Genomic DNA, 243,768 nt, shown 5'->3' with positions numbered 1-243,768 from the left:
CTCTGCTTTCAGATCAGGTCATGATCCCAAGGTCCTCGGTTCGAGTCCGGCATTGGGCTCTCTGCTCAGTGGGGAGCCTGATTCCTTCTCTCTCTCTCTGCCTGCCTCTCTGCCTACTTGTGATCTCTGTTTGTCAATAAATAAATAAATAATCTTTAAAAAAAAAAAAAAAAAGAGTGGGCAGAAACATGGATAGCCAAACCCTGCTGTGGACAGGTCAAGGGGTAAGCATTTTCTATATGCAAGAGTTAAGCAATGCATATGAAAAATGTGACTTGTTATATCCTCTGACCCAGCCAGGCTGCCTTAAGATATATATCCTAAAAAGAAATAAATTTAGCCAAGTTAGCAAAGATCTGGTTTTTTTGTTTGTTTGCCTATTTAAAGTAGGTTCCATGCCCAGCATGGAGCCTGACGCAGGGCTTGAACTCATGACCCTAAGATCAAGACCTGCGCTGAGATCAAAAATCGGACACTTAGCCAACACAGCCACGCAGGTGCCCCACAAAGATCTGGTGTTTAAATGTGTAGAGATACTCTGCTGCTCTTCGGTGGTTATGCAGGTCTATGTTCAGACGTGTAAAATAACCTGGAACACTCTAAGTGAAGAACTTTTTCCAACACGCCCAGGACAAGAAGACAATGAGAGCCGTTTCTGCAAAGCAGCAGCTGGAGAAGAGCCCACACCCGGCTTCTCACCTGGTTTCCGCATGGGCGGGGGCTCAGCAGACTGTACTCAGGACTCCTCTGGCCACCGTCCTCGACCTTCCTGCTCCGTTGATACCCTTCCCTCTCCCGATGGTCTCAAGGTTTCGAGGAAATAAATATTGACACATTGTCAGGACTCCTGACCTCAAGCATCAGACCTCGGGAAAAACTAAGTTCCAAGAGACGCAGGAAGCAGCAGACGACCACACTCCATGGACGGACTGGGGCTTGGACACATGTACTATCTCTTCCCCCAGCCATCCGGACAGAGCTCATGCCTTTCTCCTCCACATCCCGTTACTTTGTGCTACTACTTGATAACATTCCCCTGCACCATGGATAGCGCGAGAGCGTGAGAGCGACCCTCGTAAAGAAAAGAGTATGGGCTTTGCAGAGGACTTGGGGTCAAATCCCCTTCCATCTTGGGCTCGCTGTGGGGCCTCTGGTCACAAGCTCTTTGGTGACGACACAGATGGCCAACTGTGGTGGAGCATCCGGACGGGCCAACCCCAACCTCGTGTTACACGGCCAAGTGCGCCCCACCCTCAGCGGGCCCTAGCCAGGCCCCCTCAAGACACAAAGTGCTGAAAGGCTGATTCGGACTCTCATACTGTCAATACCATTGCATCCCAAGGAACTGAAAGAATTTTTACTTTCTGAAATGGCACAAAACATAAATGTGCTTCAATTAAAATAGACACTTGCTAGATATTTTTTATGGCAAATTTCTAAATGTTTCTCTTTGTCGTATGGTTGTTCTCCTGCTTTGCTGCTGGCCTGAGGAAAGTTTTGTCTGTACTTGGGTAATGAAGTTAACATTTACAGCACGGTCACTGTCCCCATAGTCTGTCACCATAGCAAGGTGCTGGGTAAGGGAAGGTCTCCTGCCTCAGCTGAACAATGCACTGCACTTCCCGGAACTTGAACAAGAAATAAATGTAGTCTAACGTGAATAGGGTTGCATGTCTCAGGTTCCCTGGGATGGCCCCAACACACACCTGGTTGAACTGTGTATTTATCAATAGCACCCCCTCCCATTTCACTCTGGAGTGTGTTGGTTTGGATGATTAACTGCATGTTCACTCTAAAAGTCACCCTAGTTAGCTGTGGGTTTAAAGTCCCATGTCCCAGGACACCCTTTAGTCCTGGACAGATGAGGACAAGTTGGCCACCATGGATACAGCAGTGACCAAGACCCCCCGGGTGTGAGAGCTCCGTAGGTCCTGGGGCTAGGTCAAGCCCACCTTCACTCGCGGTCAGCTCACTCAGCAACTTGTGCTGTCTTTTCTACCCATCTCCCAACCAGGATTACCTTTATCCGTCAGAAAGCCACGCACAGCGCTGATTCTCAAAGACGCAGGGCTGGAGTCTCCATCCTCCTCTTGCTGGCGCATGTGACCTGTCCCAAAAGCTACTTGTGGAAGGGCAGGCTAGGTAAGCCAGATCAACATCCCTTCTCTTCTCTTACCTCAGGGTACTGTACCCACTCTGAAGAGGTAAGTAGTGATCCTTCTGGAAGCAAAAGTATGTCCTGGGGTGGTCCTCTATTTCATCTACTAGGTAAAGAAGGAGCCATCTCCTTCTTCAAAATGAATAGATGAACCAATATGTAAATAAAAACTTCATATTCCTTCTAAATTAATGCCACACTATATTAAAACTGTGACTTTTTTTGTTTTGTGTCTATCTCTGGACCTCCCATCTTGAGTGTGAGCTGCTTGACTGCAAAGACTGCCTTGTTCACTAGTGTGTCAAAGCAGTTTCCCAGGACACAAGACTTTTGGTAGTAAAATCAGAACAGCCTCAGGCAAACCTGGACAGCTGGTCACCCTCGCTGTGTCCCCAGTCCAACAGCAGCGCCTCCCCTGTAGCAGGCGTCAATAAACAACAGCCCTGTAACTATCATCAGATCACCTCTTCGCAAGTGTGCTTTCAGAATTAAAAGAGGGAGAAAAGGTGCTAAAAGGCGCATCAGGACCTTGATGAACATGAGTGTCTGCTCACAGGGAGGGTCGACACCCTTCTCCTGCTGGGCGTTCTGTCCTGGGAGGAGACAGGGTGCTGTGGTTGACCACACTGCCAGCTCATCTCCTGGCCAAGCAGCACCATTTTCTTCCTCCATGGTAGCAGCCCCCACCGCCACCTTTCCGGGGCTGGATCACGAGGCACTGCATCTACCAGACCCCTGCCAACAGGATTCCAAGTTAAATTTTGCCAGTGAGGGCACCTGGGTGGCTCAGTGGGTGAAAGCCTCTGCCATCAGCTCAGGTCATGATCTCAGGGTCCTGGGATCAAGCCCCGCATCAGGCTGTCTGTTCGGCAGGGAGCCTGCTTCCCCCTCTCTCTGTCTGCCTCTCTGCCTACTTGTGATCTCTCTCTCTCTGTCAAATAAATAAATAAAATCTTAAAAAAAAAATTTGCCAGTGAAAGGTATTTGCATGAGATCTGGAAATCAAAAGAGAAGTAGAATTTCATTTCTACCGATTGACGTCACACCGTCTATAAATTTGTTTACTGTCATCTTTCAGCAGTAGTGGGCAACTGTGCGGGCTTTGCAGGTGGGACGCATGAAGCAGCCTGTCCACCAGGATCGTCTGGAAGCCTCCTGCATTTGTGCTGGAGGCAGCCATGCATGGGCCAGCAGGGCCCTCGCTCCATCTCCAAAGTCAGCAATGTTGCATCTCCGACCATTCTTCCCTAGTCTCACCATCTCTGACTCACCTCTCTGCTTCTCTCTCACATTTTTAAGGAGCCCATGATTGTAGTGCGCCTACCTGGACAATTCAAGATAATCTCCATAACTCAAAGTCTTTGACTTGAATCATATCTAGGTCTGTTTCACCATGAAAGGTAACATACTCACAGGTCCCAGGGAGTGGGATGGAGATATCTTTGAGGGGCCATTAGTCTGATGGCAATGACAGCCAAAACAGATTAACTGACTTCTTTTTTTTCTTCTCAAAAGCATTGACTCTGGTTTATTCAAAGTCTCTGTACTTGGCACAGAAATAAACGGTATTATCTGGAAAAATTCACTCATAGTGTTCAGCGCCCTGATAGCCTGAGGGCTAATGGAAAAGATGATTTTGAGGAAAAGAAAATAAAAAGCAGATATAGAAAGAAGAAAGATTTTAAACATAAGTTAAGCAATACACAAATGCATTTACATATATTTAATTTATTAACTGAAATACTAAGGCTTTAAAATACTTCCTGTTCAAATGTTTTTAGACTTTCTGGTAATGGTATTCTAGGCTCTAGTGGGTTCCCAAAGGCTAGGATCCAAATGCACTATGCCAAAAAATGAGAAATAAGATGAGAACAAAATTGGGCTATATTCTACGTCAAGTCCATAATTATGTAGCGTGTTAAATCTTGGGGCACCCGGGTGGCTCAGTTGGTTAAGCGTCCACCTCTTGGTTTCGGCTCAGGCCATGGCCTGAAGGTCATGGAACCTCAACAGGCTCTTCGCTCAGTGTGGAGTCCGCTGGTGATTCTCTCTCCCTTTGCCCATGCCCCAACCCCTGCTCCCATGCACTTGGGTCTCTAAAAAAAGAAAGAAACATTTTTTTTGAAAATCTTATACCTTTGGCTTAAGTCATTTTACCAAACTGCCCTCTTGCTTAAATCTTCTCTGTTATTGCAACCACATTTTCCCTTCTCCCATTCTTTAAGTTATGCTCGTTGATTTCTCAAAGGACCTTTTCCATTCTTCCCTCTTGCACTGTTTCTCTCTGTTTTGCGCACCAGCATGCCTTTCTCTCCCTTAATTTCCTCTGAGGAGCCATTCTACTACTTCAGAGCCCCAAATAAGAAGCTGAGAGGTTCTCCAAGTTCAAAGTTGCGTGGTGGGCATAATTCTTTTTGTAGTGCAACTGCATAATCAGATCGCTCCTTTACCAATACTGATCACATTTCCGTTTTTTGCATAAATAGACTGCAATATTTTATTTTCCTGTACTTGTTAAAACCAAAAATTAAAATATCTATTATTTTTTAACTACAATGCCAAATTCAACTAGCTTACCCATTAACATCCAGGACATTCATTCCTGGGGACTACAAAATCCATTTCCCTAATGCCAAGGCTCAACATTGTTGTTACCTGTAAGTTTGTTTTTTTGTTTTGGTTTGGTTTTTTGTTTGTTGTTTTGTTTTTAGACCCCTCGTATTCAATGACCAAAGACTGAAGCACCCAAGAAAATATTTTTAAAAGCAATCTCTCCACTGGCACTCTTACCATGCTGGTCCTCAAAGCATTCAATGTGGGACCACAGATTCACCTGCCCATAAGTCATCCTACAACTGCCCTTGGGTCTACTTTCCTAATAATGACCTTCTGAGTATTGGTACTTTTCTGATCATCTCACTTCATCCTTCAACTACAAACACCATAGGTAATGATTACTGGATGGTTACTATGTGCCTCATATGTCTAACACTTTACATGTTTCATTCATTAAAGCTTTCTAAAATCCTAGAGAATAAGAATTGTCACTATTCTCACATTACATTTGAGCAAACAGTGGCTACATTTGAGGCACACAGTGGTTAAGCAGCTTCTCCAATGTTCCCTACACCTTCTGCATGAGCAAAACCAGGGTTTGAATCAAGATATTTGATTATAGGGGTGCCCAGGTGGCTCAGTGGGTTAAGCCTCTGCCTTCGGCTCAGGTCATGATCTCAGGGTCCTGGGATCGAGCCCCACATCGGGCTCTCTGCTCAGCAGGGAGTCTGCTTCTTCCTCTCTCTCTGCCTGGCTCTCTGCCTACTTGTGATCTCTCTCTGTGTGTCAAATAAATAAATAAAAATATATTTTTTTAAAAGATATTTGACTAAAGAGCCCACACTCTTCCCCTCCACACCTCACTTCCACCACAGGAAGCAGATTTATTCCCTATTCAACAGATAATGAAATGATGCTTCAGCTTCTAGGAAACCTGCTTAAAGTTCCACGTGTCAGAGATACCATAGCATACAGACTTCCTCCTATAATACTCTCCACCTCAGAACTTTTCATTGGGAATATTATTTCCTATGGCAATGTTCCCCAAAGTGCATCTTCTCATTACCAAAGACATTATGGAAAATATGGATTTTGTAGATAACCTGGATTGGGAAACTTTATATACTTTACTCCCCTTTTGGAAATATAGAGATCACTCAGTGTGCCATATTAAAAGCTCTGACAAGTCCTACAGCAAAGAAGCCTATCAAACTTAGTTTAACCCAGTTTCTCACACTAGGTCTCTCAAACACCCTAGCTTTCATTTATAAGACTTGGTTAAGTCTTACAGAGTCTACTCCCTTCTTTACCTGTCCAAAGTCACTTCTCATGTGAAAAGTAGATCAATATAGTTCAATAGATCAACAAGTTAAACAAGAAAAATCATGTGATCATATGGATTGACACGGAAAAAGCATCTAACAAAATTTAGCACTCACCCACACTAAAAACGCTTAGCAAATTAGGAAAAAGGGGGAATCACCTCAACTTAATAAAGATGATCAGCAAAAAACCTGAAGCTAGAAGGACTGAATGTTTTCCCCTAAAACCAAGGAAAATGAAAGGAAGTCTGCTGCTCACATTTCTATGCAACACAATATTAGATGTTCTAGTCACTGCAATATGGCAAGAGAAAGCAATAAAAGGCATACGGATTAGGAAGAAATAAAACCTTGCTAACTGCAGATGACGTGCTTATCCACGTAGCAAACTCAAGAAATCAACAAAATTTTCTAGAATAAGTGAGTTCAGCAAGTTTTTAGTAAACAAGATCAACACCTAAAAACCAACAGCACTTCCACAGGTTAACAATAAAATATTGGGAAACCAACATTTAAAACATAATACCATTTACCAATCAATACCAAATGAAATAAAAGACCTCAGTATGCGGTACATCCATACCATGGAACACTACTCAGCAAGAAAAAGGATCAAACTCTTGATACAAAAACTTGGATGAATCTCCAGGGAATCATGCTGAGTAAAAAAAATCCAGTCCCAAAAGTTACATAATGAACGTATTCCATTTATATAACATTCCTGAAATGACAAAATTTAGGAAATTCAGAAACTTTAGAACAGGTTAGAGGTTGCCAGGATTAAAAATAGAAAGTGATGAGGGAGAGAAGTGTCTCTGTAGGTTGTCACAGGCAACAAGAAGGATCTTCATCATGTTCGAACTGTGTAGTATCTTGACTGTCAGGTTAGATACGAAAACCTACATAGATGATAAAATTGTATAGAACTTAAATCAATATTCTTATGAATATGATATGCTTATGCATCTTATGCAGCTTAATACAATAGAACAATACATACACGCACCCCAAATAAATGAGTACAAGTAAAAGCTGGGAAAAACTGAATAATGTCGTAGGTTATACCAATGCCAATATCCTGGTTATGATATTGTACTATATTGTATAAGATGTTAACATTAGGGAAAAGTGGGTGAAGAATATATGAAATCTCTCTGTATTATTTCTTAGAACTGCACATGACAATTATCTCAATAAAAATTTCAACTAAGAAAAGAGAGAGGGGTGGCTCAGTTGATGAAGCACCCAACTCTTGGTTTCAGCTCAGGTCATGATCTCACAGTCCATGGGATTGAGCCCCACATCAGGCTCCACACTCAGCAGGGAGTCTGAGATTTTCTGTCTCCCACTCTCTTGGCCCCTCACCCCTGCATGCCCACTCACTCTCTCTCTCTCTCTCTCAAATAAATAAATCTTAAAAGAAGAGAGAGAGAGAGAGAAGGCAATGACATAGCCTAACTTTCACAGTTCTTTGGTGCTCTGCTGCTGGGAATCTCTTGCCTGCCAAGAGTCAGAAGGGGGGACTCACTCACCTTTTAGGTGCCATCAAGAAGGGTATTCATGGTTACAATTGTTAGTTACAATTGTTGTTACAATTGTTACACTGTTACAATTGTTACAGGAGTTACAATTCCTGAAGCGACTGTTACTCTGCCATGCAAAAGAGATTGTGATAAAAGTAGCAGAGCATTTACGAAACATTTCCATTCCCTCTTCTCCACAACGTTAAGGAAAGCTGGGGAATTGTCCAGGCTGCATCCAGGCTGCATCCAGGATCCCAGCTGTAGAACAGTGGTGAGGGTCTGCTTTTCTCTTCCTACTGCCCAGGGTTCAAAGTTTGACTTTAGTCTTACTCAGTCTCATTTACAGATATGCTATTCTCGGCAAAGTTACACTAGCTACAAGCTTGGGTAGTCCTGCTCCTTGAACCAAATTTTAAAAGCATGTAACTAAATACCATTGCAAAATTCTGCTTTTTAGGGAAAAGGACAACACATGTAAGTATTTATGTTTGCTCTTTCCTTCATGTGACAAGTTTTGGAGAAATGCAAATATAAAACTACTCTGACTCATTGTTGACTCCATTATAGAAAGGATTCCAAAAATAATCTTCTCCACGAATTCCCTCCTATATTTGTATTCTAAGAATTCTTTCCTCTCCTACCATGTTAGCATTCCAACTGATTCTACTCAGGAAGTTCTCCTACTCCACTCTGACCGCTCTTACGACACCTTCCTTATGCTGGGGGTATTCTGTTAACAAAATGTGCTGTGCACAACCAAAGAGATGGGGTATTACTTTGTAATACGTTATCTGTCCAGAATTTAAAGTTTTAGATTTTAAGACTGCTACTTATCAACTTATTCCACAAGTACTTATTTATTGCACATGCACTTGATGAAATATTACACAGTCACTAAAACAACATTAACGGTGGATTATAGCAGAAAAGCCTCAATATGTACACAGAAAAACCAGGAGGAAATTCATGCAAGTGTCTTCAGGTGGTAGAACATAAGTGGTATTTTCTTTTTTCTCTATAACAAGTATGCTTTCACTTGACAAAGGAAAAAGTCTTTTTTAAATGAATATAACATTTTTCCTGCCACTAGAGAATTACTTTGTTGAGGGGTTAAATAAATGAAAACAATATCAAGATAGTGGTTATACTGGGTTGGCCCTTAAAGGCAAACTTTGTATTTCTATTCATGAATCTATTTTACAAATTTCATGTAAAAATGTATTATTTTAACAATCAAAAAAGAAAGTTTTAAATGAAAAAGAAAATGAATAGTTATTTATTGTATGTATTGGTAAATGCAGCAGTCAAATCTTGTAGAGCCCTACTATGTAGTATAATCCATGAAAATACAAACTCTCAATAAGTACTGACTGACCTGATCAGGTTCTGAATGAAGGTATGTGAGCATTAAAGTATGTAAATGTGCTTGACTCTTAGTAAGATAGAGTCATTGCTAAAGTCAGTTTCAGAGAGACAACAATGTGTGTAATTCAAAGCAGTTCATTTAGACCATGCGACTCTGAACACAGGTCCCACACGAAGCAGACACTCTTCCTTGAGTTTGTATTTTACGATGGCACAGATGCCCTTCACAACTTGTCCATAATGGATCTTTATGAATCCCCAAAGTACACACTCCAGTCATATTCATAGCAGAGAATTTCAAGTTGTTCTCTAAACCATTCTCTTTAACCTCTGTGATTTTACATTAAAATTCCTCTGGTACTACTGAACTCCTGTTTATTTATTTCCCTCATGATGAGAGAGACAGAGAAATGAGAGGAGGCAGTTGTCAGCCACTGCAGGAGAACTCAGGGAGGCTGCAGGAAGGTAGGCCACAGCCTAGCAGCCTCTCCTACAACACCTGTAGGAGGACAGGCCTCCCCTATATGCCTGGATGGATAGGGTGGGGGGAGGGTAAGGCAATGCTCCAGTGCAGGAGCTAACTGCATATGCATTTACTCTTTGACCCCCAATTATACTTCTAGAAATCTGCTCTGAATATATACCTCTGCAAGTACAAATCAACATAGGAATAGGTTTTTAACAATGGGGGCATTATTTGTAATAGCAAAACATCACAAACAACTTAGTACTCCTCCATGAGAAATTGACCGAATAAACTACGATACATCCATATAATGGAGTACTGAAAAGAATGAGGAAGATACCTCTGAACTCATATAGGGATTCCCAGGATGTGTATTTTTTAAAGATTTTATTTAGTTATCAAAGAGAGAGTGAAAGCGTGCACAAACAGGGGAGGCGCAGAGGAACAAGCAGACTCCCTGCCCAGTGGGGAGCCCCATGTGGGCGTCCATCCCAGGACCCCGAGATCATGACCTGAGCTGAAGTCAGATGTGTAACTGACAGAGCCACCCAGGCACCCCCAGGATATTTTTTAAATGAAAAAAGTACAAAAGGGTATATACAACATGCTGCCGTTTCTTCTTAAGAAAGAAGGGATAGTGTGTGTGTGTGTGTGTGTGTGTATGTGTGTGTGCGCGTGCATGTGTGTATGTGTGTGTGTGTGTGTGTGTATATATATATATATATATATATATATATATATATATATATATGGTGTTTATGGATATATTTCCTTGCAGAGAAAAACACAGATCACCTGTAAACCACTGGCAATATTATACGTAGGGTTGGTAAGAAGCAGCTGGAGGTATACGGATACGAAAGAGACTTCTCTGAGTCGACCCGCTTATGAAGGAGACTTCTCTGAGTCTACCTGCTTACAAGACTTTGACTTTTGAATTATGTGTATTTTTACACATTCAAGAGAAAAAATTAAATGAAAGGATGAAAAGAATCAAACTAAAACTACTACAAGCAAATGTACAGTAAATGTATAATGACATACAGTAAATGTGTAATGTATAATGACCTTATAATAACATTACACATACATTATATAAAATATATATAATATTATAATAACATGTATAATAACATTATACAGTAAATGTATAATGTACAATGACTGTAAGCTTTGTACCAGGGCTGTTATTATAAACACAAAAATAATTGCAAGAAAAAAAATCAAACTTAGTCGTAAAGTTGAACCAACTTGCTGCTGGAAGTGGCACTCGAGTGATTCTGAAACTTTGTTCACGTTGTAGGACAAGGAAATGGGATATACTTACTCTGATGTGGTAGGGAACCAGGGTTCTCACTATGAGGAGGAGACGTACAAAATAAGGAAAGGGGAAAGGAGAAGAACTCTGTGTTCCTAAGCTAATCATATAGTCGTCCACATACACTCCTGTTCCCTGGCTCTGTCCGCTGAGGGCCTGGAAGCAGTGACAGCAGCTGTGCACAGCGACCCACCCTCACCACTTGCTTTCTAGATCTCATTCTCTCTAAAGGAACCAGGGATCCTTGAGAAACGGCTGATAGCAGCCCCAGGACAGGGAGATATGAGGCCACACTCTAACCCTCTGCAGGCACAGACAAAAAAACAAGTCCCCGCACAAACCACAATAATCCCCAAACCCTCTCCCAGGTAACCCAAGCGACTGCTGCTTCTTCACTAAGTACAGCTTTAGCTTCTCTCCACTGTCCCTCCTCCTGTCATGGGGTCCCCAGCCCCCAATCCGGAGTGAACCCCAACTTCCTTGACATCCCCCTATCTCCTAATACAAGTTGAATTCCTACAGTCGGGCCATGCTACGATGCCCTGCCAGTTAGCATGGCGTGTGCTCTCCCTTACTGACTCGGTGGCACTGCAGGCCATGCTTCCAGTCCTGTGTGTGGGCTGCCAACACCTCCCATCCGCCCGCATGAGATAAGCACTTTGTAACTATGTGTATTGAAGCCTTTTGTCAATGACTGAGCTGGACCACACAAGTTCTGGAATCTCAGAAACTTGCTCTGCCCTGAGCCTCCCCACTTGGCTCTACTGGTCCCTAGGAACAATCATTCTCAAAACTTCTGCCTGTTTTTCTTAAGCCATAACCCTAAATAATAAGTCTGTTCTGTTACTTCTTAATTTACCTGTTTTAAACATCTTTTCCATTCCTTCCACGTATTATCTCTCTTGTACATGTGAAGGAAAACTTATTCAAACTCAGAGGAAAACAAAATGATAATTGCTTGATTTTTTTGAAATGCTAAGGCATTTTCCAATAAACCTATTTGACCCTCATCTGACACTCTTGGGAAATGCAACTTTACTTTGTTCACCAAATATTCAGCTCATAGTCCAGTTGATGAAGGAGGTTTCCTTTACATACATCCATAGTCACTTCTTTCTATCTTCCCAACGTATGATAATAGTTTGAAAAATTGACCACCAGGATTGACATCATTATGATCGTACAAATGCTCATCATTCCTTTCTTTTTTTTTTTTTTTAAAGATTTTATTTATTTATTTGACAGACGAGATCACACTAGGCGGAGAGGCAGGCATAGAGAGAGAGAGGAGGAAGCAGGCTCCCCGCTGAGCAGAGAGCCCGATGCGGGGCTCGATCCCAGGACCCTGGGATCATGACCTGAGCCGAAGGCAGAGGCTTTAACCCACTGAGCCGCCCAGGCGCCCCTCATCATTCCTTTCTTGAACAATCTCTTTTACGAGGTGCCACCTCACCCCTTCTCAAATGTAGGAAATCCCCTTTTCAGGGCCATAATGTCCTCTCTATGAGGCACCATGCTCTGGCCTCTCCCTGAACCTACCCCAAGGTGGTTTTGCAGTCAAGTTCCACACCAGCGATGGGAGGAGCCTCTGCTTCTGACCAGGAGCATCGTGGTACCCACACAACCTACCACAGCATCTCTGTAAAGGACCTGAGTCAGCCTGAGCCTCAGTCTGGTAGAAATACTCATCTCACCCACTCATCTGTGTTCAGTGCTGAGGAGAAGCCGGGTTTAGTCAATCCAGCTTCACTGTTTAAGTAAATCCGGCATTAGATAGGACATGAATTCCTTCCCTCTTGTATCATCACTGGATGTAAGAAAAGGGCTTACACCATTTTTATGTGAGTTATGTAGATACAGTTTTATCCTTACTTTGGAGAGCTCAAAATATGTTAGCATCACTATTTATTTGATTATATAACCAGATACCAAGGCACTGTTCAGTGAGTCACAGAATGAGGTCGGGTTGGTTTTCTGAATCTGATGCTGGGAAGGCCTTGAAGCAGAAGCGGGGGTAGACAGTGAAGAAGGCCCATTGCTGAGCGTTCTGGGAACTGCCACTACAAAACACACTCAGCGATGCCGTAATTTTGACAAGGTCAGTGTATATGAGAGTGCAAAACTATTCCCCCGAAAATGTGGGAACATTTCAGAAGAGGAGACAAACATGAAGCTCTAGTAGCATATTTTATTCTTTTTCCAACTCAATCCTTTTCCTGTTCATTATTTCTCAATTTCTGTAACTCTCCATAGAAATTTATGGACAAGATGACCCCCAAAACTCTCTAAGTTACATTTAGTGATCTCTGCCTTGTGTACATTGTGCTGTGACTATGCATATGCACATATATCTGTATCTAGATATCACAGTTTAGAGAAGAGACCTAGAGACAGAGAAGGATTGATACCAAGCAATGTACACCTTCAGATCGATGACTTAACACCCTTTCCAGGCCCCATCATTGCTTGGGCTCTGATGCCCTCAGCAGGGCTGGACCTTGCTCTGTGCGGAAGCTTCCACGCACGGCTTTCACCTGCAGACTCCCTAACTTGGATCCAATCACCTTGCCCTGGGCCATGACACCCACCCGGGATTGAATGTCTGTTGGCTCCCACAGTGACTGAGGTTGTGTGACTCCTTCCATGCCAACTTGACCAAACCACAGTTATGGGGATGGCATGGAACGTAGAGGAAATATTAATGCCTCTGGGAGAGACCACTACTTAGCTTTAAAAAGATGTGAGAAATCAGGCCTCCAGGGAGACTGATGGATCTCGAGGGAGGCTGATGGGTGGTGGAAAGGAACAGTAGGAATGAGACCCTGGTTTACAAGAAGACCCAGGTCTTCCCATTACAGATAATAAGTGAAGTCAGAAGAGGTGATGTGACATCTTGGGGAAAGTACACAGAGGAAAGAGGACTGAAGAATGTTTAACACCAAACCAAAATGTAAACCCCAAATTCTAAAGGGTCCTTGAAAGTTCAGAAGACAGATCTTATGGTGGGTTCAATTTCTCAGAAATGAGAACTAGTTCCTAACTGAGTGGAAGTAAAAGTGAAACCCTTATCACAAATGTTTTCATTTTAGCTACCATTTTAGAATGGTATCTAGATGAGAAATATTATTTATTCTTTATTCTCTTCCATAAAGTACCAATAAGGTATGCTAAAAAAAAGGTCTGTAGTCTAAATAATAAACATTTAGCTATCCTAAAATGCTAGAAGAATAGTATTAAGGCTCCATGAGACACACACACACACACACACAAACTCATACTGAATTCAAATATATGAAATATCTCACCCAATAAATCAGGCAAAAGGAAGGAAATTAGTGACTGCTGTCTGAGTATTTGAGATCTACAATTCTCTGAATATGGAATAGAAACAGATTGGCAGTCATTTTATTTTCAATTTAATAACCACATTAACTTGATCTGTGCTTTTATCAGCTCTAAGCAGAGGGGAGACAGACCTTTAACTTTCACTGGGTCATAGAATGATAACACACAATTCAGACTTCTCAGAGAGTGAGGTTGTGATTGAATGTTTGGCATCTAACTGTAAAACTAGTTTGAAGATCCCTGTATAATCAGAAAGAGCCTACTTGTGGGAGCCAACAGACATTCAATCCCGGGTGGGTGTCACGGCCCAGGGCAAGGTGATGGGATCCAAGTTAGGGAGTCTGCAGGTGAAAGCCGTGCGTGGGAGCTTCCGCACAGAGCAAGGTCCAGCCCTGCTCAGGGCATCAGAGCCCAAGTAATGATGGGGCCTGGAAAGGGTGTTAAGTCATCGATCTGAAGGTGTACATTGCTTGGTATCAATCCTTTTCTGTCTCTAGGTCTCTTCTCTAAACTGTGATATCTAGATATAGATATATGTGCATATGCATATATGTACATATATGATATGTGTGTGTGTGTGTGTGTGTGTGTACTTTGCATGAGGGAGGGGTTCACTTTCTCCTGCTGTAGAAGATACTGGGGTTCAAATCCACATAACGCCAAGGCCATCCAGACCAAACCTCTTTCATGTCTACTCTTCTCCTTTGAGATTCAGGTTCTTTGATACCTCCTGTGGCTTTGTCTGAATATAAGTTTAAACAGTACTATTTTTCTAATTTCAGAAATAATTTCTAATTTCAAAAGCAATGGTGAGCTGGCTTAGTTTTAAGAAGCACGCTGAAGTCAATACTAACTGCACAGCAAGTGACATTTCCAGCATTAGACGTCTAGAGCCAGGTAAGGTGAACCACCCCATCGGCTGGATTCCGAGAGCACACAGGTGTTATACTTGCCATGTCCACTGGCACTTAATGTGTGCGCGTGTTTGTCTCTGCCCTGACGGCTGTAAGCTGACTAACCAGGAGCTCAGTTCTCATTGCTTCATGCCCCAGGCCCACGATACAGGTTAAGTGTTCAGTAAGTGTGTGTTGCACGGCTACACGGCTAAGTCTGGGAAAATGCACAGCTTAGAACATGGCAATTTTTTTTTGAGATTTGAGAAAATGAAGCTCAGAATTTCAGGTATGTTTATATAACAATGATATCTGAGAGGTTCTTTCTAAATTATGACAGCAGGTCAAAGGCCTAAAAAAACTTTTTTTTTTTCAATTAAGAAAATGTTGGCAGTGGGAGCCTTTTTTATTTTTTTTAAAGAAACACACAATTTCTATCTTATTCTACCAAATTATTTGTTTCCAAGTCTTGCATTAAATAATGAATTTCTCCTGTGCTAGTCATATGAGACTAGAATGAGACTAGAGCAGTCTTAAATTGAACAGTCTATCAGACCTGCAAACCATATGAATGTATATCATCAAGTTTCATTCTGTGCATTTGTAACATGTGCGCCTCTTTAAAACTTATCACACATTATACAGCTTGAAGGTAAACTAAAGAATTGTTTGTACAGAATCAATGAAATAAAAAGCTCCAAGTAACTACGTTTGCAGTTTACAGTTCAAAAGGAAAAGAAAACTTCCACTCTCAGTGCAATCTGGTTAAAGATAGGCAGAGGTGGGTGCCTGGGTGACTCAGTGGGTTAAGCGTCTGCCTTTGGCTCAGGTCATGATCTCAGGGTCCTGGGATCAAGTCCCACATCAGGCTCCATGCTCAATGGGGACCTTGTTTTGCCCTCTCCCTCTGCCCCTCATGTGCTCTCATGCTCTCTCACTCAAATAAATAAATACAATCTTAAAAAAAAAAAAAAAAAAGCTGTTTGAGATCACATGTTTGCATCCTCCTAACTTAAAGCCAGATGAGGGATCAAGTTCAGAGTCAGGCTTCCTGCTTGGTAGGGATTCTGCTTCTCCCTCTACCCCTTGCCCCTATTTGTGTTCTCTCTCTCTCATGCTCTCTCTCTCAAATAAATAAATAAAATCTTTAAAAAAAAGGCAGAGAACATGAACAGATATTTTCCTAAAGAAGACACACAGATGGCCAACACTTGAAAAGGTGCTCAACATCACTGATCACCAGGAAAATACAAACCAAACCACAATGGGCTCACCTCACACCTCTGAGAGTGGCTATTAGCAAAAAGACAAGAGATAGCAAGTGCTGGTGAGGATGGACAGAAAAGAGAACCCTGGTGCACTCCTTGGTACAGCTGTGGTGGAAAATACTACAGAGGTTCTCCAAAAATTAAGAATAGAACAGCTGTAGAGAAAAGAAGGGGCACATGCACCCCAATGTTCATAGCAGCAATGTCCACAATAGGCAAACTGTGGAAGGAGTCAAGATACCTTTCAACAGATGAATGGATAAAAAAGATGTGGTCCATATATACAGTGGAATATTACTCAGCCATCAGAAGTGATGAACACCCACCATTTGCATCAACATGGATGGAACTGGAGGGGATTAGATTAAGTGAAATAAACCAAGCAGAGAACGACAATTACCACATGGTTTCACTCATATGTGGAACATACGAAATAGTACAGAGGACTATAGGGAAAGGGAGGGAATTCCAAAGGGGGAGAAATCAGAGAAGGAGATGAACCATGAGAGACTATGGACCCTGGGAAACAAATTGAGGGTTTCAGAGGGGAGGAACGTGGGGGGCAGGGGTAACAGGGTGATGGGTATTGAGGAGGGCACATGCTGTGATGAGCACTGGGTGTTATACTTAACTAATGAATCACTGGACACTACACCAAAAACTAATCATGTACTATACAGTGGCTAACTGAACATAATAAAAAATGTGTTTTTAGTTGCTTGTAATGTGAAGAAATACAACTGATTTTGAATCCAGCCACCTTGCTCAATGTTGCAAATAGTGAAACTTTTATTTCTCCTTTCTATTCTCTAAGATTTGGTATATTTTTCGTATCTTATTGCACTACATACAATCTCTAATAAAATTTGAATGGAAGCAGTAACAGCAAGCCTCCTTGTGGCATTCCTTAGTCCTAAGGGAATACACATGCTTACTGTTTTTCCATTTAGAATGATAGTGCTGTATGATTTTTATACATAATCCTCACAGGTTAAGGAATTCCCCTCTACTTCTAATTTGCCAAGAGATTTTATCATCAATTATAGTAGAATGCTTTAAGTACTTTTTCTACATCTACTAAGATAAGAATGTAGATTTTTGATTTGCTAATAATGCCATTTTGAATTTTTGCCTATATTCATGAGAGAAATGGGTCTATACTTTTCCATTTTCATACTGTCTTGGTTTGATTTTGGTACCATGGTTACACTTGTCTCATAGATTGAACTGGTATTCTTCCTTTTTTTGATATAATTACAGGAGTTTGAATAAAATTGGGATTGTCCTTGGAATGTTTGTTAGAGTGCTCGCTTCGGCAGCACATATACTAAAATTGGAATGTTTGTTAGAATTTGCCTATAAAACCAACAGTCTTGTGTTTTTTTCTTTGTGAGTAGATTATAATCACTACTTTATTTTTTTTTTATTAAAGATTTTTATTTATTTATTTGACAGAGAGATCACAAGTAGGCAGAGAGGCAGGCAGAGAGAGAGGAGGAAGCAGGCTCCCCGCCGAGCAGAGAGCCCGATGCGGGGCTCGATCCCAGGACTCTGAGATCATGACCTGAGCCGAAGGCAGCGGCTTAACCCACTGAGCCACCCAGGTGCCCCTATAATCACTACTTTAGCTTCTTTAACAGCTACCAGACTACTAAAGTTTATTACTTTGAGGTCAATTATAATAAGTTATATGATTCCAAGAACTTGTCCATTTTTTATGCTTTCAAATTTGCTAGTTTTGAACTGTTGATAATATTCTAGTAGTGTATCTCTTTAGTTGCTCCTTCATTTCTACTTAGTGCCCCTTTACATTCATTGTAGCATTTGTATCCTTTTGCTTTCTCAGTTGATCATGTTTGGCAGAAATTTGTCTATTTAAAATAATTTTTTTTTTGCTTTATTGATGTTCTATACCTTTGATTCTATTTCATTGACTTCTGCCCTTTTTAAAAATTTCTCTTCAGCTTAATTTAGATTTATTCTGTCATTTTTCTAACTTATAAAAGATAGACCCTTGACTCATTAATCTGGAAGTCCTCCTCTTTGGGACAGATTTAAAGCTAAAAATTTCTCTCTAGGATTAAAAAAAGTGAGAGAACTTTCACTTTTGGTGCATCCCATAGGTCTTTATATGTAGAGCTTTCACTATCATTCAGTAAATTTCCATTGTGGCTCCCACTTTAACCGGTGGGTTTTTTAGAAGTGTGTCTTTTAAGTTCCAAATATACAAAGATACTTACATTTGTTATTAAATTTTAACTTAATTGCACAGTGGTAAGAGTTCTAGGTCTATATGGACCTATCTTTGAAATTTACTGAGGCTTTCCTTGTTGCCTAATACTTGATCAATTATAAATGCTTCGTGTGGACTGAGGTGAAAAAATGCGTTTTCTCTAATTCTTGATTGGAGAATCCTGTATATATATCCATCAGATCAAGATTATCAATTGTTATTCAGATTTTCTGTATCTTTTTTGAGTTACTGAATACTCAACCTATCAAACATCAAGAGCATGGCTTAAAAGGTACTCCTGTAATGTCACTTTTATCAACTTATTCTTATAATTCTGCCACTTTGGGATTCATACATTTTAGAAGATATTTCACAAGATGTATGTTTAAAATTGCCACATCTTGGTAAGTTTAATCTTGTATCATGATGGTGACCTTTTTCAGCCTGTAGTTTTTTTCTTAAAGTCCATTTTATTCCACATTAATCTGTTTTATTTCGATATTTATTTTAATCTTTTCATTTAAATGTTTAAAATTACATATATTAGATTTTTAATCAATCAAAATTTGAATCAAAATTCAATCTTTCAAGTTTATCCTTCACTTCAAGTTTAGTCCATTTACTTTTAATTGATATATTTGGATGTGTTTTTGTCATCTTAACTTCTTTCAATTTGTCCCCCTTTCTTTGTTATCTTTTCTTGCCTAAAAGCAGGTATCTGCATTCCCCACTCCAATAACAACATATCGTTCTTTTATATTTTTTGTTCTTCCTCTCACTACTGCCTATCATATTATCTAAACTTAACATGTCTTATTGAAGTATAATATACATATAGTAACATGTACAATTTTTAAGACTTTTTACATACGCATACACCTGTTACCACAACCTAGATCAAGATACACAAGCCAGTCAACACACTCTAAAAGATTAACATTATGAACTTCTGTCCCCAAAGGTGAGTTTTTGCCTGGTATTGAACTGCCTACAGGTAGAAGCATCCAGTTTGTTTTCTCTTTGTGTCAGGCTTCTTTTCCCAATTTAATGCTTTTGACATTTATTCGTGCTGTGCTTATCAGCATTTTGCTATTTTTTTTATTGCGTAGGAACATTTCATTGTCTAAATAAACCACAGTTTTTTTGGAAAGATTTATTCATTTATTTTAGAGAAAGAGAGAGACAGAGAGAGTGCACAGGGGGAGAAGCAGAGGAAGAGGGAGAGAGAGTCTCCAGCTGACTCCATGATGATCACAGAGTCCGACGTGGGCTCAATCTCACTACCCTGAGATTATGACCTAAGCCAAAACCAAGAGTCAGACCCTTAACCCGCTGCACCAGCCAGTTGCCCCTAAACCACAATTTTTTAAACCTATTCTCTTATTGTTGGGCATTTTGGGTTGTTTCCATTTTGGGGTTATGTTACCATTTCTCTTGGGTAATTTTTTTGTCTTTGATGTTCCTAAATTTTGCAGTAAGGAGTAGTTGAGTCCAGGGTAACAAAGGACCATCGTCACTTCCCCACTGCGAAAGCAAGCCCTTGTCAGGAGAGGTAGAGTTGGGAAGAGACACTTTTAAGACTGTAGCGCCACGGCGTGGGGGTCTGATGTGGCAGAGAGCAGAAGGGCCTGTTTGGGGGTCAGTGCACTCCACCTGTTTTCTCAGCCCCTCATGAGTACAGGGATTCTGTGTGGCTGCCTGGAGTTTGCAAGTGAGCTCCCCAGGGCCAGAGATCTGAACAAGCAAGGTCAGGAACTGTTTGTCCCAAGTAACAGCTGGAAAAATGAAAGCAAATCCCCAAGACCTTCTGCTTTCCCTCACAAGCCTTGCTGAGCTGTCTCCTGCCGCTGACCAGAAGGACCCCCACCACAGCAGCTCCAGCAGCTCCCTGTGACGCTGGGGCTCTCTCCCCGCTCTCTCTTCCTTCCTAGGAGTGAATCTGGGAGGAGCCGTTCTGAAAGTTCAGCATGTTGCTTAGTTCCCGTCCCCATATTCTTAACAATTTCAAATCTTTAAATCATACAGAGCAAATGCCATACACGTCGCATCTACCCATTTGATTCAGACTCTGTACACTTAAACCTTCCCCATTTGGGTCAAAACTCAAAACCACTGCACAGGAGCTGTGTGTCCTTACCTGAGGATGGAGCTGTGCATTATGGGCTGCAGATAAGAAATATGCCTAAGAGAATAAGCATTTTCCCCGATTCTCATTAAGTCAAACTATTAAAAGTTTTCTTTCAGCCTTTCCCACGCCCCCCCCCCCCTCTTTCTGTGCAAAGCAGTATCGTGTTTATCTCAGTCTAAGTCCGTCCTCAGTGCATGCTGCTGCCAAAGGCAGGGACTAAGAGAGGACCTGGAAGGAAGCGGACAGGTTGCCTGTTGATTGGCGCTTCTCACACAGCATGGGTGATACAAACTGGCTTCTTCTGGTTCTTCCACACCACTGGTGCTGCAGCTTATAGAATTCTCAGAATTCATGGTTCTGTCTTTAGAAAGCTGAAACCTATACTCTACCGCCCAGAAAGAGTATCCCAAGTAAGATTCCTAGGAAGACACAGATCTTGAAAGTTTAAGACTAGCATCTTTGTTTCATGTTGGTGCTAGTTATGTTTTCAAAAGTATCTAAAATATTGGTTTTATTTCTCTTTCTCTACTGAACTAAAAAAAAAATATTCTAAGAGTTTGTAGTATTCATGAACAGGGCTTTTTCTTTCATTCTTTATTTTTAGAACTTAAAAATCTATTCTCATAAAGGAAATACTTAACGGTTGTGCATATTTTGACAGTCAACAGAATTCTTAGCCTAATTTACACTGTGAAATTCTGAAGCTTTTACTAATAAAGTATTTTCCATATTCATTCATTCAAATAAATATAAATTGTGCATCTCCATCATGCAAGGCATCGTGAGAGGCAGGAAATTAAAGCTCAATCTTGAAGTTGTATCTAAGCAGATGGTGGTAACGACTGTATGTAAATCAGCATAATACAAGGAGAAAAAACTAAGTGATATCAAAGCTTTAAAAAAAAAAAAAACACCTAACCAAATGGTGTGGAAACTCAAAGACTAACGAATTTCCTCCCAGCCTGGGAATCTGACGCCGCTTCACAGGAGATGTGACATTTGATCTTGACCTTTCAAAAAAGCAGAAATGGAAATGTAGGGTGGGTGGAGGCCCTGACAGAGGAAAATTAAAGAATTAAGTCATGGAGGTAGGAGAGAAAGGGCAGGTTACAGCAAGCTAGAGAAGGTGAGGGGGTAAAGGGTGAGTTGGGAATAACGTCGAGAAAGTACGCATACCCTCGACCTCTGGAGATCTTTGTCTACACACAGGGAGCCAGGCAAGAATTAAGCCAGTTAAGAAACAAGAGGGAGTTCTAAGTTTCGAGAAATCTTACAAGCCTACAGTGTAATAGAACCTGTCTTAATTGGCGCCCACAGAACAGATTTGCTGAGACTTAACAATTCTCTGCACCTTCCTGGTAAACACAGCGGCTGCCAGTGCGGCCCGGGCGCGCGGGCCGGCTGACCCCGCGCAGCAGTCCTCCCGCTTCCACTAGGCAACTTGCAGGCTGAGACCTGGCTACACTTGTTCCTAAATGGTTCGAACCACTTAGCCTCATCATTGAAATGACAGATTTGGTTAAAGAGTAATGACAGAAGTAAGGTAAGCACTATTTATTTCTGTAAGAACTAACTTGAATATTTTGCAGAGAACTGGTAGCAAGTGGTCTCTTACCAAAGGCTATTGAATCTGGTGCAGTGAGGTAACTGAAAAAAGAGAAGTCAATACCAATAATTGCAAAAATGGTAAAAACCCAGAAGAATTCCTGATAAAATGGTAGAAAGAAAAAAGCAAGAAGAGGCTGGAGTTTAGATTGCTTGATACGTGTCTCCGTTCTTGCTCATTTCTAGAAACTACCACTGGATGGCTGAGGCTTCCAGGTCATGGGGACAAACTCCACACGGGACATCTGGCTGCCCACTAGAACGTCATCTTACTTTGTTCTGACATTAACATTTCTGGCTCTAAATGCAACTAGAATTAATCACAGAGTCTAACTGCAGATTAAGTAAGTTCAATCAGCATCTAATCTCCAATTTTTTATTTAGGAGGCAAATATGTTTACCCCTAATTATATCACATTCTTCTCTAAAGTTAACTAGAACACTGGCCTGTGGGACAGAGACTGGTGGTTGCCTACCCAAGCCCCTCATCCCTTCCTGACCAGCAGAGGCCTGAGTCACTGGTTATGGCGGTGAGCACACCTGAAGGACTGCACTCCTTCAGCACCCTCACAGCCAGGAGTGACCACGAAGGTGACTATGTTCTGTCCAAGATGATGTGACGGCAGGTTGTTGGAGTGGTTTTTATAGAAAGGCTCCTTAAAAGGACAACAGACAGCTGTGGACATCTTCTTCCACCCTTTTCCCTTCTAACATTCATGAGGTAACTTGCTGAAGGAAGTGTGCTATCAAAGACAGAACAGAAGGACGACTTGAGTCCCTGAGGATACTGTCAACATAGGAATGGCCCCCTGGGGGCTTCCTACATGTGGAAAAAAAACCAACATAATAGAATAAAAGAAAAAGAAAATCCTCTTTTGCTAAAGCCATTATTATTATTATTATTTAATTTTAAAGAGAGAGTGCATGGGGGGAGTTGGGGAGAGAGAGAGAATCAAGCAGACTCTGTGCTGAGCTCAGAGCCAACGTGGGGGCTCAATTTTGTGACCCTGAGATCACAACCTGAGGTGACCAAGAATCTGACACTTAAGTGACTGCGCCACCCGGGTGCTCCCTGAAGCCATTATTACTTTATATTTTCTACTCTGTGCAATCATGGCTTTCCCTAACAGATAAAAAGTATAATCAGGTATCATATCCATAAACTGATTCTTTGCAATCCAATCTTTATGAGTTTCATCAGAAAATGATTATAAGTAGTAGTTCTCCATTTTTTAATCTGTCTTTTTATAAGCTCTTTGCATGACAAGGCAAGGGAAGAATGTTCTAATAGAGTATCTGAGGAAATCATGTTTTCAGAATTTGTCCAGAACTGCAAGCAATCTGCTTGCCACCAGAATGTGGAGAATTGCTGCCCTGATGAACCAAATGGGACACAGACGCTCCAAACGCACAGCCACGGGTAGAGGTAAAACCACAGGGAAAGACATTAGAGGAGGAGAAATGCATGAAAGATTTTGTTCCTTGGAGTCTACATTAAAACACAGATTTTTCTCTTGGCTTTCATGCCAAATTAGTTAAAAAGAAACTTATTGAATGTTACCTTATGGATCTTTTGTGAAACATTATTTTAAAAGAACATTTTTTTTTTCTGAAGCGGATTTCTCAAATGCAGAAGAGGCAAAAGAAACGCAAAGATGAACATTGTTGGGAAATTTTAAAACAGGATCACACTGAGCTCATCATGTCTTGCTGCCAAATCTCAGAATCCTGGGGTTTTGGCAGAGTCTTTCGTACATCCTGAGCCTTGAGGCCCAGCATACTCTCACTCAGTCCCAGCTGACTTACTATTTGAATTTTATAAGGAATTTCCCATGAAGAATACTTTAAACTTAGAAAGAATAAACTCTTAAGTTGCCCATTCACAGAAACAATAGCATTTAATCATCTAATCCCCTTGACTGTCTGGATCACCAGTCAACAACTGGCAGACAGAAGAAAATGGCTATCCCCTAAATGATGGATTCTGTAAGCTACGGGTTTCTTTTGGATGCTGTTTATATTTCTTGTATTTGTCAAGTCAAATTGGGGAAGAGCAATATTTCACCACCTCACAGTCAATCCAGAAAACCTGACAAGCAGAATAAAATGTACCACGTCCACCCAGGTATCCTTACCTCCACACAGTGCTTTGTAAGACTTAGACTTTCCATGATGACTTGGTGAGTGTCCATGAGCTCAGTGACCTAAGACTGGGAACACATCCCCACTAGAAACCAACAATCCTTCTGGAATGTGGAAACCTCAGTTTTGACAACATAACTCACTTCCCAGACTATTCCCCTCCCCAAAGAAACAGGAGGGTTGCAAGGACACAAAAGATTTAATGTTTTAATGAGGGAGAGATCAATTTTTGAGAACTATATAATAATTAATCACTGGTAACATCCAAGGGATAATCAACTATGTTCTAGGTACTATGCTGGGCACTCCAACCTCTCCGCAGGTTTACGAGGCAGGCAACCTTTTCCCTAGTACAGCAGAAGAAATGACCTCAAGGCTGCCCCAGGGTTGTGCAGGGATGAAGCCAGGGTTGACACCAGGCCCATATGGCTCCAGAGCCCAATACCCTTAACCACCCCGTCAAGCTCTCTCCTTCCCTGAGAGAACCCTTTGCACACCTGGCCATGGCAAGAGCAGGGATGCTAATCCATTATTCCTATCCATCAGTCTGCCCCATTTGTGGAACATCATGAATCAAAAAGCAGATCTCGGGAAATGGGGGTAGACAAGGTACAGCCACAAAGACTAATGATGTAAGAGTACTACAGATGATGAGTGTATTTAATACTACAAAGGAAAATTGATGGCCTGCAGTTAAACAGGCAAATTCTATTTTCCACTTCATCCTTTAAAGAAAACCAAAAATACATCCAGTGATTCATTTTTGAAAGTGATTTTAGGAAGAGAATGAAAAGTCTCCAGCTAGGTCTCCTAAGTATTCTACTTGTTTCCTCCATTTTTGAAACCAAAGGTTGCCTCCTCCTGCAAACTGCTCAACTGGTCTTAAATTCAGAAGCTTCCGTATCAATGCCTGCACACCCTGGTTAAAAAGGTACAGGCTTGGTGTGCATGCATAGAACACATGCAAAACTAACCCAAGCAACCAAAAAGGCCAGGGGAAACTGGGAGACCATGAGGCAGGAACTCGTCGTTACACCAGTTTTCTGAATCTCTGCTCACACTGGGGATGTGTGATAGAAAAAGCACTTGACTAGCATGCAAGACACCCAGATTCAAGTCAGATTTCATCAGTAAGTGGTTGAGTAATGTTGAATCATTTTCATGTTTAAGCAGTTTTCTGTAAAATCAGGGGGATTAATTATTGGTTCTCAAACTGTGGTGAGAGTAAAGGTTACCTGGGGAGCCCACTAACAAGTCTTCTGGACATGGGCCTACGACTCCGTCTCAGTGGATCCAGGAATGTGCATTGCAACAAACATCCTAGGGGATTCTGATGCTGGTGGGTCAAGTTAGTGCCACAGTAGCTGCTCAAATAGTGGGCTGGTGACCTTGGGAATTTTCTGCTTACTAGTTTCCCCCCTGGCTGGCTGGAAACAAGCTGAAGGGACACAGATGGAAAGGACTGCCGTCCAGGACCAGGAACACTACCTGCCTCTGAGGCTTGAGTCTCTGGACACCAACAGGTGACAGTGCGACTTTTCCCGAAGCCATTAGCTCTGCTCCTCTGAGCATCAGCAGGTGACATCCCTGAGTGGTTCAAGCTACTGTGCTACAAATCCCCCCACACAGGGTACTGTGTTCAGGACCCTGAACTGCTAGGGAAAAGAGGCAATTACAACTCTTCCTGATTTCAAAGATACAAGGCAAAGGATACTCTGATAGGTCAATTAATCAATCAATGAACCACAAAGGAAAGGATCACTTCCCTGGAGAGATCTGATTTTTGTAGAAAAACCGGTAGTTATAATATCCAAATACAAAGACAGAAATTCCAATCAGAAAAGAAAAGGAGGCAGCAAGCAGAGGCAGACAGGCTAAATACTGAACATTCTAAGAACAGTGCCCATGACATAGGAAGAGCTCTTTGCATGAAAGTTACAAAGAAGTCCATGCTATTATTCATCTGTGAGGACTTACAAGGTAATACCAAGAAAATGACACAGAATATAAGAAACCAGGAGAAAAGGTAGAAATAATTCCTGATTCCTGCTCTCAGAATTGGTGAAATTTTCAGAGTATCGGCATGTGCATTTCTTTGAATTAACTTAGGCTGTCTAGGAAATTCTTAACTTCCTAGGTCTACTGTTAAGATCTCTAATCAATAATTTTCAGACACCCCAAATTTATCTGCTTCTATTTCAATATTTAACATCTATTCTGCTGTCATGCTTCTATCTTAAATAAAATCACTGGCCTTGTTTTTGTGATGATAGCAATTTGCTAAAGCGTTTTAAAAATGTTATTTTTTTGTTAACCATAATTCAGTTAGAAAATGTTCCCCTAAATAATGAGTGTATACAGCTGTATATGTGTAAATAATGTGTATAGCGATGTGTTTTTCTTTTCTTAGACACAATTTTCTTTCTCTCAAAAGGGTTGAGAAAACTGCTGTAATTGATCAGTACTTAAATGACATTGGTATAATTTCTCAATTCAAAACTAATGTTCACTAAGAGTTATTACATGATGAATATTTGACAGAACTTATTCCTGCTAGATTTTTCTAAGTCTTATTCTTTGTGATGTTTTGGGCTGAGCTAGAATTTGAACCTAGGCCTACCTGATCGTAAATTCATTTCTTCCTTCTTTATTAAAACACAGCATTTCAGAAGTCGAAAGGTGAAAATAATAAAACATAGCAGGTTTATAAGTCATAGGGAAATCAGTTAATATCATTAAAAACTGCATAAAGAAGCTACTGACAAAATTATAGACATTTATATACAAATATCTCTTTACCAATGTGTATGCTCTGGGCAATACAAAGGTTTGAGAAACAAGGATTTGTACTGATAAGAGCCAAATTCCATGTAAAAATTTAAGGAAATAAAGGAAATCAGAACATCCTGTCTTGTTCCAGTTACTAAAATTTATATTCATGAGACTGATAAAAGTCTGCAAGCAGCAATTTTGTTTCTAAAAATATTTTATTAAATAACTGTTAAATAAGATTTTACAAAGCAAATTGCATAGAAAAAGGTAAAAATGTTTATGTTCCCAAAACTTTCCATGTCCTTTGTCTATCATCTTCTTGTCAGCTGCTCTTCTCACAGAGAGCTGGTACGAAGGGACAGAGCTGAGATGTCCCCGTCTGCTTCTCGTCAGGCAGGAAGGGCACGGCACCCTGCAGGGATTTAGCATGTCTCCAGGTAACAGTGGCTACACAGAGCTTGCTTCTAAGTTGGCTCACCTGTCTGGCGGCCATCAGTCTCAGGCAGGAGACTCTCACATCACTCAGGAAGAGTTAAGAAGCTGAACGAGGTTTTCAAGACATTTCAAGTAATAGGCATTTAGAGGGGTTTCTTCTGAGTTTGAGAAAGCTGAGAGAGAAAAATAAAGAGTAAGGAAAAATAAGTTTATTAAATTTAGTACTGCACTTAAGAACAGACAATTTCTATTTATTTTTATTTTTAGCTTTTTATAGCCAGAAAGTATAAACAAACATCAATATACCTCCATAATGGCTGCCATTACCTACAGCCCCACAAGAATGCCTTGCTTTATGTACTTATCATCCCTCAAATGCACAAATTCTAACATAACTACCTCTAGAAACTCACGGTCACAGTGAGAAACAAACTGAAAAATCCACAAACCACTTATAAAAAATCAGGCTATAAAAGCACAAATTAATAACAGACTTAGTACAGTACAAGAAAGACACAATACAGTGCTTTAGCATAAAAAGTGTTCAAAGAATAATGCTCACTGAAAACTGGTGTCACTTAAAATGAATAAGGAACCATGAAAAGAAAACCCTGCCTCCTATCATGATCACATCACCGGGCTGAGAGGATAGAGGGGCAACTCGATCTGTTCTCGGAAGACTGTAATTCAACTACCTGATGTTAGATCAAAGTTTTCTGTTCAAGGTCAATTCTAATTGGGCCCAGTTCTTATCACCTCAGAACACATTACAGCACAGAGGTAGCCACTGGCAAAGGAAGTTTAGTGCATGAAAAAGAAAACGAACTGGAGAAAGATCAAAGACCTATTTTAAGAAATTATATCTCAAACCTTCATCTATCAAAACAATTTATTATTTAAAAAGGTGACATAAATGAAAAGTAGGGACCAGATATCAGTACATTTTATAGTGCTTCAATAAAAAAGCTCCTCAAACATCAGTGTAGAAAACATCATCTTGCTGTGAAGTATCCAATGATTCATTAATCAGGGAATCCGCTTAATAGCTTCCAAGTTTAACCATAATCTCTCTCATAACAGAACTTACTTTTCTTTGCTAAGGAATATGCTTCATCCACTCTTCTCTTTATTGATGGATTTTTCAAAGTTGTTTTTGCCTGCAGGTAACACAGAGCAATCCATTAATTAGATTTATTCCCATATGCTGCAGATCAGGGCACCACAGTGCTAATGCTGCCAGTGCTGAACACAGCATTCAGCAGAGTACTACGAAGATAACAACGGAGCTAGGGAATAACGACTGAGCACATCTCACTGCGCTGTCACCCACATCCTTCCCTCCCTAACTCACTCCTTTCTCTGGAGCTCCATGTGCTTCTCTCCCTGCCCTTCTCCCCTAACCTCAAGTCTTAAAGGAAGACTCAGTCTTGGTTTCAATATTCCATATGCCCTCAAAACCCAGATTTCAGATGAAGCGTATCAAACAGTACCAGTTGTAACTGCAGAGTAACTGCAGAGCGTCAACTCCAGTGCTAAGCCCTGGGGACACACGGTGAAAGCGACAGCACAGACACGGGACAGACAGCCACGAGCACCATTCGGGGACGGTGTCGATCCCAGCATGGTCTGTCACTTGGCCACTACTTGACTGCTAGACATACGAAGGCATCTCTCTCAGGAACGAGATGTCTGCAGTCAAAGAGAAGCCGAAAGGCCAGGGAGAGCAAGGACAGGTCCGCACCTGCGGATCGCTCCCGTGAGGCTGGTCCTGGGCTGCAGCCTCACAAGAACCAAGTTTTCTCAAAACTCGGTAATAGCACAGGCTAGACCAAGAGGAATCACACAGCTGGGTAAAACTCCATTATCTGGTTTTATTTCAGGATGCATTTTTCCTTGATACATCTTTTAGCAGAAACGATCTATACTAGTATTAAATCAGTATGCCAACTCGATTTATACTGACAGGGAAAATTCACCCCAAAGAGACACCTTTTTGAAATGAGGCCTCCTGTTAATTAAATGAAAAAGATTTCAACTGATGGCTCACTAATTGTATAAATGCACAAGACAACAAGGTCTTTGAGTTCACTTTTTCTCCCTTGCTGATGCTCCGCCAGCATCCCTGGATGTACCCTCAGAGCCTCGGTGTTTGCCCCCAGCTAGAACAAGGACTTTAAAAACTGACCTTTTGATAATTGTGAATCAGAGCCCAGAGCGCAGCTGCTCCAATCCTCTGAGCATTTTGATTCTCACTTTCCAGACAGGCAGCTAGCACACTAATGACTTTTTCTAATAATAAACACATGAGAAAAAAAAAGTTCAGTCCCAGACATTACAATGTATTCTGATCTTGGACTAGTCAGATAATCCCTTTTCCCCCATCGGAACACACACAAAGTTGGTATCACTAGACTATGATGGGAGGACATCACTAGACTATGAGGGGAGGACATTGACTATGTGTGGGAGGACAACCTCAAAACAAATTATTTTCATGACAGGCATAGAACAGTCAGGGAAGCCGAGGCAGCCTAATTTTTTTGGCCCTAATTCAACAACAACACATTCATTTAAACAACAATAGTGGAGAAGTAAGTAATTACACAAAGAGTCGTATAAAGGAGCTGTTCAATTATAGCTCACATTTTGATGTGCAGGAGAACAGATTTGCTCTTATGATAAATTCTAAAGACTATTATAAGAACATCAACAGCATGGGTTACCATATAAAACAATAATCAAGAAATATGAAATTAGTTAAGCTTTTTTAAAAAGGACTAAGCATTTTAGAGAAATGTTTTCGTGTATGTATATGTCAGAGGAAAAAGTAATTTAAAGGCATATCAAACACACGAGATATGTCCCCTTTTTGCAAAGCTAGCCAGAGTATGAAATCAAGACTTACAAATTATCTGTAGCAGCCTAATTGTTTACGGGAAGATGCAAAGTTCAGTCCCAAGGAAACTGTCAGGGTGTTTCAGACCAATATATGAATCTATCTTATTACTTATTTTTATATATATCACTAAATTGTATAAAATTACTTTTCCTCTCAAATGTATGTTTAAAAACATGTAGCATTCTCAAGGGTTGCTATGGGAACTCTCAGCATGTAGAACCACTCCTCGTTCTACTACATGCGTCTCATTACACTGTAACCTGGTTGAGGGCAAAACGTGCATCTGCTCACTGATGAATATTTCAACCCTAGTGCCAGTTTATTTTAGGCCCTTAATAAATACTATCTGGGTGAAAGATTCCATAACTAAAGCAACAAAAATGCTGTTTTGGTAATTCTGTTTAGTTTTTAAAGAAATTTTAAATGTTCTACGGAGAAAAAAAAGCTGCTGCATAAAGTAACTTCTGTATAGTTGAGGGATAGTGTGGAAGGTACATACAGGTGCTGAACTTCCCTGCCAACTACCCCTACTCCTTACCACACCTCCACCTTCCCTAGTTTCCCTTGCTTTTCCTGTACCCTAACTTTCCCTAACTAGCCTATATAAATAGTTATCTGATGAAATTTGTTATGTGAGGTTGTAGGTGGCAGCTGGCACTCTTAGGGCACATCATGAAATGAAAGGGTGGTTCCCAGGTGATTCTCTGAGTATCATCAAGTGATATTTTTACATAGTGTACTAAACACTCAGAACATATAAGCTATAATCTAAGTAAGTTTATAATAACTCCCTTTACCAGTTACTATCTCTTAGGCATTTTTAATAAAGTACATATATAGATCAATTAATATGGTGTCCCCAATGATGATGTAACTAGGTCAATTTAAAAAAATATATCTTACTGTGAAATACAGCATGCATACAAAAAAGGCACATTAAACATTTTAAACTAATGGGTAGTCCATTAACCAATGAATGGATAAAGAAGATGTGGGGTATATCTACAATGGAATATTATGCAGCCATCAAAAAAATTGAAATCTTCCCATTTGCAACAACCTGGGTGGAACTACAGAATATTACACTAAGAAAATAAGTCAATCAGAGAAAGACAATTATCATATGATCTCACTGGTATGTGGAATCAAAGAAACCAGGCAGAGGATCATAGGGGAAGAGAGGAAAAAATGAAATAAGATGAAACCAGAGAGGGAGACAAACCATAAGAGACTCCTAATCATAGGAAATAAACTGAGGGTCACTGGAGGGGAGGGGAAGAGGGTGATGGGATAAATGGGTGATGGACTTTGGGGAGGGTATATGTTTTAATGAGCACTGGGTATTATATAAGACTGATGAATCACAGGCCTATATCCCTGAAACAAATAATATATTATATGTTAATTATTGGATTTAAATTTTTTAAAAATTTCAATTAAAAAAAGTTTAATAGGTATGAAGGGAGCACCCATATATACCTATAAATAACTTCAAGAGACTAGATAACAGTAAAATGTAGCTAGTAAGTAGTAAATGATGAGTTTTAAATACTTTTTACCTTTCTTCTTAATATAACTGAGTTAATTACTTATTCAGGCATGTCGTATTCCTAGCTTGAAATCAGCTATATTAAGAGTATTTACACCATGAAAACCACAAAGGCAACAAACCAGAGCTGAACTAATGGTAAAGCTGAAAGAGGTCTGTTTTATGACTATATTTTGCATAAAGGTGAGAAACAGTTTTCACAGTATATTACAAATTAGATTTAATGACAATACACTGATTGGGAGAAAAGCCAACCGGGATGCGATTTCGTGTGTCACCTCGTGATGAGGCCGCAAGCACAGATGGGCTGACAGACACAAGAGTTCAGTAAGCGGCTCCCACGTTGTGCTCCCAGGGTCGGTACAGATATATTCATAGAATTTGTTTAGTTATTATTTCAAATCTTTCCATTTTCCATTTTCCTACCTCCTGCAAACATTTCCAGGCTGGCCACTTATCTAAACATGGCATAAATCAATTTATCTTTAAATCTGTGTCTTTAATTCCAGTATCCGAAGCCTGGGCAGAAGAGTTGGGTATCTCCCCTGCTGGCTCTCACTCACGTCGCCGCAGCTCCTGCTCTGCTGGGTCACAGGTCACCACACTCTGGTTAGTACTTTTTGAAAACATGTGGCGGTTCTCTGAGGCGCAGTCCGCACTTGCCCTCCCTCCGTCAGAGCGGCAGAGAGCCTGTGTGGAGCACCCAGAGCCACTGTCACTCCAGGTTTGTCTCAAACCAAGGTCACAGGCCACTCAGGCTCTACAACTCTGGGGTGCCCATGCTCACACTTGTTTTTCTGGTCTTTATAATAACGTAAATAAGGGTTGGGGGACCAATTTAATTTTGATTCATCCTTCTCCTAAAAGCTTAGTTCTTTGGAGTTCTACCTTAATACAAACAAGATGGCCCATGAACTCTCCATCTTAGACACTCTTGACTGTTGTTCCCAGATTCCTTGGCATGCCTGAACCGAAGCCAAGCGTACAATGTTGGCAAATGTCCTTGAAACAAAAAATACATACTTCATACATATATTTTGTATCTAAGGCATAGACTTTCAATCAAAATTGGCCTGGGAGTTTCCCACTATCTTTTCAGTTCTTTGATTTTTTTTTTTTTTTAACGATGAATTTTGACATATTTTATCTAGTATAATTTTGTTGTTTTCAGAGGAGTCCTTGCCTGAAATTACCAGAAATAAGGAGTATTCTAGCTCTACTTCTAACAGTAAGGTCAAGCCCCACAACTCACTCCATTTCTAACCATCAAAACCAGAAGTGGGGCACTCATGATCAGAGTTTTTCCAGTCTCACCTGGTAGATTTTTAAGCTAGCTGACTCCAAGCCCTCCCTCGGGATGCCCAACAGGAAATAGGAGGCAGTGTCTGTGACATGCCTTCAGAGGTCCATACAAAAACCGCACAGTTGCTGCCTCCTATTCCTGCCTTGGAGGCCCCCGATCTCATGTCTCTGGGGCTGAGGAAGCTCTTCCTTACCAAAAGTTTGTCCAACTGTTTTAAGCTAAGGAGGAAGAGAGAGTATCACTTTTACAAAGAAATGCTAAAAATAAATCCAGGGGGAAAATGTAGACTTCTTGAATTCCCTAAAGCCCATCCTTTTTCTGACTCGCTCAATAATAAAATTGTAGTGAGTAGTCCCAAAGAAAAACTTCTTCTGAGAAAAATGAGAAATAGGTGATAGCAGGCCTGGGAACAGACACCTCACCTATCTATCGCACTGCCCTATGAGGCAGGGCCTATCACTGGCCTCACTTTACCCACGTGAGGACTGAGGCACACCCTTTGGACGGCGGCCAGCACAGCATCAGTGGAAGAACTACAGAAAAGCAGAGCTAAGATCCACAGCTCATTTTGCAAAGTTAAAAGCTGACCGAGCTTCTAAAATCTCTCCCTGTATTTCCAACAATTCCATAATTACCAGAAAAAGAGAATCACCACTGCATACACAGCAGGAAATAGGCAGAATCATTGCCACTCACTTAGAAAACTCCATGTGTCCTGGAAAAATACCTCAAAGAAAGATTAAGTAAAAAACATGAAAGGAAAACAGAATTAATCTATCTGGAGCATCAGCTACGTACCATAAATTGTACAGGTACTTTATGTGTGTTTATAAACTGATTTCTACCAAACCAAGAGAGGATTATTTTACAGATGTAGAAACTAGACCCAGGGAAGCTGCCCCAGGTGACTCTGGAGTGAGCACACAAGGGTCGGCACCCAACACCAGGTGTGTGGAAATCTGGACCCCCACCTCTGATTTCCCCCCAAAACAATGCAATGTAACCTTATAAAACTCCCTCCCTATAAAATTCACACTCTCCTCACAGAAAAAGCACATGATTGCAGAAACAGAAATTTCCATTTCCCTCCTTCTGCTTCAAAATTTTTCTGAATCCTCTCCCCCATCTGTCCTACATCTCAGAGAACGAGGTCTCTGTAAGGCTAATGTCACCATATGGTCGTGGGTTCTGAACCCTCCAGCCTGCACAGGAGCTCTTTCAATCACTGGACACTCACTGAGTGCTGACTATGACAGGCACAACTCCGCATGCTACAGAGAAACGTGAAGAAAAGAGACAAAAGCCTCTTGACCTCATAAGAGCTAATGTTCTAATGCTGGGCAGACTAGGAATAAATAAATACGGGCTTGAACACATATAGTATCTCAACTGTTGATAATGCTATGGAGAAAAATAAAACAGGCAGAGGAGATAGTGAGTGAGAGGAGAGGAGAGGAGGCAGGAAGAAGGATGTGAGGACTATCATGTTGACAGGTGGGTCTGGAAAGGCTTCACTGAGGCAGCATCTGCTCAGAGACCTAGAGGTGCGAGGGGGAGAGAGATGGGAGAAGTCAGGGCACGGCCGGACAGACCCCACTCCATGCTCCTCTTCCCTGCTACCTCCTGGATCCAGTGTAGCCACCAGTGGCAAGACTTGTTAACCCTGAGGTCTAGACTCCTGGAAGTCCCTGGAGGGCTGGAGCCACGTCTGGTTCACCTCTGAGGACGAGATCACACCTGATTCATTCCAACGGCCTCTACCCTCCCACAGGGCCTTGTACACAGTGGTGCCTAATAAATACCTGACAACTTATTTATAAAACAATTCTGTGTTATAATCTGAATGGAATACTCAAGGAATGACCACACGTATAACCAGATGCGTGTGTGCGTGCGTGCGCGTGTGCGCACGTGCGTGCTGTGGATCTTGTGAATACTCACCATTAGCCAGGATCTTGGGCTTATTGGCAGGACTGAAGCAAATATTATGAAAGATAAGAAGTGGTATGGAAGGGCTGCTCTTGTGCTTATATTTGCTCATCTCTGTAAGTAAGTCTAAACAGCCGTCCAGCCTCAGGATCATTTGTTGCCCGTCTTCTCCAAATGATATATTCAGGAGTAATTTCAACCAAAGAATGGTCAGATTACTGAGATGCTTATTTCCTCCTTTTGGCAATGTTAGAGATAGAAAGTTCTGTAAGAAGTTACTCTGTGGGTAAATAGAGAGAATATTATTTTCTTTCTGAGTCTTTTCATTACTTTCCTTGTCCCTTGGAGACCAATTAACTAGAATTCTGCTTTTCTTTTCCACAACTTTAATTCCTCCTTCCTCCTAACACCTACCTTCCAAATATTCCATCTATATTGTTTCCAAGTATAAGTGAAAAAGTTAAAGAGCACAAAATAGTGCTCAAATTTTAATTCTTGTAATTCTTTCCTGATGATGGATAAGTAACTACATATAGTCAACTCTTAATTATTTAGGATGGATAATTCAGTTTGGGGATTATTTTAGGCCTCTTGAGTTTTCTCTTTCTGTCTGCCTTCTGGCAATTTTGCTGCTCATTAAAAGCTATCCTATGGGGAGGAAAAAGAAACAAAACCCAAATCAGTCTTGGATACCAGTTAACAACTCTACTAGTACTAAAGAGAAATGAATCTAAGCATTCTTAAAAAATTTTTTTAAAAATCTCTGTGTACATCTTATATTCACTTTAACCGTTTACCTTCACAGATAATTTCTCATGGCTACATGCCATTTTAGTAAACTTAGAAATGAATACCAAAAATATCAGTTAGGTATTTTGATCAGGGTACAGAAATATGATCACTGAACGTTCACAAATGTCCAGAGTATCTCTCATTTCTCTCCTGCTTAATAATCTATTCAGGCCTATTTCTTGGGTTCTCCTGCACCTAAATCAAGATGCTGGCTCGAATCTATAAGGTAAATTTAACACTTTTACACAGAAGGACTCCCAGTCTAAAAATGAAATGGTTAAGAAAGTACTAAGTCACTATATTGTATACCTGAAACTAGTATTACCTTATATATGTTAACTGGAATTTAAATAAAAATTTTAAAAAAATAAAAAATAAAAAACAAAAACGAAATGAGCAACAGAAATATTAGCAACACAACCCAAGCAAAAAGCAAACTGTAAAACTATAGGCCCACTTCGTACTGTACTTGCCATCACTCACAGCTACTTCTCATTGCTCAGTCCAAATTAATGCTTTTTAGATTTATCCCTTGCCTTTCCCGTTCAGATAGATTCTACCATGATATTGGAGATTTGGCGTTGACACTAGTGATGAAATATATGGTAGTTCCTTAAATTATAAATATGCTATAGCATTCCTTCTTTTTGCTAGAGCTAAAGATGCTTTTAGACAACTCCCTATACTAGACATGGTGGAGAGAAACTAGACATTTTAGAATCCCAGCTGTACAACAGTGCCAGCTACATTTTCTATGCCTATGGATGAGTAATGGAGAGGTATGACTATAGTGCCTGGGGCTCATTATGACAAAGCAGCAGGGGAAGGCTCAGGGGTTGCCTAATTAGAGCAGAGGAAAAACAATTTGATTGAGCCGCACCTGAAACAGAGTCCAATGAAATATACATCAAAACATGCTTGAGCACAGTAACATAGCCTGAGAGTGGAAGACACTCTCAAGATCATGTTTAACCTGAGAAGTTTACAAATGAAGCTTAGGGAAAGAAGGTCTCCAGCTCAAAGTCACATGTCAGACCCAAGACTAGCAGTCATTTGGGAGCTCCTATTCTACTTTGCCCATGTGCTCTACAGGGAGGTGGCAGGAAGCCCTACTCCCAGTCTGTGCTCCCACACACGTGCAAATGGCACCACACACAGCCACCTCAGCATGACTTCACATGTATATCCAGCCCTATGCCAGCAAATAAATGACTGCTTCTGGTGGGAGTAGCGGGTCCCTGATTTGCATCCTTTGCCAACTTACACAGGGTGAGCATTCCCACCGTGACTGATTTCAAGATAGCAATGTGATGTCAAGTGGGTCACAAAATTCCTGAAAATCAGCAATGACACTCATGAGCCAGCCTGAGTTAGCTCCAACAGACCACTGAAAAGACTGTTCCTTAGTCATAACTGCTATTTATTTGGAGACTGCCGTTGGAGTGGGGTGTTTTGAGGTGGGTGGAGGATGGGGAGCTGACACAATAGAGGAAAAGGAGACTAAATTCTTATGGATGCTGTCAACGTTCATAATTTATCTTGGCGTTCATGTAAAAGAAACAGAAACAAACCACAGATCACATTATAACAGATAATGTGATCATATTCACATCTTAAAGGATCTTCCAAATTACGGATTCTGCTCATACATATCTAAATATAACCTCATTGAACATGTGTATTAAAATTTGTTTAACTTGGGCGCCTGGGTGGCTCAGTGGGTTAAGTCGCTGCCTTCGGCTCAGGTCATGATCTCAGGGTCCTGGGATCGAGGCCCGCATCGGGCTCTCTGCTCAGCAGGGAGCCTGCTTCCCTCTCTCTCTCTCTCTCTCTGCCTGCCTCTCTGTCTACTTGTGATCTCTCTCTGTCAAATAAATAAATAAAATCTTAAAAAAAAAAAAAAATTTGTTTAACTCATTCAATCCATTGTAAAGTACCCTAGGGTAAAATCAGTGATAAGAAGTCAGGTTTTGGCACTGGAGTCCCAGAGGACTGATAACATCACCTACTGTGTCATAAAGAAGTTAGGTTTTAAGTGGGGAGAAGTCACACACCATTTTGACAAAGTAAATTGAACAGAAATCGTTACTGCTCAATTTGGTCTACATAAAGACCAATACATTACTTTTATGATCTCGAATAAATGTAAGACAGCTGTCTTTCTAAAGCCCTCATTTTTAGAGAGATAAAATATAATGTAGAAGCTAAGAAGATAAACGAAAAGGAAATGGAATGATCATACTCTAGCCTGTCACTTTTCATGTGTCATCTATCACCTGGCTTTAAACAAAGTGAACCTTCTTAATCTTTTTAAAATCTTTTAAAATATGATGTTTTGAAATCATAATAACTTAATCATAGAAATTGAGTTCCAGATTTTTCATACATGTTCTCAATTAGAAGGATTATTTTACTATCCTTCTCAAGATATGAAGGGGATGCCTGGGTGCCTGTCGGTTAAGAGTCCGACTCTATTTTAGCTCAAGTCATGGTCTCAGGGTCGTGAGATGGAGCCCCATGTCAGACTCCATGCTCCACGGGGAGTCTGCTTGATATCCTCTCTCTCTCCTTCTGCCCCCTCCTCCACTCTCACATGCACTCTCTCTCTAAAATAAATTAATTTTTAAAAAGATATGAAAGAGAGATTAAGTACTTACTTTCTGAATTACTCCTTTACAATCATGAGATAAGGCCAGATTTGAAAGAAACATAAAAACCATCTGCTGAACTGCAGTGTTCTCAAGAGGCATCTGGGAAGCCAACTTCAGGACACACCCCAGCAGAGATGTGCCAGGGGTTCCTCTATACGCAGCCTGAACCGGATGTAGTCCGTAACTTGACCAACAAAGAGAACTGCAACCTTAAAAAAAAAAGAAACAGCCTATCACAATGTCTTCTTAGTTTCACTGTTTAGTTTAAAAACCCTAAGTAGTGGGGTGCCTGGGTGGCTCAGTTGTTAAGCAGCTGCCTTCGGCTCAGGTCACGATCCCAGGGTCCTGGGATGGAGCACCATATCAGGCTCCCTGCTCAGCAGGAAGCCTGCTTCTCCCTCTCCCACTCCCTCTGCTTGTGTTCCCTCTCTCGCTGTGTCTCTGTCAAGTAAAAACAAAACAAAACAAAAAACAACCCTAAGCAGTGAAGCATATCTGTCCATCAATGACTTATTCACTAACCTATGACCTGCTTATGGGCACTAAAGGCTAGTGCTGAGGCCTACATTCAGTCTAATGGATCTGCCATCCTCACTGAAGGTCTCTTGATCTCGATAGGGCATTTTAAAACACTAAGTTTATTTTTTTTTTAAAGAATAAAATATGCACAAGAAGTTTTTAAACGGTTCCTTAAAAAGACATCTAAAGAAAGACTTGTGTAGAAGAATAGAATTTTAGAAATGGAATGTAACTTGGTCTAATGCCTTCATTTCACAGAAGAAAAAAAAAGGAGGGACACAGAAATGCTGGGGTGTGGGCACAGACAAATGACAGCAGCCATGTACGCTAACTAAGGGCACAGCCTCACAGAAGCCAGTGACTTGCTCGGAGTGACACAGCTCATAAGCACGAAGAGCCAGCAGTGGCATCAACTGGTTTTCCAGGTCCAGTGTTTTCTCAATAAATTAAACAACCATACGGATTTATCATGGGAGTAAAATAATCATAAAAGAATTAGAAATTCATCTCACTGTAATTATAACATAAATCTAAAGAAAATTAACTTATGAAAGTCCATGCAAGGAGGCCAGCCTATGTATAACTAGATCAGAATCAAATACATTCTGCAAGATAAAGTCATAAAAGGCAAGGAGACACAAATAATATAGTGATCTTTACTCTACTCACACTACATAGCAGTAACCAAACAGCAAGGTTTCTATTAAATCCACTAAATGATGCCTGAAAACAAACGAGATAGGAAAATAAAAGCTTGCTTCCTTGATTTAGGAACCTAACCACAATCTTATATTTACATCAATTTTAAGTATAAAACTAACATAGATTATCATTTCAAAAGACTCAAAAAATGTTTCTTTTGCTCGATATTTAGCGACTGATTCTTCTTTCCTGCTTCCTTCCCTAAACTCTCAACTAAGGCGTGAAGGCCGGTGAAGAAGGACAAGGCGCAGATGCAGCACCGGGCAGATGGTCTACTGCACCGGCCGTCCTGTCAGGGGCAGGGAGCTGGAGGACACAGCCACAGGAGACTGTCCAAGCAGAAGTAAGAACGAGAAAGTCAGTGACAGAACAAAAACAAGGAAATTCTGTGCCATGGCTCACTCCATACACCACAGTGAAATTTCAGGCATTAAAAACTTGAAAGTCTGTGTCATCGGGAGAGACAAGCTGAGTGGGCTCCAGGAACAGACAGCCCAGAGCTGGGGTGGAGGCCCATGTCTGACCATCAAGCACATGGTAGTGATGAGATGGACTCCAAACTGTTTTGAGTTCCAGTCCTTTCTCTGCATATCTTTCCATGTTTGGAGAACCCAGCTGCTGAGCTGCTGAATGGTGGCTAGAAGAAAGCTCGCGCTCTTGCTGACCAGACCTTACATGTATGACCCCGAGTTTCCACGGGGAAATGAATACTGCCAGCAATCCTACTTCACCTCCAGAGCAGGTTTTCTTTCCCTCAGCTCAAACAGCTACTTCACACCTCCTCCTCCTCTTTTCTCAAATCACTCCCAACCTCGCCTTGGCTCATTCTTAGCTCTCGGTCTCTAACAATGCATGGCCCTCAGCAGCTTCTCAATAAAACACCTGGTAAAGGCATGAAAAGAGGCGTCCCAATGACACCAGTTATCACAAGGCCAACTGTATCCAGAGCTACGTTTCATCATGCCAGCTCCTACTCTAAAATCTATAAAAGTTTTAACCTTTTTTATTTTATTTTTTCAGTGTTCCAAGATTCATTGTTTATGTACCACATTCAGCGCTCCACGCAATATGTGTCTTCCTTAATACCCACCACCAGGCTCACCCATCCTCCATCCCCCTCCTTTCCAAAACCCTCAGTTTGTTTCTCACAGTTCACAGTCTCTCACAGTTCATCCCCTCCTCCAATTTACCCAATTCAGTTTTCCTTTCCTTCTCCTAATGTCCTCTGTTATTCCTTATGCTCCACAAGTAATTGAAACCATATGATAATTGACACTCTCTGCTTGACTTATTTCACTCAGCATAATCTCCTCCAGTCCCATCCATGTTGATACAAAAGTTGGGTATTCATCCTTTCTGAGGGCTGAGTAATATTCCATCGTATATATGGACCATATCTTCTTTATCCATTCATCTGTTGAAGACCTTTATTTGGTTTTTAAAGTTTTACATCATAATTTTCACTCTCTCAATTTTCCTACTAAATTCAATTTCTCACTGCCATATAACCAGGCAAGTATCTTCCCCCTCTATTCCCTGAGCTGTCTAATGGCTCTTCCTATCTCAACAAACACATATTGAAGTATCTTACAGTACCTATGAGAAAACATCCCGCTAACCAAGATACATTCTATAAGTAGGAAAAACACTTCAAAATATGTATTTGTTTTTCCAGTCCACTTTAACAATATTATATAAAATTAATGTTTTAGTATACTCCTGAAAGGCAGTGTTGGGATCTATTTACCATTTGGAAAATTTGCAGTATAGACACAAAGTAGCTGCAGGGCAATTTGCATCAATGAATCATCCATCAAAAGCCAAGGCCAGAGAGAGTGTAAGACAGGAACGAGATGAGCTTCCAGAGCTGCTTCCTGTTGTGAAAAGGAAATGCAGACAGTATTAGTCTGAATATATGAAAACATAAAATTAAAATCAAGTTAAAAAAACAAACCTGTTACCAACAAAAGGAGACAAAAACTGAATTTATCTTTGTTCTGATTAGTACCAGCTGGCATTGGAACCCTGCGGACGGATTCAGCACCTTGCCCAGGACGGCCCTGACCACAAGCCCAACCAGTCTCAGGAAGTCCCTTCAACACTGGGGTGGCCACAATACACAACTTAGGTAAAAAACGTTAAAGAAACAGCTTCTAGGGGCGCCTGGGTGGCTCGGTGCGTTAAGCCTCTGCCTTCGGTTCAGGTCATGATCTCAGAGTCCTGGGATCAAGCCCCACATCGGCTTCTCTGCTCAGCGGGGAGCCTGCTTCCCCCTCTCTCTCTGCCTGCCTCTTTGCTTGCTTGTGATCTCTCTCTCTGTCAAATAAATAAAAGCTTAAAAAAAAAACCAAAAAAGAAACAGCTTCTAAACATGCAAGATGGTGACATCTCACCACACTGAATAAACTCTTATAAATACTCTGATACGGTTAAGAAACTGAATTTTCTGGTTAAGTAAACATTCTAAGTTGTCCCCTCCACCATCTCTCTCCTCTGTATGTATATGTGTGTACATCTGTCTAGTAAGTCTGGATAGATCAGAGGTAGATTACTGTTTGTAAATACTTTGAACACAGTAAAGTTTAGTTAAAATAATGTGCTAAATCAATAAATTCTTAAGTAACTCATATCCTTTATTACAAAGATCAGTTACCCCCAAAACAATATTACGTATACAATCTAACCATTTGCGGTAAATGCAGCAATCGCTTATGTGAACAGGAATTACTAGGCAATTTTCAGACCCATGCGCTCACATGTCGGTACTTACATAAATACACACACCCTATCTAATTTTATGCAGCATCGATGGCAGAAGAGAGTAGGAAGTTATTCCCATTGTTCAACCCTCTCCAAAAGCTTTGAAGTCGTTCCCAATGTTATCTCCAAAGTTATTCACTGAACCCACCCCACGCCCATAAGCTTGGAACAGAGGCCTACGGTTACAGAGAAAACAGAAACAATTAGTTGTAAGCTCTGTCTCTACTCTGTCATTTGGTTCACTTAGTTTATCTGTGTTTCCATCTACTCGCCCTTCTTGCCCGGAAGTGAGGACTAGGTGCTCCTCTTTTGCTGGAGGTCAGAAAGTCCATCTGTGTTCTGAAACACAGCCTCCCCACTTCCTCAGGGATCTTTATCCATCAGTGAGTTCTTTTCTTCCTGCCTCTTTAATGACAAGTCCCCAGGTTGCTCTTTTCTGCTTACAGTCAAACAGTTTACATATTAGGAGAAGCAAACATACTAACTACTTGTAGTGCTATGTCCTAAGTTATTAAAGCTGCCTTTCATGACCAAGCTTCCAGAAAGGCTACTCTTCTTGCTGTCACTTTCCATCTCTTATCGGATCTTCAGCTTACTTCCATTTATCTTCTGCCCTGATGGTACCAGCAAGACCACCCTCAGTCCTGCGGCATCTATTAAAGTCTGTTTCTTCTTCATTCCCATGCAGCCTCTCTACCCTGGAACATCTCCAAACTCTCCCCAGAACTCCTTTCCCAGTTGTTTTCTGCCTTCTCTTAAATATAGTTTCCATGGATATTTTCATATATAATCCTTGGGAAATTTCAACAGTTTACACTGTTGAATCCTAATATCCCCAAGCTATATCACCACTCAGAGCCCCAGAGCCTTGTCATCTACTGATTACCAGCCATTTTCCCCCTGGATGTCCCAAAGACACTTTACACTACCATGTGTAAACCCAAATGTTACACTCTCTCATGTCTACACTCTGCTCTATTATGTGCACTTACATTAAGGCAGAGCCTGGGAATCATTCTACATTTCTCTTTTCTCCACAGTATCTCCCCACCCTCCTTCCTTTCTCCACCTGCCCCAGCCGGGGTCTCATCATCTTCTGCCTACTCTAGTCCCCTACTTCTAACCTTGCCCACTGTTCATTTACCTCACAGCCACCATGATCTTCCCAGTATGGCTTTAACGTCCCATGTGCACAGATACTGGAGCGAGGCAGGCATGGGTAACTTGCTGAATTACCACAAGAGTGCCTAACAATTAGCACTGGGAATATCTTATACTCCACAGGTAAGTTGGAACAGGAAAAGAAATTAAGAATCTTTGCCCCATAGGACTATATTTATACTCAAGAGTAATTTAAATACTCTTCTTCGAATTTATTCTTCAACAACTTAGAAATGGAGAGCTGCTTAGGCTTATTGAGAGATGACACTTTCATAGATGGCTAATGTGATATAAATGTGAATACTGTATTTATAAGTAGTATCCAGCTTGCGTCTCAGAAATCGGCATAAGCAGGTCCTACCTGGAAAGTATTCCAGGGTATTCCCAATGTAAGGTGTCATGGATTAATGTCAAGTGCATTCAGTCACAAGCATACTATGCAGCATAAAGGATCACAATTTAGTAAATGATACCTCCATTTTGAGTAAAAAGTTAATACCTTGGGAATTTCTTTTTTTTTTTTTAAAGATTTTATTTATTTATTTGACAGAGAGATCACAAGTAGGCAGAGAGGCAGTCAGAGAGAGAGAGGAGGAAGCAGGCTCCCCGCCGAGCAGAGAGCCCGATGCGGGCCTCGATCCCAGGACCCTGGGACCATGACCTGAGCCGAAGGCAGAGGCTTTAACCCACTGAGCCACCCAGGCGCCCAATACCTTGGGAATTTCAATGAAATGTATAAACACTTAATTCCCGTCAAATTGTTTTGAAAAGTAAATTGCTAGTAATTTGTCTTAAACAAATTAACAGAGCCAAAGGAGTATATTCAAGATGTTCATTTTCCAGTTATGTTTTTTCCAGTTTTATCCCAAGTAAAAGCAAAAAAAGGTAAGAACTTCCTTAAAAAGAAAGTGCCTATAATTTATCTTTCTTGTACTCATTTTCCGCAGTATTTCTGTGTGAAAGCTAGTGCTTCAAAAGTGCTGTTTCACTATGACATAGCAAATCAAAGAGTTCAGGACACTGTATCCTGTGTAACAGTTACTAACACAGTATTTTAAATGACACCATCAACAGGGTGCCAGGGTGACTGGCTCAGTCAGTTGAGCAACCAGGTCTTGGCTTTGGCTCAGGTCATTATCTCAGGGTCCTGGGACTGAACCCCAAGTGGGGCTCCCTACTCAGCGGGAAGTCTGCTTGAGATTCTGTCCCTCTGGCTCTCCCCCACCCCCACACATGCTCAAAAACATACTCTCTCTGGAATAAATAAATAAATCTTTTTTTAAAAATTAAGAATAAATAAATAAACACCAGCATCAATACTCAAGACACAGCAAAACACCTCAGTGGTTCCCAGGCAGAAGGGCTGAGTCAAGCGGCACAGGGAGCTGGCAGAGGTGGAGGTGAAAAGCCTCCCAGCGTGAACAGGGCCATGCCCAGTGACCACAGTAAGGCATTTTCTACCCAAACAGGAGACACACTCCTCTTCTTTCCTTATGGATACACAACAGCCACTTATTTCCTGGACAGCTACCTGACACCTGCCTTTGAAAGAACATAACCAAGCACTCCATCTTAATAAAATACAACTGAAATGCAAAACCACAGAAAAAGAAGCTCGAGTTTCCTTTAGCTGCGAGAAGTGTAAGAAATAAAGTTAAAATCTGACATAAACAAGAAATGCCATCAATGTTGAAGAATAACAAGGTGTAACCATTTCTATGAATTAACACTGACTTTAAGGACCAATCAACTGTACATCTAAAACAATCTGAAGAGTTCTTCGTGTTCCCCCTATATTATCTCCTATAAAAATTGTGAACTGTTTAATGCCAGCATTACTATCAAAATTTTGAAACATCATTCTACTTACTTTACATTCTTCATTTTGATAAAGACAGTTTCTTAGAAGCTGCATAGCAATGCTTAACTCTTTAATAAAACCGTCCTCCTGTTTAAACAAAAAGTAGTTTAAAAATGTGAACACAATGGCATATTCCAATTTTTATATACAGTAATTCCTTCTCCTTTGGGTCACATTACAATGCAGTATGCTCTCATTGCGCCTGACCACCATAACTTTGAGGGGACTGACAAGCTAATGATCTCTGAAAGATGACCATATCTCAAGAAGCGCATCCGCCACAAAAAAGCTATTTCTGTTCTATCAAGCATGGAGGAACTGAGATATATAATGGGCTCCGTGTTTCATCTCAATAAAGTGAAGCAGGTACTGACTGGTTTTCAATCATATCAGGTGTTGGCTGACTTTCTCAATGATGAAGTAAAGAACCTTTGCCTACAGAAGAAAAAGGAAAAGAGGCAAGAAAAGAAACTGACAAATATGTAACCCCCTGCATCAATAAAATTATTAAATGAGGCTTTTTCTTGGTTTCTTATCATATGCAACAGAAAGTAGGTATTACACAGGTCGCTGCTATAATGGCCTTAGCTATATATGAATATATGTATACTTCTAAATTTATAAATACATATGCATTCATCTTCTCAAAAAGGAGCATATTCCCTTTTTTTTGTATATATGTAGGTTTTTCTTTCTTTAAAAATTTGAGAGGTCGTTTCTTCTAAAATACTCCCAAAATTAAGTGGGTGGCTCTGCTCTATTCACCAGTCTAATATATATATTTTCCTTTTCTTTTTTTTTTTTTTTTAATTTTATTTATTTATTTGACAGAGAGAGAGATCACAAGTAGACAGAGAGGCAGGCAGAGAGAGAGGAGGAAGCAGGCTCCCTGCTGAGCAGAGAGCCCGATGCGGGGCTCGATCCCAGGACCCTGAGATCATGACCTGAGCCGAAGGCAGCGGCTTAACCCACTGAGCCACCCAGGCACCCCTTTTTTTTTTTTTTTTAACTTCTTTTTGCCCCCGTTTCCCCCCACCCAAGATTTGGGGTCTCTTCTGGTTTGGTTAACACACATTTTTCTGGAGTCTTTGCCACCCTTTAACTATTTTATTCTCTCCTTCATATGTTCGTATTTGGATAAAATGTCAAGGCAGAAAAACTCACCACAAAAAAAAAGGAACAAGAGGCAGTACCGAAGGCTAGGGACCTAATCAATATGGACATTGGTAATATGTCAGATCTAGAGCTCAGAATGACTATTCTCAAGGTGCTAGCTGAGCTCAAAAGAAGGCATGGAAGGTATTAGAGAAACGCTGTCTGGAGAAATAAAATCCCTTTCTGGAGAAATAAAAGATCTAAAATCTAACCAAGCTGCAATCAAAAAAGCTATTAATGAGGTGTAATAAAAAATGGAGGCTCTTACTTCTAGGATAAATGAGGCAAAAGAGAGAATTGGTGATATAGAAGACCAAATGACAGAATAAAGAAACTGAGCAAAAGAGAGACAAACAACTACTGGACCACGAGGAGAGAATTTAAGAGATAAGTGATACCATAAGACGAAACAACATTAGAATAATTGGGATTCCAGAAGAAGAAGAAAGAGAGAGAGGGGGGCAGAAGGCATATTGGAGTGAATTACTGTAGAGAATTTCCCTAATATGGCAAAGGGAACAAGCATCAAAATCCAGGAGGCACAGAGAACCCCATTCAAAATCAGGAAGAATAGGTCCACACTCCGTCATCTAATAGTAAAACTTACAAGTCTTAGCAACAAAGAGAAAATCCTGAAAGCAGCCCAGGAAAAGAAGTCTGTAACATACAATGGTAAAAATATTAGATTGGCAGCAGACTTTTCCACAGAGACCTGGCAGGCCAGAAAGAGCTGGCATGATATATTCAGAGCACTAAACGAGAAAAACATGCAGCCAAGAATACTACATCCAGCTAGGCTATCATGGAAAATAGAAGGAGAGATAAAAACCTTCCAGGACAAACAAAAACTAAAAGAGTTGTAAACACCAAACCAGTTCTACAGGAAATATTGAAAGCATCCTCTAAGCAAAGAGAGAGCCTAAATTAGTAGACCAGATAGGAACAGAGACAATATACAGTAACAGTCACCTTACAGGCAATACAATGGCACTAAATTCATATCTCTCAATAGTTACCCTGAATGTAAATGGGCTAAATGACCCAATCAAAAGACACAGGGTATCAGAATGGATAAAAAACAAACCCATCAATATGCTGTCTACAAGAAACTCATTGTGGACCCAAAGAGATTTGGTCCAAATTTAAAGCCCACTTTAAAATTTAAAGATTCAGGGGCACCTGGGTGGCTCGGTGGGTTAAAGCCTCTGCCTTCAGATCAGGTCATGATCCCAGAGTCCTGGGATCGAGCCCCGCATTGGGCTCTCTGCTCAGCGGGAAGCCTGCTTCCCTTCCTCTCTCTCTGCCTGCCTCTCTGCCTACTTGTGATCTCTGTCTGTCAAATAAATAAATAAAAATCTTTTAAATAAATAAATAAATAAATAAAATTTAAAGATTTAAAGTGAGGGGGTGGAAAACAATTGACCATGCTATTGGACATCAAAAGAAAGCTGGGGTGGCAATCCTTATATCAGATAAATTAGATTTTAAGCCAAAGACTAAAAGAGATGAGAAAGGACACTATATCATACTTAAAGGGTCTGTCCAACAAGAAGATCTAACAATTTTAAATATCTATGCCCCTAACATGGGAGCAGCTAACTGTATAAACCAGTTAATAACAAAATCAAAGAAACAAACCAACAATAATACAATAATAGTAGGAGACATTACACTCCTCTCCCTGAAATAGACAGATCATCCAAGCAAAAGATCGATAAGGAAATAAAGGCCTTAAATGACGCATTGGACTAGATGGACATCACAGATATATTCAGAGCATTCCATGCCAAAACAACAGAATACACATTCTTCTCTAGTGCACATGGAACACTCTTCAGAATAGATCACATCCTGGATCACAAATCAGGTCTCAACCGGTATCAAAAGATTGGGATCATTCCCTACATATTTTCAGACCACAATGCTCTGAAGCTAGAACTCAATCACAAGAGGAAATTTGGAAAGAACCCAAACGCATGGAGGCTAAAGAGCATCCTTCTAAAAATAAATGGGTCAACCAAGCAATTAAAGAAGAATTGAAAAAATTCATGGAAACAAATAATAATGAAAACACAACGGTTCAAAATCTGTGGGACGTAGCAAAGACAGTCCTGAGAGGAAAGTATATAGCCATACAAGACTTTCTCAAGAAACAAGAAAGGTCTCAAGTACACAACCTAACCCTACACCTAAAGGAGCTGGAAAAGAACAACAAAGAAAGCCTAAACCCAGCAAGAGAAGAGAAATAATAAAGATCAGAGCAGAAATCAATGAAACAGAAACCAAAAATACAACAGAACAAATCAATGAAACTGGGAGCTGGTTCTTTGAAAGAATAAGATTGATACACCCCTGGCCAGACTTATCAAAAAGAAAAGAGAAAGGACCCAAATAAATAAAATCATGAATGAAAGAGGAGAGATCACAACCAATACCAAAGAAATACAAACAGTTATAAGAACATATTATGAGCAACTATACGTCAGCAAATTTGACAATCTGGAAGAAATGGATGCATTCCTAGAGACATATAAACTACCAAAATGGAACCAGGAAGAAATAGAAAACCTGAACAGACCCATAACCAATAAGGACATTGAAGCCCTCATTAAAATCTCCCAACAAACAAGAGCCAGGGCCAGATGGCTTCCCAGGGGAATTCTACCAAACATTTAAAGAAGAATTAATTCCTCTTCTCCTGAAACTGTCTAAAAAATAGAAATGGAAGGATAACTTCCAAACTCACTTTATGAGGCCAGCATTACTTTGATCCCAAAACCAGACAAAGACCCCATCAAAAAAGAGAATTACAGACCAATAACCTTGATGAACATGGATGCGAAAATTCTCACCAAAATACTAGCCAACAGGATCCAATAGTACATTAAAAGGATTATTCACCACAACCAAGTGGGATTTATTCCAGGGCTGCAAGGTTGGTTCAACATCCGCAAACCAATCAATGTGATACATTAATGAAAGAAAGAACAAGAACCTTATGATACTCTTAATAGATGCTGAAAAAGCATTTGAAAAAAGTACAGCATCCTTTCTTAATCAAAACTCTTCAAAGTGTAGGAATAGAGGGTACATACCTCAATATCATCAAAGCCATCTATGAAAAACCCACTGTGAATATCATTCTCAATGGAGAAAAACTGAGAGCTTTTCCCCTAAGGTCAGGAACACAGCAGGATGTCCATTATCACCCCTGCGATTCAACATAGTACTAGAAGTCCTACCCCCAGCAATCAGACAACAAAAAGAAATTAAAGGCATCCAAATAGGCAAGGAGAAGCCAAACTATCACTCTTTGCAGATGATATGATACTTTATGTGGAAAACCCGAAAGATTCTACTCCAAGTCTGCTACAACTTGTACAGGAATTCAGTAAAGTGTCAGGATACAAAATCAATGCACAGAAATCAGTTGCATTTCTATACACCACCAACAAAACAGAAGAAAGAGAAATTAAGGAGTCAATCCCATTTACAAATGCACCCGAAACCGTAAGATCTAGGAATAAACCTAACCAAAGAGGCAAAGAATCTGTACTCAGAAATCTATAAAGTACTCATGAAAGAAATTGAAGAACACACAAAGAAATGGAAAAATGTTCCATGCTCCTGGATTGGAAGAATAAATATTGTGAAAATGTCTATGTTACCTAAAGCAATCTACACACTTAATGCAATCCCTATCAAAATCCTATCAATTTTTTTCAAAGAAATGGAACAAACAATCCTAAAATTTATATGGAGCCAGAAAAGACCTCAAATAGCCAGAGGAATGTTGAAAAAGAAAGCCAAAGTTGGTGGCATCACAATTCCAGACTTCAAGCTCTATTACAAAGCTGTCATCATCAAGACTGTATGGTACTGGCACAAAAACAGACACATAGATCAATGGAACAGAATAGAGAGCCCAGAAATAGACCCTCAACTCTATGGTCAACTAATCTTCGACAAAGCAGGAAAGAATGTCCAATGGAAAAAAAGACAGTCTCTTCAACAAATGGTGTTAGGAAAATTGGACAGCCACATGCAGAAAAATGAAACTGGACTATTTCCTTACACATGAAAATAGACTCAAAATGGATGAAGGACCTCAAGGTGAGAAAGGAATCCATCAAAATCCTTGAGGAGAACACAGGCAGCAACCTCGTCGACCTCAGCCACAGCAACTTCTTCCTAGGAACATCGCCAAAGGCAAGGGAAGCAAGGACAAAAATGAACTATTGGGACTTCACCAAGATCAAAAGCTTTTGCACAGCAAAGGAAACAGTCAACAAAACCAAAAGACAACTGACAGAATGGGAGAAGATGTTTGCAAATGTCATATCAGATAAAGGGCTAGTGTCCAAAATCTATAAAGAACTTATCAAACTCAACACCCAAAGAACAAATAATCCAATCAAGAAATGGGCAGAGGACATGAACAGACATTTCTGCAAAGAAGACATCCAGATGGCCAACAGACACATGAAAAAGTGTTCCACATCACTTGGCATCAGGGAAATACAGGTCAAAACCACAATGAGATATCACCTCACGCCAGTCAGAATGGCTAAAATTAACAAGTCAGGAAATGACAGATGCTGGCGAGGATGCGGAGAAAGGGGAACCCTCCTACACTGTTGGTGGGAATGCAAGCTGGTGCAACCACTCTAGAAAACAGCATGGAGGTTCCTCAGAAAGTTGAAAATAGAGCTACCCTATGACCCCGCAATTGCACTACTGGGTATTTACCCTAAAGATACAAATGTAGTGATCCGAAGGGGCACATGCACCCGAATGTTATTAGCAACAATGTCCACAATAGTCAAACTATGGAATGAACCTAGATGTCCATCAACAGATGAATGGATAAAGAAGATTTTACATATAAATATCATATATATATATACATATATATATATATATATGATGGAATACTATGCAGCCATCAGAAGAAATAAAATCTTGGCATTTGCGACGACATGGATGGAACCAGAGGGTATTACACTGAACGAAATAAGTCAATCAGAGAAAGGCAATTATCATATGATCTCCCTGATATGAGGAAGTTGAGAGGCAACGTGGGAGGTTTGTGGGGTAGGAAAGGAATAAATGGGATAAAGGAATAAATGAAATAAATGAAAAGGAATAAAATGAAACAAGATGGGATCGGGAGGAAGACAAACCATTAGGGACTCTTAATCTCACAAAATAAACTAAGGGTTGTCAGGAGGAGGGGGGAAGGGAGAGGGTGGTTGGGTTGTGGACATTGGGGAAGGTATGTGCTATGGTGAGTGCTGTGAAGTGTGTAAACCTGGCAATTCACAAACCTATACCCCTGGGGCTAATAATACATTATACGTTAATAAAAAGTTATTTTAAAAATGAAAAAAAAAAACTATTATTATTATTATCATCACTATTATATAAAAACTGTGTTATCTTGAGCTTACATGAGCATGCATTTTGAACATGAGTCCAGTAAACAATGCTAGAAAGAGACATTCAAAAGTCATGGCAGGAATAAAGAGAGATTAGGAATACCAGCTCTACAACCACCCAGATCCAGAGCAACTACCGGCTTTCTCAGTTCCTAGTTTTATTACTATGTTGACCTTAGTGTTCATGAGAGAATAAATACAACCTGCTTAGAGAACAGTGCCTGCTATGTAGAAAAACTCGGTAGGTTATATCTCATTCCTAGTGAGAAAAATACCTTGAGAATTTTTCTCACTTTGAGATAAATACCTTCTCAAATACCTTTTCGCTTTGAGAAAAATACCTCCTTTTGTAATATAAACAATTTATCTGGTAAAATATCATACACACGTCAAAATGCTTATAATAACAAAAACATGTAATATATAAATCTCATTTTAAGCTCTTTAAGTGAAAATTAAGTCTGTTTGTCTCTTTCCCTCACACACACACACAGACACACACAACCCCAAGCCCAAAGTTGCTAATGTAGAAATCCCTTCAATTTATCTAACTATACTTTTCTACTAAATCAGATACCCATTTGTACCAAATGCTGATGTCATTTATAAGTACAGGAAACTGGAGAGATGGTCTCTACGTCATTCCTTCATCCATCCAGATGTTTGGAATTCAGAGTTACCTGTTTCTTTAGGGCTGCTTTCCCAGGCCGGAGAGAATCTAGGTTCAGTTGTGCATTAATGTGTTTCATCTGCTCCATGCAGCTGTCTATTAGATCAGCTGAAAGATAAAATCCGAAACAATCAAAAGAATATTCCATTCCCAAATAAGTTGAAATCACATATAACAAAGTCTCCAAAAAATAATGCTTCATATTTCTGAGCAATATATCATTTTGATATTTTCAGGGAGAAATTAACAAATCAGAGAAAAAGAAAGAGAACTAAAATGTTTAACAATTTCAATGTTTTCAATTTAGTGTGATACTTCCAAAACCTACTTTATGGTTTGAGGCATGCGTAATTCATCTTAATAGCAAATCACAACAGAAATTACTAGGCTTGATGTTGCCATTATTCTCTTTAACCCTAAGACCTATGTTCCCCGATTACAGAGGAAAAATCACAATCCTCTAGAAGGGAAATATATATGAAAATGCAGGATCATCTAACACTGTTGTTATTGCTATCAAAACTATGTAGGTGTGGGTTTTTTTTCAAGTACACAATATGTGCCTGTGGTTACTAATATTTAATTATTATAAAACTAAGTGATGTGTTTCTTCTTAAAGTTTCCCCACTAGGGACACCCGGGTGGCTCAGTCAGTTAAGTGTCCGACTCCCGATTTTGGTTCAGGTCATGATCTCAGGGTCATGGGATCAGCTGCGCATCAGGTTCCATGCTCAGTGTGGAGTCTACTTGTCCCTCTCCCTCAGCCCCTCCCCTCACTCATAATCTCTCTCTCTCAAATAAGTAAAATCTTAAAAAAAAAAAAAAGCTACCCTACTGTTTATATATTCTCTAGATTAGTAATCATTACTCAAATAATCTACATGTATAATCTTTATTTTAAAAGTAATACATGTTTACCTTGTTTCTGCATGAGAAAAACTTTTTAGTCACTGAGATTTTTAAGTTCTTTACATTCTGAATCCAAAGAAAAAATTAAAAGAAACAAGCAGCAAAATATATGAATTGACGATATGCCATACCAGTTGAGTCATGTGGCTCACCTTTCAAAGCATGTTTCTGAGCTCTTCTACTGACAGCCAAAAGTGACATCAGTGCATTTGCAGCAACTCTTTTCAGGACATCTTTGGAGGATTTCCCTTCATAGCACTGCAAAGAATGTATACCAAACTGCCTTGAAGAAAAACTTAATCTGGAGCAAAACCGTTGTAAATAAAAGATGTGGTCTATTTAAAAGGTATTGCCAGGTTTCAACTACTCCATGAAATACACTGGAACTTGATAAATCATTAAGATTTGAGACTGAGGGGGCGCCTGGGTGGCTCAGTGGGTTAAGCCGCTGCCTTCGGCTCAGGTCATGATCCCCGGTCCTGGGTTCGAGCCCCACATCGGGCTTTCTGCTCAGCGGGGAGCCTGCTTCCTCCTCTCTCTCTGCCTGCCTCTCTGCTTACTTGTGATTTCTCTCTGTCAAATAAATAAATAAAATCTTTAAAAAAAAAAAAAAAGATTTGAGACTGAGAATGCTCCGTGTGAATGGGACTGTAGAAGAAACTTACAATGTGGAAAAGAGCAACAGTCATTTCCAAAGGCTCATCATGTAAAGGAAGAACTGTGCACTTAACTCAAATTCACCAGGGAATGTACGTACATATGTGTAACTTATTAAAAAGGGTCCTCACTAAACGGCTGAATAGGAAAACTGCCATCAAATTCCTCCTATATTCTTCTTGAGACACATGCCTCCCTCAATTTCCATCCTATATACCCCTATACCTCAGGGGATGTTGTTCTTTCCATCCTGCATTTCTGTAGTCACATTTATCTGTCATAGTACATGTTTTTTTTTTTAATTTGTCATAGTACATGTTTTAAAAAAAAATTATTTCTTAATTTTGTTGACTTACATACATTTTTTAAAAATCACTTGTAATTTTGAAAACACTAATATTTTGGTATGTTTCTTTTATATATTTGATATTTATAAGTAAAAAATTTTTTTCATGAACAAAAATTTCAAATATATATAAGACTGAAGGAAACAGAATAACATACTCTCTCTTTTTAAAAAATTTTGGGCTAAACTATTTCAAGTAAATACTAGATATCATATAATGTCACATTCCAGTATACACAACCATAAAGCCATTATCATGCCTAACATATTTAATAATTTATTGGTATCAACCTAATATCCAGTCCAAATTCAAATTTTTCTCTTGCCTCAAAAATGTCTCCTTACGGTTGGTTTAGTGGAATCAGCACCCAATAAGGCCCTCACAGCCTATCAATAGATCTCCTAAATCTAGAGCACCTGCCATTTTCACACCTTCCAAACCACCCACCAGGGTTTTTTATTTTGTTCCGCTCATATTGTTAGTTGTTGAATAAACCAGATCAGTCATCCTAAGGAATGCCCCACATCCTGGGTTTGACTGCTTCCTTGTGATGATTTGAACTTGTCTTCTCTGCTCTGTATTTCTCCTTTACCAGGTGCTGTGGTTCTAAAGGCTTGAGTACATTCAGGTGAAATCTTTTGTGATAAGATTCTCATGTGGATATACACATAAAGTTTAGTTACAATTACAAGGGGTCCATAAATTCAAGGGTAAGAACTAGAAGTTCCTCATATGATTTAAAAATATTAGCTACAACTCACATTTGCCATTTTTCCTTTCACTGGTAATTTTCAATGATCCAGTTTTATAATATCATATTAAAATCAAGCTCAAAATACAATTTTACATAAAATATAGTATAGCATACACAGATGCAACTTCACTTCCTGATTAGCCTATACCCAGCAACGTGACACTGAAGGAGCCTGTGGGGGTGGGGGGCTGTTGGGGGGCCTTCCAGCCCCACCACCAGGGGAAGTGTGATTCCATCCTAAATACCTCACTTAGGCTGCTGCCTCTAACCAGGCAGTTCCGTATCTGGCCAATGAGTTCGATATTAAATGCCCAGACCCAGGATGCTTGATAAAGATCATGCTAATGTGACCTTGAAGAAGGTGGGGGAAAAAGGCAGAAAACTATTTAGGATAATGAATATGTGTGGAGTATAATCATTGTAGCTAATTATGAGCATCCTAATTTGCCTATAAACTTAATCTTCACCACTAATAAGAAAACTGCTCTCCTATACACACCCTTACTGAACCTGAATGCATTAATGTTTTGAGGAAAACCAAAATGATCTCACTGAAATCTATTACTCATCTACTCTCTGCAGCAATGAGGGAGAAAACAGCGATAAGAATTCTAGGGAAACAGTTATGCACGTAAATGTGTCCTTTATTCCCTCATGAAATCTCACTGAGATGACAGAAATGGGATTAAACACCAGACAGAGAGGAGTGAGTACTCACTCACTCAGTCACACAGTCAGGAAACCAGGAAGCAGACGGATGAATAGCAAACGCAGCAGAAGACTCCAGAAGGAGGAATCCCACCCGCTCTGTACAATGAATTGCCAGCGGCTAAGGGAACTCAGCACCAGGTTCCCCTGGAAGTGAAAATGAAGGAAGATTACTTGAAAATCTCTGAGGACCAGTTCGAGGACCAGATTTTGCCCATGACCCACCTATCTCCGCACAGCCAAGCCGCTCCTCCTCTCTACCTTTGCAAGAAACTGGGGATTTAGTCCCTGGAGAGGGTGAACTAAAAGCGCTCTACACGGGCAAAGACAAGGCACAGTTGCAGGCGAGCATATTACACTGAAAACAGGATTAAGTGAAATGTGCAAACTGATTTCTGAGACACCTGCTCTCTTCCTCCTACTTTGTGGCAAAACATTTGGCAGTTGGGTTTTCACCTCCAGGCAGGAGACCAGAAGATTCTTCCCTCGGGAATGCGACAAGCTCAAAAAGGCAGGCCACAAAGGGCGGCAGCCAAATGCCCTCACACAGCACAGCCTGCAGCTGACCGGCTCCACTCTGCTGCCCAGGGCTTCCGGTCTACTTCCAATCTCCCAGTTTCAAACGCCGCAGACCACCAAGATGACCACATACGTGAGAAAAGCCCCTAACCAGAACACTGAAACCAAAATAGTCAAAAAGGAAGAAAAGAGAAATTATGTAAGAAGAAAACTTACTAAGAGTTGCAAACGTACAGAACACACAAAGTAGGGGGGATGTCAGTTAAGTGAAGCAGGAGTTCAGATGGAAAGAACCCCACGAGGGGCACCTGTGCGTCGTCAGTGGAGCTTGCGACTCTTGGCTTTGGCTCAGCTCATGATCTCAAATCATGAGAGGGAACCCGTGTCGGAATCCACACTCAGCACAGGCAATGTTTGAGACTCTTTCTCACTCCCTCTGCCCCCTCCCACTCCTGCACTCTGTCTAAAGTAAACAAATAAATCTTTAAAAGAAAAAAAGAACAAGAAGAAGAACAACCCTCAAGAGAGGTCAGAACAATGAATTAAACAGACTCTGCCTACAAACTTCATCTGGAAAATGTAGAATGCTGGAGACGGAAAAAAATTCTTAAAACTCCCAGGGGAGAGAAACCAGACATCATAATGGCTTCAGATCTTTCCACAGTACTATGAGAAGTTAAAGGGAAGAGACAAGGCCTCCTCAATTCTGAAGTGAATGACTTCTAATCTAGAATCCTCACTAGACTAAACTATAAATTTAATGTAAGGGTAGAAAAAGACTCTGTCCAGATCTCAAAAGAGCCTCTTACGCACCTTTACTCTGCAAGGTACCAGACAACAGACTCTACCCAAAGGAAGGTGGGAAGCAGGAAAAGGAGAACCTGGGAGACATGAGATCACAGGAAATAGCAGAGAGGTAGAGGAATTCCCCAGGACGAAGATGAATGGAGATCCCAGGATCACACTGGGCGCCATGCAGGGTCAGAAGGAACTAGGAGTGATTTCTTCCAGAACATGAAGCTGACATCAGTTCCCACATGTCTGAATAGACTGAGAGGATATTCAATTGCTAGCAAAGAGCACGGAGCTTATCAGTGATAATAGAAAACTTAGCAAATTTAAAAATAATATGATAATTATGTCTAAGGAAAATGGAAGCTGTGAAGTTCAACTGTGTGCAGCACTTTCACAGACTCACCACCACATGCGGCCTCCTCTCTCACCACCGTGAAGACGCAGGATAGCAGGGAAAGGAGAGGGGAGCCCACTGTGGCCAGGTAGGTGCTTGGGGCCTGGAAAGGGAATTCAAGTCTCATGTTCCAAAGCAGGAAGTCAACAGAAAATGTTTAAAATGGAATAACCAAGACAGAACAATACGAGCACATTAGAGACGTGGAAGGGAAACGTGAAACGATCAACTGAGAGAGGCAGGAGTAGTTGCCTCTAAGAGGAGGAAAATGAAGGACAAAGACAGAAGACTTCTCCTTTGGTTACAAAACTTATAAACCTGTTTGGCACTCTAAAATGTATACACACACTGATATGAAAGCCAAAAACTAAAAACAAAAAAAGAAATAAACAGGATTAACTTCTAGTAAATCCACACACTTTTCAACATAGACTGAAGGTCAGAGTAGAGGATTTAGTTTCTGCCATTTCCCATGCAGCACTTCCTGCAGACTGAAAAGTCGTTCTGAGCATCTGTGCACAGAGCAGGAGCACGTGGCTCAAAGCGCCGGAAGCCCAGGAGGCAAGAAGGCGGAGGCTAAGACTCCATATCCGATAGCTGAAGCGACAGACAACCAGCTACTGGGTGACGCAGACACACACAAGAGGAGAAATACATCAAGAGGATACAGAGCAAGAGACAGCATGTCTTTTTGACAACCATAGGAAGAAAGAAAATCAGGACTCAATGTAATTTATTTAAATTTGATGTTCTGTTTAGATCTAATTCCTTCTATACATGAAGTGATCTAGGTATTCTAGGTCAAGACTCTACTTTCTTTCCAAAAGGCACTGATATAAAGAACAGGGTTTTTAATTACAGTGAACACTCACTGACACAGCAGTATCTCAAATAGATAAGCCTTTTCTCCGTAACAGATTAACTCTTGGACGTCACCATTCACTAAACACTTGTGCAAAATCTACCTTCTAAAATGTGAAATTAGAGTTTATTCTTTCATTATTATCCTTAGATATCAGACCAAATATAGGAGCAAAATTAATTCAACATCTCAATTATGAGCAAAATCTATTATGTATATTATATGTCTTTGCAAATGAATCATATTATCTCACCGGGGAAGGCAAAATCTCTATTAAGTCAAATATGTTCAATATGTATGGTCAACAGATAATATGGTCTCTACCGCCAAAAAATATGCCTCATAGGACATATATGTCAAAAGACAGAATAGTTTCTAAGAGAATATTCAAATCCTCAAACCTCCTCAAAATGGAATTATGAAAAAATAAACTTGCACATAATTTAAGACATAAATACCAAATGCAAACTTTCAATTTGTATCCCCCATGGGAGAGTACAGTAAAGCAGTCATTGAAAAGATTCTTTGCCAAGACCTTTTAATTGAAGTTACAGCATAACAATCTGTTACGAGGACGGAGCTCTAGGGCCAGCTTATACAAACTTAATACAATCCTCTCAGTTCACATTTGCATTTTAAGAACTGAATTATAAGAGGTTAATTGATATGCTTAGGGTCACACATCCAATATTTTTGAGTAACATAATAAACCTCTGAAGGTCATCAATTTTAGTATACTATTTCTTCTGACCATTTAAAGACTGTAGTTTCCTTTCTTTTATATAAAACCTGGCACAATACACAGCCTACATGCATGTGTAATAAGAAACATATGTAATTTATTATTATGTGTTGCTGGTTTATGTATTTGAATAACATTTTAAATCACATATCATCTTTATATAGGGCAGAGCAAAGAAAACATAATAGCATTTGTAGTTTAATAAAGCTCATTAATAAATGTCCCATCTCATGTGAGACATACATTTTCTCATAAGTATGTCACAGGGACACTTCCTTTACTTTCTTTGTCTTAAACTTGCTTGTGCCCTTCTAACAAATGTCATGTATTTATATTCTTCTGTTTATATGAACAAGAAGAGTGTGATTTATTAGAAAAAACAGTTTATATAATTGGTTAAAGTATCCATATCCACACAGAATGCTTTACATCTTTTATAATTTGGAGGAAATAGAGAGGAAAATTGGCTAGTCATTAAGAAAATCATTGAGATACCCTGTGGCTCTAGGATACCTCATTTTCTTTGGCCAAGAAGGTAACAGCAAAAGATTATAAATGATAACTTTTATAATGAATAACATTACAAAATATTCAGAAAAAATAAGGAGCAAGAAAAAAGTTTTAAATTCCTGTGGCAAAGAATTTTTCCTATGTACATTTATTTTAATCTGGTACATCAACTAACAGGGACCCATATTTATCATAAACGTAATCATGATTCCTTGAAACAGCACGACCAATAAGTGAGAGAAAACAGCTAGGAAATAAAACGGCTTTGGTTTGGCCTGGCTCGAGGTCTTTACATTTCACCTGGTCCAGGAGGACTGGCTGTAGAACCCATGGTCATGGCTGTGGTCAAGGCTCCCAGAGCTACTGGGCATTCCTGGCCTGGGCAGGGGAGACGGGCAGGTGGCCGCGGCTCCCCCCACCCCTGCTGAGGGCAAGAAAAGGAGGAGCGACTCCAGAAATCATTTATACTCCCTGGAGGGGAAGGAATGTTGGTGAGAGCGAAGGCCCCTTCCCTAGGGAAAAGAGCTCTACTGAAGCCAAAGTCAGGAGATTCATAATGCTTTTGAGTTGGGGGAAGACCACTGCAAAGGTGTGAATTTGAGTTTCTTCTCTAATACTCTTTAAAGTGCAAAATCAGACTCAGTTAATCAAATAGAGCCTGTTGTTCTGATGGGGAACGAGATAGTTGGGACACTATCCAGCTTTGGTTTTAAGCTAAGAAGAGCTGAGTGGAGGGAGGGAGGCTACAGCCTCCCAAGACTAAGTGACTTTGAGCGATGCTGTGAGGATCTTTTCCTGCTGGAGTTCCAGCTTCTGAAGTTGCTACTGGAGACAGGAGAAAATGTCGGAGGCCCCTGTATCAGTCTCCTTATCTGTGCTCTGAAAGTAACTGTGTGCCGGGCAAAGGAGAGGAAGACAGAAGCCCCCAAGAGCACGAGCCCCGCCTTCGGGGGGGGGGTTCCTGCTGGACCAGGAGCCATCCTTGCCTCTTTGCAGCCTTGTCTGCTTCCCAACATAATGGGAACCGCTGCACGCAGCACACAAGTAGTCATGCCAGCAAGATCTGTACAGCCATAACTCCCAGAGGCAGAAAAGGGGCAAAAATTCCCAAATTCAAAGCAGCAAAGAGAGAGCAACATATCGGCAAACTGGAGTAACCTGCCTTTATGAAACATGGCTGACTGACAGGGGAATGAATGGAAGCAAATCCGTTAAGGCACAAGTCTAGTTCTTTTCCACCTCCCAGCAAGAAGATAAAAATCATAAAACCGTATGATTATTAAAAAGGGAGATTCTTAATATTGAAAAATCTAGCAATTTCCTATTCGTAAAAATGACTACACAAATTAGGAAACACTTGGAGGTTTTTTTGGTTAATCTACTTACAAAATCGTACCTCATGATTTTAGAATGTTTTTCGATGGACAAAATTCTTGGTTCATATTTTAGGACTGCAAATAGTAAATTTATAAGATAAGTTCATAAGGCAACGTGGTTTAGAAAGGTGGCATTTTCCCATAAATGTACCAACGAAGTCCGCCCATTTCTATAGACAAACCACCTTAAATATATGTAATTTACTTACATAAATCAAATGTGGTTTAGATGAATATATGTTTAGAGATGTAGAAATATCTTTAAAATGGCAAGACGTTATGAATTATAGCTGCATTCCTGAAATATAACCATTTTGGTCCTACAATGGCACACTGTATTTTGGGAAACAGCTGGATTTAGATTTCTAATATTTCATTTTGAAATTTTACATCATAGTCATTAAAGAAACTAGTCAACATCAGAGAACCAGGACCGGAGAGGAGATGGTTAATTTAACTTTATATGCTTTTGTTTCATTTAAATGTCATAATGAACATTAATTACTTTTTAACTTGAATGAGTAAAAAAATTTTTTACAAGGCCAACACTGAAAGTGGGTTTATTTAAATATTAAACAAAGTTTTTGAAAGGTCAAGATATCACATACCTGAAGAATTACTTCATTAAGTCGTTCTAGAGATTTCTGATTTTCCTGAGTTTTATCAAGAAGTGAAGCCAGTGATGGACCCTGGCATGCGTTTGCCTTATCCTTATCTTGGAGATGCCTTTTTGCTTCCTCCGTCAAGAGAACAGAAAGGAACTGCAGGCTGGCAGTAGACAATGCAGGGCACGTGGTAGACAAACCCACACATGTGCACAACATATCTGAGGGAGAGAATACTTTCCATGTAATGTTTGAAACATCTTCAATATTAAAGAAGTGAATCAGATCAATTTGAGTAATTAAGTTTATAGCCTTTTTATTTCTAATGAAGTAAACCCATCAATATTTATAAGTATCATGAGAATAACTCTAGTGCTTAAAAGTAATTTAAACAGTCAATATGAAGACAACAGAATCAAGGAGCTGATTTAATCTCATTTCATTCTTTTTATATGGGTTCTTTTTGGTATGAAAGTGTGTGTGTGTGTGTGTGTGTGTGTGTACACAAAACCACATACACACAATATTTGCCAAGACCCCAAATAAGAGGATTATATATAGATGAGTACTGATCCCTCTGGGGTCTTTTGGAATCCACAAAGTCTCTGGAGTTTTTAACTTTGTAATTTTTATTTCAGCACTTACCTAAACAAAATTTCACGGGACTGTACTATGAATTATCTAGATCACCACTATATAACTATGTTTCTGTTGTCAAACAAGTTGATGCTAAACAGTACTTACAAGACTTAGTGCACAGTGTGGCTTGGTGCAGAACCAACATTTCGTGGTAGTTCAGAATACAGAACAAGAGTGGTTATGCACAAATTTGCAACATAACACAGATTAGAAAGGATAGGCAAGCCAACTCAAAAGAATCTACACTGAATCAGTCATTATTAATTTCCTATTATGATCATTGATTTCATCAAAGAAACATCTGATATGTTATCTCAATTGTATGAATTTCAGTAACACTGGTTTATAATTTTGTTATGTTTTACTTTTATATTATTTGGAATTTATACTTGTATAAGAGTTATAACCATAAGAACTTCTACCTAGATTTAGGCTAAAAGAAATTCTTATTTTCTTAACGAATACAAGAAAAATAATTTAGTGAGAGTGGCGTTTCATGAAAATTATGTTCATTTAAATGATGTCTAAATATGACTCAGGTCTGAGAAAAGACTCTTATAGATAACACAAGTTACAAAGTGGCCAAAAGATGTTTTAAGTTTGTATAACATATGGGATGGAAACTAAAAATGACAAGGAACAGCAATGATCGTTAGTTATATTTTCATAAGCATTACTTTATCAAAGCTCGCTGTTTATGTAGTAACTTATTTCTGATTAGCACCATATTACATAAACTGTGTATACACGTTTTGTAGAAAGATTCTGAATTTACTACATCCTTATTTTATCACTAGGGGAGGTGTCAGGCAAGCAGGCTGAAAGCAGGGGCCAGCAAACTTTTTCTGTAAAGGGTCAGAGAGGAAGTGAGTATTTTACACTTCACAGTCACAGGCCTTTATCACAGCTTTCAACTCTACCACTGTAGCAGGAAAGCAGCCTCAGGCAACAAGTAAATGAGAAAGGGTATCCGCTGCCTGCCTGCCTGCCTGATATAATCTCATTTACCAAAACAAGCAGCAGGCCACATCTGCCCACTTGGCTTAGGTGTCCCACATGAGCCAACCTTGCTTTATATTAGCAGTGACTCAGGTGGTAAACTAAATTTCCCCACCATGGATAAGAAAATCTCAATTACACAATCTCTTTCAGTTTTTAACAAAATAATGATTTCTAAATGGACACTATTCCTCTTAGGTAAACTCAGAACTCCTATCTTCAGATAACAAACAATTTTGCTTCTTACTAAACATGTATTTCCCCATAAAAGTTACTTCCACACCCCCACTCTGGTTACAGAATGTATCACCCATCTAAGTCTACAGAATGATCAAATGATCAAATAAAATGTGAAAAAAAGAAGCTGACTGAATTAGTGGTAACTTGGAAGCTTAAAGAACTCAATTTTGAATACATTTAAACTAGCCATTTTTAAAAAGTAAAACAAATGTTATTTATATGCATTTATATTTTAAAAAGTCTTCCTGCTGGGGCGCCTGGGTGGCTCAGTGGGTTAAAGCCTTTGCCTTCAGCTCAGGTCATGATCCCAGGTCCTGGGATCGAGGCCCGCATCGGGCTCTCTGCTCAGCGGGGAGCCTGCTTCCTCCTCTCTCTCTGCCTGCCTCTCTGCCTACTTGTGATCTCTGTCAAATAAATAAATTAAATATTAAAACAACAACAACAACAACAAAACTTAAAAAAAAAAAGTCTTCCTGCTATGCTAAAATTTAAAAGAGACTCTATGAAAAATTAGTAGTTATTTTAAAAAATCATTTATCCTAGTTCATTATATGGAAAACATCTTGTAAAAATAATTAACTATACTACACACTTAGCATTTCTGTACTATAAGAAAATCCTTGTCTAGACACAAGACACTATTTTTATTATGAGTTCCCGTGTTATCACATATACAGAATGTTAGGTATAGGCTTACCCACGTACAGTGCATGTATGTCAGGAAAGAGACTGGGTTCTATGCCAACACGTGAAAATCTTTCTCATTGTTTTATAATCATGTCATATCAATATCTCTTCATTATACCACAGGATTTTCTTTCTTTTTTTTTTTAAAGATTTTATTTATTTATTTGACAGACAGATCACAAGTAGGCAGAGAGGCAGGCAGAGAGAGAGGAGGAAGCAGGCTCCCCGCTGAGCAGAGAGCCCGATGAGGGGCTCGATCCCAGGACTCTGAGATCATGACCTGAGCCAAAGGCAGCGGCTTAACCCACTGAGCCACCCAGGCGCCCCAACCACAGGATTTTCTTAACTTGTTTTTATAGTTTTTTGAACTGGGTTTCAATTTTTCAAAAATGCGTTTTTGAGGTTCCTCAAGAAGAATGCAAACTTCTCAAAGTAAATACCTGGTTTCTCTTTCAAATGCCACAGTGTAAGTATTTAATTTTAAGAAAAAAAATACGTAAAAATTGTAAATATTGATTATCTTAACTTTCATTAGCAGAAAGACCCGCAGCCTAGTGAGAGTATCTGCTTACCAGTCACTGCCGTCCAGTGCTTGGCCAGACCCACCGTAATAGACGGGAGGGAGGCAACAGCAGCCTTCCTCAGCAGTGTAGCCAGAAGGTTAAATAAATGTGTCCATGTGAGATAAAAAGCTGATATCAACTCTACATCTATAAAATCAATGAAAATATTTTCAGTTATTACCACAAAGAGTAGAAAATACAAATCACCAGACACTTCATTACACTTGAGGCATGTACCTGTTAGATGAGGACAAATGTAATTCAGCATGATCGAAAATTTATTTCAATTAACCTTTTCACTGCTTCTTTAAGATCTCTCTGGCCTACCCCGCTGCATAAAGACACATTCACACTCCTGCATCTTCCTCTCATTAACACACATTCCATCACAATTCAGAAGGCCTGACAAAATGAATATTAAGTCATAACCTTAATACGCAACCTCTGACCGTAGGAACGGGACTCAAACTCTGTACAGACTGTAAAGGAAGGCACTGTCCGTGCTACTTCTAGAGAGTGACGTTTCTCCCGCCGTCCTCGTCACCTCTGCGCAGGGGCGAAAGAAGCAAGCACAGCGCGCCAAGGGCCTGGCGGAAAAGAAGGAGAATTGCTCCGGACAACCCTGAGTAGTGCCCCTCAGTGAAAACATGACACAAAAAAGGATCTTGACCTTTGCCCATGGCTGAGAAAATAGCAATTAACCTATCGGAAGGACAGCTTTTTCCTTCAGGCTCCGTGTCAAATGGAGGCTGGAAAGAGGCGGCCATCTTAGGGCTGTCTTCTCTGACCACATCGCCAGCCTTGGCAAACGAAGGACTTCCATCTCAGGCTTCTTTGGAAATGGCATATTCCAAGGAGTGTGGATTAAAGCAATCCTTGCTGTGTGTCTCAACCTTCTTGTCATTCTCAGCTCTACAAGGAGTCTTTTCAGACTTATGTTTCCTCCTCATCATCCCCATGAAATTTTAATTCCACAGATTCTATATATCTGTTTATGTACTATCAGTATATCTGCACTTTATGCTTAAAAAGAATTAGGTATTAAGCTTACTGATTTTATTCAAGAGAGCCAAATAAAATATTTAAAAGTTTAAAAATTGGGGCACCTGGGTGGCTCAGTAGGTTAAGCCTCTGCCTTTGTTTGGCTCATGGTCTCAGGGTCCTGGGATCGAGCCCCGAATCCGGCTCTCTGCTCAGCAGGGAGCCTGCTTCTCCCCCCACCCCTCTCTGCTTGCCTCTCTGCCGACTTGTTATCTATCAAATAAATAAATTAAACCTTTAAAAATTGGGGCGCCTGGGTGGCTCAGTGGGTTAAGCCTCTGCCTTTGGCTCAGGTCATGATCTCAGAGTCCCAGACAGGGAGTCTGCTTCTCCCTCTCCCTCTGCCTGCCTCTCTGCCTGTTTGTGATCTCTCTCTCTCTCTGTTGAATAACTAAATAAAATCTTTTAAAAATGTTTAAAAATTGAAAATCAATTAACATTTAACTTAACTTTATAACTACTTTTGCTAAATAACTTTCAATGTAATTTACTTGCTCCTATAAAATGTATCAAATTACATATGGAAATCAGCAAATCATATAAATATACACTAGAAAGATAATCAATATTTTACAAAATCATTCACAGCTATTTTTTCAGAGATTTTTAAAACTTGTTTCTTAGGGGCGCCTGGGTAGCTCAGTCGGTCAAGCGTCTGCCTTTGGCTCAGGTCATGATCCCAGAGTCCCGGACAGGGAGTCTGCTTCTGCTTCTCCCTCTGCCTGCCGTTCTGCCTACCTGTGCTCTCTATCACTCTGTCAAATAAATAAATAAAATCTTAAAAAAAAAAAAACAAAAAAAACTCATTTCTTAAAAAATTTTTACTGAACTTTTACCTTTTGCTAGATATGAGAAAATGACTTCTAACTTAACCAGCCACTAGGTATACATTCAGATATCAGTGACATTTTTATTTTCAGCAGTTGACATAATTGCTGATGGGCCAATTAATTCACATAATAATAAAACATAAACTATTTTTATTTAATTCTCAAGGCCCAAGTCACACACAAAAGCAAGAGAATCAATTAAAAAAAAAAATCCACAAGTCAGCCAATGACAATCAAGACATGATATAACTCTGGGACATCTGGCCATATGACTTGGCTCTCTCTTGCCATGACTTTGGGATCAAGTGTTGAATCAGAAGTCCTCCAGTCATGACATCTATGCACTAGGGTTTTTAGCAATGGTATTGTGTATTTCCTGTTTATCTTCTATGAGCTCAATATCAGTGCTTCCCAAGTGATATCCAAGAGACCCAACAAGAGAAATTAAACACTAAGGAATAAGATTTTATTGGTAGAACTGAGCTCTGAAGGGCCACAGACCCTACCACTTTCCCCCAAGATTTAATTTTTGCTTCTAGGGGGGTGATATCACCCTCATAGAGAATGCATGGTCTATCCTGATTTGCTTACTTGAGACATCATGACCACTTATAAAATTTCCAAGTAAGGAATTACTATTCTGCTAGCACCAGAATATTTTAACACTAATGAGACACTGAGGAGTAAATATGCTGGCATCAAAAAACATTTTACTTACCTAAAACCAAGCAAATCCATAAAATTCAAAAAACTAAGTAATAAATGAACAGGCCAAGGGCCATTTAGCAATAGCCAAATTATCAGTTACTTCATTATTAAATCTTTTAATTATTACATTTTAATTCTGTTAAAGATCCTATATTGTTTTAATGTTCTTTTCTATTTAGTACTATATGCAAATTTTCATCAGAGTATATTTTTCAATAATTTAGGGCTTTATCAAAATGTTTGATATTATATGTTGCACTTATTTATACTTATTATTACAAGTAAGTTATTAGTATGTCATTTGGGTGTACCCATAGCTTATAAGAATAATTACTATCTGAAATTCACTGCACTTGCTAATATTACATACAAACTTTGCCCTCATTTAAACTGACAGCACAGGGGATAGGCCCTTCACCATACTAGGAATTTGTCTCAAATGGTCTCCTGGAACCACTTAAAAAAAGATCCAAACAATAAAACACATTATATTATAAGCTTTCCAAAACATTGGCAAAGCACAACATAAAATTTAACCTTGAAGTGAGTATCTGGTGCAGAGTTCAGACTTTTTTCCTCAATATTATTTGCTTCCATCCTAAATCTAAAAAAATAAAGCTTACCTAACACATCTTTGGTGCATATGGTGAGGACCCCAATGATGTTTGTGATAAGAGGTTTCAGAAGCTCATCCTGAATCACAAGGTCGGGATCTACCAGTAAACACGACTGCAGAAGCCTGGACAAAGAGGACAGGTATTCTAGGAGAAAGGATACCTATTTTTTCAAAACAGACAAAGGAAAATAAAACATATTATATGAAAAGTCTAATTCAGTGATATTTCAGCTTTCTATGCATTATGAGTCACTTTGTAATGTAAGTTAATAAAAAACTAATAAAATATTAATCATAATTTTTAAAATCTAAAAGGAATGCATAGCACACAAAGTATTATTTTTCTCATAAACATGTCATTAATGACATTAACACTGTCAAGTATAATAATACCAAACAAAGTAGTATTTTCAAAGTCAAATTTCAAATTCCATTTAGAGAAAGAAGGCCTTTATAGTTTTTAAGTAGCTAACCTGTGGAATCAATATTCTGGAAGTAAAAAGGGGCATTCCAGTGCGATATATTGTACAATTTTATAAAGAAAGAAAGATTACAAAATACTCTTTAACACATGTCCTATCAGGTAAAATGCAAGTTTGTAACATTTAATTTCCTTATTGCTATGAAGTCTTGTTTGACACCTTTGTACTCTACACTACTGACTGTAGTCCCAGCAAGTCTGACTCTGCCATATGCAGCACGACCGTGCAGAGATGAGCCGTGCAAGGTGAGAGCCAACGAGACACATCTGAGAGAGAAGCCCCAAGCTTCTCACAAGCCCAGGCGCTCTGCCCCGCCACACCCCTGCTTCCTTGGCGCCTCCACTCGCAGCTCCACTCGCAGTTCCAATCTCACCCTTGAGAGGCCTCTTCTGACCCCTTGACAACACACAGCACTCTCTCCCGCTGCCACGCATCCTTCCACCCACCCTCGTTTTTCCTACACCATGTGTCACCAGCTGATAAAACACTTCACATCTTATTTGCTGCTTACTGTCTGTCTTCTGCACCAAGGACAGAACTCATGTGGGCAGTGTGCTTGCTTTGTTCACATCTGACACTGGCATCTAGAACACAGTCTGGCAGAGAAGAGGTTCCAGAACTTTGAACTTTTCTGGAATGAATGAGTAATCTTGTGTGAGGACAAACAGCCAAGAAGCAGTGAGCCTACAGAAGGCCCGGTGATGAAGTGAGGAAGGGTGTGAGTTCTGGAACCAGCCTGTGTGAGCTGGAATCATGGCTCTGCCCCTTTCTTTATGAGCAAGCCTGGACATTGCCAGCCATTTACTTTTAAAATGAGGCCACTAACAATACTTCATGGGACTACTGTGAGGATGACATACATTAGTACAAACAAGCACTCCGTAAATGTGTGCTACTGTTGCTATCGTTCATTCCACAAGGACTAAGTGAACACCTTCCATGGGCCAGGCACCGCGCTCAGCATCCAGAATATAACCGATACGTAAGAACAGGCAAAGCCCTCCCTTCAGAGAGCTCACTGTAGCTTCCGACCTCATCTCCCCCTCACTGATGCACTCTAACCACTCTGCCTCCTTGATACTTCTTGGATAGACCAAACATATCCCAATCTCAGGGGTCCAGCAGTGTACCCCAGGACTAGCTTCCTCACATGGTTCAGGTTACATGTTCCTGTCTGAGAGAACCTCCCTGACCACCCTAAGTGGAAAAGCCCTACCCTCCCAGCTCTGACATCATTCCGTTTTTAGTTTTTCTTCTCAGATGTCTATCATCAGCAGGTATATTTGCACAGGCAAGATCCTGGTACATGGTAGGCCTTCAATAAAAATCTGTTGGATGGATAGAGAGTGAAATGGGAGGAGACAGCCTTAGGCAAATAAACACACTCAAAAATGCAAAATCTGCACTGGGACAAGTGTTTTGAAGATGATGCACACTGTGTTACCCAACCTTGTAAAAGGGCGTCTTCCCTACTCAGAAACCTCAAAGACAGTACCACAAAGCAAGAGACACTGGTCTGATCCACCTTTAATTATAAATAAATCTTGTAGCCCTTCTTAAAATCTGATTAGAGGTAACATTTCTATTAGCAACAACTACGCAAGGAATTGTCAAGCACACTTTACATAAAGATGTAGCTGCAAGCAAGAACTTAAAAGTAGTATCTAAAAAACAAAATAGTAAATATCTAAATATCTAACAAAAATAAATTTATTTTTTATTAGATTCAATATTGAAAATACATAGAATTCAGTCACTACATATTTTAACAACTTCAGTTTAAATGAAAATGATGGAAGTAGTCTAAAATCACAGAATGAGAAGGTGGTCTATACAATGTCCTCTTTTTTTAATATGGTGCTCAAAGATAGCCAGATCCGTGGATAAACATTTAGAGCTGGTTAATAACGGAATCAGGAAGAGACTCTAGATCTTTAAACCCTGCTGCTTTCTTTCACCATGCGAAGACGTCTCGGATTAGAATGTTAAGTAACCTATTTCAAATACCCTCATCATACCATGTATCACCTAAGATTCCCCTCCCTCTCCAATGGTTAGTATATTCTCGTCAGAAATCTCTCTGGCACTTGAAGCAAAAAAATGTGCAAACAGAAATGAGGCAGGAGAGAGGCGTAACACTTACCTGAGCCTGAGTGTGTTCCATTGGAGGTGACAAAGGCAGCGGAGCCTTGAGCTCCTGGACACAGCTCTCTAGGAGGGTGGCATCTGCAATCCTGCGAAGAACAGAAAAAGAAAACCCTCCAGGGGAGTTGTATGCTGCTTATTAAAAATTAATAAATTAGTATTTAAGTCTGACTATAACCTCAAATTTAAGAACAGAGAACAAACTGATGGTTGCCAGAGGGAATGTGGGTGGGGGTGTTGGGCAAAGTGGGTGAAGGGGAGTGGGAGATACAGGCCTCCAGTTACAGAATGAGTAACTCACGGGAATAAAGGGCCCAGCATAAGGAACACAGTAGTCAATGATACTGTAATGGTGATGTAACGGGACAGATGATAACTACGCTTGTAGGGAACACAGCGTTACACATAAATCTGTCGCATAATTAAGATGCACACCTGAAAGTACTGTGACATTGTGTGTCAACTGTACTCAAATAGAAAGTAAAAACAAAAAAAAGAGAAAAGATTTCCATAAAGACAATAACTGTATATAAAAAGGTAGCCTATAGTATTTTAGAACACAGGAAAAGATCTTATCCAATAAACATGGGAAGCAAAAAAGTATCTAATGCAAAGCAGAATAAAATATAATGAAGCTGTTTTCGAAGGAAAGCAAACAAGAATAAAACCTTGGTGGTTAGTTTCCCCTGTAAAACAGGAAAAATACTTGCTAGGAAATAAGTTCTGATTTAGAAAGTAAAAAACAAAATAATGCAAAACAAACAGGAAAATTGTTTTAAGTCAGGAATAAAGAACAGGTACAGAACATGACAAGCCTTTGCCATAAAAGATCCTTTAATAGCTCTGTGGCCTAATTTCACGGCAGACTCCTGGCTGACCCTTGAGAAGCCAGAGGATTTCTAAAGCTCCATTTTGATCTTTGCAAGGCAGGAAAACATCCGTCAGGAAAAGTCAATTGACTAGTGGGTTCCTTTCCAACTCTTGTAGGTCCCACAGTACAAAGATGACAAGTAAATGAGAACAAACTCACACCCCACAGCTTATTATAAATGGTAAATGAGTAATGAAAAGTGAGCTGAAAGGGATACTTCTTTCTTTTTAGAGTTTTCTAAATATCCTGAAAAGAAAAAGAAAGCACTGTGATTTGACCAAGAAGAAGATATTTCAGATGAATGTTCACAGGCAGAGAAATGCAAACGACTGAGTAGTCAACAGGAGGAGGTAGGCTGGCTCTAAGAATCTGGTTGTGGGAAGAAAGAACAGGAGCAGATACTATAAAAAGAGTATCCTAGACATCAGCACTAAATCCTCACACTAATCCCATTAAACAGTTGTTATTAATGACACCACCGAGATTAAAATAACTTTCCCAAGGCTGTAATGCTAGGGTGTGAATGAACTATAAAGACCTTAAGTCAGGCGCACTGAGGATCTGCAGCCTTTCTTACTATACCATATAACCAATATGACCATCCGAGGGTCCTGCTGTAAGTTCATTAAATGAAAGAACAAAATCATGATTTCCTAAATTTTATCATAGTACTTCCTGATGACCCTGATTATGAAGGACAACAAAAGACTGAGGAACCTTCACATAAGGGAGGAAATTAAACAGATTTGACCACTGAATGCAATGTGGGATTCTTGATTGGGTCGTACAACAGAAGAAAAGGACATTAACAGAAAATTGCTGGGATTCAAATATCACTTGTAGTTTAGTTAAAGCATTATGCCAAGATTGATTTCCTGGTTTTGATCACTGGACTATGTCTATGTAGTATGTTCACATTAGGGGAAGCTGGGTGAAGGGTACACAGGAATTCTTTACACTATTTTTTGCAAATTTTCTCTAAGTTATTTCAAATTAAAAGTGTAAACCAAAAACAAAACAAAACAAAAAAAAAAGAGGTTAATCTCAAAAATGAAAAAAACTCCAAATGAATTTAAACAATGATTTTCAACTGATGGCTATGATTCTGATATAACCCTAGGGAGATGAATGACCTCTTTCACTTCCATTTAGAATGGCCAAGTGGACTGTATCATACTTCTTGAGTATGGTGGAGGACAGATAAGGTTTAGAACCTCTGAATTATTAAAAAAAAAAAAGAAATCAGAAGGTGGGAGTGCATAATGTCAACATAACAAACCAATATGAGTGCTGTAATAGATCCAAACTAAAACTGTCAAAGACAATTCTGGCAAAAGAAAATCCTGGCAAAAAGAAACCTTCAATCTAATGAGCCAAAAAAAAGAAAAGGTAAAGATATGTTCGCAGTACGCATGCAGTCTTACACCAAGTCATGAGTAGAGCTGGTGTCAACTCATCTCTACCAGCTGCCTATCTTACCTACAGAGAAGCTCAATGAGCTGGGCTTGCCGGAAAGCACGTGCACTGTCTCCTGGAGCGATCGCCAAGAGCCCATCCAGCAGGCCACACATGGCTGAAAGGAGAGGTGGGGTGACCACACACTGCCTGGGCAGAGCAGCAGGAAGGGATGTGTCACGAGGAAGCTGTGCTGATACAGTTTCATGCTGACCCATTACTGAAAACAAGCATAAAGATTATCACAACTGTGCTTACTTTGTGGTTATGTACAATATTCACAAGTTCTGATAATCGAGGAAAGTCTCTCAAAGTCTGAAAATGCCAAAGAGAGATGGCTGGGGAATTTCCTTAGTGCCCAACTCATCTCAACCCTGAGGCCAAGGAAGCAGATATCCAACTCTTCCACTCTGCGTGTGTGTGTGTGTCTGTCTGTCTGTCTGTGTCTGCCTGGATGACAGTGAAAGACCCAAGGCAAGAAGGGTAGTACACATTTTGTGCCCTCAAGTGTTCAGACATTGAGGAACTCTACAACTCTTTTTCTAAAGCTCTAGGAGCCAGAAATGCTTCAGAATTCAAAATATTTTAGATCTTAGAAAAACAGTAAGATACACGTACCATACATTAACTCACACCTTTAATGGGATCTTGGGCAATACCCCACAATGAAATGAGTACTTCTATGGTGTGACCCATGTACAGTCACAGTAAGCAGAAGGCCAAAAGGAAAAAAGACCACCTCAATCAAACCAGTACTGCTCAGGTTCCGCAGCAACGGTATTCAGGTACAGGCAGGTTTTTCACCAAGTGAATTCTGAGAAAACTTTTGAGGTTTCAGAGATTCTGGATTTTAGAACTGAAGTTATGAGACTGTGCACCTTTTCCAGAAAACTCAACAAGGGATGTTTAATAAGAAAGCTATCTTTGTTAATCTGCCTCAAGACTTTCCCTCATGACCCTCACTAATTTCCTTTAGAGCACAGGCCAGTTACTTTGTAGAACGTCTGATGTTTGATGTTTCCTCATGAGTAGATCTTCAGTGAATCCCAGCAGGAAAAACAGGATTCCTGTCTGTGCTGCTACTGGTGGTGTTACCTTCAGCCATTTGATCAAAGTGGCATCTACCCAGTTCTTCCACTGTAAAGTTCAATTTTCCCTTGTAATTAATTCCTTCAGGGGAAGAATTAGGACTATATAACTTTGGGGCTAGGTAACATCAAAAAAGATTTGATGTTTAATATTTTTTTATTTTTTAAAAGACTTATTTATTTATTTATTTATTTGACAGAGAGAGAGAGAGACAGCAAGAGAGGGAACACAAGCAGGGGGAGTGTGAGAGGGAGAAGCAGGCTTCCCACTGAGCAGGGAGCCTGATGCTTTCAGCATTTTTAGGCCAAGGATACAGGAGAAGATCAGTAAAAGGAGAGGGCACGGAGGTTAAGGAATTCAAACTCATCTAATATATTTAAATAAACTTTTATATTTTATCTAAAGAAATTATCCCATTTGTTTATGTCAGTAATGTTTATGTCAAATACACAAACATTTTTATTTTTTAATGATCCTTTTCACCTTTGTATATCAAATGTAAGCTTACAGATCCTGTAAGAGATCCTGTTAGGGTGTTTTTTTTTTTTTTTTTTAAATAAAATAATTTTTCTTTTACAAAAGTTAGGAACTAAATTTAAAAATGAAAAGTTGGATATCTCAACTGGCCCTACTGTACATGCTAGAGACAATTTTTTTCCACCCTGTCCTAAATCACTTTGGAGTATATTAATTTCCTGGTTAATTAAGAATCAGCAAAAACAAATAAAAGGACTAACCAGCTTTACTGGCAAATCCTGCTGGATGTTCCGGCTGAGGGAACTAAAATCTCATTATCACCAAAAAATAAAAACAAAAAAATCACATTTTATCTTAATACTATATTAAAGGATGGGATTCAAGAAGGTATTTAACAACAACAAAGTAATTGCTCTAGTATTATGGCTCACTGACAATATATATTCAATGCTTTGCAGCACTGTTCAGTGGCAGTTTCAACAAAAAGGACTAAAAAGTTTTTTGTCAAATATACACATTTAAGTGATGGCAACCAGTAAAACTGTGCGTGAATACATATTCTAAGCATAATCCTTGAAAATAAAATCCAAATCAAGAATAATACAACAAAAAAAAGGACCAAAAAACCCCTATATGGGGTTTTATATAGACAACTATATGTCCACACAAAAACTTATACATGAATTTCCACAGCAGTATTATTCATAATAGCAAAAAAGTGGGAAAAACCCAAATGTCCATCAATTGATGAATGGGTAAATAAAATGTGGTATATCCATACAGTGGAGTATTTTTAGCAATAAAAAGAGATTAAGTACTGACACATAATACAACATGGATCAACCTTGAAAACATGTTGCTAAGTGAAAAAAAAAGTCACAATAAAACACATACTATATGAATGCTTTTTTATGAAATTTCCATAACAGGCAAATCTATAAAGAGGGAAAGTAGACTAATAATGGCCTAGGACTGGGAAGGATCAAGAGATGAAGAGTGACTGCTAATGGCAAGGTTTCTTTTTGGGGTGGTGAATATGTCCTAAAATTGATTGTGGTGATGCACAGGTCTGCGAACAGACTCAAAACCTATGAATTCACTTATTAAATGGGTGATTTATGGTATGTAAATTATTCTCAATGAAGTTATTAAAAAGAGTAATGCAACATACTTTCAGAGATAAATGTTCATGAAATTCATTATCAAATTTCATGTCATGCTCTGTGTCAACTATTTAAACAACATGAGTTTGCTCCTTTTATTGTTTAGAGGATCAAACGAGTACTTTCTACAATTAAACACTTTTTTATATTGTTAACATATATTACTAAAAAAACCAAAATGGGACACTGTTTAGGAAGTTAGGGAGCAAATACTATAATAAAAATTTAGAGGAAAGCCTTAATTAAGCAATTTTTTTCTGAAGTTTTAGAAAGCCTTTTCCCTGCAAATGCTTATATTTCAGTGTTTAAAATCACGTTCTTTTTAGGGAGTATATTCCTTACAGGTGATGAATTTAGTGCTACTGAATAAAGGCCTGTACATTCTCTAGAACAAACACAAGCTAAGCTGTAATGTTCCAAATATATAAAGTCTGAAATATAACAGAGTTGGAAGCAGTCCCTAATACAAAGAATAGAATTTATATATTACCGTTAATAAAAATAAATCCCAGGCTACTCATCAAGCATTTCTAATAAAATAAAGATGCAACACCATTTTGTGGAGTTTAAAATGGAAGTATTCCCCTTGAAAAATACTTATGACCAGATTCTCTACACTTTTAAGTGGAGTACTGTGGTAAATTGAAGTGTTTCCCTAAAGAGGGAGCAAAATAAAGGTAACTAATATCTATTTGTTCTCCAGTTCAAACACAAAATATCTACACCTAACTAATAAGAAACCATATGTCAATCAGACACCTAAGCTCCATTTATTAGGTAAGGGCACATGGTTTGTTAATTTCTGATATATTTATTCTATCATGTTCTGGGCCACTTCATGGTGGTGGTATCTAAACATTCAGTGTGCTTTGTGACTTATTTAATTTTGTTTTTACGTAGATATTTAGTTTCAAAATATCTGGACCAACTTGTCATTTTTCTTTTTGAAAGTAGAATGTCTTCCTAAAAGGGTACCTTGAGCCACAAACTGGTCATGTGAGGCTTCAGGGAGAGACACTGCTGAGGGTCCAAGTGGTGGAAATTCAGCACTACCTGACGAAGGTGCCACCTATCAAGCAGCAAAGAAAATTATGTTATTCGTAACATTCATTCATTAATGTTACCACGTGGAAAGTGAAACAGAAACAATATGTACAAAATATCCTTAAACAAGAAGGTTAATAACAAAACTACCCTAGTTCTATGACTGGAAAACATTCCACATCTTGAGAGTTGGGTTTTTTTGTTTGTTTGTTTTTTAAGATTTTATTTATCCATTTGACAGAAAAAGACACAGCAAGAGAGGGAACACAAGCAGGGGGAGTGGGAGAGGGAGAAAGAAGGGGAGTGGGAGAGGGAAAAGCAGGCCTCCTGCTGAGCCCAGACCCTGATGCGGGGCTCGATCCCAGGACCCTGGGATCATGCCCTGAGAGCCAAAAGCAGACACTTAAGAACCAAGCCACCCAGATGCCCCTAGAGTTGTAGGTTTGTTGGGTTTTTTAAAGATTTTTATTTATTTATTTGACAGAGAGCTATATACAGAGAGAGCACAAGTAGGCAGAGAGGCAGGCAGAGGGAGAGGGGGCAGCAGGCTCTCTGTTGAGCAGGGAACCCAGTGTGGGGCTCCATCCCAGCACCCTAGGATCATGACCTGAGTCAAAGGCAGCTGCTTAACCAACTGAGCCACTCAGGTGCCCCTAGAGTTTTAAGTTTTTTGAATGGCACTTCTTACTTCTTCTTATAGGGCTTGCTGGAATTTATGTAAATCAGTAACTCAAAGAAACAAAGTTTTGATTTGGAGCCCATTTAGGATTTTAAGGTCTGGATATGGCCTATCCCCTCTTACCACCAAAATGTTACAAGGCTAAAACATACTCCTTTAACTTTTGCATGATTGTGATAGTCTGCCCTACTTGACTCATAATAAGAGGGGTTCTTTTTATAAGTTTCAAATGGCACACACAAATTTTAATAGTGCCTAAGGAAAAAATCAAGAGAAGTATTAAAAGATTTTTCTCTACCTTCCCCATATCACAAAAGAACTGTTTCAGGCAGTATGTTGACACGGTGTTTCAGAAATCAGTATTTTTTAAAACATTAAACATAACATGAATTCTGTAGAAGACAAACACAATTTCACATACAGGTTTACAGATGAGTAGACTGTGTGGCCTCCTAAAATGGAAAAAGTTCCAACTGATGTATCTGGCACCTTCTATATGAAATATACCTTATCTGGAGAGGTCAGGTCACTCTTTTTCTTACCATCAATTTATTTTCTTTGAAATAGCCTGAACTTCCCAAACCTGGATAAGCTCCACGTCAGTGCATACATACAGTATGAGCTGTCACTAGAACTTAGGAATCAACCCTACCTCAAACTCAGATACCACACAGCTCGGAACTTGTATACTGATCGTGTTTTATCTTAACATATAAAGTAGGTATAACAGAATAAAAGCAAAACAGCAAGGTTATTTTTGCTTTGTTTTTTTTTTTAAGATTTTATTTATTCACTTATTTGACAGAAAGAGACAACAGTGAGAGAGGGAACACAAGCAAGGGGAGTGGGAGACGGAGAAGCAGGTTTTTCATTGAGAAGGGAGCCCGACTTGGGTCTCGATCCCAGGACACTGGGATCATGACCTGAGCTGAAGGCAGACGCTTAATGACTGAACCACCCAGGTGCCCCGTTCAGTTTCTGTTAGTAAAGAGAATATAAATCTGAAGAAAATGGTTGATGGAATTTATATACAGTTTTTAAAATCCCCCTTTCAAATTAAGACTTTAATCATCTCAGGCGCCTGGGTGGCTCAGTGGGTTAAAGCCTCTGCCTTCAGCTCAGGTCATGATCTCAGGGTCCTGGGATCGAGTCCCGCATGGGGCTCTCTGCTCTGCGAGAGCCTACTTCCTCCTCTCTCTCTCTCTCTGCCTGCCTCTCTGCCTACTTGTGATCTCTGTCAAATAAATAAATAAAATCTTTAAAAAAAAAAAGACTTTAATCATCTCTCACCACTTCAAGTATGACATTACAATAACAAATAACAGAAAGGTGTAGCCAATAAATGTAAGCCAAGCACATAAAGTCATCTAAAAAAGTAAACCTGGATAAATTTCAGTTTAAATAAATACTCATAAATAATCATATATTAAATACCTTATTTTATCTAATATTAGATCCAGATAATAGGAAAAAAACCTAAAATTTATTTTTCTAAAAATGATATTTACCTACAACTGACTCTAAATGTTAAAAAAAAATTCCTTTCAACAGACATCCAAATAACTTTCACAGTGTGCGAAAACAACAATCATAACTGAGACTGATATCACAATGATGATACGGCGCCTGCCATAAGCTCCTTTTTTTGTATAATAAAATTTAAGAAGACAATGCTGCTAGAATCCTTTACCTTTTCCCTGAACATCCCTTGTGTGTGCCATCTGAAACTTATATAAGTTTATTATGAATCAAGTAGGGCAGACTGTCTCAGTCATGCAAAAGGTAAAGGAATGTGTTTTAGCCTTTAAACATTTGGGCAATAAGAGGGGATAGGCCATATCCAGTCCTCCCTACTAGCAAGAAGAGGCAGCACTCAGTGCAGGATAAAAAAGTTCCTAAGGGCCCATGGAATACCTGGCTCATTAGAAGAAAGCAAAATCACAAGAAGCAACCAAAGGTCAAACATTAATAAAAGCTGTGATTTTCCTCAGTATAGTCCAAGGAAGTGATATACAAATTTAGAAAATATTTTAGAAACCCCCTAACTTAATAGTTGCATTATAACTTATCCTGTATGGTAACTTTATATATATATATACATATATATATACACACACACACATATGTGTGTGTATATGTATTTTATATATATATGGTAATATGCATATATATGTATACATATATATGTATATATGTATATAATAATGGTAACTTTGTGTTTATATTTATATATATTATATGTAATATTTGTATTTATATTTATATATATTATAAATATATATAACATATATATATATATATATATATATATATATAAAGTTACCATACAGGGTAAGTGTATGTATGTGTATATATACATATACACACAAATATGTTACTTACCTTGAAATCCAAGTAACAACTAATCCATTTTAATATACAAGTATTAGCTTCTGGAAGGTGGAGGAGGTTCACATAAGCCCACAGTGCCATAAGCAGAAAAGGCCTGATCTAGTCCAGGTCCTCATTTAGAGAAAAGGACCACAAGGTCACACTCTAAATAGGATTCTCATTGAGGACTATGTTCACAGAAGCACCAATACACTCAAGTCAGAGGAAGCCCTCAGACAAACCTCCAGAATGCTGGCCAGCCAAGCTGAGTGTACTTAGTCACCTCTCCCCCTAACCCCCACCAACCCTTCACAGCAGAGAACACACCTTCTCATTTGCTCTCACAGTAACCATAAAGGCCCAAGTGGGGGGCCAGGGCTGTCCTCATACCAGGGAGTCTGTCTAATTCTTCTGTCATTGCTCTCTATTCATTAAATTCATTAAAATGACTTCAGTACAAAATCACAATCTAGACATTTTCCTCTTTCTTGTCTGCCACATGAACCATCTTGAGATTTTTAATTTACATTCCCTTGATAAGACAAATAAAACTGAGTATTCCTTGAATTGAAGTATATATACTTCTACCCTTCACCTTTCTGGTATTGTAACAGGCAATAAAAGCTTATTAGTACAGATAAACTGGTGCTACCACTGTCGTAAAACAATCAAATTTTGCTTATAAAAACTAAAAAAGATAATAACCTTTTCTTCAATGTGTTTATAAACAGATTTGATAGCTAAAAAAGATTTCTAAATCACGCCTCATTGTAAAATAGGCAGTTGCAATTTTAACAGAGTCCCTTTGAAGTAGCAGAAAATAGCAAAGTCATTTACCATATCAAAGTAGAATTTGGGTCTAAAAAACCACAATTTCTGTCAAACAAACAAAATGCATCTATGTTCAAAACTACTTTCTTTTGTATTCTGCCCTACAGAAATGAAAGCGTTCACTGGATACTTCGAAGTTTTTTGAATGCTATATGTCAAGTAATTTTATAATATTGTCTATATCCTCTTTCATCCAAAGTAGACTGTTTCCCAAGTAAGTTATTTGGTTTTTTAAAAATTAAGGGAACAAAGGAAGAAAATGAGGATCTGTGAGATGAAAAAGACAGGGTACAAATTGACTCAAAATTTTAAAACATTGCAAAATACAAAGTATGGAAAGTTTCTGAGGAACAGGTTTCACGTGTTCAGTACTACAGATGATACCTGTCTCTATGCCCAACACCACAAAAGCTCTGGAACACTTCACAATTTGTAATCGTTAATTCTCACCAAATTATAAGAAGAACTTCAAATCACTCCGACTATATAGATCCATGATTCGAATGGATTGTATACAATACCAAAAAAAAAAAAAAAGAAGCTCAGAGAAATATCAGTGAAGCAACGAGTCTAAGATGATATAAGATCCACTCACTCGCATGGGAAGACTTAACCTTAGGATATAATCACACCCCTCTGCCTTCAGAGAACAAGTTTCCTAGAGCTTGTCGTCCTATTCCTGTCTCCATCAGGTTTGTGACCCTACACCAAATACCCGGATTCTCGGAGACACCGTTTCTTCACCTGTGAAAGGGCACCACTCTCAGATACACCTGAACCCATCCGCAGCTCTCCAGCAAAGAGCCAACTAGATGAAGCTATTGTCATCTGAGCGCTAAAGGCCCAAGGCTGACTCTCCACATATATCAAAACTGACTACAAAAAATAACCAGTTTTACCAAAATTAAGGAAATATATTTTAGCACAAATATAAAATAAGACCCAAACCTATTTTACTTATTTCAGTTTCAGTTAACTGCTTAATAAAGTTGCTGAAATCAATCTCAAAACGTTTTTGCCATTTCCTTAAATGTTTGTACTTGACAGTAATGGCTATACCTCTATAGTTACTTAGGCTGGATAATTTCAAACACACCAAAGCAATAAAAAATACAGATAAAAAACACAAAATAAATATTATTTGCTCTTTCCAATGATTTTTAAAAGAATATTTAGAAAATAGTATACACTATGTACACAGACTGGAATGTATATTCTTTTTCCACTAGCCATTATATTCATTCTAATGTCACACACACAAAAATCCTAGTAGAAAAAACTAACATGGAAGTATTACTAACCATCAATATCTAAGTCTTATTAAAAGAATCAATTTTAATTTTTTATTAGGGGCTCCTGGGTGGCTCAGTCAGTTGAGTGTCTTGACTCTTGATTTTGACTCAGGTCACAATCTCATGGGTCCTGAGATCAAGGCTGGCATCAGGCTCCGTGCTCATCGAGGAGTCTGCCTCTCTCTCTTACTCCCTCTCCCTCTGCTCCTCCCCTCACCCCCAGTTATGCTCTCTCTCTCTCTCTTTCTCTCTAAAATAAATAAATACATCTTGTTTTTAAAAAAGAATCAATATTAAATTTTTATACAAAAAAAAAAAAAACCCACAACAAACTTACTTTCATTGTACTACTGCCCTGTGGCCTATATTACCAACACTTAGGAACTAGAATCTCACTTATACTGTCTTTCTAACTAAAATACACAGGGTCTTAGATCCTGGGTAATCCCCAGGTGGTTGAAATTTATCTAAACAAAGTATATCATTCTCTTTCTTTCCACCATCATGCAAACTGCTGACTCCCCAGGTTTTCCTGGGGTCACTGCACTGGACGTATGTACCTACTCTATCACTAATTATTATGCCAAAATGATTTTTCTTCTAAAAAGCCGCTTCAATTCATCCCTGCTTTAACTGTCCTTGGTCTGTTCTTCATTCTATAAAATAACTCGTAACTACCTTCACACAAATGCCAATGCATATTTCTATAATGTCAATGGTAACGTTTCGTGCATTTTACTCAGCTGAAATGCCTTTATGTCTGTATCTTTACAGCTATTACATCTTACCTCTTCAAACCAAAAACAGATTTAGCTCTCTTAGCTAACCCCTACCTGGTAATTAAACTTTGGCCTTGTTGCACATTCCAAACAAACCAGACATTTTCTGAGCATCTAATGCTTTTAGTACCACACAACCACATAAATGCCGATATGTTTTCTTTGTGCTTCATGTTCCTGACAAGACTTTCAACTCTTGTCAAAAGGTATTGAATCCTAAGACAAGTATGAATATCTTTTTGGTTCCCTGAAAATGTGTGCATACATCTAAGAAAGATTAACCCCTCAAAGCTTATTTCAATTACCACTTCCTATACAAAATCACTTTCTGTTTCATGATGCCCTCTACTGTAATCTCACTGCACCCTGACTAGAACATCTGTTATGGCACCTACCACATCTGGCTTTGTCGTGAAGGAGTAGAACATCACGGTCAACAACCTGGGCTCTAGAGCCAAACATACTTCTGGGTTCAAATAATGCTCTTATCAGTTACCAGCACTGGAATCTTGAACAAGACACTTACTCCTTGCATGCCTTAATCTCTTCTTTTGTAAAAGAGCAATAGTAAGAATCCCATGAGTAACTTCTCTTTAAATGTTTAAATTAACTTAAACTAAAATAAAAGCAGTTTTATCTAAACTGGTGCTCCTAAAAGTTTCAAACAATCACGTATTTCACAAAGAAAAACTCAAAAGGAAAGAAACCACCTCTCCTTTATTTTGGCAACTGATAAAACAGATTTTAAAAAATACAGACATAATTCTGCTCAACAGTAGTTTAAAAAAAATATATGCACATTTTGGTCAGAAAACTGTTGCTGCATACCGGTGTATACTAGGCATAAGTACCCATCTAGTGTGGATATTTCTAAAAAGTAGAAATGAGATTTCAGGAGGAAAACCAACCAATGCCTGACCCTTCCTACCTGGGAGAAAGAGACACTGGGCTGGGTAGAAGCCATCTCCGAAAAGACGGTTAGTTACAAGGGCAATGCACCAAAATGAAAATGACTCTCTTTATCCTGTCTGTAATTTATGATCACACGTGTCCCAATCCCTACAAAGTTTGCCAAACTGAACTACTATATTCATTAGACAATACCATCAAAGTCCCTAATGTGGCATTAACTGCACAGAATGGATAACAACCCAGTGACAACACATTAGATGATTACGACTCAAATCAAGAGACAGTGCTTTCCTTAGAAAGACAAAAAGGAAAAACAAACCAACAAACAAATTGCATCTTTTGTCATATCTGGCAAATATACAAAATAACGATATAATCAGATACACTTATTGGCAAGATTTAAATCCACTGAACTGATACCTTTATTGTAACTTCAACATATTCTTATCCTTAAGAAATTATTAGCTGGCCTAGGTATGACAGCTTCAGTGTAAAGTTAATACTAGTACATGGGCGCTGGGTGGCTCAGTCGGTTAAGTGTCTGACTCTCAATTCTGCTCAGGTCCTGATCTCAGGTTTGTGGGACAGAGCCCCACGGCAGGCTCCGTGCTCACTGCAGAGTCTACTGAGGTTTTTCCTTCTCTCTCTGCCCTTCCCTCTTATGCATTCCCCTGCCAAATAAATAAATAAACCTTTTCAATTAAATAAATAAATAAATACTGGTATAATGAATAAATTCTCTAATTTTTCTTCCTGTTGGAACAAAAACATACAGTATCTCTGGCATGGCAAGAAAAACATGACAATTAGCAAAATTTGGGGTAATGAGACTACTTCTGTGAATAAAAGTCACCAATTTGGTGAGTAAGTGACCTACACCAAAGCTCTTCTACTTAGAATCCAAAAGAAGAAAAGAAAGAGTTGAATGTAAAAATTCCAACAGATAATTATCTTTTGAGAAACCCCACAAAATCAATCCCACAGAGAACTACAATAAGACTTCTTTATTAAGAAAAAAAAAAGATTTTATTGGTTTATATTTCTAAAAGAATATGTAACATTCAAACACCACCAAGTCAAAGAGTCTTATGCTAATAGAGGTGCTTCTATTTTAACAATGATTATAACAAATAACGTATTTCTATAATTTTCCTCAGAAAACCTGATGTATAGGATTTGTTATTATTAAAATATCTATTACTATATATTATATATAATTGTTATATATTATTATCTCTTATAAAATAGAAAAATGCAAAAGTACTTAAGTATTATTGCATAGAATAAATACAACTCGGTATCTACAAAATAGCTAAGATGACTCAAAGTTAATCAGAGCAATTGCTCCTTACTGAGTACCTACTACAAGCAAAGAACTGAAGAATGTACAAATTTCAAGGTTAGTCTACGGATAGCCCTTTTAATAGAAAGGGAAGCCTATGAATTACTTTTAAGCACACATTAGTGCTGCCCTTCTGTGAATTAAGTAACAAATTAATATAGCTCTTTTTTGCATTTAATTATATTATTTCTCTTGTTGAGAAGAAGATACATACTATTTCTAGCATGGAAAGGAAAGCATGACATCTAGTGGAACTGGGGTAATTACTCTACTTTTCCAAATAAAGGTTCAATGCAGCACTACCCACAAACTCTTCTGAGTCTACGTGTAAAAAATAACTCCTAAAACTGCAGCAAAAAGTACCAGTGTTGAGACACTACAAGAAGTGAATCTTATTATTACCCTTTAATTATTTATTATTCTCATATTTTTTTGCTCCAATAGCAGGAGTGCCAAGCCTTTGCCTCCCTGACAGGATCTACGACACAGTAACTGTTCCAAAAACACTTTACGACTCAATGTAATGCTTTCCAGTTGAGAGGAAATGATTTCGTATGCTTGTAAAACAAGTGAAACCTAACATCAGTCATACTTAGAAATACTTAATGTGTCTCAAACTTTTTAGAACAAAGCAACTCATATACGAAAAGAAAAAGGCAGGCAAGCATAAATTTCAGGTATTTCAGATAATCAAAACAAGCTTCTACCTGAGGCGAGTATTTAGAAAAGTGCTTAAAATCTACAGGACCAAACTGAAATCATTTGAATGGGTCCATTTTCTCCAAATTGCTTCACCCTTCAGCAAAACTGCATGGTATTCAAGCATTATTATCATATGGGATCTATTCTATTACTACTGATAAACATTTTTAAATTTTGATGCTTCTGATTCTATCAAATAAGGTGAAATAAAGGTTGTAAATTCATCTAAAAGGATATCCAGTGTAACTCTATGAGTACACAGCGGCTATGGGGCCCCGGGCTGGCTTAGTCAGTAGTGGACCATGGGGCTCTTGATCTCAGGGCTGTGGGTTTGAGCCCCATGCTGGCTACAGAGATTACTTTAAATAATAAATTGGTAAATAAATAAATATATTTTTAAAAAATAAATAAGTAAATCACAGCTATTTTAATCATAACCTATACTCTGTATACAGTCTTATCTGTCCACCATGTAAATTCAAATTTTTTCAGAGATTCAAAATGAAGCACTCATGCATTCTTTGGAAGTACCATTGTTTCCAAGGTGGAGAGAGAACTTGAATCTTGATCTTGATTGGACATCCTAGATGGAGCCCTCCAAAACTTGAATGAGTCATCTAAACCTGTGACAACAGGAAAACTGTCAACATGAATACAGTCTCCTCCGTATTAAAACATTTAACAGAAAGAATACTTGTTACAGGAAACCAGTGAAGAACTTGTTCCAGAAAACCAACCAAGAACTAAGGAAAAAAGTTTGCTTAATTTTTATTATTCTTAATTAATTTATATATAAATCTTGTTTCACAAAAATTTTAATGACAATTAATGGAGTTTGCTTGGCTTAATTTAATACAATTTATCAAGACCACAAGCTCCCAAACTTTAATGTGTATAAGAAGCATGAAAGGCTTGTTAAAGAAATTTCCTGGGTCCTATTCCCAGACATTCTACTCACCCAAATCAGGGTGAGAGTCGTAATTTTGCATTTAATACGTTCACAAAAGATTTGAATGATGTTGGTTCAAGAGCCATGCTTTGAGTAACACTGACCCAGAGAAATCCAAACAATGAAATAGGTCACTTTCCTAATAAGGACATTTATTTAAAATTTCAGAAATTTCTGGGGTGCCTGGATGGCTCAGTTGGTTAAGCATCTGACTCTGATTTCAGCTCAGGTCATAATCTCAGGGTGAGGAAATGAAAGCCCACGTCAGGCTCTGTACTGGGTGTGGAGCCTGCTTCAGATTCTCTCTCTCTCTCTCTTCTACGCCCTCTCCACCCCATCTCTCTCTCTCTTCCTCTTTTAAAAAAAAATGTTCAAAATCTTCATCAAATGTCATTTTCCTCTTAATTCCTTCAAGAATTGAGGAGAAAAGTTAATTAGAAGCTCACACTTGAAGTATCTGGGAGTAAAGGAACTATGTCTGCAATTCACTCTTAGAATACCTCAGGAAAAAAATATATATATACGTATACATGCATATAAACACATACATATGCATACACATGGCATAGGGGAACAGACACAGTAAAATGTTAACATTTGAGAACATTCCTGCATTCTTGCACCTCTTCTGTAAGTGTGAAACTATGTCAAGATTTTCAAAAATTACTATTAAAAATTAATTTTAAAAACATAACTTATTTTTTAAAATCATTAAGTTATTATTATGAGACAAAAGTATTTATACATGCTAAGATCATAGAAATCCAAAAGAATCTACAAATAGATAGAAGAAGGTTTCAGCAAGATATTTTGATAAATGAGTACCATACCAAAAACAAATAGCTTTTTGACATATTACAAAACAAATTAGAAAATTTAGTAGGAAAAGGTCTCATTCTTGATTGCCTAGGAAGAAAATTCCGAAAAGTTTAAATCATCTAATAGAGAAAAAAAAACTGTAAAACTTTACTGAAGGGCATGAATAGCTTATAAAACATTAATCAGATGTCAAAATGGTTTCCATGAAGAATTTATAATGAAGAAAAATGCTTAGGCAATGTTTAGTGGAAGGAGGGAACAAAAATGTACATAGATATGAACATAATCATGTAAAACAAACAAAAGCTGCAAGAGAGAGAAGACTGGAGAAAATCCACCCTGACGTTAACGAAGGTCATGTTTGCATTGTGAGGCCCAGAGAAAAGCGTTTTCCTGTTTACTTTAATTATTTTTCAAATATTCTGTAACAAACACATAGGTATTCAACAGTTTTTAAAAAGTTAGATCTCATAAAAATAAAGATATAATGTACTTACCATTTAAATCACTGCCTTCTGAAGTTCGATCGAGAGCAGAAAAATTCAAATCAAATGTATACCGTCCCAGGTAACAGTGTTTTACCATCTGGTTCAAATGCTCATAAAAATGGCAGTGATATAAAAGAGCCTGAAGGGCAGGTTTTCCTGTTAGTGACAGGCCAGAATCCTCATCATGGACACAGGGGCCCTATAAGAAGGAGAGAAGAAGAAAGAGAAACTGATTCATAAAGTAATTTCTTCAAAAAGACCTGCTGTCTGCCCCACATTCCCCTCAGCAAACCAAATGCAGCCCAGGCGCTACCTGATCCTTCCACCTGCCTCTGTCCCTCCACACTCAAAGCAACCTGACTTGGGCAAATATTTCATCCTCTCGGTGTTTGCTGCCTAAAAGTCCTCTGAAGGCAGAAGGCTGATCTATTTTATCTCTTGCGGGATAAACATTGGTTTACAATGCTTCTATGAAATGCTACAGTTTCAACCAAGTAATTACATACTCGAGCCACAAATACAATAAAAGCAGTATTTTTCAACCTACACGGAATAAAATAAGTATTTAAATATCTGAAATAATGTGATCCAGTAATTATGTTCCAAATTATTTTTTGCACCTATCAATATGCCAGATAAAAATGAAAGCCTCATCACTATCAAGGATAAAACTTGTTTGCCAGGGACGCCTGGGTGGCTCAGTTGGTTAAGCAGCTGCCTTCGGCTCAGGTCATGATCCCAGCGTCCTGGGATCGAGTCCCACATCGGGCTCCTTGCTCATCAGGGAGCCTGCTTCTCCCTCTGCCTCTGCCTGCCATTCTGTCTGCCTGTGCTTGCTCTCTCTCCCTCTCTCTGACAAATAAATAAATAAAATCTTTAAAAAAAAAAACTTGTTTGCCACATTACTTCTCCCTGAATGAATTCTGCAAGAGAAACATATGCAGGCACACATGCCCACACACACACTTCCATCAGGACACTGAGAAGAATCTGCCATTATACAATTTTAATCTAGTTGCACTTTTTTCCAAACTGTTCTGCACTGCCACTCACTACTTTTCCTGGAATATCCAGTGGCAAAAACCAAGCTGCCAGGATATGTTTAAAGTTTGCAAAGAATCATGCCACTAGCTTATAATTATTTTTGTTTTTGGAAAATGATAAAGAAAAGTTATGATTTTTAAAACAGACCATAAGAGAGAGAAATATAAAAGACAGAAAACAGAAATTTAAGTGCCACAAGGAAAGGTATGGTCAAAACATATTCGAAGTTTATCATTAACTGTGATATTTACGTATGGGTCCCTTTTCTCATGTCTGCTCATCACCAAGAAAAGATGGATGTTAAAACTTACTATCCAGGAAGATAAAATAATTCACAAATGAAAGGTAAAATTAAAAACAGTAAGATTATTTCCATTAACCTTTCTTTTTCAGGATATTGTCATTATAATCAAACCTCTGACTTCATGATTAAATTCCTTTTATGGTCATGAATTGTTATGGTTGTATTCTAATAAAACTACCTAATACTGTGAACTTACTCTTCATCAATAGAGCAATTTACATATTTAATAAGAAATAAGACTATTTAATGAGCAACCAGCACATGATGCTCCCTGCATAACTTTAAATTTTGAGGTCTAGAAGAAGCAGGTAAAACTTTTCTTGTGAAAGTACAAGAACAGGGTCATATGGCTGTTTGTCAACCATGGTATATGTTTCAGGCAATGCGGCCCTTTCATGCACTTATTTAATGATCTGGAAGGAAATAATTCATCTAAAACCACAGAGTCAATCCTAACATCCACATCTTCAAACTCTTCTTTTAGGCAACTTATAACATTCTAAATGTACAAAACATCTCAACTATACAGGAGATTTGCAATAGTTGCTTAACATCACAAAGTAAAGCCCTCACTATAATAATTCAGAGAAGGAATTAACAACCAAGATGAGAATTATAAATAATTCAGCTAAGTTTACTAGCTTAGTTCCAACTACTTAACAAACTTCAATAAGCCAATAAAATAAAATGACTAAACAAAGTAGGACAAATACTACCTTTTTTAAAATATATTTCATAATGATGCCCAGAACAATTTTTTAAATTTTGTTACAGACCGCATAAAATTTTTACTTTTGCAAAATTATACCTATAAAAAAAATCATACTTTTCTTCCTAGATGAGTTACACCTCAGTCTTACAATTCATGAAGGTTTAATAAAAATAGGTGAAAGAATATAAGCTATATAAATCTCAAAAACAAGCCCTTCAAGAGCTCTCATTAAATCTACTCATTAAATTTACTCTTTATTCTGTAAAGGTCTGCTGAGGCTGAAGGTTATACCAACTGCTAGAAGGAAAGGTCTTCTAAAATCCACCGTTTTGGGGTGCCTTGGTGGCTCAGTTGGCTAAGTGTCTGACTCTTGATTTTGGCTCAGGTCAAGATCTCAGAGTTGTGAGATCGAGCCCCATGTCGGACTCCACGCTCTGGAGAGTATGCTTGTCCCTCTCCTTTCAGCTCCTCCCCCCGCTAATAAGTAAAATCTTTTAAAAAATAATAAATGAATGAATGAGTAAATAAATAAATAAATAAATAAAATCTACCTTTTCTTCAGTTATAAGTATTTCCACAGTAAGGGAGAAATTATACATAAGGGATGTAGAATTGGAGTAACGACTCCCCAAGTATACATAATTCCCTTAGTGATAAAGAATCATTAACATAATCCCATTTACCCTTCAGTTAGTACACAGATAGTCCCTGACTTACAATGGTTCAACCTACAATTTTTCAACTTTATAATGGAGCAAAGTGATATGTGTTCAGTAAAAACTATTTCAGACTTTGAATTTTGATCTCTTCCCCGGCTGGTGATATGCAGTAACGTATTCTCATGATGCTGGGCAGCAGTAGCCAGCCACAGCTCCTAGTTAGCCAGTGATCACAAGGGTAAACGACCAGTCTGTTTTTCACTTTCATTATAATATTCAATAAACTACAGGAGATATTCAATACTTTATTATCAAACAGACTTTGTGTAGATGATTTTGCCCAACTGCAGGCTAATGTAAGCATTCTGAGCACATTTAAGGTAGGCATGGCTAATCTCTGATATTCAATAGGCATATTAAATGCATTTTCAACTTATAATATTTTTAATTTAACAGTGAGTTTACTGGGACAGAACCCCATTGTAAGTTAAGGAATATTTATATTTTAAAGTTCATTTTTTCTCGAGTCCTTATGAATATAGAAAGAAAATATTTAGAAAATAATGATACAAAATAAGTCATAATAAGAGATATTAACTTTATTTATTTATTTATTTATTTGGAGATGTTAACTTTAAAATTCCATCTACTTAGTAAGGTTTCAGAACCTGTTTCTGGTGGGGGAGGGGGGCGGGGTGGTGCCTGGCTGGCTCAGTCAGAAGAACATACAACTTTTGATCTTGGGGTTGTGAATTTGAGCCCCATGTTGGCTGTAGAGATTACTTAAATAAAAACTTAAAAACAAAAAAAAGAAGGAAAGAAAAAGGAGCTCCTGGGTGGCTCAGTGAGTTAAGTGTCAGACTCTTGGTTTCAGCTGAAGTCATGATCTCAGGGTGGTAGGATGGAGCCTGTGCTGGGCTCCACACTCAGCATGAAGTCCGCTCAAGATTCTTTCCCCCACCCTGCCACCCTGCCTGCACGCTCTCTCTCTCTCTCTCAAATAAATAATAAAATCTTAAAAAAAAAAAAAGTTTTTTTTCTTTGCCTATAAATCAGTGTGAAAATATTTCAGCCTACCAAATTGAATACGTTAAATTAATTCTGATATGAACGAAGGATTAATATCCCAGAAAAAAAAGACTAAGAGGTAAAACTATAAAAGATAAGGAAATAAAATCAATTCAAGGGACTTAACATGGGACTCATACGACATGTGGAATGATAGAACAAAGGAAAAAGAAAAGTCATTTTTAAAATAAATAAATATAGGGGTGCATGGTGGCTCAGTCAGTTAAACAACTGACTCTTGACTTCTGCTCAGGTCATGATCTAGAGTCCTGGGATCAAGCCCCGAGTAAGGCTGCATGCTCAGCAGGAGTCCACTTGAGGATTCTCTCTCCCTCTCTGTCCCTCCCCCCTCTTGCGCACAAGCATGCTTACTTTCTCTTGCACAAGCGCTAAAATAAATGAATCTTTAAAAAAATAAAATAAATAAAAATGAAAATACGTGTAGAGCCAAAAGATACAATACATCTATGTCTTCAAATTAAGGAGCTTAATGAGTGTCAAGCAAGAGCAATGAAAAAAGATACAAAACCATAAAATTCTAGGACATCGAAGATAAAGAGAGGATGATAAATGAAAAAGTTGGCCATAAAGAGGTAAAAAAGCCAGCTGGGAGTCCAATTTCTCATCAGTAGTATAGGATGTTAGAAAACAATGGAGCAAAATTCCTGTGAGGAATGATTTCAACCTATCTGGTAACTACCCAAGCTACTGGAGTACAAATTTTTTTTTTTTAAGATTTTATTTATTTATTTGGTGCAGAGAGAGACACAGAGAGAGAGAGAGAGAGAGAAAGACAGAGATCGCAAGTAGTCAGAGAGACAGGCAGAGAGAGAGGGGGAAGCAGGCTCCCCACTGAGCAGAGAGCCCGATGTGGGGCTCGATCCCAGGACCCCGAGATCATGACCTGAGCCGAAGGCAGAGGCTTAACCCACTGAGCCACTCAGGCGCCCCTGGAGTACAATTTAAATACATTTTCAAAACCACAAGAACTCATCAAGTTTCTTGCTCATGCACTTGTTTTTAGGTAGGAGTATGATCATTTTGAAGATCCTTTCTCTTCAAGAAAGGATCCTAACTGAAAAAAAAAAAAAAAAAAAAGGATGACTAAGAGTTTAAAAAAAACATTAGATACAATATAGACTCACAATTAAAAAAAAAAATTAGATAGACACTCCATAGGAAAAAAATCACCCAAACCACTTTTTTTAATTATACACATACATAAACACCTATGTTTGTATACATACAATATATATATAAATATCAGAAAATGTTTCTTCTGAGCACCAGAGAAATCACAGCCCTAGATGAAGAGATACAGAAGTATAACCACAGCCCCATAAGTGGCTGTGTAGTAAATTACTAGTTTTCAATTTTTAGAATCCATTTATAGATAAATCAAGGTTGCAGAAGAGAATATAAATGTCATCAACATTCACAAAGTAAAAGATAAAACTGACAAAGATCAGCAGAAGTGAAAGGATAGGGACATCCTAGCCACAACTTCCTTACCTTCTAAATGGTGGGGATAGAGATATCACCCACAGTTAACAAGATCAGAAACAGCAGGTGGAGAAACTAAGTTTGGTAACAGAACTAAATTAGCAGGACATTACTTAAATGAGCTAACTCCTGCGTATCAACACAGTAAAGGAACAAACATTATTGCAAACTACTATTTAGAGATATGAAAGCAACTATCTGAAGAATTAAAATCAGTAGGAGGTAAAGCTGTGTCTGTGAATGAAGAGATGCAGTAAATTTCATTATAAGCCCTAATGGTTGTTTTAACTGTAGATATTTATTATTTTTTTTAAAATTCTTCTAAAAATTCAAAAAATTCATTCAAGATATTTTTAAGTTCTCAAAGAAGATCAAATCTGGAATATGTACCTATTTTTTTTTTAAAGATTTTATTTATTTATTTGACAGAGAGAGATCACAAGCAGATGGAGAGGCAGGCAGAGAAAGAGAGAGAGGGAAGCAGGCTCCCTGCTGAGCAGAGAGCCCGATGCGGGCCTCGATCCCAGGACCCTGAGATCATGACCTGAGCCGAAGGCAGCGGCTTAACCCACTGAGCCACCCAGGCGCCCTGGAATATGTACCTATTACACCATTTTTTTTTATTCAATTTATTTTACCTAAGCATTAAGCCTGGGTCCCCATTCTCTACCTGCCAAAGATTCCTAGTAGCAATGGCATGTTAGCAACAGAGCTTTACCAGGGCAGTAGTGCCAAGCCCAGCATGTGTACAAAAGATGATCTGACTCAGGCTTTCCACAGATGACTAATAGTAGAAGGTCCAGAACAATGAAGCTTTTTATGCATGCATAAGGCTTCGCTCTACAGATCCATCAGTAATTGATGGGGCTATCTTCTGGCATAGTGGGGAAATCAGCATGGTCTCACTGCTCTGTCCCAGCACATCTTTATCCCTACCAGACTTGCCCTCAGGTGAGTGCTGGGGCTGCCAGATCATCTGCAAAACAGCCAGGGAGAGCTGAGAAAGACAGTATGCAAAGGAAAACTCTTCAAATCACCAGGTATGGTAATAAGTAAGTGTGCATAGAAAACAGCAAATTAATTATGTCATAAAACACTCCAATTAATTTGAAAACATTGTTCTCAAGGATTCAATAAGCTATAATATTAATGTAAAAACATATATTTTACTCCTGGTATCCCAGTACTAATATACCCATTAAGCTGTGGTTCAAAAGGAAGCAAAAGAGAAGCAAAATAAAAATCACATTTAAGAGCAGAGAATAGGGGCACCTGGCTGGTTTAGCAGGTGAGCACACAACTCTCAACCTTAGGGTTGTAGGTTCGAGCCCCATGCTGAGTGTAGATATTACTTAAAATCTTTAAAAAAAAAAAAAGACCAAAGAATATTTTCAAGTTGAAAAAAGAATTATTGGCCGTGATCGTATAGTGGTTAGTACTCTGCGTTGTGTGAAAAAAGAATTATTTTGATATGTAACAGATAGAAAAAACTCCTCTAATAAAATGCAAAGATTGGGAAAAATGACCCTAGTTACATAAGAAATCCCTAACTACATGTAAATTATGAATATAGATAAAATGATATTGCTTCTCTGACACCAAGAATTTATTGTTATATGAAATTAATACTCATAATGATTCATGAGGAACACCTTAAAAGATGAAAAACATGTACTGGTAGTTATCACATCAAATACGGAAATGATACATACTGTAACTATAAATAAGTCAGCTATCCATCTAAAACAAACACATAAACACACACGCAGAGAGTTTCCAGCTGTGTCCACTATGAATACATGGAAGCAATGACTCCTTCTCCCTGCTCAGAAACAATGAACATATTTAGAAGCCAGATCTCATTTCTAAATACCATTCTCTGTTAAAAGAACAGGGCTCTCTGAGCAAATGTCTGATTCCAGGCTAGGGCTGCTGGCTACACCAGAAAATAGGGAAGTGCTCAAAGACTGAAGAAAACACATTAAAGGGACAAACTATTCTTCGTGAGGGGGCTCCACCTAGTCAAATCTGGAACAATTTGAATATCTAAATAAATAAGGATAGAAACAGGCTATAACTCATAAGACAAATAAATTAATAAATGAAGTAAACAAATAAAGGGGGAAGAAATGAAAGCTCTTTCTAACAGGAAAATGTAATAAATGTAGAAAGAAGGACAGAATTAGAAAGTCACTATCTGGCAACCATTGTTTCAGACAAGACAAGAATCACAAGTATTCAGACAAGAATCACAAATGGAAGCTAAAACTAGAGGAAGAAAGTTGATGAGAAACAGGTATTAATACAATCTCAGAGTGTCTTCCCGCAAAAGTTACAACTGTAATTCCACACGAAGGAAACAAGCAGACTCTACCTTAACCACGTAAGCAAAGTCAGTATCCCCAGTAATGGGACAAAGAGATGATCCTGTCTCCTGATACAATGTACTAACAAGAATGCATCAATTCTACGCTTTTGGGCAAAAAATGTATAACCTGAATCTAATCATAAGAGCAGATAAACTTAATGAAAGAATATTACAAAAACTAAACAGCCTGTACTCTTCAAAAATGCTAAGTTCATAAATGTTAAAGATTCACGAACTATTTTAGAAGAAAGAAAGAAAATGGATATGACAACTGTCTGTAACATGTATTTCTGATCCTAGATCTTTACTAGGGTGGCGTTATTTATTTCTTTCCTATGAAGGACAATAGTAAGACAACTGGGAAAATTTGAATAATTACCTAACTTTAATAATTACTATGATAATTTTATATGAGAATGTCCTCATTTTTAGGAAATTCACACTTAAGTGTTTAGGGAAAAAAGAAGAATTATGCCTGCAACTCTCAACAGTTCAGAGAAAAGACACTAGCAGAGAGAGCTAAGGCAAACTTGGTATAACTGTAACATATGGAAAGTCTGGGTAAAAGGTATACAGAAATTGTACTGTTTCTGCAACTTTTACAGAAGACTAATTTTTTTCAAAATAAATTAAAAAAAATAAAATACATATAGACAATTCAAAGTCCTATCAAAATGTGGAAAGGAACTAAAGCATAAACAAGTGTACTTACACCACAAACTGACAACTCACTATACTTAAGTGCATGAAATTACCTTTACATTTAAATGTGTGATAATATTCAAGTGGAAAGAACAACTTTAATATTATAAAAATTATGCATAAGTTGCCATGATTCTACATAAAATATTATAGCAATGTTTCCTGGGTACATGTTTGGTCTCTCCCATAGGCCATAAGCCCTGGAGGATTAAATCTGACTAGGTACATGTGAACCCCCAAAACTGAAGTGCTCAAAAAACATTTACACAAATGAAGTCAAACAAACTACATTGATAATCCCTATCGAGTCAATAAATTTGTTATAATCAACTCTAAAATCCCATCCTGGTTATTAAAGTTGCAGGGATATGGATTTGTGATAATGGTTCTCAAACTAAACCCAGCAACAGAATCTTCCCCTCACAAGAGTACTAAAATCCAAGTCACTCTGTAGAGACCTGGTTTATAAGACAATGGAGAGCTGAGAGCAGGACAGTTTGAAGGCTGAAGGACAATGATTCTGTTTTCTCTGCCTGAGGAGGCTGTAGCCTTGAAGAAGGGAAGACCAGTATTCATAGGCACTGCTCTTAAAAAACAGTACCTTGAGGGGCGCCTGCCTGGCTCAGTTGGTTGAGCCGCCAGCTCTTGATTTCAGCTCAGGTCATCAACACAGGATCCTGCAACAGAGCCCGGTGTCCAGTTCTGTGCTCAGCGGGCCATCTGCTGGAGGATTCTACCTCTCTTCCTCTCCCACTGCCCCTCCCCCTACACATGTGGGCACGTGCTCTCTCTTTAATACATAAATCTTTGAAAAAACAAAAAACAGTGCTATGATGCACACCAGGCCTGACGCACCAAAAACTGAGTTCTCATTGCAGCAGGAGCCAGGGTTTCAGGGCCCGAATGAAGGTGTTGGGTGCTGAGTGAAACTGCACTGAAGTCAGGCCCCTTTTCTTCTCCTGCTCCTGGTCACTGCCCATATACACTACATTTCTGTATCCATGCAACAGTAAGTGGGGAATCACGCTACAAAACTTAAGACCTGATTTTTAACTTTATTTACTTGGCAATATCATTATGTACTAGCAAAGACTAATGAATCACTATCATGTCTGGGGCGGGGGCTGAGAGAAACATTTAAAAACTATATGAAAAATATGGTCACATACATTCTACACAGAAAGATTAAGTTAAGTGGTAAGAAGTAAGGCAAGGCAGGGGCTTCTGAGTGGCTCAGTTGGTTAAGTGTCTGCCTATAGCTCAGGTCATAGAGGCTTCTTCCTCTCACTCTCCCTCTGTGCTTTCCCCCTCTAAATCTCTCACACTCTCTCTCAAATTAAATAAATAAAATCTTAAAAAAAAAAGTGGACAAGGCAATAAAGTTAATATATGAAAAAGAACCTAAATTATTGATATAGATATTAAATGCTCTGATTAGAGGGAATTAAAATGGATTATATGGTTTACTGAGAGTATTTTTTAATAAATACTTTTTAAAATTAAAATGTTTTAAGTGATTAAGTGATTTATGCTTCATCTTGTTCCAGAAAAGATTAAAGGCCTACTACAAAGAAAGGTAAATTATAACATGATAGTAAAAGTATAACAGGGATGAAAGAAAGAAAAAGAAGGGTATGAAAATACAGAACCAGGAATAAAGCCAAAAAACATATATACCAGATAAGCCACATTGGATAGGAAGGCTCTAAACTTTCTAGCACTCAGCAATAAAAGGAAAACCAACCAGTTACATTATTTGTACATACGAATTATTACCACTCAGAAGTACAACAATTCCAGATACTGACATGAAATAGGAATTTATTCTGGGTGTGTAGGGAAAGAATTTGGGAAGGGGTAGTAATCACAAAAAGAACACTGCAGAATGCCCAGTGGAGCAACAGTGCAGAGAATATCAACTTGGACTTCAGGTATCAAAACAAAGTGCAAAGCAGTAAAAGCAGTTCTCTTTGTAAAACATAATTAATGAAATACCTACCTCAATCAAAATAACATATTTACAATGCTTCTAGATACTGGTGCTACTTCCTGCTCTATCCTCAAAATATTGTGAATATATATAAAGACAAGCAAATAAAACTTCTTTAAAAGATTTTATTTATTTATTCGACAGAGAGAGGTCACAAGTAGGCATAGAGATAGGCAGAGGGGAGGGGGAAACAGGCTCCGGCTGAGCAGAGAGCCCGAGATCTCGACCTGAGCTGAAGGCAGAGGCTTAACCCACTGAGCCACCCAGGCACCCTAAGACATTTTTTTGAATAAGTTTATTATTCATCATTCTACCAAAGACAGTTCTGGTTTTAGAATACTGGATTTGTAGCACATTATTTCTAGATGTAATAAACTGGCAAAGGCCACAACATCTTGGAGATTATAAAATTCCATCGAAGTATTTGAAGACTATTTTTCTCCCTTCTTGGAACAGCTGTTTTCACTTTGGGATTTAAAGTACCACTAAACTTAAAAAAAAAGGGAGGGGGGGACAAATATGAGACTATCAGCTCTTTATGGTGCTAAATAAGTACAGTTACCATAAACAGGGGTGCTGGGTGGTTCAGTGGGTTAAGCCTCTGCCTTCAGCTCATGTCATGATCTCAGGGTCCTGGGATTGAGCCCCATATCAGGCTCTCTGCTCAGCAGGGAGCCTGTATCGCCCCCACCCCCCTACCTGCCTCTCTGCCTACATGTGATCTCTGCCTGTCAAATAAATAAATAAAATCTTTAAAGAAAAATAATGACCAAAAAAAAGATCAAAAAAAGAGTGAGAGGAAGAAAATCTGAGTTTATTAAAAACGCAAAAAACAATTAAGCTTGTTTTTCTAATTTTGCGTAAGACTAGCAAAAGTTTAATCATCAAATACTATTTTGAATTAGAGCAGCTCTCAAAATGTTTTATCCTGGCCATAATAAGCAAGGCAAAAGACTCCAAAAGCTCAGTTAAAGCACTATTTTTGGGGCGTCTGCGTGGTTCAGTCAGTTACACCTGCCTTCGGCTCAAGTCATGATCCCAGGGCCCTGGGATGGAGCCCCACATTGGGCTCCCTGCTCAGTCCAGAGCCTGGTTCTCCCACTCCCTCTGCCCGCCACCCTGCCTACTTGTGATCCCTTTCTCTTGCTCGCTCTCTCTCTGTCAAATAAATTAAATCTTAAAAAAAAATAAATAAAGCACTATTTTCAACATTTTGGTAGAAAATTAATTCTTTTTTTTTTTTTTTTTTAAAGATTTTATTTATTTATTTGACAGAGAGAAATCACAAGTAGGCAGAGAGGCAGGCAGAGAGAGAGGAGGAAGCAGGCTCCCCGCTGAGGAGAAAGCCCGATGTGGGGCTTGAACCCAGGACCTGGGATCATGACCTGAGCCGAAGGCAGCGGCTTAACCCACTGAGCCACCCAGGCGCCCCTAGAAAATTAATTCTGTGATAAAGAAGTGGAGAATAATAAAACCAAAAGCTGCAGTAAGCATGTCATTAGCAACAAAAACAAACTGTACGGTATTAAACTTGCAAGAGAAAAACAGGAACATCTATATATGCTTCTATATTTTAATAAAATGTCCCAAAAGCTTTAATAGAACCCAGAAGTAGTATTACTCTTGCTTTTATATTATATTTCAACAATAAAAAATGCATTGGCATTCATTTGCGACGACATGGATGGAACTAGAGGGTATCATGCTTAGCGAAATAAGTCAATTGGAGAAAGACAACTATCATATGATCTCCCTGATATGAGGGAGAGGAGATGCAACATGGAGGGTTAAGGGGGTAGGAGAAGAGTAAATGAAACAAGATGGGATTGGGAGGGAGACAAACCATAAGTGACTCTTAATCTCACAAAACAAACTGAGGGTTGATGGGGGGAGGGGGGTTGGGAGAGGCGGGGTGGGATTATGGACATTGGGGAGGATATGTGCTATGGTGAGTGCTGTGAAGTGTGTAAACCTGGTGATTCACAGACCTGTACCCCTGGGGATAAAAATATATGTTTATAAAAAATAAAATTTAAAAAAAAAAAATGCCACTTAAAAAAAAAAAATGCATTGGCATTATATTACCAAGCATATAAAACACAAGTGTCACTAGTTTAACAATGGGACTAGAGATGATTTGTATTTAAGCCAAAAAAAAAAAAAAACACATTTTAAAATCTAGTTATTGGATGACAAAAATCAAACTACTATACTACTAACATAAATATTAATCCTGTATATTCCTTCCAGTTTTGTCTCCTATGGTTTTATTACAGTACAGACTATGGATAATCAACCACTATCAGAAGACAATGTTAAACAAATTAGAGGAACAAGGAGAAAAGTGGCCAGGATACTCGGTAACTAGCAGGGTTAAGCTGGTACGTCAGCTATGGAAAACAGCCTTCCGAGAGTAAAATGAGATGTGGGCCTTGACGTGGATCCAGACTTCAGGTCCCTGCCTGGAAAGCTGCCCTCACAGCAGGCTCAAGTGAATTTAGCAATTCCTCCAAAGATACATTCTAGTGGAAAAAGGGAAAGAAACCTTGGATTTGTCTAGGATCCTGGAGAGTGAGATGTAGCAATGTAACTGATAAATAGAGAGAAAGCACATCTCTTATCTCCCCAGTGGCAACACTTTTCTATTCTCCAAATCATCTAAAAAAGCAGGAAGCTAAAAAAAAAGTTAGGTACCACTGGACTTGATTTTCAAAACAAAAAATTAATCCAGTAAAAACCAAAGAAAGATAAATTATGACTTTAACTGCACTAACCCAGAAAAAGGAAAAAAGATGTTAACATTAATGCATTCTTAACCACAAACAAATTTATGTATTATTATTAAATTAGAGAGGCAGTATAATGAGTGGAAAAGAGAGACTAGCTGGATTCAAAGCAAAGGTGTGATTTAGGGCAAATCTATTTAAACCGTGTGCTAAAGTCCCTTAATCTACAAAATGAAAATAATTGGTAGTTCAGAATTCAACCAATTATACAAGTTAAATATTAAGTTAAATATTGTTAAGCTTCTAGAAGACTGCATAATAAACTGTATTAACTATTATTTCTATACATAGTAAACATGATGTTAGCTATTATTTCTGATCAAAATTACCTTTAACATTACAGAGAAAAATTTGTAAATCTGATAAACTATAAGAAAAGTTCTATATTCATGGGTACATGGGTGGCTCAGTGGGTTAAGCCTCTGCCTTCAGCTCAGGTCATGATCTCAGGGCCCGCATCGGGCTCTCTGGTTAGCAGGGAGCCTGTTTCCCCCTCTCTCCCTATTTGTGATATCTCTCTCTCTCTCTCTGCCAAATAAATAAAGAAAATCTTTTAAAAAATTTCTTTTCTATATACTCTTGTAAGGATATTGTTGCCATAGTTTCTTTAGTAATGAGATATATATTTATATATGCATACTCTATCACCAATTAATCTCAAATATCTACTAGCTTGATAATTGTTTAAAGTCACCCACCTGCCAAGTGTAATCCTTTAAAATTACTGAAGGCATTGGAATTACAAGGAGATTCTGAAGAATAAATGCAGCCTAGAAAAAAAAAAAAAAAGAAAAGAAAAGAAAATGTCAATACTGCCACCTTGTTGTCATCTCCAAAATAACCAATATATTGAAATCTCATAATAAAAAACATATGACTGGGCAACAATACATGCTGAGACATCACTATGAGAACTGCTGAGCTCACTCCTATTTCAGAATTTTATTTTTCCAAAAAATGATCTATAAAATATAAACTGTTGTGACAGCAGTTAAGAAATACACTTTCATGTTTCTATTATTCCACATACACATGTACCCCGTTCTCTCTCTCTCTCCCCCCTTTTCCCTCTCATCCAAGCTCCTCTCAGTAAGAGGCCTAACTAGAAATACAAACCACAAATATCCAACTTTATCTTCTACGTCCCGAAGATGGTCAAATTGAATAATCCTAGTGGTATGAACACTGATCATCTATATAGTGAAGATGACGATATGAGGGTGAATAACAGGGCTAACAGAGGGGACCCAAGAAATTTTCAACCATCTTAATTGTTAAGTCAACAGATGTCTTTAAAGTTGGTAAATCAAGAGGAAGCTAAAGTTTAAACATTACCATTAAAAAACAAGTGAACAAGAAAACTACAGCATTTGGATTTTGGAACGGAGAACCAGCAAATTCTGGGCTCTGGAGCTCCTGTTTCCTCCATAAGCCTCTAATCACTGTTTCATTACTGTTTTTAAAAATATTGGCATTAATCACCATTTCAAAGCAGCAATGACAAAAACCCACAAATTATTTAGAAAGAATTAAAACAGGGTTTATTTTTCCTCTTAGGTCATGTAACTACTACAGAGTATTATGACAGTCATGCATCCAATTTACACTTTATAGATATTACTTACACACTGAGGTAACAGAAAAGTAATTTTTTTTCTGTGAACTACTTTTCAATGTGTAATAATATAGAAGAGTTTGTATAAAATACAGCAAATTCAGCTTTGATCTTATCAAAATAAAGGACTCCAGTATTTACTGTGAATTAGTATCTTTTTTATTCTCTGATAGCATTTCATTCGGGTGTTTCTGCAGGCAGAAAAGATCACGGGGTGATCAGTCCACAGTGCTGAACAGAGGGTACAGTTTATAAAGACCATCGTAACAAATCTCTGCGGCTGAACGGGGAGGTGGTGCTAAAGACACGCGTACCTCCCGGCGCACCATACTACACTCCGACTGATCCAGAAGAATGTTCACCACCGTTCCCCAGAGCCCACCAGAAATGTTTTGACAACTGTTTGCCAAAGCCATACAGCCAGTTTCAAGGGTGGTCAGTGCTGATCCTAATCCCAGCGAAGTGAACCTCACCTATTCAGATGAAAAGAAAGTTGTCAAATCAAAGAATCCAATTCCCTAACATGAATTCTTAATTTTACATAAGACATCATACTTTTACGACGCTGACGATACTAAGTGATAAAAGGCACTTACAGGAAATAGTGCCCCATAAATTTATGCAGGAATAAAAATCCTATTTCACAATTCAAACAAGCAGATGTCATAGAAAATCAAAACCAGGCATAAATAAGAATAAAAATTATAGCTCACAAACCTCTTTCAAGAGAAAGCATCAGGTGCTTACATACATTTTATGAACATGATTCCTGCTTATTCCTCACTCTTAAAGAGGTTATCTATTATTTTGTTCCACCATCCTTAAGTTATTCGTGTTTCTTCTACATGACTTTACTTTTTTGAAATTTCTTAAAAAAAAAAAAACAACTATCTTTTTATAAAGCATTTAGTATTTTCTCTAAAATTACTGTAAAAGAAAAATGTTTCAAATAAGATTGATGAGGTATATGTTTACCATAGTTCCACTGCTGCTCAAGCTATGCATTTTGGTTCACTTCTGAATTCTGATTCTAAAATAGTTTCACTGATAGCTACAGGGTAACAAAAAATAATGTAGTCATAACATGGTCAAGCAACAAGTCCAAGTCCAATATGTATAAAGAATGGAACCTCTACATCAGATCAAATAGTGTTTCTAAAAATCAAGGTTTTTAGTGGAATAGAATATAATCATTGCTTGCTTGAAATTAATGGATGGCGCCCAAAGTTAACAGTACTATATTATATACTTAAATATTTGCTAAGAGGATGAATCTTAAGTTCAGTGTTCTGATCATAAAAATAAACAATATAGAGGACAGGAGTCCACTTTTGTAGGTGAAGGATATGTTTATAACACCGATTGTGGTAATGATTTCAGGGTGTTCACTTATCTCCAAATTCCTGAATCTGTACACATTAAATGTGTATAGCTTTTTGTATGTCAATCATACCTCAATAAAGTGGTTTTTAAGAAAAGAGGTAAGTGGACAAACGACTAAAACTGGAAATTTTATTAATATAAAATTTTATACTGCAATGGTATTATTTTATTAAATGACACACAAATGTCATTTAGCAGCTCTCCTTCTAAACTTGTTGAAAATGGCTAGGCTTCTCCATTAATTTTTCACTGTTCTTTCTAAACATGAAAGATTCTATGATCCTTTCTCTTTTTCTATTTTTAATCTATACTTTAATGAATTTCACTGAGAAGGGTCTGCTATGAACTGAACTGTATCCCCTCTAAATTGGTATGTAAGCCCTACCCCCAATGTACATAAATTTGATGATAAGAGCTTTTAGGAGGTAATTAAGGTTAAATGAGGTCTTAAAGATAGGGTCCTAATCTGATAGGATTGATGGCCTTTTAAGAGGAGAAAGAAAGGAAAGGTCACTGAGTATATAGGGAGGAAGGCAGCTATCAGAGAAAGCCAGAAAGGAGAGGCCTCACCAGAACCCAACCATGGTGACACCTTAATCTCTAATTTCCAGCTTCTAGAACTATGAGGAAATAAATTTCTGTGTTCCAAGTCACCTATGTTATGTGTTATGGCAGCCCAAACTAAAATAGGGAGTAAACAGCTTAACATATGGTCACCAAAATAATCTCAGTTTGGAAAATAAGAATTCACATATATACATATATTATTTTGTTTCATTTGTTTTTAATATAACAAATTTTTTTTTCCTTCACACTGACCTCCGGGTCTCGATCAACCCATAATGGAATCAACCAAGCCAATCCTTGTTGAGTAGGACTATGCTCTTCGCTGTGACTACCCAAAGGCAAGAACCAAAGTGACATCCACTCCTAGAATGAAAAAAAGGGAAAAGACCGATTAGGTAAGTTTCTAAGACTAAAACAGAGGAAGTTTAAATAACTGAAGTTTTAAAAATCAAAACAAAGTTAAAATGTACTTAAGACTTGGCTTTCATTCGGTATTTAACAAAAACAAGGCAAAAAAACCCCACCAAAAAAAAAAACAAAACTCAGCTTCTTCCTAAAAAGTTACTTTTTCTTCAAAACTATTCCCCCCATGATTTAGACAAAATGCAATTCTCTAGAGCACACAAATTTCAATAAAATTTCAAATAAAATTCAGATTTGTATAACACACAACTTCTAAGAAACATCTCAGTCAAAAATCATTTTTTTCTAAGAAGGAAAGTCAAAGAGACATTTTCATGTAGACTTGAAATGTGTGAGACACACACACTCCTTGATAAGCATGTGTTCAGAAGACAGCAGCTTTCAGTGCTCTCACCAAGTTCTGGGCCTGGGCCATCATCTCATGGGATAAGTGAAGCAAGCAAAGAATTGTGCTCTTTGTGACACCTTTTCCCATAAAGGACATAGCATTTCCACCACGCTCCACATAAAAAGAAGTAATGACCTGAAAAACAAGGATAAACAACGTCATGGTGGCTTTACTCTGAGTGGTATATATAAAAATAAACATGTAACTTTCTACTAACTTGTCTGATTTGAATCCTAACCACATAAAGTATACGTAACATTCTTACAGTTTACATATTTCGAAATGGTTAGGATGGTATATTTCAGGTTGCTATCACAATTAAATATTGTTAGTTTAAAATTTTCTCCCTTTGGAACTTAGACAAAGATGTGTAGTATCCTCCTAGCAGACTTATGTGATGCAGAATATGCTCACACAGTTTTCAAATGTTACAGTATCCTTTAAGTAAAAGAGCTTATCAATATCTTATTGGAAAAATATACTTAGAAATTGCTACCTATATAAAACTCTAATAGGGCACCTGAGTGGCTCAGTCAGTTGAGTGTCTGCCTTCAGCTCAGGTCATGATGCCAGAGTCCTGGGACTGGGCCCCACATTGGGCTCCCTGCTCAGTGGAGAGTCTGCTTCTCCCTCTCCCTCCACCCCTCACCCTACTCGTGCTCGCTCTCTCTCTCTCTCTCTCTCTCTCAGATAATAAAATCTTTTAAAAATTTAAAAAACAGGTGCCTGGGTGGCTCAGTGGGTTAAGCCTTTGTCTTCAGCTCAGGTCATGGTCTCAGGGTCCTGGGATGGAGTCCCACATCGGGCTCTCTGCTCAGTGGAGAGCCTGCTTCCCCCTCTCCCTCTGCCTGCCTCTCTGCCTACTTGTGATCTCTCTTTCTCTGTCAAATAAATAAAATCTTTTTAAAAAGAAAAGAAAATTTAAAAATTAGAAAATAAAACTCTACTATCAGGGTTAGGTAGATTTTCCAGAATTAAATTCCAGAATTAAATGTAAATGGTATTTTTTCCCACTTCTGAGCAATCTTGGATTTCTATTCCACATTTAAGAATATGTTCATTATTTAAATCATTGGCTCTCAACTTTTTCTCAACTCTCCCACATATCTGAAGGATTTGATACATTTCCATCAATAACAACAAAAGAAATGTTTCTTATCTAAAGAAATATGCCTTAACTGACAAGAATAGACAAGTGGAATCAGGTGATAGCAATTTAAGGAAAAGTCCTTCCTTTAAAATATGTGACAAACCCTTTTGGAACATTTCTGTGTAAATCATATATTGTCCCTCAAATTGGGGTTCAATAAGTATTTGTTCACTGACTGAACAAGAACCTTTATAACTTTTCAACTTTTTAAAAAAGATTTATTTATTTATTTTAGAGTAAGAGAGTGTGCATGTGTGTGATGGGGGAGAGGCAGAAGCCAAAGGAGAGAGAGAATCTCAAGCAGATTCTACACTAAATGAAGAGCCCAATGAGGGGCTCGATCTCACGACCCTGAGTGCCCCACTTTTCAACTCTTAAACTAAAAAAATAATTCAAAATGACAAAAGATCACTTAAAATTCATAAAATTTTAGTAAAAAAAGGAATGCTCACTATATATAGGTGCCAACACATTATAAAAGAAAAATACGTTTTGAGGCAAAACAATCAAAACTACTTGTTATCTGGGGTGCTTCAGCGGCTCAATCAGTTAAGTGACTACCTCTTGATTTCAGCTCAGGTTATTATCTCAGAGTAGGGAGATCAAGGCCGGCATTAGGCTCAGCACTGAGTGTGGAGCCTGCTTAAGATTCTTTCTCTCTCCCTCTGCCCATCCTCCCCCACTCATGGGCTCTCTTAAGAAAAAACAATAATTTTTTTAAAAATGTTAAAAACTTGGGCGCCTGGGTGGCTCAGTTGGTTAAGCGACTGCCTTCAGCTCGGGTCGTGATCCTGGAGTCCCGGGGTCGAGTCCCACATCAGGCTCCCAGCTCCACGGGGAGTCTGCTTCTCCCTCTGACCTTCTCCTTGCTCATGCTCTCTCTCACTGTCTCTCTCTTCTCTCAAATAAATAAATAAAATGTTTAAAAAAAAATGTTAAAAACTTGTTATCTGACCAATACAATAAAAAGTACTTCCATTCATTCGTTCTCCCAAGCCTCTGAGCGCATTGATTCATCACAGCATCCTTTGAAGTAAGTCATTTTGTCTTAAAACAGAGACTACTTTCTAGTTTAGGATTTTTTTCAGCTTGTACAGCAGATGATTTTTTTTTATTTTTTTTTAAAGATTTTATTTATTTGACAGAGAGAAAGTAGGCAGAGAGACAGGCAGAGAGAGGGGGAAGCAGGCTCCCAGCTGAGCAGAGAGCCCGATGTGGGGCTCGATCCCAGGACCCTGGGACCATGACCTGAGCCGAAGGCAGAGGCCTAACCCACTGAGCCACCCAGGCGTCCCCAGCAGATGATTTTAAAAAGACAACATAAATCATAAATGTTAAGGTACAGCTTATTGAACAAAAGCAATTTATTTGAAGATGATTTGGGATCTGTAAACTACATCAGAATTTTCATAAACCAAAAAAGTGTATATTATGTCTGAAAAATAAAATGAGACTGTCCAGGAGTTAAAAACTATAGGGGATGGGCTCTGCTCTACTACTCCTTCCTCATGTGTAGATTTGAAATTTTTCATAATTAGAAGTTGAAAACTTTAAAGGACTATCTTAGAACTAAGACACCAGAATGACCAAGCCCTTATTATTCTCTAAGTCACTGAAGATAACTATATTGTGGTTTCATGCCTACATGGTAAAGGACAAGCCAAGGCCTTTAGTACTATCGCCTTTCAATCAGACCTTTCTGTCAGACCCATGGAATTATATTCTGTATGTCTGGTTTTAAGGATTTAATTATCGCGGTCTATTCACCTATCTTAATGTATCATGCTTGGTTTAAAAGCCTCATTTCTCAACCACTAAAAGCAAATATTCCCATTCAAATTTCATTGGACAAAAATAAAATACCTACATTAGAAATATAGCTCCCTTCTGTAAAGGAATAAGCTTTAGTGAGAAACTATACAGCAAGTCATCTGGACCAACAATGACTGTTTCCATGTGTATTTTCTTAAGATTTATTTATTTATTTGAAAGAGAGAGAGAGAGATTGAGAGAGATCACAAGTAAGCAAAGCTGCAGGTGGGGGGGCCTCAAGGGGAGGGAAGCAGGCTCCCCGCTGAGCAGAGAGCCCGACACAGGGCTCCATCCCAGGACCCTGGGATCATGACCTGAGCTGAAGGCAGAGGCTTAACCCACTGAGCTACCCAGGTGTTCCTCAATATGTATTTTCATAAGCCTTACTTAATTCTTTAAAAAAATACACTTAACCAGTAGTAAAATAAATAAATCTAGATGTTCACTAATTATGTAACTATGCAAAAGGACCCAAGTAAGATTTAATGGGTCTCTGCCACAATGTCTGCCAAAACTGACAGATATCTCATTATTTTCCTGTCACTTAATGTGAAGACAAAAAGATTTTCTTCCTAAGACATTGTATAAAGCATGAAATGTGCTCCTTTGTTTATACCAAATCAAGATTTGTTAATCAAGTTTTTCTTAACTGTGGAACATTATAAAACAGGGATTGTACTTTTTATCTATTCCTTAGCTAATTGTTGATTTTTATTGTGTTGATTGTGTTGATTTTTATTACCTCAAAGACGAGTGAACTTAAAATGGCATTACTGGGGGCACCTGGGTGGCTCAGTGGGTTAAAGCCTCTGCCTTCGGCTCAGGTCATGGTCCCGGTGTCCTGGGATCGAGCCCCACATCGGGCTCTGTGCTCTGCAGGGAGCCTGCTTCCCCCTCTCTCTCTATCTGTCTGCCTCTCTGCCTACTTGTGATCTCTGTCTGTCAAATAAATAAAATCTTTAAAAAAAAAAAAAATGGCATTACTGCCGTTTGCCTTGACTTCTCACCTAGAACTAAGACGACCTTTTGTTCTCTGATACCGAAAAAGCTCATTTTAATTTCTGGTATTTGAAACATGAGGTGTGATCTGAAATCTCTCCTCTTACACAATTTTAAAAATAAAAGCACTCGGGATAGTTTCCAGATATAAATAATGTTAGCACTTAACTTTTTCAGTCACTGCTGTGGCAGACCCACACACACCCCTGATCTGAAACAGATAAAAGTTACTTTACAGAGGAGATGGATTCCAAAAGGTTTATAACTGGAGTATGGACAAATCACGTAACACATAATGCTGTAAATTAGGTACTTTATATTGAGTTATATTTTAAATACATTAGAGGATCTGACTTTTCAAAAAATACTGTGGTAAGATCTCTAAGCTAACATGACCATTCTCAAAATACAAACATTTCTGGACATGTTGAAGTTTGGGAAAACTAATTAATATACTATCAGTGAATACTGCTTTAGTATCTATAATTATCTAAGAAAAAGAATTTTATTAAAATGGCTACACTAAAATTCATATTAAATTCTATAGTACAGCTAAGAGTATTTAGGATTTAGGATTTTTAAATCTCTTTAACAAAACAAGATGTACTTTTGGGAAAAATTCTAGGTAACATCATCTGAAACATGGTTTACAGCTGAATATATATCACCTAAAGCATGATTTAATGATGAAAGCAATCAATAATGAAATATTGATGTAATAATTAAACAGTGGCCCATACAAACTAGAGCAGACAACACAACCAAAGAGACCAATCAGTCACTCTTTACTGAGAGTATATGTCTAGAAGATAAGAGAAGACCTCCTTAAGGAAGGTAAATAAGTGAAATCTTAAACTTTGTGTACAGATTGTCATCTGAAAGAGAGAAGAAAATGTATGAATAGACTTTTTAAATAAACTTTTTTTTTTTTTTTTTTGACAGAGAGAGACACAGCGAGAGAGGAAACACAGCAGAGGAAGTGGGAGAGGGAGAAGCAGGCTCCCCGCAGAGCAGGTAGCCCAATGTGGGGCTTGATCCCAGGACCCTGGGATCATGACCTGAGCCAAAGGCAGATGCTTAACAACTGAGCCACCCAGGTGCCCCTAAAATAGACTTTTTTATTTAGTGAAAACAGCCAAATAAAATGAAAACTCCAGAGATGTGGGAAAAAATTAAAACAGATATAAGATTCAAAATCCAAGATTACAAAGAGCCATATGCACTTGAAAAAGTTTGGATTGAAAGGTTTCTGTTTTTACAGGATAATCTGGTGGTAGGTAGATGGCTGGACCACAAGCAGGTGTGCAGCATGAAAAGGAATAGGAAGTTATAAATACAAGTTGGTCAACTATTCTAAAGGGAAAAAAAGGTACATAAAATTTATATATAGATGGTGGGCTAATTTTGATATTAAAACCTGACAAAAAGGGGCGCCTGGGTGGCTCAATCACTTAAGCATCTGGCTTGGGCTCAGATCATAATCCCAAGATCCTGGGATCAAGCCCCACCATGGGGCTCCCTGCTGAATAGGGACTCTGCCTGCCACTCCCCTTGATTGTGCACAGTCAATCACAGTCTCTGGTGCATGGGGCACTCTCCCTCATTCATTCATAAATAAATAATAAATAAAGTTTTATGAGAAAAAAGACATGCAATAATTCTAAAAGCATCCTCTGCATTAGAAAATTATAAGAATTCTAAAAACATTAATAAACCAAATCTCTTAATACATAAAGGAATCATGTCATAATCTAAGTTGAATTCTCCCAGAAATGCAAGGTTGCTTAACATTTTAAAATGAATCCACTGCATCCACTACCTTAATAGGATACACGAGAAAAATCACGTCTATCTTAAAACATACAGAAAAAGCACTATACATCTATGATTTTTAAAAAAACCACTTAGCAAAATAGGACTAGAAGGAAACTTCCTTAATCTTATTTTTCTTTAATTGAAAAAACTACCATAAACAGCATGATGAAAAGGTGAAAAATTAAAGGCCTTTACTTTGATTTTGTAGACAAGGATTGCTGGGTTTATGGTTAATATTAAAAAAAATAATAAATTTCCATATATTCAATAATACTTAGAAAGGAAAATATCAAAAAGTCTGTTCACTAAGAGATGAGAATATTCACTGAAGCAGGATCCAAAATTGTTCTAAATGAGAATAAGAAAATCCAGGGGCGCCTGGGTGGCTCAGTGGGTTAAAGCCTCTGCCTTCGGCTCAGGTCATGATCTCAGGGTCTTGGGATTGAGCCCCGCATCGGGCTCTCTGCTCAGTGGGGAGCCTGCCTCCTTCTCTCTCTCTGCCTGCCTCTCTGCCTACTTGTGATCTCTGTCTGTCAAATAAATAAATAAAATCTTAAAAAAAAAAAGAATAAGAAAATCCAAATGTCCTTCAATATTGTAGTGCTGAATAGTAGAGAAAAACAAATTAAACTAACTCTACCTACAGGCAGCAGAATGAATAACTCTCCTAAGCATAATGATGAAAGAAAGCAGCCATGATTCCATTTTACTGAATTTTAAAAATCAGGAATTGTTGTAAATATGAACACATAATTAAGCGGTAGACTACCAAGAAATGTAAATAAGGGTTTACCATAAAACTCAAAATAACAACTACCTTTCAGGAGAGGAGTAGAGATTGAAAAGCGTATCACAAACATTCCCAAGGTGCTGGCAATGTGCTATTTTTAGATCAGGAGTAATTCTCTATGTGACACCTGAACTATATATTCATGTTTTCTCCACATACGTGTTGTATTTCATAAATATAAAAAGGACAAATAACGTAAGTGAATAAATTACCCTAATGAGAGGATTTGAATGTAAGCCTTAGTCTATTTTTCTTGAAAATGAGTGTATTCTGAAAGTGATCTTACCTTTCTATTAATAAAAATCACTAAAACATTTAACCATTATGAGGAATCATACGAATGCTAAATAATCATCTGCATTAAATATAGTGATACATATAATTCACTTAACATCGTGCCTGTCACAAAGGGAGTGATCAATCAATCAATACTACAATACAGAGTAAATAGCTCTTCTTTGCGAGTTGTAATTCTAGTTGTTATAGTCACTTACTATTTTTACTTACTTCAAGGAGGCCTGATAAGTACTTAACAGAAATTTCAAATGGCTTTGTGAGAGGAGAATGGGAGCTCCATCCCGGAGATGCTGTGAGATGGGCCATCCCTCGTAAGGTCCTCTCGAGGGATGGCAGGCCATAGAAGTGAGGAGCGTCCGTGACTCTCAGGCACTGGAGCAGTTTCAGAGCCAACTGCGTTTGGAAAACATAAAAAAGCTCCAAGCACTTCCTGTGTATGTAAAGGAAGGGAAAAAAAATCAATGAGAGAACAAGTGTGATGAGCCTAATAGGTTAACTTATTGGTAGTAGAGGGTTACTAACAACTTCACACATCAGAAAAGTATGAACCAGGAGAAATGGCAGTCTCAAACAAGAATTTTCAAGGAAAACACAGTTAAAATACCACCTAAGGTAAATGATGTCTTTGAAAAGTACATAAATGGATATTGGTATTAGCACCCAAAAATAAAAATTTAAAGTTGGAATGGAAAATTAAATGCATACTTTAAATGCCTTTAATTGACATACATTAAATCTATACTTTTAATCATTAGATAAAAAATTGAATTTTTATTTAGCTGAAATTGTTTTCCCCAGAAAGCTAAAACAAAAAGTTTTAATGAGTTTTGACACATAATTTAAATGTAACTGTCAGAAACAGAACAATCAAGAGAACATTTTTTATTAGAAAACAAAATCCCTAAAACTAGTAAGTAGGCATGGATACGAAGATGAAATTGCTAGAAGAAATATCATTGTATAACAAAGCATTGAATAAAATCTGAAATTTCCTCAGTTTTTTTACACTCTAAAATTGACAACTACTGCCTATATTTTTACCCATTCCATCACAGTTTCATAGGTGTATAGTTGTATGATTTAAAGATCCTAATTTTTATATACCTGTCATCCAGGTGTTTTTGAAGTTTCAGAAACACACAGAACTCACCAAAGCCTAAAAGTTATTTGTATAAATTCATATACCTCATGAGTCAACAACAAAGTATAGCTGAACCTCGAATGACATGGAGGTTAAGGGGCATTGACCCCCATGTGCAGTCAAAGTCCTCACATACTTTTGACTCTCCAAAAATCCAACGAATAGCCTACTGCTGACCAGAAACCGTACTGATAATGCAGTTGATAATGCAGAGTTAATTAACATGTATGTTGTATGTGATACGTTATTATAAACTGACCAGAAACCGTACTGATAACGCAGAGTTAATTAACATGTATGTTGTATGTGATACATTATTATAAACTGTTTTCTTATAACAACTAGAGAAAAGCAAACTAGAGAAGAGAAAATTTTTTTTTTTAAGTAAGCTCCATGCCCAACATGGGACCTGAACTCATAGCCCTAAGATCAAAAGGCACATGCTCTACTGACTGAGCCAGTCAGGCACCCCAAGAAAGGAAAATATTATTAAGAAAATCATAAAATACATGTGCAATACTATACTGTATTTACCCCCAAAAAATCCATATATAAGTGAACCCACATAGTTCAAACCTGTGTTGTGCAAGGATCACTTGTAATTAACAGTATTAAAAACAGTATTCTGGGGGCGCCTGGGTGGCTCAGTGGGTTAAGCCGCTGCCTTCGGCTCAGGTCATGATCCCAGGTCCTGGGTTCGAGCCCCACATCGGGCTTTCTGCTCAGCAGGGAGCCTGCTTCCTCCTCTCTCTCTGCCTGCCTCTCTGCCTACTTGTGATTTCTCTCTGTCAAATAAATAAATAAAATCTTAAAAAAAAAAAACAGTATTCTGGTTTTTTAAAATATTTTATTTATTTGAGAGATTGAGAGAGAGAGCAAGCATAAGTTGGGGGGAGGGATAGAGGCAGAGGAAGAAGCAGGCTCCCCACTGAGCAAGGAGTCCGATGTGGGGCTCAATCCCAGGACCCTGAGATCATGACCTGAGCAAAAGGCAGATGCTTAACTCACTGAGCCACCCAGGCACACCTGTTCTTCTGTTTTTTAAATTAACATAAAAGTCATTCTCATTGTCTGCTCCTTTTACCTTAACCACTCCAAAAGAAAAACTATACCATGAAAGGGAATGGTGCCTCCGCAAATATCTAAGCAAGCCAGCAGGGCCCCACATTGGGCTCCCTGTTCAGTGGAAAGCCTGCTTCTCCCTCTTCCTCTGCCTGCTGCTCTGCCTGCCTGCGCTCTCTATCTCTCTGTCAAATAAATAAATAAATAAATAAATAAATAAATAAATCTTAAAAAAAAAAAAGGCTGATGTCCAGAATGACTCAACCACCACCACCCAGTATAAAAACAGGCAAAGGTCTTGAGTAGACATTTCTCCAGAGAAGGTAACAAATAATCATTAAGCACATGAAGAGATGCTCAGTGTCATTTCTCATTAGGGAAACGCAATAAAAACCAAAATGACTGTAGTTTACACCAGCAGGGTGGCCGTGGTAAGAAATGTTAGGGTAGATGCCGAGAAATTAGAACACTCGCACACTGCTGGTGGCAATGTAAAATGGTACAACCGCTACGGAAAACAACTGGCACTTCCTCGAAAAGGTAATCACAGAGTTACTTACCATACGAACCAGAAATTCTGGTTGTAAGTATGTACTGGAGACTTAAAAACGTGTGTTCACACAAAATTTGTACACAAATGTTCATAGCTGCACTATTCATAATAATCAAAGATAGAAACAACTTACATGTCCACCAACAGAAAAATGGATAAACAGAATGTGGTATATCTGTACATGGAATATTAATCAGCCATAGAAAGAAGCAAGCACTGATATGGGCTATCACAGCGATGGACCCTGAAGACGCAATGTGGAATCAGACACAAAAGATCACATATGTCTGATTCCATTTATATAAAATGTCCAGAATAAGCAAATTCACTGAGACAGAAAGATTAGTGGTTGCCAAAAGCTTGGGTAAGGGGTAAATGAGGAGGAACTGCTTAAAGGGTACCAAGTTTCTTTTCAGAGTAATGAAAATATTCTGGAATTAAATACTGACAGTTGAACAACATTGTGATCATATTAAAAACCACAACAGTATACTTTAAAATGGTTAAAATAGTAAATTTTACCCAGTTAAAAAAAATTTAAGTCCGAATTATAGATACACACTTGAAAATCATCCATGTAAAAACAGTCATAAAGCCACAGAAATGGGTATAATTGCTCAGAGAATTAAGAGAGGACCAAGACCTAAAACCTAGAAAGAGCGAAATACTGTGTATGTGTGTGTGTGTGTGTGTGAAATTACAGTCAGTCTATACCAGAGATTCCACTGAAATAAAAACAAACAGACCACAACTGACTATTACTGAATTCCTTCTTCCTTGATTTGAAACAAATAAAAAGTAAGATTCTTTGGAAATCAAAAGGAAACTAGGTTCTTCATCAATGTCCCCAAACCTTCAACGACAAACGGTACCTGTCGGTAACTGCCATGAAACTGAGCAGCAATGTATTGAAAAGAGCAATCAGTTCTTTCTGGAGCTGTTGCCTGACAGCAGTCCGGATGTCATCCGTTTCCTCTCGTGCCTGTGACTCCGTCAGAACCAGCAGGTCTAATAGTGGGTTTGGACTCTAAAAAAATAGTATTTGTAAAAAAAAATGTATTTACTCTCTAATTGAGCTGTGTGTTGTTTTCTATAAAGATTTTTGTTACATACCACGTTCTGGATTACCTAAGAGTTATATTACCTAGACAGTAGGTATTGGTCTGTAGTGCACAAATAGAGATGTTATGTTCTAAACTCAAAAGGTGCGTCATATGTGACCTCGATAAAAAAACGGCACATCTATTATAGAAAACTGAATATAGGGGTGCATGGGTGGCTCAGTCGTTAAGCATCTGCCTTTGGCTCAGGTCACGATCCCAGAACCCTGGGACTGAGTCTCATGTCGGGATCCCTGCTCAGCGGGAAGCCTGCTTGCCCCTCTCCCACTCCCCCTGCTTGTGTTCCCTCTCTCGCTTTGTCTCTCTCTGTCAAATAAATACATAAAATCTTTATTAAAAAAAAAAAGAAAGAAAGAATGAAAGGAAAGAAAACTGAGTATAATATGGAGAAGCACAAAGAGAAAAACAAAAACCACCCATGATCACACCTCACAGAGATAGTCACTATTAGTATACTGGTGCACACTATTCTTTTTGTGTGCATATAAACACAATTATAATTCCATATTTTTTATGAAACTGAGATAAAGTGAAAAAAAAACCCTACTGTTACCCCTTTTTTAACTTAATGATATCAATATTTCTTCAAAAAATTATTTTAATATCTGATTATTTTTCAACCATAAGGATTTACCACACCAAGTACTAAAGAATCGGTGATTTCTAATTTTACTGAGCTGTGCTGCAGTGTTCAACTCTGATTATATCCTACATGTGAATTCTAAGCAATTATATTAAATCAAATAGATTTAATTGTTTTAATGCCTTCAACATATATTGCCAAATTGCCTCTGCAAAATGTGTACCAATACAAATCACCAAGCAGGGTGGGAGAAGACCACAGCAACCATGCGAATGCGTAGCATTGTTACTGATGCAATCCTTGCCAATTCGATAGGCTGCTAAATAAAACTAGTACTACTTAAATTTCTTTCTGCTTTCCAACTTTAAAAAATATATAGCTCAAGAAATGTAGCATAATTATTTTTAATAATACTAAGAACAAAAAATGTTATATTAACAGACAGCATTAAAGATACATGGTATAGTTATTCATCACCTATAATATCAGAGGCACAGTGCTAAAAAGGGAAAGAAAACAAGCTTCTACTTTTTGACTAAACTGGAAGATGTGCATTTTCATATTTTACAGATGGTTAAACAGGGGTTTATGAAGAGGTTATATAACTTGTCCAAAGACATATGAATGAACAAAGCAAGGATTCAACCTGAGAATCACCTTACTTCAAAGCTAGTTAATATTCTGTCCCCCACATTATGTCACATCAATTCTGAAAATTACAACATACAAAAAGAGATAAAATCAAAATGTAATCACTGTTGTTATGAAATCCTTCACCTAAAGAACTCAATCCAAAAATAACTGCATTCTTTTTGTGGAAATGAAAAAAATGGGAAGAAAATTCTAGGTTGTTTGTATTATGCAGTACATACAGAATACGTCAATCAGGTACACACAATTATAAAGAATACAACTGAAAGATTTTAGAAAGTATTGGGGACAGATGTTTTCCTTTACCTTACTTTACTACATTTTACACCTAAGAAACATTTTTTTCCAGCTTTCCTTTCATCTTGAACAAGAAGTACCTCATTTGGATCAAATAAAATTACATAAAACATGACTATAACTTCTATGTTTCATATAGGAATAAAATAATCAAAATACACATTTAATAAAATCATAAAAATAAATATACATACTCCATAGTATTCTTAGACCCAAATAACAAAAGGCTGACTTATACCCACCTTCCCTCCAACTCCCATAAATACTGACAAAATAAGAAAAAGCTGTTTTTTTTTTTTAAAGATTTTATTTATTTATTTGTCATAGAGAGAGAAGCGAGAGCAAGCACAGGCAGACAGAGTGGCAGGCAGAGGCAGAGGGACAAGCAGGCTCCCTGCCAAGCAAGGAGCCCAATGTGGTACTCGATCCCAGGACACTGGGATCATGACCTGAGCCAAAGGCAGCTGCTTAACCAACTGAGCCACCCAGGCGTCCCAGAAAAAGCTGTTTTTAATGTAACCTCCATCTTGGTAAAATATATTACAATCAGGAATTAGCAACCCTGACATACCCATAAAAATTAAGTAGAAACTCCTGATTGATAGATTAATATAATATTATAGTATGTATATGACTAAAACTAAGATTCTTCCTCCAAATTCTCATTGTTAATAGCTTGTTTATACTAGTACTTGCTGAGACAATTTTTCCCTTTCTAACACATCTTAGATACATATGTTAATATTAAGATTCAGTAAACCTCAGAAACATCACTTCTAAAACATGGGATGAATGACCATTCCTCATGCACAAGAAGGAAATATTTCTCTACCGATGCCTGCTGATCTCAAGTGCTTAATCAGACGTGAAGGTTTTGTCTTTAGACGTTAGTATTCAATCCCAATTTTAAACCAACTACCATTACCATTATTTTGTCACTGGCAACCTCCAAAAAGCAACAATTTCTACAATGATGGCTCATTTTCCTTATCCACACAGTTACCACTCAACACATCCACTTTACCAGCCATCACCAATAGGAGATGCAATGCCCTCCACGAACTCTGAGTGCACAGGTGTCTGTGCGAGTCGGTCGGCAAAGACAGACATATGCTGTATAGTTCTGAATAACCTCCCCCCCAAAAAAAATTATGGCTCTACCTTTATGACCTTCCATCAAAAAACTCATTCTGAAAAGAAAGGTATTCAAACTCGGCACTTTCAGGTTATTTTATATATATTAACAAAAGCATCATTACACTAAAATGTAAAATTAATGTGGTGCCATAAATTCCTAAAGTGCCTAAACTGTCTGTAACAAATCAGTGTTCTGATGAAACACACATATTTTTCACAAGAGAAAGTTTCTCAATCTTCCCTCGGTAAGTTAGCTGACTTTTCTTTATACCTCCTATTCACATTCTGCCTGATCAAGTATTCAAATATTCTGCCTAATTTTACTAATTTTTGCCCTGGCTTTCATATACTTTTTCATAGTATGTCCATACATTGAAAACAATTCCTTTGGAAATACCATCTTACTGACCTTCTTAAATCATCTTTCACTTATTTTACCCATTTCAGATGATTAAAAGGCATTTCACTTTATTTTCAAGCTTCCTTTATATTGAATGTTACTCTTCACATAACACTTAATAATTTAATCCTTGTAGCACGACAAAGAGTAAACTCTCTTAATAGTGAATGCTTAGGTCCACTGCTCACCTTTTGTTCCCTCTATTCTTATTTTTAACACCAGTGATGATAATATATGAGACAAAGTAAAAGCTTTCCAAAGACAGCCTTAATACCATACAAAGTCAAATAAATATATTTAATTATGCCAAAAATCCTTCTCTGAAACTGCATTAAAATTACAATCATTTAGAATTTTGTAGAAATTTCATTTTAATTTCAAAACCATCAATAAATTATTCAATATGCATCAGCACTCATGACATACTATAAAATTCATAATAAATGTAAAGTTTTAACTATAGTTACATAATTTAGGTAAATATGTTTTAATATGCATAGTTTTTCCTACTGTATATACCACATCCAAAGTCTTCCAAGCTATCATTCAATTATTACACAGAGTTTCAAGAAAAGATTCTACCTAAGCCCACTATAACTGCTTTACACAACCCAAAGCAACCATAACTCTCAGAATACAAGAAGTTTAACCTAAGGAGGAAACTGTTCTAGAAATTTTCTTTTTTTAAAAAAGAACAAAAGGATTATGAAGTTATAAAAAATAAATATATCAAAAATCAATTTATCAAAAAAAAACCTCAGGAAAAACTTCATAAGATTCTTTTAATATTTTAATATCCAATATCTGAAATATTTAAGCATGCCTAAAAGCTGAACAAGGAACTATAGTGACATACGGTTTTACTGTTTGCTTTATTAAAAATGGTCAGAAAATAACTGCCTCCAAATGCTTTGTTAATTTTTTTTAGTAATTAAATGATACAAGAAAATCAAAGTATAATAAATATGATACTTTGAAATCATCCTCAAGAACATAACAGGAGAGCAAAATTTCTAGGTCTGTGTATTCTGGGAGTTCAATCATCTTATTAAAGCTTCATTTATTAATTATTTACTTTAAGGAAATTCGTGCATCATCTCTCATTTGTGTTACAAATATTTTTCTCAGTTTATCGTGTCTTTTTAACTATATTTAAAGTATTTCTTGCCATACATACAGAAGCTGATAAAACTTACATATAAATACCCTCCCACTGGATAACAGTTTTGTTGTTAAGTTACACAAACTGAAAATAAAGTTAATCTGAAAGAAAAAGGGGCAAGAGAAAAATATAAAAAATAAGGTTTATTAAAGAAAAACTTGCTATAATTTAAAAGTGCAGTTCTTCAGAAAACACAGGCGTATCAAAGAACATAATACTAAACCCAATCACAAAGTCACGAAATACAGGACCTTGCTTATGGTATTTTGGACTTATTTTATGTTCCTATCTGATCTATGCCTTTCATCTCCTAGCTTTTGCTAGTGACGTTATTTCTGCTTTTCATCTTTCACAACATTCAAATTGTAGTCCAGGACCATAATTTCCACACGTAGTCACAGTCCTATTGGTATGTGTATACGAGAGAGAGAGAAGGAGAGAGGAGAAAGAAAGGGAGAGCTGCCTTCTCCACCACCTCGAGCATTACCACTCTAGGCCAAGCTACCACCACCCCTCCCCTGGGTTACTGTAAGGCCTCCCAGCTTCCACTCATGCCACCTGTGGTTCTAGAGACAGCTGCTACCCACAATCTTCTTAAACTGAAGTCACATCATGTAACTCTTCTGCCCAAAACCCTCCACCAGTTTTCTCTCTCATACAGGTTAAGCTCCATGGCCTACAAGGTTCTATTTGAGCTTGACTGTGAATATCCTTCTAATCTTATCTATTACCATACTCCATTCATCCTGTTGCTGCCACATAGACCTCTAGTTGTTCTTCAAACACAGCCCGGACAACTAAGTGCTTTTGCATTTTCTTCCTTTGTGGCTAGAACATTCTTCCCTTAGATACATATATGGCTGACCTCACACTTAACTCAGTGCTCTGGCCAAATGTTAGTCAAAGAGGAGAGCCTTCTATGACCATCACAAAGTAGCGTCCTGCCATGCCTGCCTAGTTGTCTTGTTATCAATGGTTCCTCATCACACTTATTGCTCCCCTCTGCAGAAAATCTTTGTTTTCTGTCCATTCCACCACCCTAGAATATACTCCGTGAAGACAGGTTTTTTTGTCTTATTCACTGCCATGTTATTTTTATGTACTCATATTTATAGATTTCCTTCTTTATAGGTTCTACCTTAGGTAACTTGGAAAAATCTTCTCTACTCCAAAGTTTTGAGTGAACAGTCTCATACAATATAAGACCACTTTACTAAACATGGGCTATATAAAAATTATGCTTTTTCATTACATAGCATTACTAATTTTTACAAATATATCATTTGTCAGAACTAAAATCCATTCAATTCCTTAATAACACTTACATGTCTAAGAAGTAATTCTAGAAGCCAGTTTAGAAGTTCTACTGATGAGTTTTTTCTTTGTTCCTTCAATAACTTATTTAAAAAATGTATGATATCTATTAGAAGTTTCTCATCTTCAGTGGAAGCAGGAAGCACCTGTAAAAACCTACAATAAAAAAGAGAATTATCATGGTTTCTAGCTCTTTACAGTAAGTGGTGTGCTGATAAATATTTAACAACCAGGTAAGGAGTGGGGTGATTTCTTGTATTTGCCTATTTTCATAGTGTAAATATTCTCCCCTTGTCAACTGCAAGCCACCAACATAACAAACAGTTGTGGAGAGACGCACAGCAGCACACCATTACATGGCATTTTCACAACACAGATATAACAGATATAAATAACCTCAAGAACACAGGTATCAGTAGTGTTGCAAAATAATCAGGAAATGATGATATCGGCATAATCATTACCTTCATTTTTCTTTTAATTTATTTAACTCTAAGTTTATGCAATTTCATTTTGAAGAAGGGCTGTGATTTAACAACTAACTTTAAAAATCCTGATATTCAACTGCCAGCTCTCTCACAAGGAAGTACTGGCTGATTCCAACACATCCCAATGGAAAAGCCAAATTAGGTATCTGAATTGTGAGAGATCCATTTTGAGTTCACATTTTGGAAACTCATTTAACCTCACATTTTAAAAACTACACACATTATGTTTAATAGAAAGTTATACATCTTACACTAAATTCACATGAAGATTAATATGTAAAACTGCTGGCAATGGCTGCTTGTCAGTCTTATTTGTTTCAAATGCAGCCATCTGTTACCAGTTCAACATGTTAAATTTACGAGCTAGAGCCTTCCCAATAACTACTAAAGGATATCCACATGGCAATCAACTTCATGAAATTCAGGGTAAAAAGAAAAATGAGATAATTTTCTTAGGAACAAGACAAAAGCAAAACAAAATAAAAAAGCCCACCACAGGTGTACCAAACCTATTAGTCAGCTCACTGATATCTTGGCTCTCTTTTAATGTGGACAGCAATAAACATTCACATTCACTGTGTTCAACCATGTCTTATCCTAATCATCTGCTTCTGTGAGATAGTGAAATAAAATTTTCTATGATAGGATATAAAAACTGTGTTGTTTATTATTAAGTCCAAAGTGTAGTGATTCCGAAAATTTTTCCTTTTGTTATTATTAGATATTTACTATGCATAATAAAAATCCCAGTTTTTCTTACTAAAAAAAAATTTCTCTAATGATAGCAACAAGGAGAATACATGCTCTTATCTTCAAAGATGTGGAGATAAACCCAAATATGATTCAATCCTGCTTTTTGAAACTGGCCTTGAGCTGTAATATACTGACCTGTTCAGTGCGGTGTGCCAAGACAAGGACTTCAAGGTAACCCCACATGGGCCAATGCCACTCTTCAAAGACAATCTGTCATTCAGAAGATAAAAACTCATCCTCGTGACAGCAGCCCTCACTTCTCTGTGGACTGCGGCCTCGACAATGGAATGAAGACAGTCCTTCAGTCCACTAGCTGTGTGTGTCACCTTCAGAGCAAGGGTGTCCTCTGTGGATAACTTCAATGCATCTGAAAATCTAAACAAAAAGAAACAAAGGAAGAGCAACATAAAACTATTCAAATAAAAGCCCACATTTATGTTTATTATAAACTCTCTTCAAAAAATTCTGTTTTATCTTCATTTTAGAGGCTGACTCAGGGCGAAAAAAAATCCGGTATACATCTGTCAATTAGAGTTTTATGTTAACATCCTAAGCATTTGTGTTGACATTTTCCTGCTTACAGAAATATAACTTTCATTCAAACAAGAAAGCAGTAACAGATCAGAATTTAGGATATTCCAAAGTAATCTTCATCATCAAGTAATGATAACATTTATACTACACTTGCTGAACTCTGACTCTAATCTAGACTACTCTCCCTAGAGATTTATATCCATTAACTAACCAAACTTGAGGTGTCTGGGGGGCTCAGTTGATTGAGGTCTGACTCTTGGTTTCAGCTAAATTCATGATCTCAGGGTCGTGAGCGCGAACGCTGTGTCAGGATCCCTGCTGGGTATGGAGCCTGCTTAAGATTCTCTCTCTAGGGGCACCTGAGTGGCTCCGCTGTTAAGCGTCTGCGTTCGGCTCAGGCCATGATCCCAGGGTCCCGGGATCGAACCCCCCACGAGGCTCCCTGTTCAGCAGGAACCCTGCTTCTCTACTCCCTCTCCCACTCCTTCTGCTTGTGTTCTCTCTCTCACTATGTATCTCTCTGTCAAATAAATAAAATCTTAAAAAAAAAAAACAAAAAAGATTCTCTGTGCTTCTCTCTCAGCACCTCCCCACCCACACCCCCCACTCCCGTTCACATGTGTACATTCTCTCTGGAAAAAAAATAACTAACCAAACTTTATATAATCTCTAAGACAGCATAGAGCACATGGTTTTTAATTTAAATTTCCTTGTGTGATAGTTTCTAAAAAGTAATGAACACATGTAATCTTTAAAACAAAGTAAAATAAATAAATAAGCAAAATATATCTTAAAAAATAAAACAAAGTAAAAATTATACTCTTCAGTGGAAAAACAGAATCAGACAATAGTACCTAAAAAAGGCACTTGACCTAAAGGAAAAATAAAACCAAACTAGTCACTTATAACTTGTTAAATATAAACAATTTTTTAACTAAACATAACAGCTTACTCTTGGATTTGAGGTTCAGAATTCGTTTGCTTCAACAAATTATCACTCCCATGATACCAGGACAAGTTCCAAGCTATCCTCAGCATGTCTGAGACCGGCTTCAAGGCCAAACAATCAGCAGATAAAGGCACAACGACGGAGAAAGGACTCACAGCGTGGTGGCCAACTACGCGCACTGGTAGATGATACCTAAAGAAAATATATACAAATAATTACGAACTTTGAAATTCTTAAACCCTACTACAAACAGATGAGCTATTATAAATGAGTGCTAGTTCTCACGATAATACAGAGATCACTCTCATAGCTCCTATTCTGAACAGTTGCAAACTGTACATCGTATTTCACTTATTTTTTTGCCATCCTCTAAACTCCCCAAAATGCTTTTTAAATTCTTGCCCGAAGACTTCCTTATTCTGTGTTGTACTGGAGTTGTTAGCAGAGATGACTAATGCCCCCCAGGGCAAGGCCTACAGCTACAGTGAGCCACATATAAAGGGTTTCAGCTAGAACATGAGTGCCTACTTATTGCCAAACACTGCATATTACCCACCATTCATTCAGTTACATGCATGGCACTGATACCCATTTTACAGATGATCAAAATGAGTACTAAAGAGACTAAATGAATTGCCTTATGTTCACAGAAATCAGTGAGTGACCAAATCACAACCTAATATTTTTACTTGGACACAGCTGCATCATCAATAAACTCGGCTACTATGTGTTACCAAGAAGACCCAGAAATATTTTTAGATCCAAGAACAGATACAATAGCAACAGCTCTTAAATCAGTCCAAGTTAATTTAACAGTGTTTAACAGGATAGTAATGTCCAGCATGTTCAAATGTTAAAAAATCATTTTGCTAAAAAATCATATCCCCAACTGCTAATTTACATATTTGTGACTAATATTAGATAAATACAACTGGGCAAGACTTCTCAGAGGAACTTTACTGTGCTTTTTCTTTTTTTTTTTTTTTTAAAGATTTCATTTATTTATTTGACAGAGAGATCACAAGTAGATGGAGAGGCAGGCAGAGAGAGAGAGAGAGAGAGAGAGGGAAGCTGGCTCCCTGCTGAGCAGAGAGCCCGATGCGGGACTCGATCCCAGGACCCTGAGATCATGACCTGAGCCGAAGGCAGCGGCTTAACCCACTGAGCCACCCAGGCGCCCTACTGTGCTTTTTCATTTAACGTGTCTCAATAAATAAGCTAAAGGAGAGTACTACATATAAATCAGGCTGAACAGTTTAATAGTTTTAAAAATTTAAAAACTGAAATTTTCCACAAAAGTAACCAAGAATCCTTAGATAAATGGCTAACACTAGGTGTCAGATAGGGAAATAAAAGGTGATTCTTGGATATTTCTTTGTGCTAGAACACAAGAAAATACTAATAGACTCAGGGGGCCTTGACAAAAGGACACAGAGCCCACTTGAAAGGACTTGCACTGAATAAGAAAAGGCAAGGCAATTGATCAACGGGGAATTCTTTAGTAAGTTGGAAAATGAACTACAAATTAAGCCAAGAACAAGAAGGAAGAAAGGAATGAAAAGTGCAGGGTAATACATCACAACAGGTTTGCAAAACTACTATATATCCACCAGACGGACAATTTTTTAAATAACAACATTACTCTGAGTAAAGGAATAACAAAACCCTTGGTTCTTCTCTATGGACAAATTTTATCTTGAGCTAATTCTGGCCCTTTGCCCCAGGATGACCAAATAGATATGGAATGTCAACATGTTACTAAGCTGTGGTTTGTGCTTACACCAAAAATGACTCTTACATCTGGGCTGGGAGGTGTAGGAATAAACTGTAAATGCATGATGGGAAGCCACAGCTCTGAGCAACCCTGAGTGCTGCGGCTCTTACAAGTCACCTGTTTTGTGGGGTCCTGGAAATTATGCTTATGGCACACTTAACTAAAGAAGTTATTTCCTACTAGCACATGGGTCTTCTAAACCAAGAGAGCTTCCAGCATCCACACATGTAATCTCATTCCAAGCAAGGCCCATTATAGTCACGTGAGTTTGCTTACTTAGCCAAATCAAAAGACTATAAAGAGTAGGTGATGTCTACAAACAAGGAATTTCACTCTGAACAATATATTTAAAAGGAACTCTTACACACTACACCAGGAAACATATACATGCTTTACAGGAGCGGATATAGAAACAGAAGCCCAGAATCAACCCAAATGAATAAACCGTGGTAAATAAATTCAACAACAGAGTATTATACAGTAATGACAAGGATTACAGTATGTATAATAAGCCCTGCCAAATTATGGAATGTCATTTTAAATTAATTATAATTTTATTAAGACATAATTTACTTATCTTTAAATACACAGATTTCCAATTCATACATAGCCTGATGAATTTTTACATTTGTATTCATTTGCATGACCACCACTCAGAATAAAATACAGAACATTTCCAACCCTTCGGAAAGTTTTGCTGTTCCCTTTCACCTTGCTCTCCTCTAGGAGGTAATTATTATTTTGGATACAACTGGAGAAATTGGATTATGTTACAGAATGATTTTTAATTTTCTTAGATGTCATCATGCATGGCACAGTGGTTATATAGGAGAGTGTCCTTAATTTAAGGAGTACATGCTGGAATAATTAGGAGAGAAGTAAAATTATGTCTGAAACTTATTTTCAAATGCATCAGAGAAAAATCACATCAAATAAACAAATAAATAACTACATTGAGAGAGAAAAAGAAACTCAGTCCATGCATTAACAACTGCTGAATCAAGGCTGGAGAGGGAGCACACATTCACTGTATAGTTCTTTCAACTTTTCTGTACACCTGAACTACATCAGATGGAAAGATGGGGATGGGGCCATGAATTTACTGAACTCTCCAAAGCACCATGGTGAGAAAACATTAAAACACTACAAGTCATATGATTTAATATGTCAGATAAACCTTCCTGAAACAGGTTACCTTCAAAAAAAGTCAAATGTCAAAACAGTAAATCATTTACCTTCTAAAAACTGAGACAGGCAAACTGAAGACCGATGGTGAAGGTTTATTGGAAGGATTAATAGACCTATTTCATTAAAAACACACACACACAAGGAAAGAAACAAATGAGTAAACCATGGTTTTATCCAACAAATATGATTTGCTCCTTGACTGAATCACCAAACAAGAGTTGCAATTAGCTCTATCATTTGAAGAACACTTTCCTACTACCTAGATTTGCTTCTAGAGAGTAAATTAGTGCTTAGGAAGTCCATATAATAAATTACTCATATAACATGGGCACTGTACTAGCAGGTGAATCTGTGTCCCCCTCCCACTGGATCCTGCTCAATCAGGGTCAGTGTTAATCAGATATTACCATCTTAACATCTTCCCAAAGGTTTTTCAATAAAATGTTAAAAAAACACATGACATCCAGAGTACATACTGAAATATGTATTAATGACAAAAATTACTGCAGCAAATTTTTAATTTTATGCTTAGTAATGCTCAAGTGAAAAGTTCATGGGAGGGACACCTGGGTGGTTCAGTTGATTAAGCAGCTGCCTTCAGCTAAGGTCATGATCCCAGAGTCCTGGGATCAAGTCTCACATTGGGCTCCCTGCTCAGTGGGGAGCCTGCTTCTCCTCTGCCTCCCCCTCCCCTGCTTGTGCGCTCGCTCTCTCTCTCTCTCTCTCTCCGACAAATAAATTAAAAAAAAAAAAAAAAAAAAGTTCATGGGACTTTCTGAGCCAATACGCTTTTTGACTTTTTGATACTGCTTACTCAAACCAAAATGGAAAGTATAAGCCTTGTAATTCAGAAATTTCCATGCATTGCTATAAGATTACATCAGAAACCTTAAATAAGAGTAAAGAAGTTTTACAATTCTTATAGCTCACCACATATCCATTCTTGATACTTCGTCAAATAACAGAAGACAAAATAATGCTCCAACTTCAGTCACAACAGCACAATTTTCACGAAATATCAACGAAACTAAGAAATAAAAAGAAGCATAACTTCATGAAATATTTTTATCTCTAGAAAAATGAACTTCAAATTTAAAATATCTTAGCTCCAAGGGAAGAGAGGTCATCCTCAGAGAACTGCAACACGAGCGCAGACACACTGACACACGCCGGTCATCAGGAAGGCCTGCTAAAACCCAGCTTCTGCTTCAGCAGCTCTGGGCTGGAGCCTGTGAATCCCGCATGCTGCTGGTTCAGGAAACACACCTGCAGATCCAATCACTAGATAACTGTGTACTTTCAGTTCTTTTTTTTTTTTTTTCAAGATTTTATTTTATTTATTTGACAAAGAGAGATCACAAGTAGCCAGAGAGGCAGGCAGAGAGAGAGGGGGAAGCAGGCTCCCCGCTGAGCAGAGAGCCCGATTTGGGGCTCCATCCCATGACCCTGGGATCATGACCTGAGCTGAAGGCAGAGGCTTTAACCCACTGAGCCACCCAGGCACCCCTGTACTTTCAGTTCTTAAAGAAGCAAAGCAATGTAGCTTCTAGGGAGATCTGCCAAGTCCTTTACCTCCAGCTAAAGTTTGCTCATTCAAAGATCTACTTATTTGATCACTTCTGCCCATTCCTACAAACATATAGTCATAGAACTTGGGTTTGCCTTCAGAACACAGTGTTTGTGTTGGTGGCATTTTAATTCGTGTGTCTTGCTTATTACAAGATAATGGAAAAGGAAACTGCTCTGCACTAATAAGATCCAAAGTTAGCACCATTATGTCCTACTAGTGAAATGGCCTGGTCAGATACTATAGCATTAATAAGCCTTAGTTTCCACCTCTGTACCATTCCCTATGCTACAACTTCTCAGTGCTTGACAACTATGAAATTCTAATTAAATAGGTATGGTGGTGGTACCAAGTACATGGGAATAGTAACATAATACAGAGTTAGCAAATCCAGGAAAGTAGCAACAAGAAATTAATTTCAAAAGGAGATACTTTTCCTGCCTTAAGGATAGTATCAGCATGTGATTGACATGATTAAAAACATCAATGAGCTAAAAAGAAACAGAAATACATGTAAGAATTTAATTTATGATAAAGTACACTTCATATCAGTGGGAACAGGATGAGCTAAGAAATTACTGCAATATAACTGCCTACAATATTAAAAAAAAATTAGATCTAGATCCCTACCTTACACTATTTACCAAAACCAGTTCTACATAAAGATCTAAATTTTTTAAATAACACTATAAACATGTTAAGAGAAAGAACAGAAGCCCATTTAGAATCCCCAATTCAGGGACGCCTGGATGGCTCAGGTGGTTAAGTGTCTGCCTTCGGCTCACATCATGACCCCAGGATCCTGGGATCGAGTCCCACATTGGGCTCCTCACTCAGCAGGGAGCCAGCTTCTCCCTCTGCCTGCCACTCCCTCTGCTTGTACTCTCGTTCCCTCTCTCCCACATTCTCTCTCTGGCAAATAAATAAATAAAATCTTTTTTTTTTTAATTTAAAAAAATAAAGAGGACTTTATTTAAAAAAAAAAAAAAAAAGAATCCTGAATTCAGAATTAGAAAGGCCCTCCTTTTAGGGCCTGATGAAAAGCTCAGCTGCCATAACAGGAAAGCTTTATAAACTTCCATAAAATAGTTAAGGCTAAAGATGTAATAATAAATACATTAAAAAGGATATAAAGGTTGGAAGAAAATCTTAACATAAAATCAGGCATAAGGCTTATATTTATGTTATATAAAAAAATTCTGTAAGTCACTAAAAAGAAATTAAATGCAACAGAAAAATAGGCAATTCATAGAATAAGAATCTGAGTATGATAAATACATGAAGATAATCACCTGCACTAAAAATGTTTTAAAAATAGAAAATAAACAATAAGATATTATTTTCACCAATAACATTAAAGAACTGTTTTAAAAGAGACATATTCGGTTTTAGCAAGGTTATGAAGAAAATAAGCACTTTTAAATACCACTGGTGGGAATGATGTGGAGGAGAACCAAACCTTATCCTGTAAAATCTCTTTGACCCCGCAATTCTGATTACAGCGTACGCACAAATGATCATAAAACATGATTACTATCATAGTTAAAAATCTGAGAGAAGGGGCACTTGGGTGGCTCAGTGGGTTAAGCCTCTGCCTTCAGCTCAGGTCATAATCTCAGGGTCCTGGGATCGAGCCCCACATCCGGCTTTCTGCTCATCAGGGAACCTGCTTCCCCCTCTCTCTCTGCCTGCCTCTCTGTCTACTTGTGATCTCTCTCTGTGTCAAATAAATAAATAAAATCTTTTAAGAAAAAATCTGAGAGAAATATAAATATGGCAAACAGAAATTCTGAAACACTATGCAGTGACTTTTTGATTTGTTTTTTAATAAGGCAGACTCACATGTAATAACATGGGAAGATATTCAAAATACATTTTCAGCTGAAAAAAAGCAACAGAATACTTAAGTATATAGCATAAAAAATATATAACATGGCTATAAAGAAAAGATCATTCCAAATGACATATGCCAAACAATATGCCACCACATTCTTCTTTGGGGAAACTGAGAAAGGAAAGAAAAGTTTAACAACTTTAGCATTTTACTTTTATCATTCCATTCTGTTCAAATCTTTACAGTAAGGATATAGAAGTTCTGCAATTATTTAAAACAAAAACAAACTGACAAAAGTAAGGAAGTTTAGGGTTTTTTTGCCTCCACCATTATCTGGTTATGACCTTGGCCAAGTCGGTAAATCTCTCTAGATCTCAATTTCCTCACTGCAAGATGGTGTAATAAATGATTAAGTTCTCACCATGCAATTCTGTCAGGGGTAGGACTCTGTCATTACATAAAATTTATAATTAAAAGCAGCATGTCTGATAGATTATTTAATTGTTATTCCCCTTCAACCTATCCGCCATGCTGTGGATAGAGTAATCTTTCTAAAACACATACCTCTCAGTTTAATAATCTTAAATGGCTTCTCAGTGCTGTTTCCCATGACCTACCAGGCCCTATATGAACTGCCCTCCATGCCTCATCTCATCGTCTTCCTCTTACCCCAGAAGCCCCCCAAATCCAGTCATCCCTGACCAACCACCATTTCAAACACACGTTCTCTCTCACACTTAACTGTGGCTCCCTCTGTCTGGAAATCAACCCTCTCTAACTGAACTATTCATTTCTGAAATTCCAGCTTGGGTCCACATTTCCTGGAAGCATTCTCTGATGTTTTCCCACCATCCAATCTGCACAGGAACATTTCCCTCTGGCACCAGGAAATCCACTATTACAGGTATTTTTATGCCTCATTGTGTATTTGTCAAAGTCCCCAACTATACTGTAAGCTTCAAGGAGGTCATTTACCAAGCTCATCAATATATCCCAGGGCCTAGTGCTATACCTAGCACATAGCATGTACTCAATAAATATTTGCTGAGGAATGAATTTCCTGGTAGAGAACTTGATTAAAAAATTTATTTTGCCATGGCGCCTGGGTGGCTCAGTCACTTAAACATCCAACTCTTGATTTCAGCTCAGACATGATCTCAGGGTTGTGGTATGGAGCCCTGAGTGGGGCTCTGTGCTCAGTAGGGAAATTGCTTGAAATGCTCTCTCTCTCCCTCTCCCTCTGCCCCTCCCCCACCCTGCTCACACATGTGTGCTCTCTCTCTAAAATAAACAAACAAATCTTTAAAAAAAACTTTGTCCTGAAACTAAATCCATAATAAGAGGTGCTATAATTCATTTTCAGATTTACTGAAATCGTTCTCACAAACATCAATGAAATAGAAAAATTGTTAATACTGAAAGGGTACAGATGAGGCTGACTTAGAAAGTGCCTTTGAATCTAGCAAGTGCTCATGAATGCTTGAATAATTTGAATCAAAATATAAATAATTTAAATCATAATTATAAAAATAAGAATTGTAAAAATTTAAAAAGAAAACAAAGAAAAGGTAAACTAGGGATGAAATTCTACTGAGTGAGATTATCAGCAAGATAATTAATAGGATTAAAGAAAACTCAAGATCCACAACCACTACTCTTCCAGATCTGTTAAAAATTGTAAAATTTCATGTACTACTCAAAGCAGGAGCCTAGACACAGAATCTGTTTAGAACTTCACCTGGTTCAGACCTTTACCAATGCTTATATTCGATGCTTATATTAAATAAACTGTGTCCTCTTCACTTGGCAAGCAGACGGCATTAGAAGAAACAAAAATGCTAAAATAAAATGACTGTACTCCAATGTATATCCTAATAATATTTGGAACATAAATCTCACTTATGATAATTAACAAGGTTAAGCATATTGAGACATTTGATCGAGATGCGTCTTGCAGAATTACTTAAAGGCAGTGGCCTAAACTTCTAAGAAAAAAATAGCACAAAATGTTACCAAGCTTTCCACCGGGAACAGTCAGAAGGAAGAAAAAGAGAACAAAACTACATGGAATTTTTCTACCTAAATACAACCAAACTGAAATGGGTTAAGAAAAAAAGAATCACTCTTTGAAATAAACTAGCGCTCAGTCCTTCAGGATGACCTAGCTCCCCGCCCACACACACTGGGTATACACTCCCACTGTCAGTTTAATAACACAACCAGATACCACGCCACAGGCCAGGATGTAAAAGTACAAGCAGACTAAGACTGTGGCCATGGATAAGGGGCAGAAGGCAGTAATGACAGCAGCGGCAGCTTGCGCTCTTTATAGATAACAGGTAATTGAGCAGCAAATGAAAGCCACCTCAATGTGCGAAGAACAACCAGAGGCTTCAGCCTTTCTCAGCTCTGAGGCCTCCTCAGTAACAGGATTACAAGGAAATTTCCACAAAAGAAACATTTTCCATTGCAACGGATATTCTTAGCAGCAGATCCACTAAAAAACTTTGTTATTCTATTAGTAAAACAGAAAGTAAATGTGACCTACAGTTAAAGCATAACACTTAAAGCTTAAGACTGATCTCATTATTAGCAGAATTTATTTTATTCACCTCTGAATAACAGGGTCAAAAGAGAAGACTGCTGGGAGAGGGCCATGCGCATGACTGGGTCAGCACAAAGAACCTTCCTCAAGAGCGTGAGGCACGGCTGAATTAAACATTCTATGACCTGGCCAGGAGGGAAAACACAGTTATGCTACTATCACCAATTCTAAAGCGAGATAAAATATATTATAATATTAACTTATTCTAAATTTTATGCTTTTTCATCAAGACTGTATAAAAAACAAAATGCAAATAAATATTAAGAATTATTCTCCACTGAAATAAGCTTTGTTTATACTTCTGCTTACACATCCTGAAAAATTTAACATTAGTTTTCCTTTAGAGAGACCTCACTCTTAGAAATAAAAAAATAAATAAGGTCCTTAGTGTTAATTGGGACTTAATCTCCAAGTACTTACCCAAATTCAGCTGGATTTAATTTCAGATCTGATTAATAAAAATACCGACCCGTAAAAATAATGTCTAGATACACTGTTAGTCTTACCTCACCATCCTGACCTACACATTCATTTAAATACTCAATTATCTTGTCAACTAAGTGTAATTTTTTCACCACAGCATGCATTTTAATATCTGTAGACAAAAAAAAAAAAAGAAGTCACTAAGAGTTAAAGAATATTTTTTGTAGTTTTAAAATACAGAGCAGGTATCCACAACTCAAACTGTTAAAAACAGTTATACCCCGTGTTGAAATTAGAGGAGGAAACTTGGAAAATTTAAATTTTTACTTTATACACGGCTGAACTATTTGAAAACTTTTAAGTAACAAGCACATCTTATTCATTTCTACAATGCAAAATTCAAAAGCTATTAAAAAAGAACAGTTAGGGCGCCTGGGTGGCTCAGTGGGTTAAGCCGCTGCCTTCGGCTCAGGTCATGATCTCAGGGTCCTGGGATCGAGGCCCGCATCGGGCTCTCTGCTCAGCAGGGAGCCTGCTTCCCTCTCTCTCTCTCTCTCTGCCTGCCTCTCCGTCTACTTGTGATCTCTCTCTGTCAAATAAATAAATAAAATCTTAAAAAAAAAAAAACAGTTAAATCAAATAGTTCAGACCCTGAAAACTACTAGAATTTTAAAGTATACAAATGAATCCTTTTATTGGTACATGACAAGTTAATTTCTTTATATTATTTCATTGACAATCCTTCTCTTTTCCAAATCCATCACCTCAAGATGTTTAGAATTATCTAAAAGCAATGTTAATAACTTGCAACATGGTCATTTTCTATTAATAAAAACTCAGATTTCAGGGTTGTCTGGCTGGTTAATCCAGTAGAGCATGTGACTCTTGATCTCAGGGTCATGAGTTTGAGCCTCACACTGGGCACTGAGCTTACTAAATAAGTAAATAAAATAAATAAAATTTAGATTTCTAACCTCAAAACCCTCAATGGCAAATATAAAGGGTAAGGAACTATAACATACTCCATGTATTTCTGAAAAATATGACCTTTTTAAGTAAGCATATATACATGACTGTGTGTTTATGTGTATGTGTGAGAGAGAGAGAGAGAGGGTGCGCGTGTGTGTGTGTATTCACTGCTATGGACTGTTTATGTTCCCCCAAAATTCATTTGCTGAAACCTAATCTCCAGTGAGATGATACGAGGAGGTGGGTCCTTTCGGAGGTGATTAGGTCAGGACAGTGGAGCCCTGAAGCATGGGATTACTGTCCTTGTAAAAGAAGCCTCTTTTACAAGGGAAAAGTTGGCTGTCTATGAACCAAGCAGCTGGCTCTCCCCAGACACTGGATCTGCGGTCACCTTGATCTTGGACTCCCAACCCCCAGAACTGTGAGAAACAAATTTCCATTTTTCATAAGGTACCCAGTCTGTGGCATTCTATTAGTGTAGCCCGAATATAGTAAGACATACATGCACACACACATACTGGAGATATTACTAGCAACAAAATATCTAGTTGCTTATAGATTAGTTGTAAGTATTCAAATTCTCGCAGACAAATTTTCTTAATTTATTCTCCTATAACTCTCACTGAGAATATACATATATACAATGAGAACTGTGTAAGACTGATAATTCACAGACCTGTACCCCTGAGACAAATAATACATTATATGTTAATAAAAAAAAATACACATACTGATATTGAATCTGTAGCTATGACTAGAAATACCTTTGGCTGCCACTAAAAAAAAGTTTCCACTACCTGCCAATACAGTGTACACCAAAATTATAAGCTTTATTTTTGTAATTAACAATACTGGAAGAATCCTCATTACAAGAGTTTTAAGATTTTCTTAGCCAAGACTTTCTACATTTTCTAGAGCCTTATTTTCTACAGTCTGTACCATTATTAAAGCCACAAATACGTTAGATATGTTTTTTCAAATCACTCTTCTCACCCCAGTTTCCACCAATGTCAGGGCAGGAACATTAAGTACATTCCATGTTCCAGGTTAGAATCTTCTTTTGTAAGTGCAAAATTATCATTTCTCTCAAATATTAAAAATAAATTACATACATCACATATGGGGAAAAATAGAAAACCCAAAGAATGGAAGCCTGTAGAATAACAACACTGCAAATAAAGTTACCAATATATTTTACTAATTGTTTTTTTTTAAATAAACTTTTAAAGAAAATACAAAGTTACAGTGCACTGTTTTTATTTTATCTACCCACAAAGTACTGTCTGATTGATTTCTTTACCCAAGCTGGAACGAACTGAAAATATCGTGTGTACTACATAAATTGAGAAGGGAACCCCAGTTCACTATTAGAATTATATCACTACTTTAGAAGGAAGATAATTCTATCAAATGACATTCCACAGGTTAAATTATGGTAATCTCGACTGGGGTCAGCATACATTTTCTGAAAAGAACTAGATAGAAAATATGGTAGATTTTGCTGGTCACAAATCATCTTTGTTACATATTCCCTATGTTTCTTTTTTTTAATAACTCTTTAAAAATGTTAAAACCAGGGCACCTGGGTGGTTCAGTCAGTTAAGTGTCTGCCTTTGGCTCGGGTCATGATCCAGGGGTCCTGGGATCCAGCCCATGTCAAGATCCCTGCTCAGCAGGGAGCCTGCTTCTCCCTCTCCCTCTGCCCTTCCCCCTGCTTGTGCTCTCACTGTCTCTCAAATAAATAAAATCTTTTTTAAAAATTTAAATAAATAAAAATGTTAAAAACCATTCTTAAGGACTATTAAAAAAAAAACAAAACAGGCTGTAGCCTGTATCTGGCCCCCAAAACTGCAGTTTGCAACTCCTGATACTACTGCACACAGCTATCTAAAATCCAATTACCAGCAGTACAGCAATCATTTTTCTTAAAAGACATTACCTTGCATAATCACAGCTAACTGTTCTGCAGCTGACTTTCTCAAAACAAGATCGATATCATCTGAGGTAAAGATTTCATATACCTTTTCAACAGTCTCCAACTGAAAACCAGAAAGAAAAAAAAAAAGAAATTGCTTTCATCTACTTCCAAATGTTCAATAAAATTTTATAATTCATACCATAAGAACAAAAGCTCCAAAGTCCACTTACATACATATATTTACATGTAAATTTGCAGCAATGATGTGCTAGGTCAGGGAAAACTTAGATCTAAAACAAAGAGCCATCATGTCAAATATGCCTCTCTTTTTAAGGTATATTTTTGCCAGGAAGTCATTCATAACCCATCAGCACCTTAAGAACGTCACAGAAAACATCCAAGCTACATAACATCTCTACAGGTAGTTACCTAAGAATAGCAACCCCAGACATGTGACTCCGGATTTCTCCACGGCTCCCAGAAGCCACCAGCTAGAATCCCCGGGCCCTCTGCCGTTCTTCCCTCTTCAGAGGCCAGGCAGCACATGCTAGGACTTGCTGCTGCCTGGCACTCCCACAGAGCCATTCCCAATACTAGTCCCTGTCACTTCATACCAGGACAGGTCTGAGGTGGCAAACCCAACAGTGAAGGGAAACAGGAAAAGGACAAAGACAACACTCCTTTCCCCCACCTGTCTTTTGGCCCTAACATGGACTCACAAAGACAGTGCCGGAACCCCTACTCCCCACCTTCCTCCACATCACACCCAAGCCACAGGAGCAACTACCAGCGGGCAGTACTCAGGAAGTCCCCAGCAGGACCCGACATATAGTCAGGGGAAGGTTCTCCCATCCTCCTGCTGGGGCTGTCAAGTGGCCCTGAACACTTAGGTTAGAAAAACATTTAGAGGGGCGCCTGGGTGGCTCAGTGGGTTAAGCCGCTGCCTTCGGCTCAGGTCATGATCTCAGAGTCCTGGGATCGGGCCCCGCATCGGGCTCTCTGCTCATCGGGGAGCCCGCTTCCTCCTCTCTCTCTGCCTGCCTCTCTGCCTGCTTGTGATCTCTCTGTCAAATAAATAAAATCTTAAAAAAAAAAAAAAAGAAAAGAAAAGAAAAACATTTAGATAATCCATCGTATTACCTGGGGCTATACAATACCACCGCAGGCTTTGGGGGTTGGTCTAAACTTCAATTAAAACTGATAGACTATACCCTGGAAGTCACGAGAGAAGCTATAAAGCGTAGAAATGAATCAATGAAGATAACGGATAGCTTTCTTTATCGGATCCTCCGTTGGTCCAGGATGATTTGGGTACAGTCCTGACTAAAGACAGGGAAATGGATGATATGCCTCTAGAGGTATATAAGGAGCCAAAGACTTAGAAAAGAGATTACTGACAAAATCCCAGAACCACTGTAACATTTAAGAGAAATTGCCTTTCCACCTGTATTATTTTTTGCCTCTCATAATGAAGAAGCTGATAACTTTAATCATAGGAACTTTTACCTTCTTCCCTATAGGCTATTTCCAACATAAGAACATAAGAGAATATAAGAAGAATTTCCAAGAGTTTTTATGTCAGTATATTTGTTTTAAGAGTCACCACAGAATTTCTTTCCACTACGTTAACCTTATCTTATATTTAAGATGCTATTCAAATTAATCTGCATTTCCAGTGTATATATTAAATGAAAGGGACATAATGCCTGGCATGCAGTAGGCACCCAAGAAATATTTATTCAATAAATAAATCTATCCAGAAGCCAGACAAAGCCAGAACACAATTTCAAACGAGCCATGAATAACCACTTCTCTTCCTCTCAGATGCGTACACAAACTGAAGAATGTAACATAAAACATGTGATATACAAATGCATCAAGTAAGCAGGAAATAATAAACCTGACAGTTATAGTCACCTTAATAACCAGTTCTCTTCTGTCATCCAATTTGAGTTCAATAGGATTTTTCACAATAAATAAATGAGTAACTCTGGAGAGAACTCTGGCATCTAATGAAGGCCGCTTTGTGTCAGCCCCTTCTTCCCTCGCGAGATGACACGCTAAAAGCTTTAATGCTAGTGAGCGGACCCTAAAGAAACAAAGTGTTTCAGTCAACATTTTGTAATACACAATGTCTATATTTTAAAAGTCTATAATCACAAAGCATTATTGTATATCAACACAATAATTTACCATGTTTATATTGACATTACTAACAAAGGTACTTTGTTTTTCTACTAAAATAGTATATAACTACAATTACTTTTCAGAAATAAAGAATAGTCAAGTTACAAATGAAGAGTCAGACTCACTGAGACGATCAACTTCATAGTCCATGGTCAATATCACAGTCAACGGCAATAAACTAATAAAACCTGCAAATTACATCCATAATTCCTGACTCGAAGCCTAGCAATCTAGCTAAAAATAAAAAATTACCAGACTCATGAACAGAGTACAAACATTAGGTCAAACCTCCAGGAGAATAATCATATTAATAACTAAAATGTAATGTCACAACAATGTGTGAAAATGTTCTTCAATTAGGGGTCAAAAAGATTCTTCTCAAATAAAAAAATGCAAATTGTTGTGACTCCCATCAAAATCCCATTTTATCTGGAATGGATTAGGATTAAAGTCGGTTGAATAGGAGATGAGAAATTTCAAGAAAAGATTAAATGTTGGGGCCCCTGGGTGGCTCAGTGAGTTAAAGTCTCTGCCTTCGGCTCAGGTCATGATCCCAGGGTCCTGGGATGGAGCCCCGCATCAGGCTCCCTGCTCCACGGGAAGCCTGCTTCTCCCTCTCCCACTCCCCCTGCTTGTGTTCCCTCTCTCACTGTGTCTCTCTCTGTCAAATAAATAAATAAAACCTTAAAAAAACAAAAAGATTAAATGTTGCATGCCATTAAACGATGAAATGGAAAAATGAAAACCATTAAGTGGACAAAGGGCATGGAGTTGGGAAACGGTGAGACAACCAGATATCTACTGCTACTCTGACAGGTTCTTGAATGACAGAAAAACTGGGAAAATTCTAAGTGATAACCCAAGTTCCAGGTTTTAAGTTTCATTTCTAAGACGACAGTTAAAACCTGCTATCTCCCACCTCCTACTCAACTCTCTAGGAAACTTTACTCTCTAGAGTCCTCCCTACCACAGCCAAGGCTGGGTCACCTTGCTGTGTGTGGTCCTGTCACCCTGAAGTCCGGGTGGCATAATGCCAATCTTGCTTTATTACAACCAATAATAAAGTATAACCGGTAACATTTCTCCTCCAAATTACAAGCCCAATTCCATACAGCCAGGGCTGTGTCCACACAAGTGCTGTTAATTTCCCACAGCCTCCCATGGCTCGTAAGGCACACAGGTGACATCCAATAAATACTTCCCAAATCTAAGAGAAATTTACAGTGGTTTTATTAACAGATGTCCTCTTCAGAGTACTGATATTTACTCCAAGATGGTGTGAAAAGTCAGACAAACGTTCTCCCTCTACCACTTGCTGTGAGAATAGCTACACACCTACAGAAAGCTTTACTTTGCTCCTTTCATTTCAAGCCAGGGCTGTCAACATTCAACTCTGGGGCTGTGAGCCCCCAGCAAAAAGGCCAGAGTGGAGTAGATAAAGCGTGTACTCATGCATCTCGTCTAGGAGAGAAATTCAGCACGTTTTAGGTTTAGTGTGGGGCAACAGAGTCCACTCATTCTCACCACTTATTTCCTTCAACATGTTATGTTTGAGCACATTTACGTCCAAGGTATCTACGAAGTTCTAATGACATCAAGATCAGCAATGGACAGGGTCCTTGCCTACACAGAGTTTACGGTCTGGTGGGATAGGGCACGACGACTCAGACGAGAACGAGTATGTGACTCAAACTGTTGCGAGTTCGTTGTGAGAAAATGACCTTACTGGAAGGGTGCTCTGGCCTCGCCCTGGGCTCCTGGGAGGGGATCTCTAAGTCTTGAAAGAGCCTACCTGATGGGTATGTCTTTGTTCACCTGGAGACTGTGGCCCCCAAAGGTGAACAGAAACTAAGCTTCTATTGTGTTGCATCACCAATATGGGGGTGAAGAATACTAGCCTGGCTCGTTACTACAGACACTGCCCGTCGTGTGGAGGCCACTCCCGAGCGGCAGACACCGTAACTCCACCTGCCCCTACGGCCTGCAGCGCTGCGCCTGCTGGGAAACCTCACTCTCCGCGCTGATATGGTAGTCTCTTCTCTTGACCTTCCTCCCTCCATTCACTCAGTGTTTTAGATGATGTCCATCTACTTCCTTATTGTTCAGCCTGATCATGTGTTTATAAATAAGCCGCTGTATTATCCTGAGGTAAGGTTTGATTAAAGCAAAGTTATCCACTGTCGAAAGGACGCCTGCTCCTCCCAGCCTCTGCAACCGCCTCTTGCCCATCATCACTGCTCATCCATTACGACTAAGCTTGCTCTCTTCTCGGTGAGGGAAAAAATGACCACTGTTCCCTAAAGAGAGCAACAGAGAAGATCCACGTCGCCCTGACAGAGAGGGAGAGAGGCAATACATTTTTCTTTTCTTTTAGTTTAAATGACACTTACACTAATGGTGGCGAAAAGAATGCTTTTCTAGTTTCCCAAGTAGGAGGACAAACTAAGCAAGAGAAAATGCTGCTCACTCCGGTATATGGTCAACCGGGCCATTACAGTTTTACGAACACTTACTAACTTTCAGAACAAATGTTCAGAAGAGAAGACTACCGATTTCTAAAGAGAGAAGACACGATCTACCCATCCCCGTGGCTTTGTAACCCGTCCGCAGCGCCAGCGAGCAGCACTCCGAGTGCCAGCACCAGGAGAAGGCATGCTGACCTAGCCCCGAGGCTGGCCACCAAGGAAGGTGTCAGGAAGGCACCCAAACTTCCATCCCCGTGTCTGTTCCGTTTCACACACGGGATTCCTCTCTCTGCCTTACAATGGAGAGTCACTTTCCTTTACCTCCTTTGGTTCTACTGTACTTGGAAATGATGGAATTACTCCGCTTTCTGAGAATGCGCCCACAAATCCTGCACACGCAGCAGATCCCGCTCTACTTACGACGGCTTTCTGACGAGCAGGAGCCGCAGCAGGGACTTCAGTCGGGTGGTACAGGGGAGAGCCCCTTCGCCCGCCTCAGGACTCCCTTTGCTCAGGAGGAGAATGGAGTTACCCAAAGGATCTTCTGTGTCAGCATAGCCCTAACAGATTCCAGAAAAAGAGAAATTACTCGTTGTTTTATACATATTCCTGAACTTTTTAACTTCAAAGTAAGAATTCTTTTAGCCTGTCGAGTAACTCCTAAATTTCTTTCAATTCGGGTGAATAGTCACTTGTCAAAATAACCTATGTCAGGTAAGAAGCCTATATAAAGTTTTATTAAAAAAATAACACTGGGGGGGCGCCTGGGTAGCTCAGTCCTTAAGTGGCTGCCTTTGGCTCAGGTCATGATCCCAGGGTCCTGGGATCGAGCCCCGAGTCGGGCTCCCGGCTCTGCGAAAAGCCTGCATCTCCCTCTCCCACTCCCCCTGCTTGTGTTCCCACTCTCGCTGTCTCTCTGTCAAATAAATAAAATCTTTAACAAATAATAATAATAATAATATTGAACTTCAGGAAAATATGCCAACTCTCTTGATGCTTGCTGATTTTTCTATTTTCCGAGATTCTGGCAGTGGCACCTCCCCTAGATGAGGTGCTTCCCAGATCTTTAGACCTGTGCCCACAGGAAAGAGGTGGAGGCAGGGGACTGGCCTGAATGCCCTCACTCCTCTTCAGCGCCCAGAATCACTGCTGGAGAAGCCTGCTTCCCAGAACCTGTGAATCAAAGTAGCACTCCGATCGCCTACATACATGGATGCAATTCACAGGCAAGTTTAGTTACGTAACATCTGTTTTAAAAGCACCATTAGCTTTGTCTAAAAAGCCTTTACAGAAGGCTGAGTTTATTTTTCACAGTCAGTGCCAAATCCCTGCACCCCACTCCTTAACCTCCCACCCAGATCCATAAAGTGCACACAGACAAATTAGCTCTCCTGATTGAACCTTCTGCCAGCAGCAAGACAGCCACCCACTCCCCGCCCCCGCTCCACAGAGCCTGCACAGCGTCTCATTTCTCTCGCATGACAGCTCTGCCGTCTGCACGTGTTTCAACCCGACACACTCGCCCAAGATAAATGGGATGGGAAACGGGGCCTTGCCCAGAGTACCTGCAGCACTGGAATGACAGGACAGAGAGACTCAATGAACTTGTTCCAGGTCACCGCTGTCATCATCAGTCGTCCCTGCAGCAGATAAAGCAGGATGGCCCTGGCGGCAGCGTTCACCTGTTCAACAACACGGATGGCGGAATCCGACAGTGAGGCCCTGCTCAAGCCCCCTGCGTGCCTGTAACACTGCGTCAGCGCGGGACACGCACCAGACGACTGTCTCTTCCCTCAAGTGATCGTGTTCTGTAGCTTCGTCTCACCTTCTCTTCTCAGCTACTCTCCCTCTCTAAGGATTTCCTTTGTTTTTAACCTTAAAGGCATATTTTTGCATTAAATAAAAATTCCCGTGAAATAACCTGCTGGCTATAATACTGTACAGCTCGTATCTCACATGGAAAACGTAAGAGCGCATCCGAATTCTTTAAGAACAAGTACGTGCTCATATCTTGACTCTCGCATTTTCCTTGACATTTCTCCTTATGTAAATAAAATCTCAACCGAATCCATGAATCAAAAGCAAGTCTCTTTTCAACTTCCCATCATACTATCTAACTATATTAGAATAGCATCTTGATTTAACTGAGTATCTAATAAATACACTGGTCTTTTGCATTTACTCTTAAGCCATACCTCATTTTTGGGCTCTTGAATGCCAAATGCAGAGATTTCATACAAAACTTTCGGGTGAAGTAGAAAATGAATTCCATTACAAAGTGAAGACACAGGTTTAGTGACATTATGGACACCTAAACATTCCTGTAAAATAGTTTTTAAAAATCAGTGACGCTAATTGTTCCAAAGAATTCCTCTTTCTTCTGTTCACAATTTAATTCTAATTTAACTTTTCACTTCACTAAAACTTTTAACTGATAGAGGATGAAAAAAATTTCTCTCGCCTTTTGAGTCTACATGAGATATGTGTTAGGTTACTTTCTGCCAACAAGCAGAGTTTTGATAAATTAAATAACCAAACTTCTGAAACAATCATAATCTCTTGAGGTTGTTCATAATGATAAACATTTAAAAAAACACAATAAACTTATCTTAGGGTTTTTGCGTTTTGCTTACTGAAGTTTGAGAAAGAAAAACTAAATTCAAATAAAAATCGACCTGAAGTTTTGCAGGAAGGGAAGGACAACGTATCTGTAGGACACTGATCATCAATGCAGCCATGCACCTGAATACAAGTACTACCTCCATGCCATCTCTCCAACTCATCACAAAATCTTTTCTCAATTTGAGCTAGAGAACAGTATTCTCTTAAAGACCGCTTAAGAAGGGGATAAAAGCTACCTGAAATATTAACAGAACTTAAAACACAATACAAAATCAACAATGACTCTCAGAAATGGATTTTTTTTCACTCTGCAAAATACTACTTCCTAACCACAAATAGTAAATCAGAGGTCAAAAAGTTACACACACACACACACACACACACACATACACGTTACTACATATTTTTTTCTCTTTAGATTTTAATCATGCTAGACAATAAGTGTATAGTCTAACCTTTTGAAAGAGCATAGCCTTGGCCTATGGTTTAATAAGAGCTCTGGCACTTGGGGTGCCTGGGTGGTGTAGTCTGCTGAGCATCCATCCACACCTGACTTCCACTCAGGTCATGATCTCGGGGTCATGAGACTGAGGCCAACATCCGGCTCCCCGCTCAGTGGAGAGTCTGCTTGGGATTCTCTCTCCTTTCCCTCTGCCTCTCCCCGCACTTGGGCAGGCTCTCTCCCTCTCCCTCCCTCTCTCAAATACATAAATAAATAAATAATATCTTAAAAAAAAAAAAAAGTTGCTCCTCAAAATCCTTCAACTCAGGGCACTTGAGTGGCTCAGTCAGTTAAGCAACCAATTCTTAATTTCTGCAGAGGTCATGCTCTCGGGGTCATGAGACTGAGCCCTGCAGTGGACTCTGTGCTCATGTGGAGTCTGCTTGAGATTCTCCCTCTCTCCTGTGTGTCCCTCCCACGGCTTGTGTGCACACTTTCTCTCCCCTCTCAAACAAATAAATAAAATCTTAAAAAAAAACAACAACAACAACTTGAACTCTCTGACCTTCAGTTTACTAATCCATATAATGGGAATAATACCTAACCCTGAAAACACTTTTCTTTTCTCATCACTAAATGTATCAGCTTACCTACATTGGTCTTTTCATCTAATAATGATTAGATGACATAACACATTTAGAAAAGTACTTGGTGCATAGAATAAATATTAGTCGTTATCACTATTATTACCACCATCATCACCATCATTATAACTGGCATTATTGTTGTTGTTGTTACTATTATTATATTCCACCCTCTACTTAGAATCTCCACTTAGATGTAAAAAGGCATCTCAAACTTAACAGGTTCAAGAGTTCTATCCAATCCACAATCTGAGACTTAGGACAGCACCATCAATCCAACTGCTAAATCCCAAACCCCAGAACTCTTGACCACTTTCTATACCTTACTCCCGTTATCAGCAGACCAACCAGCTCTATGTCCTTAATACATCCTGAATTCCTTTTTTCCCTTCATCTCCACCACATGATCCCATCTCAGCGGGGCTACTACAGTGGAACTGGTCTTTTGGCTTCCACTCTTGACCCCTGGCAACTGATTCCTTACACGAAAGGAAGAATGATCTTTTTAAAAAGGTAAATAGATCAAATCATTTCCCTGCCTAAAATCATTCATAGCTTCTCACTGTACTTAGAATAAAATCCAAAGCTTCATAATGGTTGGCAAGCCATTCCAAGGAATTCTTTAAAGTCCACTTCAAGGATCTGAATATCAAAACCAATTCCACTATTCTAAATTTCTGAAGGCAAGGACTATCCCACACATGCAGATCTCAGCTTCTTGACCTCCTCATCTCAATAACCATTATCTGTCCTCTAACTCAGGAACACTTCAACTTAGCTTCCACTTAGATCTCCTCTAAAATCATAAATACAGGTTTCTACCTGCTTAACACCTCACAATATACTTCTCTGACCTCCAGTCCGAACTACTTCCTCCCCTCTAGCTTTTACCTCCTTTGATTCTGCGGGCTCTCACTTCAACCACTCAGCTCACTTTCACCAAAGGCCTTCCCTCCCATCATTAAGGAAAAACCACAACCCTTGATGGATCCAAATGCTCACATTCTCCAAAACCACAAACTGCTAGCCAATCATGCAAAGTAGATTAGTTTCACTATTAAGATTATAAAAACAATCAACCGAACCCTCAATACGACCCCCAAATCCTGCTATTTGATCTTATCAAACTCCTACTCACACCAGTTATTTCAAACACACTGAACAGGGCACTTACTTTCAATCTAAAGAAAATAAAAAATCAATAGAAGGAAGTACCTTCCACTTGCTGCTATACCTAAGCCCATTTATGCTCAATCAGCCATCAATATTCTAGATCCCAATGCCTTCAACTTTCAAAGGCACTAGCTTCTCTTAATTAGGCACTTGCCACCCTCTTTCCCTCTCAGCTGGTTCTTTTGATGAGCATTTAGACATATTTAAATGAAAATATATCTCCCTAATAAACTCCTCCCAGCCTACAGCACCTATCAATTCTGTCAAATCCCTGTAAACAAAGCAGAAGTAGATATAAAACCACTGTCTACAGAATATGAGAGTCCCAAAGTACAAACCACCTGCCAAAGAAAACCTTACAATTAAGGTTTCATATCACCTGCTGAAATGAGCAACATATGAGATTCAATAGCCATAATAAATGAAAGCATTCTTGGGGCGCCTGGGTGGCTCAGTGGGTTAAGCCTCTGCCTCAGCTCAGGTCATGATCTCAGGGTCCTGGGATCGAGCCCCACATGGGGCTCTCTGATCAGCAGGAAGCCTGCTTTCCTCTCTCTCTCTGCCTGCCTCTCTGCCTACTTGTGATTTCTGTCTGTCAAGTAAATGGATAAAATCTTTAAAAAAATTTTTTTTAAATAAATGAAAGCATTCTAAATAATAACCTAAATAAATTATAAAATCAGTATGTTCACAATTTCCAAAGAAGCAAAAGAAGAAAATGAAAGATTATTATAGAAAAAAAGAAGTTAAAAAAGAAGCAAAGAAAAAGCATCGTAATAAAAATGGAGTAAGTGAAATTTAAACTTAATGAGTAAATTAAAAGCAAACATGATGAGACTGGGGTGGCTGTTATTAAAACAGAAAATAACAACTGTTGGGGAGCATGTAGAGAAACTGGAAACCTCATGTACTACTGGTGGGGACATGAAATGATGCAGCCACTATGGAAAACAGCATGGCAGTTCCTCAAAACATTAATAACAGAACTACCATGCAATCCAGTAATCCTACTTCTGGATATATACACCCAAAATAAATAAAAGCAGTGATTCAGATGGTATTTTTATGCCCATGCTTAACCAACTGAGCCACGAAAGCACCCAGAAATGACTTGAATACATGGTAGAAATCAAGATTTTCTTACAATGCTTCCATCATTAAATAACAAAACACAAATGTAATTCTTGACAAATTTTCTTCAAAAGCACTTCAATTGCTAGACTTGGTATTTAGAGAATTAATAGCGAAAATGTCTTAAAGTTGACTAATAACTGTCATTTATTTTTATGGTAATAATTCTTGTATCTCACACAAAATGTCAATTAATTTTAGAGTTTGAATAAGAGAATCCAGAGGCATTGGCTGGCTCAGTCAGTAGAGAATGCAACTCTTGATCTCAGGGTCATGAGTTCAAGCCCTATGCTGGGCATGGAGCCTATTTTAAAAATAAAGTAAAATACTATATAAAAAATAAATACATAAAATAAAATAAGAGAATCCACTATTCGCTCTCTCCAACAACAAAAAACAAAAACCAAAAGAAACCCACCTTAATAATTTCCAGACAGCAATTGTAAGTTTCCACTTTCACTTGCAGTAATGGGTGAGATAACATGCGTAGAAACACCTTCTGACTTTCTCCTTGAAGTAATGGACTGGCCTGTGCAGATTTCCAACTGTTAAAAAGATAAAACATCCAAGATATCTAAGGTAAGTGAGTTACTCAAGAGATTGAAAAGCACAGTGGAAGGGGTTTCTTCCTACTCCAATTTCTCCAACTGAAATCTATTTAACTAACCCAGTATTAATATTTACCCAAGACCTTACCTGTCTCAATGGAAAAAATATTCTCTTGAAAAGTACAAAAGAAGTCTTTAAAAACCCATATTTGGGATGTAAACTGATATACAGCCATTATGTAAAACAGTATGGTGTTTCCTCAAAATTAAAAATAGAACTACCAAATGATCCAGCAATCCCACTACTGGATATAAATCCAAAGGAGATGAAATCAGTATCTTGAAGAAAATATCTGTACTCCCATGTACATCCCAGTATTATTCACACTGTTCAATACAGCTGACCTTTATTTTTTTTTAATTTATTTTCAGCGTAACAGTATTCATTGTTTTTGCACCACACCCAGTGCTCCATGCAATACATGCCCTCCCTAATACCCACCACCTTGTTCCCCCAACCTCCCACCCCCCGCCCCTTCAAGACCCTCAGATTGTTTTTCAGAGTCCATAGTCTCTCATGGTTCACCTCCCCTTCCAATTTCCCTCAACTCCCTTCTCCAGCTGACCTTTAAATAACACAGGGGTTAGGGGCACTGACCTCCCTGCAGTTAAAAATCCGTGTATAACTTTTGAATCCCCAAATACTTAACTAGTAATAGCCTACTGTTGACCAGAAGCCCTCCCAGTAACATAAACAGATGATTAACACATATTTTGTATGTTATATGTGTTACATATACACTGTATTCTTACAATAGAGCTAGAGAAAAAAAAAATCTAAAGAATGGTAAGAGAAATACATTTATAGCACTGTACATATATTTATTGAAATAAACCCTCACATAAGTGGACCCTCACAGTTCAAATCTGTGTTTTTCAAGAGTAACTATATGTGGAAACAACGAAGTGTCCCTTGAAGGTTGAACAAATACAAAAGAAATGTAGTGTGTGTGTGTATATATATATGCACACACACACACACACACACACACACACACACACACAATGGCATATTACTCAGCCTTAAAAAAGAAAAGAAATCTTTTTAACAACACAGATGAGCATGGAGACATTATGCTAAGTAACATAAATAAGCCAGGTACAGAAAGACAAATACACTGCATAATCTCATTTATATGTGTAATCTAAAAAAGTCAAACTTATAGAAACAGAGAGCAAAATGGTGGTGGCCAGGGACTGAGGAACACAGGAAATGTGGAGATGTTGGTCAAAGCATACAAGGTTTTAGTTTTTCAGAACGTACAAATTCTGGAAATCTAAAGTTCTCTATGATGACTACAGCTAATATTGTATTATATTCTTGATACTTGTTAAGAGAACAGATCATAAATTTTCTTACTATACATAAACACATAAATACACACATACACAAACATTAACTATGTGATGTAATAAATAAATTTTAAAAACCCATACTTAATATTTATCATCATGGAATTTACTCTTCAAAAGCAATGAAGATACTAAATTCTAAATAGGAATCTGCTCCAATGTCTTCAAAATATTTTTTTAAGATTTATTTATTTGAGAGAGAGGAGAGTGACAGAGAAAGAGAGGAAGACAGAGGATGAGCAGAGGGAGGAAGGAGAAAGCAGACTCCCCTCCTGAGCAGGGAGCCTGATGTGGAGCTCAATCCCAGAACCCTGGGATCATGATCTGAGCCCAAAGCAGACAGACACTTAAGGGACTGAGCCCCCCAGGGGCCCCCCAGTGTCTTCAAAATAAATTAACAAATGCATGATGCATTCTAAAAATCCACATAGAAAAAGGTAGAAAGTAACGAAACATTAAAAGACCCTCAACTTAAGTTATTAATTAAAGATATCTTTAAAGATAAATAAACAAATATGTTTGAATACTTAGTTTGGATGGACACCAAAACAAATGTACGAAAATCCAGGGATAGTTAATGTTGATTACAGGCATGGAATTTAAAGTTTACCCTTGAATAAAATAGCTGACTGCCCTAACGCAGCTATACATACAGATTTAGAGGTCAGACATATATAAAAACAATTTTAATTAAAAACAGTAACAAGATTTAAGGCCATTTCTGTTTTCATTGCTTCTAAGTGCATACACAGACAATACATCCTATAATAATATAATCATATCAAGAAAGAGAATATTACATCTTTGAACACAGGCAGATGATTTCCTTTATTAGGGGGAAATGCTGATGATAGGAAAAGCTTCCCAAGGCTTGGTCTGCCAGCTCCACTAATTCTAAGAGATTCCTCTCTCCCTAAAAAAGAGCAGAATGAAACAGTAAATGTCAAATTCAGGTACAACAGAATTCTCAATAGCTAACTAAGCAACTTCAAGAAATTAGATCATTCATTAAGAAAGAAAACAGATGAACATATGGGAAGGGATGGAGGAAGGATACAGGAAAATAAACCATAAGAGCCTCTTAACGATAGAAAACTGAGGGTTGATGGATGGAGGTGGCTGCAGAATAGGACAGATGGGTGAAGGGTATTAAGCAGGGCACATTTTGTGATGAGCACTGGCTGTTGTATGTAAGTGATGAATCACTGAATTCTATTCCAAAAACCAATACTGCACTGTATGTTAACTAAGTAAAATTTAAAGAGAAATTAGATTATTCAGAGACCTTGAAACCGTTCACATTTGCTTTAGTCCACTTTCCCAACCAGCAAACTAAAAATGTCAGCTTAGGTGGAAAAATGTGGGAAAAATTCCTTGCTAAATGCCCAAGAGTAGACTCAAGGCAGGACTCATATATCTTGATGATCCATGTCGCCCTTCTACATCCTGACTGCTTTTGCAAACATAAAGGACAACCAGTACATGCATGATTAAATAACCATGCAGAACACCACAGAATTAATTCAATTGAAAGACAATTTGCACTTCTATCACAGAGGAAACAAGATGCCACTGGCACTGAGATATGGCTACAGAAAAAAGAAAAAAAGTAAGGGTAAATGAAGGAAAATTAGAGGCTGAGATAGCTTCCCCTGTAGGGAACAAAAAGAGTTAAGAATTTAGTTCCCAATTTTTCAGGAACTTTCAAACAGTACTTTCAAACAGTAAACACCTATTGTAGTCAGTGTCTATTTTAAGACTCACTAATCCCATCACTGATAAAAATACTAAAAATTGTAATTAATAGTCTCTCTAAAAGGGATAAACAAAATATAATTATTGCTATAACATTGCACCTAAATTCATCTTACCTTAAAAACAATCTAGTTCATGGTTTTATTTAATAAAAAATCAGGCTCTCTGTGTGAGTATGTACTAAGGGTTTATAAAATATTAAAGGAAACATGTATCTATAGTAAGCACTAAAATGGCCTTTATAATTGTGTTTATGTCAATTGTCACGGTGTTCATAGACAGTAAATCACTTCAAAAAGGAACTATTAGGGACACCTGGGTGGCTCAGTGGGTTAAGCTTTCAACTTGGGTCATGCTTTCAACTCAGGTCATGATCTCAGGGTCCTGGGATAGAGCCTCGCATCGGGCTTTCTGCTCGGCAGGGAGCCTGCTTCCCCCTCTCTCTCTGTCTGCCTCTCTGCCTACTTGTGATCTTTCTCTCTGTCAAGTGAATAAATAAAATCTTTTTTAAAAAAAAGGAATTATTAAATATTAAGACATTGATAATAATTATTGTCTTTTTTAAAAACAACTGATCCTATGAATATACACCATTCATCTATCTGAAGTCTTCATTTACCCGCTTCCTTAGCGCAGTAGGCAGCGCGTCAGTCCCATAAATTCTTTGTTTACCTTCACACATACCATATCCTTACTTTAACCTGACAAGTGACCATTCAATAATAATGTACCCCCACAATACAGTTATTATATGTCCATTGATTTGAAAGTATAGGTTATATTTTCCAAATATTTTAGCAAAGGAATATTTAGAAGATATTAAGAAACTGTTTACCTCCTTCCCAACATCAGACAGGAAGTTACAGGTACATTCAATTGAATAAACAGCCTCTGCAGCTCGTTTATAAATACTGTAGTTTTCAGAATTCAGCTGTTCCAAATATGCCCCAACAGCTTCATGAATATTTGGATATTCCAAAGAAATAGGCATGTCCAAAGAAACTAGAAATAATGCTGCTGACATAGGTTCCGGTAAAAGTTGGCCTGCCTTAATGAGTAAAAAAAATAAAAAAGTTAAAAATTTTTTATGAAAAACATGGTAGACTATATGATCTTAATGTAGCTAGCTCAACTTCCTATTTTTATCATTCTCTATATCACAAAGTCTAGGCTTCTCCAAAGAAAATTCTATTCCCTAATGTACTACTCACTTCCATGTCTTGTTCACTGTAATTTTTCTCTGCCCAGAATAACTGAAGTGCAATCTTCAACACATTCCCAAAGCCTGGGATAGAGGATACTTACTTCTTCCCTAAACCAACAACCAGAACTACCAACAGCCAGAACTGGACTCTCCACCTTGTTTATAACTCTGCTATTGAACCGAAAGCAGGAGGCTTTTTGATTTGAGTATTTCATGCTATGCACATAAATCCCCAGAATAATGCAATAAATTCTTGAAGACAAGCACGTCCCTACCAAAGCTGAACACATAACCCAGGGCTTATTTAACTACACGTTGAACTGAGTAACACTAAATCAAGCATAACAGCAGATTGATTTGAACAGATATTGAATTTTTGTTTAGTTTGTATTTTAGAGGGAAAAGGGGAAATTCAACAATATTTAAATAGTTCTAGAACACCCAAAGAAAACTGACCCTTAATTAGTATAAAACCACAGGCTCAAATTTTATATTATACATTTTTTAACCTTAATCAACTAACTTAAAATTGAAAGAACTGTTTAGGTCCTGGTTTTTTAACAATTAGAGCTTAGTGACAGGATTCTATGAATCAATTAAAAAACACAAAGGATTAAAAATTCAATGTTTGGAGAAAATCATTTGGCAGAGCTCACTACTTTGGCTGAAATGATGTCTTTATTAAAGTAGGTTTGGTCACCATTCATTTCATGGATAACCTATTTTAAGGATAATTAGTTACTACCTAAAAATCTAAGATTAAGGACTGAATCAGCTAAATAATGCTTCTCAATGAAATATAGTTGCCAAATAAATATCAGAAACTAAAGGAATCAAATTTTTAGGTTCTTAACCATGGGAAAAAAAAAAAAACCCAGCTATTAAGATAGCAGCTTTTAGAAAGTCAAGAGAAATTTCATGATTCTATGAAGAACTCTCTTAGTGCGGAAAAAAGAGAGGCAAACTGAGTTACCTGATCACCTATTATTTGCTCACTCAGGAAAAAATTATTGGGCCCCTACTGTATTCCCCTACTGTATGCCAGATCCTGAGGGCACAGGAGGAAGCAAACAGACCCTCTGCCCTCAGGAAGAAAATATTCCAGTGAAGAAGGCAGAGTAAATCAATGTATTTCATAAGACATCAGGTGTGATCAGTAATGCTAAGAAGGGAAACAAGGGACGGGAACGATGGAGAGGAAGAGACACAATGGGGAGTAGAACAAGGGAAGGGAAGTGTCACTACTCCAGAGCAGAAGGGGAAGGCCTCCCTGATAAGGCAACATTGAAATGAAGACCTGGAGGAGTGAGGAGTCATGTGGATTATCTGGAAGAACAGCATTAGTAGAAGAGGGAACTACAAGTACAAAGACCCAGACACCCAGTGTATCTGGATCCAAGGAGGCCAGTGCAGGGGCAAACTGACCACATCAGGTAAGACTTTGGCTCATCTTAAAACCTGTCTTTGGAGAAGCCCTGGAAAATTTCAAGCAAGCATCAAGAACAGTCTGTAGGGAAAAGATGAAACAGTGCAAGGGGGGGAAGGTGGGACATCAATGATGAAGTTACCACAACAATCCAGGCAAGAAAGGTGCTTGAACTTTGGAAACAGCAGTGGGAATGGCAAGAGGTGTTCAGATTCCAGACAGATGTCAAGGAAGAAATGACAAATTCTGCAGAGGGACTAGATCTAGGTGTGTGTGAAAGACAGAAATCAAGGATGAATCTAAGCATTCTTGCTTAGTTGTGATCAACAAACAACTAGAAGAATGAAGGTGCTACCTACCCAGAGAGGGAAGACTGTAGAAAGAACAGAGCATAAGTGAAGAACTGGGGTTGAGACACACTTTCCTGGAAACATCAACTGTCACCCAAGTGAAAATGTCAAAAAGGATGGTGAATAAATGCAAGTTTGCAGTTCGGGTGACACATGTGTACTGGAACTACAAATCCAGGAGATGTCAGCAAATTGATGGTATTTAAGACCACAAATGGAATGATGTCTCATGAGGATTTTGGTCAGTCCTGGGGTTCTACTCCTTTCAAAGGTTAAGAAGAGAAAGAGGAATTGGCCAAGGAGAGTTTGTGAGTTGGGCACTATGCTAAGATATCAAATCCTCAGGGATCTACTGCCAAAGGCACTGTTTTCATTTTAAAAGACCTTTCTCCAACTCTAATCAGAAAAGTAAGAATAGCTGATGTGAGAATTAAGCACTGAGCAGACGTCTAGCATATCTCACTTATTAAATATTAATGTCCTTTCTTTCTTCTTTTCACCCCAACACTAAGGAATTCTGACATCTTCACTCTTTGTCCCTACATCTGAAACTTCATCATCTCAGCAACTCAGAGCACCATGCTACAGACAAGTTTAGTGCTGCATGGGGCAATGGACTGATCAGTCAACAGACTAAAGACAGCTGTCCTACGTACACAAGCATTAGTCACATGTCAGTCAGAACTAAAAGTAAAGATACATCAGTGCCAGTCCATCACCACTATTAGATACAAACAATCAACAACATCATTTCGTGTGCCGAGTGGGGAAGGGGGAAACACTGCTCTCTCTGTGCCTTCCCACTCAGATCATGCACGGTATCATCCAAAGGACTTGTTAGAACACAGACTTTCAAGTCCTAGTCCAGAACTAAAGGATGGGAATATGCAAGATCCTAGGTGACCCGTCTGCACATTACACTTTGAGAAGCGATGCTCTGAAAGAGTCAAAGTCTTATGGTACAAACCCTTCCCCTCTCAGTCAGCGAGCTAGGAAACAGTCTCAGAAGCTCCTAAGATGCTCTGGATCCTGCTTCCAGCACAGGGCCAGTATTTTTAGCTCTTAGTTTCTACCAATTTGATTTAGCCAAATAAAATCCAAAATCTTTTCAAACCAATAATTATCAACTTCGAAAAGGCCTTCAAGAACATTTTGTCAAAACTTTCAAATCCAGGAAATCTCTACACAGATTCATGTTATCATTTTCCAACTTCCGAATTACATATTTGCGAAGTGGCAACTCAAATATCTAAAAACCACTTTCCAGGCTGAAAGTTTCAGAATCCAAACTGCACTTCAACTTTTGGTGGGCCAGCAACAGGCAGAGGGCAGCATAATCTTGAATTCATATAAACTAAAAGAAGATATTTGACAGCAATGGCAAAGGATTTTTGTTTAGATCTCATTTTAAAGTTCTTAATCAATCAAAACAATTACAATGATCTAAAAACCAATACCCAAATAACCATCTCCTCCACGCCTTATTTACCACTCTAATGAAGTGCCAAGTTATGTATTTAAGAGAGCTATCAAAATTCACAGATACTTATTTGCCTTCAAAAACAAAAACAAGGGGCGCCTGGGTGGCTCAGTAGGTTAAAGCCTCTGCCTTCGGCTCAGGTCGTGATCTCAGGGTCCTGGGATCGAGCCCCACATCGGGCTCTCTGCTCAGCAGGGAACCTGCTTCCTCCTCTCTCTCTCTCTCTGCCTGCCTCTCTGCCTACTTGTGATCTCTGTCAAATAAATAAATAAATAAATCTTTAAAAAAAAAACCAACAAATAAATAAAAAATAACTTCAAAAAGTAAAAAAGGCATGAAGCTTTATATTATTCTATCACTGAAGTAACTCAAAAAAAATCATTGATTTCTACTTGAATTGATTCTTGCCCAGAAAGCACAAAAATGAAAAAAATCTATAATCAAAAAGAAATAAATAAAACTGTATGATATAATTGGTAAGTTTTCTATCAATATTTCAACCTATAGATTGATCATCTATAATACTTAATAACAAGTTAGTGTAGCACCACTAATTTTTCAGTTATGTATTATGTAAAGTGAGACTTCCATATTTTAACTACAATTACAATCTTATATGACTGAAATTCTTCAATTAATAATACTTTAAACATTGGAAAATTTCCTCAAAGCATAAAATGCCTTCAGAATAGTCACTTCTTCATAGTAACTAATGAAAGTTAAAAATTAAAATTAAAAGTGATGCTCTTTTCCCTAAAGCAAAATACTAAATTTAATATATAATGTTTGGGGTATGCCTGGGTGGCACAGTTAAGAATCTGACTCTTGGTTTCAGCTCAGATTGTGATCTCAGGGTGGTGAGATTGAGCCCTACGTCAGGCTCTGTGCTCAGCACAGAGTCTGCTTAAGAGTCTTTCTCTCCTCCTCCCTCTGCCCTTCCTGCTTGTGCATGCACTCTCTCTCTCTCTTTCAAATAAATAAATAAATCTTTAATAAAAATTTGATGTTTTGTTCTTGCTTTCCCAGGTGATCTGATAATATAGTGCATTTAAAAGTGTTATGAAAAAATGGAGTTTAGCCTGTATGCTCTTCAGAATCTCACAAAACCAAAGGGCAAATGTCTATAACAAAGGACAATAAAAGAACAGGAAATAGTTCTTTAGTTGCAGTAATTTCTCCTATACCTTTATTAAAACATGCCACACCTTTCTTTTTGCACTAAGTACACTACAAAACACTTGTGCGTGAATCACTTGAGATATTTTACCACTAACATTGAAATTGAGAGATGATTTAAAAGAAAGATGGACACCTACTAAAATCATCTTTAACATAGTTATAAAATGGAATCATATTTTGCAATAAAAACTTAATGAACTGCTATTAGCAACAACAGTGATGAACCTCAAAAAAGACCTTGAGCAAGTTCATACCTTAGAATTCCATTTATGTAATGATGAAAAACAGACAAATTGATCTATATTGACAAAAATCAGAAAGGAGGAGTTCAGCATGAAGGGAGGAAGGAGAGGTAATGGATGAGAAGGGACCTCTAAAATGCTGGTAATATTTTATTTTATGTTCTGGGGTAATGGTCACTTTTTAAACACAGATATATTCACTTCGTAAAAATGTATGAAACTGTGTACTTTTCTAAACATGTTACACTATAATTTTAAGTTATCTAAAGAAAAAATTTTTTAGAATTAATGTTTTTTCTATCAAATGATTTGTCAAAACTATTCAGAAATGTTAGTCTTTCTCAATGTAATCTTTGTACACCATGACATGATCAGAAGAAATACATGACAGAGCACTTCTTGTAATACTCCAAAACTAAGCAACATTAAGCAACTGAACACACAGTTCAGTTCAAAAAAACACAAAGCAACGTTACCTGCCTTACCTTTTCAACAGGGAGAAGCATCTGCAGCACCCGGACTGCGAACAGTGAAATGCTGACAAAGGCCATTCGGTGGTGCACCAGCACGACCTCTGGTTGGTCCAAGCTCACTCCGCTTTTGTGGTAGCACATGGTATCTCCCAGGGACCCCAACACCATGAGCAGTTTTTCTTTCTGCAGTGATTTAAACATGAAATAGTAAAAAAAAATTTCAGGGATCCAGTATGGAAAATTTCACAGAGAATAATTTAAAATATTATGACTAAAGAACAAAAACCAAAACAAAAATTTATTCCTCCCTATAAGAATAATCTATACCAGGACGCCAGGGTGGCTCAGTCAGTTAAGCAACTGCCTTCAGCTCAGGTCATGATCCCAGGGTCCTGGGATCGAGTTCCGCATGGGGCTCCTTGCTCACCGGGGAGTCTGCTTCTCCCTCTGCCTGCCGCTCCCCCTACTTGTACTTGCTCTCTCGCCCTCTCTCTCTGACAAATGAATAAATAAATAAAATCTTTAAAAAAAAACAAACAACCCATGGCTGCTGAAATAACTTAAAGCAGTACAAATGAAAACTAAGCACACCTAAAGTTTTTTTCAAACAATATATCTAAATAATAATGAATAAAAATAAACAAAATGCCAAAGCTAAATGAAACATAAACTCCTAGTTTCTAGTGCTTAATTATTCTAACTTCAAAAATGGGCATGCAGGGGCGCCTGGGTGGCTCAGTCATTAAGCGTCTGCCTTCGGCTCAGGTCATGATCCCAGGGTCCCGGGATCAAGCCCCATATTGGGCTCTCTGCTAGCGGGAAGCCTGCTTCTCCCCCTCTCACTCTCCCTGCTTGTGTTTTCTCTCTGTCAAATGAATGAATAAAATCTTTTTAAAAAAATCGGCATGCAAAACTCTCATGAAGTACTTATTAGGCTTACTATATGGTTAACAGTGGCAGATATAATGGGGGAAAATGCATTAGTACAAGAGACATCCCTGAACTCAAACTGATCCTACAATTACAAAAGAAATGAAACAGGGAAAGTCAGATCATTATAAAACAATTACATATAAAATTGTATGAACTCTCCATGTAAAAAGATTGTTTCAAGCAAATGTTCTGCCATCATATATTTATAGGTAACTTAGTACTTAACTAGAAGCTATATCCTTTAAGTTGAAAGGCATACATAAAATACCAAGAGAAAACTAAAACATAGCTAACTTGCAAATCATAACAATACAGACCAAAATACATCTTACATATGTCGACATGCCCCTGTAAACAAGCTGGTAAAAGGACAGCATCTGTAAAACGAGCACTGGAGATCTCACACTCACCTTTCCACTGAGAATACAGGAAAATAAAAATAGGAAATAACCTATAAACTAAGGATAAAAATGTATGCCAGAATTTTTTTATTCAAGGATAAATATATTAGAAGCAAAACTAAAAGGTATAAGGCCTAAAAAAAAAATTATGGAAAGGATCAAAGCCACAATAACATACAGCTTCACATCCATTAGGATGGCTATTATCAAAAATAATGGAAACCAGCAAATGTTGGCAAAGATGCAGAGAAACTGGAACCTCTGTGCATTGCTGGTGAATATGTAAAATGGTCAAGTCACTATGAAAACAGTATGGCAGCTCCTCAAAAAATTAAACATAGAAATACTATATGATCCAGCAAATTCACTTTTGCATAATATATCTATGAGAATTGAAAGCAGGGACTCGAATGCATACATGTACACCACTGTTCATAGGAAGAGTATTCACAATGGCGGAAATGTGTCTATCAACAGATGAACAGATAAATGAAATGTGGTATGCCGCATATATGTACGGTGAAATATTATTCAGCCTTAAAGAGGAATGAAATTCTTAAAAAAAAAAAAAAAAAAGGTACCGAAATTCTGACACATGACATAACATGGATGAGCCTTGAAAATATTATGCTAAGTAAAATAAGCCAGATACAGAAAGAATGATATTTTATGATTCACTGCACTTATGATTCAAACTCATAAAGAAAAACATACAATTGTAGCTGCCAGGGGTAGGGGAAAAGAGTTACCGTCTGGGGTACAGATTTTTGGTTTGAGATAATGGAAAAGTTTTGGAGATAAACAGTGTGATTGTCTAACAATGTGAATGTACTTAATGACACTGAATTATTAACTCAAAAAAGGTTAAAATGGTAAATTTCATGTTATATATATTCTAACACATACACAAAACACAAATTACGTAGATGAAAAAGCATTATTTACATGGATCATTTGATAGTGTTGATTTTTAAAACAAACACAAAATTAAAATTATGATACTTTCCAAATCATTGCAGAAGTAAAAAAGAAGAAAAAATATTCTCTACAGTAAAAAAATTTTAAGAGGAAACAAAAGAAATAGCAAAAATTTTTGAGAGGAAGACCATGCATAACTGTGCTATAAAAAGTTTAAATTTTCCTCTAAGTCAAATATGATTTCATGTTAAAGTAAAAAACAAAATAATTGACACATAAAAAGATACCTTCATCTTTGTGCATAAAAGGCTAAAAATTAAATATGTAGTGAAATATGAATAAAAAATCTATGAAATAAGAATAACAAATAATTCAGGGAAAAAAATTAGATAAAGGGGGTCATGTTCTCTTGATGAAATGCATAATTAAGAGTAAAGACCGAATATGAGTTGACTCTGTGGGATCTGAATAACATACAATATCAAGCAAAACCTGTCACTGAAACAAAGATGGTCTTACAGGATTTAATCCAGTCATTTTTAACTTAATTCATAAATAAGAAGATATAAACTTTGAACATTTCAAAGAATACAACTCCTCATGTGTCCAAGAAACACTGACAAAAACCATTTACTTAACCAAAAAGAAAACTTCAAAATATATTTAAAGGTATCTTCTCTAATCCAAAGAAAATAAAACTAAAAATTAATGAAATTTAAACCAGAAGCCATTTTATTAATAATTACCAGTCTGATGAAAACAAACTAAAAACACAGAGACCATCTTACAATTCTGACATGCAATACTTCCACACAGCACCTCTCCATTAAATTAATACTTTTATACACCTACAAGCCACGTATCTGCTATTCAACATTAACTTAATTTAAAATCTCAGTATTGTAGAGCTTTTTCTAAAAATCTATTTATTTGTGGGCACTTGGGTGGCTCAGTGGGTTAAGCCGCTGCCTTCAGCTCAGGTCATGATCTCAGGATCCTGGGATCGAGTCCCGCATCGGGCTCTCTGCTCAGCAGGGAGCCTGCTTCCCTCTCTCTCTCTCTCTGCCTGCTTCTCTGTCTACTTGTGATCTCTGTCAAATAAATAAATAAAATCTTTAAAAAAATCTATTTATTTGTGAAACTATTTCAAGTAACCTTAATAATTCCAATAATAACGTTGAATGCTTCTCAAGATAGTATAAAAAGAAAGTACTATGAAGAATCAGGCTTGCAATTTTCACCATTTCCAACATTTCTTCTAAGCAAAAAAAAAAAAAAAGTTTGTTTTAATGTTTTAAGAAAAGAAAGGACTGAAAACAACAGAAACTGGTCCACAGTTTTAATTCGTTGGGCTAGAAATGTTCAAAATGCTGTGAAGTAGTTGATGGAGAGGGTGAGGGAGGCCAGTTTTCAGAGGATATTTATGGCTTTTACAAAAGAAAGTACAGAATTAAACAGAGTAGCAAAATATTCCAAATGTTCTCAATAAAACAGAATTTACAGTGTAAACACAATTTCTCCACTATCTGCACATTACGAAATAGGTAGTAGATCCTGTGAAGGCTCTGAAATAGGTAACTGGATCGGGCTCTGCCCAGCCACCCCCCACCCCTACCCCCGCCCCATGCTTCCAGCCCCACACTCCGTACTTCCTTCCCTCCCTTTCCTGTGCAAACCTCCCCAGGCATTCTCCTGGGGAAGAGCAAGCCTATCCTGCCTTCAGAACGGAGGCCGAACTACTCGGCACCAGGCAGCACAACCTGCAGCCCAGTGTCTCTCGACGTCTCCCACCTTGAGTTCTCTGCGGTATGGCTGGCATGGCCCCACCATACCTCCCTGTCACCACCACTATCCTGTCATTCCCTTCCCCTCTGCCAGATAAAACCCTACCTTCACTGCTTAGCCAAATCATACTTATAATTTAAGACTCAGCTCAGTAATGATTTACAAAAAGTGCCCCCCGCCCCGAGATTCTAAGATGGCAGTGTTGTCAAGGCATCCCTGGCAATAAAACATGATTGAAAACCTAGACTCTAAAATGACCCTAAAAAAGAAAACTGAGCCTCCATTTCTTCATCTGTAACATGTGTTATCTGCCTTACAGGGCCGTGATGATTCAGTGACTTCATAAATACAGAGTGCTTAAACGGGGCCTACAACAGAGTAACTGCTATCCTTAAACGACCCCTTTAAGTGTTATTCCTGTATGCTTACCTTGGTTTTACTGGTGTCACAGCAGAAGTGTCTATCTTCCACAAGAGTGAAAAGAGCTGCCTCTTATTCATCCTGCACCCGCAGTGCCTAGCGTATAATGGGCAATCCAGAAATGTTTGGTGAACTAAAATAACCGTCTCTGAACTGATGGCAGCAGCAGGGGAGGCCTATGCTAATTAGAGATTCCACTCACCCAATTATAAATTCACAGTCGGCTTCACTTACCCTTACTGAGCCCTCACTGGGTACAAAGCCCTTCTCTCTAGATGCGTTCCCAATGCTCTCAGCCCCACTTGAACTCCAACCAGCAATTCTTCAACATGCCTGAATAGCTAAGTTACCCACTCACAGCAGGTCAGATGGGAATGGGGAAGCAACGAGTCATAAAGGAGGAGAAAAGACTGTTTTTCATGACACTGCAATGACAGGAGCGAGAGAGGAGAAGGGCAAAGCATGAACGAATGGCAGACAGCCCCCAGGGGTCTGGGGTTATCTGGCATGAGGTAAAGATCCTCACTTCTTGAGCCTAACTTACCATGTGAATGAAGTTAAAACAGACTTGATTTCAATGGGAAGCAAAGAAGGGATGTCATACTTTAGGTCAACCTAACTTTTATAAGTGCTTAGCAAATTTATCTTAAAAAAAGTTCATTAAATTTTTTTTTTCTTTTATTTACTTCACAGGAAATAAAAACATTCAATGCAGGAGATTGGGGGGGGGGGGTGCTTTTGACTATGCTTACACAAACTGAGCCATGGAGCTCCAGACATGACTATTACTAACACCATTGGGAAAAGTCTAGAGATTTGATTACATATCCTCAGGTGTCTACTTTCTGAATTGGTAGTAACACACTATTTTGTTCCTTTAACAACTCAACAAAAATACTGCTTCCATCTTCCTTTTTAAACTCGATAAAAGTAGGGACATTAAGTATTCTATTGTTTGCTTCTATTAATATATACCCAAAGGCATGAGATATTTTTCCTTAGGAGGCATTCATTCTTTTAAGCAAGTAAAAGTAAATCAAATATAATTTTAAGCAGTACTGTTTTATTTAACATTTCTATCATACCAATTGGCACTTCTACAACAGATTTAACCTTTAAAGTAAAAATAATTCATTGAATCATAAAAGATCAGCAGCCAAAAGTTAAAAGTGAATGACTAACTTTTACAGATAAATGTTCTGGCCAAGAAAATTCAAGTTAATTTAAGAAGCAACCGATAAAACATTCTTCACACTTCTAAGAAAAAAATCACTTGTTGAAAACCTTCAATATGTGAAAATCTTCAAAAAGTACTACCAAATAGTATGATAACCTTAAGGACTAAAGAAAAACTAAGATTAAGAACTATTATTCCTATATTATGGGTAAAGAAATTGAAGGACTTGAAACAATATATTATACCTATTGTAAAATATGTGTTTCTCTTTTCAAGAGGGATGTGTGTGTGTGTGTGTGTGTGTGTGTGTGTGTGTGTGTCTTAAGGTTTGGGTTTTCCACACACAGGTATTGGTATTAAGTAAACATCAGTATTTTCTTTGTTTTTTAGGTTCTAACCTCTATTTACAAGGATCAGGCAGTCCTGACACAGTTTAATACAACAAAGACAGACCTAGGTCAAAATAACACAAAGAGAAAAAAACCGGCAACTCAGGGAATATATATTCTTGTAACTAATAACTTTTGCTTCTGCTTCTCTGACAAGGCAAGCATTAAAAAAAAAGAGAGACATAAGTTACCAATTTACATTAATAGAAGAGATAGAATGTCAGTTCTTCAAAGAAATCACTTGATAATTTTAAGACAGAAGGTGTAAAATGACAAATGATTTATGACATATTGAAATGTAAGAAAGAATATGATTTCCATTTACATAGAGACGTACTGCTAGTTTACACATTTAAGAAAATAATAGGTTGTAACCTAACATTCCTGAGTTCCCTGTACACATGTTGATCACTCATGTGTAAATGTGAAATATTACTTATCAAAACATTTTTCAAAAAAATACATAAATAAAACCATATTCTCCAAAACTATCTTCTCTACTGAAATACAAATAGCAAAGAACATGGCATCGAGTAATAAAATGAACTACTGATACACACATCAACATGGCAGTATCTCAGAGTAATCCTACCGAAAGACAGCAGACAAAAAAGCATATGAATTCTATAAAGAAAATTCTAGAAAATGCAAACTAATCTATATCATGTATATCCATGTCAATGTATCAAGAAACTTTTTAAAACACCTGCAACTTATATCAATTATACTTCAATGAAGTTGTTAAACACCCACACAAATATATATTCACACACATACATATGAATAAAGCAAAATCTATATGAGAAAAATATTCTTGAAAGACAAAAAAGTAGACTTCAAGAAATGGAAAGGTAGAGCATGTTTTTCCCAACGTGTGAAGAAAATCTTTCTATGATTCAAAATCTAGAACGGATTTAAAAAAAAAAAAAACTGACAAAGCCAGCTACATAAAAATTAACAAATGAAGGGGTTCCTGTGAGTTAGTCGGTTAAGCATCCAACTCTTGATTTTGGCTCAGGTCATGATCTCAGGGCTGTGGGATGGAGTCCTCGCTCAGTGGGGAGTCTGCTGAAGATTCTCTCTCTGCCTCTCCCTCTACCCCTCCCATCTGTGCTCACACTCTCTCTTTCAAATAAATAAATCTTTTCAAAAAATCAAACAAATGAATAAAAGATGTTGCACTCACCAAAGCATCATTAGGAAAGTCAAGAAGGAAGGGAGGAAGGGAGGGAGGGAAGGATGATGGTAGGAGAGGAAAGGAAAGAAGGCAGGCAGGTAGACCTGAGGAAATAAAATTGCAACTTGTCTTGGAAAGTCAATGTCCTTTTAATACATAAAAGCTCATAGAAATCAGTTAAAAGAACAAAAGACCAATGACCCAAGAGATAAATGGATGAAAAATGGATAAATGCCCAGACTATTTACAGAAAAAGAAAAGAAAATGACCCTTAAAGTTACAAAAAGATGCTCAGCTCTACTCATAGAGAAGAGCAAATTAACACTACACTGGTATTATATATATATATATATATATATATATATATATATGTTAATATACACTGGTATTATATATACCAGTGTATATGTTAATATACACTGGTGTAATACTACATCTGGTAAGTATCTCACCAGAATGGCAAAAATCTGAGGTTTGACTATAAACCCTACTGCTGAGTGTGTAGGAGAAAACACCTTCTAATAAAATGCTGGTCAGTGAATGAAATGAAGTGAATGAAATGAAATATATACAGGAGAATGCAACAATATCTAAGATTTAAAATACACATACTTTTTCAATTTAAGTATAGTTGATACACAGTGTTACATTTAGATTAAGGTATACAACACAGTGATTCCACAACTGTATACTCTGTGCTATGCTCACCAGTATAGCAACCTGTCACCATATAATGCTATTAAAGTATCACTCATCATATTCCCTATGGTATACTGCTGTACCTTTCACCCCCACAAATTAGACATTCCCTAACGAGAAGCCTGTACCTCTCACTCCTCTTCATCCATTTTGCTGATCCCCACAACCATCCTTCCTCTGACAACTGTTTTGATGTGCAACAATCCTAACTTAAAGAAATCTACCCTAGAGACACACTTGTACATTTATGAAATGACATATGCACGTTATTCACAGCACACAATTTGTATTTGCAATTGTGTCCAACAATAGGAGACTGGCGAATAAACACACACTGAGACACTTGTAGCCTATAAAACAGAACGATAAACACCTCCACATATGAACATGAAAAAAATCTCCATACCTATTATTCCATGCACACGGGATATATTTTTAAGGTATAAGAACAAGGTGGAAAACCACATGTGACATACTACCTCTTATGTAAGGTGTGAGAAGAGCAATGACAATCTACATGCTTACTTGCTTGTATTTCCAAAAACTAAAATAAAAATGGAAAAAATAAACAGAGAACAGGATGACAGGGGAACATCTCTGAATTATATGTTTATGAGAAAATAATCCCCAAAAGTAAAAATAAAACAAATATAACCCTATAAGAAATTGTTAACTGAGAAAAGAATTCTCTCAAGTGACTTTGACGCACATTTTTTTACTGTATATTCCTTTTTCTTTTAAAGATTTTATTCATTTATTTTAGAGAGGGAGAGAAAGTACATGCAAGAGAGAGCTTGAGTGGGGGGAGGGGCAGAGGGAGAGAGAGAATCTCAAGCGGACTGTACGCTCAGCACAGAGCCCAACACGGGGCTCAACCTCATGACTCTGAGATCATCACCTGAGTTGAATCAAGAGTTTGGTGCTCAACACCTGAGCCACCCAGGTGCCTCTTGACTGCATATTCTTAGTGAGATTTAGTCTGAGTCAAAAAGAACTGCCAAGAAATCTTGACCATTATCAGTCACTGACTACAGTGATACTAACACTGCTATTCTGAAATTACTTAGTATGTGCTGAAGGTTAAAGCTAATAAGCTTTATTGCCAAAAACTAAGACTTTCTATGAGCAACAGTACAAAATATGAGCAAGGAAATATAAGGTTAAAAATCAAAAAATAGCAATCTGAGCTCATTTTTTAAAAATATACATTTCCTAGTTCAATTACTAAAAAAAAAAAAAAAATTGTAAGACAGTAGCTATAAGGACCCCATTGGCCTGTTTTTAGTCTCAGTATATATCCCCCCATGACAAGTAACCAGAATAATTAAAGTAACCAGAATTTCTAGTGAAATGGCTTGTTCCAGAACGCACAAAAAAAGCCTGGGACACAGTGGTTAGAAAGAAAGCTTTCAAAGACTAATGAGACAATGAAACCAGCTTAAAAGGACCAAAATAAAATAAAACACTATTTACCATATCCCAAGGAAAATACTGATTCTCACCATATCTATAGCAAAAAGGCTGTTGTCATCCCAGATGTCTTCTGAAATTGCTTCACCAATAAGTATCAGATCCTCTGCAAGCAATTCCAGAACTCTTATCATCACCTGTCTACTACCTAGATATATAAACAGGAGAGAATTTAAAAGTTAACTTTCAAATGAACAGCTACATAGCATACTGCTCAATCCTCTAGTCATGCCCCCAAACTCCTATTTCTTTTTATTTTTTGATGTCTTTAGAATCACTGAAAGAGATGAATAGGTAAGTCACTATCTACAACAACCATTAACACCTCTGTTGCAATCACAATACTATTTACAACAAATTCAATGTGCTCATAAATGAGAAAGATATTCAAAAAGAAAGTAGCAAAATCTAACTAAAAATACTGTGAGGTAGATTATATTTTGCTAATCCAGAGACTTTCCATGTTACATGTAATATGTAACAAAGCACCAGGTTAGGTTTAGAAAATGCATTCTCTGAATCTTAGCACTAGAAGGTCCTTGTCAGAAGTAAGTATCACACCACAGCTGAGTGGTCCGGGAAGCTGAGCTTGCACTGGACCAACTAAAGGAATAAATGTGCATGATGGCATTTCCTGAAGAAATGTCAAGAAAATCCACCTCAAACAGGTTATCAAGCCTCTATGCACTTAAAACTCTATAAAAATTCCAAAAGAGGGGCACATGGGTGGCTCAGTTAGTTGAGGATCTGACTCTTGATTTCAAGATTTCAGCTCAGGTCATGACCTCTGGGTCCTGGGACAGAGCCCCAAGTCAGGCTCCCTGCTCAGCATGGACTATGCTTAAGGATTCTCTCTACCCAACCACCCCACCCCGCCTCTCCCTGCCCCCTTGCTCATATGCACGCACACTCTCTGCACACTCTCTCTCTCTCTAAAATAAGTAAGTCTTAAAAAAAAAAAAAAAAATTCCAAAGAAACTGTTCTGTCACACCCACCAAAGCAATCTCTTTTCTCCACAGAGACAGAATAACAAAGGAACTCTACTATCCATAAGGTGAACATTCAATCAAGACTTCCCACATACCAAAGGTCAGTTTCCTATGACTAAAAGTAAAGCAAACTACAAGATCGTAAGGGTCTAGAGTAATTGTCCCATTAGAACAGCTGGAGCAAGTCCTCTTAGAAACCTCTTATGATATTGAAAAATTACAAATTATGCAATAATTTATCACAAAAGGGCAAGAGAACATTTAGAAAATTTTATGTACCAAGCTATAGCTTTATAATTATCAATCTGACTTTTTACAGCAAATTAAGAAAAGGTTAAATGAGAAATCATTAAATCTAAAACTGTTCTCAGTAGAGCATGCAGACAAACATATATACTTTATGATGCCAAAGTTCAGCCTTTCTTTATTTCACACTACTAACACATGAATTAATATGTGCTTCTAACTCGTGGAAGCAGAGTTACTCAGTGCTAAGTTAGGGTTATTCAGGTTTCCTCAGGATAGAAACATTTTTAATGCTTCCCCAATATAGACCTCCATCCTGCTTCCCACCCCACTACACCTCCAAACAGGCAAAAATTAGACACAGTGCTTGAGAAATCATTGAAATAGATTTTTTTTAATTGAGCCTGTGCAGATCATAAAATACATATCTTGTTTATCTTGTATTTATGTCTTGACAGTTTATCAACTACTGAAAATGAATAGTTAGAGAACAAAAAAATCATTACTGCTTCCAAACCTTTCTGTACCTCACAAAATGCTAAGTGCTTAGGAGCATGGACACTGGCTTCAGAATAACCTTGGTTCAAGCCTCTGTTTTAGCTGTTTGACTTTGGATAAGCTTCTAAACCACTCTAAACCTCAGTTTTCTCATGTGTGAAATAGGGATGAAAGTAGTAACTACCGCTTTTGGAAAGGTACAATGGGACAGTGAGAGGAATGCATGAAATCATGCACACAAAGCCAGCAGGAACTGCTCTTCTAGTTCTAAAGTCTCTAGACACTGGACGTATTATTACTGTTCCTATGACACTTCACTAAAATTACAGCTATATTACTATGTATACTTAAGTACTTGAGTATATCTTTGCAGATTAACTAGCATATTTGAGAGAAAAAGCAACCCCAGAATGCTAGGTTTTTTGAGTTTGGGGTCTGTTTTTTTTTTCCTTAGAAAAAGAAATAATTGCAAAGGTAAGAATCCAGTTTGGGGGTTGTTTTTCACATTTTCATGGCTTAACTACGAACTGAGTGGGAAGACTGAGCAACTGAGAGCAACTCAAAAAGTTTCCAAAGGGCAAAAGCCGAAGAGTTTTTTATCCTGCTCTATTCATGCTGGCCCACCTTCTCTAACTTACTCTGGCTGCACTGTTTGTTCAGTGCTTATGTTTCAAACAGCCATACAGAAGTGGAATCCTGTGCAAAAAAGTCATAAATGGAAGGGAATATTCCATCCAAACACTGGTCACAGCATCCACGTTTAATAAAACTTTATTAAGTGCTTAAGAATTTGTATTCCAGGGGCGCCTGGGTGGCTCAATCGGTTAAGCATCTGCCTTTGGCTCAGGTCATGATCCTGGGCTCCTGGGATCCAGTCCATGCACCAGGCTCCCAGCTCTGCAGGGGAGTGTGCTCCACCCTCTGCCCTCCCTTCCACTCAGGCTTGCATGTGTGCTCTCTCTCTTTCTCTCAAAAAAAAATTAATAAAATAAAAAAAATTTTTAAAAAAGGGAAAAGAAAAATTTGTATCCCAAAAGATAAGTAAATACAGATTCTAAATGTCGTAACTTAGGTGAAAAAAAAAAAATCCCTGAAAACAGACAAAACAAAGACAAATTATATAAAAAAACTGTAACTTCAAAAACTAACCTGTTCTTAAGAGAGGAACTGCTGATTCCAGGATAGAGACACAGAACTGGGGAAGACTGAGCTGCTGGAACTGCAGCTCGAGCGTGTCTTCCATCTCTAGCTCTGGCAGATCTATGTGTACCACATCCAAAGGCGAATGCACGGACACCCGAGAGTTCACTGGAACACGACCACTACTTCCACTGCAAAATAAACAAAGGATAACCCTCGAATGTGGAGCCGGCCCACAAATAGGTTTACTGCCTCTCGGCCGTCTGGCATGTAAGAAGCTTCACATTGGTCCCGACAAGCAACAAGCCTACTCAGATTTGAGAAACCCTGACAAATTTATAAGATTAAATTCCATAAAGATGACTTGAAATTGTAAATGAAACCAAAAATGCATCTATATATTGCTTTTCAAAATGATGTTCTTAAAATTCCTATAAGAGCAATCAACATTAGCACTAATAACCCATTCATTTCTAGAGAAGATCAAGCCAATTCATAGCAAAGTTCTTCTGTAATCAACTTATAGAGGCAAAACTAAATCGTTTACTTTCCTAGATTTTCTGGGATTTTCACCAAATGTTCCAAGTAAGCCAATGTTAGCAACTGAAGAATGCTAAAAATGCCAGAAAAACATGAGGAGAAATGGATTACTTCATTTAGTATATTCAACATCACATCATGATTTTGAAATTATACCAAAAAGTGGAATATCTCATCTTTCTTGACCTTCTTCATAAAAAATTCTTACCTTAGGTGTCAAATGATAGGACAGGGATAAAATGCTATAGAAAGGCCTGAACCTCACATTAACAAAAGACCTCAAATTTTTTACTTTTAACGTTATCCATAATTGAAGCTGAATCACAGATACACTAATGCTACTGAACATGTAAAACTCCCAAAATTTAATACATGTTCTGTCATTTCTTCAATTTCAACCCAAAATATGAAAAGGAGGTGGGCTTCCCTCAAACTCTAAAAGGCTCCATGAGGAAGGTATTCAGGGAGAAGTGAAAAGATATAACCATGCAGCACACTAGATACATCTCAGAGAATGAGGTAGAAAGGCTTTATAAGGGTAAAGAGAAAACCCGTGTCTGACCAACACCAGCTCCTACAGAAGGATTAGGCACGGGCTCTCAGATCATACTGTTCAAAGCCCTGCCTTCCTCTTTACCAACTGTATAAACTGGGATAAGGCTCATTGCCTTTCCAAACCAGGTTTGTCTGAAATGATGATGAAGATAATACCAATGCTATTACAGGACTGTCAGGAGGACAACTAAAGGAGATAAAGCATGTACAGCACTTGGCGTAACACCAAGCATGCAGACAGCATGAATCAGTGTCAGCTCGTAGCAGCAGCCGTGTCACGAGTAAATAATCACTCCAACAATGAGTGCTCATCTCACTGAGCATTTATTAAAACAGCACCAAGGAAGAAACTAGTATGTTGATAAGATGCTTGTAGCCTAAGGATGAGGTAACACACAAATACCACACCAATCCCCTTAAGCAAAATTGATATATAAAAATCTGTATTTATATAAATAAGTAAAATTCCATAAATTGTACATTGGAAAGGAATCTTTTATAGTCTCTCATCATTCCCTTTAATAGTAATACTGATTCATTTAAATTACGATTAAACTTACATATGAGGGTTTAAAATACCATCAAAATGTATCTATCATTTAAAGCTATGCTTTTAAACTAGATCACATTTCATCTGCAGCTGATAAAAACAACTTAAGAGGCCAGAATCTTCACTATTTTTTTAATGAAATAAAAAAGAACAGAACATATAATTGACTACGTAGCATATGGAATCAAAGAACTACTTTGTGAACATCTTTTTTTGAAAGGGACACACACACACAGGCGTACACACACGCAAACATACATACACACATATGTAAAAGCATGTGACTGTGTATGGCATATTGAGTTGAATGTAATATGATTTCTTACTGTGGGTCATGGTCAAAAAAGTATGAAAACCACTGATTCAACACAAGGCCAATACTTGTGGTAGTGCTCCGAAAGACAAGACAGAGAAAAATTATTAATCTCCCTCTGAGATTAAAACACACACACGTTAACTGGGTTTTTCAGTGGTCACCTGGAAGACACGGCATCCCAATCCTGGCCATCTCCTCTGGGTCGCTGGCCTGTGCGTCCAACCACGGAAGGCCGGGGACTACTGCTTCCTGGAGAAGGATTCTGGGAATGATGAGTAACTCTAACTTCATGACAGTAAGACAAAGAAGAATTTTGGGAAACTACATCTGAGGGGGAGAAAAGAATGAAATTATCCCTCGATTGCAACAAATGATGATTATACAGCTTTTATATGTCATTCTTCCAAAAAACATTAACAAAGTTAAGATAGTAGAAACACTTCTACTGGGGTAAAAGTAAAGGTCAACCTTTTCTGCAAGTATTCACTTAGCACATTTAGATTTATAACTAACCGACCTGATTACATGTAGTCAGCATAATCGACTTACAACATCCAGGACTGCCAAAGCAGAATAAAAGGTCATGCACTCCCCTGCTCAAAATTCTACGAGAAACCCCACCTCAAAGCACATATAAAAATGAAATCAAAGGGACGCCTGGGTGGCTCAGTGGGTTAAAGCCTCTGCCTTCCGCTTGGGTCCTGATCCCAGGGTTCTGGGATCGAGCCCCGCATTAGGCTCTCTGCTCAGCCGGGAGCCTGCTCCCCCCTCTCTCTCTGCCTCTCTGCCTACTTGTGATCTCTGTCTGTCAAATAAATAAATAAATAAATCTTAAAAAAAAAAAAAAAAAGGAAATCAAGGGGTGCCTGATGGCTCAGTAGGTTAAGTCTCTGCCTTTGGCTCAGGTCATGATCCCAGGGTCCTGGAATGGAGCCCTACATCGGGCTCTCTGCTCAGCAGGAAGCCTGCTTCCCCCAGCCCCGGCCTGCCTCTCTGCCCACTTGTGATCTCTGTCAAATAAATAAATAAAATCTTAAAAAAAAAAAAAAAAAAGAAAAGAACTCAAAAATGAACTGAAACCAAATGTAAAGAGGAACTCAAAAAATAAGCCTAGGGGCGCCTGGGTGGCTCAGTGGGTTAAAGCCTCTGCCTTCGGCTCAGGTCATGATCCCAGGGTCCTGGGATCGAGCCCCGCATTGGGCTCTCTGCTCTGCAGGGAGCCTGCTTCCTCCTCTCTCTCTCTCTGCCTGCCTCTCTGCCTACTTGTGATCTCTCTCTGTCAAATAAATAAATAAAATCTTAAAAAAAAAAAAATAAGCCTAAATATGAGAGTTAAAACCATAAAGCTCTTAGCAGAAAATATAGAGGTAAATCTTCATGATCTTGGATTGGCAATACATCCTTTGACATGTGTGGGAGGCCACGGTTAAGGCTTGAGACAAGAACCAAACCAGGCCCTGACTTGTGCCTCCTTTAAAGGCTGAATAGCCGAACAAAAGGCTTACGTCAATAAAGTCGAGTAGCACTGAGAAAGGGTCTGTGCTATGTGTTGGGCGCTCGCCTACGTGACATCCCACACGTTCGCTAGTCAGATAGAGACGATTTGGCCGGGGTCAGAAATTCCTGGCTGGTCCTTGCTGTCCTTGCACGGGCTATAGACTACACCACTGTTTAAGACTCAGCTGTGCTTACATAAACTATGTCTTGAGTGGCCTTGAAGTCAGTACATCTGGCGCTAGAAGGTCTGCTATTGATGTCTAGGAAATAGATAATAGGAAAGCTTGAAGGATTTTCTGTGCTTCTTGCAAACTCTTTAGTAATCAGCTAAAAATAGACACTTTTCTTATGATTGTTTCTGTTAGCTATAAAATGCCTCACAGCCTTGAATAAAATTGGCACTATTGGACATCCTCCTTGGTGCTCCTCCTGTCCCCATCTCTTTGTCTCTTAATTTCTTTTCAGCATCCTCTTACCCTCACGTTCCTGGTCGATTTGTCGCGCCAGCCACGACAGACACGAAACCAAAAGCAGGACCAAAGAAAACAAAGATAAACTGGACTTCATCAAAATCAAAAACTTTTGTGCATCAAAGGACATTATCAAGAAACTGAAAACCTACAGACTAAAAAAAAATATTTGCGGATCATGTACCTAAAATAGACTTAAAATCAGGGTATATAAAGAACTCCTAAAACTCAACAAGAAAACAAACAAACGAACAAACAAAAACTCAAAAAACCACGGGCACCTGGGTGTCTCAGTCGGTTGAGCTTCCAGCTCTTGATTTTGGCTCAAGTCACAATCTCATGGTCATAAGATAAAGTCCCACCTCGGGCTTCATGCTCAGCAAGGAATCTGCTTGAGATTTTCTCTTTCTTTCTGCCCCACTCTCCCCCAAACCTCCCACAACGCTCTCCCTCTCTCTCAAATAAGTAAATAAAGGGCAGCTCAGTTGGTTAAGCAGCTATCTTCAGTTCGGGTCGTGATCTCAGGGTCCTGGGATTGAGCCCTGCATCAGGCTCCTTGCTTAGCAGGGAGTCTGCTTCTCCCTCTCCCTTCTGCCTACCTGTGCTCTCTCTCTATCTCTCAAATAAATAAATCTTTAAAAAAATGATAAAATAAAATAAGTAAATAAAATCTTAAAAACGAAAAACAAAAAACATCCAATTTAGAAAATGGGCAAAGACTTAAAAAGACAGTTTTCCAAAGAAGACACACAAATGGCTGGTCTGCATGTAAAAAGTCACTAGGAAATCACTAGTCATTAAAGTCATTCAAATCACTAATCATTAAGACTACTGAGTCTTCAGGGAAATAAATGAGAACCACAATGAAATACCTACCACCTCACACCTACTAGGATGACTATGATTTTAAAAAGGGAAAACGGGGCACCTGGTTGGCTCAGTCAGTTAAGCATCTGTCTTTAGCTCAGGGTACTGAGCTGCCTTTATTTCAGGGTACTGGGAGAGAGCCCTGAGTCGACTCCCTGCTCTCTCTACCCCTCCTCCCTGCTCGTGGTCTCTCTTGTGTGATCTCTCTCAAATATATAAAATCTTTTAAAGACAAATAAATGAAATAAGATAAAATGGGAAAATAACAAGTGTTGACAGCATGTGGAGAAACTGGAAGTCTCACAGGTTGCCAGGGGGGATGTAAAATCAGACAGCCGCTGTGGCAAACAGTTTCCTTGTTCCTCAGACAGCTAACTGTAGAATTAACATGACCCAGCCATTCCACTCTTAGGTATATACCCAACAGAACTGAAAACAGGCTCAGATATGCCAAAATTTACCAAAACATTATTCACAAGAGCCAAAGGGATAAGAACGACTCAAGTGTCCCTCAACAGATAAATGAATAAGCCAAATGTGGCATATCCACACAGCGGAACATTATTCATCCATAAAAAGGAATGAAGTTGTGACACAGCTGAAACATGGACGAACCCTGAGAACATGACACTCAGTGAAACGAGCCAGACACAAAAGGACAAACGCTGTATGACTCCGCTTGTATGAGGTACCAAGAACAAATTTAGAGACAGAACATAGCCGAGGTGCTGCAGAAGGAAGGGGACATGAAGAGCAGGGGTACAGTCACAGTTCTTCTATTTAGGGTGATAAACATTTGAGAACAAATAATGGTGATGGTTGCATAAGAATGTGAAAGCAATTAATGCCAACAAAATTGCACCCTTCTAAATGGTTCTGATGGCAGATTTTATGCTATACATATTTTACCATAGTTTTTTATGGAATTAAGTAATATAAAGGCATCTGCAGAGGAAAAAAGCAAGCTCCCCAGCTTTCCCACTGCACTGCAAAGAAAATATGAAACGCTTCCCAAGATCTACAAATCCCAAAGCACTCTGGCCCCTGGCTACCTCTCTGATCTCAGCCCAGCTGCTCCTTACTCCCCATCTCCCACTTACTGTGTCCACGCATGCCAGCCTGGCTTCCTCTCCTCAGGCAGGTCACCTCATTTCCAAGGCCCCCAACCAGTGAGGAACACTGTTCCTGCAGCTCAGGTGGATGGTTCCTTCTCACCCTTCAGGTCACCTCCTCTGAGAGGCTCTCCCTGCCAATCCTATCCACATAAGCCGGGGTTCCCTGGTCACCTTCAGTCACATGACCCTTCCTATTTCCTTCAAGCACTTCTGACCTGAAACAAACTTGTTTACTCGTTTACTAGCTGTCTCCAAGCTTCTCATGAATGAGCTCAGAAGGGTGGGGACCTTATCTGCTTTGTTCAGGGTTATATCCCACAGAGCCTAGAACATCAGCTGGCATATAGTTGGTGATAAATAAACATTCAATACATGAATAAATCTTCAACGATACTATTTTTATCAACATTATAACTCTTATTCTGATGAAATATGGGGAACCTGCAGATCTGTTATCAGTCATCTGCAAAATGCTCTAGCTCAAGAATGTTAATGAGGAACCCTACACCCTGAGATATATAATAAAATTAATATATAGCATAAGTATGCAAGTAGTACAGGGCCAGTGAAGCTCTGAACAGAATAGGGACTAACTGTGAAGCATGATGACAAATCAGTGTAATTTAACATTCAACTTTCAAAGCAAAAGTGCACAGAATTCCTAAGTTACAAAGTGTTTTGACAGAGCCAGTCTAGTGCTCTATTTGGCCATTAGGTGGTGCTTTCTCCCTTAAAAGTCTGGCACCATTAACACATTAAAACTACTCTCTACATCACAAGTTCCATAAAACCAGTTTTCATAAAATGCAAATTGAGGGCATCTGGCTGGCTCGGTCGGTAGTACATGCAACTCTTGATCCTGGGGTTGTGAGTTCAACCCCCATGTTGGGTGCAGAGGTTATTTTAAAATAAATTAATTAATTTAATTAAATATACCAAATGTTAAACAAATATTTATTTAAAAATTACAAATTGTTCTTTTTCAAACCAAGCAATCTACTAATACAAGTAACGTTATAAAATGCCCATGGCCCCACATGAATCGCTGAACTCAGAACTCTGGCCCTCGCTGCCGACAACCCTGTGCGCACAAGAGCAAAGGAAAACATCTTGCCAGTGGCTGTCATCAAAAAAAGAGGATGGGAGCAGGAGAGGTTCTGTCATACACAAAATTGGTTTTCAAAGATGATCATTTAATTACATTCAGGAATGAGGGGTTTATGAAAATTTATAAAGTACAATAGGGAGTACTCAGAAGCATCTGTAAATACCACCAGTGACTAATGAATAAATAAACAAATACCTTGTTTACTAGAGAAAAAACCTGGATCTCGGTGAAAGTTAAGTCTGTTTCTTAAGTATGTGCACAGCTGCTGCAAGCAAGACACTGACTGTAATGCCAGGCGATGTTTTCCATCTCCTCCGAAGGCCAGTTTCAACAGAGATAAAAGGCTCTGAAATAAAGAGCAGCAAGGAAAATGATCAAAGGAAGGTGGGTGTGGAGTTTAAGTAAGGTCAAATGAATAACCGAAGGAAATAAAATAACTTGAAAAATATTTATAAACCAAGAAACAATAGGCAAAAATGACAGCATAATGCCAGAAGATGGGACAAAACAAAATAAAATTCAAATAGTGTTTGTTATATCTAAAATCTGTTGGATGAGTACCTATTCTGAGAGAACACATGAATTATTCCCCATTCGGAACATTAAGTTATACCATACTTTTTAAAAATCACAGCAAGCCTTCAGCATCTCAAACAGCTAAATCATTTTGCCACCTTTTGGCAACTAACAGCTTTTCCTCTGCTATCTTTCAACAAGTGCAACAGTATGTATTAATAGTTGCCCTTCAGAGGTACCCACTCCAGTCCTGGGATTGCGGAGGGAGGGTGCTGGGGCATTATCAGCAGCTGTGGCTACGCCACGATCCCAGACCCCATATCCCAAGCTCTACTATTAAACAACAAACTAGACTGTAAAGAATCCATCTGAACTGCTCACTACTCTCTATTTCCACAGCATCTAACACCGAGCCTTACACATCCTAGGTACTCAAAAAGCAATGCTATTCTCACTGCTAAGAAGGGTTACTGGTGGGGCACCTGAGTGCCTCTGTCATTAGACGTCTGCCTCAACTCAGGTCATGAGCCCAGGGTCCTGGGATCGAGCCCTGCATCGATCAGGCTCCCGCTCAGCAGGAAGCCTACTTCTCCCTCTCCCACTCACTCGCCGTGTTCCCTCTCTCGCCATGTCTCTGTCAAATAAATAAAATCTTTATTTAAAAAAAAAAAGAAGAAGAAGAAGGGTTACTGCTGTCAAATCTCAATTTCCAAAGTCTATTCTCCTCTTTAAGTGACCCATAAAAGGTAAATTCAAGGTGGCCAAACTGGACCTGTATGTGTCAAACAAGACTACCTCCTATTCGAAGAACTACCACTATCCAAAGAAGTTGGAGCAGAAGTGATTTCAGGAACCAAATACCTCATTTTTTAAATATAGTATATTCCTTCCCAAAGACTCCTACTTTCCAAAATTGGTTTCACTATAAAAACTTCTCTATTTCCGGGGGCTCAGATCAGTCGTTAAGCATCTGCCTTCGGCTCAGGTCATGATCCCGGGGTCCTGGGTTTGGGCCCCACGCTGGGCTCTCCGCATGGTGGAAAGCCTGCTTCTCCCTCTCCCACTCCCCCTGCTTGTGTCTCTCTCTTGCTGTGTCTCTCTCTGTCAAATAAATAAAATCTCTAAAAAAAAGTTCTCTATTTCAAAATCTAAAACAATTACAGAGGATACATACCTGAACAATTTTTGGCCTTTGAAGGAAAATTTCAGCAGGAAAATCTTGCATGATTACATCCTTCAATAGTTCACAGGTGTTCCAAATTAAAGTGTGGTTACTACTTCTTAAAGAGCTACGCAAAATAAATAAATAAGTAAATAGCATTATTTATTTTTAAAAAGTTTATGTATACCAGACTCTAAGTAACCTAGTGGCAAAATGACTCTACCTAGCCTTCCTAGATCTTTTCCCTAATCAAGAACTCTGGGGTAGGTCCTTCCTCCATACGCCTACATTTGGTACTATGGCAACTGCACGATGACCTTCTATCCCCCACTGACCCTCCTCAAGAGCTGGCACTACACACTATCCACCACTGTATGCCAAGACTATCACAGTGCTCAAAATGAAATCAGTGAAGTCAAAGGGCACAGAATGCAACGAAATCTGCTAAATGACAGAAAATGTAAGAGCAAGTATAAAGTTAATTCTAGAAATTAAATTCCTTACTGCTCTTCCTTGGCCTAGTGAATCAAGCTGGGATTCTCCTCTTATCCGAGAGGACACCCCTCACCGTCTCAGACAGTATGTGCCCCCCAGGGAATCGACAATTGTTTACCTCCCACCACAAGAATTTATACCCCCTCTCTCAGCCCAGCTCCAGTCCACCACCCGCCATCCAGAGGTGTGTACTAGAAATCATAGCTCCTCCTTGAGGCCTACCTCAGAGCTGACATCAAAACCACCCCTGCCGCTTTCCCACATGGACTCTACCTCTTCAATACGTTGTTCCAAGAGAATCTACTGATGCTGTGGAAGTGCCAGCATCAAAAAGCATTTAATAGCATCCAACTGTTTATCTAGTCCTAACTCTAGCAAGCTGGTCTTTTTACTGTCAACTGAATATATTGTCCACTAAAAAATACTATACTTATGCTTAATCTTTTTCTATTTTCATTAACTAAGGGCATAAGCAATGGCCAATCGGAGAATCTGGTCAGTTAGAGATGATTCCTACCCCCAAGAAGCATATAAGAACCCAACCACAAAAACAAAACAAAAGCAAAATCTTGATGTGTAGCCAGATAATGGCAAATAGGAAGTTTCTGACTTGCTTTTTGAAACAGTGAAAATCACTCATATATTCCCATTACTACCTTTCACAGCCATTTAGTATGTTTTTTCCTGGTGAAAATGTACAGTAATGGCAACCAGATTTAATGGCTATAAATGAACCAAAATACATGACACACATCAGGTACCGTACCTTTCATTAGAGGAGAGAACATGTCTATCTGTTGTAGTCAGGGGTAGCCAAGGAAACGTAGAAAACTTCAAACACTTCATGGTCTGATTTACTGTTAATGGAAGAGCAAAATTTAAGGGATCAAAGGCAATGTGGAGAGACTCACCATGCTAAGAATACAGCTTCACCCTTAAAACAAGTCCTCAAATAAAGTTACATCTTACATTACATCTTCCAGTTACATGTTACAGTGACCTAAAATATACCAAACAAGGTCAGCTGCAAATCTGTTCCCTAAGAAGATAAAAAACAGAGCTCTGTTTTCATAATTTACACAGAACCATATATTATTAGAATGGTATAAATACAAACCAATATTGAATGACATTTAGAGCTTCAATTACATTTTCTATTTTACCCTGTGGCTAACCAAAACACAGAGCTTAAATTTAACATAAAAGGAACTGGCATTTGGAGATCTTTAATTGTAGAAATTAAAAATGATATAAACATAATCAGACACTATATTTAATTAGTCATGTTCAAATATCCTCAATGGTGTTAGATGTTTAAACCTCTTTGAAGATGACTTGAAGACCATAAGGTTGAAGATCAAATATCACCACTCGAGATGAAAAGAAATCTGAGAAACCAACAGTGTTGAACTACCCTGTTCAAATTATTTTTTAACGAATCTCGTGTTGTACAAGTTAAGGCGGCAATGCTGAGAAGCAGTATCTAGTATCTACATAAACCCTTCCAAGTGGCAAATATTCCCTCTGCCAAATGCTTTGAAAAGAGCATGAAATCACTGAATTTAGATAACAGCATTATTAAATTCCCAAATATAGCACAGTTGTTTCTTTCAAAAGTGCTAAGATCCAAGCAGGATTTATTTTCTAACAGAAAAGTTAAAGTGGGGGTGAAGGACAGATTATACCGCACACAAAAAGATGTGACCAAAATAAGTCATATCGTCAATCCACAAACTGCAACTCACGGAACAAAATATCACCATCTCAACGGTCCCTAATGTTTCCACAGTTGCACTCAAGTGTGCACCTTCCCAGACCTGGACGTACTCTCTCCCTTCAGATGTCTCTCACAGTCACTCAGTGAAGCCTCTTAATCATGAACACAAGAAACTACCATCTCAAAAACTGAGGCTCCCTAACAAGTCTAACAGAACTTTTACAGAAAGAAAAGGTAAAATATTTTAACAACTAAACAAGTCTGCAGGTCTTTCTCGTGTTGTTATTCAACCAGAGAGTTTCTACAGAAGCATTTCATTAATGGAGATAAACTGAATACTTAACATGAGCAGATATACCCTTGGACACAACCTTTTCATTTCAACTGTGCAGATAATAAACTGTCAGATACACGCTTACTTAATTATTCCCTAACTACATCACCCAGAACAAAGATTTTATCCTTTCTAAGCCTCAGGGCCTTCATCAGTAAAATGGAGATATAACAGTATCAATTTCACTGGGACTCCAGAAAAGATTCATTCATTCATCCGGAGAATACATACTGAGTGCCTAGGAAGCTTTTGGCAATCATTCTGCTCACTGGGGATAAAGCAGTGTTCACCACTATCATTAAACTTATAACAAGGAAGACAAAAAGAGGTAATAAATATGTAATTTCAGATTATGATGTATGTTAGGAAGAAAATTAGACATAAAGTGATCACTGACAGGCGTCCTCAGGAAGGTCTCTCCAAAGAGGTAACATGTGAGCAGAGACATAGCCAGACATGAACAGACCTGGATGAGACTCCAGGGAGAGAAAGAGGCCCTAAATCAGAACTCTTCCATCAAGTGGATGCTGGGATAAAGACAAATGATGAAACCCAAATGGTCCTGAGTCTTTGGCTTGAGTAACTGGATGAACAACACCATTTAGTGAGCTGAGAATAAATCCCAAGACAAGTATCTAGTGCATGGCACCGTTCGGGACAAATCTGTGCTCAGCTGGCTCAAGAGAACTACTGCCACCATCACCACCCACCACCAGAGTTGCTCAAATTCAGTTACAATAACATAAAATGTTACTATTTAGACTCTACATCCTAATTTTAGGAAACTGCAACATTTGATTCAGTGCTGAAACATTTAAGTCTTTACAACAAAGAAAAGCACATTAATTTCTGATTTACCAGGTTAACAGGATCTACTTCTCTATACATATACACACCCATTGGTCGTGGAGACACTTCCATCTGCTGGAAATTACTTTTGTCTTGAGGAAAATATCCTATTAAGATTTCAGGTTGTTGTGGCAATTCTGATAAGAAAATATATATTACTGTATTATTGGTTCCTTATTTGCTAAAAGTAAAATTTACTTTTTTCAAATACTAATCTTTTAAGTCTTACAGTCATTTCAAAAACTAGAAAAATTATAGTAATTTGTTCACCTGAAGAGTCTTCCTATAGAGGAAAAAAGTGTAAATGCTGAGATAGTTTTTTTGGGGGGGGGATTCCCCTCCCTTTTATCGTTCAGCAAATACAACTATTTGTTAGAATGAAAATATCCACAACATACATAAAGAATCTGTTACAAAGTATTTATTCAAGGACTCATCTCTGCTTCCTAGTCCATCTCCTTCCTCTCTCTCACTCCGATTATGTAGTTCCTGACACTTCAACCTTCATTAATATCTTCATAAATAAAGATATTAGCCTTAATTAATATCTTTAGAGAAAAAGTTGTCAAAAACAAAGGAATCGAGCACTCTTTCAGTACCTTTGACAATTCTGTCACATGTGATTACATATTCTGCAGTTCAGTTGCAATTAGAATGGGAACACATTATAATTGTTATTGTTGATCATTTGTTATTACTGCAGAAGTAATATAGCAAACTAATCTCAAAAAAGAAAATCTCGGGCATCTTTTAGGCCCCTTGACCAAAAAAGCAACAAATACAAATGAATCCTCCTCTGAATAACTGTGGGGGAGGGGGGAAGGTCAAGCTCATGTATGTTAATGTGAGAAAATGATCTCTCTTTTTTTTTTTTTTAACCTCACGTCCCTCTCCTTAGAATTAACCACTAGAACCAATACATTTCTATTTTAACAGAATGCATCAGATTGATTCCAAAGAGTTACCAGTTTGTCTGGTTTGGTAAGATGCAGGATATAGTGCAGCATCTTCTGAAGGAAGAATAAAAAGTCCATCCAGAATGCCATCGATTTCAGCCTGCAGATTGGGCTCCACGTCAGAACGAAGTTTAGATAAGAACTCCACTGCACCAAGGTCGACCAAATGCTGGACGGCTGGGGGATACTGAAATCAGAAGAGGAGAGTCTGGAGAACAACCATATGTACCAAGATGTCTACATTCTGTCTGACAGCAACAAAAGCATGAAATTATTCTTAGTATTCTAGATGTTCCTTTTTTTAAAAAATAAATCTTGTATTGACATAGGGAAAAGTAAAGAACTTCCATGTGTATGAAATCGATTTATAGAGACGTGTAAACCACGTGATAACTCATGAAAAGCCCAGACACGCAGCACTAGAAATGCTCACTATAAACTCCCCTGTTTACTTATTGAATGCATCACCTCTCGCCATGGACTGCCACCCTACCCTGTCCTACCTCCAGCCAGAGAATGCCAAAGTAACAATCCCCTCAGATGGCACAGGGACAGTGTGGAAAGGTCACGCCTGCCCGCTTGACCTCTGAACCCTGACAACTACTCTCCACACAGGCTGGGGACCCTCAATCTGAAAAACAGATCCAGAAAACGCAGGGTCACGTCCGTGAGGGATTTTTTTTTTTTTTAAGATTTTATTTATTTATTTGACAGACAGAGATCACAGGTAGGCAGAGAGGCAGGCAGAGAGAGAGAGAGGAGGAAGCAGGCTCCCTGCCGCGCAGAGAGCCCGATGCGGGGCTCGATCCCAGGACCCGGGATCATGACCCGAGCCGAAGGCAGAGGCTTCAACCCACTGAGCCACCCAGGCGCCCCCCGTGAGGGATTTTTATTCATGGTCTGTACCGTGACCTTTGAACGTGTTCCCTCTCATACAGACACATCGAATTATGAATAACCAAAAAACAGAACGAAACGAAAAACAGGAGGACCAATTTGTCGGCGCCCAAAGAGGATCCCGAAGAACTAGGACACACCAGAACCCCGAAGCTCTGTTACTCCAGAGCGCGCAGGAGAGACAATACGGGAGTCAACGTGACGAGTAAGAGAAAAGGAAGTTGAGCCTCACAGACCCTGAGGAATTAAAATTCAACATCTCTCGTTAGTTTAAGAAAAAAAAAAAAAGTTGTAATTACTTAACTTTCCCCAAAAGTGCTACAACTAAATGACTAGGAAACCCTCGCTCTTCTGCTTTTACTTCAAAACGATCCTACCTTAACCAGCGTGTTGAGCAGGCCGAGAGCCTCCTCCTTCAGCGGGACGGACGGGAAGTTGAACCAGCTCAGCAGGTGGAGGAGCAGCGGCCTCTCCCGAGCCAGGTCGTCGCCGCGGACCAGGCCGCGCTCGAGCTTGCACAGGATGTTCCCGAGCGCGCGCTCCCTGATCTCGGCCAGCGGGTGCCCTGTCAAAACACCGCACGCGGCGCGTCGCCCACCTCCGAAGAGACGCCCACCCGGACTGACCCGACCACTCGCTTAGTTACGCTGGGGACGAGGGCAGGGCGGAGAGGGAAATAAACCGGATTTTTTCACAGGCGGCCTCCGGTGCGTTCAGGACGCGAACGGCTGAGTTGACACGAAATCCCAGACGGGTCTCCGCGGGCTGCCCCGGAGAGGCCGGGACGAGAGGAAGCCGTCTCGGGGTGGGCCGGGATCGAGAATGCTACACGGCTATTCCTAGCAAGTGGCCACGACAGGAGGGTGACGGGAGCGAGGGGCGGCTCAGCCTGTTACCGAGTTTCCTGATGAGCCCCGTCAAGACCATTTCGTCCCGCTCAATCAGCCGCCGCCGGAGAATTAAACTGCCGCGCCACAGCGTCCGTCAACACTTAGTGTCCCCATGGAAACCCGGGGGTCGGACGGTGAGTTCCGCGATGCCGCAGGGAACCACCAGAAGAACAGGAGGCACCCCGTGAGCTACTGTGAGCCCCCGGACACCACAGAAGCTTACAGTCTCTCTGTAATTACCACTAAGCAGTTCCTAGACAGCAGTCTTTATCGTAAGAACCGGAAAGAATGAGGAGACAAGCCGGGAACAGAACGCGTCCCGGCCGCGGTGCACATCGGGAGTTGTGGTCTTCGCCCATTTGTGCTCCGTCCCCGGAATTCCGGGCTCGCCACGGACCCACCTTCCTGGGGTTCCGGCATCTCAGCGCGGGCTCGGGCGCGAGCTGCAGAGGTCCCGACGGGTGCCACCCGGGCCCTGCAAACTGGCTCCGGCCCTGCCCGTCTCAAGTCTCGGCTCCCAGAACTTTGCCATTGATAATGCAGGGTTTGGTGGGGTTTGGATTCCCGCACGCCCAAAACCGCCCCACCGCTGTCTGTTACTAAAATCACTTACTTTAACGGTAAAATGTACCTGCAACCGCAAGTGGCGTCCTCGGATCCCGAAGTTCCGTGTAGACAGGCAAGTCGCCAAAGACAAGGGGGGCGGGAGGGAAATACGAGAAGGGAAGAGAAGAAGGGGACTGTAGAAACAAACGAACAAGTCGGGGCGGCGGGGTAGGGGTGGTTGAGTTTCGCACTGAACAAACAGAAAAATCCAAGCAGGGCTGAGAGCAACGACAAAGTTAAAAGTGTCAAGTGGTTTTCATCCTAGAGAACATTTTCTCACGGATGTTTTCAGTGCCTTGGACAGGCTGTCACGGCGGCACAATACCCGTTCCTGTGCTGCGGACATCAGCGAGGTTCCTCGCCCGGGTCACACGGACCGGTCGGTGGCCGCCGGGGCCTGACCTTCGTTCTCTGCAGCGTCCGCGGGGCCTCGCCGCTCCACGAGGTCGCGGGCCGGATGGTGGCGATGTTTGCGCTGGACCTTGAAGGGTACGTAGAGGTTTGTTCGCCAGGCAGGGGAATGGGGTCAGGGAATTCCTGCCCGAGAAAACCGTCCGTGCAAAGCAAGGACTCAGAGTGCGTCCGTCGAGGGCCGCGGAAGAGCCGCTGCGTGCGGCCGGGGGACCCCCGGGGGGAGACAGGGAGGTGCCGGGGCTGCTGGCCCGCTGGTTGCTCTTCGCTTGTCCCTCTGCTGAGCAGGAGACAGCAGTTGGGGTTCAGAGAGTGCGAGGACAGAGGTGGGGACATTTAACCCAAGTCCCACTCGTCCACACCCGAGTCCCACCGGCCGAGCAGGTAACGGGGAACGCATTGCTCAGTCCTCAGGTGAGTGAAGAGCTCATGCCGGTTACGGTGCCCAATGGACCAAAAAGTGGGAACAGTTACACCAGCTGAGAAGTTTCCATAGCGACCCAGGCATGAAGGCTACAATTGTGGATCCCAAGTGTCAGGGTCAAAGTACACGTGACAGTACAAAATGGAAATAACTTTTCAAAGATATTTCTAAGATGAAAGTCTTAGAAGCTGAGACACTGAGGGTATCAGTGGGGAAGGGATGACGATGCTGTGGGAGAAAAATAAGTTACAGTTGACTCTTGAGCAAGATGGGTTTGAACTGCCCGGGCCCACTGATGCACAATTTTTTTTTTTCAGTAAATAGAGTATGACTGTACTACAGATGTATTTTCTCTTCCTATAATTTTCTTAACATTCTCTTTTCTGTAGCTTGCTCTATTGTAAGAATATAGTGTGTACTACAGGTAAAATACAAAATCTGTGTTAATCAATTATCTGTTACCCGTAGGGTTCGTGTCAACAGTAGACAAGTGGTAGTTAAGTTTTGTGGGAATCAAAAGTTAGATGTGGATTTTTGACAGCGCAGGGCTCACTGTCCCCAAACCCTGTTGTTCAGGGGTCAGCTATAATTTAAAACAAGCATGTTGCAAGCAAAAAGGGGGGTGTCAAAAATGAAATGAGATTTGATGGACATACAACATTATATCAGTATTGATATTTGATATTGATAGACACTGCGAAATGACCAACCACCCTATGTCTGGTAGCCATCCATCCAAAATGGTTTTGTTTATGTTGTTTTTATTTTCTAATTTTTATTGTTATTGTTGAGCGTATATTGTTTTTATAATTACAAAAAAAGTCATGAAGTCCTGCTTATCACATTCAAAGCAATTATGTATCATTTTTCTATTAGACTAAGTATTGATTTGCCAATTTTTCCTCAAAGAATCAATCCTCAACTTATCAATTCTCTAAAACGAATACTCATACTCTAATGTATTTACTGTACTTTTACTTATTATCAGTAACTTTCTCCTTCCCTAGGTTTGTTTTGCAGTTCCTTTTCTCACTTCTTGAACTAAAGGTTTTGCTGTTTATCTGTATTCTTTCTTATTTAGTTAGAGAGAATTCCATGAATCCACATCTAAGGAAAGGTTTAAGCATATATCATGAGTTCAGATTTAAAATGTTCTCTCTACAGTTAGAACTCTCAACCATGCTGAACCTATTTTGATACTTTCAATTTCACCCAAGATCTATGTAGGAGGTTTTTAATCATCAAGTCTTTCCTGCATATCCTTTAATTATTCATTTTTACTGTTACTGTATCCCAGTCAGCAACTGGGGTTTTTGTCATTTTGAATTTCGATGTGGTTTTCTTAAATGATGTCCGAGTGCCTGAAAAATGGACAGTTGATATTTGTGTGCATGTATGGAGAACTGTATGGATGTATATTTGTAATTTTCTGCTTGTACTTACAGTAGTTTTTGTTATATTTCTTTAAATGCCAACTTACAGGGAAATCACGTTGAATTTTACCTGGTGATAAATGACAGTCGTTCAGCTGGCAGGGTCTGTATGCTCAGGACTGAATGAAAAGTAGAGATCTTGTATATTGGGATCTGCTTGTCACAAACCATGCAAGATTAAAGAGAAAAACATGTGGATCCAGGAGCACAGGTCAAGTTCTAATTATTGAGCTCCGCTTAATTATCAACCATCCTTCGACCTCTCAGTCATACCATACCCACAAATCACTGGCATTGCCTCAGTCTGCTATACTGGATCTTTTGGCTTAGATGAAGAGATATTTATACCAAAAGTCACAGGAAATATTCAGTTACTCTCCTAAGAACTCATACTGTCTGTGGTGATTTAGTCTAAAAGAAAAAGAAATGCTTTATTTATTTTTTTTTTCCTGGAAAGGTTGTGCAGTTTTGCTCTTCCTCACAATTTGAACTTGGATTCTAATACTTGGGGTTATACCCAGTAGGCCTGTCAGTTGGGATCATGTGCACTTCCTACCCTTTATTTCTATATCTTGACTAACTTAAAATCCCTGGCTCATAGTCATATAAGCTAAACAAACTATTACATAGAGCACAAACCTTGGAGCCAGACATGGGTTTAAAACCAGCTTTGCAACCTTCCTAATTGCATAATTATGGGGAAGCTCATTAACTTTCTTGGTTGCAAATGACAAAAATTTTACTCAGAGGAGTAAGCAAAAACGAGATTTATTACCTTGCTCTAGAAAAGGATCTAGCCTCAGAGACTCAAAAATATTAATATTCTTTTTCTCAACATCTTAGTCTTGCTTCCCTCAGTATGTTTGTCCCATTCTTTTTTAACAGGCAGGATCCTCCCAAAATATATAGGGCAAAAGAGGAGTGTGGTCCAGACTTCCATCTTCCCATCTAGTGACCCAAGAAGAAAGGAAGAACCTTTCTCCCAACATCCAGATATAAAAGCTGTGATGGGAAAGCCCATCCGATAGTGATTATGAGATTGCCCGATCCTGAATTATTCCTTCACACCCTGAACTGTGGGGCAGGGCATTATAATCGTACCAGAGTTACAAGGAGTTGGGCAAAAGACTTCCACCAAGGAAAGGGGTGGGACGAACAGAAAATGGGGTGGGGGGGAATCTTGGGTACGGGGGAACCCTGATGCCTCTATAATACCTAAACCTCAGCTTGTACAGGTGGAAATTGGGGTTAAAGATAACACCCACTGATAGGACTGTGTGAGGACTAAAGGAGATAAACCAGGGAAGAAAGCGCTTACCCCAGGACCTCTATAATAGGTAGTTGCTGCAAATAATAGAGATTTTAGTGGCTGTCAAACTTGAGGATGCCTCTTTGCCATATTGAATGTTTGGTGTCTCCCTCCTCCCCCCTCCCCAAAACTTGTATGTTAAAATATGATCCCCATTGTGCTGGTATTAGGAGGTGGGACTTTTGAGAAGATACTGGGTCATGAGGGTGAATCCTCATGAATGGGACTCGTGCTTTTTTTTTTTTTTTTTTTAAGATTTTGTTTATTAGAGAGAGAGTAGCACAAGCAGGGGGAGTGGCAGGTAGAGAGATGCAGTCTCCCTGCTGAGCAAGAAGCCCGATATAGGACTCAATCCCAGGACCCTGGGATCATGATCTGAGCCAGAGACAAATGCCTAACAGATTGAGCCACCCAGGTGTCCCAGGACTCATGCTTTTCTTTCTTTCTTTCTTTCTTTTTTTTTTAAGATTTTATTTATTTGAAGCGCCTGGGTGGCTCAGTGGGTTAGGCCTCTGCCTTCGGCTCAGGTCATGATCTCAAGGTCCTGGGATCGAGCCCCACATCCGGCTCTCTGCTCAGCGGGGAGCCTGCTTCCTCCTCTCTCTCTGCCTGCCTCTCTGCCTACTTTTATTTATTTATTTGACAGACAGAGATCACAAGTAGGCAGAGAGACAGGCAGAGAGAGGGAAGAAGCAGGCTCCCCACTGAGCAGAGAGCCGGATGTGGGGCTCGATCCCAGGACCCTGAGATCATGACCTGAGCCGAAGGCAGAGGCCTAACCCACTGAGCCACCCAGGTGCCCCAGGACTCATGCTTTTCTTAAAGATGCTCCAGATTGGTCCCTCCCCTTTTAGCCATGTGAAGACAGAGAAAAAAGAGCTATCTATGAACCAGGACCCTGGTCCCCACCTGACACTGAGCTTCTTAGTACTTTGATCTTGGGCTTTCCATCCTCTAGAACCGTGTTTATATCTAGAACTGTTGTTTATAAGCCATCCCTATCCAGTCTGTGGCATTTTATTATAGTAGCTAAATGGACTGAAATATTTGTCTTTCTACGAAGAGAATGCAGTGTTTTATTTCATGTCAGTGCTACGTGCAAGTAAAACCACGAGGTAGCTCTGTTCAGCAGAGGGACTCAGAGGGACCTGGCCCAAGACACAGTCTGTCCGCTCCCTGCGGGAGGTCTCGCAGGCAGAGGACTTGGGACCGTCCAGCTATTGATGCAGCCATACCCAGGCACAACTGCCAGGGGAAAGGGAGTTCTCCGACCCTCTTTTCCTCATTTTTCAGAGGGAAGGAATTATTGGCCCAAAGGAGAAATTCTTTTATAAGCCACTTTTACATTACTTGGGATATTTATTTATCAAGACAATATATAAAAAAGAGCAAATAAGCAGGATTCATAAACAAAAAGACTAACCAACAGATGTGGATTATTTGTGGTTATTCAAGTTATTCATGGTCCCCAGGACAGGCAAACATTGTGTGTCTTCCAGAAAGTCACCCAAACCCCAGCCTGCCTTAGTCAAGAATAAAGATCATGATTCAGAGTGCCTGGGTGGCTTGGTTGGTTGGGTGACCAACTCTTGATTTCAGCTGGGGTCGTGATCTCAGGATAGTGGGTTGAGCCCCATGTTGAGCTCTGCCCTGAGCAGGGAGTCTGCTTAAGATTCTCTCTCTCCCTGTGCCCCTCCCCCTGCCCCATATACACGCTCTCCATCTTTCTCTCAAAATAAATAAATCTTAAAATAATGTTTTTTAAAAAGAGCATGATTAATTAATAATTTGGATCTTTGGGGTTTTTTTTTTTATTTTTTTTTTTTAAGTAGGCTCCATGTGCATGACGGAGCCAAATGTGGGGCTTGAACTCACAACCCTGAGATCAAGACCTGAGCTGAGATCAAGAGTCAGTTGCTTAACAAACTGAGCCACCCAGCACCCCAATAATTCTGACCTTTAAGAAGGAAAAATGGTTGTGGTGAAAGGTTTCATCCCCTAGTTAAGAACTGTCCTAATCATGCTCCATAATTTTGTTCTATGAATTTACATAATATTTAATTTTTAAGGGGACCATCACATTCTAATTCATCTTCCCAATACCAAAATAGAAAAGTAATAAATATTTTATGCCATTTTGAAGTGGAAGAATTGAAACAAGGTATATTCATGTTCCACTTCAAATAGCAAAGCAACATAGATTTGAACTTCGCTTTCTTTGCACAATTTAATAAATAGGGTTCTTAATTACAGATGTGGAGAAACAAGGACGTCTGCTATCACCATTGCTGTTCAATCTTGTAGTGGAAGTATTATTCAGAGTAATTGCCAAGAAAAAGAAATAAAAGACATTCCAGATTAGTAAGGAAAAGTAAATCTATTTCTATTTACAGTTGACATGACCTTACATGTAGAAGACTCGAAGGAATCCACAAAGAAACTATTAGACCAAAGGAAAGACTTTAGCAAGGTTACAAAATACAAAATCAATACACAAAATCAAATTCTATTTCTCCACATAAGCAATAAACAATCCAAAAATTAAATAAAGAATATACTACATTTACAATAATGTTAAAAAGAATAAAATACTTGGGAATAAATGTAACACAAATATAGGACATCTACGTGGAAAACTACAAAATATCATTGAAAGACATTTTTTAAAAGATTTTATTTATTTGTCAAAGAGAGAGAAAGAGAACACAATCAGGAGGAGCAGCAGGCAGAGGGAAAAGCAGGCTCCCTGCTGAGCAAGAAGCCCTATACAGGGCTCAATCCCAGGAACCTGGGATAATGACCTGGGCCAAAGGCAGACACTTAACCAATGGAGCCACCCAGGCATCCCCGTTGAAAAACATTTTTAGGTCTCTGCCTCTGGCTCAGGTCATGATCCCAGAGTCCTGGGATCAAACCCCGAATCAGGCTTCCTGCTCTGCGGGAAGCCTGCTTCTCCCTCTCCCACTTCCTTGTGTTCCCTCTCTTGCTGTGTGTGTATCTCTCTCTGTCAAATAAATAAATAAAATCTTAAGAAAAAAGAAAGAAAGAAAGACATTTTTTAAAGACCAGACTGAGTAGAAAGACATCCTGTGCAATTGATTGGAAGATTTTGTACTGTTAAAATAGCGAGACTCCCCAAACTGAACTACAGATTTAAAGCAGTCTCTATCAAATACCCAGCTACCATTCTCATAAAATTAATAAGTTTATCCATATGGAAACAATATGGATACTATTGACTTATATTCATGCAGAAATTAAGGGAACCAGACTGGACAAAACTAACCCAAAAAAAGAACAAAATTAAAGGACTTCTGCTTCCCAGTGTCAAAACTTATTACAAAGCTACAGCATCTACTGTATTACAGCATCTACAGCATTACTGACATAAGGACAGACATATACACTAATGGAATAAAACTGAAAGTCCAGAAATAATCATTTACATTTGTGGTCAATTGCTTATCAATAAATATGCCACAACAATTCAACAAGGAAAGAATATTTTTTTCAAAAAATGGGACAACCCGATATCCACATGCACAAGAATGAATTTGGATTCATACCTCACATGGATCGAGGTCCTAAATCCAAGCACTTGAGATTATAAAATTCTTGGGGAAAAAATAGGCATAAGTGTTCATGACTATGAATTAGGCAGTGGTTTCTTAGATATGGCAACAAAAACACAAGCAAAAATTTAAAAAGGTAAATTGGACATCATCACAATGTAAAATTTTGCGCTTCTAAGGATACTATCAAGAAAGTGAAAAGTCAAGCAAAGAGTAGGAGAAAACATTTGCAAACCATGTATCTAATAAAAATCTCTTATGCAAAATATGTTAAAACAACAAAAATCCTTATAACTCAACATTAGAAAAACTACCCAATTTAAAAATGGGCAAAAAATCTGAATAGACAGTTCTTCAAAGAAGGTATCCAAATGGCCAATAAACACGTGGGAAGGCTCGGCCACCTAACATTAAAGAGAAGATGCTTCTCTCAGTGGTTTCCAGGCCCGGGATTTCGACTTTTGCGTATAAGAAAAACAAGAAGAAGCTGTATGTGTCGCTGCCTCAGCAGATGGCGTCACCTCATCCAAGCAACAGTACCCCTGGCAGCAGCAGGGGGAGCAATGGAAAGGACCAGCTGAGTAAAACCAACATCTATATCCAGGGATTGCAACCAGGCATTACTGACCAGGACCCTATCAAATCGTACTGGTCATATGGCAGGATTGTCTCCCCTGAGGTCATACCGGAGAAAAGCACCAGCAAGTGCAACAGCTGTGGCTTTGTGGACTTTGACCGTCCTTCGGCAGCACAGAAAACTGTAACAGCACTGAAAGCCAGTGGCATACAGGCACAGAGCCACAAAGCAACAGGGGCAGGACCCCACGAAGTTATACCTGTCAATCCTTCCACTAGCAATGGATAAGCAGGAACTAGAAGAGGAAGCCCTCTGGCCAGGTTATCCTCACTCGAATCCTCCGAGACACCAGTGGGACCAGCAGAGGGGATGGCTTTGCAAGAATGGAGTCCACAGAGAAGTATGAAGCCATCATCACCCACTTTAATGGAAAATGTATTAAGACACCCGCTGGAGTTCCAGCCCCATCTGACCCCTTGCTTTGCAGGATTGCTGACAGTCCGCAGAAATGGCAGAACCAAGGGAAGTCTGTGCAAAATGGACAGGCCTGGCTAAGGAATGCAGCTGTGGGTGGTATAGCCTTGACCTAGGACCCCAGCCCAGCTCTTCAGAATCCGTTTTCCCATTATAACATCTCCTGCAGCAGGATGCTTGCTCAGTCTGCACCCTCCCCGTGTCTTCCATCTCCTGTGTCTTCCGACCACATGTGAGCCACACATGTGTGACTGACTCACACGTCTCCTCTGCCATCACCCAAGCCGTCTTGGATGCACCACCCATCATACCTCCTGCAGCTTTCAGCTTCAGTTCTGCCCCGAGGGATGGATCACCCCATTTCTCTCCAGCCTGCCTTCACAGTGGGACCGCGTACCCAGCAGGGGGCACCTCTCCCTCAGCAGCACAGGCATGTACATGCCTGTGGCTGTCACTACACAAGGAGCGTACATCTCCCAGTACACCCCTGTGCCTTCTCCCAGGAACCGAACCCACAATATCTCTGAGGTATGCCCACACAAATGCACTACTGGAGGTGCTGATGCTTCCGGACTCCAGGGAGCTAACCAGGAACACCTTCCAACCGTGGGCCTGGCTCAGCACGAACACCTGGGCATCGCTTTTCACAGGTCTGGGCCCGGAAAAAGATCTCTGCACTCCGGCCCTCTGCTTATTCCTCCATTTGTGAGGGCGCTGAGGGCAACTGTCACTTTTGGTGTGTGCTGCATTCAAGGAGATCAAAAAACTTTCTTTTCTTTCTTTTGCCAAGAAAGTTGTATATTTTGTTCCTAACTGCAACATACTCTTTCCATATATCCCCCCAAAACAAAAACAAAAACATATGAAAATATATGGAACATCTTTAGTTATCAAGGAAATGCACATCAAAAAAAAATCAAAATGAGATACTTCTTCACCCTCTCCAGGTTGGCTGTAATCACAAATAGGGGAAATAGCATTGTTGGCCAGGATGTGCGGAAATTGAAACCCTCACACCTGCTGCTGGGGGTTGAGAGTGGTGCAGCCACTGTGGAAAACAGTCTGGCAGTTCCTCCAAAGCTGAATAATGGGATTAACATATGACCTAGCAATTCTCTCCTGGATACCCCCGAGAGAACTGAAATAGTCAACAGTTCCTCAAAAAGGTAAAGATAGAATTACTATGTGACCGGCTAATGCTACTTCTAGGTACGTGCCCCCTGAATGAAAACACGTACCCACATAAACTTGTATATGAATGTTGATAACGGCCTCCTTTGTAAGAGCTGAAAGGTAGAAGCGACCCAAATGTCCATAATTAATGAGTGGATAGACATGGGTGTGTGGAATGGATAAATCGTATCTATACAATGAAACATTATGTAGCTAAAAAAAAAAAAAAAAAAGTAAGAAATACTGATGTACCCTATAACATGGATGAACCTTGAAAACATTATGCCAAGTGAAAGAAACCAGACACAAAATAGCACATAGTATATGATCTCATTTAGATGAGCTGTCCAGAGCAGGCACATCTACGGAAGCAAAATGATTCAGAGTTTACTTAGATTTGGTGGTCGTTGGGGCAACTGAGCAGTAATAGCTAAGAGGTGAGGGGTTTCTCTCTGAGATGATGAAAATGTTCTAAAATTACCTTGGTGACAGTTGCACGTATCTGTAAACGTATTTAAAAACCATTGAAATGTACACTTTAAATTTGTGAATTACTTGGCACATGAATTCTATTTCAATAAGGTGTTATGAAAAGAAAAGCAGTAAGACATTAAGTTGAAAACAAGAATTTCTTTTATATTTAGTAAAATTACTCAGTAGTTTCTATTTTCATATGTTTTTATAAAATTACTAAGTAACTTACCTTCTTTGTTCAACATTGCATCATTGTCATTGGGCCAATAGATAGACATCTGTTGATTCTGTCTTATTTTTTTAAAGATTTTTAAAAATTATTTATTTGAGAGAGAGAACACACGCACTAGAAAGAGAGAAAGCACGAGTGGGGGGAGGGGCAGCGGAAGAGCAGGGGGAGAAGGGAATCAGATGTGGGCTCCATCCTTGGGGGACTCCGGGATTGAGACCTGAGCCGAAGGCAGATGCTTAACCGACTGAGGCACCCAGGCACCCCAATTCTGCTCTTTTTAATACTTGCACAATATTCAATATTGCATGCTTGAAGGTACCACTATTTGCCATCCTCTTTATCGATGTTTGTATTGTTTCTAGTGTTTTGCTTTTACAAACAATGCTGCAATAAATATCCTTATACATAAAAAAAAAGAGTTCATTTTAAGGGGCGCCTGGGTGGCTCAGTGGGTTAAGCCTCTGCCTTCGGCTCAGGTCATGATCTCAGGGTCCTGGGATTGAGCCCCACATCCGCTCTCTGCTCAGCAGGGAGCCTGCTTCCATCTCTCTCTCTCTCTCTCTCTCTCTCTCTGCCTGCCTCTCTGCCTACTTGTGGTTTCTCTCTGTCAAATAAATAAAATCTAAAAAAAAAAAAAGGCTATAAGTCAAACCTCTATTCTAAAAAAAAGAATTCATTTTATAAAGAACTTAATTTGTAAAGACACCAAGATAGTTCTGTAAGGAGAATCAGTGTCCTTTCCAGAGAATTTGTGAGAGCAGTATTTTCCATGTATCTGGTGACATTTAGACTCAGCCTTCTAAAGTGATAGATAAGATGAATGGCCCTTATGTGAACCTTTGAGCTTCATTCCCAGGCGTCTGCATTATTCAGCAAGACGTTTCCACCCCCGTCCCCCTACTGCCTTCCCATTGAGGTAACTGTTCACTCTGTCATCTAACCACTGAAAAACTTTCCCTTTGGTAAAATGAGGTAAGTATATATTTCCATCTTCACACTGTGAGATTTAATTAGCTAATGATGGAAAAGTCCTTGGATGAAGAGTGCAATGGAAGTTCAAAGTAATATTGTTATTATGTTTAAATATATTCTCAATATGTTAAAGTCACATAACCTTGCTGTTACAGTCAGATATGTGATTCTGGGCAAGCATTACTTCCAGGGAGAAAAAATAAGAGCTAGCTTTTTGGAGATCTAGCACAAAGGCATATTTTCCTGTGATCTTAAGGTGGTGCCCATGTTTGCCACCTCTCTCAATTCAACTCTAATGATAATGGCCTCCATTTGTGCCCCTGCTGCCTGTAATCTATTTAATTGAAGTTACAAAAATGACCCTGACTTTCAGCCCTGCCTTGGCAGGTGGTGCAGCTGTGCTGAATATTTCTTGGATCTGTAAATAAAATACTGATTCTAGTCACTTCTACAGAATGCATTTTGATACTGCAGATTTTTTTCAGTGTTGGCTCAATTAAGTTAGGTATCTCTAAGGGAAAGTAGGTTATCAGTTAAGGCAAAAAGGCAGTCCACAGCTAACACTGGTAATTTCTTTAAAAAGTGCTTTGAGCCCTCTCCTAATTTGTGAAGGTAACCTTACACAGCAATCAGATAGATTAAACACTGTGTCATGTTGACTCTGAAATGAAGACAAAAGCCTTGGAATTCTAAAGAACATCTTCTCATACATCAGGTCTCTACAATCAATACATTCTTTACTGGTAGTATTTTAGGACACCTGAGATGGTCTAGGGCGGATTGGGTTTCTAAGGGACCTTTGGCTGACCACTGAAGACCTCTCCACCTTTGCTTCTCAATGGGAATTTGGCCCATGTTATGTGCTTAATAAACATTCTAATAGAAAAATGAATGTACTTCCAGATGATGCTTAAGATCATTGTCCTGGTAGTTTCTGAACATAATTTGTTCATCATAAGTGTTTCCCCTCTCTGGGAATTCATATCCCTCATCTTTGTTCTGAGTGTACCTAGTAGGCAGACTAAGAGCTCCCCCAAAGATGTCCACAGCCTGATTCGTGGAACCTATGGACTCCCTTACTGATTAAGGTTGCTGATGGAATTAAGATCGCTAATCAGGAGAGTTTAAAATAGTGAGACTGGGTGCCTGGGTGGCTTAGTCATTAAGCATCTGCCTTGGTCATGATCCCAGGGTCCTGGAATCGAGCCCTGCATTGGGCTCCCCGCTCCATGGGGGACCTGCTTCTCCCTCTCACTCTGCCCTTGCTTGTGTTCTCTCTCTTGCTGTCTCTCTCTCTATGTCAAATAAATATATAAAATCTTAAAAAAAAAAAAAAAAAAAAGCTAGATCGGGGTACTTGGGTTGCTCAGTCGGTTAAGCGTCTGCCTTAGGCTCAGGTCATGATCCCAGGGTCCTGGGATCGAGCCCCATGCCCGGCTTTCTGCTCAGCGGGGAATCTGCCTCTCTCTCTCTCTCTCTCTCTGTACTGCCCCCTCTGCTTGTGCCCACTCTCTCTCTTGCTCACTCTTGCTCTCTCTCTCTCTCTCTCTTAAACTCTTTTTAAAATAATAAAATTGCAAGAGTATCCCAGATTTTCTGAGTGGGTTCAGTATAATCACAGATAAACAACAAAAAAAGGCAAAGGTTAAAAAAAAAAAAAAAGACAAAAAAGGAGGTCACACAGTGAGGCATGTGAGATTCACTTGCTATCACTGGCTTTAAAGACAGAGGAAGGGGCTAAGCTCCAGAAGCCAGAAAAGGCAAGAAACGGGTTTTGTTCCACAATCTGTGGAGAAGACGTAACCCTGCAGACACCTTGATTTTAGCCCAGGGAGCTCCTGGTCAGACTTTTGACCTGCAAAACTGTAAAATAATGAATTTTTGTTGTTTTAAGCCAGCAAGTTTGTGGTCATTACAGCGGCACACAGAAAATGCATACGGTACCCTTTTTTCTTGTTGACTCACTAGAGTTCCTTGTATATTCTAGATGCTGACCCATGTTCTACTTTTCCATATTAAAAGTATCTCCTTACCTTTCTTAGGATTTTTTTTATTTATCTGAGAGAGAGAACACAAGCAGTGGGAGTGGGAGAGGGAAAAACAGGCTTCCTGCCAAGCAGGGAGCCCGATGGGGGGCTCGATCCCAGGACCCTGGGATCATGACCGGAGCCAACAGCAGACACCCAACAACTGAGCCACCCAGGTGCCCCATCTCCTTACCTTCCAATCTGTCACTTTTTCTATGGTGTCCTTCATTTAGCAAAAATCCTTAATTTTTGTTAAGTCAAATATCTCGTTTTTTTCTCTCATGGATTGTATTTTCTGGTATTTTATTTAAAACCCTTTCTCTTGAGGTACCTAGGTGGTTCAGTCAGTTAAGCATCCAACTCTGGATTTCAGTTCTATTCATGGTCTCAGGGTTGTAAGATCGAGCCCTGCATTGGGCTCCATACTCAGCAGGGAGTCTGCTTGAGAGTCTCTCTCTCTCTCCCTCTCCCTTTGCCCCCGCAAATAAATAAATAAACATCTTAAAGCCCTTTCTCTCCCTCAAGTTCCAGAGACATTTTCCTTTCCTTCTTTTGTTGGAGTTATGGCTTAACCCAGAGTTAATCTGGGCTTCTAGTTCACAGACAACTTTTTCTTTCATGTGGTATAAAGTAGATCTCTGTTGGTTAGGATACTGGCCCAACTACTTTAATGGTGTCCAAACCATCTGTGGCCTAAGAAAGATAAAAATTTCTCTCTCACCGGAGGTGAAGATACCAGCAGGCAATCCAGATGTGTGGGACCCCGACACGGTGCCTTCTATTCCAGAGTCCAAGCAGCTGTTCTAGTACAGGTTTTATCTCAAAAGACAAGGAATGTTTTCCTTCTCACTTGCTTTCTGATAAATGTATCCAAAGACAGAAACTTAATATTATGTTCTGCTGAAGCAGAAGATTGTAAGACCATCTAAAGATTCGTCTCCCAGTGTTTTGGCTTTAAGTGCCTTCACCATCGTATATTCCTGAGAATCTTATGACTTGCTTGGAGATTTCCGTTAACACTTGGCAGATTTAGCAGTTTGTCCTGGTTTTCCCCGCATTGCCTGTCCTAGAATCATCTATGAAATTTTTGCCTTTGGTTTTCAATGTTGTGTCATGGTGTAATTTGGGGAGATAAACTAATTTAATAATCAGTGATCCAAATGTCAGTTAAAATTTAATTGATCCTATGAAATAGGTTACCAGGAGTGGGGGGGGAGTACTGTTGAATGGGTACAGAGTTGCAATTTGGGAAGATGAAAAGTTCTGGAGCTGGGTGGTGTGAGGATCAGACAACATTGTGAATGTGCTTATGCCACTGAGCTGTGCAGTTAAAAATCATTAGCTTAGGGACACCTGGGTGGCTCAGTTGGTTAAGCGACTGCCTTCAGCTCAGGTCATGATCCTGGAGTCCTGGGATGGAGTGCCACATGGGGCTCCCTGCTCAGCAGGGAGTCTGCCTCTCCCTCTGACTCTCCCCTCCCCCTTCATGCTCTCTCTCTCATTCTCTCTCTCTCAAATAAATAAATAAAATCTTTTTTAAAAAATAATTAACTTGGCAAATTTTATTTAATGTATATTTTACCATAATTTAAAACATATTTTTTTAAAAGGGAGGTAAGTTTGAAAAGTGAGAAGAAATGGCCGATAGGGTCCTGTAATGTCTCACCACAGTTTCATGATTTTTTTCCAAAGGTGACCCTTTACAGTTATGTAATAAGAAAATAAACAGGTGACAACATCACAGAGATAAGGAATGAGGGACAGATCAGTGCAGAGGACATCCAAGCCATATCAGGAACCCGGGTGGGGGGGTTGGAATTGCAGAATGTAAGACTTCAAAATGAATTTAGAGATTGTGTTCATGGTTTAGTTTGCATGTTTATGTTTTATTTTAACCCAGTGGCCGTGGTTCTCCAGAGTACCGGTCCATCCCTAGCTTTTTTTTATAATTTTTTCTTAATTTGCGCAGGTGTGCTATTCTAAGGAGAAAGTCCTTGGCCTTCATTGGATCCCAAAGCATTCTCTCAACCCTCCGAAACTAAAGAAATGGATCGAGCCCATGCTCACCTTTCACAGATGAGGAAACTGACACTAGGAGAAACCCGGCTTCAAGCCCAAGGTCGCAGGGGTAGTTACAGTAGGTCCTGCTTCTTCTTTTCACAGGAGGTATTTTGAGTTTCAGGTGACTTTCTCCTTGAGAGTGTTTCCATTTTTTAAAAAGAGCACTGCTTGGAACTCACTGTCCTCAGAACAAAGGAAAGGCTTGTGGCACAGCTGCCTCTGCCGCTCCTGCCTTTACTGATTCCAATGGGAGTCCTTTACCGAGGGAGGGACGAGGGCGACCAGAATAGAACGGAAGCAGTGGAAGGGTAGAGTATAGGCTAACAGCCTGCGGAGTGGAAGGCAGGTGCTGACTTTTTTTGGATGTCCTTGGGTTTAAATGACTCCCCTGAGAAAGTGACAGGAACTAGAACCATTGTGCTCCTATCACAGGAGAATCTAGCCGCGGGGCTGGGCAGGGCACAGTCCGGCTTCCCCAGGGAGGATGGAGAGTGATTTGCGGCAGGACCTTCCCAGAACAAAAGGAGAAGGAAGGAATTTGGACTTAGCACAATGACTACAAAGACTGAAAAGGCAGTCTGATAAAGATTCCAGCCAGCCAAAGGAATGTAAGCCCTCTTCTTGGCGAGAACTAGCTGTGTGTTAGTAATAAGATCCTTTCTCAGGAAAGCAGGTGCTTTGTAGACAACTGGTCTTAATGAGCACGCATCAATAGGTTTGGCTGAAAAACCTCACAATTCCAGAGAATAGAATAGTTAAATCAAATAATGAAGGAGCCGTTAACGGTGCCCTAAATGAAGGCACGCTGCCCGGAAACTGCTCGCTCTTCTATTAAGTCTCAAAAATGTTGTGCCAGGTGACACAAGGCTCAAAACAAGTGATAGTTAAATTAGTAGATTAGAATTACCAACTAATTAAATTGTGGGGCACAGTCTTTCTAGCACGAAGCGGTAGTCAGCAGCAGAGCCCCCTCCAATTAGCTAGGGAAACGGCTCTCATGGAAGAAGGAGGGGAGCAGCTCCAACAGCCGCCCATATGCTCGGACTCCGCCGCTTCAGCTCAGAGGATGCGCGCAGTGATGGGGAGAGACGTGTCGCAAGTGGGGAAGATTCCAGCAATAGCTCATTTTCCTGTACACAACTGTAAATCTGCCTCTTTCAGGCAATGTGGACAGCAAGTGTAAGAGATATAAGAGATACTGGTTTGTTTTTTCTTATATCCATGAAACAAACATTCAGAAAGTCTGAAGCACAAAAATTAGACTATCTGACAATCACCTGTATTCTGCAGCCAGAATTTGAATTATTTACTCAGTGAGAAATGAAAATTGTTTCCTGTGATGTCAAATGTACAGTTTTCTGTGATTATAATTTTTAAATCATATACTGACTGTTGAGCTATCGTACAGCATGAATAAATTTTAATGGGGAATTAAAAAGAAATTAAAATCTATATTGCAAAAAAGCTGATAAGTAGGTGGGTGCTCAGTGGTTGAGCTTCTGCCTTTAGCTCAGGTCCTGATCCCAGGGTTCTGGGGTGGAGTCCCATGTCTGGCTCCCTGCTCAGCCTGCTTCTGTCTCTGCCCTTCCCCCACCAACTCTTACTGTCTCTCTGTCTGTCTGTCTGTCTCTCCCTTGCTCACTTTCCCTCCCAAATAAATGAATAAAATCTTTGAAAAAATCATTAAAAAAAATCAAAACCAGAAAACTGATAAGCAGAATGTAGATGTGATTAGCATTTAAACAAAATATAAATTAATGTTACAGGAGCTGCTTAGCATGAGAAATTGCAAAAAAAAAAAAATCTTACATGATTAACTGGTGTCAATTTGAAATCAAATGCAGCAATTTTATTTTTAGCCCTGTAAGAATAAACATGTAATTAGCTCTCAAAAAGGATGTATCATAAATAGTCCAGTCTGACTATTTTAACCACCCAAATAGTTCAAGGTCATTGGATTTTTTTTTTTAATACATATTCAGAGTTTTCACGATAAAAGTAATCATTGTCATTAAAGACGTTTGAAATTACAGAAAGATGAAAAAAGAGAAAAATTACATTTTACTTTTACTTTAGGACTTCTGTATACAGGTTTCTTTGCTTGTTTGGGGCACATAGTCACAGTTTTATTATGCAAATGATTTGATGTTCTTATTCTTTTCCTTAAATAAAAATCATCTTCCAATGCTATTATACCCTACTTCCAACAATAGCTTCTGTTATTATATGTATCACATTTTCTTAATTGCATTTTAATATTGCACAACATTCCATTTATTGTTTATTGTTTATAATAGCATCAAAAATACTTAGGAATCAATTTAACAAAATAATTGTAAGACTTGCACAATTAGGGGCGCCTGGGTGGCTCAGTGGGTTAAAGCCTCTGCCTTCAGCTCAGGTCATGGTCCCAGGGTCCTGGGATCGAGTCCCAAATTGGGCCCTCTGCTCGGCGGGGAACCTGCTTCCCCCTCTCTGCCTGCCTCTCTGCCTACTTGTGATCTCTCTCTGTCAAATAAATAAATAACATCTTAAAAAAAAAAAAAAGACTTGCACAATGAAAATTATGAAATGCAACTGAAAAAATATTTTTTAAGACCTAAGTAAATGGGAAGACATCCTGTGTCATGTGTTGGAGGACTCGGTATCATTAAGATGGCAGTCATCCCAAACTGATCTACAGATGCAGTGCAGTCCCTCACAAAATCCCAACTGCCCTTCCCACAGGAATGGACTAGAATGATCCTAAAGTTCAGTGAACAGAGAGTCTCAATTAAGATGCTAAATCAGATGGTTTATTAATTCAAAACTCTCAGTGAGACGCTGTGGGGGGGCAGCTAGAATAATTAACATAGCATAGAGCACCAGAATCTTAAAGCTTGGGATTCCCTCTCTCGCTCTCTCTCTGCTCCCTCCTCCACCTTCTCCTCCCCTCCCTCTCTTCCTCAGTTCTTCTCCCCACCACCACCCTCATTCTGTCATAAGTACCAGAGTTGACATTGAAAGGTTATGCTGGAAGCGCCTGAGATCAGGAATATGCCTTGCCTCCTTTGGAACCAGGGGCAAGTACTTCTCATGTCAACTCTAGCTCGCCAGCTGGTCCTACGAAACAACCATGGTATTGTTTGCATTTCTTAACCCAAGCACCATGGGCCAGGACTGGTCGGAATGAGTAACCAACCTAAGGATGATGAGCTATCAACCTAGAAGTGACAGGATCTGTACCTTCTGACTTGGCTGTCTCTTATTTTCCCTTCCCTAAATAAACACTTTTGCTTGTTTGTCCTATTTATCATATATGTAATATGTCTTGAATGTCCCTGATGTATTCTCTATATTTAACATATCGTGTGAATTCTGCTCATAGTTTTCAAGCTACATCTTTACTCGTTTCCTATTTTTAGCACCTCTTATGAGTTTTACCTACAACTCATAAACTATTAGCTTATGTATTCACTACGCTTAACACTTAAATGAGGTTCATCCATCCCAACTGTGATGGTTAATTTTATGTGTCAACTAACTGACCTGGGCTAAAGATGCCCTGATAGCTGGTAAACCATTATACTTGGATGTGTCTGGAAGGCTGTCTCTGGAAAAGATTAGCATTTGAATCAGTAGATTCAGTAAAAGAAGATCCACCATCACCAATGAGGTGGCATCATCCAATTCCTTGAGGGCCAGATAGAAAGGGAATGGCATAGGAAAGGTGCAGGAAGAGTGGGTTTGCTTTCTTTGCTTAGCTGGGACATCCATCTTCTCCTGCCTCCAGACATCGACTCCTGATTCTTGGTCTTTCAGACTCAGACTGGGACTTCCACCCTCCACTCTCAGACCTTTGGGTTCAGACTGAATTGCGTGGGTGACTTTCTGGGTTCTCCACCTTGCAGATCACAATTCCTAGGATTTCTTGGCCTCCATAACTCTATGAGCCAATCCCTGTTGGCTCTCTGGAAAACCCTGACTAATAACCCATTTGTCTCTCTTGTCTTCTGTTATAGAATTAAATATTTCACAAATAATATAGCAAACTCTCATTATAAGAATTGAGAAAAATTACTCAGTTTAGTCAATTTTTAGGGTACTTCCATATTCCTCTCCCTTCATAAAATATTATAAATTTTAGCCACTTGACCTTCTAAGCAAATGTGAACCTTTGTAAAGTACCAGCCCTATCCGTTGACTCATAGAGTTGCATCATTTTCATCCCTTGTCTCCTAACACAACTGTATCAATCAAGAGACAGGAATGTCAAGTTATTTTAACATAGACAACTTAACATAAATGATCAATAACTAGATGTAAAGAATTGTTAACTATGTTTTGAAGCTCTAAAAAGGTAAAACAGGGAATATTAAAGCACAGTGGAAGTCATAAGACTTTGGGAAGCAGATGGTTCCTTCGCTTTCAGGGGACTGAAGAGAAGCTTTGAGAAAGGGTCCCATAGAATTGAACTCCAGACCTCTGAGAAAGGGGGTGCCCAAGACACTGGAACCCCAGCTTTTGTGAGCCGGCTGATGCTGGTGTCTCTTAAAGTGGCACTTTTTTTTTTTTTTTTTTTTTAAGTAAACTCTATACCCAACATGCAGCTTGAGCTCAGGACCCTGAGATCAAGAGTCACGTGCTCTACTGACTGAGCCAGCCATGTGCCCCAGGGTAGCACTTTGAATTTAGTTCTTCAAGAGTTAGAAAGCCTGCAAAGTGGATTCACCTTCTGCCTCAGCAATCAGCTGCTGTTGCTGGAGTGAAGAAATACTGTTTGGGAGTTGGTCACAGCTTCCCGTCTAGGAAGTCCCCAGGAAGGAGAAGCCCTCCTCCCTAGCCTTGCATACCTTCCTATGGCCCTCCCTATGGGCAAAACCCACAGGGCACCAGTTGGCAGAATAGATATGTCTGAGACCCAGTCCCCCTGTTACAAAGCCTAGCCGAGAGGGTGCTTGGGAGCTAAGGGCCAGTGACTTGGTAACAGGTCCAACAACCCTGCCCAATGCAGTTAATGTGTTATGTGTCATTATTACTGAAAAACGGGTGCCAACTCCTCACTGACATCAGAGCTACATATGAACTGAAGACACAAGGGCCAATTTTTATTTCTACATGTGACCACCTGGTATCTCTTCTAGCTGAAGCCTAAGATTCAATCCCAGGAGGAGTAACATACATTTCCCCTTTAAATGGGGAACCTATTCTGAATTATCAGTTAATGGTCAATACTTTATCCTCCTGAGTCTTTAATTTATAACCCATGTTTCTTTCAGACTTTCCGAGACATCTATTCACTGGTTCCTGCTAGGATATAATGATAAGATCTTTCAAAGTGTTAAAACTCTAGTAACTCCCCATTTTCTACAGTGCTATAAAGGGTCACTCTCAATTGCCATGTGAATTTTTATCTCTGTCCCATTGGGCATAAATGTGGCCAAAAAATTCTTTCTACTGAAATACTTAAACAGCGATTCAAAATAAGCCCCAGTCACCTAGAGCTATTATGCTAAGTGAAATAGGTCAGAAAAAGACAAATGCCATATTATTTTACTTATGTCTGGAATCCAAAAAGCAAGACAAATGAACAAAGAAAGCAAAACAGAAACAGACTCAAAGATACAGAGAACAGAGTGGTGGTTGCCAGAGGGGAGAGGGTGAGGTGGTGGGTGAGATAGTTGAAAAGAATTAAGTACAATCTTCCAGTTATAAATAAGTCACGGGGGTGAAAAGTGCAACATAGGAAATATAGTCAATAATATTGTAATAACTTCGTATGGTAACAGGTGGTATTATATTGGGGTGCCCAGGTAGCTCAGTCAGTTCAGTGTCTGACTCTTGATTTCGGCTCAGGTCATGATCTCGGGGTTGTGAGGTTGAGCCTGGCAACACGATAGGTTCCACACTCACCATGGCCCCTGCTTGTCCATCTCCCTCTGTTCTTCCCCCTGCTTGCACTCTCTCTTTCTCTAAAAGAATAAGTAGAATCTTAAAATACATATACATTTAGTCAGATGACCAAAATATATTTCTCAGATATATTTGATCTTCATTGATAGCTACTAAAAATGGCCTAGAGCATAAAAGTCAAATGGGTGTCTTGTTATTAATGAAGACAACTTTTGGACCCTACCCAAGTGTGGAGCTTAGTTGCCAGGAGGACCAACCCTGAGATTAAAGGGTTGGAACTTCCAGCCTCTCTCCTGACCTCCAGGGTGGGGTGGGGGCTGGAGATCGAATCAGCCAACAGCTAATAACAATCATGGTTCTGCAATGAAGCCTCCATAAAGACCCAAGAGCACTGGCCGTGGAGAGCTTTCCAGGCTGGTGAAACTGTAGTGATATGGGGAGAGTGACGATACCTGGAAGGGGCAGGGAAGATCTGCACCGGTTCCCTGTACCTTGTCCCGTGTATCTCTTCATCTGATACTGATTTGTAACTTTTTTTTTTTAAAGATTTTATTTATTTATTTGACAGAGAGAGATCACAAGTAGACAGAGAGGCAGGCAGAGAGAGAGAGAAGCGGGCTCCCTGCTGAGCAGAGAGACAAATGCGGGACTCCATCCCAGGACCCTGAGATCATGACCTGAGCCAAAGGCAGCAGCTTAACCCACTGAGCCACCCAGGCACCCCTGATTTGTAACTTTTATCATATCCTGTAAGAAACTGGTAAACCACGTGGATGGAACTAGAGGGTATTATGCTCAGCGAAATGAGTCAGTCGGAGAAAGACAACTATCATATGATCTCCCTGATATGAGGAAGTGTAGATGAAACGTGGGAGGTTTGGGGGTAGGAAAAGAATAAATGAAACAAGATGGGATCTGGAGGGAGACAAACCATAAGAGACTCTTAATCTCACAAAACAAACTGAAGGTTGCTGGGGGGGAGGGGGGCCTGGAGAGGGGGGTGGGGTTATGGACATTGGGGAGGGTATGTGCTATGGTGAGTGTTGTGAAGTGTGTAAACCTGGCGATTCACAGACCCGTACCCGTGGGGCTAATAATACATTATATGTTAATAAAAAACAATTTTTAAGTATTTAAAAAAAAAAAAACTGGTAAACCTAAGTGTTTCCTTGTGTTCTGTGAGCTTCTCTAGCAAATGACAAGAACCTAAGGAGAAGGCTGTTGGAACCTTGAATCTGAAGCTGATTGGTCAGAAGCATAGGTAACAGCCTGAGGTTTGAAACTGGCATCAAAAATGGGTTGGGGTGGGGGAAACAGTCTTGTAGGATCGAATCTGATGCTATCTCCAGCTAGATGTGTCAGAGTTGAGTTGAATTCAGTTGAATTCTTGGACATACTGCTGGTGTTCAAGAATCGTTTGTGTTATACATATGGGGGGAACATCTCCACAAAGTTAGAATTGAGTCGAGGAACCCTAAAAGAGATGGTAACTAGATCTATTGTGGTGACCATTCTGTAATGTACATAAATGTCAAGTCACTATGTTATAACTGGAAACGAATATAATATTGTAAGTCAACTATCCTTCAACCAAAAAAATTGGAAGAATTAAAAAGAAAAAGGCAGGGGCGCCTGGGTGGCTCAGTGGGTTAAGCCTCTGCCTTCGGCTCAGGTCATGATCTCATGGTCCTGGGATCGAACCCCGCATCGGGCTCTCTGCTCAGCAGGGAACCTGCTTCCCCCCTCTCTATCTGCCTGCCTCTCTGCCTACTTGTGATCTCTCTGTCAAATAAATAAATAAAACCTTTAAAAAAAAAAAGAAAAGAAAAAGGCAAAAATTAACTCCATTCAAGGTATACTATTATACTGGTTATGTGTAGTTATTTCTGAAGAGCAAAACTCAGTTTAACTATCAAGGGAATTATACCAATATTATTAACCACAGATGTACATTTTGAGTAGTTTTTGAATATCACTAGAAATTCAAGACTATATTGAAGTTTTAATAATTAATCAGAAATATGCAATGCTAATGAATCCCAATCTATTCTGTATGACTTGTTATACACAGCAGGGGCATAGAAAAGCGCACATCACACAATGTAAATGAGACCATAGAGTAGGGGAAGAAACCCAGTACTCATTGGGGTAACACCTTCCCTGTTTTAATATTAAGCAGGTTTGCATCATCTTATTGAAAGCAAAGTAAAACTCAACATTAGGATTGTTCACAAAGAAGTGTTAACTGCATACTCTACTTACTAGAAAATGTTTACAAAGTAATATTATCTAAAATAATAATTTTAGGGGTGCCTGGATGGCTCAGTCCTTAAGCCATCTTAAGGTCTGTTTTTGGCTCAGGTCAGATCCCAGGGTCCTGGGATGGAGTCCCGCATCTGGCTCCGGGCTCAGTAGGGAGTTGTCTTTTCCGTCTCCCTCTGCCTGCAACTCCCCCTGCTTGTGCGCTCTCTCTCTCTCTCTCTCTCTCTCTCTGTCAAATAAATAAAACCTTTATAAGTAAATTAATTAATTAATTAATTAAATTTAAAGCTCCTGCAGTAATAGAATATGCAAGAATTGTTTACCATAGCAAAAGATAACTTTTAACAATGACACAAGTAGTTTCTTTTATCGAAACGTTTCTTGAAAGATAATATGTCCAGATTTTAACCATTTTTGTATTATATATTTCTCCATTCATTCAAAACATTCCGCTTCAAGAAATACAGAAACTAGTTATTGCCCCTGCCCCAGTGGAATTTGGATTTAGTAATTATAGAATTTTAGCTCTATCCATCATGTGCATTCATCTTTTTTCATGCGATCTTGGAACAGTTCCTGGCCTGAGAAAGTACTGATTTGGGGGTGAGATGTAATATTTACAAGTTTTGTCACACTGGTAACATCTGGATTAGTCTCTGCTATCTCACCTTAATGAGCCATGCCTATGATATGTCCTCTATTTAAATAACATGTTCAACTACTGTTTATAGAACAGACACAGGGTTATAGGAAAGGTTAAAGCACTTTTCCAGATAAGAAAAGCCAAACAAGAATTTCTTGGTCAGATTGCATCCTTGATCAAGTACAACACAGCATAGTCAACAGATAATCAACTTGATGATATAACTGAGCCACAGAAAGAAAGAAAAGACATTTCTTCTGTTTGTATCTACTCATTGTAATTAGTTTTTGGTTATTGGCTTGCTGTAGGAAGTTTTAGGAACTTATTATTGCTAATTAAGTTTTAGTTTAAAGACAAACATACGTAGTGATTGTGCCAACAGGTGGAAAAGGTTTATTTTGCGTACCTTAAACACTGTACTTCATATACAATCAGAAATTTCTTGCAATTTTTAGATGATGGATGAATATGCAGGTTGCTAAACCGTAACAGCCCAGCAAGTAGATAAAACACATTCAGTTCAGTAGAGAGGCACTAAGATTCAAGAAGCTTAATGAACAATTATTAAATTCACAGAAAGACCCTCCATTTTGAAAATGCTTGTTTTTAGTAATAGCTATGACTTAAAGTGACTATATGTGCCAGGTCCATGATTTAATCTTTAATTAATCTCCACGGTTTTATGAGGAGGTTGTTCGACATGAGGAGAGTGAGTTAAAAAGCTAATGACACTTGTCTAGGACCACACAACCAATAAATGACACAGTGCTGTTCTCCGCATAGGAGCACCTAAGAGCGAGCTTTTCTTAGAACAATTATTTTCCCCACAGTTTCCAGGGCCATTACACAAAGTTAAAACTGTAAAAATCTGGAAATTCCAGGAGCTAGAGAATCTCTTGGTTCACAGCCTGATGTCGAGCCCAATGCTGAGAACCTGAGACCAAAATAACTCACGGCCTTAGATCTGGCATCTCCAGTGGCAGGAGCCCCATTCATTTGTACCAGTAACTCCCTGAGAGCACACAATCCAGCCACATGCTGGAGATCTTTCCATAGATGTTCCCTCTGTGCTGCTCAAATTCCAAAGCTAACCCTCCTATGCCCAATTCTCTCCTGAGCTGTCAACTTAATCTCTGCGAAGGTTTCAGCTGATCCTGTGAGGTGCTGGTTATTATTAGGTCATGAGCTCATCCATGCATCTGGAAGGTCTAGAAACTAGATAGGCTTTTTTTTTTCATGTATTTATTTATTTATTTGACAGATAGAGATCACAAGTAGGCAGAGAAGCAGGCAGAAAGAGAGGGGGAAGCAGGCTCCCTGCTGAGCAGAGAGCTCGATGGCGGGGCTCGATCCCAGGACCCTGGGACAATGACCTGAGCCAAAGGCAGAGGTTTAACCCACTGAGCCACCCAGGCACCCCTAGATAAGCTTTTAATGCATCTCCAATGTCAACCACTGTACCGGACACATAGTGGAATGTATCGAATGGATAAATAACGGAACTAATAGGTGAATGGAAGCATAATAAGGCCCAGTACAGACTGCTGTAGACACCCGGGACAGTTTAAGAGCCTAAAATTGTAGAACTCAAATATCTTTCCAGCTTCTCAATCGAATGCTTTCTCCATTTTACGAGGAGAACCTGAAATCCAGCCAAAAGCATCTCCTTAGCTATACAGAGTTAGTGGACCAGAAACCAGATCACACACTCCTCACCCTTTGTCCACAGATGCTGCCATAGGAGTCATCTCTCCACAGCACATCAAAACAAGAAAACAAGCGTGTTCTCTTGTTATTTTCACTTATTTAGCACTTCTCTCCCTCATAAAGAACATAATATTGAGATGACTCATTCTCTTCACTTTGGGGAATATTCTAATTCCATCTCACCAGAGAGCATGCTTATCATTATTCTTCCAGTTAAAGTAAATACCAGCTCTGGGGCGCCTGAGTGGCTCAGTGGGTTAAGCCTCTGCCTTCGGCTCGGGTCATGATCTCGGGGTCCTGGGATCGAGCCCCGCGTGGGCTCTCTGCTCAGCGGGGAGCCTGCTTCTCCCCCTCTCTCTCTGCCTGCCTCTCTGCCTACTTGTGATCTCTGTCAAATAAATAAATAATACACTTTTTAAAAAAAAAGTAAATACCAGGTCCGAGATGAAAATCGATTGCCAAGATGGATAAGGAATCAAAATATTCAGCAGCTGCTCGCACTCTCTTTCCTTGACTTTTTTGAGCCTCGGAGGCAGTTCTTTTGCCTTTATGAGAGAAAGACCGGGTCAGAATGTACCTACCAAAGAAAGTAGGAGCGTTCCAAAAGTTCTCTTCCCGGCAATCATTTGCAGCCTTAGGAAAGCGAGCCGGGTGTTCCCTTTTGCCGTCTCTGTCAACACTCCTTCTGGTCAGAAGCCCATCCGCTTACTCAAAAAGAACAGATTACTGAAGTCAAGAGATCTGACAGGATCTAGCTCCGCCTTCTCTGGGCTGAGACGCTTGACATCTCTGGACCTCCCTCTCTGTCCGTAGAGTGGAAATGATACCTACATTCCTTAGTTTTCAGGATTAAGGAAATCAAAAGTGGCGACGCACAAGAAAAGATGTGGTAAACACACTGCTTTGTTATTTACCAATATGTCCTCCCGAGAGGGAAAGTGATGTGTTTAAAATAGACCAGCCTTTAGAGAATCAGTCAAAATAGTTTTGTTGATAATTGGCTTGTGAGGAATACAACTTTCCAATTTTGAGAATTGATCACAGAGAAGAAAAGCAAGATACCGTGTATCTGTCTAAAATGAAACTCACCTTCAGATCAGGTCACTCTCCATTTTTCAAATTCACGCCAATAGTAACTGCCTGGGATGTTTTAAAATTTCACAAAGCTCCTACAAAAATAGGTTTATGAGAAATTGCATTGTTTGTAATGATGTGGTTAATTTATTTTTCCACAACCATTATGTTTTTGGGTTTTAAAAAAGAGAAAACAGGGAAGACAAAATATACATAAAGCTTGCAAACCTCTGTGTAAATGTGTGTTGACTATGGCTTGGGTTCCTCTGTGTTCCCCTCTCCCCTGTACTCCGTGTCACTCAGGTCAAAGAACTGATTTCCCCATCGCAGCCACTAAAATTGTGTGGTGTTTGCAGATCAGCTTTCCGTGCCTTACTCACACCTCTTCACATGGGGTAATAAAGTAGTGAACGAGTATTATTTTTAATTGAAGAGTTGGCTTTCAAAACAATATTGAATTCAATGGCCATTGAGTATTTGAAGAAAGACAGTCATCTCGAAGTTTCAAGGACGCACTTGTTCCATGAAACTAGATTTTCCACTTGGAAGTATGTCTCCGTTCTGGCAAGGATCCCGTCGTGTGAGGGTGTTTATTTTACTGCAGAAAAAGACATCTTTCACTTGGAAAGTGTTCACCTTTTACTTGAAGCGAGCTAAATTCGGTAACACGGGGTAAAAATAAATTAAGTTCATTATGTGGAGCTTCAGGTGTACGGATGCTGTCTAATAAGACTTGAATCATGGTAGATTTTAATCACCTGTCCTTATTTTTCAACTCTGGGACCGACATGCCAAAGTGCTTAGCTGAGAAGTACCCCATGTATATTTTAATGAATATCAATGCAGACTAGTCTCTGTTTAAAATATATATATTTTTTCTTTTTACCAAATGGAAGAATTGCATAAACCATGGAGACAAATGCTGTGGGAGGTGCCTTCCCCCATCCGTGTCATGCTGCCGTTCCTTGGGTTGCATTCAGCCATCGGGGAGATGAGCCTCCCTCAGTCCTGGGTTGGGGTGAGGACAGAGGCTGAACCTGCACTCCTCATTCCACCGGGACTTGGTCGTGTTGGTGGATGTTGGTGGATACAAAACCAGTCAGTGACAGGAGAGGGGGGATCTGTGGGGCACTCATTCTAAAGCAGGATGCCGGAAGGACTGTGGTTCTCGCTGCTCATCCAACTCTGGATACGTTTGTGGGAGCGCGTGATGTTTGCAGCTACTGCAGCCCCCTTGTGACCATGGGGAAATGGCAGGAGGTGGCCCAGTGCTGGGAGGAAGGCAGAGCAGAAAGACGAAATCATCTCCCTCCAACATGTCTTAAGCCTCTGACTTAATGACCCAGGGAACCACCCTCCCTCCAGACAGCTTGCTATGGAAATTTCCCCTTAACTTTTGAGCTGAGTGTTCTGTTACAGTTAGACAACACTATCACTGCTAACATTTTATATACCCAACAATCGATTGGGTTTTTTTCGAGATTTATTTGATAAGGGAAAATCTGTGTTCTAAGACGGCCGACCGAGTTAGCAAAGGAGTCCCAGCCACTGCACCGGGGCCCTTCCAGGTTCTTCTCCTTGCCCTGCTTTCCACGAGCACCGAAAGTACCAAGTATGCAGAAACAGAAGGGTATAAATTACTCGCTTCGTCTGTGCTCGGGGCTCAGACCTTTGGAGATCATTCTACTCTGAGCCCGCTGGGGTTAAATAAACCGATCGTCCAGAGTCTCCGAGTGCCACTAGTTCTTCTGTCGGGACCCAGTTCAGATTCCGAAACATTTATTTATCTGAGAGAGAGAGAGAGATCTCAGAGGGTGGGGAGGAGGGGCAGAGGGAGAGAGAGAATCTCAAGCAGACTCTTCGCAGCATGGAGCCTGATGCGGGGCTGGGCCTCATGACCCTGAGATCATGACCCCGAGATGACAACCTGAGCCAAAACCAAGAGTTTGGTACTTAACAGACTGGGCCACTCAGGTACCCCCAAAGATTGATTCCTTAACTGACTGATTTTTGGAGTTGAATGCCAGAATGCTCAGAGCTTGACTTTAATAAATCATTACCCTGTCCTGGTTTTATTTTTATTTTATTTATTTTATTTTTTTTAAAGATTTTTATTCATTTATTTGTCAGAAAGAGAGAGAGAGAAAGCACACAAGCAGGCAGAGAGGCAGGCAGAGGCGGAGAGAGAGGCAGGCTCCCCGCTGAGCAAGGAGCCCAACGCGGGACTCGATCCCAGGACCCTGGGATCATGACCTGAGCCGAAGGCAGCGGCTTAACCCATTGAGCCACCCAGGCATCCTCTGTCCTGGTTTTAGCTCTAGCAGACCCCAAACTAATATCAGCGGGGGTGATTTCCCCCCCTCAATCCAGTGTAGACATATACCCAGAGCCTTCACCAAAAAGATACAGAGAAGTAGAAATGGATTTTGCCTTCTCCTATCTGCCAGTCCCCTGCCCCCTCCAAACTCTCCAGTCCTTTATCGAGCGCGTGGGTACCTGGAGTGGTGACAGAGCCACTGCGGAAGGAGGGAAACGGCGCCGCATGTGTCCGTGTGCTGAGCAGAAGCGACCTCCCGCTCTACGCCAGCTTCCGTTCCCCACACCACTGCTGCCTTCCCGTTCCCAGTGATAAAGTTCACGTGTATATTGGGATCCACAGGCCCACGTGCAAACCTAAGGCAGCCCGCACCTATGGAAATGCCTGTCGAGGAACCCCAGTGCAGACCAGTCACAGTCCAGCACTTAGCTGTAGCTAGCTTACCTCACCCTAGAAAACAGCCCCTGCCTGCCTTCCAAGGACATCCTGGTCTCCTCGCATATCATGCCCCATTTCTGCATTGCCTCTCCCAATGCTCTACAAAACTGTCTCTTGCCCCAGATGGCTGCAGAATGTCATTCCACTGCTTGGCGAGGCACTGCATTCCCCCAAGCCATGCATTATTTTACCTTGGATGAAGGACATCAGAGTCACTGCTAAATTGTAGATTTGTCATTTACAACTATTCGTTTTTGCCTTGTTTCAGACTCAAATCCTGAGCGGACCTGGTGTCCCTCTGACATGCTGATCATGTTGGCTGTAGTCTGGAACCGTACGTTTGCCTCCTTTATCTGGATTGGATTTCTGCTCAGACCTGATAACCAGACTGACCAGGTAGGTGAAGGAATTTGATTTCATGTAAATGGGATGAAAAGCCACTGCCTGATTTTAAACAGGGAACCTGACCCCAAGTAGTAGCTGATTCCCCACCTGGCTGCTTGCAATCACTTACCTGCGCAATCCCTCTGGGCCTTGGGGTTTGTGACTCCTGGGATCAGAAGAAGCAGGCCTGGGAAGTCAACCCTGAGTCAAATACAAGCTCTGTAGCAGGCCAGCGGCAAGTAAGGGGCAAAACCACTTAATGTCTTTCAGCCACAATCCCATTTGAGTCAGGTGGCAATGGAAAGGAAGTATAGGCAGAGGAAACCAAACCACAGACTCTTCCATTCCCGGGGCCCATAAAAAGCTAGTAGGAGGAAAAAGTTGAAAGAGAAAGGTAAAACCTATCTGCAATGATCAAAAAGAGCATGACCTCATGACAAAAGGTGGCAGTGCAGTTAATAAGCAAATCCTGGTGAAACTCCCACCAAACTCCTCAAGGTCTCGGGCATATATCTCAGATACAGAGAAATACATTTTAGGGATATCTTTATCTTTCTTCTGCGGCTACATGTGCGGGGAGGAGGCGCGGGGGTGGTGACTGCTGGGAGGATGTAATGTAATGAAATGGTAGAGGATGAAATGGAGGATGGGGCCTGGCTCCTTGCCAGAAGCAGAGGTTTAAGGGCGTAGTGTTGGCTTGGGAACCACCTGAATTCTGGGCTCATCTTCCCTAAGGCACGGCGTCTGTCCCACTTCCTCTCTCTGGGTTCAAGGAACAGTTAGGTAGGGCAGTTAGCAAAGTCTGAAAAGTGAGAGTAAAACTCTGTAGATTCAATTTGTAAACCAGTCCCTTTGGCCATCTTAAAGAACTCCAACTCATTAGGAAACAAAATGGAATTGGGATAAAAATCTCTTTGAAGGGTGTGTTCAATAAATGAATGAAGGCATAGCACCGTTCCTACTTGAACTAGAGCCATTTTCAACGACTGAGCTTTCATTAGAATAAGCAAGAAATTATTTTTTATTCATTACAGCTTTATTAATTACGTCAACAACAGAAGCATCACTAGTCAGTGGTAAGATTTTATTACAAGGGAAGAGTGACAGTGGTACGGCATACTTTCCAAAGGTGTGTCTTTGTTAGTAAAAACTAGCTAGGGTGTGGTAGAGCTCTCAGTCCGTGTGAAGTTACAGGCTTATAAAAACAAACGCATTAGAGTACGCTTCATTCACAAACAATGGAAAACCCACAAATTCATGCATTACTTACTCTGATGTTCAGATATGAGCCAGAAACAAAAAAAAAATAGTCTTATTGAGAATTTTGAAGGAATTCTTTTTTAAAAGGCTTTATTTTTTTTCTGTTTAACAATGGTTTATTTCTTTATAAAAATTTGTAGAGCATTGCAAAGCAAAACATTGGCTAGGCTTGAAGGAATATGGAATTCCAAGTAATACAATTGCTGGACTTGTGTGAAGACCAGTAATTAACAGTGAATATCAACAAATGACATTGTTTGCTTGGTTGGACGCACAGGAAAACTTAATGTACGCTGGCCCAGAGTTGTAAGAAATTTACCTCTCCCATATTCAGAAACAAAAGGCCTACCCTTGATTTAACCGTGGTTACAAATAAAATACTTAGTGCTTTTTTGTTTGTTTGTTTACTCAAAAATATTTTTCTCAAAATGTCATTACATACAATGGTGCATAAGGCAAAGTCCACAGCATAATATCACACCCTTTTACCCTAGCAAAGAATTTAAAAAAAAAAAAAAAAGACTATCACAGGAATTTCTGAGAATGTTTTGGGAAAAAAAGTGGGACATTTTTTGAGTAGCAATGGAATGTTTTTTTAGTGGGTGGAAAAAGTAACAGCAGACACTCTGAAACATAATACTTTATTTTTTTTATTTAATGGAAAAATACTTTTCAAATGTATTGCAGTTTATCTATAGGAAAAAATCAGTTTGTAGAAAAGTGAAGTTATTCTCTAGGTTTCAGAATCATGAAATTCAGATAAAAACTTAAGCAATTTTATTTACATGGAGAATTTATTTAAAGCTCTAATGTAAAAAAAATTTTTAAAAATAATCCTTGTGTTGAAGTGTTGAGGTCAGACAGTTAGGGTTTTTCTTTGTTTTTACAAATATTCTGATATAAATAGGGAATTTTAGAGAGCCCAAAACCCCGATTTATATCAGTGGTTTTCCATGTATGTCTTTTCAGTATGGGAAAACATTGAAAACAGCATCAGTTACTCAGCTGAAAGCAGTAAGGCATCATATTCTGTAGTGCATTGCTTAGGGTCACAGATAGATTGCTGATATGATGATCAATGTCTATCAAATATCCATGGCACTTTATAAAAAAACACTAAGACATTTTTGTGTCAGAAGTGCATTCAATGAAAATAAAAACACCCACATGAATTCCTAGTTTGCCATTTCCTTTTTGCAGCACCCGCCTTACCATTACGTCACACCGGAAGACTGCTAATAGAATTCTTCTCATTAGGCCGTGCAACCTTTGCTGTGATTGGTGTCACAGCCAACGGTCCAACAGTCCGATGAGAGTGGAACACAGAAATCAGATAATGGTGAGTGGCTCCGAGGCTGGCTGGACATGAAAACTACCTTGAGAGCTATTTTTGAAAATCATTATAAAGCCAAGAAAAGTATAGAATTGTAAGAATTAAAAATAAATCCCCGTCTCTTGCCTCCCCCCTCCAAACCATTTCCTAGAGATAGGCACTGTCAACAGCCCAATGCACATCCTTCCAGACACCGTGTGCGCCTATAGAAGCACGTAGGAGGTATGTGGAAATAGAATGTTTCCACTCTCATTTTTAGATAACTCTAATGTTATTATTCAGATCACTGTTCTGCAACTCTTTTTTTAAACATTTATTTCCTCACTTGATCTGAGGCAGAGACTAGAGGTTTATTCAGTAAAGACACTGAGGGGTTCCAGACCACAGATTTCTAACAGAGCCAAAGCATGTCAGGCAGAGTCAGATGGCACCCTCTTCTTTGCACAAGACAGAGGAGGGTAAGTGAGAGTCTTTTGCTGGGTGACTACCCAGCAGTAGATTTGCGGGACAACATCGTATTTCTATTTTTTAATTTTTTTGAGGAAACTCCCTATTTTTTCCAGTTGCACCATAGACATTCCCACCAGCAATGCCTGAGACTCCCTTTCCGTCACATCCTCGCCAATGCTTGTTATTTCTTGTCTTTTTGATACTAGCTCGTAAATACAACATGGTTTTTACACAATGAAAAGTCAGAAAGATGTAACAGATGATCTCAACAACAAGAATAAAAGTCAGGAGTTTCCTTGGTCTACTAATACGGTTATTCGAGGTTGTTGTTTTTTTTTTTAAGATTTTATTTATTTGTTTGAGAGAGAGAGAGAGAGAGAGAATGAGAGAGGATGAGAGAGGAGAGGTCAGGGGGAGAAGCAGACTCCCTGCTGAGCAGGGAGCCTGATGTGGGGCTCCATCCTGAGACTCTAGGATCATGACCTGAGCCGAAGGCAGTTGCTTAACCAACTGAGCCACCCAGACGCCCCTATTCGAGGTTGTATAGAGACAAGGCTGTTTATATTGTATAGATGAAGATATCTGGTAAAGCTCAACTAATTTGAATAATCACTTTCACAGTTAGCAAAAACATATTTAAAAACAAGCTTGCAGTAATAAAGGAAAGCTTTGTTAACAACAGAGAATTGTGTAGTTGTTTTCACTTCGTACGTAGTTGTTTAAGTGTATATATTCAGGGTTGCCAGACTTAGCAAACAAGAAGGCAGAGCACATGCTTAAATTTGAATTTCAGATAAACAAATGAATATTTATAGTATAAATGTGTCTGAAATATTGTATATGTTCTTACGTATTTAATTAATATTTTGTGTTTTCCTGGAATTCACATGCACCGGTGCCTACTATATTTTATCTTGCAACCTGGTTGCAAGCCTGCTGGTAAAATCAGTGAACATCCAAGCAATGCCTACTTTCCACTTTAATGCATTTAGGAAAATCACATCAGAGAACTGTAAAATAAAGATCATTTAAATCTTACTAAACGTAAGCTTCTCCTTAAACAGAGATCACCATTTGTATTGTCAGATAGCACTGTACGCTGGTCAATTAAAATGCAAATTGAGGCTATTTTTCCTTGATGAACATACTTCAGAGATGAATACAACTCATGAATAACTGATTAATGGTGAAAAATGATATATGGGTTTTAATGGCACTGTTAGATAAGTTAATCAGTGAAATTGGAAACAGGAAAAGGAACAAATGGCTGTGTAATTATAAGATGCTCTGTGGATTATACAACAGCAAGACATCTCCTTAAGGGAATTCGGTACACAGGACTATTTCGAGGAAGTAGTGGGGCACGCATAATCACATTACATGCTTCCTTCTCTACCTAACCAGCAATTTTGTCCAGCTGGAATCTAGTTAAATACATTTCAAAGTCTCCCTTGAGGAAAAAGAAAAGCCACAAAAAGGGAGAGGGGGACTAGTTTCCGCTTTTGCTTTAGAAATTTGGAGAAAGAGTATAGAGTATGTGTGTGTGCCTGTCAATGCAGGAATAACCAATGAGGAGAGAAGGAGGCAGGGGTGGGGGGGGATGGAATAAACCTCTTTATTTTCCCCTGTACTTCTCCCACAATGGACCCCTCGAGACAAAGGACTGATGCTGTCTATGGCCTAAGGATGGCTTCAAGCATAAAACCAAGAAATTCTAAAATACAGACAGCTATCCCTTATAACTGAGATGTCAGAGTTGAGGGAGGTATAGCTTTTAGGGAGCAAGGGGGAAGTCATTTGGTACTTAAAAAAATTACGGATGTATCTTGACTACAAACAATGTGTGCAAGAATCATCCCAAGGTGTTTCCATGCATCCATTTGTGAAATGCACCTGTTCTTGTGGCTTTTCAATATTGTCTCCTAATCACCTCCCCCTTCACTCTGACATCCTGGCCTCAGATGTGGCCGGCACGGGGCCTGTCCTGACCCAAGCACACTTCCCACACCTTCCTTCCTCTTTTTTTTTTTTTTAATTAACATATAATGTATTATTAGTCCCAGGGGTACAGGTCTGTGAGTCGTCAGGCTTACACATTTCATTGCACAGCCAACGCTCCAACAGTCCGATGAGAGTGGAACACAGAAATCAGATAATGGTGAGTGGTTCCGAGGCTGGCTGGACATGAAAACTACCTTGAGAGCTATTTTTGAAAATCATTATAAAGCCAAGAAAAGTATAGAATTGTAAGAATACAATACATAGCACATACCCTCCCCAATGTCCATAACCCAACCACCCTCTCCCCACCCCCCCTTCCCCCAGCAACCCTCAGTTTCTTTTGTGAGATTAAGAGTCTCTTATGGTTTTTCTCCCTCCCGATCCCATCTTGTTTCATTTTCTCCTTCCCTAACCCCCAAATCCCCCACTTTGCCTCTTAAATTCTTCATATCAGAGAGATCATATGATAATTGAATCATAAAAAAATCAGTCTTTCTCTGATTGACTTATTTCGCTCAGCATAATACCCTATACTTCCATCCATGTCATTGCAAATGGCAAGATTTCATTTCTTTTGATGGCTGCATAGTATTCCATTGTATGTATATACCACATCTTCTTTATTCATTCATCTGTTGATGGACATCTAGGTTCTTTCCATAGTTTGGCTATTGTGGACATTGCTGCTGTAAAGATTTGGGTGCACATGTCCCTTCAGATCACTGCATTTGTATCTTTAAGGTAAATATCCAGTAGTACGATTGCTGGGTCATAGGATAGCTCTATTTTCAACTTTTTGAGGATCCTCCATGCTGTTTTCCAGAGTGGCTGTACCAGCTTGCATTCCTGCCAACAGTGTAGGAGGGCTCCCCTTTCTCCACATCCTCGCCAGCATCTGTTGTTTCCTGACTTGTTAATTTTAGCCATTCTGACTGCCACACCTTCCTTCTAATTCACCACCAACACTGTTGAGAACCAAGGGCTGGCCCTCATTCCTGGTTTTTCACTCTGCTCTGGCCTGTAGCTCTGTGAGACTCAGATAATTAGATGAAAGTTTTGTTCTAAGTAAAAATTAGAACATAACAGTTTGTCTCCTAATTTTGACATATTGGTCATCATTTTCCAAGTTGGGGAGATAATCTTACATTTAAAAGTCATGGTTTTATGGGGCACCTAAGTGGCTCAGTCAGTTAAGTTGATTAAGCCTCCTGGTTTCGGCTCAGGTCATGATCTCAGGGTCGTGGGATAGAACCCTGCATCTCTGCGTCTGGCTCTGAGCTCAGCGTGGAGTCTGCTTGAGACTGTCTCTCCCTCTTCCCCTGCCCCTCCTCCGACTTGTGCTCGCTCACTTGTTCTCTCCCTCTCTCAAATAAATAAAATCTTTTTAAAAAATAATATGAGGTTTGTGGGTTTATGTAAATAAATCAATTTTCTTCCCATCAACAGAGAAAAAGGATTAAAATTTGAAGACAAGCCAAAATACAGAAAAAGCAAAACTCTCTGAGTGGTGAGGAACTGTAACGAAATCATGGGCTATGACTGGGCTATGATTACAGTTTATCACACTTGGTTCTAAAACTCAAGCGAGAATAAAGTCGGATTTATGTAACACATGCCACGTAACTGATATGCCCCCCCATGACATTGTCCTTTTTTGTCAGCACAAGAAGAATCTGTCTTATTAAAATTGTCTTACTGAAATTCTTTCTACTTAAGATCAACTTCCATGACCGTAGTTTCTCTAACATAATCCCACTGGAAGGAGAGGCAACCGGAGCTGATCAGTAGGGGCATGACTGATTCATTGTTGCCCAAGAGAAGATCCAGAACAGGCACCGACACTTCCCAATTCTCCTCTGAGAGCTCAGATTTTGTATTTTGTATGCATAGATTTTTCTCTTCGTTTTGCTTAAAAAAATCATTTCTAAAACCATTTGCTCGTTTTTTCACACCAACACTGTATTCCTCAGAATCTCTCTCTCACCTTTATACATTGTTTTACCATTGCCCATTGCACATAAATCATTTCTTCTCTCCATTGCCTTCCAATACAATTCCCTGAAGCTCATTATTCAATGAAGGGGACTACATTTTTTAACACTGGGCACTTTAATATTGACTTGAAGTAATTAGTCTTTTTTTTTTTTCTCCTAGTGAACAAAATTGGATGTATCTAACATACAGAATTTACGTGGAACTTTCAAATGGGAGTAGACCATAAAAATGGTATTTAAGGGGCGCCTGGGTGGCTCAGTGGGTTAAAGCCTCTGCCTTCGGCTCAGGTCATGATCCCAGGGTCCTGGGATCGAGCCCCGCATTGGGCTCTCTGCTCAGTGGGGAGCTTGCTTCCTCCTCTCTCTCTCTGCCTGCCTCTCTGCCTACTTGTGATCTTTGTCTGTCAAATAAATAAATAAAATCTTAAAAAAAACAAAACAAAACAAAACGGTATTTAACCTGGAATCCTGAGTTCAATAACAACCCCTTTCCAGCCCTCTCATTCGCTTCCCATGATTTATATTAATTTTTCAGCTACTGTTAATGTTTTAAAACATAAATTTGAAAGAACAATATGATGGACAACCACACTGCACACATTGTGACATTTTAGTTCAATTTCAGCCTGCAGCTGCAAAAAAGATATGCTCCTGTACAATCAGGATACCATTATCATACCCAGGAAAATTAACAATAACTTAATATCCAGTCTATTTTCAACTTTCCCCAATATTCTGCAAGCATCTTTTATAGCTGGTTTTATTTTAGTTTGTGTTTTCAAATGAAATGTATTATTTGTGCTACTTGACAGTGATGTGCCGATCTTGAATGTGAATATGGAAACATAGATTCCATTTTATTTAAGTGGAAAGGCTTGGTGAGATTCCATTTACATATTTCTGGCTATTTTGTAGGTGATGGGTGCACTTCGTATCACGTCCCACCAAGAAGTACATAATGTTAGATCCTTCTAAGACATTTCACATAAGGCAGAGACAGCCAGATCATTCCACTGTGGGTCCTTTTAAACTTTGTGATTAGGAAGTACAGTGAGTCATTTATAACTTAGAAAATGTTCTCCTAAAAATCATCAGCTATGCAAAATTACAAAATAAAAAACCACAGGGCTTATAAGGACCTGGGGTTAGAGGCACAAATCACAAATTAAAAAAAAAAAAAAAAACACAAAAAAAAATCCGGTGAAAATGGCAGGAAATCAGTTTTACCCATGCTAAATGGATAAGAAATACATAAACACCATGGGAATATGGCATTTTCTCCCCAAAAGCCTGCAGTTTGCATGTGGGTGTCAGGAGGATGGGTCTGGTAAATGAGGTCATGAATAAGCAAGTGTTACGCCCAATTTGAGTTATGCTCAAACTGTTCCCTAATACATCAGTCACGTTGGAACTAAACTGTGGCTTCAAAACAGGCATTATAGCAGGAGGCAGCCTGTGCGTCGACACTTTGCATGTGAATCTCCCGATTCCCACCAGTCCTGCTCTCCTGGCTGCGGCATCCAGGAGTCATTCCCGCCTGACTCCGTGATTTCAAAAGCAGTTGCAACGCAGTGATTTTCAAACTCCATCAGTCCTCTGCATTGATAAGCTCACGATCTATGCAAAGAGCTTTTCCGCATCTCTACAGGGGGTGATCTGTGTTACCTCTTTGCACTACACATGAGTCTAATCCTTCTTTTCCTATCTATCCTTCCAGTGTTTTAAAACCATGATTTTAGATTTTCTCAGTCTTCCTGTGTCCCAGTTAAACACCCCCCGTTTCTTTATTTCTCGTATCACATGCTTTGAAATTCCTGTACCGTTCCGGTCACTATCTCTTGAATAAGCTCCAATTTGCATCCAGAAAATACAGTTTTCCAAGTGGGGTCTTACTGAGTGGACTGAGACAATTGCCTTCTTCACTCTAGATGTTATGGTGCTAGTAATGCAGCTGAAGGTCAGCATAGCTTTGCCAAGGTCACATCTTGCTGTTGGCTCATATTTTCACTAAAATTGCTGAGCTAAATATTCTCCAACTGCACTTGTCCGATTTTATTTTTTAAACTAGGATCAAGAACTTACTATGTTCGATGCCATTTTAGTAAATTCAATCCAATTGCCCAAAAGTTCTGTCCAGTTTTATATACTAGCTACCAATCTAAGGGGCTTTATATTTTTATCCAAGTCATTAACAAATTTGATCAGCAAAGGACTGAGGACAAAGCTTGCCCTTGATTACGATCATCTGACATTTCTTGATCATAATCATCCATCCAGAGTTCAATCTATCAAACCATCCTTGCCTCAAGCTAACATTTCTCTACCAAATCTTCAAAGATATCACATGAGGACCTTGTCAAATGCTTTGCTGAAGTCCAGATACTCTGGGTCTGCAGTGGGGCCCTTAATGACCCGTTTAGTCACACTTTTTAAGAAAGAAATAAGGTTAGTGTGACATCACTTGTCATTATTGAAACCATGCCTTAGCCTCATGATGCTGGTTCCCTTTCCAAGAGGTTCATAAACTACTGAATATCAAGCAACTCATTCATCAAAGTAACAAAAGAAGCTGTTTTTAAAAAGTAAACATGGAGTACATTTAGGGAGAATTATCTTGAAATTCAGATAAAGTACAAAGTTGTAATGCTTGTTTCTTTAAAATCCTTAAACTTTCTAGTGTGCTTTCTGACCATGAATTAGTATTGTAGAAGCATGAAAATATAATACATGGTAATGAGTGATTAATTTTAAAAGGAAGCCTTTCATATTTAGTGCACATTTAGTGCATAATACAGTGTGTATTTTGATGCACTGTTATAAGTTTAATTTTTATATATTTTAATAAGTCATTATTTTCAAGGCTTTCCAATATTCTAAAGGAAAAAATGTTAAAGTTAGTCCTGTTCTTGAAATCTGCTTTTAAAATTTTAACATCATTACCTTGTAACACTGGCCGTGCAGCCGCATTAAATAGCATTCCCACATTAACAGCTTTATGTGATGTTTGGTAGGTCTATAAATCTATGCAGAGAGAGAAGGAATCAGTGAACAGGGTCCAACCAAAGGGATCAATCAATAATTTCGTGGCAGACAATCCTGAAAATAGATTGGTGTGTGTTAAAAGTTTAGCATTGCTATTGTATTCTGGAGTGAAAATTAATGCGATAAAATTGACATAATATTACTTCATAAAGTTAAACACCAGTGAGAAGTCCAATGACTATTTTTGTACAAATTTAGAACACTAAACTGGCCGTAAATTTTCCTAAACCTAGAGCAACACCATCATTGTCTTTGAATTCAAGTAGGAAAATCACGTAGTGCAACACCCACAATTTCTCTTGTGTTAACACTGCTGAAAACCAAGAGTGAGGTATAAGGTTGAAATTGTAGAGACATACAAATATACTCGAACTGATGCACTTAAGTGTCTGTTCTGTTTATTTTAAGATATTAAGACAGTTAAAGAGCTAACATGCATGCTTTAGCTATTGGGGATTAAAAGTAGATATACAAATAATTTTAACTTTATATTAAAATTGGATTCTAATGCTAGGCATCTAATCCAAGAAAACGAATATGTTTAATATTATCACAATATGTGAAAGACTCATTTCAGTGTTAAAGAAAAAAAAAAAAAAAACAGAAAATACTGGAGCTCCTGGGTGACTCAGTTGGTTAAGCAATGGACTCTTGATTTGGGCTCAGGTCGCGATCTCAGGGTCGTGAGATCGAGCCCTGGGACAGGCTCTGGGCTGATCACAGAGTCTGCTAAAGACTCCCCCTCCCTCTCCCTCTGCCTCCATCACCCCCCCTAAAATAAATAAATAAATCTTTTTTAAAAATAGAAAATACTGAAGTCCATTTCAAATGGAATAGAAAAATAATCCTAGTTTTTAAAAGGATAATTTAATTACTTTCTTTTCCTGAAGAGATAATTAGCATTTTGCCTTTAATTAATTTGAATTTCACTGGGAATTCCAGATCTAAGTATTACTTTGTAATTTTTAATTTTCATCTTCTCTTGAAATACTGATTTCTTTTCCTTGAAATATCCAATAACTGTCGCATTAGGCAAGGAATAAAATTCATAGGATGAATGATTCCTTTATTTCTATCCACATTGAAAACAGAAATTCCAGTGATTTTTAAAAATCTTGGTAATCACTATGATTATTAACGTTAGTGTTTATTAAGCTAGCCCATATTTTATGGAATTATGGAATATGTCTCATACTAATGAAGTCAATTTGTTAAAATTAATCATAAAAATCATAATAAAATGAAGTCAATTTGTTAAAAGTACATCTTACTATGGAAGGTTCCAGGTCACTTTCTTATGTACTTACTTATTTCTCTCCCTTTCTCTCACCCCATCTAAACAAATTCTGTTAATTACAAATTTAGCTCTGGCTCAGGAAGTTACTGACCATGCTTTTCATCTGTTTGTAGTGAGCTCTCCAGGACTATAACATTAGTGGGATAGAACATTGGCCTGTTTCTGTGCCAATTACTTTTAAAATAAACATCTTTGAACTAAAATGAACATTGTGACAATTTATGTATATGATTTAGAAAATGATTTTTAAAATTAGAAGAAAGTCTTGGCTTTCTTCTTGGTTTCTGGGGGCTTCGTTTCTGCCCCCAGTGAAAATGGTCTAACATTTCTAACATTACCCAAGTCCATTATCCTCTTCAAATTGATGAGTTCCATTGTGGATGACATTTAATTAAATAAGAGAATGCATATCTTATTAATATGAATGTTCTTATTTATCTCTTAAGAGGGAGTTTGCATAGTAAAGAAAGTCACATTTTAATTGTTACATTAAATAATGTCTTTCAGGTTGGGAAATATAAAAAGCTTTTGAGGTATAACTGGCTTCCAAATACTGTGTTACACGCAGTTCATTTCACACACTGATGGATTAAAATACGACCTTTTTTTCTCTTTTACTCCTTTCTGACATGAATGAAATGTCTTGTGATTCTTAGATCTATGTTGGTAATGTTTATCGTACTTATCTTTCAAAAATATTTTTTTTCTGATATAAAAATATTCAAATATTTTACACAAATAAACAAAAAATATTTTATGGACCACAATAGCATGTGGTCCATAAAAGCAAAGGTATTGGGGTGTGGAGAGAGTGGTTGGGTTCTGGACGTTGGGGAGTGTCTGTGCTGTGGTGAGTGCTGTGAAATGTGTAAGCCTGACGATTCACAGACCTGTACCCCTGGGGCAAGTAATACATTATATACTAATAAAAGTAATAATAAAAAAAGCAAAGGTATTCATAGGAAAGAAAATTCTGACATAATTTGTTCTGAATGTTATTACCTGACGCATTGTCACGTTTTCTGTCTGAGATGGATATCAGACAATGAACATACTCTATGCATTAGAGTTGGAACTTTGAAGAATAAATTCCAAAAAAAGAAAGAAAATAAGAATGTAGCCACTTCTAAAACGTCAAAAAAAACACACAAAAAACAAACTAATTTAAGACCCTTTGTTTCACATGCACACACATGAAGGACATGTGTGACATAATAATGAGTTTCAAATATGTGGAAGAGATTCTATACAATTTTTTTTTTTTTATTTGACAGAGAGAAATCACAAGTAGGCAGAGAGGCTGGCAGAGAGAGAGGAGGAAGCAGGCTCCCCACTGAGCAGACAGCCCCATGTGGGGCTTGAACCCAGGACCTGGGATCATGACCTGAGCCGAAGGCAGCGGCTTAACCCACTGAGCCACCCAGGCGCCCCTGTGGAAGAGATTCTATATGGAGAGAAGGAAACTGGTCTGTGTTTGTAATGAATGTCACAATCAGAAATGAGCTCCTGCGGAGGGATTTTCACTGGCCCAATAAAAGGTCTTTACCTTCCACTGATAAAATACTGGAATCACAGCAGGTTGCTTACTAGAAGTAGTTTAATAGATGGATAGATAACACCAATTTTCTGACCAATTTAGACATTCATAAACTAAAGAGAAAGAGAGAGAGAGGATGGCATTAATATGGATAAGCAAAATACACAGGTCATTTGAAATTTATAAGTTAATGATTTTTTAAGTATTTTCACAAAACCTGATAACGACCATAAAATGGCTTGAGAAATAACAAAAATAGCTAATTTGAATTTTATTTCAATTTCCAAATCTTAGCCTCTGTGAGGATGCTAATGGCCTCAAAACAGGCATTCGTATTGACATTAATTAGTTAATTATGTTTTCAGAGAGAATACCATTGCACAGTGTTATTTCTAAGATATTTTAGAAGGTAATGAGCCTCTGAAATTGTAGTTGAAATGGCGTTAATAAAGAAGAAAGTAACAGGAAGTATTTTAACATGTAGTGGAGATAAAAGGGAAGCTAAATAGGGCAGATAAAAGAATGGTGGTATAAATATGTGGGGGTTTTACTAGAGAGGCAAAACCACTATATATATTCTTTGTTATAGAAACATGGGTGTAGGGGCACTTGGGTGGCTCGGTGGGTTAAGCCTCTGCCTTGGGCTCAGGTCATGATCTCAGGGTCTTGGGATCGAGCCCCACATCAGGCTATCTGCTCAGCAGGGAGCCTGCTTCCCCCTCTCTCTGCCTTCTGCTCTGCCTACTTGTGATCTCTCTCTCTCTGTGTCAAATAGATAAATAAAATCTTAAAAAAAAAAAAGAAAGAAAGAAACATGGTTGTATTGTATGGCTTGACCTTGCACAGTCACGGGAGCTGGTTAGGCGGTCTCTGTCAGGTCTTTCTATCTGCTCTGTGGTCTTCAGTCTCAGGGCCATAGGCAGGAAGGGAAGACCAGACCTGGAAAAGTGTCAGGGAATCTGGAAGTCGGGAGGCAGGAGCTGGAGCCCACAGAGACAGACTGGAACCTGCTAAGTGCCCATCGCTTTATGCTGGTGATGCCGTGTCCTTCAGGGGAAGCTGGCGCTTTCTGCCTCCAAGCTAAACACACACCTGACTCAGGCATCAGAGCAGCACGGGGAGGGTGTGGAAGAACCCCCGGACCAACAAGGTGAGCCCGGCAAGAAAATGCAACCAAATGGGTGAGCTGCCCCAAAGCCTGGGCCTCTCCACTGATTTCCTGAGCATCGGAATAATCTAACCGCCACTTCACTTCCCTTTTGCAGATGTCTCTGTGGCTTCCCCAACCTCCCCCCACCAACCAGAAATATATAGGGCCCAGAATTCTGAGAAATGTCCAGCCTCGCCAAGTGAGCATATTGCCAGGCCAGCAGAGTATGCTTAGGGCTTATCCCGAAAATGGAACGACAGCCTGGTTCTGGAATGTGTGCTCCAATACGACTCCTCCAAGCTCCAGACCTGAATTGCATCCATTTGCATGCTGTGCAAAAAAGAGGTGCTATAGCAGAGCTCTGGCAGAACAGAAGGCGGACCTAAAGGCTTTAACCAAAAAAAAAAAAAAAAAAAAAAGCTTAAGAAAGAGACGGTGCATGGAGTGGTGTGGTGAGCAGAGCTCAGGACTCACAGGGGACGATGACACCCAGGACCCAGTGGCCACACAGAGCCATTACCACCCACAGCTGCCCCGGCGAGGCAAGAGGAGGGAACAGCCCCGGTGTGAGATGAAGGGGCCTAGAAGTATCTCCCAAAACCTAGAGCCAAGGAAGGTGGTCCCGGCTGAAACCGCAGCGCCGCGGGGAGGGGCAGGGAGCACGCACCCCGGCTGCGCTCCGCTCCGGGTCTCCACGCGCGGCCGGTTTCCCGACCTGCCCGGACAGCAGCGGGCGAGGAAGCCGGAGCGACGCCGTCGCGGACCGCAGCCTCTCCGCACAGCGCACGACACAGAAGGCTGGAGGCTGCGTCTCCAAGAGGACGGCCCGGCGGCGCAAGTCCTCGTTGTAAACCAAGACGAGCCTCTTCATAAGCAGGATGTGTTTTTATTTTTTTTTTTAAGATTTTATTTATTTGCCAGAAAGAGAGAGAGAGAGCGAGCACACACAAGCAGGCAGAGAGGCAGGCAGAGGCAGCGAGAGAAGCAGGCTCCCTGCCACGCAAGGAGCCCGATGCGGGACTGGACTCGATCCCAGGGCTCTGGGATCATGACCTGAGCCCAAGGCAGCGGCTTAACCAACTGAGCCACCCAGGTGTCCTGCAGGATGTGTTTTTATTTTTTTATTTTGTAAATTTTTAAATTTTTATTTATTTTTTTAAAAAAATTTTTTAAGGATGTGTTTTTAAACGACTCTTGCACACCGTACCGAAGAAGTTAGCAGTCAGTCATAGAATCCTGTGATTATTGCTCAGGGTGACACATTTGGGGGAAATGCCAAATGACTCAATAGGTAGATGTCCCTCGGGGTCTTTCTACCTGTTGTGATGCATTTTCTTTGCTCTTTAATGTCACGCTCCCTAAGGCACCAGGACACTTGGAGAGCACGTGCAGACCGCGGCAGGTGCCCCCCATTTCCCTGGGTGCGTGTACATCTCAGCAGCTGTCGGCTGCCCTCTTCCTCCCCCGGATCTCTCCTCCGCATCAAGCCAGCAAGCCTCGCATGCTTTGCAGAGAAGTCGAGGCAGCATCTCTCCTGCACAGGGGCCCCAACGCCCCTACCCAAGGATGTCACAACTTCACTGAGGGACTCCCAAGGAACCTGGAACCTGAAACCAGGAAGGTTTGACAGAGCGAAAGTCAGTTGTTGAGGGGCATTTTGGCCTTTTCCTCGGAACGCCCTGGGACAACCCATGGGCCCACATAGGAAGACCTTCTATCTGGATCTATCCTTTTCTGCTTCCTCAACATTTTTTATGTGTGTGTGTGGCTGGTCTGTCCTCAGCCTATCTAAAAGTGAAGCCTATTTCTCTGTACCACCGAGAAATAAAGACTTAAGTAACCCCCCCCCCCCAGCCATTTGTTGGGAATAACATGTTCATCCTGCTGCCACTCAACATTCAGTCTCGACTCAGCCCAGAGATGCTCTGTGTGTAGGGGCATCTGTATGCAGGGGGCACCTGTTGGGAGCTCACTGAGACCCACAGAAGGAGAGCAGAGAGCTTGGGCTGCTATTGTCCCGCCCACCCCCCATCCCTACAGAACTGTTTTCAAACACAGCCGAACCTGTAAACAGTCAATGACAGAAGGAAATCTGAATCACACTGATGTTTCCTTAATAGCTCCCCAGGTCTTTGGTGGCTTTTCTTTCCAAGTTAAATCCCGGAGTTGCCAGATTTTTCCTGAGTTTACGCAACATTGTAGAGGGAGGATCTGTTAGAAAACCATTTCAAAAGCTCAGTCAAAATTACTTTTTTAAAAGATTTTATTTATTTATTTGACAGAGAGAGACACAGCGAGAGAGGGAACCCAAGCAGGGGGAGTGGGAGAAGCAGGCTTTCTGCCAAGCAGGGACCCTGGGATCATGACCTGAGCGGAAGGCAGACGCTTAGGGACTGAGCCACCCAGGTACCCCCAAATTACTTAATTTTAATAGATGTTGGTTTGCTCTTGTAATGAAGTATACACTATGTCCCGATGGAAAGATATTATTTAAATTGGTGTTTCTTGATCAGCGCTCATTTATTTCCTTATATAACAAAGACTTGTCTTTTGCCGAGTGCTTTTCCTAAGCTGGTGCACAGCCTCTTCTATTTCTGGGTCTCATTTGAAGTCATACTTTTTCAAGTTGACAACCTAGGGGTAATGAAGGGAAAGGGGAAAGATGTATGCAGTTGGCTGACTTAGCATTTGTCTTGTGATACTTATTAATAGATAGAAGTTAACTCCACCTTCCCAGCTCCTCTTGATCAAAAGTTTAGGAATGAGATAGTGTTGGAAACTGGTTTGCTCCCCTCACTCCCTTTCCCATGTAATTATACATACTTTCTTCTTTGCAAAGTACGGTTACCACGGACATGGCAAGGTGATTACCCTGAAGTCAACCGGAAAGAGAGAATGTGGAAGATAGATGAGACCAAGAACACAACCAGGGTGTGCAGCACCTTTTATGAGGACATAAGTAAGGTTGAAAGATTAAGCAGTTTATATATTTTGAACCCTCACAAGTGGATGTTGAATATTATTTTCTTAAAATGTTAGTACTTCATTCAGTTATTTAAATCAAACATCCTGGGGCGCCTGGGTGGCTCAGTGGGTTAAAGCCTCTGCCTTTGGCTCAGGTCATGATCCCAGAGTCCTGGGATCGAGTCCCGCATCGGGCTTTCCGCTCAGCAGGGAGCCTACTTCCTCCTCTCTCTCTGCCTGCCTCTCTGCCTACTTGTGATCTCTGTCTGTCAAATAAATATATAAAATCTAAAAAAAAAAATAAATCAATCAAACATCCTGCCTATTACAAATTAAATCATAAAAGCCAGGTGAAAATGAATGGAGAGGTAAATCAGGTAAAAGAAAACATTTCCTTCACAAAAATAGTTTTAGTGTAAAGAGCACAGACTAATCTTTATTATAAAATACTCAATTATTATTGGCTACCGAATAAGTTCACATACGTGCAAAGGCTTGATAGTTAAAAAATAATGATTAGTATTTTTTGCTTGATGTTGCTGTGAACCCAAAACTCCTCTAAAAATAAAAGTCCATTCAAAAGTCTGAAAACTAAAAGACTACGAACGTGGTCAAATATACATGGGCACACTCACATACCTGTTGGCCACCTGGAGGTCCCATCCATCTCCATGCTGAGCGTCACAACTCACTTTCTTTCCATGGCAAAGGCATAGGTATGTCAAGGAGGCATACTAAACCAGATGATGTGAGTTCAAATCCTGATTTTGTCACTTAGAGCTGAATGACGCCAACAAGTTATTTAACCTCTCTGTGCCTTATTTTCCTTATTTGTAAAATGGGGTATATTACTTCTCTCCTACATAACAAATCACCCCAAAACTTAGTGATTTAAAACAATAAACACATTTTATTTCAGTTTCTTTGAGCCAAGAACTCAGAAGTAGTTTGGTTGGGTGGGTCTGGTGTGGAGTCTCTTCTGATTTTGAAGGCAAGACATGGGCTGGGCTGCGGGTCCTTTGAAGGCTGATGTGGGACGAGGGTTTCCAAGATGGCTCACTCAGGTGGTGCTTGCTGTCGGCTGGAGGCCTCAGTTCGTGCCTACTTAGGCTTCTTTGTGGGTAGCTTGGGTCTCCTCACAAGATGGTGATGATTTAGCAAGACTCTCTAAGACTCCCTCCACTTAGTCCTATTTCCACTGAGTAATTTTCCATCCACTGGCCGCCTTCCCTCTGCTTGTGGGCTGTAAAGCCTCAGCGGTCTTTGCTGTGTTCAGAGTGAAGCCAGTCTCTCTCCGCTGTTCCAGTTGTCTTTACATAGATCACAAGAAAGTCTCCCTTACTGTCTTAACAAGCATCACAATAATTTTTCTCTTTAACACCCTCTGGGGCAGAGTCCTTTGTAAGTCACCTGATTCCAGCTCTGTCTACAGGCCCACAAAGCCCACAGGTGGTTTCCATACCCTCGGCCTGCCACACTGCAGAGGTGTTGTGAGTCTTTTGTTCTGTTTTGCTACTGGGTCTGGCAACCCTAGTGTGTCCATATCCTTCAGCATTTTCATGTGTGAACGTAACATCAGGACCCCAACAACCTCTCCCTACCAAGGCCCCAGATCAGACTCTCTGGTTTTCTTGAAGCTTGTCACCATTTGGCTTTAAATGGGGGAGGAAACAACTCCTTTTTCCCTTGTGGAAGGACAGACACACAGCCTCTTTTCTTTTGTACCCTGAAGCTGGGTAGGTTGGTTAATTCAGGCAAAACAGGTTCGGAGCCACTCCTCTTGCAAGCCTGGCATAGATTAGCACTCAGAGTGAGGGTACTTAGCACCCATTGTTCCCAACCTCTGCCAAAACTCAGAACCAAAGGGCCATGAAAATGGATCCTGGTGGGGAAACCATTCACTGAAAACATTTCTACACTTCCTTCAAAGAGAGTGCCTTTTGATCTCAAGTCCCACGACGGGCCACTGCTGAGATGTGACTCAGGATAGGAAATTTTACACATACCAATACCAAAGGTATGTTCCTTACTGTTACGCAACAAGATGTTTGCATGACCAATATTTTCCCCTGCCTGAGCACACATCTCCTCCCTTTCAAACAGGTCCGCTGTTAGCTGAAAAGAGTAAAATTACTTCCATGTAAGTTATAATTGGTATGAATGCTTTACTAGTCATTGACTGGTGGCCTTATGTATGACTACTGACATTCTATGTGTTTGTCTTGGGTTGCCTGCTAAGGGATATAAGGCTCTTTTTTTTTTTTTTTTACAGTTCCAATGTCTGCCCCTTGCAGTATTTTCTCTGAGATAAATCTGACTTTCAGCACATTTAAGGTATTCTGTAATCTGTGACTAGTCTCATTCTCAAGAATCTAGCTGCATAGTAAATTCTAAGACAGGAAAATTGTTGCCAGTGCAGCAGCTTTAACTTTGGGAGGTGGTCAGTATATGGCACCCCACGATATGCCACTTAGGCGTATCGATAGATGCTTCTGAGCTGAAGGTAGTCCGAAATGGCAGACACAGGAGGAGCTCTTTGCCTTCGTTTTTTTCTGCCTAAAAGTAGGGCGCATGTTCCCTCTGCGAAGGTGATATACATTTCCATTTGTAGGGTGTTCTTCCCAGGAGGATCAAAGAGGCACTGAGAGGAGGGGGGAGCGGGGGAGAGTATGGGAGGGGAGGGGAGGGCAGGAGAGGAGTCTGGGTAAAAATCCTTACTCTTAATGACTATGCCTTTCTTGGTCCCCTTCCCACAATTTATTGCCCTTGAGCCCAGTCCCTCTTCCTCTGCCTGGTTATTTCTCTACAATTTATTGCCCTTTTAAAAAATTATATGTAAGCCCAACTCTAAATGCTTCTTTGGGTTTTTACTTTTTTTTTTTTTTTTAGAGAGAGAGCATGTAGGGGGGGCACATGAGTGGGGAGGAAGGAGGAGGGGAAGAAGGAGAGGGAGAGATAGAATCCCAAGCAGGCACCACGGCCAGTGCAGAGCCCTACTGGGGGCTCCATCTCAGGACCCTGACATCATGACCTGAGATGAAATCAACAGTCGGTTGCTTAACCAACAGAGCCACCCAGGTGCCCCTGGGTTTCTACTTCTTTTCCATGAAGCCCCTATGCCCATAAAAATATTAACATTAGTTTAAAAAATGTACATGCCTTTTTGCCTGTTATTCTGTCTTTTGTCAGTTTAATTTGCAGGATTATAATTTAAGAGGTCAGTAGAGAAGTTTTTCTTGTTTTACCCTTTGGGCTTATATCCTTTGAAGAGATAGCAGAGACACAAAAGTTCTGGTAAAGAATTAGGCTTTTCTTTTCTTTTAAGATTTAATTTATTTATTTGACAGAGAGAGACACAGCGAGAGAGGGAGCAGAAGCAGGGGGAGCAGGAGAGGGAGAAGCAGGCTTCCCTCAGAGAAGGAAGCTCCATGCGGGGCTCAATTCCAGGACCCCGGGATCACAACCCGAGCCAAAGGCAGAAGCCCAATGATTGAGCCACCCAGGTGCCCGATGGAATTAGGCTTTTCTTGATGGGTTCAGGACATCCTACCCCAAAATATGGCACCTTGACATACTGAAGATTTGAAGCTGAAGGAATTTGAGAAATGGCATAAGCAGAAAGAATTTTCTTTGCCCCAAGCAGGTCATAAAACACAGGAAAGACTTTCTGACCTACATGTGAAGCAGGTCAGAGGTGTCCTCCTTATCCCAGAGGAAAGGAGCATCGTTATTTCCAAGATAAAGGGACACTTCGAGGAGTCTGAACACCTTGCTGTCTCCTCCAGTTTGCTACGCTCAAACTCTTCGTCCTCTGGTGTCTTGCCATGACTTTTCACTGTCCCTCATACTTAGTCTGAAAACACGTAGGTTTCACCAATTCTTCACATCTTCATTTTGTGAAGATGCCATGTTGCCTAAACTTTATATTAAATAAATTTGCCTTGTTGGTTTAAAGGGAGTCATAGTAGCCCGAATTCAAGGGGAGGAGAATGTCAAAGAATTTCTGGATATGTTTTATAATCACCAAAACCCCTTCATCTAGCTCTTTGCTTAGTTGTACTCTCCTGTTAAATTCCTAAGGCCAACCACATCAATGCAGTTGACTTCGTGACCTCCAACCCAGTCCCAGCTGCCATCACCCTTCACCTGGGCTCCTTCTCTTCTTACTTCTAACCTTGTCCGGAGAAAAATCCATTCTCCGTGCAGCAAGGAGACAGTTTGCACCAACCCCTGATTAAATCCCCTCGTTACTTCTCATCACTCTTAGAATAAAACTAAGGCTCCCTACCTATAAGGCTGAAATGATTTTCAACGCCCCCCCATTCCGCCTTTATCTCCCACCTACCCGTTACCATGTTCTAGCCACACCAGTCTTCTTTCTTCCTCAAATATGCCAAGTTCTGTCAGACCTTGGAGGTTTTCCCAGAAGGCTTCCCTGCTGAGACCTTCACATTTTTTTCTCATCCTCATCCTTCAAGTTTCAGAGTGAGGATGACTTCCTCGGAGCAGCCCTCCTGGATTGACTCTTACACAAGTGCCGCCAACCCTCCCCCAGTTACTGTCTTTCTCATCACCCATTTTATTGCCTTTGTAGCACATTTATAATCTAGACTTTTCTGTTTATTTGCTTAATTATTTAGTGTCAACTCTTCCCTCCCCTCTCCTCCCCCATTCCCACTAAATTAAACCCTTTAAGAGCACTTTCACGTCCTTATTCCTTATCGACCACATGAAGAACTATGCCTAGAATACAGTGGGTGCTCAGCTAACGTCTGCAGAAACACCCCCTGAGCTGAGAGCTGCCCCTGGAACGTAGTTATGTCCTGGGACTTAGATGCTCAGGAACTACTTATCGGATATGGAATGAGTGGAAGCTGCCGTCTGGCTCCTTACAGCTCACCGGTCTCTGTGATTGGGTCTCTGCCTTCCTGAATGAGAGCATGTGCACATCCTCAGATTTCCCTCATGCAAGAATCTGTCAGTGGCATAGGGCCCACCCGAATCCAGTATGATTTCGTTCTAAATCGATTATGTCTACAAAGACTCTATATTCAAAGAAAGTTACATTCACAGGTACGGGGGTTAGGGCATCAGTCGTATCTCTTGGGGGATACAATTCAACCCACATCAGTACCTAACACCATACTTACACTGGGGACATTTTCCTTGCAATTTTGACTTTTCTCTGACCCCTACTTTAGTTTTCCTGCGTAGACTGGAAGCCAGCATGTGGGTCCTGCAAAGCCCTTCCTCCTGGGGGCTGAGTCCTGATGTGTTCACTGAACCATGTGGTTCCCAGTTGCTACTCATTCCTCAAGAGCCTGCTGCTGATAGACGAGGGTAGCTTTCGAATAACATGTAGCAATACTGGATAACTGGGAAGATTTAATATTCATTCTAGTCATATCGTTGAATTGTATTACAAGCTTTTTTGTTGGGTAGAGGAGATAATTTGGGAATCTAATGACCATTTCTGACATTGCATTTTTTCCTTAGAAACACTGAATTGTAAAATGAATTTATAAATTACGAAGAAGCTCTTAGAATGGAATTGTGTAGGGAAATTGGGGAACACGTAGGTGTAAAAAGTTGAAAATGACACGAGAACCAGGTAACGAGATGAGAGAAATACATGGATCACACGGTAATGATTCCGGAAAGTGCTGTCGCTTCTGGGAAGGTGTTTGTACTTTAAGACCTTCAAATCTAAAGGAACAAAATTCTAATACAGAATATTAGTCAATGCCATAGGAGGCACAGTCTTTTTTTTTTCCTTTTTTATGGTTTGCCAGGACTTTATAATGCTTTAGAACCACAAACATAGGTAGAAGTTTATTTTTCTGTAAGTGTCGGCTCTAGCTTTTGAATCCAGTGAGCCAACCACTCACTCTGCCTTGCCATAGATAGGGGTTCTCTAAGAGATGGGATTTTTTTTTTTTAAGACTGTATTTATTTATTTGAGAGAGAGAGCGTGCAGAGAGGGAGAAGCAGACTCCCCACCAAGCAGACAGTCTGATGCAGGGCTTGATCCCAGGACCCTGAGATCATGACTTGAGCCCAAGGCAGATGTTTAACAACTGAGCCATCCAGGCGACCCAAAGAGATGAGATTCTGCACAGCTAGCACGTCACCCCGAGCTGTGATGGCAGTTTCAGACTACCCTGAGCAGGCCACAGGAGTTCTGGCTCTCTGCCTACTGTAGGGAAGAATTCTAGCACATTCTTGCATTGTTGGCTTAGTGGGGGCGAGGGTAATACAGGGTGATTTTCTGTAACAGAACATACCTCCTACATTTCTGGGGAGGCAAATTCATGCCATCAACTTCTCATCGGAATGGGTATTTGCTAAATTTTTTTGCACTAAATCAACAGGATTACCTTACACAGTGAAACATTCCTAAGCAGTCAGAAGGACCCTGGATCGTGGAAGTGGAGAGGACAGGAAAGAGTGAGGTTATTTCTTTAAATTGTCTACAAATAGGAATCTTTGATCTGAAATAGAATCGTGTGAAGCTAGGCCTGCAGCACCGCGGACTCGTTACACAGGAACAGTGTTCTGTCTCAGTGCCGCCTTTCTGACTCAACAGGTGTCCACAGACCTTCCGCCTGGTCTTAAAAAATCCTCAGAGCTCATTGTTCTGGGAGGTGGGCATCGCTCCTTTGACTTCAGCCCGTTCACAGTGAGCAGGGTCTAGCTGCTGATCAAAATAGCACAGACATTCCCCCAGAAAGCAGGTGTTGGTCCCTTCCCAAAGGTCTAACGACGAGCCACCCTACATCTGGAAGTGGATCTTTAAAAGGGATTTTGAAAGCCCATTTGTCACTGAGCCATCCCCAAAGAGATGGAGAGAGGAATGGAATATTCATATTTATTTACCAAACATTTGAGTCTTTACTGTGTGAAAAGTCTTTACTCAAGGCACTAGTAGCATAATGCAGTGATGAGTAAGACAAAGCATCTGCAGGAGCGCCTGGGGGGCTCAGTTGGTTAAGCGTCTGCCTTTGGCTCAGGTCATGATCCTGGAGTCCTAGGATTGAGCCCCACATGGGACTCCCTGCTCAGCGGGGAGCCTACTTCTCCATCTCCCCCTGCTTGTGCTCTCTCTCTGTGTCAAGTGAATACATAAAACCTTAAAAAAAATCTGCATTCAAAGGAGGAGAGAGAATTGTTGCAATTTAGGGCAAAGTGCTCTAAAAGAGGTTGAACCCAAGGTGGGGGTTCTGAATAGAATGATGTCACTTCTGACTGGGCAGATCTGAACTTGACTGATGATGAGATTTTCAATAAACAGAAATAATCAGAAGGTAGGGGTGGGTGAAATGGAAGAACATTCTTGGCAGAGAGAAGAGCATGAGTTAAGGCACAGAGCTGGAACTATCTGGAAGTGAAGTCGCCCAGTGTGGCCTAGCAAAGTATGATATAAAGAAGTGGACCGCGAGGCTGGAGAAGCAGTTTGGGTCCAGTTCTCAAGGAGCTTTGATGTTGTGTAACTGAGTCACTATTTTATACATTAGGATGGAGGCCAGGTGAACACAATTTATTATCTGAGCTGGAACAATTTTGAGATGACAAAACAACAGTTATAATGTGGTACTGGTCTGGGCACACTGGGACCTATGGTCAACACCATAATGGGAGATTCTGCAAAGAGAAGCTTGAATTGGGAGGAGACTTCCAGCAAACAGCCACCTGGGGTGGGTGGACCTAGGAGTCCTGGATGCATTCCCCATGTACCACCACAAAGTACGACAAACTGGGGGCTTTTTTTTTTTTTTTAAGATTTTATTTATTTATGGGACAGAGAGAGAGATCCCAAGTAGACAGAGAGGCAGGCAGAGAGAGAGGGGGAGGGGGAAGCAGGCTCCCTGCTGAGCAGAGAGACTGATGCAGGGCTTGATCCCAAGACCCTGAGATCATGACCTGAGCTGGAGGCAGAGGCTTAACCCACTGAGCCACCCAGGCGCCCCCACAAACTGGATGCTTAACACTGCAGACATATATTCTGTCATGGTTCTGAGAGCTTGAAGTATAAAACCAAGGTGTTGGTAGGGCCTTGCTGGCTATGAAGGCATGGGAGAATCCTTTCTTGCCTTTTCCTAGTTTCTGCTGGCTGTCCCTTATCCTTGGAGTTCCTTAGCTTCCTTGGTTGTCTTCACTGCCATCTCTGCCTTCCTAGCATTCTCCCTGTGTCTTTACCTTGTCTTCCCCATGCATCTGCCTCTGTGTCTCTCATAAAGACACCAATTATGTTAGACCAGGGTCTCAGCCTTCTCCAATATGACCTCATACTAACTCAACTACATCTGCAAAGATGCCACTTCCAAACCAAGTCACATTCCAAGCCTCTGGGAAGGACATGAATCTTGAGGGGCCCTCTTCAATACAGTGTAAGTACCAAATGAGGAACTTGAATGAGTGGGGGATAGCTCAGGATTCTCAAAGACGGGAAGGTGGGAGGCAGCAGAAGGGCCATGGGAAGGAGAAAGGAAAATTAAGGGTGTGGAATTCTCACTTGGGCAGCTTTCCCCAGGGACCCAGAGGGTGGAAGGCTGCCACTGTATCCCATCCTGCTTCCACCCAATTTTCTCAAGTCTGGGCTCCTTTTTTTCCCCTTCTCGGGGAAGGTAAGACATTTATTTAATACTAGAAATCAAACCAGACTGGAAGTCCGGGGATGGCAGCCCAAGTCATGACTCAGCTGCTTTTAACTTTGTCATTTTGGACAGATCATACCATCTCTGAGTCTCTTTCTTCCTCCGTAAAATGGTGATATTGACGTTGTTGACCAAGAAAGGTCTTTCTGGCTGTAGAAGCTATGACTCTAGGAGGAAAAGGTGGAACCATGCTCCCTCAATAGGAGAGTTTCAATAAGACCCTTTGCTATTATTATCTTTTAGCAAGCACATGTATCTATCATATAGCCTTTTTGGTTGCAGAAAATGGAAATTGGTTAGCAGGAGCAAAACGGGAGTTTATTAGAAGGCTTTAGGGGGCAGGCACAAGGAACCTTCTGGTCCAGGGACCCTACTAGGGTGGGTCAATCCCCTTCTCCCCTCCACTCTCCTTGTTTGCATCCCTTGCTGCAGGGTGAGAATCTTGGGCAAGAGTGTGAACAGCAGTCTTAGTCCTGGGCCTGCCTCTCAGCAGTGCTGAGTATAAGCAAAGATAAGATTTCCCCCAAAGGGTGATTGAGCTGCTGATAGAGGAAGGCTTGGATGAGAGCACGTGTCTACTGCCAAGAAGTGTTTGGAATTCAGGCAAACAGGAAGATTTTAATAGTGTATTCAGCCACTAGCAACTCTAAAGTTGTTGCTGCATTACTAATACTATTTTAATCTAGTGGTTAAAAGCTCATATTCTGGAGTCAGAGAGACCGAAGTCTGAATTTCAGCTCTGTCCCATAATAACTGTGTGAAAGTTATTTCCTACTTATACACAAGAAGGCTCATTTTCATCATCTGTAATGTGGAGATGATAATACTCAACTTAAAGATACTTGTTAAAATTAAAGCAGATTATATATTCAAAAGCACTTAATGCAATGCCTGGCTCATAAAATATACATTACCTAGTAATGATAATCCTTCTGGACCAGGCACCAAATTAAGTGGTTTTTGTGCATTATTTCATGTAATCTTCACAGCTATCTGACACACTTCACCTCTAAAGCCACTCCCCCATCCCCACCCTGCTTCTTTACAAGTAGAGTCTGAAATTACAGCTGAGAACCTTGGTTAAGGTCACAACTGTATCAACTATCAAAGCCAAGATGCTGACTAGCTCAGACAGACTCAGAAGCCCAGGGTTTGATCCTATCTGCTGGAGGAGTCAGTGCATTGTTTGGCTAAGGGCTCATCAGGCCCATGGCCCCTGGGGGGCTACTGGGTTCTTTGGATCAGATGATAGACCCCACTAATCCATACCACACACTCTCCTTCTGAGGGGGCTTAAAACAAGAGGTGGGGGGGGGGGTTGAAAAGTTTGCTTCTTATTCCTTATTATTACTGTTAACCTCTCTGGCCATCCTATTTAGTTTACATTCACTCCAAGTAGACATTTGAGAATTGAGTAGCATTTACATTGGGATAACAATAACAGTGCAGGTTTATTCATAAATACAGGTAAGAACTGAAAAGAACACCGGGTCTGGTGAATCACACACACTAGATGACATCAGCCTCATACATACTCTTCAGTCATAAAAACCAATCGAATTACCTGATAATCCAATTTTTAAATTACTAATCTAGATTTTGTTTAGATGAATATTGTAATTAGACATTTATAGTAATTAAGATCAACTACTTGAGCTTCTTTTTAACTAATAGCTTTATTGAGATGTAATTCAGACATAAATTCACACTTGAACATGAACTTATGTTTCTCTTTTAAAAGGTCCTATTAAAGAAATACAACGTTTACAGTAAAAAATACTTTTTTTTTAAGATTTTATTTATTTAACAGAGAAATCATAAGCAGGCAGAAAGGCAGGCAGAGAGAGAGGAGGAAGCAGGCTCCCTGCCAAGCAGAGAGCCCGACGCGGGACTCGATCCCAGGACCCCGAGATCATGACCTGCGCCGAAGGCAGCGGCTCAACCCACTGAGCTACCTAGGCGCTCCCAAAAAATACTTCTTTTAACGACACTTAGCTTTAATAGCTTTTCATCAAAAGAGAAATGAATTTTTTTCCTGTGGCTTCTCATTGACAAAAATAAAATCCGCTGGTATTGCTACACGTCGATGGCACATTCAGCCGATTTCCAAAGAAATCCAGTTACAAACAGGAAACTTTTTACATCACACTACCGTGAAATTCAGCGGCACAAACAATAGCGAACTATGGTATAAAACATTAAAAAGTACTACATGGAGAAGTAGATGGCTTAGAGCAAGCAGTAAGTTCTCGGTCAGCAAACGCATCTGACGAAGAAGCCGGAGAAGGGGTGGGGAAAGGGCCCCACAGGGGCCCTGCTCCGGAAGGCGTGCTCGGCCGTCCTCGGTCCCTCGCTCCCGGCGGAGACCGGGCCCGGGTCGCCGCGCCAGGTGGGCGCCCCTCGGCCGCCACCCCCACCGCAGAGGCAAAGGGAGGGCCGGCGCCCAAGGGCCGCGATTTTCTTCTCTGCGCCGGCCACCCGAAGAGGGGAGGCAGGGCCGAAGAACTAGCGCGGGACGAGCGGCCAGAGCAGCCCCCAGGGCTGGGGGGACGCCGGTCGGGACGCGGCTCGGACCCCACCCCCCCCAACTCCGGCCGCCGAACACCCCTCCTCGACCCGCGACACCCCACCCCGCCCGCACCCAGACCCCGCGCGCCCCCGGCCCTCAGACGCCCCTCGCGCGCCTTTCTGCCCCTCGCGTCCCCCG

General features: G+C 39.4%; 1 protein-coding gene and 1 pseudogene across 3 annotated transcripts; one reads left to right on the top strand and one right to left on the bottom strand.

The window, feature by feature from the left end:
* Positions 1-27,290: 27,290 nt before the first annotated feature.
* Positions 27,291-185,088, bottom strand: RTTN (rotatin). Of its 3 annotated transcripts, XM_047698161.1 has the most exons (49): positions 184,924-185,088; positions 184,405-184,592; positions 183,140-183,317; positions 182,222-182,311; positions 180,041-180,131; positions 178,792-178,906; positions 177,297-177,447; positions 172,206-172,371; positions 170,093-170,274; positions 167,242-167,357; positions 157,853-158,023; positions 152,322-152,534; positions 150,532-150,644; positions 148,189-148,315; positions 143,954-144,079; positions 143,324-143,440; positions 142,179-142,318; positions 139,024-139,195; positions 137,128-137,227; positions 134,303-134,391; positions 133,804-133,921; positions 128,721-128,817; positions 127,838-127,903; positions 124,832-125,020; positions 123,481-123,720; positions 122,116-122,260; positions 116,312-116,466; positions 112,894-113,113; positions 105,827-105,955; positions 105,262-105,372; positions 103,374-103,532; positions 102,143-102,214; positions 88,318-88,507; positions 86,584-86,675; positions 77,077-77,170; positions 73,397-73,592; positions 71,045-71,135; positions 68,427-68,580; positions 65,234-65,371; positions 62,100-62,317; positions 53,980-54,085; positions 52,929-53,026; positions 45,665-45,742; positions 41,621-41,747; positions 38,659-38,861; positions 35,222-35,489; positions 29,715-29,818; positions 28,617-28,686; positions 27,291-27,702 (listed from the first exon to the last, which is right to left on the bottom strand). In XM_047698161.1, exons 1-49 carry the CDS (start codon positions 184,952-184,954, stop codon positions 27,617-27,619), a joined length of 6,690 nt encoding a protein of 2,229 aa, XP_047554117.1. In that variant the 5' UTR covers positions 184,955-185,088; the 3' UTR covers positions 27,291-27,616. The 3 variants fall into 3 exon arrangements, with proteins under 3 accessions (XP_047554117.1, XP_047554118.1, XP_047554119.1); XM_047698162.1 differs by lacking the exon at positions 29,715-29,818; XM_047698163.1 differs by lacking the exon at positions 184,405-184,592 and having other exon boundaries at positions 184,924-184,992.
* Positions 185,089-192,118: 7,030 nt separating this feature from the next.
* Positions 192,119-195,724, top strand: LOC125082472 (RNA-binding motif, single-stranded-interacting protein 2-like; annotated as a pseudogene).
* Positions 195,725-243,768: the final 48,044 nt, after the last annotated feature.

Source organism: Lutra lutra, chromosome 12, assembly GCF_902655055.1.
Source record: "Lutra lutra chromosome 12, mLutLut1.2, whole genome shotgun sequence".
NCBI lineage: Eukaryota > Metazoa > Chordata > Mammalia > Carnivora > Mustelidae > Lutra > Lutra lutra.
Note: the sequence above shows the minus strand (reverse complement) of the source record. Positions and strands in the feature narration are given on the sequence as shown.

Bases quoted from the DNA above. Each gene is read 5' to 3' on its own strand.
- RTTN (XM_047698161.1), bottom strand. From the start codon at position 184,954: ATGGTCTTGACGGGGCTCATCAGGAAACTCG. The intron at 142,319-143,323 runs GTACTCTGGGCA...GGAATCTGTTAG, and splicing joins CTGTCATTCCAGTGCTGCAG to GGCTATGCTGACACAGAAGA. The intron at 41,748-45,664 runs GTAAGTAGAATG...TTTTCACAACAG, and splicing joins ATCAAAATGAAGAATGTAAA to GAAGCAGCTCTGGAAGCTCA.